The sequence below is a fragment of the Aspergillus nidulans genome, chromosome VIII, assembly GCF_000011425.1.
Source record: "Aspergillus nidulans FGSC A4 chromosome VIII".
Taxonomy (NCBI): domain Eukaryota; kingdom Fungi; phylum Ascomycota; class Eurotiomycetes; order Eurotiales; family Aspergillaceae; genus Aspergillus; species Aspergillus nidulans.
This window is the reverse complement of record NC_066264.1, coordinates 3811874-4069207: the sequence shown is the minus strand read 5'-3', so window position 1 is coordinate 4069207 and position 257334 is coordinate 3811874. Positions and strand designations below refer to the sequence as shown.

Below are 257334 nucleotides of genomic sequence, written 5' to 3'. Positions count from 1 at the left end.
CCGATTCTGCATTGCCCCCGGCTGTGGTTGGTGTCCAGGAACCTTGAACCTTAGTCACACATATGTATTTGTTGGGGGCATGTGATATTCGCACAGGCGAATCGGAGAAGGCAGATATTGTAAAATTTTGACTGACTCGAGGTAAAGACTCTTCGGACACGACGGCGGTATAAGTACTTCTTGGGGGAACATCGAGCTTCATGAGAGTGTTCGGTGAGTCGACATAAGGGCCTCGATGGAGCGCTCCATCACTGAGTGCTACCCTCTTTCCTCCCTTAAACACGTATATGCTGATGAATCCGAATCTCTCGTCTTCCTCTGAGGCACGAGACTCGATTGTCCTGAGATGCCTGCCTAGCAATAACCAAACCACCCCGCCACGTTCGGTATAAACTGAAAACTGCGGATTCTTTACAAAGCACCCTGCCATTCCCTTACCGGTGGACAAATCCCACGTGAAATGTATGTCCTCCTGATATGCGAATATTCCGGGATTCCAGTTTAGGTATAAATTCTCAAAATTTTGAAGAACCATCTCGCAATCCATCCAGAACGTGCCGGGGGAGAGAAAAGGCGAGTTGGGGAATGGTCCAGGATCAGCGAAAAGCGCAGGGTACACAGCGTCAGTCCCAGCCCAGGGGTTCTTAATCAAGAATTGACGACGTCCTTTGAGCTCCTTCATATCAAGTATGGCATAGTCGTGCTCACTAACAAGGCCCAGCTCTTTCTGCTCCCTCTCCGTAAGTTTCCCAGTCCCTATCGTCAAGAGAACATCCCCGCTATGAAACGATTTGAAGAGATCCGACCAGATCTGGTCAGCAGTCACTTCATCACTGTGGAGAAAGACTTGTTCAGGGATCCAGCCCGTCAGCACCCATAGATCTGTCCCAGAATTGCTTCCAGGAAACTCGTAACCCCCGCGAAGTTTTAAGTATGCCTTTTCTACCAGAGCAGGCCACATAAAGTTACGATGATTTCGGTCAATCATGTACAAAGACCTCGAAGTTTTTGACGACGGTAAACGATCGTCAATGACCACCTTCCGGAAGCACCCGTTGAAGTAGAAGCGAAAGATGTACTTGCCAGATGGCGAAATGTCAGATTTCATTGAATTGTGGATGCATGGATATACAATCGGAAGTAGAGTCTGTGTGCGTCAGCATTCGTAATTCTTGCATACAACAGAAGTTTCTCACATCGTCAAGGCCACGCTCCGATCTGGAGGTCGTCGCACAAAGACTGGCAACAACGGAGCAATCCGTCAACACGTCCTGCACTAGATCCGTGTTTCCGGAGACAGTCATCACGGGGTTGAGCGGCATCCCGGCATCGTCCACTTGCCCCGAGAGCAGCTCGTGCGGCCGTTTCCAGCCAGCAAATATGTCTCTCTGCAAGTTAGACAGGTGAAGATCCGGCTTATCGCTGCATATTGTTAGAATATGCACAGAATATCTATCTCTCTCAATTCAAACTTAACACCAGTAGAAAAGAGATTGATTCCACGTACGTGAATAACACATCTCCGTTGGTTCCGGTCTCGAATTCAGTGAGACTGGGTTCTGCTTTCCATGGCGGAAATATGAAGCCATTCAGCTTTGCGCCCTGTAAAAGGATGATGTCCTCACGAGTTGTGAGTTTTCGCGTCGACGCTGGAGTACGAAGCCTAGACCGTCGAGACTGTGCTACAGAACGCCAATCTTCAGACCCTTTAATCTTTTCAGCTCTCGTGAGCCACTCTTTGCACTTTGCGTCCAAGACATTTCTGTCTTTAGAAGAGCTTGTCAAAGCTAGGGCTTTCATATAATGTTCCGCAGCATCAATGGCAGCGTCCAAAGCCTGCGATTGCGACGAGGCCGTAATGACATCCCGCTCAGCTTTCTAGCTAAGGTGTTAGTGAACCATAGAAGGAATAATTTTCGAATAAATACCAGTGCTCGCGATATTAAAGACTTCTGCGAGGGGGCGCTAGAGGTTCTAGACATCCTGATCCCAAAGCGGGATAGCGGTTTGTTAAATGACTGGGGTCTTTACTCTTCACCAGAGCTATGCTCCCTAGAACGGTTCATCCAGAACAAGATGCTCCTATCAGAGAGCCAGGTGCTCAATTTGCCTGTGCCCTTCCCGAGAGTCTCCGCTGATCACCTAACCCCTCACATCCGAGGTCAGAATGAGGTCAGTAACGACCGTCTCCCCGGATCAGCACGAGGGGGAGGCGCAATTGGAAACGATGACAACCGGACAAGGACTGTACGGGCCACTAGAGCCTTGCGGAAATATCAACAAGCGATTGGGAGAGTGCCATATAGCAGAAGCTAGCGAGTAGAGAGAGTGGGTTGTGAGGCTGGTGTTGCTCGGCGGGGAGCGGGAAGCAGAGAGTCGAAGCAAGCCGATAAGCTCGAGTCCTCCACAAGGACCACTACCTACTTGGACCTCGGCTCGATTCGTCATGCGCGCCGAGGTGAGTCCCCGGCTCCAGAGCAGAACTGTCTGCCGCTTTTCTTTTTTTGGCTCTAATTCTCTATCCCTTTCTATTATTGACTACTGCTCTGTCTTCGTTCACTATCATCTGCCTGTCCCCTATAGCGGCGTCTTTATTTTGTCTGTGTTTTTGGGGGTCGCTTACTCCTTCAGTACTTGAGTGGCTCCTCCGTCTTCGGCCCTCAATCAAAGCGGAGTGCAGGGCAAGACCGAGATCACATTAGATAGACATTCGCGGACTCTGAGCTCTGTCCACCATTCACCGTTGTCTAGTTCTTTTCCAGCTGTCCAACTCAAAAGAATCGTCTCGAGAAAATGGCTGGTCAATCAAAGCCCGCTCTGTCTCCTTGGGGAAGCGCCGTTGCAGGTGCCACTGGCGCGGTCCTTGCAAATGCTATTGTCTACCCACTTGATTTGTATACAACCTCCCCTTTTCTGATCTATTAAGACGAATCAATCCTGACTGCTGTGGCAAAAAAAAAAATAGGGTTAAAACGAAGCTGCAAGTTCAGGTGAAAAAGGCTGGCGAAGCAGAAAGCAAAGATTCGGACGATGTGCACTATAAATCAACCTGGGATGCGATCACGAAGATTATGGACAAAGAAGGAGTTGAGGGACTATACTCCGGAATGGCTGGTTCCCTTATTGGCGTTGCCTCAACCAACTTCGCCTACTTCTACTGGTACAGCGTCGTGAGGACGCTCTATATGGCTTCGGAACGTGTGCCCAAACCGCCAGGAACTGCTATCGAGCTCAGCCTTGGTGCTGTTGCCGGTGCTGTTGCTCAAATTTTCACAATTCCTGTTGCTGTCATCACCACACGCCAGCAGACACAGCCAAAGGACGACAAGAAGGGTCTAATTGAGACCGGCAGAGAAGTAGTCAACAGCGAAGATGGATGGTCCGGTTTGTGGAGAGGCCTCAAAGCGAGCTTGATCCTCGTCGTGAACCCGGCTATCACATACGGTGCTTATCAACGTCTCAAGGACATTATTTTCCCCGGGAAGAAGAGCCTCAAGCCTTGGGAAGCATTTCGTGAGTAACATCATGATACCGCTTATGGGTACTTGAAATACTGATTCCGGTCACAGTTCTTGGTGCTCTATCCAAGGCCATGGCCACCATCGCAACTCAGCCGTTGATTGTTGCCAAGGTTGGCCTTCAATCGCGCCCGCCACCAGCCCGTAATGGGAAGCCATTCAAGACCTTCAGCGAGGTTATGCGATTTATCGTCGAGAATGAGGGACCGCTATCTCTATTCAAGGGCATTGGGCCCCAGATTTTGAAAGGTCTTCTAGTTCAGGGTCTACTGATGATGACGAAAGAAAGGTATACTGTTTCTCCTATAGCATTATTATGAACATATGCTGATGGCTCCAGGATGGAACTCCTTTTCATTGTCTTATTTGCATATCTCAAAGGTCTCAGAGAGAAGAAGCTTCGCAAGGCCGTTGATGCAGCGGCGTCCAAGGCACAGGCCAGCCTTCCGGCGACTCTGAAATAGACGGACCCCCTTCTGACGAGTGGTCATTCCCTCCCTTATTTTACATCTTTATCTGGCGCATAGGTGTAGATCTCTTTGTTATTGTCTTATGACCGAGGGTACGGGTCCACACACACCTTGTACATATTTCATGAAGAATAGACATCAATGATTCTTAGATCTTATTCTTGATGCTTACAGTAGCCCATAATCAAACCTTAAAGATGGGACAGCAGTTCTGCGGAGTTGAGAACCATTGTGTATATATTTTGACCGCCCCGCGCCCAGCCGGCATAACATTAAAACAAATCGATCTCTACTCCAATATCTTAACTTTCACCCTAATCGGCCTGCAACATCGCTCTCAAAGCAAGAGCATGAGCCGTCATGCGATGGCCACCATGGTCTTCCAAAACGCAGGAGCCCACCATTGCCGATGATAAACAACAAAACTGCACTTCTCTATTGCCAGTCACAACAAATCAAACAGACAAAGCAGCCATACTCGACTGGGCCGCTTTCACAGAACTGAGAACTCTCATCCCAACCTTGATCCTTACCACCGCAATCCTTAGCGCCGCGCGCTTCCATCGTTCCTACCTCCGTCGATTTCCCGATGCGCCGAGTATTGACGCAGCGTATTTCCGCCGCCGCAGTATCTACGGAAAGGTGACGAGCGTCGGCGATGGGGATAATTTCAGGATCTTTCATACGCCCGGTGGCCGGCTTGCTGGATGGGAGTTGTTACCTTGGAAGAGAATACCAAAGGGGAAGAAGGAGCTGAGGGATAACACGGTACGTTTTTGACTACATTTTTTGGCTATATTCTCGACTGCGATCTTGCCTGCTTGTAAAGCATGTAGACCCCCTCGTCAATTGTCGGGACATCGTGCAAAATCTTGAGAGTTACTACTAGCTAACCTTTGCAATCACGCCCTAGATCCACGTCCGCTTAGCAGGCATTGACGCGCCCGAGCTCGCGCACTTTGGCCGTCCCGAACAACCGTACGCTCGCGAAGCGCACGAATGGCTAACGTCATATCTGCTGAGTCGCCGTGTGCGCGCTTATCTGCATCGACCAGACCAGTACCAGCGTGTCGTGGCAACCGTCTATGTACGTCGCGTTCTTGATTTCCCAATCCCGTTCCGCCGGCGGGATGTATCGTACGAGATGCTGCGGCGGGGACTTGCGACAGTGTATGAGGCCAAGTCTGGCGCTGAGTTTGGAGGTGATGCTATTGAAGCTAAATATCGGAATGCGGAGTGGTGGGCGAAGTTGAAGGGGAATGGGATGTGGAAAGGATTCCGGCGGAATAAAGAGTTCGAAAGTCCGAGGGAATACAAGACCCGGGTAGGCTTGGAGGAAAAAAAGTGAACGTTAATGGGAATATCGGAAGTGATGGAGGTATGGAGGTTGGAGTACATGATTTCCTACCGGTTTCCGGCTGTTCATACTTGATCAAAAATGTCTTCTCATGATAACCTGGTTGACACTTGAACATATCTCTGGAATAAGGGACTACGAGCTGCAGAGTATACGCCAAAGAAGTGAGAGAATGATATAGAAAATGCAACCTCGAAAGAAGGAATTCAATTCATTTCCCAAGCAACGGCGGGTATATGTGTCCCAGTATGGGACCGCTGGTACTGGCGTTACGGCACAGTATAATATAGTAAAAGTACAAGAACGCATCTATGGTATGACCCAAGCCATAATCAGCCTAGCAGAATTTCCGCTCAAACTCCGCTAGAAGCTTCGGAGTGATCTCGTCACTGGAGTTGCCTTCCACGCGCCAAAGACAGCCCTTTTGTTGATAGTGTTGAAGTAGAGCTTTGCTTGTTTCTTCGAATTTATGTAGTCGTTGTTTCCATGTCTCTATTGAATCGTCTTCCCTCTGAGTCAATGGTTCTCCTGTTACGTCGTCCTTTCCGGGGACCTTTGGAGCATTGAAATCGGTATTGTACACCCTTCCAGACGGCTCGTGGACCCAGCGCGACGCTATCCGGGAGAGAATAATAGAGGGTGGAGTGACTAAGTGGACGACAAAGTTGATGGGGACCAGGGAGTCCAAGCTCGCGGCCTGGGAGGCGGTGCGAGGAAACCCGTCTAAGATGAAGGACGCTGAGGGGGAAACAGACGAGCCTGATGATTGTGATTTGGAGAGCCAGCCTCTGGAGTTAAATTCGGAAGAGATGAGGTTGAGAATCATGGAGTCGGGAACGAGGTTTCCTGCTTGAATTGTGGCTTCTGCTTCCCGCCCTGTCGAGTAACATTAGCAGCAGCTTTGTGTAAAACTCCAAACACCACATACCGAGTGCTGTCCTCCTCCGGACATTCTCTCGCAAGAGGTCGCCTGAGCTTATAGAAGCAAGTTCAGGAAATTTGGACAGGAGCCTCTCCGTTTGCGTTCCCTTCCCCACCCCCGGAGCGCCGATGAGGATGATCCGTGCAGCTTTCTTGAGCTGCCTGGTTGTGAGGGTCATTGCGCGTAATGCTCCACTGTGTTGTTTCAATTGCGGTAAGACTTGGTGTCGACGACGTGGGATTCGGTAAGGGTTATTCGGTTCGAACGATATGGAGCACGCGAGATGGTTTCTCAAAATGACTCGAATCTACAAGTTCCTCATCTTTCCCATCCACTGTATTTTCTGGAAGACTTCTTGAAGAATGTGCCAATTGTGGCCTTGTCCACTCTTAGAAAGTCAGTATCGTGGTGAAAGTTCTCTAAGGCCGACGTGACTTTATCCCATTAAACCGGGGAAAGCAGTTGAAAGCCGCGGGGATTATGTGTACCTGCTCGTTTAGGAAGTCGGTGAATCGCTCTCGGAGGCTTCTCCGAAACTCCGCCCTGCTTTCGAAGTATACAACAACTGGCGACTCAGTGAGCGAGTCTCTCGTCCCTACCTTACACCTAGATATGCTTGAGGAATAGACTAAAGGTAGTAAGAAGTAGGACTGCCGGAATTACTTGCAAATCCGCTTATTGCAGTCGAAATTTATCACATGCTCCCAAGAATCGTCCCTTGCTGCCTTAAAATGATGGTGCTCCTCGGTTTAAGCCAAGCCCACTAAGGAGATCCCGTAAAGATCATGTGATTAAATCCGGCGCGTGCTCGTCGCGTGTCGCGTCGTCCAATGCCGATAACAATTTCGATATAGGTTCAAGACCAACTTGTGGTTTGCGGGAATAGTTTCTTTCCACACGCGCGAGATTCAGGATGATCCGCCAGGAGTTCAATAGGATTGACCCTAAGCGGAGGGCCAACCTCAACTACAAAAAGACGCAATTCGCGACGCCGACTTTCAAGCAGCAGGACTATCCCTATCGGCTGAACTTCTACGATACACCACCCACTGCAGAGATTACGCTTGAGCAGTTTGAACAATGGGCTATTGACAGACTGAAAAGTGCGAACCTAGATCTTTATTTTTGTATGACTTGCTGTTGACTGTGATAGTCCTCGCCGAAATCGAGGCATGCTCCTATCGAAACAAGACCGCTGCCGAGACAACGGCGCACATCACGCCTCTTCTCCAGAAGTTCCTACCCCTCTCAGCGAACACATCGTCTCCAAAAGGTGCCGCAGATCCCCGAATCAAGAATGAACGGCAAAAAGACCATTATTCGCACTTTATTCTCCGTCTGGCTTTTTCAGCCACCGAAGATCTTCGTCGCCGGTTCGCACGAGCAGAGACTATGCTCTTCAGGTTCCGCTTTCAGGCAGATGACTCTCGAGAACGACGCGCATTTATCGATAGTCTGAACCTCGACTGGGAATCTGTAGGTGAAGATGAGAGACGCGAACTATCCGAGTATCTGGTCGCCGCGACGCCAGGTCTGCGTCGCTCCGATGAAGACACATGGTACAAAGTGGATTGGGAAAGAGTACCAGAACTCGTCGAAAGACGCTCTGTTTTTCTGTCCAAAGGGAAAGCATATGTTCCGGAAAGAGAGCAGCTAAGTATGATCATCGCTGAGTTCACTGCGCGACTTGAACGTGCCTTAGAGGTATGTGAATTCAGTTTGCAATTGAGTACGAACATTGAGCTGATAACTACTAGCTCACAAGTAGAGCTTTGCCCCGCCTCGATGAGGATGATCGCCTCTCCCCCATTCTGAACCACCTATCTAAGAACTTCGGAAGTGCGGAGTCCGTGTACACAGAAGGCGAAGGCTTCGTGGATGGCGCTCCAATTACCGCCGCCAGCATTGATCCTCTTTCACAACATTTCCCGCTCTGTATGCGTAGCCTCCACATGTCCCTGCGCAAGAACAACCATCTGAAACATTTTGGTCGGCTCCAGTACACTCTGTTTCTCAAGGGAATTGGTCTATCCCTTGAAGAGTGTATTCTGTTTTGGCGCCAATCGTTCAAGGGCTTCACCGATGAGGAGTTCAACTCCCGTTACAAGTACAACGTTCGCCACGCCTATGGTGATGTCGGTGGAGATATCAACCGAAGGGGTCGCGGCTACCCACCATATTCATGTCAAAAAATTCTTAGCGATACAAACCCTGGAGCAGGACAGACGCATGGTTGTCCGTATCGCCACTTTTCCGTTGATAACCTAATCGGACTTCTCCAATCTACCGGCGTGAACGACAAGGACTTGTTGCGCGGAGTACGCGAAGATGTCGAGAAGACTCGTTATCACATTGCCTGCAACCGAGTATTCGAATATACACACAAAGCCGAAATCAAGAGAGCCAAGGAAGACGGCTCAGCGGGTGAAATCGAACTTGATACCATTGTTCACCCTAACACTTACTTCAAGCGCAGTTATCTCCTGAAGCAGCTTGGAAAGACACCGAGAACTGCATAGCGGTGAATCAGGCTAATCGACGAAGATCTGTTTACGTCCTTTTACGGTGCTCTAATTCGCATCCTTCCACCACAAGGTAAATGGCGTTTGGGATGGAGTACGGTTATAAGAAACATTGGGACATATTATGATTGCAATGGGTATAAACGCAGTGGTATAGCAATATCAATTTTTCATTAGGTTCAATCTATCATAATTCGTCAAGACATAGTGTCGTTGTGAAGGGAGCTTGTGACCACAGCTGATTCCCAGTTTATCCAAAAGGATCGGAACGACCTTTCAAAGCCAGGTGCCCAGCAACGGGCCAAATCTTTCTTCGCTCGACAGAAAAACAACTCCGTCACTGATATGTCTCGAAGCTGAGTGTTGAGTCGGCGTTATCTGAAGAAATTTTGGTAAAAAGAAAAGAAGAGTGAAAAAAAGCTCGCGGAGAGTGGGAATTTAAAGGGCACTAGCGTTATCTACTACGGTAGCCGTAGCGGACCCATGCCGCTGTGCTGCAACCTGGCCTTAAACAACACTCCGGCTCACACAACCTGGAACTCCCCGCATTGCCTAGCTTCCGGACAACTTCAATTGTCGGCGTGCTTTATTCTAAACAGTGCTGGAGTAGAATCCCTGAGCTTGAAATATACGAGTTAAGGGATAATCGCCCTCGGTATTGACCAGTTTCCTTTGGCCTTCCTCCATATACCCACCTGTTCTCCGATTACCCCAGCAAGATGGACTACGAAGGTTTGAAGGATCAATGGAGTGATGTCGAGGACCGCGATGGAATCAGGTTGAGCTGGAACACATTTCCAAGCTCCCGGATGGTAGGTTTTGTGAGACGGGTCTGTCCATGTACTTGTTCTGAGCTGTCAACAGGAAGCGTCCCGACTTGTTGTCCCTATCGGTGCCATCTACACCCCTTTGAAGGAAAGACCAGATGCTCCCCTTCTTCAATATGAGCCAGTGACCTGCAAAGCGCCATGCCGGGCAGTTCTGAACCCTTATGCGTATGAATCTTGCCGTTGAACTAGATGGTTATTGCCGCTAACATACCTTTAGCAACGTCGACGTGCGCGCTCGAATCTGGATATGCCCTTTTTGTCTCATGCGGAACCCCCTTCCTCCACACTACAAGGATATCACAGAGAGTACGATACCCCCCGAGCTTCACCCGTTGAGCACGACCATCGAATATCAACTTGCTCGTCCCGCCCCTGCTCCTCCGATCTTCGTATTTGTTGTCGACACCTGCCAGGAAGATGACAGCCTGAAGGCTGTAAAGGATTCACTGATTTTGAGTTTGTCTCTGTTGCCACCGAATGCTCTTGTTGGTTTGATTACATTTGGCACCATGGTAGGAGCGCCGCCGCTATAAATTATGTCCCCGGCAGGATGCTGACCTGTCTTATAGGCACAAGTGCACGAACTCGGATACACTGAATGCGCCAAATCATATGTTTTCCGGGGTAGTAAGGACTACAACGCAAAACAGGTCCAGGAAATGCTTGGATTGGCCTCGGGAATCCGCCCTAATATGCCAAACATGCCGCAACAGCCAGTCCGCCCTCCGCTTGGCGCTGCCGCCCGATTCCTCTTGCCTGTTCAACAAGCCGAGTTCCAAATTACGAATATGCTTGAGCAGCTTCAGCGCGACCCTTGGCCCGTGGCAAATGATAAGCGCCCCTTGAGATGCACTGGCGTGGCTCTTAACGTCGCCGTCGGATTACTTGAATCCTCCTTCCAGAATGCCGGTGCGCATATCATGCTGTTCACAAGCGGCCCTGCTACTGAGGGTCCGGGCCTTGTTGTGAGCCCCGAACTGAAAGAGCCCATTCGTTCTCACCACGACATTGACCGTGACAATATTAAATACTACAAAAAGGCATTGAAGGTAAGATCCAGTCTTTAACTCATAATCAGCATTGTTGCTAACCAGCAGCAGTTCTACGATGCCCTGGCCAAGCGCGCTGCGAATAATGGTCACGTAGTCGATCTTTTCGCTGGCTGCCTCGACCAAGTTGGTCTTCTGGAAATGAAGAACCTCGCTAATTACACTGGAGGTCATATTCTTCTTACTGACAGCTTCACCTCATCACAATTCAAGCAGTCTTTTATCCGCGTGTTCGATAAAGATGCAAACGATAACCTTCTTATGGGTTTCAATGCATCTCTCGAAGTTTTGACCACGAAGGAGCTTAAGGTCACCGGCCTCATTGGCCATGCTGTTTCTCTTAACAAGAAGTCCAGCTCCGTGGGTGAGACAGAATGCGGTATCGGCAACACCTGTGCCTGGAAGATGTGCGGTATCGATCCTTCTTCGAGCTATGGTATTTATTTCGAAATCGCGAACCAGGGTGGTCCTGCAGCCGTACAACCAGGGCCTCAAAGGGGGATGATGCAGTTCTTAACCTACTACCAGCACTCTTCCGGACACTTCCACCTTCGAGTCACAACCGTTGCACGAAACCTGAGTGGTCCTGCAGGTGATCCCACTCTTGCACAGTCTTTCGACCAGGAGGCCGCCGCGGTGCTCATGGCTCGTATCGGAGTCTTCAAGGCCGAGGTTGACGATGGTCCGGATGTCCTCAGATGGGTAGATAGGATGCTCATTCGACTTTGCTCGCGCTTTGCCGACTACCGTAAGGATGACCCTACGTCTTTCCGACTTGAGAAGAACTTCACACTCTATCCTCAATTCATGTTCCATCTCCGCCGAAGTCAGTTCTTGCAGGTCTTCAATAACTCTCCCGACGAGACTGCTTTCTATCGCCATGTGCTCAATCACGAAGATGTCGGCGACTCTCTTATTATGATCCAGCCAACCTTGGATTCGTATTCACTAGAGCATGAAGGTAGCCTACCAGTATTGCTGGATTCGGCTTCCATTCAGCCCACTCATATTCTTCTTCTGGATACCTTCTTCCATATCCTTATTTTCCACGGTGAAACTATCGCCGAATGGAGAAAGGCAGGTTACCAGGATCAGGAGGGCTATGAGAACTTAAAGGCTCTTCTTGATCTTCCAAAGGAGGATGCAAGGGTAAGTCAAATTTTGTCTAACCGGCCTTATACAATATTGATAAAGACTTAGGAACTCATTTCGGAACGCTTCCCACTGCCCCGATTCATCGTCTGTGATGCCGGTGGGTCCCAGGCACGTTTCCTCTTGTCCAAGCTTAACCCGTCCACGACACATACAACAGGAGGCTACGGTGGAGGCGTGTCGTCACAGACTATTTTCACCGACGACGTGTCTCTGCAAACTTTCATGGACCACCTCATGAAGTAAGTCTATCGAGCAGTTGAAATCTTAAAACCCTGTGCTAACCCCATAAAGGCTTGCGGTTTCTGGAACGAGTTAAGTGCTGAGGTGATGCCGATTACGAGAGTCCGGGGTTGATGTCGACCCTCGGATGATGTGTATCTTTAGCGGTTATTTGTTGCGCTTCGTTACCCCAAATCTAGTAGCTAGTTTTATTGAGTTTCAGAGAGTAGAGATACAAATCCATGAACAACTAAATTCATGACGGCTTTCAAGCTTTTAATTGTCGTTGTTGCTCCTATGTGATAAACCTGTATAAGTTCGTATCACGTGATGTTCGGTTGAGCCCTACTAGCTTTTCCTCATTCGGCGGCTCGCTTAGCCCTTAGCTCGGCGGTGCGATCTCATCAAAACGTTTTGAATTTGGGCCTCGAATCTTTCCCTCCTCTCGACACCAACCACCTAACAACACACCAAGGTAGATCGACGACCTTTCGCACTCGCCATGCGTAAGTATCATCGCCTTGGTTATGTCAACATTGGCGGCTAACATCAAACCCATTGGGCAGCTCCCAAGTTCGACCCCAATGAGGTGAAGATCATGTAAGTTTCGTGTGAAGTCTGAACTCGCGATCAAAACTGACAATTCATTGTAGCCACCTTCGTGTGACAGGTGGTGAGGTCGGAGCCCAGTCTGCTCTGGCTCCTAAGATCGGTCCTCTCGGTCTGTCTCCCAAGAAGATCGGTGAAGATATCGCTAAGAACACTGGCGACTGGGTAAGGAACCATGATTGATCTGTCAAGGAACACGGTGGTTAATATAGGGTTTTCCGCGGTTATAGAAGGGTCTCCGTGTTACCGTCCGTCTCACCATCCAGAACCGTCAGGCTCAGGTTTCGGTTGTGCCCTCCGCCTCTTCCCTTGTCATCAAGGCTCTCAAGGAGCCTCCTCGTGACCGCAAGAAGGAGAAGAACATCAAGCACACCAAGTCCATCCCCTTCGACGAGATTGTTGAGATTGCCCGTAAGATGCGCTCTCGCTCTCTCGCCAAGGAGCTCAAGGGTACCGTCCTTGAGATCCTCGGTACTGCTTTCTCCGTCGGCTGCAAGGTCGATGGCCGCAGCCCTAAGGACGTCAGCGACGACGTCAAGTCTGGCGAGATTGACGGTAAGTTCAGATTGATCCCCTTCAAGCTTCGCGTCATTCGCTGATTGCCCACAGTTCCCTCCGAGTAAACAATGGTCTTGATTCTTATGGCGTTCGTCAATATGTATTGGGATGCTAGCTACAGCGAATAGGATCATTGCTTCTACCGGTCAAAAAAAAGGTTTACGATTCATGACTTTAGGATTCCCACTCGCGCTTTCAATGTGATTTTTCACGTTTCTTTCATCGGATACGGTAATCTTCGCTATCTTGAATGCTTTGCCTGGCTTGGCCATCGCTCGAATTTGAGCGGTGAAACCGCATGCCCAAGGTACCTTTGCAACACTCTGGCTCTTACCGTTCTTTCCCGCCTCCGGGCCTGGATTGAACAACTACCTCGTGGTATAGGCTTATTTTGCGCAAAGGAGATCAACGACCCTCTACTCACCGCGGTGTTCTCGGACGAAGCAAGCTTCGTCCCGTGGATACAGTGGTCCATTTCATCGGTCTACATACTCGTAAAAAATACCATTTAGCTTGTGCAACAGGTAGACTTCGATTAGATATAGACTTAATATCTCATTTAATTTCACTCCCGCTTCCAGCAGTAATTTATTTTGCTAGGCGCCCCTTGCCATCATCTTACTGAGCTGTGCCTTAGATCGTCGCGGACTGCGTTTATTTTGCATTAGTGCCGTTAACAAGACCGGGGTGTGCTGCACACATAGCAAGGTATGACATCGAATCAATAACGCCCGGGGCACAGTCCACCTTATGCGCCAGGACCTCGTGCGTTTTGCCGTGGCTGAACTCGGGCGCTGGCATGGATATTGGACGACTAATGGAAGGCAGCAGTGGATGGTTTGACAGGTGTCTAATATAGCCAGGATCTACTTAGGCTGACAGGAGATTAGGAACTGCAATAAATATCAGTGGTCGGTAATAGTAGGTAATGCCGATATAATCCGTATGAACGTCACCTCGGCTTGTTTCTGTGAAAAGACAGTTAGATATAAGTGTCTTGTAATGTTTCATGTTGGCGTATCCTCTCCTGTCTATTGGTGATGGTCGAAATATATACTTTGTACTGCCACGCCAGCAACTCTTCCAAGGATACAGAGCCAGGTAATACGGAACGCTCCGGGCTAACCTTTTGACACATAGAGATTCCTTTGCAACGACCAAGTTTGTCTCTGATTCTACTGATTTCACAATAGATGGCTTATGCTGTCCATGGCCGTGGAAGTCCCGTCTCGTCTCTCTCGTGACGACGAAGTGGACAGTCCAATTTGATGGAGATACCATGCGGTTCTGCTCAGCTGCTGGTATGGCTGAACCACATATCCAACGCGCCAGCCTAGGCCGTATATGATTAGTGGGGATATGCGGTGGTTGAGCTGATTTCTGATATTGATACTCCGCACTTGGGTTTTGTACGGAGGCGTGCACCAAAAGTTTTTGCGCGACGCTAGTGTCACGCCATGTAATACTGTTACGCCCTACATAACAATTTCTATGGCAACCCCACTACCATACATACATTAATATTTTGACATATATTGCTTCTTCATTGTTTCAGCTGCCTGCAGCCTCTTGAAGCTATTCACACTGCTCATATATTCTATTTGACTGATCAATTTGGTGTTTTAGCACGCTTAGCACGCTTTTTATACTAATTCAACTTATCCTGCCACAGTTGCTCTCCTTCCTCAACACCAGCTTCATGATGCCTCGCGGCGGCTTTCATCCAGTAGAACTCCGTGTCCAAGTTCTTACTTTATCAGCTATCGGATTTAGTACAGAGAAGATCTCAAAATCTTTGAATCTCTCTCCTCGTACGGTCCAGAGCATCGTAAAGAAAGGCAGAGATCGTGGCTACCGGCCGGAAGTAAGCCTGCGCGTGCAGCTTGAATTTGTTGAGGATAGAAAGTGATCTGGCCGGCCTGTTGAGATTACTGAAGCTACTTAGAATACTGTTATTACTTCAGTAACTGCAGATCAAGCAGGGCGCGAGAAATTATCAGAAATTCTTGCTTATGAAGCTGGTATCTCCCATTCTTCTGTTCTTTGTATCCTTTATTCTCATGGCTTTGTTATTGCAAAACCTTCCTGGAAGCCTGGTCTGACTGAAGCTGCTTGTCTTAGGCGTCTTGAATTCTGCCTTGCCCACCAACATTGGACATTAGAAGACTGGAAACGCGTGATCTTTACCGACGAGACTGGTGTTATTCTTGGCCACCGCCGCGGAGCAATACGAGTGTGGAGGACTGTGAAAGATTCACATACAAGGAATTGTGTACGGAGGCGCTGGAAGGCCTGCTCTGACTTCATGGTATGGGGTTGCTTCTCATATAATAAGAAGGGCCCTTTACATATCTACAAGCCGGAGACTGCTGCCATGTGGAAGCAGGCAGATATAGAGATTGAAGCCATGAAGTTGTGAGCTGGAACCTCTATGCCGGGAGGAATGGGAGTTGGCTACAGGTCTTTCTCGTGTTCATTTACGCCCAAATCGCGGCCGTGTTCCTAAATGGAATTGGAACGAGAAGAATGGTAAGCTTATACGTAAAGGTAAAGGGGGGATTGATTGGTGGAGATATCAAACAGTTTGTTCCCTTATCTCTATAATTCTCTATTATAGAGTAGTTAAGCACGTGCTAATTACTTATTCTACTGCCTAGGAAGTCCTTAAACCTCTTCTTATTCCATTTGCAAAAGAATGCATGATTGAGCGCCCAAATACTATTGTTTTAGAGGATAGCGTGCCTGCCCACTGTCACCGAATCCAGCAGCATGTCTATAAAGCAGAAGACGTGCAAAAGATCCTTGACTGGCCTGGCAATTCACCGGATCTCAACGCAATTGAGCCGTGCTGGGCTTGGATGAAGAAGCGTACAACATCCCGCGGTGCGCCCCGCGATAAGAAGACAGGAGAAGCAGAATGGAGGCAGGCTTGGGCGGATCTCCCACAGGAGACTATACAACACTGGATTGAGCGTCTAATTCGTCATATTCAGATTGTTATCGAGCTAGAAGGGGGTAATGAATACAAGGAGGGCCGTGAGGATTGCGATACGCGTAGTTGGGCAGGCAGGCGGATTAAAGGGTGACTATCACCACGTGTAGACCTCGCTCTACAGCCAATAGAGGCCCCTGAATAGCTTCATTTCTCTTGTTTTTGATTTCGGGGTTTATGCGGATATAGTTAGTTGTGGGTCAAAAAACATGTTGCTATAGTAATTTGTATGTAAGCTTGTTACGTCGGCGCATTAAATTACTAGCGTCGCGCAAAAACTTTTGGTGCACGCCTCCGTACTGAGTGCAGATTTAGCCAAGACGACGATCCATTCAGTCGGTGGAGCGAGCGTGGACTTGTCTTCCTATACTGTATGGAATCCTAATGTACCTAAAATGTACTTGCAGACATGGAGTAAATGGACGGCTTATAGCGATGACTCATAGCGTATATAACTTGAATATTTTAGATTGGCTTTCAGATCACCCTCCTCAACAGAATTCAGCATTATTCTTACGTCTGCGCTATGGCCTGATTCTCTTAATTTTCTTTCCTTGTTGCACGGTGGGCTCGGAACAGTTGCGAGATCGCCCTGCCTTGGACCGTGGACGGATCTGCTCTGCCCCAGCGGCATCAACTCCAGACCCGGACTTTGATGGCCGTTGGATCGTCGTTTCGGTGGGCTGGGCAGTCTGATCATCTACTACAACAGCAACTCTCCGGGAAGAGTAGCAACTCTGTGACAGTGTCCCGTCCGTCTACCGACTTGGAACATTTGGAACAACTCCCTTTATTTAACCCGCAGGATTTGTGAGAGCTCAAGAAATGCCTAGACACGTTTAGTAGATCCTGGCGCCTCAGCCTCCTCTCAGGCCTGTTGAAGGCGTCCCAATCCGGCCAGCCTGTTCGCTGGCTCCACTGCTCCTGGTCCCCTTATCCACCATTCTTTCCATCTTTTCATCGAGCTTCCATCCAGCCCGTGGCTTCCAGCTCCTTATTGGTCTCTGGCACTTCAGCACCGGTCACCATCGAGATTCCCCCTCCCCACCACAAGCCACTTCTCCCCCTCCAAGTGGGATCCGCCTTAACGCTAGTTGATTGCTGTCGTCTGCGAGGCTCCGCTCTGTCCACACCCCAAGTTCTCGACTGACCGTCATGACTCTGAGCTGCTGAGACTAACCTGAGTTTCGATCGTTGCTTTTGACTGCTGTCTGAGAGCGTGCCCAATCTCACGTAGGCATGATTAATACCCCAGACTGTGCACATCCTGCTTCCCAGTCGTTTCGGACGTGCTGCCCCCCTTTCCTCTCCTCTCCGCCGACCGTTGGGACCATCTCCGCCCCAAACGAGCTCCTTGCGTCCGCCTTCAGCTTGATTTCTCTAGGCACCTACTAGCCCCAGCCAGACTGTGTAAATCACAAACCAGAGCTGAGATAATGGCTATAATATTATCATACATGTAAAAAAACTGCTGCGCAATATTTAACGTAGAAAAAGGAATAAAAGACTTTAATAATAAAGCGGAAAAAGCAAAAAAAAGATGAAAAAAGTGAACCAGAAAATACCAAAACAGACTTGATAACTACTGGTGCCATGTCCACTGTCCAGCCTTTTCCTCCACTCTCTTTTAACGCAGTGAGTCCACTTTCCTTCCTCCGATCTTCATCTTTTTGTTTGTGATTCGTATTTATTTCCTTGATACTATACGTATCCTGGTCCTTATTCTGCTTCCTTCTTTTCGCTTCTCTCTTCTCTTCCCCCTCCTCTAGTTTACCCCCGACGCCCACCGACTCTTGTTCCTGCCGTGGCTCATCATCAGCATCCAGCATTACTGCCAAGCGCCCTCCTGTCCTGTTGCTGATCGTGTCTTGCGGGCACCTGCGTCACTCTCGACTAGGACCGTGACTCTGAATCCCTTTGCACTCCCTTGCGTCCCCTCTTCTCATCACTCACCTAGCGTTTTCTCTCGAGCGGCTCGCCTGCGTGTCTTTTCGTCGCTCTCTGGAATCCAGCGCTTACACAGAAGCATACTTTTGGTAGCTCCGCTCCGTCATCCACCTGCCGGAACTTCTTCCTATTCCTCCTTGGACCTCACTTATCGGTCCCTCTTGTCAATAACTGCGACCCGTCACCGCCGACCGCGTTTATGTCGAGCCCTGAGACAACAAGAGGGGGGCGTTATTGAGCATCAAGCGAGTTGGCCCGGCCCAGGATGAGGTGTAAGAAGCGTTTCAAGAAGGATGCTTGCTGTCGATAATTCCGATCTGGACGTCTTGACACTCTTTTGACGCTCTCTCTATCTTGGGTCGTTGCCTGAATCTATTGAAGGTTCTACTGCACCCCGCGTTGCCTCGTCAGCTCTTCCCTTCACCTCTTTGTCATTCTTTTATTCGCCTAACATTCACTCCACCGTGTCATCGATATACACTTTTCTCCGACTCCGTGTGTGAAGTTGCGCGCATAGAGCACTGGGAATAACACAACAGGAACCATGTTACCCTCTGTGGCGCCTTTCCCGCCAGTTCAACCACACCACCACCTCAACCGATATCATGAAACCGAATCGCTTAATGGATCGTACGGCTTGGATAATTCATTCGCATCCACAAATCCGCCCTATGACTATACCAACAGTAACTCGTTTCAATCAGTACCCCGAACTCGACTACAATATCCTCACCCCGTCCAGCGGCCCGACATTCGCGATCCCACCAACCCGGCGGCGTTAACCTTAAACAACGTTGGAGAACATGCGCTGAGAAGGAAGACTCCGAATGGGACTCTTGCCGCTGGATATGATGGTACACCGGGAGATATGACTATCCAGCCGCCGGCGACTAAGCACATATTGGTTTCGCAGCTGGAACCAGGCCAGTTGATCTCTCCCCAGACAGGCTTTCCGATGGACTCCTGGCAACAGTCTTCTCTGGATCAGTCGTCTGCGCAGCCATTGAATTTCCCGCCGGTGCATAAGACTGACACAAATCGACGGAACGTTGGCCGGGGAGACCTAGCACAGGGCGTCAACGGGATCAGTTGGATACGCTCTCTAAATGCCGCACCTGGAATGGACTCGGTGCTTAACCAGACGTTACCGATGCAGCCGTCACAACAGCGATTCTACTGGCACAACGGAGCGTATGTGCCAACAGTGCTCCCGGCTACTTTGCAACCGTGCATTGGACCTACAGCTTCTGCAGGCACTGGGCCCTATGGACCATACTGGCCAGATGGCGCATACATTCCATATCGCCCGGCCGCGTTTCGGGAGCCCCGACTAAATCCCCAAGGCCCTTTTGTCACTCCAATCAACCACTCTGCCCCTCAGTACTTTGACGCAGGGCAACAACTTTTCAATGCAGCCCTAAACCCTTCCAGTAACCTCGAAGTCGGCGATTGGAGTCAGAATTCTCTGGGTGTATCCAACCGTGAGGGTCCAGTGAAGAAGAATTTCCCGCCACGTCACTCAGATCAAAAGACATTTGACTCTCTGAATAATCAACGTGTTCTGCCGTTTCATACGCGCCAGAACAACTCCGTCTCTGGTTTCGCGTCACGCCCTCCGTTGCACGAAGCTTCTGCGTCATGGTCGGGTGCGCCTGGAAGCGGCGGGTACCAGTGTACTGGACAGCTTCCTGGTTCCCGCGAGGCCAATGCCGAGTTCAAAGAAAAGGTATTGTCCTGGGCTCATGGTGTATATGTCGATCTTCTTGCATCTATCCATCGAGCACGGCGAAATAGTGTTTCAAATGCCACTCAGGATGGTCACACTCAACGGGTAATGAAGCCCAGTATCTACCCCAAACCGCCGCGCCAGCCAGGCCTTGATTTCTCCCAAACAAGTGCGCCCGAGTTCTCTCGACATAATAGCTATCCCTCCAGCCAGTATGTGCCCCTGAGTTCGGGAGGACTGTTCTCTCTGCGGAATGGTTCATGAAGCTAACACTCTCACAGGACTCATCATTATGACCGTAATCTGAATCCACAGCTTCAGCCCACAGGTAATCATTTAGTGGAACGTTTACGACATACGGGTCGTCTAAATTCTATATCCGGCCAACATTTCTCTTCCAGCTCGTTGAATGAGAATACGACCGTTGTGAACGCGGCATCATCGCTAGAGTTATTGTCACATCTTTGTATGGAAAGTGGCTGGGAATGGATTGATGGAATGCTCCTGGGGGGTTGCCTGGCGTATGGTTTAGGCGATTACCACAAGGCGATGAGATGGTATTCCAGAATCATCGCGCGGGACTCAGCGTGAGTATTCGGCGCTTCTCAAGCTCAACGCGAACTAACTCTTTCTAGGCATGTCGAAGCTATTTCTAATCTTGCAGCTACTCTTCTGGCCTTAGATCGGCGAGAAGAGGCATTGCAGCATTGGCTCCGTGCGGTTAAGCTACGCCCAAGTTATTTTGAAGCCGTTGAACATCTCATAGGCCTTCTGTGTAGCAGTCAACGCGGCAAGGAAGCAGTTAACATTATCGACTTTGTGCAGAACTCTCTACGACTGGCTAAGAACGGTGACTGTTTCAAAGCTGATGAACATGCGAGTGAACCCGAGAGCGACGCAGAAAGCCGTGTTTCCGGTGCGTCTGACGTGGGATCATACGAGAAGGCTACCTTTGATTACGACGACGACTTTGGCAGGTCGGCCTTTGTTAGTCGTCAATCCGGCGAAGGCGCTGCTGGGGGTTTTGGCTCAAGCGGCTACTCCGTTCCGGGCTGCGACAATGGCCGGATGTTGGCGCTTGTTCACGCTAAAGGAAACATGCTTTATGCCATGGGTGACTATGCGTCAGCAGCGGTAGCCTTTGAAGATGCGATTCTGATAAGCGCGGGACGAAGGCGCTATGGCATCCAAGGAATCATTAAGCATATTTTCGCCGCATTCTCTCAAGAATCGCGCCCTGGATATATAGGCGACCGCCACGATCCCCAAGAGACTATTTTGCTCTATCCGGATAAGGCTTTACAGACATCAAAGTTGGTATTTGGACCTTGTGGAACACCCCCTGGAATCAAGTATGTCCCTGAAGGGCTTGCGAGAAAAGCAGCGTTATCCACCACAAGCAACTCGTTACTCTCGCTGGCAAAAATTTACCAAGATGGCATGTCAACCGCTCCTGCCAATGGTTCGTCCAGGTCTGCGCCTGGTGTCCGAGACATACTCGCTCTTTATTACCTGTCGCTTTCTCTGCAACCAAGTCCGTCCACAGCCAACAATGTTGGCATTCTGCTTGCCGGTATCCACAACAATGTGCCTAGGAAGGACGCTGCTCTCTCAAGCGGGGATATCCAGCATCCAGACATACCTGGTGTGATTCCCGGCAGCGGAGTGTCTCTGGCCCTAGCTTATTACAATTATGGATTACAACTGGACGCGCGACATGCGCATCTTTACACAAATCTGGGCAGTCTGCTGAAGGATATTGGTCAGTTACAAGCAGCTATCCGGATGTACGAACAGGCAGTTCAATGTGACGGTATACTTCGACATTGCGTTAGCGAACCTTGCAAATGCTGTCAAAGATGCTGGACGAGTCAACGACGCTATCACATACTATAAGCGTGCCGTGAAGGTGAACCCTGACTTTGCAGAGGCCGTATGTGGGCTGGCTAACGCCCTCAACTCGGTATGCAATTGGGTGGGTCGAGGAGGCATTGCCAATGGTTTCGGCTTTCGAGATCGTTGGCATGTTGATGACCAAGGTATGCTTCGCGATTCGTACGGCGTGGAGGCGGGTTCTGGATGGATCAAGCGCGTGGTTGATATTGTCGATCGCCAACTAAAAGAAGGCGAGACCTGGGGTTGTGGCATCTTGACGCCTAATACGATAGAACAATTGTGCGCGCAGCTTCTCCCCAGCGCGGACAGCCGCCGCAGACCTGCGAGTGGGAACTTGGCTGCGTTGCTCAAATCTTGGGCGGGACAGAAGTGGGAAGGTTCTCGCGTCGTCAAGCTCGTGGAACGTGTGATTAGGTCCCTTACGTGGCACTGGTATCAGGATCGATACGTCTATGGTAGGGAGTATCCCTCCTCAAAGTACCGAAGGCCGCAGCTGCCCCCTGGTCTTTCGGCTCCTAATGCACCCACTGTACTTCCGTTCCACACCTTCACCTGCCCACTTTCTGCGAAACAGATTCGACAGATTTCCCAACGAAATGGGCTTCGCATCTCCTGTGCGGCTTTGCGATCTCCCTGGCTCCCGTCCACAGTTTACCCCCCGCCGCCACCGCCAAATCCGTACCTTAAGGTGGGATATGTGTCATCTGACTTCAACAACCATCCCCTTGCCCATCTAATGCAATCTGTTTTTGGATTGCACAATCCTACCAAAGTCAAGGCGTACTGCTATGCTACAACGGCCAGCGATAAGTCAATACACCGGCAACAAATTGAGAAAGAGGCCCCCGTATTCTATGATGCTAGCGGATGGCCAGTTGAGCGACTCGTCAAGCAGATAGTCGATGATGGTATTCATATCTTGATCAACCTCAATGGCTACACGAGAGGCGCGCGTAATGAAGTCTTTGCTGCGAGGCCGGCCCCGATCCATATGTCTTTCATGGGATTCGCAGGTACACTGGGTGCGGAGTGGTGTGACTATATTCTTGCGGACGAGCTGTCGATTCCTCCGGAGACGCTCTCACCTGGAACCCGCAAGACGAGGATCGAGGACCGACATCTGGAAGAAAACCACGGTGAGGAGGCCGAAAACTGGATTTACGGCGAGAAGATAGTCTTCACCCGAGATACATTTTTCTGCTGTGACCATCGACAAAGCGCCCCTGATGCGAGAGACTCGTACATCACATGGGAGCAGGAGCAATCCAGACGCTGGCGGATGCGCAAAGAGCTGTTTCCTACCCTTAGCGATGACACCATAATTCTGGGCAACTTCAATCAGCTTTATAAGGTAACTCCCTTGCTCCTAGGTTCAGCTTGGGAAAAGCTAACGGGTATTAGATTGAGCCTACAACTTTCCGGACCTGGCTGCGGATACTCGCTAGTATTCCAAATGCTGTGCTTTGGCTTCTCCGCTTTCCTGATATTGGCGAACAAAACCTCAGGGAGACGGCTGTGGCATGGGCAGGTGAGGAGACGGCGTCTCGGATTATCTTCACCGATGTTGCACCTAAGAATACGCACATTGCGCGGGCGAAGATTCTGGACTTGTTCCTTGACACACCGGAGTGCAATGCTCATACGACAGCAACTGACGTCTTATGGAGCGGCACTCCACTGTTAACCCTCCCACGCTACAAGTACAAGATGTGTTCTCGAATGGCAAGCAGTATCCTCAGCAGCGCCCTACCGAAGACTGAGTCCGGGCAACAGGCCCGCGAGGAACTGATCGCCCTCTCTGATGAAGATTACGAGAAGAAAGCGATTCACCTGTGCTGCAGTTTATTCTACGAGCCCGGAGGCGAAGGTCGAGCGAGAGGCAGGTTGTTTGAGCTCCGCAGAATGCTATTTGAAGGGCGACAGAGAAGCTCCCTTTTTGACACCAGCCGTTGGGTTCGTGATCTGGAAGACGCCTATCAGCGGGTGTGGAATCAATGGGTGAATGGCGAAGAAGGTGATATATGGTTGTGATGCACGCATCTTGAAATATACCCCTGTAAGCGTTGATTTGGTTTGGATTTTCTTTTGTTTTATCGTCATCATTTCATCTGTGCTCTGTTTGTACAAGGATCTGGCTATTGTTTGAATGCGTGGACCAGCCTCACATATAGTCCTCTCCTGTAGGGACTGTATTTGCATATTGGCGTTCAATGTGTCGGGATTGGGTGCTGCACAAGCAGCTGGTTAAGGACGACGATTATGATGAGATATCAGTATATCTTCCACCTGGATAGGATAGGCGTTTGGGATCGGACTAGACTCTCTCTTCCACTGACGTATAATGCATTAACACACGCCACGTTTCTCCTCATTTTCATGACCGACCGTTACAAATGATTCCAACCAGGGTGAAAGAACGTGGCCATAGATAAGGCTGTGCTGGGGCGATAGTCGCAGATCGGCTCCCTAGGCGGTCTGCGGAGGAAGTTTCAGCGTCATTGTCATCCAGTTCCCTTGAGCCTCAATTCGCTTCCCTCGACTCACGTTCTACTTTTATCTCTCTTAGGCTCTGTTGCTCTATTCTTTTTTCCCTCCCCCATTTCGTTTTGCTTTTAAGGTATACCCTGACATATACGTTTTCTGGTCCATTTGTAATAAAAGACGCGGTCGTCCAACTATTATCCCAACCTCACCTTCCACACACGAAGACACCACAATGGATATTGATATGGATTTGGACCTCGGTCCTCTACCTGAACCCGAGCCAATCGAGATGGTAAGCTACAGAGAAAGATGACAAACCATTGAGAGCTCAAACTAATGTTTTGCGTATAGGAGCAAACACTTCAAGCAACCACAGCCGTTCCAGTAGACGGAGCAATCATCGACCCTCAAACAGCCGAGGCACAATCTGAAAAGGTGCACATACGTGGTGTTGACGAATTAACGACAGACGATATCAAACAATTCGCGTCGACACATTTCCCGCTAGAACAACCAGCGCGTATTGAGTGGATTGACGATACCTCCGCAAACATAGCCTATTCGACGCCCGAGATTGGATTACAAGCTCTGTCTGCTTTAACACATGACGGCGAACTGGAAGGTGGCATTTCTGGGGATGGGACAGCCCCAACCGCGCCAGGAGAGATTCCCGCACTCCGGCTGCGGTCGGCGAAGGTGCTGGCCTCGCATCCAGACTCTGTTCTACAGGTGCGCTCGGCGGTGAAGACAGATAAGAAGAAGCCTCGCGCGCACGAGGCGAGTCGGTTCTACATGATGCATCCGGAACATGACCCGCGGGAGCGCTTGCGACGTGAATTGGCTTCTGATCGGCGTCGCGGCGGGGGAGGGGACAGTGATGGGGACTATCGGAGGAGGCGTTTTGACGGACGAGAACTGCGTCGCCGTCGGGAGCGCGATAATGAGGACGGCATTACGGCGAACATGTACGATGACAGTGGTGCAGGTGATGCAGACCGATCGGATGGCGATCGAGACTGGGATCGTGGGAGGCGGAGGAGTGAACGTCGCGATCGCGAGATGGAATTGTTCCCTGATGAGGGCGCAAATTCGGGCCGGCTGCGCAATCGCAGTGCATCTCCTGGGCGAGATACTCTAATGCAGGAGGGCGGTTATGTCGACGAACGACAAGAATCGCGACGCCGATTCCGTGAGCGCAGTCCGCCACCCCGCCGGCGCAACGAAGGCAAGGAGCTCTTCGGCTCGTCTAATGGCGACACAAAATCACGCGAGCTCTTTCCAAATAAGACCGCCAACACATACCTCAAGAAAGAACTGTTCCCCTCAAAAGTCAGCAATCACCGCCGGTCTGACGCCATCGACGCTGCAGGCGAGGCAGCCGATCTCTTTTCTAGGCGCACCTCGATTCCACTAGTAGACGGGTCACACGAAATAACCGAGCCCAATGACCGACGAAACCGCAACGTCGAACTCTTCCCTTCAGGCACGCTGGAGCGGGAACCTGTAAACATCCGCGGCGCAGCCGGTGCAGGCCAAGACCAGGGTTTTGCGATCCGTGGCGCCGCAGAGAGCGGCATATCAATCAAGGGGAGGGGCAGCGCATCAGTGCGAGAACTCTTTCCTTCTAAATACAAAAATAATGCCGGCAAAGAGCTGTTTTCAGACAAGATTGAGGGGAGGGGAGGCCCACGCCGCAAGGCGGAAGATATGTTCACTTAAGGTTGCGACTCGGATTGCTTGCGCTCCCGTTCCTATTTGCTTAATTATTCAGGATTCCGCATGCCATAGAGGTTGCTCTCTGGTAGTTATCACAAAATAATCTACACTACTCTACTGGATGGGAATTAGTGGTGGCGGATAATGCGAACTTGTTTTGAATGTTTCGTATCTCAATGCACCGCGCATACGTTCCTCTATAATGTGTACTCAATCAATAGCAATCCAATTTGCCCACAGCTGCCAGAGCCCTTGGAATTATCTAGATACACAACAGACCATGCCTCCTGAACACCCGCCCCGACCAAAGCAACATATATAATAACCCGTAGAACAATGACTTATTTACTAAACATGCTTCACTTCGGTTTCGCCGCTTGTCCATTTTCCGCTCCGCCCATCACTGTATTCAGGAACTCCTGATAATTCAGCACTTCTCCTCTTTTTCCGGTTCCCTGAGTCTTGCCACCCTTCCCTCTAAAGGCCCGACGGCTTGTAAACCCATTAAGAACCTCATTGACTTCGCGCTCTGTCAGGGGACGCTCCCCGTCTTCTGGGGCTGTGTGTAGAAGGGCATCACGTAGTTCTTCAACATCAATCTGACCGCTGTCGTCTTCATCGAATGCTGCTAGAGCATTGAGTAGTTCTTGTCTTGAAGACAGCGGGGAGAGGAGTTGCGAGAGAGTGTTTAAGAAAGTAGGGAAGTTTATCGTTGAAGCACTGCCCGGAGGGAAGAACTGCGATAGAGACGATGAGTCTAGGCCTGCCATCATCACTGCTATTAGAAAAGGGTTTCACTGCGTCGAGCTCTGGAACAAAAACTCCACATACCAACATTCGAAAGCACATCGGCCACATCATCCTTATCCACAAACCCATCGTTGTCCCTATCCAGAACCTGAAAAGCTTCCCGAATCTCTCTGAGTTGTGCGGGCGCTAGCCTAGCCGCTGCGTCGGAAGTCGCTGCCATCATACTAGTCGTTTTCGCCTCCATGCTCGACGGTGAGGAACCCAGAGCGCTGGCCCCTCTGCTTGGGGATGACGGGGGATCTCTGGTAAACCGCGGCTGGGGAATCGGCTCTCGGCTCTTGGGGGAGGCATCTTGGTGATCTTGAACGGTGTAAGACTGGTTCAGTTTGCTGGGCGATACTACGGGCATAAACCCCCTGCTTGGCGAGCTCCCTGGTGTTGTAGGACGGGCTTGTGTTGGAGGAGAGTTCGGGGTGGAAGGACGTCGAAAAGGCGATGCACGAGGGGAATTGAAGGAGAGTGGGGAGGGGCGGAAAGGGGCGTTGCTGGAGGGGACCTGGGTATGTGATCAGAGAAATCTATAGACAGTAACTATGGATATTCTCACCATGGTGACTGAAGTTGACTGTGGTTGATTGTGCCCAGTTGAAAGAAGCCGGTGAGAGATGACCTCAGGGCTGAGTATACATACTTCCCAAAAGGGCCAGAATCCCAAACAAAACAAACCAAGGCTGGGGATACCGCAGCTGAGTCAGCCCGAAGGTGGCACGTGCGGGGCCTATATTGAGGACTATACGCCATGTAGTATGCAACTCTTGTACCCCAGCATACAGTCATTTTCTGGAGATTAGAAAAATAGAGGATATCAGATGCTATGTCATTAATATGTTGACAGAACAATGTCTGCCGTCAAGAGTGCCGTGATCTCTCCAGCACAATTCAGCAGCGCAGTGTGTCTTCCCCGCTGTGGAGATCGATCGGTTCAATTCCCCTTTCGGCCTCTCGGTTTCCCCCTGACTGAGTTTCGATCACATTGTTCCGGCAAGACATGCTTTCAGGCTAAGGGCTGATAATCTTCCTATTTCTTCCTGACGTCTTATCCGCAACTCGCTAAATGGATCATCTATCGCGTCTGTCTCCGTTGGCCCATTGAATGAGCATGCCGCTGCTATGCTCGCCGGCTGCCTGGAGCTTGAACTATTCTCCCGCATCTGCACTCGACCCTTGTCCTCACCGCAGAACCCTCACAGAAAATGAGCATCCCACTACCAATTCGGACGTCAGATGGAACGGGCAACTTGTCTTCCAGCCCGCCAAAATCCAACGGACTTCCTCGCCTCTCGCCCTCCCCTTCCTTCGTCCAGAAACATTCTCCCAGGAGCTCTGATACTTCAGGTCTCCGCCGCTCTGCGAGCCATCATAATGCTCGGCAAACTTTCAAGCAACGGCGCTGCAAATCGCAGTACCCCCGTGACTCTCCCGAGCGCCATGTTGAGTTCATCCTTGTCGCCTCGTTCCATATCGATCGCGGCCCGATCATGGAGCATCAATACCCGGGTCCCATTAGTAGTGATGAAGGTATGTTGGCGGAACTGATGCTGCCGGACCAGACGCACGTCCGCAGCCAGGATTGGACTATCTTCTTTCTGCCTTTGGACACTGGTGGGGAGGGGGAGGAGGACGACTTGGCGGGGGAGAATAATAAGCGGAAGGGAAAGAGAAATAGAGTGCGGTCCTCCTCGGGCGATGAAGGGACCAGTGCGGACACAAACAATGAATCCGAGGTCACGGAGGAAGAGGAGAGCAGCGATGAGGAAGATGGCGGGGAAGGACCGCCATTGATGTATGTGCTCAATTTGGTGAACACGAAACAAGATAACACTGTTAAGCGGTATGTTCCCCGTCAACATGTTCTTTAGCGCCACAGTTGCGGCTGACATTGTGGACAGCGGTGCTGTAGTAAAGGCCATGGCCATATGTACACGACATTCATTTCTTCATATCTATAAAGTAAGCACTCCATAAGCGTCTCTGATTGTCAACTAACCAGGGGCAGCCTATTTTGCTTTTAGCCCTGGAGGACTATTTCAAGAACCCGTACCCAGAAACTCTTGAAACCCTCTACAATGCCGTGAACGCCATGGATCTGTCTCCGATGCCGAAACTGAACCTGCTTGAGCGCCAGATACTGCAAGCTACGAACAGCAAAGACATGTTCATCGAGAAGTTCGAGCAGATGGTCCAGCAGCGCGCGATTGAGGACGGCGAGAACGACATCGATGAGGATAATCCACCCTCCCCGAGAAGGGGCACTGCTCCCCGTTACACCCTACCCCGAGATACCCACGAGTTTGAGTCTAAGATTATCTATAACGACATTCCCATCCCTGTAAAGGTACCCACGGTGATCTGGCCTGAGATCGTGGGCGACTTTTCGCTCGTCAAGCTCATCCAGATTTTCTCTGCACCACATGCTGCATCGCCTCAACCGTTTCCTCTTCATCCTCACTTGACCACCAGTGGGCCACTTACCCACCCAATTATCGTCCTCGTCAATGCCATGCTGACCCAGAAACGGGTCGTCTTCCTCGGCCACAACCGACCGTCCGGAGAGGTTGCAGAAGCAGTGCTAGCTGCCTGTGCACTAGCATCTGGTGGAATCCTGCGTGGGTTCACCCGTCATGCCTTTCCCTACACGGATTTAACCAAGATCGACGATCTACTGCGCGTGCCAGGATTTATCGCGGGAGTCACAAATCCTACATTTGCTAATCACCCCGAGTGGTGGGATGTGCTCTGCGATCTGCCTACGGGTCGAATCAAGATCAGTAACCACATAGAACCGGCTCCGGTGACTGACGGCCAACTATACTTCCAGCAGCAGAGCCCAGTTAGCGCGTCCGGCCCGAATGCCGATCCCACAGGGGACAACCTGTTCATGGAGGACGTGCTACGCAGCATTGCAAACAGATACGGTGAAAATGCAATTAGAGCCAAATGGCGCGCCTACATCACGAAATTCACAAGAGTCGCAGCTGCATTCGAGGAGACAGTTTACGGAGCGTCAAATATCTATATTATCGGACCCAATGAAGAACTCTCTCCCGACAGCCCTAGCGGCCTCCAATCTGATCCTGGCGACCCAACAACAATCCGCGGCCATGGTTACGTCTGGCCCGACGAAGCCTCCAAGCAGCGCGAACTAATGGCGTCGGTCTCCCGTATAGAAGGCTGGCGCACCACCCGATCATACTACTCTTTCATCCAAGACATCGCAGCTATGTACTGGCCCTCCCGACCAATCCAGAAACCCGACCTTCACCACCACCACGACCGCCTCCGGACCCTGAAACTGTCTGCCTACGAGGCTGGCGCTATATACCTCGCTTTTGCGCATGCAATTAAAGATTACGCCGGAATCTGCCAACTCTTAACTGTTACACCGGAGAGCCAAGCAGGCCTGTTCTATCTCTCCATGGGCCTCCTTCACCCGGACCGGAACGTCCGCGAGGCAACGGCGGATCTTCTCGAGCGCATCGCCCTCCACCCCGCAGGCCGCCACTTCTGGGCGCAGCTCAATCGCTTCGCGAAAACGGCGTACTTCCGTATCAAGCGTGAAAAAGAAGCGGCCGGGAACTCGTCCCCTATTGTCAAGTCTCCAAGCGACAGTTTCGGTCCGCAGCAGAGTTTGGTTGGGGTTGCGATCAGTGGTGTGCATTCTCAAGGGAGTTGATAACCTGCGGTCACTAACCACGAACCTATCTGTTATGGTAAACGATTGTTTCTTGCTTTTATGGAGCGGCCTGTTTGATGATTGCTTCTTCTATGCACATTCTATTGTCAAATTCTTTGTTCATTTTATCCCCCAAGCTACGTACATGGTTATATACTCGAGTCGGATATACCTCACTTTAGTTAGAGCTATCTAGTACATTATTTACAGCATTTACTGAATTCAGTGAATTCAGTAGAATTTTTCAAATGAGAAGAGAGAATGGCCTCACGGCACGATGAATGGAAAGCATTAATCACCCCTAACTCTAGCTTTCACGACTAGAGAGTGCCCGGCGATCAGTCAATTCCAGTCGCCCTCCTGTTCTGTTCTGTAGAGTCCGTACACCAAGATTGTAACAGCGACAGAATGACGGTGATTAGTCTTGTGGTCAATGAGATTATAGCTATATAGCATACAGTAGTCTAAGCATTTCCAATATAGCAGGAAGCAATCGCTGTCATCATCCATACATGATCAAAACCGGGAGGACAACGCTAAAAATGAAAGAGAGTAGTGTAGCAGGGAGAGCTTGCTAAGAGGTATAAGGCATGTTCGAGTAAAATACAGAAATGAATGGAAGACTGAAGCTGCTATAAGCTATAAGCTCAACAAAAAACTGAGACCTATCGTCAGTGACGCCACACAAAGAGGAAGTGACAGGGCCAGTCGCGGTTCAGCCGAAGACGGGAAATCCTCTGTGCCAACAGTCACATTAACGTTTGCAAAGTCCGATCCGCATTTGCCATTGATCGCCTCCGCAGAAGGGAGGTACGAGTCGGCGAGCGGCTGATTTTCGACCTGCGCCCACTCGCTGAAGACCTCGAGCGTCGCCTGCAGACAAGAGCTGCATGTGGGCAGGGAGGTGCTGTTGTTGATTGTACTGCCGTACGGGAGAGAATAGACGTCGTAGTCTGCTGCATTGGAGGTATTCGTCACAGCGTCAACAAAGCAGTAGTTCGAGGTGTCTGGGTTCTGGAGACAGGTGGCGCGGTAGATGGGCTCGTAGGTGATGAGGTCGACGTAGGCATTTGTCACGAGGGGGTTGCCGTCGGCATAGTCCTTGCCGCAGTTTGAGTCGTCGATCAGGTCGGACGCAAGGCTCGAAAGGGTGGAGGCGCAGGAAGAGACGTCTGCTGCGCAGGCGATGTCTAAAACACGAGACGTTGAGGCGGCGGAGGTGAGGATATGGAAAAAAGCTGTGGAGTCGCGCAGAAGCATTGAGATGGCATGGCAGTCTGTGAAGGAGGAGTCGGAAAGGAAGCTTGTGAAGAAGGATGGACAAGAGGTTGTGGTGAAGTTGTTGGAGAGACTGGTATCAAAGGCTGTGGGGAAGGTCGATCCTGATGAAGACGACGTTGATCGAGGCTCGATATGGCTATGCGTATGCTGCAACTCTTCATGATCGTGATCGTGATCGTGCTGGTGATCGTGACGGCGGATGAGTGGAGCATTCTGAGCGGACGCTATGTCGACGATCGTTTGGTCTGGGCCTGGTCGCGACGCATCGGCCGACTTTGTCGCCTGGTCCTCTTCAGCAAAGACAGCTGGGAGAATAAAGGCCCAGAGGACGAAGAAGATTGTCCATCGATGGGCGAGGATGGACCATGATTGTTGATGTTGGTGCATTCTGATCAGAGCGTGGATTCGTTACGGTCGGCTTCGGCGCAGAGGGTCAATGACATGAAATGAGTGACGGGCAGCATGAGACAATTAAGATTATAGAGGATTCTAATATTTATATAGCCAGCGAGGCGAGAGAAAAAAGAGTAGATGAATTCGAGTTAGGGGCAAGACATGATATTGTATGCTCCCAGGAGAGACTGGACGGACAAAGAGCCCAAATCACATGGAAAGAACGATCTATTAGGTGTGAATAAAAGAGCGAATGACAGAAGCACTAACGAAAAGGACAAGCTGCAGAGGAAGAGAAGAAAAGGAAAGAAGAAGAAGAAGAGGAAGAAGATAGGATTAGGGGCCTTGGAAGAAGATGAGGTCGTCTCAAGCCAGCGTTAGTGCCGTTCCATCGATGCGTCTGGACTCCCGCAGCAGCCACGCTCTGGCACAAGGGACCAATGATGGCCGTCAGTCTATTGGCTTGGTCCCTCCAGGGCGTTCGATTCGGGAATACGGACGGCAGTATGAGGAGAGAGACAACGTTACTTTGAATTTAGGGCTGGCTGCAGCCATTGTGCGCAAACGGTGTTAGTGGAAAATGCCGGCTTCTAAGACCAAGCCATGTGCTGCTGCAAAGCTGGAATGGATGATTCCAGATATCTGGACAGACGATCCCTAAGAACAAGATCTCGTATATGGGATACATACAAGATATTGTATACATATCGTAAACATTGGAACCGATTCGACAAAAATAGCCATGATTCCATGAAGAATACTGATCGATAGAGGAGTGCGGCCAATCAGAGTCGAGAGACGCTCCTCCACAAAAAGAGCCCACTTTCTCTATCGCAGTCAGAGTCAGCGATCATGACTTGCGCTCCTTCTCCGCATATTGTATCGCTTGCTACCGAATCTAGACATCGTTTGCTACAAAAGTACAAAGGCCAATTCATCATGCCCGCCGATCTTGTTCCCGAGACAAGGGTCCTTGCCATTGCCAGCCATGTAAGCGTCCCCTCCCCTCCCTCTCCGCGCCCACCATGACAGCCCACTTATCAGAATCAAACTGACACTTCCAGGTCGTTTATGGGTATGTCGACCCTTGTCATATCATGTACCAATCTGTATACATCAATGATCAGCAGCTGAACTGAAATCAAAGCCATGTCGGCAATAAAATGGCAACCCTCGTCATGCAGTCTTTGGGCTGTGATGTCGCCGCCCTGAACACCGTTCATTTCAGTCAGTATATCTTAATATTCATACGTCCAGAACTGACAGTTGCACTAGGTAACCACACTGGATACCGCCAATTCAAAGGTACAAGAGCCACGGCAGAGGAAATCAGGAACCTCTATGAAGGGCTGTGCATGAGCAACCTCACAGACTTTGATGTCATGCTCTCCGGATACGCCCCCAGCGCTGCAGCCGTCGAGGCCGTCGGGAGTATTGGGATGGACTTGAAACGCAAAGCTGCAGACCGTCCCGGTTCATTCTTCTGGGGTGCGCCGCCGTCTCTCAGTGCCATCTCCAGAATCTACTAACGACGTCGTAGTCCTGGACCCAGTTATGGGCGATCAAGGTCGGCTATATGTTAATGATGATGTAGTGCCGGCGTACAAGAATATCATTCAGCACGCGGACCTGATTCTTCCTAACCAATTCGAGGCCGAGTATTATCCCCGTCCCATCCCAGCCCGTAGTCCCAGAGACACGACTAACAGCACAAGGGTCCTCTCGGGTATCCAGATAACTTCACTGGAAACACTCGCAAAAGCAATCACCGCCCTGCATGAAACCTACAACATCCCTCACGTAATAATCACCTCTGTGCAGCTCTCCAAGCTCCTCCCATCTCCCGAAAACCCATCGCCAGACTCAACACAGAACCTCCTCACTATCATTGGCTCGACTACACTGTCAACGGGTAAACCGCGCCTTTTCCGCATCGATGTCCCAGCAATAGACTGCTTCTTCAGCGGTACAGGCGATATGTTTGCTGCGCTAACTGTCGCCCGGCTCCGAGAAGCCGTATTTGCGGATGCAGATGAAAACCTACGATATAAAAAGTCATGGATTCCAGCTGATGATGTGAAGCCGACGGAGTTGCCGTTGGCAAAGGCAACGGAGATGGTTCTGGCTAGTATGCATAATGTGCTGGAGAAGACCAGCGAGGCGAGAGATGCGGAGCTTGCGGCTACTGCGGCTGCTGCTGCTGCTGCTGGAGCTGAGGAGACTGAGGAAATGAAGAAGAGGGAACACTTGCGACGGACGAAGGCAGCGGAGATACGGCTGGTGCGGAATGTGCGGTTTCTGCGTGAACCAACGGTGGAGTTTAAAGCGAAGGAGTGGGAGAGCGCGTATTAGTCTAGGATATTTGCCCACCGTATCTGTACCTATCATTACTAGAGAGTATTGTATGATCATTATTAGATGATTCTATCTCGGTCTAGACAATGCGATCGTATCCATCTAGAGCGTCGTTCGTTCGTAAAACCCAACCATATTCACAATTAGTTAGTGCCGGTACTTCCAAAACCACCAGCTCCTCTCACACTTTCCGCCAACTCCTCAACAACCGCAACCTCGGGGGTATAAATCTACAAGTACGTTAGCGTCCAGCCATCAATCTAGCCAGATAGTGTCATACCCTCTCCAAAACAAGCTGCGCAACGCGGTCGCCCTCCTTAATCGTAAAGTCCACATCGGAAAAGTTGAACAACAACACCTTCACTTCACCCCTGTAATCCGCATCGATAACCCCCGCACCAACATCGATAAAGTGCTTGGAGGCGAGACCACTTCGGGGAGCAACACGGCCATCTATAAGCTCGTCAATTAGCTAAACGTCGAGCGGACAGCAAAGGGAAAGAGCGGAAATTGGGTAAACATACAAGTCCCCTCGGGAACAGCGACTGCCAACCCCGTATCAACTAGGCCCTTCCCCTTCGCTGGGATGATGGTCTCCTTTGCAGCATAGAGATCGTAGCCAGCCGCGAATGCAGAGCCGCGGGTTGGGGCGCGGGCAGTGTCTGTGAGCTTTTTCACGAGAAGGGCGGGGGTGGGTGTTGATGCTGTGGGGGCTGTGGCAACGGGAGCAGTGCTGTCTGTAGAGACCATCTTGATTGCGGACGCTGATGTACCGGTTGTGTCTGAGGGTTTTGGGCGTTTAGCTAGAGGGGAGGCAGGGAGGGAGGGTGGTTCGTGGGTCGTTGATGTGGTGGTTGTTTCTCGGGGTGGTGGTGTGGCCTCCTTGGTCATGATCTGGGAGAATTGGGACTTGGATCGGAATTGGAAGTGATGTTGGTGTTGACCAAAAAGAATGGGAGAGGAGGATGGAGAAAGGTAAGAGAGAGAAAGTGCGGTGTATGGTCTGCAGCAGAAATGCAAGCGACTGATGGATCTCATGTCTCCAGTCGAGTATACTTCATGCTGGGACGCGTCTGGCTGTGAGCCACACAACACGCGTAGAGTGGCTTGCGCGTGTTTGTCGAAGTTTGCAACTGTAAGCGGACCTGGCTTACTCAGCTGCGTAGATGGCAGCCTCGGGTTAACGTACTACTTAGCCGACCCCGCAGGAACCAATTATTGTGTCCAGCTGAGCCTCGGTCCGGGGGTATGCTGGGGACGCATTCTCACCGAGCGCCCTCCTATTGCCTTGACACGACTATGGACTTGTTTCTAATAACAATTCCTCTCTCCGTACTGTGAGAGGACTGATTTTGAGCCTACTGTATCTTCACCGCACACGGTTACATCATATCATGGCAGGGGCCATCCGACAGCAGATCGATATTCCCGCGCTGGAGCGCTATATCGACCAGCATGTACCGATCATCAAGACACCCTTGGAGGTGAAGCAGGTATGCCATCAACAGGGGCTTGTGTCCCAGATTGAAGAAGGATAGCGCTGATCTCTGTCACTTGCAGTTCGGCTTCGGTCAGTCGAACCCGACGTACCAACTCATTGCCGCCGATGGGCAGAAATTCGTCATGCGCAAGAAGCCGCCAGGAAAGCTTCTGTCCAAGACGGCGCATAAAGTGGAACGGGAATACAAGATCATTCATGCACTGGAGCAGACGGACGTACCCGTTCCCAAGGCGTACTGTCTCTGCGAGGACAGCAGTGTAATTGGGACCGCCTTCTACATCATGGAGTTCCTGGATGGGCGGATATTCACAGACCCGACTTTCCCAGATGTCACAGCGGAGGAACGAACTGAATTGTACGGGAAAGTGGCCCGCATAGGTATTCGCAGCTAACTCATCGCAGATGGAAAGACGCCGTTCGCACCCTTGCCAAATTCCACCGCGTCGTCCCCAAATCCGTGGGACTCGAGACCTTTGGCAAACCAAGCGGCTTCTATGACCGCCAGATTGCCACATTCACGACTGTCTCCAAGGCACAGGCGCAAGCCGTGGACGTCGAAACCAAAGAACCGGTCGGGGATCTTCCGCACTTCATGGAAATGGTGCGCTTCTTCCAGGACAAATCCGCGCAGCCCAAAGACCGCGGCACCCTCGTCCACGGTGACTACAAGATCGACAACCTCGTTTTCCACAAGACCGAGCCACGCGTCATCGGAATTCTGGATTGGGAAATGGCAACCGTCGGCCACCCGCTCTCGGACTTTTGTAACCTTACCAGCCCTTACTTCTTAGAGGGCACGGAGTATAAGTTGGAACACTTCAGGCCGGGCGCTGTGCCTGGTCTGCCTACGCGCGAGGACTGTTTAGCATGGTACAGCGAGTATGCGGGGTGGGATCCGACGCCTGAGATCGCTTGGGGGGATGCGTTCTTCTCATGGAGGAGCTCAGTTATCATGCAGGGTATCAAGGCTCGATATGCGTTGAGACAGGCTAGTAGTGCGCGGGCGGCAGAGTACGGTCAGAAGACGGTGCCTTTTGCTCTGAAGGCGTGGGAGCGGGTGCAGAGGGTACAGAACGGGCTGCGCCAGAAGGGCAAATTGTAGTGCGCTCCTTCAATCTCGAACATTCGACCTCGCCGCCCACTGTCCGCCAGGATCCTTACCCAACTTAGATTTACATACAAAGAAACCTTGTGGAGTGCCCAGACCACCTAGGCTCTGGAGAGCGATTGCACGGCACACTAGTGGTGCAGCCACGGATGGGGTGGTTTGCGAACGCAGCTCAAGCCATGGGCATAAGCCCGGCACCACATCCATGGAAGCGACGGTCTACGAGCTGGGAGGGTGCACGGTGTCTTCATTTTTCCATTTTGTATATATAACTCGGAGTAGTCTAGCATACATCTCAGCGTTCGACTCAGACCTCGTCATATGATATGAGCACCCCATCGTAAGGCGTTCCAAGTTCATGTCGAGTCTTACCACTCATCTCTCGCTCACTCCTTACCTACCCCGCCCTTCACCTGCCGAAGGTAGGACTCCATATTCGAACGGAACGCGATGGATCTCTTCTTTGTTTGTAAGCCAGCCGCTGCCATCTGGCTCAGCACTACTGTCCAATGTCCACCCTGCAGCGGGGTTCAGACACCGAACTTCCGAAGCGATGCATGCCGTCGACTCGAGTCTAGGAAAGTTTAGATACTGGAGGAATCTGCCGTACTAATTCTACGTCGGCTTACAGAGGCTAGTTTGCATGCAGTAGAAGAGACCAAAGAACAAGGATGGAGGAGTGGGGGATACGGGTACGCCCGACTCCCGAGCGATCTCGGATCAAACCGTCATTGGGGGTCAATGACGAGTGAGGTGAGGTGAGGTTGTGGTGACGGGCGGCGCCGGAGACAAGGGCTGCCTGCCTTGCCTTACCTACCCTGTCTGGAGGATATCATGGCGAGTGTGAGTGTGATGATAGCTGCAGCCATCAAATATCGATCAGTGATCCTAAGCTGGACTGGGCTTGAACTGGACTGGGCTTCGTATGAGAAGCGCCAAGAGGGGAACAACCGGGCCAGTGAGGCGTAACCAGCGCATCTTGCACTACTGTAACTGTATATGGGTCTGCGAGTTGTCAGCAAGCATGGGATTGACATGGGTGAGTCGTGAGGCGCGGCGGGTTCTAGCAATTACCGTTGAACGAGGCTACGACCGAAACAGAACTAATTGGGTGCGGCTCATTCGGTGCTTTTTTTGCCGTTCTTTCTTTTCTTTTTCGTTTTCTTTCTTTTTCTTTTTCTTTCTTTTTTTTTTTTTATTTTCTTTTTCCTAATTTTCGTTCCATAGCTTGTGTTGCGTTGCGTTGCGTCGTGTTGCGCAGACGATTGCTGATCCGCCCGTCTTGACCCGCCTTTTGAGTATACTCCGGAAGTAATATACCTTCTGACTGACAGGGAGCCTCTGTGTATCGGCCAATGAGTTGGACGATAATCGAAACACTTACAGGCCCGTCTAGCTTAGAGACTTTAGAGACCGCCAGAAGGAGGGTACCGATATATCCACGCACAGAATGCCGCCTCCTAACTGCTAACTGCATGGTTCGGCTTGGGGAAGATCGGTTGGAATTGCGATGCAGGAGTGATGTGAATTGCTGACATTTGGAGCACCCGACAACGAGGACCAGCCCAGCAGCCCAAGTGAGACAATGTTAGCGTTGAACGAGCAATGACCGACGTGATGCGATGACAATCAAATGCATGATTTGTCTGAGACTGAGGCACTGCGGAGCGGCTCGTTAATCGGAGGAGCTAGCGACGTAGCTAGGGTGGTTTTTCACGGCTCCAGACGGACCAGTTCCAGAAGGCAGGGAAAAATGTGCTTTGGCTGGTACACGTGCTGCTTGTGGTTAGTTCTGGCTCGAAGGAGGCGCTAGAAACAACTCGTTTCCCTGTCAGACAAGACGGCTCAGCTTGATCCTCGTAGTCAGCGGCATTTTTGTGACGTTTACGTTCCGGTGACTTTTTTGATTGTGTGCTTGTTGCGCTTGTTGTTCTTGTTGTGCTTGTGCTTGTGCTGGTTCTGATTGTCAGTTGCAGGCCTCGCGAGCCTGACCATTTTCTTTTCCGCAGAGATGAAGGGGATCCGTGGCATCCTGTTTTATCAAGCGCCTGAGCGTCTTGGATTGAGTGGGTGGCCAGGCTGATACAGCGGCTCTGTTGCAGAGGGGGAGGAGAAAAGTGGCCCGTGGAGAGGGGAAAGACAGGGAAACGTGGCCGATCATTCTGCAGAGTGACAGTTTGTATCCAACCAGTGCGTGCCAAGAATTGCCCATCCTGCTGACTGACTCCGACTCGGGAGGATTCACGTTCGGACCGTGTTGACCAGTCTCGACGAGACCATAGAACAGTACAACAAAAAGATTGAAGACTGAAAGGTTCACAAACTAAAGACTGAAAGACTGACTGAAGACTGCCTTCAAGATAAACCAAAGACAGTAAGACGAGCCTATAAGACTGAAGAAGATAGAACGCAGTGGCTGATAAAGTTGCGGTCTTGCGAATGACAGAGTTACAGTCAGACCATGCCAGGTTGTACCCGGAGCAGCCGTATCTGGAGTCCCGCCGGCTGGTGCAGTAGATTTCCTGATTTTCCTTAGCCGCTTTCTTTTGTTATTCGCGTGGTTTTCTTTTTCCCCTCAACCAGGCTTGGGGTGGATTCGGCTCCGTGGCGGTCAGCGGCCACGGCCGCATTGCAGCCTTAGGTACCAACTGCTGACAGCGCACTGCAGACCCCCCCAAAAAGGAAAAAAATCGCCAGCCAAAAATCCCAGCAGAAATCCCAGCCGAAATTCCAGCAGAATCCCAGCAGAAATGACAGCAAAAAGTTGGAGAAGTGGCCGCACGAAGGAACGAATACGAAATCCTGGCTGCGAGCCCACGAATCGTCTCACGACAGTTTCCAGTTTACATGGTGGTGGGTGAGTGTACCGATGACGGTCGGTCGTCGGTACTGTGTTAGTCCTGTGCTAGTCGCAGTCGAGACTAGCGACCAGGAGGCAAGTTCCACGGTGGTTCTCTGCAGAAAGAGGAGCAGCGTTCAGCCTCCTTGTCAGCGGCATCCAATCAGGCGCAAGGCCGCGCAAAGGGCAGAGCCTCATCGTGTGAGTGGGCCGTCAGCTGGCTCTAGCCTCGAGCGAGGCTAGCGTGCTGCTCGTGCAGGGGGGCCGTGGCATTAACTGGGACTGGGCTAACTAAATTCACTCAACTCACAGAGCTAAGAGTGGGCTTCTTTCCAGAGACATTATTAGGCCTTATTATTGGTATTATTATTTTATTATTATTATTACCACGTATTAATTCTCACCCACGGCAGCCGCCGTCCCCTAGTCTAGCAGCCGTGAGCCGGCCCTGCTGCTGCACTCCTACGCCTGCGTCAAACCCTTTTAAGCCCCTTTTCTATCCACTAGCCTCTCGTGGGCTTCTCTGGCCTCTCGTGAGTCTGATCGGTCCTTTTCTCGGATTTAGTCGCCAGTGAGCTTGCTTCACCCCACCTTGATCTCGTTGGTCTCGTTGTCTCGTTGGTCTCGTTGTCTCGTTGGTCTCGTCGACTCTCGCACTTCTAACGGGCCTGCCACTATTTATGTTTGCCTGACTGGCCGGTGGCGCGCTGCAGTCAGCGCCCCCTCCTCGCTCCTCATTTTCGCAGCCTGCTTGCTTTTTTCCACGTATATGGCCGCGTCTGAGGCCGCTTGTCCTGGACCGCCCTGGCACTGGTACTGGCACTGGTACTGCACCGGTACTGCACTGGCTCTTGCACACCAGCGCTCTGCACTTTGCACTTTGGACACGCCCGTGGATCAGTTGGATCGTTGGATCGTTGGATCAGTGCATCAGTTGGATTCAAGACTGGGCTCAGAAATTAGCCTAGAGAGCTCCGGCCGACTCACTGACTAGACTACGTAGCCGTCGAATCGCTTCGAGCTCGGGGTCTGCGGATTCACGGAACAGCCACCTGCTCCACCCTGCGGCGCTTCTGCTTTAATTATTCTCTGGCATCGCCGTCCATCGATCATCGTCATTTCTTCACCCCATGCCCATCAGCCTGACCGCTCAGAGGCTCTGAAGTCTGCACCACTCTGCAGTGAGCCTGTGTCCACCTTTGCCAAGCGGTCGAACAGGAACTGCCGTACGTTACATCCCCGTCGCTCGCCCGCTCATTCTTCTCTCTCAATTTCATCCATCGTGCCGCTCCTGCTTCTCTTCTCTTCTCTTGTTCTTTCTTTTCGCGGCTCGCTCCCTCGTATTCTTTGCCTATCTTCTTCCCGCCTTGTGAGGTCATAGCCCGTTTCTCTGCCGCCTCCGGGCCCTTCGAGCCTCTTCCATTCTCCCGGCGCTTCCCAGCCAGAATTATCCCGACTCACCTGCGATCGACGCTGGCGTCATCCCATTTCTTGAAGAACAGATCACCTTGCATTCTAGACGGGGCTTTTTTTTTTCTCTTGTCATTTTTGAGACGGTGAAAAGAGGGGAGTGGCTTCTTATATCGCTCGCCCGCCTTGTCTCTTGAGCCTCAAGCGGTGCGCGATTCGACTCCGATTGAGCCTCATCCGTTCCTGGAACCCAGGTGAGCTTATTTCGCCTCCGCTTTCACCACCACCACCACTACCACCACTACCCTTCTCCAACACTGTGTATCGAGTCTATCGGCGGTCGCTCCACTGATGAATTCTCCAACCTGTTTCTGCCCCTGCCTGGCCCTGTAACTCTTGATCAGCTCTTGAGCTCTTGATCCAAAGCCGCTCTTGCACTTTTTTATCGTTATGATGTACTGCGCTTTGTAATCTCCCACTGTACTAACACCACCCATAGATAACACTCGGCCTAGTATACTGTTTAATGGTCTAAGTGCAAGCCCCTATTGTCTTAAGATCGGGGCCGCTGTTTTGGAGTGTCCATTAGGATCGGCCAGAGACATAAGCAAATGCCCAAGAGGGCCAACTAAACCACGTCCACCGCTTAGATCCAGACCGGTGCTCCTGATGGCGCCAAAAACCGCCTCCATGATGACTGAATGCAATGGATCACGAGTCCTCTCCTTGGACTCGAGGAGGTCAAACCCATCCTCGCGCCCAGGCCGCCGACGCCTCCTCCTTTTGCTCATCAGGGCCTGTCGCCCGAGAGCAGTGTCAAGGGTGCGGACAAGGGTTCCCATAAATCCAAGCAGCTGAGTCTCCAGATTGGAGCCGCCGCTGCCAATGCTGCGCTCCTCCGAAATAATTTCGCCGCCCACTTCCCGGATCTCTGGAGGTATGAAATAGAGAACCCACTTCTAGACCCTTCTTCGGTCGACCGTCACTCCAACAGAAAATTGAATCAAGCCAGACCGGTCAACTCTTTCAAGAGTGCCCCCGAGCCCAAGCCCATCGAACTTGAATTCAAGGCCGACTTGAAAGGGATTGCAGAAGAAGCGCTTCTGAAAGAGGCCAAAACACAGCAACCGCCATCTAGAGAGCCTCTTGAAGAGAAGGAAAATGGAAACGTGGTGCTCCCTCCGTTGTCAGCCCTAGTCAATGGTTCGGCTGGGCCCAAGGCCCAGCCCATACTGGGCCCGTCTCCCTCGCCGCTCAGCAAGTTCCATATCAGCGCTCCAGAAAGCCGAGACTCGCTCGCGGCGTTTCGTAATCCGCCAGCAGCTCAAACGGCCGACACTTCTGGCTTGAGGTTACCTCCAATACAAACAAAGCTCAGTCAGCTCAATGAACTTGGGCCTGTCCTGCCGCCGCCGAACGGGCCTTCTCCACGTCCTGTGGGCACGCCATACTCCCTTCCTCCCGTCACCGCCGTGTCCCCTCCTTTGACCAGGGTTGATACCAATCCTCGGGAACAATATCACTCAGCAGCTTCATTGGCGCAATCAAAAATACCGCCCACCCCTTACTCGCATCTATCACCTGCGAGCACGCAAGCCATATCCACCGCCTCATCGCCGGCTTCGCAGCAACCTTATTGGCGTAATGTCAAGGCAGCTTACCCATACGACCCACCATCCACAGCCTCCAACAGAAGCCCTGCATCGAGTTATCCGACGCCGATAGAACGTGCCCCGACAGGGGCTTGTGAGCCGGTGGGGTTTGCGCCTTCTTCACAAGGCAGTACAGCCGCCCCAACGGGTACATTCAAATGCTCACATCCAGGATGCACAGCGCCTCCTTTCCAAACGCAATACCTGTTGAAGTAAGTCCCGGATTCGATACTAGCAGTGCTCCATACTGACAGTGGTAGTTCGCATGCGAATGTTCACTCACAAGATCGGCCTCACTTCTGTCCAATTGAAGGCTGTTCACGTGGCCCTGGAGGGAAGGGGTTTAAGCGCAAAAATGAAATGATTCGGCATGGGCTCGTTCACAATTCTCCCGGATACGTCTGCCCGTTCTGTCCAGATCAGCAGCACAAGTATCCGCGACCTGATAATCTCCAGCGGTAAGCCCTCCTTATATCCGGATTGTAAACGGCCAGCTAACAGCCAAAGGCATGTGAGAGTCCATCACATGGATAAAAACAAAGACGATCCAGCTCTTCGACACGTCCTCTCCCAGCGACCCGAAGGTAGCGGCCGAGGGCGACGGCGTCGAATGAATCCCCAATAACATCCACCCTTAAATGATGCCTGCTCCATCACAGCGCTGTTCTATTCTGCTCTGTTCCGTTAGGAGACGGCTTTCTCCGGCATTCTCTGGAGAATAACGCGGCCATTCTCTGAGTGGTTCAAAGCACATGCATTACGATATCCTGCTTTATTTCCTCGACTCGACTTCGCTTCTAGCTTTGTTTCGACTAGCGATGCGATACCAGATGTTAATTCTAGAACATTTGTGCTTTGCTCGGTCATTCGTTCTTGCATTCACTTTGCTCCCCTCGGCCGTAACGGGGAGCAAAGACGGAGCGTGGAGTGTTACCTGGTTTCGGTTTCGGCGTACTTGATTTGATCTTTCTGATCTCTCCTCGTTCGTTTTGTTCTCGCTTTTCTCGTCTCCTTTGCATGGTATTTTCAGCGTTGCAAGTTGTCTGCATATTACGGGGTCCTCGTCTATTCATTCCGGGACCGGCGTCTAGGGCCTGAATTTGAGTTTTGAGTATCATCTTAGTTCGAGGTTATGGGCTGGGCTGGGCTGGTTTGATGGCGTTGTGGAAGAAAGGAGATTGAAAAGAAAGGGAAAAGAAAAATGACTTTGCTTGACTTGAAGAAAACGCAGCCAGCTAGCCAGGCCTGTAACTATGACTATCATGAGTATTTAACTATATTTTCAACAAATTACACGCTCATCTCCCAAAAATAAACAGCCATAAATTGAAAGCCGAACTGCACCATGAAACGCAAGCAGAAGGACCGTCTCCTGCGCCGCTCTATCCAGTTTTCCTTCCAGAACAAAAAAGTACACTCGTCTTCATCTCTCCATCATTCGAGGATAAATAGATGGATATGGAGACAAGGAGGTAGGGTAGGTGTCTGACAACATCCGATCAGAGCCAGCTCCTCAGGCAGAACACCACCCTCAATCCAGGAAAAAAAAAAATACAACTCAAACCCCTTTATGGATTCTCCGAACATGATCCTTCATATTATCCACTCTGGAAAACACCCTTGTGCAGCCCTCAGCAGCCCACTCACACACAATTTCCGGGTTGTGTTTAGCCTCATGACGATCACGGTCCTTCTTAGAGCTGAATCCGGCCCCTGGTGTCTGTGGATTCGACTGCGGACATCCGTCGTGTCGGCAGAAGAGATGTTTGCGGTGCCGGTTGTAGTGCTTACGGAGATCGCAACCCCGTCGGAACAACGAGGGCGAAGAACAGGATGGGTAAGCGCAACGCCAGGCCCCGGGGTGAGTTGGGGAGGGAATGCCATAGAGAGAAAGGTCTTTGCTGTTGGTATTGTTGTGTGTTGATGAAGCGGAGGTTGTGGAGGGGGTGCGGGACGGGCACTGGGCGTGGCTCTGGTTATCAGGGTTGTTGGAAGGGTCGGATCGACTAGTTTGGTAGTGGATGTGATGGTAAGAAGGGGAAGGGGAAGAGAAGGAACCTTGGTCGAGATCAAGGTCGAAGTCGAAGTCTGGATCAAGGTCTGGGGACGGGATGGCGTCCTGATAAGACTGGTGTTGATGGTGTGAGGCGGCTTGTGAGGGGTGAAGCCATTGTGTGTTGCTGCTACTGGGGGTTTGGCTCAAAGTTGTAGTGGGATAGTATTGGGTTTGGTTGACGTAGGTTTGAGGTTGAGGTTGGGGTGCTGAGTAGCAGGAGCCCATTGGGTCGAGCTGACTGCTGGCGCCGTAGAAGTACTCATCCGGCACACGGACGGGATTGTTTGGCATTGGGCAGAATGACGCTGCTGAGGCGTAGAGGATAGAATTGTCAGGCGCGACAATGAGGGGTTCGTCCATTGTGGTTTTGTAGGGCTCAGAGTCACGGTGTCTCCTCTGGAAATTGTTAGTTTGATAGAGACTAGATTATAATGTGTTTTGCGACGTACAGATCTGCTGTCTGCCATATTCCATGTCTTTCTCTGCGTTCCAATAAAGTACTGTTCGCGGTGGTGTAGAGTTCCGTGAAAGCCGTCAGAAAGACTTGTTGCCACCAACATGACTATATAATCCTTCGATGCGGAGCGAAGTTACGTGGTAATGATATATCAAAAGTTGGTGTAGTGCAGTGTAATGCAATGTTTGAACGTTGGCTTAATCCCCAAGCCGGCGTTTTAATATTAGCAGCGGGCATAGAGCGAGGACGGAACCCAAGTCAGACGTGGCTATGCACGATCAATGTTTCTGGCTGACAACCAACCAAGGAAGCTGAACGAGACCCCGGATACATATCCCAACTTGCTTGTTTATGACACCAGATGGGTTGGTTACAGTGCGAATGTCACTCTGTCTCAGCTGGAATGCCGATCTATGACCGTACCTTTAGCTGAAATAATACGTTTACGTAGTATGAGCGAAGACTCGATCATTCTTCATAATCATACTAGTCAGGAAAGGGGGGCCCCCGATGAACGCGGCTCATTCGCTGAGTCGTGCAGTGGCCGCGTGGTGGTTTGCTCGAGGCCTGGTAGGGCTGACATCCCTACCCCTCCGCCGGAAGAATCTGGAATTAATCACGGCATCACCGAGGGTTACCGCTTCGTCGGAGTAGGGCCAGGGTACCAAAGCTGCAAGAAAAGCTTGCTTCAGCAGGACTTGTCCAGCCAACCCGGTCATGGGTGTCCGAAAGGCGAGCAAGAGTGCTTGACGGCCGATACGATGGGACTTGGGGTAAGAAGCAACTCCCAGTCACCAAAATAACCCTGTCTCCCGACTTGGCATGCGTTTGACCATTGGTCGAGCCGTAAGATTGTGGCTTATGCTCGCAGCCACGGCGCAGGCTGCAGACGCACACCGCAGATCGGGAGTGTGAGTCTTTACCGCCAGCTTTTGCGCGAGCCTCAACGGCGATTCGTGCACACCCCGGATACCCCTCCAGACTGGCGGTCCTCCACCTTTTCATCTTCCGATGGAAACAGCGGTGTCGTTTTAAGCTCAACTTGCATATTCAGCACAAGACACTCGCCTTCGCCCGATCACTCCAGGCTCCATTGAAGTATCCATGGATCAGAACACCTCCGTTCCGTCCCATGTTTGACGGATCACGTGGCTGAGCTTGCGAGGTCCCGTGCGCAGCATCCAACAACCAATATCGTCATTCTTACAGGCAACGGACGAGGTTCTTAAAATATCCTTAAATCCAATCCGAGGTTCTCTCTTCTCTTTCGTGTTGACTCAAATTTGGACCCCACGCGACTCCGCCAACCTTGCTGGCGATTGGATCAGGCCCAGAAAAAAGCAGAAACAAGCTCTGGGCTGCTTGCTGAGTAGTGATGGCTGTATGTCAGCGGAATGTTTCCGATGCTTCATAATCAGGTTGCCTTTATTCACCCCTGGGGCTAGGTGCGTGCTTCGGTTGCCGTTAGCGGCTGAGTCCATACTTCCCGCCTGCGCCAGCATGGAACGGCTAATCGGCCACGAACAACTGTTGAAACCTCGGGATCATGTAGACACCACGTTGCAACCCAACTGCTGGCTCCCGGGCATACAGCAGGGGTAGGGTGCTATACGCTGTACCCGTGCGTATGCCACTCGATTCGAGGATTTACACCATACTATCAGTCATGGCTTAGACCACTCAGAGGAGGATCAGTTCGTCATAATAAGCCGAGACTTCCACGCGTAAGAAATCCAGGAATTACGTGAGAATCATGGGTCCAGGTTCACGGATAGAATGTTATTGACACTTGTTCTCAGTTGTATCTCCGTATTGTTTTCAGGTAACCAACCAAAATCTAACAATGCAGTTTGAAGATATACGGGTCTTAAGTTCATCAGCCGTCACGCCATCTTTCCATTGCTAAAACGGGCCCTTAACCAAAAATGGCTGGTTGGTGTAGTTGGTTATCACGTATCGTTAACACCGATAAGGTCGCCGGATCGAGCCCGGCACTGGTCATGAAACTTATCTAGAGTGGTCTCTGGATGGAGTTTTGTTTTTTGCCCCTCATGCACTTGTTGGAAGACCTCCCGATAACAAGGGGCTGTACATGCTTGGGCCATTGTTCTTGTCCTTGTTTTCAGCATCTCGGTAGAGAATATAATGTTGCACCATGAAAAGCAGATCGAAAAAGATGCTGACATTCGACAGGAGGAACTTGATAGGATTACCGGTGACACCACTCCAGTCATCCTGAAAAGCAGAGTCGAGAATTAGCTGAGCTAGCGAAAGCACGCCCCCAGTGAAATCGAGCAAAATCTGGACAATATTCCAGCCACGTGTGGATTTTCGCTTATGATTGACCCACGCTTGCGGCACGTACTTGACAACCGTGATTACAAGCTTCACATACGAAAGAGTGTAAATCTGCGGCTGTGTCAGACCTGTTCAAAAGTATGCTCATGTTTAGGTTCCTATGGGCTGTACTTACGACGTCGATCCAAGCCCAGCTTAACGGTTCGTAGCCATCGTCTGGACTCTTGACTAAGATAACGCATATAACCATAGCAACGGCGACAAAAGCGCCCCAAAACAGCCCTGCGATGGGCTTACTGACCCTCTGAAAGCGGGATACTCTGAAGCCCCAGATACTGGGCCAGAACTGTGAGTAGACCAACCCGCTCAGGACGACGGCATGCAGGGCAAAGGCAAAATCATTAAACCGCACAGTTGGTTCCGGCGCCAAAGGATGTCGAGCGGCGTACTGATGACGAATTACAGGAGAGTACAAGAATGTCCCTGTATAGACGGCATAGCAGACGAAGCCGAGGACATTGATCGTGGGGAAATCGATAGCCAGTCCGGTGGTCGCTTTTCGGCGGTAATTGTCAATAGGCTGGGGATAAAAGGATGCAGACCAACAGAATGTACTTGACAACGTCATTATCAGACTCAAAGAAAAACGCTTGTTGAGACTTACTAGATCCATCCAAGAAGGCTGCCCGTTATCGATACCAGCAGTTAGTTATCAACCTCCAACTGTAAAAATTTCGCAACTCAAGTTATATCACCACCTACCGCGAGAGAGCCCTGATAAATGCTTCGAGTTGAGACATCGCGCTATTTGTCGTCAGTCCATGAGGGGTTGGTTAGGCCGGCGTCCTGGTCGGGCCTCTCAGTTGGATAAATAAGGCCAAGGGAATGGTGGATCGCGTGATTGTGAGTGATAAGATAGCAATTCTGCCGAAACAAAAGGCGGTAGAAGAGTGGATTATGACTCAGCAATGGTTGCCCTGGATATGATATTTTGCGCTAAGCCACAAATGGCAAACTGTCGGCTCCCAGCCTCTCAACTTCTGCAGCCTGAACCCAGTCTGTCTCGATCGCATGCTTTTGCAGCTGACCTTCTTTCATCTCTTTGAAACTTCTCTTGCCATTTGTTGTTGTTGTCTTTTTTTGCGGCTGAAAGTTGTGTCTCTTTTGCGTGGTGATTTCGACATTCCACCTCTTCCCCGCCTCGACATTATTCTACTACCAGCTATTACTATCCAACGGCCAGCCATTGATTACTCCACCGGTAGCATCGATCGCATACCAGACATCGGTACATTCCTTAATTAACCTACACAATCACGAGCAGATATCCACGTTTCGATCGAGAGACCAAATCCTGTCCGTTTAGCTTTATCGTTTATCATCGCATGGTGCATTCCACAAAGCGGGGGGTCTCCATAGATCTCCTTCAGTAATATCGCCTGCTGCCTTGAATCGTCTGAAGGAATCCAGCTCGATAAATCACAGTGCAACCATGTCGGACAATTCTGGGCTCACGTCTCCTGGGGAGGCCTCCTATTCTTCCAATACTCTGCATGTGGGCGATGGAACATGGGACTCGGACCGCGACACCTTCCTTTTGCCCAATCTCATGGGTGTGAACTTCGAGACTATGCGATACAATGGTATGTGGCAGCAGTAATCACTAGCTTTCTTTATCTCACTAACCGTCTTACAGGGATGGGGAACAGATTTCGAGATATGCCCCATTACCATACCCTGATTGTTGCCCATGGTGTTATCGCGACAATTGTGTTTCTGGGGCTGGTTCCCTTGTCGATCTTACTTGTGCGATATTACTCGCTTCGAAATCCATACCAGGCCTTCAGGTACCATGTGTGGTGCCAGGTTCTCACTCTATTTCTGAGCACAGTCGTGTTCGTTCTCGGTTGGTTTGCTGTCGGTCCGAACCGCAGCCTTACAAACCCCCACCACGGCATCGGTCTCGCCATCTACGTTATCGTCATTTTTCAAGTTTTCTGGGGCTGGCTTGTCCATAAGATCGAACGGAATAAGAAGAGGTTCCATGTGCCTCTGAAGCTAGTGGTAAGTAATTCCGCCATGCTCGTTATGCCAGCCCTAACCGTACTATAGCTTCATCGTTGGATGGGTCGTGCACTGGCGATTTTAGGCATTGTCCAGATTCCCCTTGGGCTCACTCTGTATGGCTCACCAAAAGTGCTGTTTATCCTCTACGCTGTCGCTGCTTTTATTCTTCTAGCGACGTTCTTTGTGCTATCTTATAAGTATGATTCCGACGGTGGGTCCTCTGGGGACGGAGACTATGACAGCCGTTATAGTTATATATCCCGTCGGCCGGACGACGACCACAGACGCAGCAGTCTTGGACGAATGGCCGCAGCAGGAGCTGCGGGAGCCGGATTGGCGACACTATTTCGGCGGCGCAGCCGAGACCGTGGTTCTGAGAGCTCCCAAACCTCGTATATGGACGAAAAGTACTCGGACGAAGCTTCACGCCATGGTGGATGGGGAAGGAAGCTTCTCAAGCTAGGTGCCCTCGGCGGTGGTGCTATACTGGCCAAAAGGCTCTTTGACAGGAGGCGAGAAAGAGAAAGCGACACTGAATCAGGGAGATACCAGCCTGCCCACCGTCGAACCGACAGCATGACAGAAGAGAGTCTGAGCCGCCTCGATGATCGTCCCCCACCTCGGCCAAGTTACCCAGCTCCTATCAATCGCCCTCCGAACAGGCCTCCTAGCAGAGAACAGAGCATAAACTCCTCTTATTACGATTATTCATACTTTTCTCGCGATGAAGAGCGCCCATCTCATACAGCTCGCAACGCCCTGTTCGGAGCAGGCGCACTTGCAGCTATAAAGGGATTCTTCTCTGGGCGCAAGAGGAAAGATGACGAACAGCGACATGTGGAGGAAATGCGGCGGCATGACCTTGCGAATGAGAAAATAGCCCGAGCGAACAGTAAACGACGGTATACTGGAGATGGATATTACCCTCAACGCAAACGGCCAGCTTCCCAAACCGCTACCGATATATCCACAGACCTTACACCACGACCTGCCCGCGCCCAATACCCTCCGGAGTCAGCTCTTTCAGCAGCGCCTGTTGCTCCTGGAGTGGTTGGGGATGCTCACTCCCAACAACCTCCAGCACCACCAATTCACTACGACCCACCTTCGGCCATGATGCCGGCGGAGCCTACGACATCGCAACCACCACCTCCCATTGCTCCAGTTGCCCCCGCCCATGGCGGATCTGCAGGTCCCTCATCTGGTCACCTACCAATCCCTGGCGGCAGTGGATGGCAACGAGACGGTCACGTTGAGTCCCCACCGGTATCAATCAAAGTGAAGATGCACGACGATGGCCGAAACATCACACTCAGACGGTTAACAGAGGAGGAAGCAGCAGCCGGCCGAGAAGCGCGCCGCCGAGAGAGACGCAACTCCCGCCGCCGGAACGGAAGCGTGAGCTCTCTCTCCGGCAACGAAGGCACTGGTAGCCGCGATCGCTGGCGCCGCGTTGAAGAGCTTGAGCGCCAGCAACAGGAGCAGATGGATCGAGAACGCGCTGCTGCTGCTGCTGCTGCCGCCGCCACCGCAAATACAACCCCTGCCCCAGTGCCTCAAACGCCCCTCGCCCCCGGCCCTGCAGCTTCAGGGCACAGCATCCCTCCCCCTGCCTCGTCATTCCTCCCCCCACACCAGAGCATGAGTTACATCCCGCCCCGTGCGCCTTCAACAAATCCCTACGGAAGCATCACATCCCCTGGAACATATACGGGGACCGATGCGAGTGAGTACGCCACTAATCGGCGCCGGAGACGAGCGGAGAGAGCCCGAGCAAGGCAGGAACGACAAGGACATAGCGTCGACTTCACATGATAGCCACTGCGCTGCTTAACCTTCACTTGAAGTTGCAATCCTTGAGCATCTGTATAGATAGAACTACTCTATTCGCGATGTATCTTTTCCTTTTGCCTTGTTTATTCCCCTTACCCACATATGTCTGGATGATCTACTGAGATAATGACATGACCCAGTGCTGCTTTTTTGATGAACTTATGTTGATTTAACCCATCATGACGAATGATGCCAGCTTTGCTCTGGTATATGGTCTTGACGATAATCGAAATGCTCAGTTGGAATACTCTATGGCCATCGACTTCTTAGAGCCCTAAGTCAAACTTCTGAACTACGCTATAGTGTTTCAGGACGGAATGAATATGTTTAGTTTCCATCTCTCCAATATCTAGTATGCCGTGCACTTCGTGTATTCGTGGAACTATGGAATTTCATGATCGAACTATGATTCGCATTACTTATACTGAAAATAATCAGCTGTACATACTCTGGTATCGCTTATACAGGAACCTCAGACAGTAATATTGATATTGTCATGCCTCAAGACCAAACTCCTTTTCTCACCCCGTCCTTATCCATTTCAGAAAGATCTAAGTGACTTTCACCTCTTCATACCTGCCTTAGCTCCACGGTAACCTCAACGCGGAATACAAAAAGTACCCATCGAATTAGGGTAACTAAGATGGCCCGCACGGTGGAAGCTGCAATAGCGGCGACTCTGAGACTCATGCATCTGCGGATGGCAGCTGTAAGTCTCGTAGTCTGATAAACAAGAAGTAACGGCAAAACAAGATTGAACTGAAGCACGTATGCCCCATCAACAAGGCCAGGAATTAAGACTTGGTCTTGCTCCACGGCGAATGTTTCGCTTTTTGAAGCAAACGGAATGGTGATTGTCATCCGCAAGCTCGGGTTTTGCTTAAGTGTGAACTGTTTCCACGGGGTTAGATAATACAAGGCAGTTTGTGTGAGCTGCCTGGGCGAGGGAAGTTTATGTGGGATTCGCCGTAAAGTTTTCCAAGACCCTTGGGGGAGGGCAGTGTGTTTCTTCTCTGTGGCAGGAAAGCTATCAATATCATTCGGATATTGGTCTGCTAGCTTCCAGTCAAAACATATGATACCCCGGCGGAGAGGAAGCTTGTCTATTGTCGGTATAGGGGCTGGAAATGGCATGCCTGGATTGTTTAATGGAATGCCTAGGACCTCTAGCTCCCGAGGCGTGAACGGTCGAGGAAAATACCGACCAGGGACAATACGGCCAGTATTCCAAGACTGCTTGAGCCGCGCAGGATGCTTTTCTGGCGTTAGCTCGGCGACAGCGGGCTCGACAGGTTGGTCAAACTTCCTACTGGCAACGCGTGAAGGTAATGATCGATAAAGCGTCTCTAGCATGGGACGTCTGTCATCGGCCCTCTGCTGTGGCACAGCTCGGAGGGAGGGCTCAATGTTCTCTAAGTCGGCTTGAGTCGAAATATTGATGTTGGCGAGAAAGGGTGGCTTGGGCGGTTTGGGCGGTTTGGACACCTTCTCACGACTGTTGGAATGAGACGTAAGAGGATCGTCACCGTGCGCGACTGCATCACTTGATTGATTAACGTGCTTATCATACTTAGCGGGCGAGTGTACATCCTGCTTGTCCTTTCCAATAGATCCAGTTTCAGACTGACAACCGCTTCGGGATATTGGCGTATTATTTGGGTTTAACGGCATCCCGCGACCGTCAAAAAAAGGGTCCCTCTCCAATGTTGAATCCGAATATAACATGGGGAATGTAAAGAGCAACCTCTTATAGTCGTCACCGTCGCTGAAACGGTCAAGCGTGCGCGAACGGTTTTGAATTAAAGATGGCGAAGTAGGTCCCTGTCGTTCTGAAAGTGTGGTCTTCACATGCCACCTCCGAGGGGTTTCAAGGAGATAACCGGTAAGGTAATTCTCATCACCCATCAAGCCAAACTCGTGCGAAAACGAGGTTGGGGGGTTGGTTGGCAACTCTTCAGCCATTGCGCTGAATGTGTACTTGGTTGTTTCGTACCGGTGTGTCGGCGAAAACAGCAAAGATTGGACTCCTAGAGAAACAAACTGTCTAATTGGGGTCGTCAACTATTAAGTAGTTAAAACGGGGAGAATCCAGAGCTGGAGAGAACTGCATTGATTTAGGGGAAAGATGAGATTGATGCCATAGAGGAAGGTGCGACTCAGATCCGGAAATAAAAGCAACTGCCCCCAGCTTACCTCGCCAGGCTACCCTCTAATCGGCGTTCATAAACATGCATTATTGTATTATTGAAAGAACCGCGTTGTGACGGGAAAGCCGTAAGGTTTTGTTATAATTCTACAGGTTCAAGGTGGGAAGCGCGAGTGGATATGTACATCAGATATCTATTTCAGAACGGCCTGGAGGCTCTCCAGAACCTATAATCCGGTTAGCTGAGGTTGGCCCAATGCATAAGTCTCTATATATCATCCACTTACCTCAATCTCAATCTTGGCCTCGGCAATGTCCTGCTCGCTGCCGTTACCGCTGGCGATCTTCTGGGCCTCAGCAAGCTGGGCGCGGACGTTCTGGGGGCGAAAACCCTCGTTAGAATTGCTACTTAATCAAGCGCATATGTGAGAAGACGTACCTCGGCGCTGAAGTCCTCAAGGGGGAAACCCTCAACAGCGTTGATGCTCAGCTGGGAGTCGGGCTGGACAACAGCGAAACCGCCAGAAACTGTGCAGAAGTATGTCAGCGATATTACTAGTCGTAAATGTGATCTCGAATTGAATTGATATCAGACGGGACGCGATTTGTGTCGTCGGTCGGACGTACGGAAAAACTTCTTGCTGGCACCGCCCTCCTCAACGATCTCGACGAGACCGGGCTTCAGCTGCTCAATAGAGGGAACGTGGTTGGCAAGAACACCCATCTCTCCAGACTCAGCGGGAATGTTGACCTGGACGCTAAATAGACGTCAGCAAGGGCGCGGAAGGGTGAGCGAGGCCGGCTGTGTGCTGGCCCTACGGGGCAGTGCAGTGACATACACGTCGGTGGACCGGAAAATGGTCTATTAAGAGCCAGTGTCAGTCTCAAATCCTCAAGCATATCTTAGGAATTCAGTGGGCGAGTAGTACCTGATGAGGGAGCACAAGGGAAAGCTTGATCTTGTCGTTGACGGCCTCGGCGTAGCCTCTGCGCTGAAGAGGCACGCGGAAAGCAGCGGGACGGGCCCTGAGGGCAGAGCGGGCGAAGCGAAGAGGGGTCATCATCTTGCAAATGGGTGTTAGAAGAGGTGGTGATGGACAGTCTCCCACTTATGACTTGGAGTTGCGAGTTGCAAAGGTCGACGTTCGGATGCCGGTTGTTCCCTAGCGTCGTTCAGATCACGTGACTAGCACATAAACACCGGCCTACTAGTTCTACAAAATACTTTAAGACTACGCCTGACAACGTCTGAACTCCGCCGTTATTGCCTGCAATTCACCTTATTGCGACTTTTTCAGACTCATCACTGGAGCTGCTAACGACACCCGTGTCAACAGTTCTGTTTTTCGGCTTATTCGTTGTTCCGTCCTCCGCGAATGTCCCCATGGGGGCAGTCCCCTCAGTGACAAATACTCAAATGACATTCAAGCAATCTTGAGCGACGAGAAAGTTTCTCCTGAGCGCTCGGCTCTCCTTTGAAGAGTTGTGGTGTTTTGGATCCAATGTTGATACCAAAATGCCTATTAGATCGCCTATGTAGAATCACGTGGTCCCGGTCGGGTCGCTTTTCCTCATTCATCAGGACAAATTGACGCATTATCTTGAGACAGCGAGGATACTATTATATAAAGCAGGTTCGGATTTCCATGTTCTGTAGAATGATTCCCAAGTTTGCCGCCGTAGATAGACACGTACATAGAGTCGTAGAGGAAGTTGTTTGTGACGCTAGCCATGCTCGGTAAGCGAAATCCCACACAAACTGACCGCCGAGCCCTAGCCGAACCTCATTTGGACCTCTCTGCCTTTTCCTCAGTCGCTGGATAACCTCACCCGCCAACTCACGTCAACCGTCTTTCAGTCGCGACGAAACTGTCAAGATGGCCAGTATGTTGCCCCCTTATTATGCGAGAATTTTCTCTGCTCTGGAACTGGCCCAGCAGCGCACCCGAACGATCGAGATTAGTGGCTAACATTTCTGTTTCCTCTTAGAGTCAAAGAACGCCTCTCAGCACCACCGCAGCCAGAAGGCTCACCGTAACGGGTGCGTACAATTCTATTCCTCCTGGCTATGATGCACCTTGATCGGCGAAAGCGGATATTGCGTGAAGCTGTTGAACGACGTACAGCACATGCGACCCGACAACGTTCATTTTGCCAGCACCGCACATGACTCCTAGACGGAAGCATCGCTAATATCACTTCCGAACAGTATCAAGAAGCCCAAGACCAACCGTTACCCCTCCCTCAAGGGTGTCGACCCCAAGTTCCGTCGCAACCACAGACACGCCCTTCACGGTACCGCTAAGGCTTTGGTACGTTGGACTACACCACCCACAGGCTGAACAACTGCGTCAAATGCTTGAACACCTGCTAACGACCGCGCAGAAGGAGCGCAAGGAGGGCAAGCGTGAGATCGCTTAGGTCATCTAATATAGAAGTCAAGACGAAAATGAAAGCGATTTGAGCTGGTGATTTCCTCCTACTTTACGTGCAATGAACCCCACCATCCCGTTCCATTCCAAGAACATTTGTCGAACGAACTCGGTTGTCATATAAACCAAATGGACTCGATTTCGATTTCGTGACGCTTTGTGTTTTCTTGGCTCTACCCCGGCGTCCTGTCGAGGTGGTTCGATGGATGGATCTATTCCCAACCCAGGCATATGTGTGTACAGCTTCGTGCTTATTTCTAATGCGCGCTTGCTGAAGGATTTTATAACGTGCCGAGAAAAGATTTCATGCCTTCCTATTACCAAACACCTCTTCTCTTTCTATCCCGTGGCGATGAGGTGCATGGACGGAGGGCTACATCATCTGTAGGCTAGATAGGTTGTAGATCTCTCAATGACATCGTTTTTCGTGCAGTCTTACACTCCTTTTGTACTCGCTAACTCTGCTCGTATCTGTAGCATCGTGCAGAAGCAGAACAATCCAACGTCGCAAATTCTCACAACTACGAAACAAAGCACCAGCTTATGCTTTGGCGTCCAGCTCAATTGCGAGCTCTCAAATCTGACGAACACTACCCAATTCAAACCTAAGCCATCAGGCCAACTTACCGGTGCTAAACTACCAGGCTGTTGAATTCCTTTTGGTAGCCAAACGCATTACCATCTACAGGCCTCGGAACAAACATGCCTAGAGTATGTATAACCGCAGTGCTATTTCGACATCGGGGTCTCAATTGCCATTATGCAGGATACGCAAAGAGTTGCGGTATTGTCTTGGGGCCAAGCTAGTACCAGGTAGTATATAGGACTATTGATAACATGCAGACGGTGTTATACTTGAACTGGAACGGTGGTAACAACGCCAGGGCACACTGAATCTGTACAATCGCCTAAGATCGGATCGATGAGGAAACAGTATGAAAGAGCTAATTTGGTGGTCCAGAAAAACCAACCATACTATGGGTTTAAAGTATCGTTATTCTGGGAAGGTCTAGATTCGTACTTCATCCTCAAAACACTGAATCATTCCAGCCTAGTAAGATAAGCAATGGAAGGCAAGACATAACCAGTAATGCACGTAATAGCCAACTTCCCACCGTCCCACGGACCCTCTAACCCTGGATTGGATACAGAGTATTCGTATGCAGGTTCAAACAAAGTGAGTCCAGGCAACGACCATTAGCGCCAGCCTGTTGGCTGCGGAGAATGATCATGTCGTTAGCGGGTGTACCTCAATAGGACTATTGGATGAGGACATGACTACGCTTTCCCTCATCCCTCTACGTATAGTGCATATGCAATGCACCTATAGAATTACGGCCCCATCACACGCCGCCATTACCTGAACTCCAGTAAGGTGTTTAGACGTAGCTTGGGCTAATCTGACATTGGCGACCAATTGTCACTATATCAATCCCAAGACGGAGTCGAAACCCGGAGAAGGGGTGATACATGTTTCAGCAAGTCATTTCCAGGTCAGGCACGACGTCCATTAGTTGGTCTCCGCGGTGGAAGATTGGCACCAGGTCTGAGAGGTCAGTACGTTATCAGTTCGTCACCTTGTCTCTTATATAACTGGCACCGTGATCCACAGGATCCAACGCTTGCTTCCTGCCAGGAAGCGGGATACGAAGGATGCCCTGCGCCCTTGACTCAAGCAAATGAGCAGAGGGACAGGCACTGGCCTTCTGCATCAGGGAGGACGAGGAGAACGGGGACGGGTCCCGAGCGCCAGGAAAAGCAACCATACCTACGTACATAAGATTTGGCTCCTCAAGCCCATTGCAGCAGGTCTCGGTTAACGACCATTCAGATAAATGCGTAAACACGATAGCTGATCAGCCTTGTGCCTCCGTGGCGCCGAAATGGAACGCCGGTGTTAGGACACCCTTTACCAATGGATCGACCTCGCTGGAAACGGCTCGCACGCAGAGGGGGCCGGAGGCTGCATGGTCGAATGCCGTCTGACGCGCAATGCTTCCAGGAAAAAGGAAATCCGGCTGTGTTCGAGTTCCGGAAGTTGGAACTATCGGGTTGAGGATCAACTCCTCATACTGTACGTGGACTGTACTCAGTACAGCACATCCACTCCGACTTATCCTTTTCTCTGCTCAGAACCCAAGAAGCGGACTCGTCACCCCGATCGAGGTCCAAGGGACCAGGATAGTGTCACTGGGCAGTGAGACGCACGTTTGAGCTGGAGACTTCGCTTCTACCGTATCCTTGCATTAGTCACGTCAAGTTCTCCTACCTATGCAAGTCAGAGGCGCGCATTACACTGTCCCGAAGAGGACAGGAGTTGCCACATTTGCAACCGCTGGATGGGATTAGCGGTCCGCAAGAGGTCTCGCCCTTGTTAGCTTCGTCCATCCTCTTGCAAGGTGCAAGCCATCTCTTCTCATATCCCCTGTCCCAGTCCCAAACCCAGTCCCCGTTCCAATGCCGACCCAGCCCTTCGGAGAGGGAGAAAAAGGAAACATCCCAGAAGCTGACGGCTGGCCAGACGGTACCAGTCCGGTCCTTAATTACCAACCAAACCAGCCTAGCCAAACGGCGAGTCCAGAATGCTGGGATTGGAGACCAGCCTGGCTCTAGCAATATTCCTGCCACTGTAGTCTGAGTTCCGTCAGTATCGCAGGTCGTAAGACATGACCAATGTACTGAGAGACAAAGAGAGATGCTCGTGCAACGGCGGCCTTGCACATGAATGGCGGGTACACGTGGTGCTCGACCTCCGTCTCAGTCTCAGTTTCAAACACTGTAATGGTTCATGCTCCGACGCTGGCAATAATGATTGATCCAGCATGCGGGACGGAGTACTCCGTTCTGGACGCATTGGCTGGGTGAGATAGAAAAGTTGTTTGCTATGATTCGTGTGACGGCCGGTCAAATACCCATAGAGTCTTGCGAGATACTTCTAGGTGAGAGAAGTGGATTGCAATGTAGGTGAGAGGTGGAAAGGCGTGAGCTGGAGTGTCAAGTCTGGCCCTGGCTTCAGTGCAAGGAATTATTGAAGCTATTGATCGGTCGAAACTTAAGGCGCTAGTATTGTGCAACCAACCAGACACGGAGATCCTCGTTCAAGTGTCTGTGCTACAATTGTCACACTGGCGGATATAGTTAGCTAAACCATTCAGCGTGTGGTATCGTTCGCAGAAAGGATGAGTGTTCTATATCATCCCACGGGTAGGTTGGCTTGCTAGGTAAGAAACGTACATGATACCACTAAAACCAAAGTTACAGCAAAACAGCTGTAAATTTCCACTTCAACTCTTAAGTTCAATACGCCGATCACGGGCGGACCGAAAAGCGGGTACACTAGCCCAGAAAATTCTAGCTCCATCGTAATTCCACAGCCGAGATCCTCCGTCTGCCAATGAGAACCAGCTAACGTGGATTAGGATCCACCTCGTAAAAACGACCCATGGAAACCAAAGCTAAGAGACCCCCCTTGGACCGTGACACAAACCTCTAAATGGCCAATATAGAGAATTGGGGACGAAACTGGGTAGGAATAACCGCAGCTGAGGTTCCATGCTGGTGGGATTGGCTTGAAGGGACGGCTGAAGACGATCGGGTCACCGGACAGGCGCACCAGGTGCACTGTGACGTTATCCAACCGTGCATGATATTCGTACGCCAGTTTGCTGGGTAAACTTGAGCGTTCCCTGAAAGATTATATCGACATACATGTAAGCTTGTAAATGTACGGTCGATTCCAAGCCAAAGTCCCATTCCGGTGGTTCCCGTACTCATGTATTTTCCTGATAGTATCATAGATCGGCTGGACTCCGTATCTAGCTCCCCGTATCAGCGAAAAAGGTAGACTCAGACAGCCCAAAATAGATCTAATCCTGCTGCGAGTCAGGAATAACTCTTTTCGTCCACACCTCGCACTCATTCTCGTACATCCGACACCGTACATGGGCCGACTCCGAGTGGCGGCACTAAAGCGACCGTTTCATATCCGAGACTCCAGTCTCCAAGCCGTTGTCGTGTGCTCCACCATTGTCCTTTGAACCATGGTTCATTTGGACAAGACACCGTCAGACCAGTGAATCTATAGCTCTAATAGGAGGAGTCTCGCAGCAACTGAGAGCGTGCGTTTCCCTAAAACGGAATCGTACACGCAGACCTCAGCGTGATGAGGTGGACCCAGAATAAGTTGGGATCAATTTCCTTGGATCGAAACGGCTTCAACGTCCATCGAGATCTATCGACGTTGGTGGTTGGTCTGTCGACCTTGATGGTTCGTGTGACGCTGAAAATCACTCTAGACTGCTGGTTTCGGATCGAACATAGTGTCGAGCCTTATTATAATATTTTTAGCCTTAGCTCTCCGGATTTAGAAGGGCAAGTCCCTCGAGTCAATTGGCGTAACTTGGCTCAGTATACCCCGTAACGAGGATGTTATACTTCAAATTTTGGATCTGGTGTATCGGCTCCACAGAGCTCCAGAAACACGCACGTCGTGCCTACCCTGGTAAGCAAGGCGAGATTGGACCGTACGTCAAAGCTGCGGTCGTCTGCAGCCGACCGTAATTATCATCTCTCTTCAGATTCCGCAAGACCCAGGGTTGATATTGGAAATAGGGGGACGGAGATGAACCCGTTCATTGAAGAAGTGTACTCAGTGTACACTGTGTGCACAGTGTGCACCGTGCAGGCGCTAAAGCGCGATATTTCAAATCAGATCGGATACGCCAGAGAAGAAACGACCAAGATCGGCAGCGGCCATTTTATGCGACACGATTTTTGCATAGCGAGTGGAGATCCGAGCATTTCGACGTTTCGCCGGCGCCGTGCATCTGCGCAGTGATGAGAACAAACGGTCAGAATGAGCTTTTCTGGCGATATCCCAGGTCAGTTGGGGTCCACCAGTGGCGCTGGGAAGGCGTCCGTTTTCAGCTACAGAGGAAGAATCTGACGGCATTTGTCCAGACCCCAGAGACGTTGAGATGGCTGTAACGGCAGGATCGAATCTCAGCAGAGCAACCGCCGGAGCCACCAACTCGATCTGGGACCTTTTCCTGAACCGTGGGGCAGACTCCTGTGACTAGCAGTAGCGAGTCCTCTAGAGGTGCGATGGTCCTTTGTGCGGCCATACCTCTTTGAGTCTCCGCCCCTTGTTTCCCACCCTCAGACAAAGAATCATGACTTGGGCAATCCTGCAGGTTCGTTTGCCGGACAGCTTGACCCGGTCGAGTCCCGTCTCGACTCTCGACATGACTCGCTATTCCCAACTATCTGTCCCCTGGCCGGGTCCGTGCTCGGACTAGGTCTGAATCCACCGTCACAGTCTTGGGGGGAGCCCTGCGGAGAAGTCCAAGTGTCCAGGTTCCGACTCGCGACAAGGATACGACTCCTGAGCCCTTGCAATTCTCAGGGAGCCAGATCGAGTGGCTCTCAAGGCGCGGCCACAACGGCCCATGATCCATCGATCGGCGCTGATGCAAGCGGAACGACCATCGAATCCAATGTGCCAGAGATGTCCTGTCCACGGGTGCTGAGAGGGTGCGCCACCCTTCCTTTCTGCCTGCCCCCCAGAAGCGCTGTGCTGACTGGTCGCTCGACTCGATCTCGACCTCGAACAAGGCTGTTGAGGAAATTCCCACCGTCAACACCAGCCGAAGTCCCTTTCTTGCTCTGCAGGCATGCCCTTTTTGTCGGGTGGGGTCGTGACGCGAGGCGAGGCCGTTATCGAACTGTCACAGGAAGTCTTAACCTAGAGAAGGGACTAAGACTTCGGCAGGCGTTACTGTATACGTTAGGAGGAACACAATACCTCAATACGTCTGCCATAGCCTTAGCCTTACGGTGTACGGCGTACGGCGTATAGTATATGGTGTACGTGTTGGTCATGAATCGTGACAGCCTTGCAATCTCTCTCGTTTCTTTTTCCGTTGATGACCGATTCGTCGGATTCTCCAATCGACGGCCGTAAACACAGAGTCTCAGGCTGTAACTACCTCCTTGACAGATAGGATCAACGGAAACGAGGCGGCACGACCGTTCAATCTGAATGACAGAGGACCAAAGACCGTCAGCTGTCGATACAGGATACAGGCCCAAACACCGTAGACTTGTCCAGAGGGACCGTCGGAACCTTACTCTGTCCATAGACAAGACATGAAGCTAGCTCTCTGACAGGGATCCTGCCCTCGCCCCTGGTCACGCTCGATAAGCAATCTCAACGCAGCGTCCATGGTGGACCGACCTACCTGAGTGCAAGGAAGCTGCTCCCCCTCTCGTCTCCGCTCCATTCGACCCGATCCTGCATGAACGACCCTCCAGTCGTAGCGTGCCTAGGTAGAACTCAAGTCAAGACAGGGTTAGATGCAGATAGGGCCGTTCGTCTCATCGGCTAAATTGCAAATGGATCTGTCTATTGAGCAGCCGAGAGGGGAGCCCTGAGCTGCCTCCAGGCCCCAGCCGTGCATCTTGACACCGCAATACTGTAGTCAGGAGCCATTCATCTATGGCTCCGGTCCATGCATGGCCTTTTCCTTCCGATCCTAGAGCATCCTCCCCTCGCTTTCCTGTCGGCTGCTACTTAGCTGTATGTGCTTCGTGGTGGCGGCCAGGTCCACACTGGCCTCCACATGCCACGCCCCTTGCGTTGTCCACTGTCCTCGTGTCTGAATGCGCGAGGTGAGAGGAGAAGGAACAAGGGCGGGGGGCCGTAGCTGGCTCAGCCAGAAACGGAGAGATAACAGCCAGCCACGAAACTAGATTTTCTTCGTATATGCACTCAGGCGTTGTACTACCATCCAGGATCTTCCACTATTCGTCCTAGTGGATGATACAAATGGCTACAGTGACAATACTCTTAAGACAGTTACAGTTATAGTTCAATAGGCAACGATATGCTCATAAGAATACCATTAGAGTATTATGTCTCCTAAATCCTGGTAAAATAAAAACAATAGCCATGGGGTATTTGTAAATCCAGGACAAAACGCTACAACCAAGCAAACATCATCCGCTCTCCACCTCTATGAGATTCAAAACCAATCATGCTTTTGACAACCAGTCCAAGAATGCCAGAATCAACCTGGAGAACAAAAAGCATAGATGTACAAAGGAGATTCAACAAAGGAAAAGCGAGAGACTGAGGGTCAGACCGAGACATGTACAGGAGACGCTGCCAGAACATCGTAGAGTAAAAATACAGTATTAAGGTATAGACGGGAGGAAGAGAGTCGTGTGATCGTTCAGTTCAAGAGGTTGTCGAGGCCCATCCGCGAGTCACGCCGAGGCTCGACCTTTTCCTCGGAAGCCCAGCACGGTCGTTGCTCAGGAGCCCATCGTGGCTTTGGATCTGAAAATAGTCCTGAAGACTTGCCGGGGAAGCTGGAGAAGTACACATCGTCTGATGTTTGGGGCCTGGATACCTCTCCATATGGGTAGCGTGTATCTACCAAAGGAGGGAGAGAGTGAAGCTGTGGCGAAGGAAGAGTGCGAGGCGAGGCAGAAGAAACCGAGTTATGGTCCGAGACCATCGACGGTGGGTCGAGGGACGGAGCGTTGGAGGTATCTGAGAAGGCGGGCGAGGTCAAGGGCGCTTCAACAGGGCGGTTGAGAGCAGGAAGTGTGTAGATGGGCGTGAGTTGTCGGGAGAACGTGGAGGCAGTTGAGAAAGACTCGCGCCGAGAGGATATAGGGGATCGAGAGGTCCATGAGGTATAGGGTCTGTCGTAGGAGACGGAGGGGAGCCGAGAGCGGAAAATGGGACTGGTGCCTCCGATAGAGGCGCGGTGGTATGGAGCTTCGATGCGGCCGTGGGGCGTTCTCGAGTGTGGAGAGCTGTTGATGCTTTGTTGGAGACCTCTCTTCTTGCGGTTCATGTTGCCATTCCACCAGTTCTTGACGGCGTTGTCGCTGCGATTCCCTAGCCGGCGTGCGATCTCAGCCCAGCAGCGGCCCATTTCGTTGACCATCCGCTCAATTGCCAGGCCCTCTTCGGCAGAGATGGGGTCGCGGTTTAGTGACGGTTTGAGATTCTGATGGTAACGTTCCCGGCATTGCTTGGGAGAGCGATAGTGCATGTGTTGAGAGATGCGGACCCAGTTATTGTTTGGGCCCTGTTCGCGCACTAGTTGGAGAAGCAGCTGGTCCTCCTCCGGGACCCATGGTCCACGACGGTGTGTTGGAGCCATTTGCGAAACTGTGTTGGTGATGGAGGGTGCAAGTAGACCGTGAGGCGCGGTCGAATATGAGGCGGGGGGGGGGTTGTCCGTTGAGGTGAAGAATGTGGCGGGCGTCCTGGCGGGGAATGCCGTTGAACCAAAGCAAAGGTTGTGAAGTATTAGACGGACGCAATTGAGTTTGAATGGGATGCTGAGAACCAAGACAAATTGAACGAGTCGACTTGGGGAGAAGAGTGTCGATGGGAGAGTGTGGGAGGTAGATATACGAGAGGGGGAGAGACGAAGGTATAAGAGCAAAAGTAATGACGACCAGGAGAGAGACGAGTCAGAGAGCGATGAATGCAGCTCCACCCGTCGAGCACGCTATGAGAGAAGATCTGATCCAAGATCTTGGAGCTGACAGTTGTCGGAGGAATAATTAATTAATAAAATAATAAATAAAAGGCCAAAAGGGACAATAGCCGCCATACTTTGTAGAAGGATAACCGATTTGGATTTAATTTATTGATTTTCCGCATTTAGATTACGATTCGGTTTCTAGGTTGTTACGGTACGGAGTATACAGTCTATCGGACCCACTCAGGAGACACCAGACCCGTCACAACCAAAGTCATCCAAGTCCAGCAACCCCAGTCACATACAATGACCCCCCATGAAATCATGACGACTGCATATGAAGATAAACTCCGTTTGTGCCAATATTGAGTGGGCCGATATTCATACTGACAGACGTGGAGTCATTCTCAGGGCCACATGGCATCGTGATGAGCGTGCAGTGCCTGCTTTGGGCAGTCTGGACGCTGGACCCATAGACAAGCCACTGTCAAGGAAGCGCGTCCCGTCGACAGTCCCCGAGGATGGTGATGCTGCTGCTAGCTCATGCAGGAAAAAGAAAAGAGGCTCCTGTCTGTCCTTGAGGCGCTGGCGTTTCCAGATCGTGGGGAGATTTGCCACTCATCGCGAAGCGGTAAGACCAGAGGATCATGTTGCATCTTGCATTCTGTTCCACTCAAGTGAAACAACAATTAGCATACTGTCTTATACGATATATACGATATTTGGCCAGGTACAATGGAGTCGGCACTTGTTCGTTTCCAGACCTCTCTAGTTGCGTAATAGGTGCAAACTACAGACGGCAGGCGGTCGAGCATACTGGTAGCACATAGCACATTGGTACGCGGCCTCGCCGACTTCAGTCCCATCAGTCTGGATAGGACGATCACGAAGGATCAGTGGAGACACTCTCAGGGGAGGTCGGCCTGCTGGGAGCCATTGTCCAAGGTACCGGGCACGAAGCTGTTAGAGCATCGACCATATAATTGGGCAAAGCAGAAATTAACTGCGACGAGAGCGAACAGCACCGAGATGTCAACCATAGTGGCGCACTGGCGATGCAGCGATCCTCGAACTAGGCAGGGCACTACCAGGAGAGATTGGCCAATGCTTTGCGGGAGACACGCCCTGACAGAAACCGGGCGGCACAAACGGTGTGGGTAAACCTGAAGGGGAATGTGGTCATGGAGTCGGTCATGGAGTCGGGCCCAGTCCACGGGTTGAGTTGGAGAATGGAGATGAAGTTGGCGGGGGGCATGGGCCTCAATGGCAGGGGTCATCCTGGGTGGGGTCCAGCGCTCGGAATCAGAAATCCGGTCATATAAAATACAAAAGAGCGGTTTCGTCGAAGAGGATAATGATGGAGGGATGGCCCGACACCCAAGACGGAGTTTTTCCCCAGGATCAATCACGAAAGTGAATGAAATTTAGCAGCTGCAGTTACTGAAGCTGAAGATATCATCCACTAGGTGGATATTGACCGACAGGGGAGAGCCATGAAGAGCCATGAGAGCCATGGTCCTGGACCAGGGCCGGGCGAGGCGATGCCACACAAGTGGAGCACCCGAGAATGACAGATCTTTCGTGCATTAACATACAGAGCTAGGATGGAGATTTCGATAGACCATCGATCAATCCTCTTTAGCACGTCGATTGAACCCTAGGTGAGACTGAGACTCAGCCAGCCACCATCTATCGAGTGGACTCCAGTATAGTTGATCCTCCTTCGATGTCGGTCCTCAGATGCTGCCTCCGCATGGCGTTTCTTTTTCAGATAGAAACCGTTTTTGGTGAAGATCATGATTGGCGGTGCGCTAATTTAGCTCCCCTCATGATTTGGAATCATTTGCTTTTCATGATTTACCTGAAACGGCGATGATCGGCACCATTCTTTCAATTTCTCTCTACTCTATAGTACTCTGTACTCAGAGTCTACTCTCACTACACTTTCCGCCGGTACTATATGCTATTAATGACGAGATGATGTATATCTCATGCTGGCAGCTCTGTTGTATCACTATTATGGCCCCTATCTACAGACCCCAGGTCGCCCTGCAGCGAATGAGGCAGCCACCCGACCTTGATTCCTAGGCTTCAGCCTTCGGCATACGACATCTCTTCAATCCTGGACAGAGCCCGAGTCATAGAATGGTGACCGGGGGCTCGTGCTACTCAATAGTCGATGCATTCATAGTCACTCGGCGCGGCCGCGCAAGGAATATCGCTTTCCTACCTGCTCTCTCTATAGTATACGGCTATACGCTCCTTCTGCAGGGACCGGACACGAAACTCCGGCTGGATATGACACCTCGCATCGTGGCTGATCGCCCCCCTTTTCAGCTCTCGCAGCCTTCTTTTCTTTTCTTTTCTTTTCTTTTCTTTTGATCTTCTCCAGGTTCATCACTGTGGCGGACACGCGGTCGGAGGTCGCCTCGTCCTCCACAGGCCAGACTATCGATCAGAAACCCAGAAACCTGGTTCCAACTCCTCACGCGACCGCTTAGCTCACGCCGTACCTCGACAATCGTGAGAGGCGACTGCGTACTGAGAATTCATGTTACTCTGTACGGGCGGCGACTCGGGGACATCGGGAACCTCCCCAGCTTCTTCGGCTCGGAGGTTGTACTAGTCTATCATCTGTCTCTCCCCGGCGGTTTGTCAAGTTGCACATTGATTCCATACCTGCTGGCTAAAGACAGACGGATGCTGAACGGGTGCTAAAAGGATGTTGAAAGTATGCTGAAAGTGTCCTGAAAGGTTCCATGCTGGCACTCCGCCTACCTCGTATGCTCTAGGCTCGATCCGATCGCGTTTGTCTGATAGGCTGATCTGGCCTCTACTGAGCCCCTTGATCAGCTCAGGATATCTATTTATTTTTTTCCCGCCTCAAATTCTTTCCAGAAACTATCGACGGCTACCATTGTCGCTCCTTGATTTGGCTGATTCGTTTCACCGTAGAGCCAGCGTTAAGCGGGCGTTGATACAAAACACCGCGTAGACGATACGATGACTTGCGACAAGCTAGCAGCACAGAACAGGCGGTGGTCTGTGGAATAACTGCGGATATTGCGAGGTGGAATTGGGTGGTGGGTACGCCTCCTGTCAAACTGTCATCGCGTCCGGTACCTGATTTGGGGGTCCAATTACGCGGCTTTCCAGCTGACGGCGACGCCAACCGGGACGGCAGTGCCTGGGTAGTGCCCGCCATGAGCTAGAGTTAGACGCCGTTGGGCCGCCGCCAAGCCAGCCAGACAGCGTGCCGTCCGAAAGGGGGAGAAAGTGTGAAAGAATCAATGACATTCAAAAATCTCCTTGAAATTATGTACAAGATACGGAGCGCGGCGGATAATTACACTAAAATAGTGCCAAAGCACGAACCCTGCCCTGAGATGCGTGACGTGAGGAACCACACCCGCGATTCCAATAGCTGATTCGCTGTCCAAAATAAGGTATTTGTCATTCTGAAGGGTTGCGCTAACCCCGAAAGGTAAAGATAAACGGATGGATCCACGAAGGCTTTGGCTTAGAGTTTTGATATCTTCGCACTCCACACTGCATCAATCAATTTTAACGCCCAAGGAGCGAGCTAGAAGGTTACGGACATTATTTGCGACGAGATCTTCAGTTGACTGGTAAGATTTTTCGTCGTCGATGCTTAGTTGCGTACGCACTATTGATGTCAGCCCGCCTTCAAATAGATTAAAGCTGATTAGCTGCCACAGCTGGGCAACGGAGATGCTCGGTGGTGCCATGAGATGAAGGATCAGGATTCAGATCGAGATCTCGCATCTGCCGTATCAGGAAAATGGACTGGCACGGCACGGCATAACAGTCAACGCCAGAGCCGCCCTACCTGTCGTCTGTCGGCAATAATCATCACGGTTTACGGATGAAACTGGCACTGACAGCCTCGGTCTTCATTACGGCAGTCAGCCAGGTACGGAGGACCTGGATCTGACTGGAGCCTAGGCTGAGTTGACACTGAGTTGACACCTCATGCTTCTGAATGAACTATCGCTTCAAAAAGTCATCTGCCTGGCTGTGCGACCGTGCCGCTGCCATGCGACGGGTACTTCAGTTGGATCCAGCCTCGTGGGACAGCGGGCAATCGAAACGGACGTACAGCGTACATACATGCATACATGCTCTGGAGTACGGAGTACACCGATCTAACTTCATACGCCCATGCAGACCGGGGATCACTCTTCACGCATCAAGTACACAGAATACCTGATCGGTAGAACTACGCCTACTGTGTAGGCCACGAGCTCATGGGTCCTCGCTTAGGTAACTGAGGCGACGATTGGGCCGGGCACTGCGTAGACTGCAGTCGCCAGAACTGACCGCGGCACAAGCTAGTCGATTGGCTCTCAGCTGCCGGGGACGCCCAGGAACCGAGACGACTATTGATTCAGAATGTCAGTGGAGTTTTCCAGTACAACCGACTGCGACTGTGACGGCGACATTCAACCCTGAACCCTCCACAGCGGTTGTTCTATGAAGCTCATTAGAAAGACGGGAAGTATTTGAGATAAACCCTTGTAGTGCCGTGCACGTCCGCAAAGCGATCGTCATGGCCAGGCCGGCGGGTACCACCTGTGCTAAAAGGGGACTTGGATATCTGCCTCAGGCATAATTTCCAAAACCCGTACCGAGGATGCCCAACATTAACTTCAATAATGCATCGACTCGCAACTCCAATCATCGTTATCACTGTTATTATTGCTGATGACAGCTGCTGTGGAACAACACTTCCCTATACCGGCTAACAGCCAAGAGTACAGACCAGGAACCCCTGCGCTGCAGAAGGCTCAGTGTACGGTACGGCAGCGCAGCTGGGAGGAAGATCCAATGCGAGGGTGCCTCGTCCGCTGTGGAGCGAACGGCGCTCTCGCATCCCGCCGCTGCTTCCTGACTGTCGGGCCTCTGAACTGCGAACGGCCGAACCAGGCGGGCGGTCCATGCGTCTGTCAAGATTTGCAAAAGTCAAAGCAACTATCCAAACTGTAATCTCGAAACCATTAGTACCGTATGTAAATATACCCGCGTATACCCATCGACCACCAATAGCAACCCATAACTCGTATTCCTTATCCCACACTGAGCCAAAACGCAGACTTGATCATCAAGAGAACGAAAAAATAAGTAAAAATCGAACCGTGTTCTGTCAACCAGACCACCCGCGCACGCAGGATGTATGGTAACCCTCCACAAAGGATTAGGCTCAGACAAAAGCCGTACCACTAGCAGCTGAAAGTCTGCAGTGGTGAACGGCGGCGGCCATTACGTTGCCAATTCCATCCTCGCGATGAACTGCAGGTCGTACTGAGCCGAACCCTTGGCCTTGGTTGCGACGTCGAGAAACCTCCGGCCTTTAATTGCATGGTTGTGATTGGATGCCTCCCGATCGGGCTTCAATCTGCCCGTTCGGGGACCTTCAGCTCTGTGGTTCCCGATCGCTCGGCCGCGGCGTGCCCGCCGCATAGCCTGGGTGCCTGAGGCGTTTAACGTGCGTGTTTTACTTTTTACGACGGTAGTAATACGTGACCGTGACCGTACAGCACTATTATGTGCATAATTATGTGACCTTTATTCTTACCTTGCTGTCTGTCGAGTCAACACCACATTGATGGTTCCATAAGCATCATAGACCCCGATCTGTCACGAATAGGGATCTGGAGGAGCCCGAGTATGACCGGGTTTCGTGCTACCAGCCTTGAGCGCGCCTCTCTTCACTGCTCTCCAGTGCTGAGGGCAAAAGGGCACCGGGCAAGGTCGTCCCAGACTTCCAGGACCGGTGGAGAGCCCAAAGCTCAACCAAGCTATCGATTTCTGCTCCATAGGACCTCAGGTTTGTGACAACTGACGCTCACATGGAGGCGGATTGCCCGTTAAGCCAAGTTTCGAGCTGACAAATCATCTGCATTCAATAGCTCGATACTCATAACTCTACTTGGTGCTTTGGTGCACACCGAATCTGTGATCCCGTGGTCAACAAAGAACCCAGCCCTAGATCCAATTCTTCACCTCCAGAAACTGCAAAAGCTCAAGTTGACCACGCTTGCAGGTTCTTTGTCTGAGTTTGTTCTGCGCTCGAGCTTACCCTATCCGAGTCTGCGCCCCTGTCTATTGACAGCCGCAAGTCAGTGCGTGAGTTTGGCGTTGGCGCTCACGTTGACAAATAAGCTCACAACGAACGGCGTTCCATGAATCTGGAATGAAAGCACCAATGACCGGGGGGCGGAAGCCCTTTCCGGCCTTTGATTCCAGAGGTTTGCTTTGTGGTGATTGAAGAAGGTTACGTAGGCGGGTTCTCCTTTGTTTGTCCCAGTGACGGCAAACAGCTATCACGTATTCGACCAACCATCGTATGGTATGTCGAGTTCTTCCCACGGCTACACCAGCAGAGGGATGAAAGGAAGAGGCCAAAGCACAACTATCGCCTTCAACTTTGCCAATACACCAAGCGCCCAATCATTCTGTGGCCTAGTCTTACTCGAGCTGGAAAGAGTTCAAGCCGGTATCGCCGTCCTGGGTTCTTCATTTGTCGTACCATGATTTATGGGAACCATGGTACTTTGGCATAGATACTCCGCTGTCAGCCGGAGCTCGGAGCCTGGACGATCTGCAAACGCTCAGACTCAAGATTGCTGAACCGTGGGGTCTTCCACCGAGCTTATACTCACCCATGGAACTCGATCATTCGGCAGAGGGAGCGCCAGGTCTATCCTAGACTGGCCCTGAGCTCTTTGCAAGTCCGTGGTCCGCAACGGTTGGCGTTTTGTTCTAAGGTTCGTATCGTGCTGTTTCCGGTTTCTTTTTTTACATTTGCTTTTTTTTTTTACCTTGATGTTTCCAGCAACGTCACTGAACGTATATTCGGCACGCACAACCCAATATCACATCAAATGATCATGCTGCGGATGGGATTGGATGGGATTGGACGCCCACCCCCCAAAACACTCTATGCCCAGTACGTACGTCATGAGCCATATGACTGCATGATACAGAGTCAGGTTAGGCCACACTCCAAAAAGAGTACTCTATACGTATTGGAACTGCTCATTAATTGCGATATACCCGTGAAATGAATATTCTGTTCCATTATAAGCGGGTTCATTGACGCTTATAGAATGCTATGCTCATCAAGTACTACGTATACACATGCCTACATGAAGAAAGGCCCGCTTCACTGGCCCCTGGATAATGCCAGATCTTGTACTCTTTATCACCTTTCGGTATACAAGGGAAGTCAAAGAGAAGTTGCTGACAATCGCCAACGACGGTAGATCACAGAACGGCGTTCGGCTGGCATCCAGGATCCTAGCCAGGTCAGACGCACGACTGCAAGGTCTAGTACATAACCAGGGCATCCGGGACCGATTGCTGAAAGCTTGCACGACCGTCCTGGAAGATGAAATCGAATCATGGTTATAGGTTATGGATCATGGATCAAGGATGCCTAAGCGACGTTTCTATGAAGTTACTACTAGTACGCGGATTATTTTTTTTTGTTTCTTACGGGCTTGTTCGGGTCTTAGCAACCATCACCGTAGGTCAATCGTCACAGGACTGACTGCATGGACATTCGAGTAGATATGCGTACGGTGTATTCTTCCAGCCTGTCCAGTTCCCTTCTCGACCTCGAGCAATCTAGGTAACTTCCTACAAATCCATAAATCAAATGCAGAATAACAAATCAGTTTCATGATTTGAGAGCAAACCCCTGCAGCGGTCATTACTACCATCAACTGTGCATATGATACGTTCGAGTCATGCCACAGGGCTAGGCCACGGCCCATCATCATCATCACCCATCGACGGAGCGACGATCAACGATATAGGCGTGCACTCGACCATCGTGGCGATCTGATTGATTCTCGATTGAGTTTATGGGCCCGAGCGCAGTAAGTCCATCAATTGAAATCGCAGTTGGATAGGGTGGGTGGAGTGGATTCCGTTTCAGTGCATGCGCATACAATATAGATCGACATAGTTCGCATATTGCTTCTTCTAGAGGCCACGATTGCAGCGAATCATGCAAGCACCTTGGTAGTTAGAACTTTATCTCAGCGCTCTAGCATCTATCAATTACAACGGATACAGCTAGATGTCAAGGGATAACTTGCATTATTCACAGGTCTGCATCCAAGGCACGAGCTCGCTCTGATTTGAGTTACCACAATGGGTCTCGTGATGGCCCAGAAGTGGCGACAGGATCTTCCTGTCTTGGGTTGTATTGGATGGTTGGATGACTAGATTCTAACAAAAACAGGCATTGACTCAATAGGACAGTCGACTTGGACATCTTGTCCTCCCTCGTAGACTGCGTTCTCGCCACCATTATCTCCATTCCAAACCCTCCATGACGCACCCGCCGGCAAGTAAACAGAGATTCTCCGCTGTCCTGCCTCCAAAACTGGGGCGACAAGGTATTGCGCCCCGAAAAGATACTCCGAATCGACCTCCCAACTCTTCTTATCGTCCGGGAACTCGTAAAACAGGGTTCTGATGACGGGCGTCCCCTTCTCATGTGCCTCCTTCATCAGCGCTCTCGTGTACGGTCTCAGCTTCTCGCGAATGAAGATGTACCGCTTGCAGATCTCGTACACCTCCTCGCCATACGACCAAATCTCATTGTCTGCGCCGGGAGCAGTCGGCTGGTCCTCTGGTTTGGGTTCCCGATCCCCATGTAGTCGCATTACGGGACAGAATGTGGCCCATTGAAACCAACGGGTAAACAACTCGCGGAAGGCAGGATCGTCCGGGTTTCCGCCATGGAAGCCCCCAATGTCTGTCGTCCACCAGGGAATTCCTGCAATGCCCATATTTAGGCCCGCCGAGAGCTGATTGCGGAACGACGACCACGACGAGGCGATGTCGCCGCTCCAGACGAGAGCGCCGTATTTCTGGCTTCCTGCCCAGGCGCAGCGGAGCAGGTTGACGATGTTTGTCTGCCCTGCAGTTTGCATGCCTTCATAGAAGGCTCGCGCATACTCCTTGGGATAAGTGTTTCCGATCTGCATGTTGCTGCCCGCGTGGTAGCGGTAGATATCAAAGTCGTAGATGGAGTATTCGGGTTCTGCCTCATCAAGCCAGAAGATCCGGATGCCTTTATCGTAGTAGTGCGACTTTGCCTTACTCCAGACGAAGGATCTTGCGGCGGGATTCGTGGCGTCAAAGTGCGTGATGTCGCCGTCGCATTGCATGGCGATGCGGAGACCGCGGTCGTGGCGGATCAGGAGGCCTTTCTCAAGCATCTCAGGGTAGTTCTCTGAAGCTGTTTCGACGGTTGGCCAGATGGAGACCATGAGTTCGACGTTCATCTCTTGCAGCTCCTTTACCATGGCATCTAAACCGTCAGTCCTCGCTTGCTCACTATAAGGAAAACCTACCTGGATCAGGCCAGAATTCAGGGTCAAACTTCCACTCGCCCTGATGTTTCCAGTGAAAGAAATCACACACTATAACATCAAGAGGAACCTGCCGCCGCTTGTACTCCCTCGCCACATTCAACAACTGTTCCTGGTTCCAGTACCGCAGCTTGCACTGCCAGAACCCAAGCCCATATTCTGGCATCATCGGCACATACCCTGTCACCCGGGCATACGCCTCCTCAAGTTCTGCAGGTGAGTCACCTGCAACAACCCAGTAATCCAATGCCTTGGTCGAGTACGCTTCGAAACTCATCGTATTTGTCCCCAGCACTGCCCTCCCAATCGCTGGGTTATTCCACAGAAACCCATATCCACGCGATGATAGCGCAAATGGCACACTAGCTTGAGAGTTTCGATGCGCAAGCTCAATGTCACTCCCTTTCAAATTCAGGCCTGGCTGCTGGTACTGGCCCATCCCGAAGATCTTCTCTTTAGCATCGAGCGACTCGAAACGCATGGTGAGATGGAAATCGCCGCCGAGAATAGGCCGCAGCTCGCGGGCTTCAATCTCCAAGGCGCTGCATTTCGGGTCCGTCGGGTCGCGTCGGTGCCGGGCGTACTCTTCTAGCAGCTTGGTGCCTTTGGAGTTGTAAATGGTAAGCTTGCCGCGTTTGGTCACGACGCCTTTAATCTTGCCGTTGCTGATCGTTGCTTCTCCGTTCTTGTCAGAGGGAAGCTCAATTGCTGATCTGTCACTCTGAGGTCTGGATGAAAGAGCCCAGTTCTCTGCGGGCATGGCCGCGAGCTTGGTGGCCCTGACGCGGAGTGCATTCTCGCTCCAGGGCTCGACCCAGAGAAGATGGTCATCAAAGCGGAAGACGAGCTTGTCACTGTCGGAGTAGAGCATTGTTAGGCTTCGGGAGTTGCAACTGTGGTTGAGACATTCTCAAATAATGAGGCGCGCGGGGGAAGATAAATACCTTTTCAACAGCAACAGCTCAGCATCTGCTGCATCACTCCACAGGACAGCATGGCAGGACTTACTCCAAAAATGATGGTTGGGCACCCAATGATATAAGAGTACTCAGAAATACTGGAATGACAGCAGCGGCTTTGGAGAAATCCCATTTGATGGATGAATAGATTGCTGCGGGGAGAAAAGATGGCTGGTAGTTGAATAAGACATTCAGCCTAAACTCAAGACCAGCCAGGAGTACAGGACCAAGCAGACCGCCAGAATCGAGTATCCAATGAGAGTCGGATAACTTCGAATTTATACAGGGTACTTGACATCCTGCTGTCTATGTTTGATCTCAGAGTGATCTTGACTCTCTGAGGACAGTTTTGATGACAACCAATATGAGCAATGATATATAAATGCCCAGCAGATCGGACTGACCATCTCCAATCCTCCTTTACCACATTGATCAGATCCCCAGCTCCTCTACAGGATTTGGTGAGTATCCAGAGAGTCCCCTCCATAAGCAAATCTACTGGGCAGCCGAAACAGTATCGACCATCGATCCAGCCGGTGATTGCACAGGCAAAGCTCAGGGATCGGCCCAGAAAGTAGTATTATCCCTATGGTCTGATTATTCAGTATCAATCTTGACTGGACCCGATTGCAGATGTTTGCAGGGCTAACGCCATCATATTTGATGACACTGACTGTCCTGAACGATGGCAAATGCTTAGGCGGATGCTGCCTCGTAGGTGCCTCTGTACCTTGCGAGCAGAAACCAATACGGGCTCCATTTAGAGAGGGCGACGCCTCTTCTGTCCTACAGGACTTGTATTGGTGTTAGTATATGGCTTGCCCGCAAGTATCTCTGAATCTCTTCTGTGTAAAGGATGTTGTAGGAACAATACCTGATGCCAGCTCGTCGTCTTGATAAATTGGACGGTGGGCTCTTGTTGATTAACCCTGGATAGCGCATTGGGGTCAATCTTCCTATCATCCAGAGCCACGTCATCAATAGCCTCTTCTCATCTGTTTGATTGAGTGGTTTGGCGGCTTTGAAAGGACTAATGAGGCCCTAGTTTCGGCCTGTTCGCTAGGAGCACCTCATATTTGGTACTTGTTCACCAGCAAAAGACACAGGACGATTGCGTACATTTCACCGTAGGGGCATTTCGTCCTGTTTCTCGAACACCATGTTTTGTACATTTGAGATTCATACTCGTTGCCTGATGCCAGGTATTGGGAGAATTGCTTGTTAACAACAACCATCCTCCGAGCCGTAAGCCCAGCGCTGAGCCATGCATTTTCTCAAAGGTGCGCTGGTAAGGCCGGTATGGAGGGTGAGCAAACTCGCTTCTCGATCATGTACGCTGTTATCGGCATCAATTCTGAGGGCGCTGTCTCTGCAAATCCTGCTCTGAGGCCACTGAAGGATTTTGAAAGCAGCCGTTTGGTTATGCACTTGACGCAAAACGAAAGCAGAAAATGCCATTTTTATCATCGCGGCCTAAACAGAGCCGTAGTCCATAATTTCTAGATCCATTGACTCGAAAGCAATGAAATCTTTGACAAGTAAGCTCTATGTTCGAGTGTAGTAGTGGCAATAGAAGTTGTTGATGCACACAAGGAGACTAAATTGTGGATAAGCGGTTAGTGCCCAGCACTGCCTGCAGATAGCGCGGCGCCGCGTGGGCGAGCTCAAGATCGAGACTCCGCATTCCTGGCAGAAAGGCCCGCCACCAAAATATTTCACCACCAGCATCTATTAAGTATTCCAACCTCGTCGCTCTCTCCTTAAACTGCTCGTGGGCCATCTCTCCGGTGCTGGTTGACCGGAGATGGTGTGTTTCCCGCCCCGTTCGCACCCTCCCAGCACAGCGTCTCGGCTACCGTCAAGATGTCGTCCCAACCACCAACGCAAGCTCAACTGAATCTGGCTGCTCTCGCTGGATCTCCATCACCTCGAACAATGCGAAGCCTGCGGAAGATTCAGTCTCATCAACACCTCTCCTCTCGACCTCCTCTGATCTCCCAAGTCTCCTTCGATAGCGCCTCCGCAGGAGGCGAGGAGCTCTCCAAACCGGCTCAGCTAGAATCACCCGTCCGACTACGAACACATCGCCGTGCAAGGTCAAACAGTGATGCGTCGTCTCGTGATCCTCCGAAGCTAACGGCACGGCGACCTGGAAGGAAGACCGGTTCCGGCATTGGGTTGAAGAGATCTCTTCTGGAATCGCTATTGCGGGACGGTCCTCAGCAGGGGAATGTCCAAGAAGCACTCCAGGAGTTGCGGTATTTGGTCCTATCAACGAGAGTAGAAGCGGACGGTGATGGCATGGTATGATCCCTCAGCAAATATTCAGCGTACCTTAGCCTCCATTTGCCTCGTTATCAACTGACCCCTTACATCCAGTCAACGTACCGAGTCTATTTATGGCTGATCCTCCTGGACATTCCTCCCCTTCCCACCGATCGCTATCTATCCCTCATTCATCGGGGTCGTTCTCCTGCGTATACGAAAATCCGCAACGATACCTTCCGCACTCTAGCCACAGATCCGCTTTTCAAACGCCGCGTCACGGAAGCCAGTCTCATCCGGTTGCTCAACGCAGTCGCATGGAAGATCCACGATGCGAAAAACAGAAACAACCTCAAGACTCGTTCGTCCTCTCGGAGGCGTGAAATGGAACTCCTCATCAACACCCCGCCGAGCATCGCTGAAGAAGAGCCGTCTGCGGACGATATGACTCCCGACAGCATGATCAGCAGCAACAGTAGCACGTCAGCAGTCAGCCCTGGTATCACCAACGAGACTGCAATATATGTGCAGGGCATGAATGTCCTCTGTGCACCTTTTCTTTACGCGGCCCGTAGCGAAGTTGAGGCCTTCGCACTCTTTCATACTTTCATCACCCGCGAGTGCCCTGGCTACATCCGCGGCGCTATGGATGGTGTTCATAGAGGCCTCAACCTCGTCGACCGATGCCTGGAGATTGTCGAGCCCAAACTCGCGGCCTACCTCTTCTCCAAAGGACTACAAGCGAAGCTATACGCATTCCCGTCCGTTCTGACCCTCTGCGCCTGTACACCTCCCTTACCGGAGGTCCTTCATCTTTGGGACTTTCTGTTCGCTTACGGGCCCCACCTGAACATCCTCTGCATCGTGGCACAACTAATCTTGATGAGGGACACCCTCCTCAAAAGCCAAAAGTACGTAGAGTCTCCCGTTATGCTTTTCCCCCTTCACCTTTGGCCGGCCAGCCAAGAAGTCTCAAGAGGCTCGATTTTTCAGTCGATCCCTCACATCCCTAGCCAGCCAAGATGGCTTGCATTTGCATCCATTGCCCGCTTTTACTCTAATCGATCTATCAGACTCACTAACACTCTTGTCAAAAATCCAGTCCAAACAAAATCCTCCGATCGTTCCCGCCCCTTGACGCTAAAGAGACGATCGCCCTGACCGTCCTAATTGTCCGCAAGATCCCCGAACCGCTCTACGCCGAACTGATAGATCATGCTAAATAATTCGCACTCCTGCACTATTCTCCACAGCTCAACTACACGCATACACTACCACGCATCAGAATTTAGATGCTGTATGTAATCCAAATTCAGATTCGGCTCCAGTCCCCCGGGCTGCACTGGGATGGATTAATAATACTTCCCACTTATTTCATACCCAGCCGGCCAGGCTTCGGACGCGACCCATTTCGCCTGCATCTCGGAGTCTAGCGAATGCTGTACATGCAACCTTCGGTTCTTGTATTATTTATTCTTTTTATTGACCTTTTTGTTTAGTTTTCCTCATCCCGGCCTGTTCGGGTGTCTGTTGCATGCTGACTAAAACTCGTACGTCTTATGCATGGCATCGCTGTTTTTCGTTGCGTTTGTTTTCTGCATCTGATTCAGCTTATGGAGGGATTTTTGATGATAAGATGATTGACCCATTGAATGACTGATACGGTGAAACTGGTCAAGTTCAGGTTCTCGGGGCCCGAGCGGGTGCTGGTATAAGCACAGCGGAACGGCATAACCTTGTTTATAGCGCAGGCCCCATCGAGGAAAACCTTGAGTCCAGGAAAAGAAGGGAAATGATTGACACGATGTATTCTACGCTAAGTAACATTCGATGACTGATGAATGAAATGAATGATTTGTTGCGTTGAGGTGCATGATGAGACCGATATGAGCATGCCGTAGGGAAAGAGTGTGGTTTGATATATATGACAATATCTATACGCCTAAACTACTGAACATGGTCAAGGTCAACCCACCTATATGAAGTAATAACGCTGTATGACAAAAAAGCTTAAAGACAAGAACCAAGGAGCAATTCAGAAGTGATCACCTGAGACATAAGTGAAGAGATAAATAATAAAAAAAACGGGGTAGGGCATGGACCGTAAACTTCTAGCGAAATGGCAATGTATCAGATCGCGACGGCGGTCCTCCCTCCGACACCAGACCCATTAACGACCAGTGGCCGGCAGATGTCAACTGACTTAGACTTTAGTTTGGCTTCGGGACATGGGTCAGTGACCTTGCATTGCAGAGACTCGCTCTTCCGAGTTTGTTCGTCCGAGTCTGGGCTCAAGGTCTCAGTTTGAGACGGAGTGAACTCCATTTGAGCCGCTCTACCTACAGAAGTAGGCAGCTCAGCTGTATTCGAGTGATGTTGATCGGGAGCAATATCGTATGAGAATGTGTGCGGGGCGTCCCTGTCAACCTTGACTCGGATCCTGAACCGCATGAAAATGGTGTTGTTGTACAGTGCCACGACTCGTTTGGCATCTTCTGCAGAGCGAAGCGTGACGCGCGCAGTGAGTCTGCTCCGAGTGGTCTGGGAATTGGATGTGGTGTGTGGCGGTAGAATCTCACACTTCTCTATAGCAACGCTTTCCTGCAGGAAGTCAAGTAGGTCATGCTCTGTAGCTGTTGGATTGAGGTTTTGGATAAGGATGCAGCGGCGCAGGTTTTGGCATGGGTAAGACGGGGAGGTACTGCTATAAGCGTTGTAACTGTGCATACCTTTGCCTGGGGCAGTGCCGGGATGACTCTGTCTAAAGCTGTTTGCTATGACGGGTGGGTGCATCTGGTGGGACATGGCATACGGAGGGATAAGACCGAAAACCATTGGGTCGCAGAAAGAGGGTTGGATGGTAGGCGAGTTTGGGACACCTGAGACGGCCTGATATAACGGGTCCGTAAAGACTGGCATGTAGGTTTGGTGAGAAACATATATTGGGTTGACCATAGCACTGTAATCTGCGCTGTGGTAGTTTGGGCTCGAGGGTACAACGGGTCTTGATTATGATTAGCCTAGACACTCAACACGGACGGTGGGAAAGCCTACTCAGTAGGTACGGGAGAGGGTGGTATAGCGCTGATTTGGGCCATTCTTGGCGGCGGTGAATACCCTGTGACATAGCTGGGCTGTATAATACAGGTAGGACTTTTTGTAGGCCCTGCAATCGGCCGAGTCGGCGCACTCGTTCGCGCAAGGGTGACCACCAGGCTCTGCCCTTCCCAACCGTTGGTGGATAATCTGTCTTTAATGGCACCTCTAAGTCATTGACCCTGATGGAAGCATATCTTGTACTTACGGTATGTCCTCCAAGCCTCGTCCTCTTCCTTCACGATGATTTGCCCTAGCCCAGTAGGAAATCCATGGTGATCATCGTAGACCACTGCTTGACGAATGTGCAACGCGGTTTGTCGGACCAAGTCCTTAAGTTCTTGCCAGCGACAGCGAGGTGGGATCTGTCTTTCCAGTGAGCCATGGCTGCGGTGATATTGAGGTGAGAGAACTCACCCCCTGGAGGAAGAGCACGTATTCCTCCTCGGTACCCCTATTTCTAGATCCACGACCTTTCCCGCGCGGAGGGAAAGACATTGCTTCGGTAGTACAGACTCTGCTTTGGTGGATGAGTCGGGGATAATATAATGCAATATTGCGGACCTTGAGCGAAATCACGGGTTCCTATCCGGTGGGTAGTCGATATCGCAACCCCGGAAGAGTAGTGACACCAATAAAACGACGCGTGAGACACTAGATCTTGCTCGTCTATCGATGCAGGGATAATTGGGGCTCGTTCTCTGCTTCTGACAGGATGTCCTTGTGCCACTATTCTACCCCCAGGCGTATCAACTTCAAGATAGAATCGCAATCCCAGGGCAAACAGCAAACGGTACCTTAAGGATGTAGCAACTCTAGGTCGCAAACTGAGATGCCAGTGAAAGATAATGGTGTCTCTGGACTTTAAGCTAGAGCACTAGAACGAGTAGAAAGAAGCAGCAGGTGGCTTGAAATGACGGTGCTTCGATCTCCATCGAGTCGAGGCACAATAACCCGGGAAAAAGGGCAACAGCCACAGCCGCCGGAATGACCGTCTAGATCGGCCCAATGAAAGCCCGTCACGACGGGTGAAGCAACGGGTGGCAAGAAGTAAACAGTTTGATGAGAATGAGTTCTTCATCGAGGGGCGGATGGCAAAAGGTAGGCAACAAGAGCGTCACCGACAGATCGCTGAGCCCGCTGACGAATGACAGGGGCACAGCTTTGGGGCCGCAAAAGCACGAAGATGTGTCAAGTCGACTGGGATCTGGAATCGAGAGGATCGGGGCCCAGATATGTCGTGCATGATTAACGATGAAGAGGTCTGGGAGGAGAGGGACGGAGCCTAGGAGATGGTAAGGGAAGGGAAACGAAGAAGCAGACAGGCCACGGCCACAGGCAGGCTGGAGAACTTTCTTTTTCTCCCTCAATAGTCCATCCACCCATGATGTACTTTTCCTCCATCCTTTTTCCTCTCTCTCTCATTCGCTTTGGATGAACCAAGCATACATACGCTGAGTATTCAGATACTTACATATCCAAACTCTATAAGCCTATCCAACAGTCACATTGACCAGATTCCCAGTCGCCCGCAGGACTCGGCCTCGCACAAACCTCGTCTTCTCCAGATCTCCCTCGTCGAATAACACCGTCAATTCCCCAGGCTTAGTCTTGGCGCTATGAACGTTACACCGCCAGACTGGGCTTCGGGCCGTTCTCCAGGGGAAGCAACCTGGAGCTCTTGAAGCTGGGGTGGAATGGCCGTCTGAGTGGCGCTGCTCTGACCTTGCATAACCTTTGGGTACACTGTGCAGTCACCAGTGGCTGGATGGGCATTCCAGTGTCCACAATGAGGCGAGACGATCTGTCCGAGCGTTCAGTGAGGGGTGAACGTTGAATAAGTTGGTCGAGGTTTGAGAGGCCGAAACCAGGGAATCAGGCAAAAGCAAAGTACTCTCCATCGACTCCATATGGACTTCAAGACTTGGAGATAATGTGGGTGCAGTCATGATTGGCGGCGGCTGGACGAGTCTCGCTTTTTGATTGCTTCAAAATTGGTTCGCTGTGAGACAATTCTGATGTATCAGGTCCGATGACCCGCACAAATCCAGGACAAGGAGAAGGATCGATTCTCATCTCTCTGCTTCCGACCGACATGGTACAAGGCGAACAGACACTCCAAAATGACTATTTGGGTCACCGCGAAAGCACAGCAGCCCTCTCAAGGCATTTTTGGCTGGCATTTGAGGCTGGCAGGCTGCAGCGGGGAAGCGAGGCCATTCCTTCTCCGCTCTTCAATAAGAAGCCCTCATCAATCCAAACATCCGGGATGATCCCTGACCGACCTTCGCATGAGAGATATCAATTCGGCTACAGCAACGCGACGACCGTCTACGTCGGGTAGGCGCATAGTAAGGCGAGTAATGTCCTTTGACATTCCTCATGGGGTGAAGCTTAAATATTCTAACCCCAGTTGAACGGGCGACAATCCATGGAATACCTACCCGTACATGAGTATTCTCCTGTTGCTGCATCTCATTATATGACTGTGGTCTCTCGGTCATACAGATGCTGAACGGATGATTGATGGACCAATTTCAACAGCATAAGACCAGTCAACTTCCAACTACTAGATGATTCACAAAGTCACTCCAACCACAGAGCAATCAAAGCAATATGTAGGTACACTTGTTATCTTTCGCGTTCTTCCAGGCCTTTCCGGGGATTGTGCCAGACTCCCACGCTTCAATAGACCCTAACACCTGCGTTGTTGTGTATGTGAATCTCCAGGAAAACCTCAGATACCGCTGGATCTGGTTTTCTTCTGTGATGCGAGCGGTCGGTCAGCGCCATCGGAACGGGACATATGCAAAATTTGTCTCCCGCTCCAAAGACCAGGACCAGAAGTTTTCAAAGTTTTGGGTTAGAGGGTTACAGCGATCGTTTGCCAGTATAAGCTGTCAGCCTGCGGCTGGCAAGGGCGAGGTAACAGCACCCACTGAAATAATATCCATTATGCATTCCTGGCAGATCTCCAATGTTGTCTTCTGTGCAGAGGTACGCCCTGATTGCGTGGGCCGCTCCGCGTTCGAGATAAGAGCATATTATTTCGAACATCAATTACGACCCTGTCAACTTCTAGCCCAAGACACCATGCGCTCTGGCAGGACTGGAGCTGGCGACGAGAGAAATCTAGCTTCAGCGCAAGATTCAGCCTTACACACAGTTGTTTGATACTTCGCAGGTCGCGGTGCTAGGAAGGTTTGCCAACTTGCTCTTGGACTCCTAATTATTGATACGCCCGAAAGTACTTACTTTATGGACATGTGATGCAACCGTCTTGACCCTGTCCCGCGCCCTCAATTGTTTGGGAGATTATGAAATCGCAGACAATATATCCTGGCGGCCGCCGTGGCCACAGACAAGCACCCAGGCCCAATTGTTCTCAGTGCACTGGAGGCCACGGGTTACCGGCGACTTTGTCTGATTGGTAGGAGGATTCTTTTCGACCTACAGCCCTTCATTCTGCCTTTGTAAACCACATGCGGTAACTGTCTCAACGGTACTGATAGCCGCTTCACATCCTTGAGAAATTGCTGCCTCGTGAAATCACACTTCTACATGGTCAGACACAAAATACCAGGCCATGGCCCATAATAGTGCCAACCATGTCGCGTGGGCAACAAACTAGAAGCTTCACTTTGAAGTTCTCACATGAGTGGTCACTTGGCATGAACTTGTGAACTATTGATCCGGGTCCAATCAGCAGGCGCCGGCTGAGCCTCCCCAGGGCGAGACAAGACCGAAGCGGCGTTGCTGAACAGCATTGGCAACGTGGCTCATGCGCTGCTTTAGAAGAATCTCGAAGGTACTACGCAAACCGTGAGCCAGTTCAGGTTCAACCCTTACTGGACAGAAATATGCACGACCCGAGCCTCTCAATCCCGTGCACATGAATGCGTGGAGTCAGCAGCAGCAGTCAGCGCTGTCAATGGATGCCGAGCGAGACCGAACGTGCCAGGTCTCAGCCCGGTGAGATGGAACTGAGTTTACCGTGTCAATGGAACGCTTTAACGAGGATATCACATGGTTCAGGATGTAGTCACGCTGCTGGGTGACTCAAGTTTAGCTCGCCCTTGACAGCATATTTCGCCCTTGGGACCAATTCCGCAAATAACCGCCGACATTCTTGAAGAGTCGAGACAAGCACTCGGCATCTCAGGTCAACAGTCAGAAATCGACACAAACAACACCCAGATTAGTTAGACCATAGCCGAAGTAGTGGCGACAACATGAAACAGCCCAAGAAAGCTCTATCGAATATCGGCCCACCGATCAACAATCGACCCACAGTTTCGGAATTGCAGCTCGAACCCAACAAAAAAGAATAGGGGACTCTGCGGCTGCCAATTCGCGGTCTGCGCTCTTTTCTTTGTTTTTGCGTCCTGATGGCTTGTGGCTGTGGCTGGCTGACCGACAGGCCAACCCGGGTGATCAATGTAGGGCACAGCTGTGACCCGCCACGGCCAGGCACGATCTCGGCGTCTCACTGACGGCGTTCTCCGAACTGCTAGGTTTTTTTGCTTGTTTTTAAATCTTTCTTCCTGTCTGAAATGAAGCGGCACCCCATCGATATCAGTATAGGTTTCTCTGATGCACTCAAAGCCGACTTCGGCGCTGAGATAGATGCTGTAGCAGGCCATTAGCGTCGCAGGCGCGATAGAAAGAAAGGCGAATAGTGGGCTCCGGAGGACTCCAGTCCAAGGATCCAGAAATACGGGATAATAGTAGCGCACGACCACTACTGCTGAGGAGCACCTAAAACTCTTCAGTTTCACCGTCATCTACATTCCCCCACAGTCAAACCCTGGTTCCCGAGTATTTCCCGATCGGATTGACCTGAGATGCGGATCGCAGTTGAACATCTTTAACCCGCGAGGAAGGAGCAGGGAGGCACATGGTGGCCGCGGAGTTGCGTGCTTGCAGCAAACCGCATGGGGGCATGAATAGCCCCTCGATTCTCCAGTCTAATAGCTTGATGTAGTTAGCGACCTGCTAGTCTCTGGGGCCTGTATCCCCCGTCAAATTCAATCTTTCTCCAGATTCAGATTGGAATCTCAGAATCTCAGATTTTGGCAGTCACATGGGTCGTGGAGCCAAAATTCTTCAATTGATCCACTGCGGGGTGCGTGAAATCTCCAGGCTGCAAAAGTGCTAGTATGCAATGTTCTCTTCTGGAAAGGGGGTGAGACATAAGCTCGTATTTACGGACGTACGGGGTTTCTCAGTGTCGCGTGGTTGTGGTGTCGATGTCGAAACTCAGTCTCTCATCTGGCTGTAAAGCTGGGGGGGTCGGCTATCAGCTGGATCGAGTACCGACATTCTGGGTGTCAAAAAACTACTCAGTATAAGCCGTCGTATGCAGGCGCTTCCTCCCGGCCGAGTGATCTACGAGTTCACCGCGAGCGTGGCGAAGATCTCTGGGGTTTACCGCAGATTAACATTGCGATAGGCGCGTCAAATTACTGATCTGGGTTCTAGTTTAGCATCATAATTGGGCCGTTTCAGTAGTTTCAGTAGTTTCAGTAGTTTCATCCAAGTGGCCCTTACTGAAACTGGAGAACAGAGGGGGAATTTGTTTGTCAAGAATGCTTGCGTTCGTAGCTAGCTAGTTAGATACACGGAGTGTTGCCATCCGAGCCGATTCCACATCATATTACTTTTCTCCTGGCGAAAAAAGCGCGACCAATAGCAGCCCGAATGTAATCTATTCTATTAGGAAGATGAGATGCGGTGGTTCCCGGTCGTCTATTTCCGAATGAATCCCCAAACGTTTTGTCAAATCGTGGTAGAATTCGTGGTATCGCAGGTTCCAATGTGCATCGCGTGCGACCGGGCCGATAAGCGAGTGAAGCTCATTCGGACTGCGTTTAATCGCGACTGGTATGTGGAAACACTGTCGGAGGTAGCGACGCGGCTGCGGACTTGCTGATAAACAGTGACTGGACCTGCCAATGCTATTTGGCCTCGTTAGGCCATTCTGCGCCAGCACAGTGAAGACGTTCGAAACATGTCTGAAGTATCGAGGTGTCCAGGTAGTCCAGGGCGAATGCCATTCATTTATTGTATGACCCATCCGGCGAGGCCGACGATTATCGATGCCGAGATTCAGGTGCTATGGTTTCCCAGTCTATAAATGACGAGAGGAGGGTTCCGGTGCGAGTTCGAGTTCGACTTGTAGTAGTGTATGGTTCCGATAAACTGGTGTCCGACATCGTTGCGAGGCAGAATAGAGTATCGCGTCGTAGCCGTATTTCAGAAGCCCATTCATTCAGCGGATAAAGCCAACCATCGAAGCACATCTACTACAGTAGTAGCTGTTCATGCCGAATCGAACCACCCCAGGCGTAGAGTCACTCTCAATACTTAGGCTCTTCTGACACCTGGAACATCTTATAATCTGTGGAAAATGCTCTATTAATAAATGGTCCCAGAAATGCAGAATAAAACGCAAAGTGGTTCGTACATCGAAGCTCATGGTTCCTGGGGCACTGGTGTTGGCGACGTCCTTTCCGGTGCCGGCGCTGGAGGGAGGGCGGGTGACCTGGACAGAGGAGGAGCTCATGGCGGTAGGTGTGAGGCTCGGAAAGCAGACGCAGCAGAGGCGGCAGAGTGTATGGATTATTTGGTAGTTTTGGTCGGTCGCTAAAAGCAGAAGAGTTGAAGAAAGTGGAAGATTGTAGAAGCGGAGGGAGGCGTATAAGTATTTAGTATGGGCCAGGCCGGGGCAGCCTTAGAGTTTCAATCGACCCACCTCTCAGGCTTCCGTTTTCCTCGCTCAGGTCCCTGTTTCCTCCCCAGTTCCCCTTTTCGGGATTTTTCTTTTCTTTTTTTTTTTCTTTCTTTATTAAATAAAACAAATTCTTTTTCCTTAAATCTGGCTTTTCCTTCTGATACCGACTCCTTCAAATGCTAGATTCTAGGCTCACCAGATACTCTATAGATAGCGCTCTTGCGATATTCACTGCTCCATAGTCGCTCTAGACTCTCAATCTCTAGTCTGTCAGAAAAATAGTGGTTCCCGATAGAATATCACTATGTCAACCAAGGAATCTGGCGGACTTCATCCATGGTCGCATAGCGGGTACTAGTTGAGGGTGCTTCCTGCCTGCTGTTTGTACTGCATTGTTGATACAGTGTTGGGATGGTCTAATTCACCTTTCTAGACTGTATGTCACCATACTTATGCTTGAGACTCGTCATCAGATAGCTTGTGCAAGAGATCGTGCAGATGGAATCAGCACTGTCGACCGTATGGTTGGGTCGTCGCTCATCATTCTGTCGTGTCGTCATGACTGACTGTTAAGCGATCGCCCAGATTCGCCCTACAGGTACAGAAACGCTCCGTACGGCAAACTCGTCACGGATCATAAATCCAGCGGCGGAGTCATGTATCCATGGGCTTCCCAAGTCGAACTGTCAACCGGATCATCTTCCCGCATAGTTCAAGATCCATCGCATCGATGACCAAGGATACCATGAACTCGATTCTCGACCCTCAGCTGAGGTTTTTTTTTTTTTTTCACCACGGTCTGCTCGTCCCCGGTAAATATAGCCCGTCGGGACGGCAGGGCACGTAAAACGTAGTCCTTCGGCTGTGGCTGTGTCGGACAACAACCGTTGCCCGTCTCACCTCAGACTCAAAACCATAAAGAATCAACTGACAGCTGTATCCGGGTGATCGGGCAATTGGTGGAAGCCTATAGTCGTCAGCACTCGGCAGTGAAACTTGACAGCTCCACCTTAGGCGTTTCGAAGATGTCCATCCCGCCTCGTGCCTTCCCAACTCGTGCTCTCTAATTCAGGATAACTGGTATCTCGCCGGTACTGCGGCAGACCACGTTCTCTGGCAGTACCGCAGCGCAGGCGGTTCAACGGACTAACGGGGTAGATCTTCTTCACGTGTTTACTTGATTGGTGGGCTACCTTCCCGGGCTGGTGTCAGCTTCCAAGGCTGGAAGCTTCAACCACGACTGTGGTCTGACTCTGGCCCAACCGGCGCGTCCTGGACTCCTTTTCCGTACGTCGGGTAGGTATCGAGCGGGGCGGTTTCCTCGAATGATCATACTACACAGCACTACTACACTAAAACCCTTTGGGCTTCTATCGAGTTAGTATCGAGTTAGACGACTTTAGCATCTAAGCTAGGACACTCTTTTGCATATCAATGCCATTTGAGGCATTTTATGATTTGCCTCAATGTGCCGATTTCGCCGACATCCTGGCGTCAATCCTGCAAGACACTGATAAGGTATTGCACCTGTAACCCGGTATTGCCGTGATGACGTCTTCGACTTAGATACGAAAGAAGAGAAAGAGTGAAGTGTCGAGTCTTTTCGCATTTCTCTCCCACCTGCCACTCTTCTTGAGGATTCCTGGTCCACCTAGGCCACGGTTGGGTAGTAGTGCCCCGCGACCGACTATCCACAGCGACTCCAACCTTGGCCGATGGGTCCCTGCGAGCTCTACCCGCCAAGTCCCCTGGGGAGGCAGGCACTTGCAGTCTAACCGTGACGGATAAACCCGTATCGTGCATACCCCCGCATATCATTACGCAGTCTGGAGTGCAGTGCCTTGCCCCTTTGTCAGTGCTTCGATCGCGTCTCAGGCCGGGAGCCACTTACGGAGGGGTCGTGCGTTTCAGTCACGTATATATTCTGTCGAACGATGTTGCGACAACCAGGATCCAGGCCTAGTCAGATTCCAGGTGCAATGGCCAACAGGAGAAACAGAGACAGTAGCGACCTTGGAATCGACCCCAGCACTTCGTCTGCCAGGACCTCTGCATGATGGCGTAAGTGTGCATGGGCCCTCGATGGCCCTAATGCACGTTGACCAAACAGTGATCTCTCTGGTTGCTTCAGGGCTGCCGGAACCAATTGTATGCCGTCTGTGCCAAGTTGCTGATTTGACAATGGCTTGAGTCGATCGACGAGCAGCCAGTCATTCCAGGGGTATCTTCAGTCCAAGGCCTCATGCGACCGGGATAATGCCAGATCCTCAGGGCCGCGTTGTCAGGCTGTGACATCACCACTACCCCTCCCCCTTGAAGATAGATAGATCACAATGTATCATCAGCAAACCAGAGCTCCTGGATCTGATCGAACCACGAGGACATATACCTGGCGATATGAAATTAACATTACTATACGAACTTTACCCTCTGACTCCACCGCAGTCACGTGTTATCCACTTAATTCGCAGAATGCAATATACACCCATGATGTATTCTACCAGGAGCAGCGTCTGGGCGAGAGCTTCCTGGGCAGCAGCGGCGGCAGATACCTGTCGGGCTGCCACGGCCAGCATGTGTGTAAGCGCTGGGCGCGGCGCGGGACTCTATCTGCATGTTCACGGGTGTCATGACTGGCAAAATGAACCCCCTTACGGGCAGAGGTGGCCGGGGCTTTGCCTTTGCGGCGGCGGGCATTCTCTTCCTCCTCTTCATCCTCCTCCTCCTCCTCCTCCTCCTCCTCCTCCTCCTCCTCTTCTTCCTCTCCAGCAACAAGCGCAGCAAGGGCGGCAGCACACTTGCAGGCATGCTTGAGGGTAGTAGTTACAAGATTTTCGACTAATATTACCTGTCAGCAGTTTACTCTTTCAGTCTGGATAATAGACCATTTACTGTGAAAGTCACACTGCTTGCCCTCACTGCCAAGTGGCAGTTAGCACAAGCCCCCCTGGAATCGCCCAGCTACCACTATACAACCTTCAAATAGTCTACTTTCCTTAATGTGGCAGTGAGTACATGGCTTGGGCGCATAAGAACCAACCATCTGCCCCAGAAGGGCCTTAGAGTTGCTGTTATAGACATAACTAAAGATTTGCCATCCCTAATGTACTTTTGCCAAATCTGAGGCTCGCGGACAGCCAGCATGGCAAGCAGGGCTGCCTGGGCAGCAGATAGTTTAGATATTTGGCAGCCTGGTACCACTCAGCAACCAGCACTGCAGGCAGGATTTTAGCCGTAGATAAAGAAGAGGATGTGGTGGAGGATATTAATAGTTAGATAGATGTATAATAAAAACTGGCTATCTACAACTTATAGGCTGTTAGATACTTTATATAGACCCCTTGCAGCCTATTGTTGTAGTTTACAGTACTTTGCATTTGTATTCTTGATATCTGGATAATAATATATTATCTTAGGTCCTTTAACAGTCCATCAATTCTTTGTCTGGCAGGTTACTGATTCCTATTGATATTCAGAGTACAATCAATATGTTAGTCAAAATTAATTGACAGTCCATCAGACCTCCGTAGCAGCTCTATCATTGGTCGAAAATTCATTTACAGCTCTCTCCGGTCCGCCGAAGGCTACCAAAGTCCCGCAGGGCCTGCCGGGAGGCCCCCCCGGGAGGGTGCCCCGCAGGGCAAGCTGAGTCACCCGGAGCGTCTCGGCCATCGAAGCGCTCCCGGAGCGAAGCGCAGGTCAGCCAGCGTAGGTAGGCCAGCGTAGGGTCAGGAAGCTTGTAGGATGATATCAAGTTATAAACTCCTTGCGTGAGCGCGACTATGGTAATTCAAGCCAACGTCATGTTGAAGTCGATGGCTGACGAAGGACTTATCAACTTGAGTAGGCGTCACAAACGGTGTCTTCATTATCGATATCTCTCTAATTTAATCGATATTTCGGGCCCATTTGCAGGTAAACCCTAGCGCACGGGGACATGGACTTCACGATCACGCAATGGGCTTCAAGCATAAGCTGCAAGCTGCTAAGCTTTATATAGTCAAAGTTTGGGCTGTCCTACAACTAATAGGTGCCGTGGTCTAGTGGTATGACGTCACGTTGTGGCCGTGCCAGCCCCGGTTCGATTCCGGGCGGCGCCATTTTTTTATCCCTAGCACACCATATTCTACGGTGTTGTGAATGCCTAGTGCTCTTGGTATCTTTTTTGCTGATGATTTTAACCAACTCGTGTTGGGTGCATGTGTTCTCTATAATAAATGGCAGGAGAAAGCTGTATAATCCAGCCACATTTATATATATATGGTGTCAAAGTCGCCCATGCACCCAGTCAATCGAATCCTGGTAACCAAACTCGCGGGTTAAACATGCATACAGAGACATCGGTAGAATCAAGATCAGTTACACCAGTAAAGTCAAACAAATACATGACCTGAACAGCGAGTACAAAGCTGATAACAACCAGACCACCCTGTATATATCACTCGACCTCTACATGCGTCGGGTAGTACCGTGTCCATGTCAAAAGCTACCATTTTCGACAACCGGTGCCAGCATCCCGTCCAGGTTCAGACTAACAATAACCAAGAGAAGCGTCGCGGCAGATACCAGAGCGTCCAGTCCTTATAGTGGGTTCAAGGCTGGCATGTGCCTGTACGCTTGCCACAGACAACAGTGCAAAGTTAGTCAATCAGCCCTGCCATGATCTGTCCACTGTATCCATGCAAACAGTATATACTCCACCATACCCAGGCTACCGTACTCAGTGCAACATCCTCGTATCCACGTGCCAGAATACTCACCGTGACAAACGCCTACGGCATAGCAGGAGTCAGTCCCAGAGCCCTTTCAGCTATTACGCCCTCCCTTGTAGCTGAGAGGTACTGTACGCAAAGGACGGACGCCCATTGGACCCCGTCAGCGTTGCTCCTTCCCTCCTTGAGGGATTAATCATGCCCGCAAGAAACAATAGACTGCAGCTTGCACCATTACTTTCCTGCTCGGCTAGAGGCCAATGGCCAGGACTCCCATCCCCTGGACATGAAGGACATGGAAGGCTCCTTTAGAAATGGGAAAGATATTGAGTATAGTTCAACTGTATTGGCACTTTGTGCCAGCATGTCTTTGAATATGACTACAGACTGCCCAAGTTAGGGCTTGTTTCAGCGGACAATCCACCTGCGCTGTTGCATTGGCCTATCAAATCATGACATAGAAAAAGTTTGACGGCTCGCTGGGTTATTAAAAGACCATAACATTGACGGTTGACGATGGGCTGGAAGGTTACGCTTTATGTTTTTCTTATATTTGTAAGAATATACAACATCCTTCAATTATTAGGTGCCGTGGTCTAGTGGTATGACGTCACGTTGTGGCCGTGCCAGCCCCGGTTCGATTCCGGGCGGCGCCAACTTCTTTTTCTGGTATTTTTTTACTTGTAAAGCTCACTTTGCTAGATAGATGTTAAGAATAGCTCGGACCTCCCGTTTTATACTCAGGTGAGTACGGCCTACTTTGCTCACATCCGCATATTGGGATGCGTGCCATTAACCACTTCCAAAACTCTCGAGCATATGAAGAACCCGCATGGAAGCAGGACATGCCCGCTCCGGAGCGCAGGCACCTCTTGTCCGGTCTGAGTCTACGCAGATGCAAGGCTTCAACCACCAACTTCATGCAGACGATAGCGCAAGTATCTAGGTACTTGGTTGTTGGGAGTCCAAGCCGAGTATATATAGGTTGGTCCTTTGCCTGATCATCAGAACTTGCTACTAAGAGGGGATGAAGGGATACCAAAGGGATTGAGTATTCTTTGCCTTGTACACTAATAGGACGAAGAGAACTGTTCGATCCTAATCAAAAATGAACTCGACCAGTTGCTGTATAAGCTCAGGCTCCGAATAAGTAAGCGCAGAAGTATTGCAGGCTGGCTCTGACTCTGTGAATCGGCCTCCATTATAGCGATAGACTGCCTGAGGGCCGAGACAGTACCAGCGGTACGCAGTGAATCAGCATCATCATAAAGCGAGGAAGATGACAGGAAGATATCTGGTAGGAAGAAATGAGTAACAGGACCGAAGAATGCCGGGCAGTTTTCCGGAGCTTCTGATTGAGGGTCATCGGGCCTAGGCCTGATACTCTCCATTGAGGCAATCGGTTCTTTGTCTCCAGACATCCTGGGAGGCCGCAAATGCAAAGACCGCAAATGAGTCCTAGATAGACCCTAGTATGATTTGATTTATCCCGCAAGGTTCCGTGAAATAGCAGCCTAGCCAAGATTCAATATATCATTTTCTAGCCATGGTTCTTGACACTTAGCTCCCAGGCAGCCACGTCCTCATCATCAGCAGCACCAAAAGCCCCAGCCGTGGACAATCAATGCATTTGTGCGCGAGGGCTGCCCCGTCTCCTACGCGAGCAAGGTGCACGAAGATGACTTTAATAAAGAGCTCCAGGCACCTTGGAGCTCATGACACTTCCGTTGACGTCAGTGACGGCGCTGCGCTCAAGGCCTTGGAATCTGCCGTGCGTCCTGGGAGGGCTTCATTGACGTGATCTGAATTTCCACCGGTTCCTGCTGTTGTGTTCTTGCCTGATGCTGGGCTAATCAGTTGACTTGGACATTAATTTTAATGAATGAATTGGTGTTGACCCACCCATGCACGTGTAAACACAACCGTCAGTAACCATATTAGCACATACTCTCGGAATACCATGGATCCTTGGATGCACCTTCGTGGGGAGTAGATATAGTGTGGAGCCACTGCACTAGCGAAAGAAAGAACATGACAAACCGTCTATATATCGAACTCGAGGTAATGCTGAGTCAGGCTGTCACGCCTCCACCCGTCAGTTCTTCTGAATTCACTCTCCGGTTGTCCAATACAGGCGAGGTAGACCTTCCATGACTTAGGCTCTGATGCCTGAAATCAATATCCAACATTCAACAGAGCACTATGAAGCCAGCCGTGAAGAAATGCAGAATGCGTTTTACACCATTTCGCATCACCATTTCCTTTGGATCATGCACAATACATCAAGCAAAGCCAAGCACATCAGAGACTCTCTAGCAAGTGTCTGGATCCGACCACCACTACCAAGCGTCGCCCTCCAGTTACAGGGAATAGATCTTTCTGACTGCTCATGGTTCAGCCCAGCTCTCTTCATCCAAGATGCCGTCAGCTACATCCTTCCCCTTATACACATCGAGTGCTCGATCCTCGGCCAGCATTTGACAGAGGCCACCCGCATGACTTGGCACGTTGGCGGATACAGTCTGACAGTGGGCACGTTTATCCTCGTTGCAGGTAACGGTGACTGGTATAGATCCAAACGCATTCTATTACTCGGCTGGGTCTGGCTTGGGGTCTGCTCGATCGTTGTTGGCTGCAGTGCTGTATTTAGCGATAACCCCTCCTGAGCCTACCATAAGGCATAACTACCAAGGCTTTTTTGACTCTAAATGCGTACAATACTTTTCTTGGGTAGCCCTAGACAGATCCCTGAGTCTCTTATTTAATAGACTAATTACCTGGCACGTCCAACTGTTGTATTTTGCCCTGGCTTTCGACTTTGACGAGCTGGATAGTTTGGATAGGTGCGACCAAGTAGCCGGCCGTGCTGGTCACTCAAAACGAGAAATATCCATCACTTCCCACAACTTCAAAATTCGTCAAAGGTTACAATGGGTAGATTTTATAGGACGTCACACAGTAAGTGAAACAAACCAAATAACAGTAGCGAGAAGAGCTCTGAATGGTTCCCGCTTTACAGGTAATACTTAGAATCCTGACTGGGTGCATGTGAGTGCGCGTGAGTGCGCGTGGGAAGGGTATAGTAGATGCTTGATTGAGCAAAATTGATAGTCACAATGTAAAATTATATACGTTGCGTACAAACCAACCTAGGAATCTGACCCTCGTGATCCGGGTGGTGTCAGCGGTACCTCCAACTCAACAATCTTCTCCATCCACCTGACACGAAAGTCATTTATATCCAAGATCCAGCACTCTGACGGCCTTGTTATATAGACCAAGCTGTCATGTATCCTCGAAACCACGTGATCCGGTGCAAGACAGATAGCAGTGTCCCAGAGCGTCACTGTCCGGTTAGTGCTGAACATATAATCATAATCCGCGCTTTCTGGCCATCTCTGGTTCAGGTTTCCACGAAGCTCTTCTGGAATGCCCGCATCTGTCTCCATGTCTGCCAGTATCTCCCCCCTTGTGTACAGCCATGTGTATACAACCATATAGCATCCGTCCCCCACGCTTCGAAGATCGGTAACCTTGGCGTAAGTTTTGGGGGTTTCAGGGTCTTCAGACTGTGCATCCCCCAAGAGACACACGGTCACAATGTGCCCAAGGCGAAGCCCAGGTCTCCAGGAAGGCATACTGGACCTGCACTAGGCTATTCCACAGTCTTGCACCATTTCTTGGAATTAGGGAGAAACAGCTCCAACCATATCCTTTTTTCCTCATAGAGGACTTTCGCAGCCGGCGGTTTTTTGATCATTAAATCATTTGTGTTGAATGTGTCAACAGGTGCCAAGGCTTCACGTGCTGTCAACAGTTCATTGACCTCTTTAGTTGGAACCTTCAAGAGGAGCTCTCTAGCATAGGCCGCTGCTACTGCTGCTGCATATCCTTGCCATGTCTCGTTCCTGTGAGAGTCGGCATAATCAGAATACCCCGAATAACTAGGCATGGAAAGTGATTCATTAACCCTGAAGCCTCCATTTCTACACAGTATACCCCTAGGTCCTGCGCAAGCCGATCTCGATATTTGCCATTTCTCACCAATCAATTCACTGACGCAATTAGACCGTAGTGAATGTCTGGTTCACTGAAGTTTTGTGTAGGACATGAAACAAGTTTGGATTTGTCACAGTTATCACAGGTGTTCGGTGGTCCATCCAGGTATGCATAGTCTGCTTGGTATAAATAATCCTCCTCCTGTACTAGCCGGGCGAATTTTGCAGCTCAACGCGCCCTAACTCGAATATTATCGAGACACTCAGAAGCCCGACTATCCTCTATATAATGACGTGCTTTAAGCCGACCAGGAGCAGTTAGCAGAGGCCATGGCAGCTAGTTTAGCATCCCTGTGCGCTTGAATTCACTGTTGCCTAGTACTTTAAGAAGATCATATTGTACCACCCCTCCAGATGTATTTTTTGGCTGGCTCACGACAATATCACCCTGTTGGATATCTGTATGAGCAGTTGGTACTCCTCCACCAAATACAAACCATTAGGCTGAACCGGATTTTGGAAAAGGGAGATAATAAATGTGTCGCCACTGTTGCAGCGGCTGTTATACCATATATACCCTGTGGTAAAATGGCAATGGTGATATTTTGATTCCCAATACTGCCTAGTACGTATTCGAGTCTGCTGGAGGGACTAGTAAATCCTCGTGTATCGCGTCTAACATGAGCTTTGCAGCCGTCATCTCGATGGGCAAGGCACACATCCACCAACTGTGTAGTCGGCATGAGTACGACGGGGTCTGCTAGTCATACTAGACCAGTAACTGTCGGATTTTGTTGAGATATAAGGTTGTCTTGATTAGAATGCTTGCCTAGACAAAGCCCCACTCCAAGTCTTTGTTGACAAGCTTCTGCACGGCACACTTGTGATGGATAATAAAAGTAGACTTTGGATCCAGACTAGGTTCAGCTCAGGTAAAAGTCTCATATTGGTATGCTATGCCTGCGATTTCATCTAAGTTGATATAGAAAATTTGCTCTGGGCACATGTTAATAGTAAGCATTTAGCTCCAAACTAAGATTATAGTTATGTTTTTAAATAGTTGAAGCAATTTTCAATTATCAGGTGCCGTGGTCTAGTGGTATGACGTCACGTTGTGGCCGTGCCAGCCCCGGTTCGATTCCGGGCGGCGCCAACATTTTTTTCCTCATTTCTACTTTTAGAAAGTAGGCTTTTTGACTTGGCATACTCTCTCAAATGTTACAGCCTTTGGTTTTATATAGCTCGAGAGCTCACCTCAATTGCCCCCTTCACTCACATGCGTTTCGGAACTGGAAGGCTTGTCCTTACAATGCCACCGCAAACCGCGATGGTATGCATATTCTGAGACATAATTACTATTATCCATCCCCTGTTAATTGTCCGGCTTTCAGACGACGACTCTCTTGAAGCTGATCAAGGGAATCAAATATTGCACCCTGACAAGCTTTGGTTTAAGGGTTAAGCGGTCACGCTTGACTGAAACCGTTACGCTGAAACAAGCATGGGCATGACTGAGACCGAGGCTGACTGTCTCACACATGTACCCTGTTGCGTTTGTAGTGGCTTAAGTACCTACACTTGTGGCCAGCAAGGATCCCGTAGTTCCTGAGTCCGTAGATTAGAGACAACTTGCCCTTGCGGTGTTCAGTAATATGTTACTGAAAACGAAGCCAGATAAATCACCAGTTTCTAGTGGTCCTACATTGACTATTATACTGATGGGGAATGGTTTTTAACTGCCGAAATGGCAGAGACATTGTCTTGGTTGCATTGCTCTTTCTAAACGGCCGGGTGGATGAGTTGAAGATCAGCAACCAACTTAAATAACAGTAGTCACTCCGAGAGATCTCGAGACCAGCAGCTCAGTACAGGACGGCTCTTCATCCCTAACCTGACGAGCGTAGATAATAGTCTATTCTTCCTGTGACTATGCCTTTGACATATTGAGCTTAGAAAGCCGCGTGTTCTAACGTGTTCGATGTAGAGTACTACCAGACAGTTACCTGTCTCGCAGCATGGAAACGGCTCTGAAAGTGATACCGGATGTGCCCATCACCCTCAACTATGCGGACTTACTTAGGGGCACGGTTCAAGCGAGGACGGATCCCGGCTAAGACGTGAAGAAGAAGACGGAGAAACAAGGGAACGAAATAAAAGGCCATATAGAGAAATGATTTGATGTACTGGCCCACAACGCGTTTTACTAGAAAGTACAGTTGTATTATAAGAATTAGACATGCTGACAAGAAATTGGCATGTTCAATCAATGGTTGCAAATTAACCGAGTAAAACTAGGTTTTCCTATGCTAGTGTCGGTAAATATGAGATATGAACGACGATACCCTTTCAGACTCTTCAATATGTAATGCCTAGAGGGATGACACACTTAGGATGTTTGTTATGAGGGAGCAAGGACGTGAGTATAATGCATAACCTTATTTTGCACGGAGAAAGAAAGTAAAATGCTAGCCTGGGTAATCTATAATGTAAACATACAGGTGGACGCATGGAACATTAGTATTTGACCAATACTTTTTAGCTCTAGCCCATGGAGTAGTCCAACTCAGTTACAGGCTTCCCCGTCTTGGAAACGCAACACCGTCAACAGCCGCGTGATCGGTGAACCAACTGACTTTCTCACCCCCACCCTGGTTGACCAGCGCAGACGGAAGGCTCCTCCCTTCCTCTGCATCGAAGATTTGCTTGAGAATATCCTTCTTTCCTCCACCAGTGGCGACGAAGGCGATACTCACAGCATGCGTGACGACGGGCAATGTGAGTGTGATGCGCTTTGGTGGCGGCTTCGGAGAGTCGCTGATAGCAGACACCCACGCATCCTTTTCCCGTAGCAATTCATGTCCAGGGAAAAGACTGCAAGTGTGGCCATCTGGTCCGCAGCCGAGAAGAATGAGGTCGAAAACGGGCAGCTTAACGCTGTCCTTGGCCGCAAAGGAGCGCATCAGCTCTTCCTGGTACAAATCCGCCAACTCCTGAGGGTCGCCATTGACATGCTTCTCATCAATCGTGTGCACATTGGGTGAGCCGAGTTCTGAAGGTATCTTGCTAAGTAGCTCGTCCTTCAGAAGACGGTAGTTGCTGTCCTCGTGATCGAGAGGGACAGCGCGCTCGTCTGCGAAGAAGATTTCCCACTTGGAAAATTGAGCAGTATCCTCTGGGGTACCATCTCCGGGAGCGAGGAGAGCTTTCGCGAGAACAGTAGGGAGAGAGCCACCAGATACTGCGACGCGGAAAGTGTTGTGACGGCTCAGGGCCGCGTTTTGATTGCGGAGGACATAGGGCCGTAATTGCTTGGCCAGGGCATCAGTATCTTGAAAGCTGAAAAGGTTCGGAGCTGGGCCTGGCATGATGGGATGGCGATGAACTGACGTATACTTGTTAGATTGTAAAGGAAGGATGGAAGAGAATAAGTAGATAAGAGAAAAGTTGAGGGATTGGTGAGGTCACTGAGGGGTGATTTCGGTCAGAGCTAAGGTGGGGTGGCGGGGCAGGAAGGACTGATCCATATTGTTCCATATATGTCCGTCGTTGCCCGGAATGAGGCCGTCGGCTCGGGGTCGGGACCTCCTCCGATGTAACTATGATGATGGGGAGCAAATGTGCTAGGTAGTGGTTTCTTCTAGAAAGCAGAGCAGGGGGAATATGGTTGCGCCATTGCCGCTGGTGCTGAGAAATAAGGGTAAAAAAAAAATCTCCGGCAGAAAAAATTGGCGCCGCCCGGAATCGAACCGGGGCTGGCACGGCCACAACGTGACGTCATACCACTAGACCACGGCACCTTTTTGCTGACATAATTGTCAGCTTATTTGTATATTATGGAAATTCTAGCTTTTTCGAGCTACATTGACACATTGCTTTAGCTCTGAGCATCAGGGGGAATTCCCCGCAAGAATCATTCTGCTCCCAAATATTTGATCCATTCAGAGGTTTGAGAGGGTCGTTCCTTTTTTCTAGAAATCGGACTCTCAACTGGAGCTTTAGATCTGAATTCGATTGCCTAAAGTGTCGCGTGCCTCCTCTGCAGCAGTACCAAGTGCCAAGCTCCGATTGTTGTCAGCTGTGACCGCAGCTTTGATCTGATCTCCGGAATCAGCTACTGAGCGCCTGGAGTGACTTCCTGCTCCTCCATTTCCTTTCCCTTTTCTAACCTGCAGCTAAAGCTGTGATCTCAACATGCCAATCCCCACGCGCTCGGTTTCTACCCGAGAGACTCGGAAGCAGGTAAGATCAGTTGAACCCAGAGCCCTCCAACTCGCCCCTCACATCTAAAAAGCCTGCCGCAAATGTAGGGCGCACGGTGTCAAACCTGAAGCCCTCTACTACCTCACAATTGACCGATGAGGCTCCATCCAAGACCGAAACTACGAGAATCGCTTCCTCCAACCTAACGCGTCGTCAAAGCCTCGTCCGTCCGAGTCAGCTGCGGATTCCATCATCTGCAAAGCCCACCACTCTTCCAACAAGTACAAGGAGTGTTGGACGGATTCCGACATCCCCTGTTAAGCGCAATGTGACCGTTAGACAGCAAAATGGAGAACCTGTTGTGCCGAAAAAGACAGACATGCCCCCTCCCGCGCGACCGGTGCGTTCATCCTCTCTGAGGCAGCCGACACGCTCGAGCACCGTAACATCGACGGTGCCGCGTGGACATGCTAGACATCAGAGTCAGATCGTCACGCCGTCTTCCAGAAATCTTGCTATGCCGTCGACAGCAACATCTACAGCGTCTAAAACACGAAATCAGTTCTCTACGTATCAGCAGCAATTTTCCCCCAAGAAGACACAGGAACCAACGGCTTCGACACCCGACAACGGCCCCGACGAGGCCTCTTCCCTGATACCTTCGTCCTGGCCAGAGGTAGCAGCGCTACAGACCGAGCTTCTTCAGCTTAGTCTTTTATACCAGTCCATGCAGCAACGCAATGACCGATGGCAACGAGATGCGCAGGCGCACCTAAGGAAGAAATATACCTCCGTAGCCGGTGACTACAAGGCTATTCTGAACGAGGAGAAAGAGTTGCAGAGAAGACTCAATGGACAGGCCTTGCATTCCTGGCTCAGAAACTCGGGCGAGCACAACGGGCAGCAGAGATTTGCAGAACATGTTCAGCTTCTATCCCAAGTCGCCGACGAGGTGTATGGTCTTAGCGACAGTCATGGACGGCACGCAATAGCCATTTTGGAGTTCGAGGAATGGCTGCAAACAGTCGAGAAAATTCAAGAAGCTCGGGCAAATATAGGACATGAAGGCGACGACTTCATCGAACCCATTCGGCGCGAGTGGAGGGAAGAAACCAACGCGCTGATAATGAAGCTAGAGCTGGCATCGAGGCAATTGCAGAGTCTTGATATTCTAGGACACGAAGACGTGGAAGCGCTCAGCCGTTCTGCTTTAATTCGAATGGCTAAAGGTCTCGGTGATCTGGTCAGTCAGATGGTCGAAGAACTAAATGTCATCCGCAAAATTGAAGCCGACATAGTAAAATCTGAAAAGTCTCGGGTTAGTGAGATGGCCCAACAACTGGTTGAGATGCCACCGATCGAGGAACTAGCGATGCCGAGAACTGGACTTTGGACACGACCCGCGCTCAAATCATGAGAGACAGTCCAACCAACCAATGCTATCCATAATCCCGCTACCACCCCCCCTCTTTCCCGTGGGGTGTGCGATAGCCGTGTCCTTATCGGTTAAAACCAGGGGACAGAACCTGTTTTTACTGTTCTTTCGGTCCTTCATGATACCACCACGAAGGTGCGCCCTCAGTTGCATTTAAGGCAGGCGCGCGGTCGACCAGAGTTCTAGTCTAAAGGATCAGGCGACAAAACCGGTTTTAGAACATCTACCATTCTGGGTATTTGCCATGTTCATCCATCGCGGGTGGTGGTAGACGAACTGCCGAACTGCACAACTGCGCACGAGGTGATGGTCTCAATGTTCAAATATAAAACCTTGTAATGCACTGCTGATTTGAGTCGTTCTATCTGCACCTCGACCTATTCGGTTGAAACCTTTTGTGAGTCAGGAGAGACGCGGGCCTCACATGCCACTCAGCTATGTGAAGCTGTAAAGATTCGCCAGAGACACACTGTTGTTTGGTTAACATCTCGATTGGACGGTTTATAATGGACTTGGTTTATTAGCTCTGGGACTCCGTATATAGGATAATGATCATAAATATGATCATAAATATTGATTACCATCAATTGTATAAGACGACTTGAAATGCAGTGGAAGGCGTGTATGCCAACGTGGAATCCGAAATCTGTCTGGACTAAATGGTGGGGCCTCTCGACGGCTCTAGAATCCAGCCTCGATGACAGTTTCCGCGTAAAGCAGGTTTTCGCTTTCCGAACTGCGTCACTACGTCATTACAGATTGGGGAAGAACAAAAGAAAAGCCGACCACCTGTTCTACAGAGTACCTATATCGCTCATTAGACTCGCTGCTGTGTCTCTTGCCCCCAGTCCATTACTAGACTACTATACCACTGCTACCCCTCCCTCCGAACATGGAGGGTGAGAGATTCCGTCCAGACCGCGATGGAACTGTCTAGAAACCCTGGATTGGACATGGAAGCAGCTCTGCCAGTCTGCCACCACACGGTGACAAGTGTGACATCACCGACCATGGTGATGATGCTGGACTATTGGGGATCGTGACTCTGCGATAATATGGAGGGCATTCTGCCAGAGCGCCTTCCTTATCCAGATAGTACCTACAGAGCATTTCGTACTACGAGCTTCAGCTCGCTGTACAGCGCCATAGTCTGCACGAACTGCTCCGCGTAGGATCAAGCACAAGACCAAGGCCAGTGAGAGTGAGAGAAGAGAGTGTGAGGCCACACAAAGTTCTGGGCTGGTGGATCACTGGATCTCCATCCAACAGTGCTCCCAGTCGCTCTCCAGTCGCGCTTTCTCGTTTTGGATCTTTCCTCGCCCTCCCGATCGGTCGTTCCTTTTGCTTTTCGTGCAAGCGGTGTTGCTCCCACTCAGTCCCAGTTTCAGACTCAGTCCCAATCCAATCTCAGTCCAGTCCCAGTCCCAGCGCCTCCAGCCAAAGAAATCCATCAAGAGGCACTACTACTGTGACCTACCGTGACCTACCCCTGATCTCATTAGTCCTCTGCGTCTCCCTCCCCCGCTACACCACCACTTGATTCAGTTAGAGACGGCCACATTCTTGATATCCGTTGCGCGCCTTCTTGTCTCTTTCCTCGTTACTGCTATTTTTATCGCCTGGCATTCTGATTCAAGATACTTCGCTCTTGGATGTCTCCGTAGCCGTGCCGTCTCGTCCCTCAAGCCTTCGCCTACCTGGCGTCACTCTGGCGGCTCGGTGGTCGTAAGATGACCCAATCCTAAACACTCAAGCAAGGCAGTCTCACTCCACGGACCACGACCGACGTCGATCCGAAAATAATGACGAGGTCTCTGTACGACCGCATCTGGCTTCGGGAGGCCGGTGGAGGCTCGACGAAGGCCAATATTCGCGGCATCTACGGTTCAAAGGAATGGGTCAACGATCTGGACATTGTCAATGAGTTGGGGGGCCATACCGGCTGTGTGAATGCGTTGAGGTATGTGCGCGACCCTCGCCCGTCCCACTTTTCAGCATCTCTTTGTCGGCGCTTCTTAATCATTCCCAGCGGCTGGGAAACTGATGATTTGCAGCTGGTCGCGATCTGGTCGCCTTCTCGCGTCGGGGTCGGATGATTTTCACTTGAATATATACTCGTACCAGCCAGACTCGTCCACTGCACCGTTTGCACTAAACACCAGCGTCTTCACCGGTCACACAGGGAATATTTTCTCTGTCGCATTTATGCCGCACTCAAATGACCAGACTCTTGTGACTGCTGCTGGTGATAGCCAGGTACGAGTTTTTGATATCGAGTATTCCAGCAGCCGGAATGGCTCGCAGGGGATACCGCCAGCGTTCGCCAATCAAGCAAGAAACCCGCATTTGAACCGGTTTTTCGGCAATACGCGCTATCTTGGTGTAGGAAACACTAACGCCCGCATTTATCGAAGCCATGCGGACCGCGTCAAGCGCATCGTGACGGAGTCGTCTCCATATCTCTTCCTGACTTGCTCTGAGGACGGGGAAGTTCGCCAGTGGGATCTGCGTCTGCCTTCCTCTGCGTACCCCAAACCCCGTGGCGGCCTTCTGTACATGACGCAGCGCGTAGGAGAAGGGCACGATGACTCGAATGTTCCCCCGCCACTGATCTCGTACAAGCGGCACAGGATCGATCTGAACACCATATCATGCTCTCCGAGCCAGCCGCATTACATTGCTTTGGGCGGGGCCCACCTGCATTGCTTCCTTCATGACAGACGTATGTTAGGTCGAGACATGACCGCTGAACGGGGTGATCCCGGTACATCCCCTGGCATAGGAAGCGGCTATGATGAGGAGCTAATGGGCCAGGCGACGCGGTGTGTCAGAAGGTTTGCGCCGAACGGCAAGACACGGACCAAGTCACGTTATAAAGGCCACATCACAGCGTGTAAAATCAGTAATGCCAATCCCAATGAGATGATTGTGAGCTGGTCTGGCGACCACATTTACAGTTTCGACTTGGTCCGAAGTCCTGACGCACTAAGTACCCAGGAGCAACAGTCATCTGTGCAAGGTCAATCTAGCTCACGTAAGAGACGGAGCTCCAAGGACAGAAAGCGTAAGCGCCAACCTAGGACCTCGCAGTCCTCGCAGTCATCCCAATCCAGTGGCGGTAGACGCAGATCAGCCCGCCGAAGTGAAGAAACTCACGGAGAAGGGGAGTTAGCAGTTCGAGTCCGGTATGGCAATGGCGAAACGGAGGACATACCATTTCCTTCCTTGTTACACGAAGGTTCCACTGCGTCCGCCGTGGCTTCGGCGGAGGCAATGGAACAGGCGAGATACTCCGTGCTCAATGAGGTTCAAAGGCAAAGTTTGAGAATTGCCAAGGGCCTTGTCAAGCTCAGGAAGGCTCTCTTCTCCCTCGAAGCTTCGGCCCGTGAACATGCTAATATGGCAACTCCATTCTCTGTCGTGGCCTTCCACGACTCCTTCTCTTCCGCATTGATGCTGGCACTGACCTTCTTACCTCAGATGGAAGAGATCATGAGGACCTGGAGATACCCCCTCAATCCCACCCCTGAAATCGTGCGAGTGCAGCAGACGCTGCGACGTAATAGGGAGTCAGCTTACAGGTTTGTGCAGGCCGCCGGCACACTTGCGCGGGCTCTAGGTGGGGACGTGCAGGATTACGGAGTGGACGACGATGTTCTCGAGAAATTCCAACAGATCGGACCTGCTCCGGGGGAGGATAATGTCATTGGACGCAGGGAGCAATTCGGGTACGATTTTTTGAAAGCGCTGATACTGTTCGCCGAGGGAGGCCGCAGTGCTGTCCTCGCCGGCTTCAAGCGTAGCGCCGCCCATGGCCGGAACCGAGACCGGTTTCCTATACCTCAGTTCGCGACCGAAGGTGCTCTGGAGGCAGTACTTATTCCGTACTTGCATGATCTTGCGGATGATAGTCTCGTGGTAAATGTTGATAGTTCCAGGTTCGAGCATGACGAGACCCGTATTCTTTTCCCCAGCCAGAAAGCAGCGGTAGATGCATTCGAAAACGCCTTGAGAAGCGCGATTCCAAATGACACTGCGAGCGGGACAGAAGCCGGGGAAGGTTGTGCCAATGGGGCAGATGGGACGAATAGGCTGGGTGGATCTGATTCTAGTGCCACTGATCCAGCTACGTCAACAACCCACTTCTGGCTTCTTTCAGTTGGTCGTGGGATTCTGATGGACGCGGGAACTGGCGTGAACTTTGAGTTTGTCAACCGCTCATACGGTGGTCTCAATGCTACTGTCGAGGATGATTCGGATGAGGAGATAGAGGTAGAACGATCGCAAGATGACACGGAGGCGAACGTTGAAGAAGAGGCTATTCAGGATATTAGCCTGGCCATCAACCGAGGATCTAGTCAGCAGAGTCATCGTGCCAGATCGGATGAGATACCGGAATCCCAGACACCCATGAGCACCGATACGGGAAGTGAAATGGAGAACTTTGGGATTGCCGTTGCCTCCAGCTCCTCGGATGAGCATGAAAATGATGAAGATGATGACGACGACGACGATGAAGACATGGACGACAGTTCAGAATCAGATGCTGCAGAGCGCCTGTTCCGGAGTTACGGCTTCGAAAGAAGCGGACGAGAGGACGTGGAGAACCATGTTCCGTGCTCATCGCACACAAGGGTCTATCGCGGACACTGCAACGTCAAAACAGTAAAGGACGCGAATTTCTTCGGATTAAACGACGAGTATGTGGTGAGCGGGAGCGACTCAGGTCACTTATTCATCTGGGAGCGAGACACCTGCAAGCTTGTGAATATCCTTAAAGGGGACGATGAAGTAGTCAATGTCGTGCAAGGTACGTTGTCAGCGTAGAATGAGCCTTAATGAGACTGGGCACGTCTAACGTGCGCAGGACATCCTTACGAGCCTACCATCGCGGCCTCGGGAATCGACGATACCATCAAAATTTTCTCGCCGGACCAGCGCGCTCAGGAGGATGCCCGCAACGGCATCAATATCCTAGACCCCAATAACCCGGCTAACACACTGGGGGGAGGCTATGGCGGACTGAAAAGCGCCAAATGTATGCACGATAGTTATCGGATCATGAGCGAGAACGACGTCCAGCGACAAGGAGGAATGAGCGATGCGTTTCTGACTGTATGTCCCACTTTCCTACCTAAGAAGTCTAGACGGGTCTAGACCTGGACACTCGCTAACTTGAAGCCTAACCAGAGACACATGCTTGCCCAATTCGCGGCCACTGTGCGCCAGCAACAGGGCGGGCTGGTTCCCGGCGAACATTCGAGGATTGTGCTCGATGAGAACTGCAGTGTAAGTGTCCCTCTTCTCTTTTCCCCTTCCCCTGCGGCATTCCTGCCGTTTAAATCAGTGAACAAGGCAGGGTTTATTGACGGATACCTATCGGCGTAGGTGATGTGATGGAGACATCCCACTTATCTATCCAGAGTCAGGTCAACGTAGAAGGGAAACGGAAGCGAGAAATCATCACGATCTGATCTACCCTGCCCTCTTCCCTGCTTCACTTCTCTAATCTCTAATCTTCGAATTCAGTTAGCTATCTTTCAAATTTCTTTATTTCAGAAAAAGGCTAGACTGCTTTTTTAATCTCCATTTTTTTTTTTTTCCCTGTGCCTTAAATGAAAATCGAGATTCCGAATTCCTGAAGGCCCTGGGGTCGTCCCCAGTCTAATAAGGGAGCCCGAGCTCGCTATTTGCTTTAGTAGGAGAGCGATCTTCAGCCACGACGTCAGCGGCTTGGGGATCGGAGGGGCGTCGGATGCTGTATCCACGACCTTTCACTACATCTATCCTATTTAGATTGCTCGATCTTGGCGCATTTGTCTCTTTCGGGTACCTATGAGCGTTGGGATGCTGATGCCATGTTGACGTTGACAGCTTGACATCTTGACAGCAATGTTCCTGACCCGCTATTAGTCTACCCGTGCTGCTGAAAACAGATACAAGCAGAATAGTAATCCAGTCCTTTCGGCAATCGGAATTTCTCCTGGGTGGCGGTTTGTGGTCGACCGTGCAACCTGGTTGGTGAGCTGGATCGGTCGATGAACTAGCCCTAACTGCTCCTGGCTGCTCTTAAGGAAGAGCCCTGAACCAATCGAACAAATTTCATTTTATACACATACCACTCACGATCCCAGTGGAGTACGATTATCAGTCTTAAAGCTATTATGCTCTCTGGTTGCACCTTCTCTGCAAACATGTACTCCGTAGAAGAATAGAAGATGGCATTCGGGTGGAACAGGTGGTGGTCGTATGCATATTTCTGAGTCAGCGTAATTATGCAGTAGTACGGGGATTACAGTCTTTGATTGGTGGGAAGAATGCCGAGAGAAGGCCGGTAGGTTGAAGATATTTCGATCTGGGCACCTGCAGAGTAATTTTGGATTTGGAAAGTGTTTTGATGGACTGGCCAATCCAGATCATCTCTATCGTCAACATCGGAACCCTGTATACGCTCTACAGTAGATCGAGAAGTTTACCCAGCTCCTTGAACTGTAGTTGCGGCCCAGCAATTCCGTATCTGCACTGATATTCAGGGACTCGCCACGGCAACTGAAAATTTATAGATCGCGGGGCAGAGGGGAAAATACCTACTATCTCCACCAAAGTTACCCCAGCACAGGGCCAGGAAATTAAGAGGAGAAGAGAAGGGAAAAAAAAAGAGAGCCAAAAAAAAAACTTTGCTCGAGATTCTCTCTGCTAGGCGTCCATCTAGACTGCTATGCCAGTCAACATGGCAATCGACACAGAGAGGCTCCTCCAAGACCGCGCTGCTGCAACAACTGAGCTCTATGCGGACCCGCACAACCCCTCTCGCCATCTAACGCGCGCTAGGATCCATGAGCGCCTGGGCTTCCCTGATCTTGCCTCGGCAGATGCATATCGTGCTCTGTCGTTGCTGGACTCGGTTGTTGACCCGGATGGATGTGAGTTTCATGCTAGGAAGAAGGTGACGCCGGCACCGACACCGACACCGGCCAAGGTACCAGAGGAGGATGAGCAGGTGGAGGAAGAGGAAGATGAAGATGAAAACGACGGATTCGAACCCATCACGGAAGAGGAATACAGATCCATGATTGGTGATACCTATTGTCTGCTCGTGAACGGTCTCAAGCAATGCGGGTGTCTGCGTGATGCGTACGAGTTTGCTCACCGTGGGCGTGTCGTGCTGGATGAGTTGTTGACTGATGGGAAAGAGATTGAGGGGTTGCAAGTGCTGAAGCAGGAACTCACTAATCTGACTCTGGAGATTGGACGAGAGAGCAGGATGTCGAACGGAGCTGGGAAAGGCCAGGGGCTCGCTGACGACTGCGGGGAGTTCAATGATAAGACCAGACTCGACCCTAGCAAACTCAAGGCGCAGGGTTTCGCCCGTCGAATCCTCTATCCCTGGAACGAGCACGAGCCAAATCGTAAGTCACCGGAGACACTGCGCCTCCTAAACGAGCGACTCAGGGACATTGCGCCCAAGTGCGAGGTGCGAGCGGTTGCGTTGCCTGTTCTGCATGAAACTACCACAGCCAACAAGAACAAGGAGAAAGAAGACGAAGGAGAACAAGAAGAGGAAGAGGTCTCTATCCAACTTGGCCTCTTCGCCAAAGAAGATCTCGCCCCCGGTGAAACGATCCTTCACGAATCCTCCCTATTGACAGCTACGAATCGTCTCCACGACGACACCTGCGACGCCTGCAACGGCCCCCTTCCGCCACTATCCTCTGAGAACCCACCCGTCGCGTGCGCCGAATGCTACGACATCATCTTTTGCTCGCAGACGTGCCATGATCAAGCGCAGGTAACCTACCACGGCGCCGTCTGCGGTCTCATGGAGAACCTCGAGTCTATCGGGAAGGACATACCAGACCCCAAGGATAAAGCAGACTACCTCTACCTGCTTCTACTTGGCCGCGCACTGGCCATGGCTCAAACACAAGAGGTGAACCCGCTGGACTTGGATGAGGTCAAGTACATATGGGGCGACTTTGTACCCTACGTCACATCCGAGCTTGTCTCATCCCCACCTGCCAAACAGCAAAACCTCAAGTCAGACTCTGTTGAAGAGCAGACTAAACGACATAGGCAGAGACTAGAAACACTCCCCTTTAGCTTCCACCTCTCCATTTTGCAACCTATGCGTATTGTTGAGGAAATGGGACTGGATCCGTACGCCACGCTACACCGCTATGACACGTGGATTCTGAATACGCTCTATGCAAAATTCAGGGGCACGGCATCGGGCCGCCTCTCGACGTGGGATGGCGGGCCCGAGACGTGCGCGGTGCATCCGCTTTGGTGTCTTGCCAATCATAGCTGTGATCCGAATGTTCGATGGGAGTGGGGCGGAGAGATTGCGTTTGTGGTTCGTGGGGATGAGGAGAGGGTTGTTTGGAAGAGACAGGGCGAGGAGAGGGAAAAGGCGAAGGGGGGAATTCGGAAGGATGAGGAGATCCTGAATCATTACTGTGATGTGGAGTTGAATGTTAAGGAGAGGAGGGAGTGGGCGGCTGGCGCTTTGGGCGGGATGTGCTTGTGTAAGAGGTGCGTGTGGGAAGCCGGGGAGGGCGTCTAAGGTTTGACGGTCGAAGTACAATGTGATAGAATAGAATAATAGAGATAGGATTTGCACTTCAGTAGTATCTGGTACGAGTAAGCGCGAAGATTCTAAAATACATCGTTTAACTAGAAAACCCCAATTCCCAGAACCATTACCGATTGCATGCACGTTTGATATTGAGATCGTAGACTACCGACGAGGCGGCGTTGAAGGAGATCGCGGGCGCCGACGGGGTGGGGGAGACGGAGATCGCGATGGGCTGGAGTTCCGTCGGCGCTGGTTTCTACCATACCGAGGGCTAGGCGATCGAGAAACAGAATAATTTCTGGCCCGACGGCTGGGCGGTGGGCGTCGCGGCGAGCGGGATCCGGGAATGCTCCTCCTGGCCCGTCCAGGAGGCGAAATCGACTCTGACGAGTAGCGTCTACGGGCAGATGCTCGGCGGGGTGGCGGGGAGACAGACCGGGAGAGTGACCGGGAGGGTGACCTGGAGTAGCTACGGGCTCTTCCGCCTCGTCGAGGTGGAGTGAGGGAGCGAGAGACACTGCGGCTCAAACTACGGCGTGGAGGCGGGGATCGAGAGTCCGTACGTCCACGGCGAGTTCGACGGGGTGAGCTGCGGCTGCGAGATAGAGACCGACTGTATGAGACTGAGCGGCGGCGGCTTCGCGGCGCGGGTGATCTAGAGCGCGAGGGGGTATAAGAGCTTCGGGTATAGCTTCGGCGCGATGAGCCGGACACAGACCGCGAATAGGACCTGCCTCTGCTGATTGAACGTCTCCTGCTGCGACTGCGAGAAGGAGAGCGAGAATAAGATGGGGAGCGAGAGTATGAGTAAGAGCTCGAACGAGAACGGGATGAGTAGGATGAGCGGGAGCTGACAGATGGCGACCGCGCAGGTGGCAGAGCAGGAACTTCGGGCTTGGGCATATTTTTCAAGAACTCGCGCAATTCCTCTGTTAAGACACCGAAACCGATGCTGGTGAAGTAGTTGATTGAGAAACGGGTGTTGCGTGGGTTGTCCGTCGGGAACAGACCCTCAAAGCTTGGGCGCAGAAGCTCGTCTGTCATTCGTTCTCGCAATTTTGGAAGACCAAGATGTTCAGCAAGGTCTTGGAAAAGGATCTTGATAAAGATACGGCTGCTCGACGTTGTTTCTTCTTCGTTCAAGTGGATGACTGACAGAACATGCCAGCCAAGTGCATCTGTACTCAGCATATGGCCGAAGAAACGTGCGATATTGCGCAGCCGATTGGTTTCATATCGATGTATCGTGTCATAATATTTGGCGAATGCGTTTTCAAACAGGTCTGACCAGAGGCGATTAATTTTCGCGAATCGTTCACCAATAAGACCATAGAACTTGGAGTACGTCCGCTCTTGAGAGCAACATTCGATGATCATAGAAGGAAGTTCAGGTTCCAGGCCCGCTGGCAACGAGATTTTCATCAACTTATGACAACATTCTTCAAAGTCAATACTGGACATGATAGTCAAGTAAATCGTTCGGCGCAGATTCACAAGGTCCGTATTGCTTTGGTCTTTGATGTCCATCTGTCGTTCTTCTTCGGACTCCTCGTCTGAGCTCTCGTCATCTTCGCCGCTCTCGTCTTCGTCATCACTGCCTTCACCAAGAATCTCTGCCTTCAGCTTCTTGTAGGCCTCCTCATGCTCCTCCCACTGAGGGTCGTACTTAAAGATGTTTAGACCGTCTTGAGTTTCAATCTCGTCATCCAGCCCAATCCGATGGGTGATTTGATCCTCCTCCTCCACCAAGTCAAGTTCCTCCTTGATGGCAGGATTATCCTTATATCGATCCTTGCGCACCTGGAAAAGTACTTCGATCATATACTGCACGCGCTTGTCGATATCGGCCTCGTGTAAGATGTTCCTGAATTGGTCAAATACGGCCAAGGCAATCGGACCGCTCATTTCCTCCAGATGCTGGCCAACTTCTCGCGTCAGCCCCACGGCAATCTCAACGCTGTCATCAGTGGGCTTGTGAAGCAGAAGAAGCAGAATCTGGGCCGCAAGCATTTCGTGCACCACTTGTTGGTTACACAGATGGGCGATGAATGTCGTCGATGATATGCAGACCGCCTTATCGTTTCTCTTGAAAGCTTTCCGGAACTGGATAATCAACCTACTCAAGAGGAGTTCTCCGACCTGCGGCAGCTTGGTGTTGACAATTGCCGCCATGGCAGCGTAGATGGGAGTGAACGGCAAACTTGCCGCCTGGGCTTTCATGATACTCCGGCAAAACAAACCGCGTCCCCGGACTAGGTTCTCGCCAAACAGTTCTGGAACGATATACTTGATATTCGACACGTTGACTTTGTTGATGAGACCGTTTATCGACTTCTTCAAAGCCTCCCAAGCCATCCGTTGGTACTCTTTACTGGTCTTATCCGTGATCTGCGCTTGCAGGGCCCGGAGTCGCGCTGGAGGAATGTATGTACCTCCGGAGCGCATGTTGAGGAGCTTTTCATATTCTGCCTTTGCCGCGGCCTGCTTCTCCTCCTCCGTCAGAGGCTTCCGCGCAGCTTCCTGCTGCTCATATTGGCGGACTCGTTCCGCCAACTGACGTTCACGCTCAATTGCACGCTCGGGGTCAATGCGTGGCACGTCGCGGTCAGCGTCTGCCGTGTCGCCAGGAGGCGAGCGACGCCGATTCGGTGAGGGCGAACGAGAGGGCGGCGATCGCTTTCGTGAACCGGAGGGTTGAGGAGAGTAGGAAGCGCCTGGGGGAGGCGTGGGTACTCGCACAGCGGACTGTAGAACGACAGAGTCCGACATTTTCCGCGCCTCGATGAAAAATGTATTCCGACCCAGGACCTCAAGCTGTCGAGCTGGTCGAGCTGGATGGAAGTCAGAACATGGAGCGGCAAAGAGTCTTAGCGCGGTAATGCACGTGACCATTCAGGAGCCAGGCTGGCCGAGTCTCCTGCGAGTATACAACAAACATCCCAACGACCTCTTGTCTGTATCTGGTTTCCATTCCTTGTCACTATGGTAAGAGATCACCCCACTCTTGACTACTCATGAAAATGTAAAGGCAACTGTTGATCCGACGCCAGCTGGGCCAACTTGTGGGATCCGCCATGCTTTTGGCCGCTACTGCAATCTTCCTCTACTACACGGCGTGGACACTTCTCATGGTACGTGATGGACGCTCATTACTTTGCTGGACGAAAAGGCTAACCTTATGACAGCCGTTTGTCGACCCCGGCCACCCTCTCCATGCCTTCTTTCCCCCTCGCGTTTGGGCCATCCGCATCCCCGTGTTCCTTACCCTTTTGGGTTCCGCTGTCGTTGGTACATTTATCGGAATAGTCATGATCAATAGCAACAAGAAGAAGGCAGCAAAGGCCAAGGCGGCGGCTGCAAAGAAGAAGACTTAAAAAGAGAACGGCTGAAGGATACATGCGTGCGTATAGGAGAACTTTTTCGGCCACGGGTTGTGCTTTTATATCTAAATACCTGTAACTATAGTTTCCTATTATTCTAATCATTTCAATTTGACCAGGCAACATGTTCCTGAGTTGAGCAAATTAAGCTGACCTTAACCACTGAGTAGCCCTTACCGATTCTCTTCCTTCCTGGAGGACTTCACTAGGGCACTTGGGAGATAAAAAGAGACAAAAGCAGTACCTATAATATTAGACGCCACCTTGCTGACTGTGCTTGAAACAAGACGATCAAAGACTTGGTCTGACCATCAGCGTCATAATGCATTTGACCATGGCACTGACCTGGCAAGCTGATGATGTACAACCTCGTGATCGAAGTCACGGGTTCTTGTTGGTTATTCATGTGCGGCTGGAACCGGTCGCCATGGATGATGAACTTTGATCCATAGGAGAAGATGAAGAGAACCGTGGCATTCGGATGATACCGTTGAGAAATGCTATTTGGCAGGGCTGATGCCGGATCATAGCTCATCACCCCCTCAGTGTAATAGATCGTATTAGTGTAATTTGTATACTCCGGCTTAAGTGTACCAGCAGGATGATAAACCCCAGAACAGATTCAAGAAACTGGTATTTTCTCTTCTGCTCCATAGCGAGTATCCATGTTCCCTTACATCCCTTTTAGCTCCTTGAAGCTGAAGCTCGTCCCCACAGATGTATTGTCATCGTTGGCGTCATACCATTACGAACGTCAGGTTCCTGTAAAATATCGTCTCCAACAGCCAATCGATTCCCCTCTCCGTGTCATGAGAACAGAATCCAACAACAATTGCTGCCGAAACTCCCAGCAGAAGCCTGCAAGGGAGGCGCAGTAGTGGTTCTAGGAATATTGCCGAGTAGTTCTCTACCAGGGGACTAACTGGAGTCGTGGAAAATTACCAACTGGAGTCGTGTCAGCCTACCAGAAGGTAGATGTCATTTCCGATAGCTCACTATGCTCCTGACCTGATCCGGTTCCCCTCCCCCGCCCCTCTATCGCTATCTACACCTTTCCTCCTACAACCCCCAACTCGCTGTTGTACTGCCCTGCTCGACTTGCAAATTTTGGAAAGACCTACTCCCTGGTGGCTACATTCCGTCTTGTCTCTTAACGTGGACTCGCCGGTTTAAGCTGTGCTTCCGACCCAGTCCCCGTTACCCAGATCGACGCGTACTGTATCAGAGTTCCCCGTCGAGATACCGTGCTATCTCGACGCCTCTTCTCAACCATACATCCATACCATCTTCAGCGTTGAAATAGTAGATTATTGCGTCTCGCTGGGATAAGACTGTAAGAGGCCCCTGGAAGACCCGGCGGCGGTGTTGATGCTTGGGGACTCATGCTGACAGCTTGTCGACATAGGTAGACTACAACCAGGGACCGTCAAGCGCAGAGCTCTAGAACGCTGACCATACTTCGACTTTCCGTTCTCAGGCCTCGTAAAAGGTCTTGAGGGCGGCTGTTCTTACTAATCCCGCCCTGCCTCGCTGAGGCAGCTCATCCTTTTAATGCTCCCGGCAGCTTCGGACGACTTGTCTCGCCAGCAGAGCCGGTTACCGGGCGACATAGGCCCCGTGGAAGACACAATCCCCGCCAAGCCAGATAATGAGACTGGGGGAAAGAGCAAGAAAAAGGGAAAGAAAAACAAGGGTGCCAAGGTGACTTCAAGGGTCCCCGTGGACGATTTGTGAGTACGACAGCTCAGATTCAGGGCATGGAGACTAAACCCATGGCTTTCAGGATAGAAGGATCCTCACCCTCGCAGGCCGAACCATCATCTTATCCTGATTTGCCTCCTGAACCGCAGACCGAGCCCACTACTATCGCATCACCTGTTCTCGATGCTCTGGGTTCGCTTAGAGATACCCCTGAGCAAGACTTCGCCTATCGCACAAATAACTGGGCCAAATCCATCCCGTTTGGAAAGAGTCCCCCGAAAGATGGTTATGAAGATGACTTCGTCAGCGGATCCCCCTTTGGTGGTTTTCTGACGAGCCAGGATAAAGGCGGTTTCAGCCATCCGTCTTCCGCCTCTCCGCCACCCAGAACAAGGCCTATGAGCTACGGGAATGGATATTCAAGCGGCGCCTTCTCTCGGCAGCAGTCTGCTGATAGACATAAGAGTCAATCTGCCAACATTCCCTTCAGTGACCGGATACCTCCCCCTCATTTACCGCAGCCTCACTTCTACCGAGCCCCTGACATCGACATTCCATCGCTCTCCGGCCAAAGTCGAACGCCAACGGACTCGCAGTATTCATTCTGCGCATTCGACACCATCTCGAGCCCACCGTTTAAGTCTTCACGCATGGGCGGCACCGTTCTTCTTGTTGGTAGCGATGGTACGCTGGAGGTTTTGACTATTGAAGATCGCAAGGCACGCCCTATTGGAAGGTTGAATGGACTGAATGGCCGGGTCGTTGAAGCGAAAATACTTGCAGGTGACAACTTAGCTTCGGGATCCCGGCCGCATGTCGCTATCATCCTTCATGGCCCTTGTATTCCATCCGACGACGAGGGTCATGTGTCTTCTAATGGCTCTGAATCGAATGACCTCCCCACCGGAGGACGGTATTCTAGTGCTGATAGGCGTCAGATCAGAGATGACACACGGTTCTACCAAACAAGGGTTGAGGTATACTCTCTTAGAACTGGAGATCACATTTCAACCCTCTTCACAACGAAGCCTAGCCCGTGCTTTGAGAACCTCCCTGGACTTGCGAATTTGGCGCCATCTCCAATCGGGAATTTGAGGCTCTTTACAAGTGGCAGCTACCTTATCCTAGGATCTGGTATCAGTGGCGAAATCTACATTTATAATATTAATGGATACCAGTGCCTAGGGAAGACCTGGACTAGTATTCAGTCGAGGGAAGCAAGACGCTACTCGACATCTTCGAGTTCAACGGATCCGGATGGGTCTCGAAATGACTCACCTCACGGAACTGCCAAAGCTGATAATCCAATTGTTGCATTGAACGGAAGATGGTTAGCTATCGTACCGCCGTCATCTACATATCGAGCATCTCTGGGAGGAACAGTACCAGCGCCTTTGGTGAAAGGGAAAATCTTCGGTCTGGAGACTCGTAGTCCCCCTTCCCGACCAGCGACTACCTGCGTAACTGATGTCGGTGAGGGCGAAAGCTTTCTGGACAAAGTTGCTAGGGGTGTTACGCAGGAGTTCGTGCGAGGAGCTCGCTGGATGAGCGATCAGGGCTTGCAGGCCTGGAATAGTTATTGGAACAAGGATCAGCAGCAAAATTCCCAGCAGCGCCGCTCCCAAGCAATGGACTTTCCGCAAGGATACAGCATCTTTCCTCCAACCCATGCTCAAGACACACAGAACACTTCTCCAGCCGAACCAGATCTTGTATCAATCCTCGATCTGAAGAAGCTTGACGAAGGTGGAGACTCGAAGAGCGCAATCATGTTCAGCCCTGTTGCCACATTCCAAGTACCGAATGGCTGCAGCTTTTTGTCCTTCTCTCCTAGTGGCCTCATGCTCCTCACAGCGAGCAAGAAAGGGGATGTTCAATATATATGGGATCTCATGCAGGCGAAGCACTGTCGCGCTGGGCTTTTCTTGACCGAGGACTCGGCTACAGTATCCGCGAGTGTGCGTCAGGTCGCACGGTACTCACGGTTGACAGAGTCGCATATCGTGGATGTAATATGGTGTCCGCCTTCTGGTGATCGTCTGGCCGTGATTACCCTCAAAGGCACAGTACATGTCTTCGACCTCCCGCGAACTGCTTTTCAATGGCCTCCTTTCCGCAGGGCTCGGCCAACGCGAGGTAGACAATCGCCAAAAGACGTTGGCTCTGAGGAATTAACCATGCGCACGACAAATGCGAATCCCCTATCAACCGCCATCAAGCTTGTGGGTGGCAAGACACAGCCTATCTTTGAAGCTGTTAGAGGCCGAGCCCCATCAGCTGGGGCGGCATTTCCTGCGATGAATGGCTTTACGATCCCGACCGCTGCGGGCATAGGCGGGAAAGCTGTTGCTGCTGGTCTCAGCAAGTCAATGGGAGCTGCCGCTAGTGGCACGGTAAATACTCTGCGTCATGTTGGTGAGAACCGGCTTCATATTTCTGGGTTTACACGCGAGCCCGCTGCATCGCGGGTCACTTGGGTCCTTCACAAGGGTCAGCCATTCTTGGCTCTTGTAGCAAATGGCTACTTCCGATTGTACAGGATCAAGCGGTCCATGCTGCCCAATAGATCACGGCAACCGCAGCTAGTTGTTGGAAGCAAGGAAGTTGAATTTCGGCTGCCTGCGAATCTGTCCAGCTCCTGCGGCCCTATGGGAATCAGCAGTTTCAATCCAGAATTGATGGTTTGTGCATCTTTGACTCTTCCGTCCGCAACTGCACGACCCTCCGCGTCATCAAAGCTCAAGTGCCAGCCGCTTTCCCAGGCAGAGCTTGAAACCAACGCACCATATCAACCCTTCCACACTGACCAGAGAGTTAGTCTGTTTACTTACTCTGAAACGGGTGAGGCGGATGGCTCAACCACTGCGACGCCAGGAGGCCAGTGGGTATTTGGCGGAAGTATGGGCATGTCCAAGCTACATGTTCGCCGTGTCAGCATCAGTAGCGAGGATGAAGGTGACGTTGCTATGCATGAACTTCAACAGGGGCCAGGTGGAGGTATCGTGAATACGATCAGCATGGGAAACAGCACTGGGAACGTGGAGGAAGTGGTAATCACCACACGACGGAAGAAGAAACATTCGTCACCGTTCCAGGCTGGCGGCGAGGATGGATTCTTCGAAGACGACTGTGAGGTTTTGGACTTTGCCGTTGACCGGGTCTGATCCTTAACCACAGTGTATGCATATATCACTCGCTGAGGTGGCATTGGTTCTACGCAATTTTAGACACTTATATTGGTTGGCGTTGGGGTTGGTTTTTTATTATGGTCTCCTTTTTATCTAAACGTCATCCATCGCTGTTCACATGGAATTTCATACTCTAATCTGCACGACAGCGCTGTTTCGTTCAACACTGGCCTGACGAGCTCTACATTCATTTTGTTTTCTTTGGTGCGCATGTTATCTACATACCTGTGAGAATAGACGAGAATAGTCCACGCAATCTCAGTTAGAAGAAATATCCCCAATCTCCTCCTCCCACCACCTTCGAAATTCCACCAGCCTCTCCGTCCTGGACCTAGCCATCTTCTTCCCTGTCTCCGTCTTCATCATTCCCTCCAATCTTTCCAATTTCTCGCCAAAATGCCTTATCGAATTCTCCATTTCCCACTCCTCACCCTCCTTTAACATATCCCTTCCTTTCGCACCCAAGAACGTAAAGCACCGTCCGATCCCAATAGCGCCCAGCGCATCCAGCCGATCTGCATCCTGCACAATCGCCAGCTCAACCAGCCCTTCATCCTTAATCAACCGCCTTATAGCTGACGGGTCTTTACACTCCGTCGTATACGAGACATGCGAAACAATCGTTTGTACGCGCTGGGCCAGGGTCGCATCAGCGCCATGCTTGAGGAGGATATACTCGACTAGTTTGTGCGGGGGGATTGTATTTGCGTCCTGCTCTGAATCTTGGGGAAGATACTTCCTGTCGCTGATATCGTGCAGTAGGGCCGCAAGGTGGACGGTGAGTTTGTCTATGGGCTTGGGCGTTTTGGCCTCTTCAGACTGGAGGATTCGCAATGCAAGATTCACAACGCGATTGATATGCGCTGGATTATGGCTTGGATCGTAATCTTTCATGCATTTCGTTACAAAAGCTGAAATTGGTGCGATGAGCGGATCCTCAGACATGGTTCTAATTCTTGAATGTCAGCTTCCTTGCCCGCACAGATGGCTACTTAAGTGTAGATGGTTATTTACCTTGATTTTCTCTGTATCTATGTACTGAATCATGCATAAGCATGCGGTTGTCAAAAGACGCGTTGCGGCTTCAATTTGACGCGTCGGGAGTTGGACCGGGCCAGTCACGACTGGACCTCCACAGCAACAGGCTCCAAAGAGCCAGGCCTAGGTTACAGCACAGCGGGTGGTTCCGCTGCTGGATGACTGGTTCAAGGTTCAAGTTCTAAGCACCCTTTAAAGCTAGAAATTCAGCAATCAATATATTGTACTATATGTGCTAAGCACGCGAATTCTAAGCTACTGTACACGAATAACAGTAAATAACTGTTGGTCAAGACATTTTAGAGAAAGAAATGACAGCCTGATGTTCATTCCAGTCTCCACACTCCACAGATCTCGTACCCGGGCGTCAGGTGGTGATTATTTATGGGCCCACCGGCCCACAGAAACAAGTCGAAGAGCAGCGATCGGCATCCCAGTCTATTCTCGAGTACGAAGTATGCGAAATATCCAGGGGATTCTATCTGATTCTGCGACGTTGTAACTTGTAAATAGACTTGGAAGTTTGCGAAAAACAGAAAGGGAGAAGCAAGGAGTACAGGGTTAATTAACTCAATTATTATGGTATCGATCAGTGATTAGTAGAATAGAGAGTAGAAGTAAAGACTATGTAGATAACCATCAGACAACGTTCCAATCCATCCAAACCATTAATGCCTTGCATGGCCCGTGAATCGTGCAATCAGCACCGCACTTCATACCAGACTGAATTGCTTCGGCAAGGCCCTTACAGAGCCCAAGCGGCCATGAGGAGACCTGCCAGACCAGCAGCAGAGACACCGAGCCTGGCGGCAGCGTTAGTGTCAGAGGGCTCGTCGCCCGAGCCGGTCGCGGTTGCCTCGTCGCCGTTGGTGCTGGTGGCGCTCGAATCTAAAAATAGGTCAGGACTTGTGGCGGTAAGAGACGCGGTGCCAAAAGAGAGCTTACCATCCGAGTTGGAGTCATCAGTGCTGTCGGCGTCGTCACCCGAGCTAGTGGTCGTGGCGGTGTTCGAGCCAGTTGAGCTGCCGGTGGGAGCGCTAGTGACGGTCACAGTGCCAGGGAAGTAAGTGCTGCTGATGCAGCGAGCCTGGCACTCAGCGTACGCCTGGATGTCCTCCTCGGAACCGTCACCCTGGTCGCACTGCGAGACACAGGTGTTGGTGTTGTTGGCCTGCTGGTCGCTAGGGCAAGGCACGCTGTAACATGCGGCCACGCAGCAGAGGTCGTTGTCACCACCTGCGGTTAATTAGTATACGCAGTATCCTAATGGAAAATTAGAATGGTCCGTACAGTTGAGCGCGCATCGTTCAGCAGCAGTCAAGCTGGGAGTAGTGGTCGGCGCAGTAGAGGTCTCGGTAGAAGACTCGGACGACGAAGACGAATCCTGGGCAGCAACCAGGGCGAGCACTGAGGTCAGAGTAACGAGAGAGACCTTCATCTTGATAAGTCAGAAACGACAGACGTGGGTTTCAATGAAGAGAACTTCGAAGGAAAAACTGAAGACTTAAATTCAGCAGAGAAACCAAACGAAGGACGTGGCTGGGGAGAAAGAAGAGGAGGAAGAGGAGAAGGGAAAGGCGAGGAAAAAAAGGGACCGGGGGCAAAAAGCAAAGGGCACAAAGCGCCGGCTACTGCAGAACCAGGTCAGGTCAGCTGTTACACGAGACAATTGGGCCATGAATCACAAAGCTTCAGGCCATTAATTGAAACCCCCGGCGGGCTTGTCGTCTTTTGGCGCGCTGCCATTAGTCGAGTTTCACGGCTCCTATCGATCAACCTTGGAATTCCCTGGTTAGGGCGAATCCAGAGCACCTACAGTCACGAATTTAGATTAGAGGTGCATAATGAGCTGTCAGATTGGCCACCCCAGTGGTGGAGTTTGGAGACTCTGTTTACCAACTCTGGGCAACAACATGGGAAGACTAAGCCGGTCTTCAGACGGACGCAAATCCGGGGCATTCTAAATGAACGGACCCATAAACAACACATCATTCAGACCAAAATAACCGACAGGTAAGCAGCCGATCACACTAAAATAAGTCCACTTCTATCTTTTCAGACTTGGGAACCTGATTGGCCGGACTGGTGCAGAAGCCTAGCCTGTGGTCGCCTGAGGCATATAATATCCATCACATGATCTCGCGATGCTTCGCGACGCGCTTGCTCCGTCAATCAAGTCCACGATATCTTAGAAGCGCTCAGCCAGACATGTCCGACCTCGATGGAGGCTCATCCGATTATTTGGACAGTGACCTGGAAGACTTTGTGGTCTACAGCAATGACTCTCCAAGATCAGCAAAACGACGCCGTCTGAGCGCTCAAGAGTCTGAAGAAGCTCGCCCGCGAGCGCGCCAGAAGACCATTGATGGAGCTAGTAGCAGCGAGGGGTTTGACTCAGGATCGGAATCATACCGCAATAGCGACGAGCACCGGCCATCATCTCGAGACCAAATCCGTACTCTGGACGACCCTGGAGAGCGAACGGCCAAATATAGGACGTTTGTTCCCAAGCGAACGTTGGACATCCGCGAAAACATTTTCGTTACCCAGTTAACGCAGCCACCTTCACCTCCAGAGAAAATACGTGGACCTCGATGGAAGAAACCGGATCCTATTCCGCCATCCCCGCCGACCATGCGCACGGCCGTAGCCGAACGCGATGGCCATAGCACTGGGCAAGAGCAGGATTTTGGAGATGATGAAGACCTAACGGCCGCGATCGAGGCGTCTCTACAGTCGTTTGAGGAGGAGAACAGGACAGAAGCCAAGTCAGCCAACCTCAAAAGCTCTGGCGATGCCCCGGCCTTTGCGCCCTCGGACTCGGTCAACCTCATTGACGACATTCCTGACGATGCGTTCGATTCGGACTTATCCCTCTCACCACCAACGACGCAAGCACCGAAGATACCTTGGACCACTTCAGAGGCTCGAAATCGTCCTCTAGGTGTTCGTCAAACAACATTATTCGATATTGCGGCTCGAAGCTCAGCAACACAACCCTTGGTTGGTAAGCAGATAACGGTCCCGCCGGACAAGGTAGAGCCCCCGACTCAGCACAAATTAAATCAGGACGCTTTGGAAACATGGGTATACCCTACCAACCTGGGAAAGACACGCGATTATCAGTTTAACATCACCCAGAAAGGGTTATTTTATAACCTTCTAGTAGCTCTGCCTACAGGTTTGGGTAAAACTTTCATAGCCGCCACCATCATGCTTAACTGGCTACGCTGGACTAAAAGCGCTCAAATTATATTTGTCGCTCCAACAAAACCGCTGGTAGCTCAGCAAATATCTGCCTGTCTACGGATTGCGGGTATTCCACGCTCTCAAACGACCATGTTAACAGGCGAAGCTCCTCCTGGAATCAGAGCGGAAGAATGGAAATCAAAGCGAGTCTTCTTCATGACTCCCCAAACTTTGACAAACGATCTTAAATCGGGGATAGCCGACCCGAAACGAATCGTGCTACTCGTAGTGGACGAGGCTCATCGTGCTACTGGCGGCTACGCATATGTCGAAGTCGTCAAATTCTTGCGGAGGTTTAACCAGAGCTTTAGGGTTTTAGCTTTGACAGCAACACCCGGGTCCACTGTCGAATCGGTACAAGCCGTCATTGATGGCCTTGATATCGCCAGGGTGGAGATTCGCACTGAGCATTCACTCGATATCCGAGAATACGTGCATGCGAGAAACACAGACATCCAAACGTTTCAGAATTCAGATGAAATGATTTTATGCATGGACCTTTTGTCTAGCACACTACAACCGCTTGTTGACCAACTTCGTACACTGAATGCATTTTGGGGAAGGGATCCGATGTCGTTGACCCCATACGGACTCACCAAAGCGAGACAGCAGTGGATGTTGTCTGACGCTGGCAGGAATGCACACTTTGGCTTAAAGAATAAGATCAACGCAATATTTACAGTTTTGGCAAGCATGGCACATGGTATTGACCTGCTCAAGTATCATGGGATTACTCCTTTATATCGCCACCTGCTTCATTTTCAATCCAACACGGACGGGAAGAAAGGAGGGAAATACCAACGTCAAATTGTGCAAGACGAGCACTTCAAAAAGCTCATGAACTATCTAACTCCATGGACCAGGAACCCTGAGTTTATTGGACATCCAAAGCTAGAATACCTGAGGCAGGTTGTTTTGAACCACTTTATGGATGCTGGTGAAGGCACTCATGGAGCTGGTAATGAGAACCAAACAGCTACCAGAGTGATGATTTTCGTACATTTTCGGGACAGCGCTGAAGAAGTGACAAGAGTTCTCAAAAGATATGAGCCCATGATACGGCCCCATGTTTTTGTTGGGCAAAGCAGTGCTAAAGGCTCAGAAGGAATGGGTCAGAAAACCCAGCTTGACATCATTCAGAAGTTCAAGAAGGGTACCTATAACACGATTGTGGCCACCTCGATCGGTGAGGAAGGGTTGGATATCGGAGAGGTCGACCTCATTGTGTGTTACGATTCTTCGGCGTCCCCAATACGCATGTTGCAACGCATGGGACGGACTGGTCGAAAGAGAGCCGGTAATATCGTTTTGCTTCTTATGCAAGGCAAGGAGGAAGAGAACTATCTTAAGGCGAAAGACAACTATGAAAAGATGCAACAGCTTATAGCGAGTGGATCCCAGTTTACGTTTCATGACGATAGATCTCCGCGCATCATACCTCGTGGCATAAAACCAGTCCCTGACAAACGACATGTGGACATTCCCAATGAAAATGAAGCCAGCGACCTTCCGGAGCCGAAGAAACGCAAGGGACGTGTCCCGAAGAAGCCCGCAAAGCAATTTCACATGCCGGACAACGTCGAAACAGGTTTTACAAAGGCATCGAGCTTGACAGGGACATCGAAACCGGCAGCAAAGCCAAGAACAAAACAAAATGAAACTCGGAAAGCTCGGATACCGACGCCAGAGCCTGTGCCGGTTCCAGACATAAATGATGTCCTGCTCACTCCCGCTCAACAGAAGGAACTAGAGCAGCACTACCAGAATGTAGGAGGCACTAGTCCAGAATTTATCCGCTATCCTCGAAGCGACGCCTTTCCCAAGCTGCAGTCAATTGGGCGACCAACGAAGATGGTGGGCCATGGCTCTCTCACACAGCGTGTTGTCGATGCCTTGCAACGAATAAATCAGATTGGGGCAGACTGCGAGGAGCGCTTCAAAGAAGTATTGGATCGTGAGGCAAAGCTGTCTTTCGAAGAGTCCCTTCTTTCTAGCAAGTGTGCAACTGCTGAACGCCGTCTGAGCTCAGCAAACTCCGGCCGAAAACTAAATGCACCCCAGTTTCCACTCGGGGATTCTGGAGATATCGACACTGATGTAGATTTCCCCTCGCCTAGCAAGCTGTTGTCAGATATTTTGGGCTATCAGCAGCCGAAACCGTTTCAACCTCCGCGCAAAGTCAGTCGTATCGAAGATGATTTCAACTTCCCAAACCCTACTGCTCTTTTGACACCGGATGCCGAGCGCAGAGATCACCCAAAACGGAGAAGGATTGTGCTCGATAATGACAGTGACGAGTAATGATTGTTCAATACGATTGGAAGACCATTGGGCTTTTTGATTGTATAAACATTCAGGATGATATCTAGGAATATAATTACACATAGCGCTTATTCACCCGTCTTCCTGTATATAAGGAGATGGGCTTCATACAAGAATCAGTCAGGAGTCAATATTGGAGTCGATTGACTTTTCGCCGACGTTTCTGGACCATCGTATAGTCAATTGGGCGTCAAGCTCGAAGTAACAAGAAGATGAGAGTTATTGCTGCTTATGAAGCAATCCGTTTACAGATATTTTACAGATATTCTTATTTACAGACCGATCTGCGTACTATTGCTCTGCAGTAGATGACTATATAGTGCCCAGGCGGAGCTCTTAAAGCCACATCTCGGCTTGTTGCGCCCACGCACCTCTCATCCCGCGTCATCTTCAGGGACACCTTTGACCTTAAACAAGTAAACAACCCAAAGCACAACAACAATCCCCACGAAACCACTATAATGGCGGACGCCCAATTTGATAGTGCGCTGTAAGTCCTTCACTTGAAAACTGTCTTCGCAATATACCCCGCCCATTCCAAACATGTCTACCCCAAACCAACCCCGCCTGCACCCTGCACACTCCGCTGACACGGACGCCATGGCTGCACCAGCGACCTCCTCCGGCGCCTGAACCCCCGTGACACAAAGCAGAACCTCCAGGCAATTACCTCTATTGTGCCCGACCTTACCGAAGACCTTCTATCATCCGTCGACCAGCCGCTCGAGATCCGTCGATGTCCCAAGACAAAGCGCGACTACTTACTCTGCGACTATAACCGCGACGGCGACAGCTACAGATCCCCCTGGAGCAATGAGTTTGATCCTCCTCTTGACGATGGCACAGTACCGAGCGAGCGAGTGAGAAGGCTGGAAGTTGCCGCAAATGAGGCGTTTGATGTCTATCGCGAGCTGTACTACGAGGGCGGTGTTGGGAGTGTGTACTTCTGGGATCTGGACGATGGGTTTGCAGGTGTTATACTTCTGAAAAAGGGTGCGTCGCCACCTTATAGAGTGGGAACGAATTGGACGTTACTAATGCATTCATGCGTACAGGCGTGTCCCCAGGCGGAAAGCACTCTGGTGAATGGGATAGCATTCACGTCTTCGAGGCGACTGACCGAGGACGAATGGCCCACTATAAGCTCACTAGCACTGTAATACTTCATCTGTCCAATGAGAACGAGGCTCTTGGCGAGATGGATCTGAGCGGGAACATGACCCGGCAGATCGAGGTCGATATGAATGTTGATTCGGACGCAAGCCATGTCGCCAATGTCGGAAAGCTTGTGGAAGATATGGAGTTGAAGATGAGGAACTTGCTGCGTACGTACGCCTTTTACCTAATTACATTGGTAGGGATCTTTGCTGACCTGACTTGCAGAGGAGGTCTACTTCGGTAAAGCAAAGGACGTAGTTGGCGAGCTGAGGAGTAAGTGGTATATCCTGCATTTGTAATCTGGACCCTGAAGCTGATTCTTTAGGCATTGGACCGCTTTCGGAAACCAACAGGGACAGAGCCACCCACCAGGAAATGATTCGTGGACTGCAGCGGTAGGCTGTGTACAGTTTGTTGTAGCAGTTGTCACGAATATGCAGAGATATCTTGCGTTCCAAGAAAGTACTGGCTCAGTCCTCTGTAACTATAATCTATCATCGGAGCGTATACCACAAAGTCGATCTACGGGACGACTAGGGGTGTCCAGATCCGGCAGCTGTACAGGAACTATTCAGCATATAGCGAGGCAATGCATTCAAGTGCGGGTATCATAAGGTCATATCCATTATCGGACGCATGCAGCCATCCAACAAGGCGTGCACGCTAAGTAAAACAAATCGCTCCTGTACAATATGCACGAAATGTATCGTCCCCAGATTTCTCGATAGAGGCCCGATCGTGTCAACAAGGTAGACATTAGTCCACTTCCATGGTCTCCTGTTCTCCTTCCACCTTCACTGTAGCCTTATCTTCAGAGTTGGCCTGGTGAATCTGCTGAACAAACTGTCTCGCAGCCGCCCAGAGCTCTGCCTCCTTCTCCTTGCCCACAGTATCCTTCCTACTATTCAGCCAGCTAACATCCAACGGGTTCGATGCGCCTCCCGCAGCCGCACCTGAACCAGAATCACCCGTTCTAGAAGACGAGTCCGGCGCAAGAATTGAAGCTTCCTCCAGAGCATAGACCTGGCGCCGCAATCGAACATCGATTGACGAAAGAAGCGCAAAGTACTGTGACGTAGCTTCCTTGAATCGAGCCTTATGAGAATCGAGCGAGTTGTCCGCAGACGCGAGAGTTGTAGAGTCGTTAGATCTTGCGTTTGTAAGGGCTTGAATCGCGAGTCCAGCCGAGTGGATTAGTTTCGCTACATCCTAGAACAATGAAAATACGTGGTTAGGAGGAGATCCTTAAATCAGAGTTGGAAGTATCAGTAGCTCTAAAGTAACGTATACCTTATCGATTTCGTTCAATTGACGAATGCGATCAGCAGATGTGAAGACTTGAAAAGGCTCCCCAGAATCGTTGCTTTCAGTCATCGTATTTTCTTGCTTAGATTTATGTTGAAAAGGCTCCAAGGCTTTCAAAAGTTGGTAACAATCAGTAGTGTACGGAGATACATAAGCCTTATCAAATGACAGGCAGCCTGTCACGTGCGAAGTTGGGGAAGATTTGCTGACATAAGCACAGGACGACGTCGCGCGGACTTCTATCAAATCAAAAAGATGTCGGAAGGGACATTTGATTCCCTCACATCCCAGTCACTGTGCATCAGCAACCCAGTTGCCTCAGTCTCCAATTAGAGTTCTCTTGTCTCCTTCAGACTAGCCAGGCTGAGAGTGTTTCAGGGGTGAAAGAACATGTCTGCGCCTGGCGGGGCCCCGAGCCCTGCTCCCCGAAGTGGGAGTATGGGCCCCGGTGCTGGTGTATCAATGCCTCCTCATCAACAGCCCATGACTACTACACCCGTTGGGGCGCCTACCCCAGGGCCCCCTCCACCGCAGGCCTCTAGTGGTGCAATGTCGCAGCAGAACCTGAACCAGATTGTGAGTGAGCACTTTTCTTTTGTTTTTTTCTTCGGTTCCTGTTAGGATCGGCGGCTGTGTGTTTGCTTGAATTATGAGGATAACAGTGTTGCGTTTATGAACTACGAGGTCCCCTGCGTGCTGACATTTGTCTAGGTCATTGACTATTTGGCTAAGAAGGGCTATAGTCGCACTGAGGCTATGCTTCGTATGGAGTCTGCAAATCAAGAGATTGATGGCCGGCCGTTACCTCCTCTGGGAGAAGATGCCCGGCCCAAGTACAGGATGGGCTTTGGTAAGACTAATGACAGCGCAAGCTGTGGCATATTACAGATCGACGCTAATCGGGCTGCTAGATTTGCTCAAGGTCTGGGTTGAGGATAACTTAGACTTGTACAAGGTGTGATTCCTCTGTGTCAAGTGCTGTTTGCTGAAGGCTAATATCTCCGCAGCCGGAACTGCGGCGTGTACTGTGGCCGCTTTTCGTTTATTCTTTCTTGAATATGGTGACCTCTCTATATACACCAGAAGCTAGGCAGTTCTTTGACGGGAACAAGAACCTCTTTTTACCAGAACACACGGAGGACGTACGGGCGCTAGAGCCTATCAGCTTGCCTGAGCATGTTCAAGATAACTCAATTGCCAAACTATATCGCGGTAATAAATACCGCCTGGTTCTAAGCAATCCAGCCTTTGGCAGTTTGATGCAGTTTCTCGAAAGCAAGCAGAAAGAAGGTGGTTCTGTTATGTCTGCAATACTGAGCAGCTATTGCACTATCATTACCAAAGAGCGCGCGGCTGATGATAGGTTCAGCTTTGCGGCACTGCTGTCCCAAGCTGGTATGGGTCAGAGTTTCCCTACAGAAGATGAAGGCATTCCAGGTCATCATCCTGGCTCTGCATACACCGGGGACAATCCCGCGATGGCTGGCACCTTGCCGCGACTTAGGCTAGCGAAGCTTTCCATGGAGCAGGCTCTTGAAGGTGACGTGCGTGCTGAACTCGCAGATGAAGATGCCAAGAATCCGCCAGGCCCTGGTCAAAACAGCTTAACGCAGGAGCTTGACCAAATGATAAAAAAGGAAGAGGACGATGAAGCTCCGACGCGCGCCGATATCCCGTATCCGCCATCGACTGCGCGGGATGTAGCGATTGAGGTGCAAAAAGTCAAGGAGAATCGTGATAGGTTTCGGATTGAATCTAGGACAGGAGGCGTTGGTCCTGCCGTTAGTGTGTGCATGTTCACTTTCCACAACACTTATGACGGGTTAGTCAATTTAGATCCGTCTCTGAGGGTCGATCGCTAATTAGGTTAGGATCAACTGCCTTGATTTCTCGGATGATAATCTGCTCGTTGCAGCTGGTATGCAAGAGTCATACATCCGCGTTTGGAGCCTAGATGGAAAGAAAATCCCTTCAGACGACAGTGCAGATGAACCCCCAACTAATTCGCGCCGCTTAATCGGCCATTCGGGGCCTGTATATGCAGTGGCATTTGCCCCATCAGCCACCCCCAGTGAGAACGCCGTGGCACCAACAAACGCCCGATGGCTCCTTTCATCTTCCGCCGACCGAACCATTCGCCTTTGGTCCCTTGATCTCTGGCAGTGCATGGTTGTCTACAAGGGCCATGATCAGCCGGTCTGGGATCTTCAATGGGGCCCCTTCGGCCACTACTTCGTCTCCGGCGGCCATGACAAAACTGCCCGGCTTTGGGTAACTGATCACATCCGTCAACAGCGCATCTTTGTCGGCCACGAGCAAGACGTCGACTGCGTCTGCTTCCACCCCAACTCCGCTTATGTCTTCACGGGAAGCTCAGACCGCACTGTCCGCATGTGGGCCGTTACTACCGGCAACGCAGTGCGCATGTTCACCGGTCACACTGGAAACATCACAGCCCTGGCGTGCAGCCGCGACGGGAAAACCCTCGCCTCCGCGGACGACCACGGGTCTATCTTGCTCTGGGATCTGGGACCCGGCCGCCTCCTCAAGCGTATGCGCGGCCACGGAAAGGGGGGCATTTGGTCGCTTAGTTGGAGTGTAGAATCTAATGTGCTTGTCTCCGGCGGCGCAGACGGCACAGTTCGAGTATGGGATGTTATGGGTCCTGCCCATGACCCGTCGCAGGGCCGCGTTGCCGGAGAAGGCGGCGCAGGCACGAAGATTGACGGGGCTTCCTCCGCTGCCGCGAATTCTACGCAGACACCTGGCACCGTTGGGCCAGGGATGGGCAGCGGCAAGAAGAAGGGCAAGGACGTTGTTGTCACACCGGACCAGATTAGTGCGTTCCCCACTAAGAAGAGCCCCGTCTACAAGGTGAAATTCACCAACATGAATTTGATTATTGCTGGCGGCGCTTATCTTCCTTGACTGGCTTGCATGTCTCTGAGGCTGGGTATATTGTGTGACTATCTGACGCCAGATACCCCTCCTATTTTTCCGCTTTCGTGATCGTTATCTTTTCTCTTCTTTACCTCATACCTCATACTTTTCTGGGATCTTATTCTGCATGGACTTTCAGACCAACCGGACGGCGTCCCGGCTGGGTTGAATGGCGTGGTGTTTTTCGGTGATTTAACATGTATTTGTACCGTGTAGCTGCAATTGGTTGGCTATAGATGAAGCAGAAGGCACTCCATCAAAGGTAACGTAAACACGGGATGTAATTATAGTATCTCTTTACTTAGCAATTTCTCCGTCTATTACTCGCACCGAAGACCAGCTTCATGTAACGCGAAAACTTCAGCCTCTTTAAGACCGCTTAAAGGAACCTGTAGTTCCACCTTCAGCTTTCCCCAGAGGCACACCGGCTCCCGCTCCCTTCTTCATCGCAGCCGAAGCCTGCATATCGGCTACTTTAGGAGGAAGAACAAGCGCGCTCCGATCATTCCGTTTGTAAAAGTCGACCAGAATTTGTGCTGTCCGGGCAGGCTGATCTTCTTGTATAAAATGCCCCGCGTCCGGGAAGACTTGTAATTGATATTTCCCTGCAAAATATAGAGTTAGAATAGCCATACCTTAGAAAGGTACGAAAGCAAGTGGAGGAAGACTCACCTTGCATCTGGCCAATCATTAACTCCTTATCCAGCCTGTCTGTCCCAGCCAAGAGGAGCAACTTCCCCCCACGCGCTTCAAGAAACTTTCGGCTTAGACCAACAAACCAGCCTTCCCAAAAGGGCTTTGTTTCGGCGAGATTGGTGCGCCAAACCCATGGCTTTGAAGGGTCTTTAGGGACATCTTCGTGGTAGAGGAGGGATGGGACGGATACACGGGCTGAGGTTCTATTGCGGATTGTGCGCGAGCGTGTGCTATGGAAATACTGTTAGAGAAGATGTCTGTTATCGCCTAGTACGCATGGACATACTGCCATTCTATCCCTGAAGGAAGGGAAGGAAAGCGGGATGGCCGAGTTGAGAGGTATGTCTCCATGCTCTGGAGGGCATCCATCGCCGAACCTAATGTTCTGCATGAGCGTCCGCGTCCTGGTCCAGAAATAGGTTGGAACCCACCTTCGACAACGTCCAAAACAGCATAAGCCAGCAGCTTCCCACCTAATTCGCCTTTCTTCGCAACATCGGTGATCACCGCGCCTCCCAAGCTATGGCCGACAAGGACAATGTCCGGCAGAGTCTCCCAGCCCATTTTAGCTTGCGTTTCTCGGATAACGAAGAGGAGATCCTGGTTCAGCGTGTCCAGGCTCAAATCAAGCCGAGCCGTTTCGGGATCTGCCTCACCATCTTCACTCGCTCTTTTTACGGATGTACTGCCATGATCGCGGGCGTCTGCAGAGAGTATCCCTGCATTGGGCAGGATCTTGCGGATCTCTGCAGCACAATTTGCAAAAGAGAGGCCAGAAGAGCCTGCACCGTGGTGCATGACAAAGAGGGGGCCCGAATTCGTCGGCGAAGTGAGGTATACATGATGCACAATGTCTAGATCATTGACTCGCCGTTGGAGGTAGAGTTCCTGATCGAAGAAGCTGGTCCATTGTAAAGAGTTCAGTGCCCTATCTTGCAAGCTTTCTCTCCACGTTAGTCGTACAATGTACGTCATTTCGGGTAGGAGAAAAGCGGAAAACTGAATCGAAGAAGTATGTATACGTACCCTCGGGTCCCTCCTGGCCGAGCGAATAATTGTTTAACTGGCGAAGGGGTCACCGTCTCGGTTGATGATCCGGAGTCATCGTCCTCGTCTGCTACGGACTCGGGAATAGGAGGGGGCTCTGGGGGAAGCTTAGCCAATTTCGATTTGGCGAAGGACTTTTGCAGATCGCTCATATTTCGGGTCCTTGGATAATGGAACGGCGGATAGTTGTGGGAGCCTGGAGCAGACGAAGGACGGAGACGAGGCCGTTTGCGGGGTGGGAAGCTCGTCAACCCCACCGGTTCTTGCACAGTCAAGGCTTCAAAATTTCATCCGCTAGGGGCACTAAAGGCTGAAGGTCAACTACTGTACCACTCTTGAACGTCACAAACAATGAATTCAATGCAGGCCTGTCCAACAGCAACAATCAGCTTAGTCAAGCACAGCAACTAGTTATCAACATGGTGGGTGGTGCATGCAATGACGTCAGCACCGTCATATCAATATCCGCCACGGGCAGTTTATAACGTGTCTTTCCAGGGCTCTCCCCTCGCTTTTCGCAACTCGAGCAAGCCATCGGTACCTACCAAAGACCATGGTCAATTTCATCAACAGAATGCTTGGGCGAGACGGCGAGCGTCATGAGGGGGGGAATGAGGGAGAGCACCGTGCTCCCGATGAGAGAACGCAGCTCCTGCCACGCGAGCGCGAGCAGTATCTGAGTCCCGATGATCCTGCCGTAGGCTCATACATTTCTGACTTCATGATTTACGGGTGACTGATGTAGCTTCTCGACCAGGTCTCCCCCTACAACCTCTGGAGTGTCCGGGCTCTGCGCGGCCTTTCGACCGCATTCCTCGCAGTCAGCTTCATCTGGTGGACATTTCTACTCGTCTCCCTCTTCGTCAGTGCACCGGCACTGCACACGCGCGGATCAGGTTTTTTCGCATTTGCATATACCACGTTAACGGTTGGATACATCCTGTTCGGGCTCCTCTTTTTCTCGGTCCCGTCAAAGCCAATGACGGTGTGGGGTTTCGTGCTTGCTATATTCTTATTCATCGATATGTGTATAACAGTGGCCGTACCATCTATTCGCGTTGAAGAAGGCTGGGTCGGAATTGCCAGTGTAGTATGGGCATTCCTCATGGCACTCTACAACATCATCCAGAACCGCTACGTTGCTTGGGGTAAACGCGAAGAGGAAGAACGCCTGACAGGCCGCGAGGAAACCCGCTGGACTTTACGGGAATGGCTTGCTGTCCTGACTGAGACTCTTTTCATGGCTCTTATAGCAATCATATCGATCCTGTTTATGATAACACTCGCCCTCCGTGCGCGCGACGCGACCCTTCATGCTCCTGGCCAGAAATACTGGGTCAGCGCGCACAACTACCAAGTCCACCTCGACTGTGTTGGCAATTCATCTTACAGCAACTCCCCTTCCACAGTCCTCCTCGAGGCTGGCGAAGGCCCCGTCGAGCACACTCTACAACCCTTTATCAACGAGCTCTATCAAAAGGGCGCCATCCCACGCTACTGCTACTGGGACAGACCGGGTATGGCTTGGTCCGACAACGCACCATCTCCCTTCTCTGCAGGTATGGCCTCCGACGCACTCTCCGAAGCGCTGGCCCTGGCCGGTGAAGAGGGCCCTTTCGTTCTCCTCTCTGCAGGCATAGGAAGCATATACAGCCGTATCTTTGCAAGCCGCCACCTCCTTGAAACCAAGGGCATTTTTCTCATTGACCCCTTGCACGAAGACTACCTCTCCGATATTGCCAGCCCAGGCCGCGGTTTTTGGCTCTGGATCCGTGGTATTTTATCACCGTTGGGTCTTGATCGAATTGCGGGCGCGATTTTCAGGCACCGGACGCGTGAAGATAGGGTGTTTGGTCAGAGCGCTTATCAGACGGGGAAATTTATTCGTGCAAAATTGCAGGAGAATCTTGTTGCGGGGTCTATGACGTCGTCGGAGATTCAGGCTGCGAGGCATGTCCAAATGGCGGATACGCCGCTCATCGTTGTGAGCTCTGGCGATAAGGTCGGGAATGACAAGAAGTGGGCGGATAAGCAAGAGGATTCAACGGCTATTACGAAGAATCTCAAAAATTGGGACATTGTTCAGGATGCACCCCATGAGGTTTGGAGGACTACAGAGGGGCGACAATTGCTGGAGGAGAGGTTGCGAGAAATGGTATCGGGTGAATGATCTCTCTTCATTCTATTTCTTTTTGTCGGCTTGGATCTTCCTCGTCTATTTCTATCTTGTATATGTTTGATTCTACGTATATAGTCTCCTTGTCCTTAATCCATGGGAGTTGCAAATCAGAATGAATGCTATATTGATTTCTCTTGAGCCGGTTTACCTATTACCTGCACGTACATACTGACCCGAAATTTGCATCGTGCCCAAACCGTTCCATGACTTTGACGACTATCCAAAGTCTTTACCAAATACTTAACAACGCCGTATAGATAACCGACAAAGGGGCACATTCTCCGGACGTCCGATTCGGGGACTTAGGCAATCCAGACTAATGAATAGGATCAAAGATGGCATGCTGGTCATTCGCACTGATACAAAGGTGGGATGGGTGGGCAGGCGCGGCGGCTCGGAGAACATCGACCGTTCACCTTAGACTAGCTCCCTTGAACCTCTTAGCAAGCTGTTCACTTTCAGATCTGGGAGACTCATGTCTTGACGAGGGAGAGTAACGTTTTCCGGGTTGGGGTACAGGGTGTGAAGGGTCCAGCCAGGGACGCTTGGGGGGCCGCTCACCGCTGTCCTGAAGAATAGTGACCAATGTTGCCCATCCGGGAGTATTGATGAGTTGTAGTCCGTCTGTGGGGTTCTGAGTCGTAGCTACACGGCAAAGGAGTGCTTCTTCTTCCTAAGCATGGAGTGTAGTTAGTATGCGCTCTCGTGCGGGTCGAGCGATCTCGCGGTAGGTTAGCCAGCTCACCTTGCTGAAAGTAGAGAACGTGCGAAGGAAGCACAGAAGATGGAAGTCAGATACTGCCCGAATTGCCTTTTGGGGATCACCGTGTGAAACTAGTTTCCGAGCGAGGGAGTGGAATTCCTGTCCTTCGCCTATGACCTCGCGGTTTTCAATCGGATATGTGCTGTCAATGAAAAGTGGCTTCGATTCCGTAGGGAACCCGTGCGTCAGGGTGACCAAAAGGTACTCGACCGGGAAGGCTGGCTTAGCGTTTACCTGGGCCGATACTCCATACTCGTTGATTTTCCGATAGAAAACCTCAGGTATGTAGCGTGATTTGTTGGTGTCATCGTCTTCTGATTGAACTAGCATCACCGATGGCTCTGCGGACGGCTCAATGATGTCGGCCCTAATCATTTCCACCGCGGCAACCGAAGCTTGGTAAGAGCTGATAGTGATAGCACCCTCCTCATCTCCACTAAGAACACATGTCACAAAATTAGAGCCGAAATAGCCAGTTCTGCTCCATCTCGTCGCTTTTGGTTGTTGCATCTGCAAACGTGACGCAAAGGCGATCTCGAGGGAGGAAAGGTAATACGAGTCAATATGTCGTTTGCAAAGCACGCTCCCGTCGCCCCGCCCAGCATCGAGCAAGTCGGTAAAAATAACCCCAACTTTTTCGAGTCCGCAAAGGCGGGCAATCTCGTCTACATCCTTCTCGTTCTCCCATTCATGGAGTGTGACACCATCGACTTCATCCACCTGAGGAGGCTCATATATAGCCTGCACCACGGCCTTTATCCCAAGAGGCACCTCGTCGTACTCTTCATATGTACCATAAAGATATCCCAGACGCTGAGTGCCAGACTTTCGCCAGAAATCGAGAAGCGAGTTGATAAGATCGGGCGTGGAAAACTCAACATGGTCAACCATGCGATATTCCTGAGGCTGCAGACTGATCGCACTTGGCTGGCACTTGGTACAGATTCCTTCAGGCCAGGGCGGGTGACCAGACGGGCAATCTGTCCTTACTCTATAGTATGGCTCACTGAGAGGTGGCATGAATGAGCTTTTGAGTTCGGGTTTATTGGTTGCGGCATTGATCTTGCGCAGATATGAATGGAAAGAAAGATGCTTGATCTTCTTCTCGGCTAGGTATTTCGGGTCGTACGGCTCTAGAGGCATGCAGTAATCGCACATGCCCTTCGCACTGTGTTTGCACATCTTGTTATCGCGAGAACGATGAATTTTCCCATCCTTCTTCTCCAAGCGGTCGTCAAGAGCCGATTGCCTAACAGCATCCCACGGGTTCTTGACAGTAACGGAGGCGACTCTGTCGGCTTGTGCTCGTGAAGTGGGAGTAATCTCTTGATTTATAGGAGCTCCGTTTAACCGCCTAGCGGACGAGCCAGCGGCAGTCCCATTACTGGCACCATCTTGGAGATCCTGCTTTGATTGATAACCGATGTAGAGCTTGTCTCCGTGCCTAGATTCCCAGCATCAGCGACTGTCCGCTTCCTGCAATTGGTACCCTGACCTAAGCCCAACTTGCTCAAAAGACACTCCATCCAGAGTATTCAAGAAACGCTCGTCACCAGCAGCGCCAATTGGTTTGTTGGAAAGCTTGATCGAAGATGGTTCGGTGTCTGGGGGAAGATGCTCCAGAATCTACAGCTCAGAACTCAGCATTTTCCGACGACCTCGCTCCCAAACAGGGTATAGAGTAATATTAAGTCATACCTTTGTTTCTAGAGATGGGAACATATCTTGTGGGCTGACATTCAGGCGAAACTGGCCGTTTCGACTCTCGAATCTCAGAATAATCGTGCGGGATGTCATGGCGGCAGTTCGACGGGTATGGGTAGGGTGCTGTAGAGGTGTTTAGAGGATGAGAATTATGTCTATCTCACTTATGCTCATTCCATAGATTGAGTAATTTCTGAGAAGTAGAGGACATATGCAGGAAAGGCAACAGAAGATGGTGGAAACTAAGTCAAGTCAGCACAGTTCATGTCGTAATGGCTGCTGCTTTTTGCCGCGCAAATACCTACCGCCGCCTATCATACCGCCTTGATTTAACTCTGTTTGATTAGTTTGCACCAGCTCCTTTGTCACTACTTTATAGTCCGCGGTGAATTGCACTATACAGCCTATAATTCACATCTACACCATGGATAACCCTTCAAAACGAAAGCTCGACCAGCACGCAACAACTGGGGCCGCGACAGGGGACACAGACAATGCTTCCGATAAGCGCCGCAGAGTAATCGGGCCATCGCTCCCACCACCCACTTCCAACACTGATAATCACAGCGACAGTAGCAACAACCCAGACTCGGACTCTGACGATGATGACTTCGGTCCTAGTCTCCCTCCACCATCCGGCTCGGTACCGCAACAACCAGCGCCAGAGCAATCACTTTCTCGACATGATATATCAGAAGTTGAATCAAAGCCGGCGCCCAAACGAGACGCATGGATGCTTGCGCCGCCCACTGGCGGCTCAGATCGGTCGCGGGTGGACCCTACAAAGCTACGAAATCGGAAGTTCCAGAGCGGGCCGCGGGTCGGAAATGCGCCCGCCGGACGGGGAGGCGTGGATAGCTCGTGGACTGAGACGCCAGAGGAGAAGATAAGGCGGTTGCAGGATGAAGCAATGGGGATTTCCTCGTCCTCTGGGCCGGATGCTGGGGGGGTCGGGGCGAGAGGCGATGATAAGGTGGCGCAGGCAATGAGGGAAAAGGTTCAGCGGTATAATGAGCGAGTGAGGGGGGAGGATGCGTCGTCACTGGTCGAGGAGAAGAAGAGGAAGGACAAGGAGAAAGGGGAAAAGGAGGACGAAGATGACCCGAGTAAAAGGGCCTTTGATAAGGAGAAAGATATGGCGCTTTCTTCGAAGCTTACGAATGCGCAACGAAGGGAGCTAATGAGTAAAGCAGCGGATTTTGGATCGAGGTTCTCGAAGGGGAAGTTCTTATAGATGACCATTATGTCTGTACAATAATGGACTGCTTGTATAATAGCTGCATTGGGATCCAGCATATCAGAACCTATGAGAATATATAAGAAATGGATGGATTATATGTCATTATTTTCTAAAGCCAATTCATGAATCATCAAGTCTCCTTTCCATCAAGAAACAAAATAACACCACTAAACGAGAAATCAAGCATGGGTATATAGCCAAGTCAATCAGAGGATGTTACACTTCTTAGGCAGACCGCAAGGGCCGCCCTCATTGTCCTTCTCTGACTTCTTCGCTTCAGAGCTGTTCTGCTTCTCCGTTTTGGGTGTAGTTGTCTGTTGCTGAGCAGGCTTGGCTTGAGACTCAACTTCGGTGCTTCCATGTAGTCACGCGAAGTTGACACGAGAGACGTGCTCATAGAAGGACTTGCCCTGAGTCTCAGCGATCTCGAGCTCAAGTTTGGTGGGCTGGCGAGAGCCATCGGCACCCTAGAGACACAGTTAGCCATAACCCTACATCGCCATTGAAGAAATAAAACGCACAGCAAAGGTACCAGCGCCCCAGGCGCTACCACCGTGGATCTCTTCGAGGTTGGAGAGGAGAGGGAAGGCAGTCTTGTAGCCAAGAGGAACGTAGAGGAAACCGTGATGGGTGAGGGTGCTCATGGCAGCGATCGCAGTGGACTCCTGGCCACCACCAAGGGTACCTGTGGAGACGAACAGGCCAGCGTACCTGGATAGAGATGTCAATGACTTCCATTACTTCCCCGCTGTTCGTGTTACCTACTTGCCGAAGAAACCACCAGTAGCCCAGATACCACCAGTGCGGTCCCAGAAGGCCTTCCACTGGGCAGGGAAGTTACCATAACGGGTAGGGATACCGAAGAGAACGGCATCGTACTCCAGAAGCTGCTCGGGCTTCTCTAGAGTGGGGACAGAGGACTTGGGAGGAGCGTGCATCTTGGCAAGGACCTCCTCAGGCAGGGTCTCCTGGATCTGGTAGAGGTCGGCATTACCACCGGCGGCCTGAATACCCTTGAGTTCAGCCTGGGCCAGCTTCTCAACGTGGCCGTACATGGAGTACTATAGCAAAACCATTCGTTAGTATATGCTCCACAGGTTGCGGGTAAAGCAATGCAACTGAATGACGTACGAAGACGATGGCGATCTTGGGAGCCATTGTGACTGTTTGGGCTTCAATTGGAAGATAAAATGAGAAGAGTGAGAAGTTTGGTATGTATTTGAGTCTGAAAGGATATAAGTATTAGACGGACAGACAAAATACTTTATAAGAATCGGAGGAGGGGGATTAGTTAATTCTAGCTATGGGAGCTCTATGCTTTTGTCATCGATTACAGATGCGATTGACTATTGCTGATTGGCCAATGCAGACAATCCGTGGATCCTCCCCATTTTGCTCGTCCTTAGTACCGTCTTACAGAGACTTGACAAATGCGCGGGCTGCGGGTATGGTACGTCTGATGCCTCAACCACGGCTTAAGCAGCTTTTTTGGACTGCAGGCTCCAGCGTCTCTCTGCCTCGCAAGTTACTGGAGGGGGTTTCGGATTTACGGAATACAAAGGATCATACTCGCTGCAAAGCAGGCTAATTTCGTGATCTACCGGCTCGATTTGCCACACAAGTGTACGACATCAGCGTAGAGTTGGTCTTGGTCGAAAGTCATGGAAGTGTACGGAGACTGGTCTTTCCGCATCTACTCCGTCTCCGCATACCGTGTACCCAGATCTCACCAAACACTCTCCTGTCTCAGCCATAAACAGCCATAAACAATCTATTGCAAAAGAACTAGTTTTCATTCTTTTTTATTTCTTAGCCAGACTTTGACTAACTAATATTTGGACGACACCCCGTGTAAGTTCAACAGAGCATAGTAGGCTGGTATAGCGCTATCTTGATAAACTTGCAACCGTAGATATACAAGGCTAGTGCTGACATTACATGGTGTGCATGAGGACACGCCAAGGTCTTGGTTCAGTATCAAGTCGAAGGAGCCAGCAGAAGCAAGTGCGATGAAAGTCTCCTGAGAATCATTGACCACCCGCGCTTCTGAGGACCGTCGCATAGCAGTCTAACTTGTTTCGAGAACTAATGCAGTCGATCCACGACCTCTCAATCGTTAAACATACTTCGTATTCAAGGGAGGTATCAGCAACAGCTATATACCGACAAGGAGGTTGTTTCGCAATGCAGTAACAGCGTCTGCCATGGTCAGAGTCCTAGCGTCCGATATTCGAAGGGTGTACAGCATTAGTCGGTGGTATCAAGATTCGCTATTCCACTTGGAATGTCCTTTCCGCTCAATATGTTCCGACGCTGCTTGTGTAACTGATAAGCTTGACATGCAAGTCCATGCTACATAATGGGCTCAGATATTCGAATCCGACGCATGAAGCGCTTATATCCTCAGAAGAACGTGCTTCTTCCGCGTAGACTGAATAACCGGTCAACGGGAGTGAAGCCGGTTAGCCGGACGAACGTTGTTTGAGTCAGGTAGACTTCGAGTATATGTGAGATCCAGTCACCGTAGCCGTGTAGATTAGCCTCGTCCTCTGCCGCGATATCGGCCGCGCATCCCAAAGCCTCCGCGTCCACGTTCGTTCCTCCATTCACGCTCTCTTTCCCGTTCCCTCTCCTGCTCTTCGCGGATCAGGTTTCTTTCATGCTCCAATTCTTCTTCCGTCTTCTCTACTCGTATTGTTGGCTTGGGTAGATTCTCCGACCACCGAGGATGGGCGTTCGCACAGTTTGGCCCTTCAGGACAAAATCCAGCAACATAGTATGGGCAGAGGCGACGACGAACATGCCGTTTCGCGCACAACGGGCCCAGTGGACAGAATCCCTGGTCGTAATGCTCGCACGGAGGAAGGCGCGCCTGCTCCCGGACATGCTGGTACAGGCAGTCGTCCCCATTAGGACAATACCCAGACCGGGAGAAGGATTGGCATTCTGGCATGCGCCGGAGATTGTATTCGTGGAGATATTCACACTTCATGCCCTTTTTGCAGAGGCCTTTGAGGAAGTGCTTGCAGACAAGTGACCCATGTGTGGTTGAAGGCGCCAAACCGGAGGCCGTGGTCGTGGATGTGGTTACTCGCGACGGTGTCGGATGTCGGTCTGGACAAGCAGGGCCCAATGGGCAGTGGCCTTCGCTGTAGGCTTTGCATACGGGAACGTCGGTGACGAGGCCGAAGCCATAGCTCTTTCGTAGGAAAGGGACGAAGGAGAATCGATCGAAACCCGGTTCTCGAGTGCGATCCGTAGACACAAGCTGGGACGCAACATGACCAACGTCGACAGCCATGATTTCGAATCAGCGTGATGTTATACGTCTTACAACTGAGCTCTGACAGGAAGGGCAAGTCTGTTAAAACTGCAGCAATTGACTATCCGTCGAGCTTGACGCGGTCAAGAAATGCTGACATATGGGGAAAGCGGTGTCACCAAACGGCAGCTGGTCGTTTATTATGGGAAAACATGGACCCACACTGTCCTCACTGCTCACCGCTTAGCGACCTTACGCCCAAGGACTGCACAGTTTAGGTACTCTTGTGGCACACCACTGGTACATTAGAGACCGGCGCAGTATTTGGAAGAATTGGATGGCTTCCAATATCTTTTTACATAATTCTGCATCTTCCAAGCACATTGCAATTCACAATGCGGGGCAGAGCATTGAGAGAGGCAATGCACCTTTGTGGTTGCTCTAATGAGTTGGGCAGGCAGAACTATTAGTCAATTTGTTACTGATGACTTCGTTAAAGCAACAAGCTGCAGTGAACGTATTCAAGTATTCAAGTACTCAAGTCTTGAAGAGAGGACGAAGCAATGATCGCAGGGAATCCTCCACGCAGATTAAGAAAGAAACACGCAAAAAGAATACTAGGTCTAAAGAAGTCAAGGCAGGGTCAGGGAAAGACAATCCCCTAGCTCTCTCCAGAACGTCAACCTTGTCTGCTCAGTATTTCTGATCCAATCGACCAGCCGCGGCCCAAATCTTATGAAGCTAGGATCTTCTGATCTTCATACTGTATTTCGCATCTCGCTGCCTTGCAACTACCCAAGCCCTCTTCGGCCCTATCGCTTGGGTGCCTGGATATTGAAAAAGCAAGTGACAAGCCTCGTTGACGACCCACATGAGGCTAGTTCGCTTCTTTTCTTTGCTATCATATCGCCACCACGCTCGTTCTACTCGACGCTCACCGGCGGACTAGAACGGTGTCTTTGGGCCGACGGGGCTTTCCAGGAGTTTTCAGTTGCTTCAAGCCAGCTTTGACGATTAGATGAGATACCAAGGCTCCTGGTTGAACTGGTTGAAGAAAAGAGACATTTACAAAGGCATAGCCGACCTCTACAATGCTAGGGGACATTTGTAACCAAAATAGAAACCAGGGCGAACCGCCCCGGGGCGGGGTGCTGCTGAGCTCAGGCCCTCAGTAACGCGCGTGCGCATGCTCACCAGAAGAAAGAGACAGCAAATGACCGACTTGCTATTACGTTCAGCGTCCACGGGTCACGATGATGCGGAGCCGTCAGGATCTGCGTATCGACCGGACTGGAACGGTGCTATGGAGACGTATAGTAATTTCGTAGCAGCGCTTGCAGAGGCGGGGAAGTCGTATACGACATGGGGAAAGCACATTTGAGCAAAGTCTGCATTGCAGCGCGTCGACAGATCTCAGGATGACATTCTCTTTTCAGCTGAAACTTTAGAGCCCGATTGCTTTCCCCAATAAGGCTTTTTGTGTTATTGCATCGTTTCCCGTGATTTCCAGAGCAAAAGCAAAGCAATAAGCACCACTTTTTAACCTCAACCACCACACGTGACGCTGCTCTCAATCAAGCAACTGCTCCTTTGCTTTCACCCTCATCTCATTTTTCCTCTCTTTCTTGTTTGTTGGCAACTGACCCTAGCATAGTTTTCTCTTATTCGTCTTCATTATCACCGACCCCAAAAGGCTCCGGTTCTGCCACTATATTCATGTTTTCCGGCTCTATTTTTCCCCACTGGCGCCGTAAAGCCGCAGAACGCTTCAGTGGCAGCTCCTCGGAGATTCCTTTCTTCTTGAATGCAGCATACTATCCGAACTGGCGCATATATCGGAAGCAACCTCCTTCATCGCTCAGATTGGGATTCATCTCCCATATCTTTTACGCTTTTGCCTGGTATATACTAGCCATGCATCACCTGCGGATGCCGAATCCGCAGTAGAAATCAGATTGTTAACCAACCTTATTTGTCTCATTTAGGGTCAAAGAAGACGGCACGGTCTATGTATATCTCCCACTCCTTTAATTGAGGATACGGTCGACACAGGGCGTGCTGACCAAGGTCGATATCAGTTGAGTGATGAGTGGGCAGACACGCAGATGCCCGTCGACGGCACAACTGGTTGTCTTCGGGCATTCGCGCAGCTGAAACCGCAGTATTCCAAGTTGAAACTTATACTCTCAATAGGAGGGGGTGGCAAGGGAAGTGAGAATTTTGCTGCAGTGGCTCGGAGCAAGTCTTGTACAGAAACGTTTGCGCAGTCCGCAAAGCGACTAGTAGACGAATTCGGCCTTGACGGTATTGACGGTGCGTTTTCCCCCTCGGATCACGCGCTGTGCTAATTTTTGTGGTAAGTGGACTGGGAACACCCCGCAGATTCGCAGCAAGGACAGGACTACGTCCGTCTTCTTGCTAGGTTGCGAGAATATTTCCCACCGCCATATGTATTAGCAACGTGCCTCCCCGCAGGCCAGTGGGCACTGCAGCACATTGACCTCAAAAAAGCGCAAATGTATGTTGACATGATCAATATCATGGGATACGATTTCGCCGGGCCGTGGGGAAGCGAAACCGGACACCACGCCCAGTTGTATAGTCCTTCATACGGTTCAGGCGTATCATGCCAGTCGGCCGTAGAGTATGTTCTCGGGCAGGGCGTCCATCGCAAGAAACTCCTCCTAGGTATCCCTGCCTATGGCCGGTCGTTTCTCGGCAGTGACAATATCGGACAGCGATATGCAGGCTGCGGTGGCGAAGATGGAGTATTCGATTACTGCGAGCTCCCGCGCCCAGGTGCGACGGAGTATCATGACGAAGAGGTTGCAGCAGCGTACTGCGTCGGCGGGGATGGTGGGTTCGTAACGTACGACACGCCGAAGACTGTTCAGCAGAAGGCGAGGTTCGTAACCCGAGAGCAGCTGGGAGGATTATTCTACTGGCATATTGGGGGGGACACTCGAGGCCCACGGAGTCTCATCGAGACGGGGTATAACACGCTGCATGAAATGTAGATCTAAGGCTGGATGAGCATGCAGCTGAAGGGAACGAAGGGGGATGGAAAGGTAATAAAAGGACAAAATGGTGCGGCTCATTTGTTCATTCTTTGTTAATCGCCAACTTCATTCTCGGTTAGTGTGAGCATCAAATGTACAAGTAGTACGGTCTTTCGTGGGTGAAACAGATATCCCATCCTTATAAGCTTGAAGGAATGAAGGATGGATGGATTGATAAGCTTGCAGGAATCTGGCGGCACACGACTCAGATAAGAGACATCTGGGCCTTTTTATAGGTATACAAAGACTCTCTCGCAAGGTGCTTATCTAGCCCAATAAAAGGTAAGAGCAAAGAAGAAACGAAGTCTGTGCGTTCGTCAAAAGACTAATTAAATTGTTTCTCTCCCCTTCGATGGAGGTGACTCATTCCTTTGCCGGGATAATAGGTCGGCCATGTCGTACTAAGGGGTCACCTCATTTCTGCAGCGGTGTCGTTAGCACGGTCGGTGGTGTCAATCAAAGAGACTCGCAAACCACAGTATACTCGCTATAGAATATTCGATCTCTGGCATATTTGGTGTCTGCGATGTCGTCTCATATACACCGTAGTGCCAGAGACTATACTGAGTAGATACACAAAAATATCGGCAGCTATTCATCATCTTCCATGATATCTACTGGATATATACAGATTATTATACCATATCTCATCAAATCACATCATAAGCCCTGGGCAGTCGGGAATCAAACAGCAACCTTCCCAAACACCGCCCTAATTTCTTCAGTGCCCTTCCCTCCCTGGGCCAACAGCAATCCCAACAAAATCCTCGACTTAGCTGGGTTCAGGAACCCGCTCGAAATACCCCCCTCAGCCGAATACGGCACCTCTCCGTTTCCTGTCCTAGTACTCTGCACGATCGGAACTCCCTGGTTGCTGATAATATCATCAATAGCCGTCGAGAAGGCGGTATCGACACTCCCAGCACCAGATCCTGCGATAACAACGCCCTTCGCGCCGTTCTCAATGCTTGAGTAGAGCGTGTCGTTTGTCATGTCCTGGAAGGAGTAGAGGATGTCGACGCGCGGGATGGAGGTGACGTTGGACACATCGACAGTCGTCTTCCCACTTGGCTGCACGGCCGGGTAATAGAAGAACGGAGTGTTCGAGATAATGGCACCCAGGTACCCCATTTCCACAGCCTTGAATGTATCCATCGTATTGGCGTTTGTCTTGGACACGTAGTAAGCGGAGGCGATGCGGTCGTTCATGACGACCATCGCGCCCCTGTTCCTTGCCTCTTTCGTGCTCGCCACAGTAACGGCCTGCAGGAGATTATAGGGCCCATCGGCAGAGATGGCTGTTGCGGGCCGCATGGCGCCCACGATGACAATAGGCTTCCCGCAGTTGACTGTTGCGTCGAGGAAGAAGGCCGTTTCCTCAAGGGTGTCAGTGCCGTGGGTGACGACTGCGCCAGCCATGGATGGGTCCTCGCAGACAACTTTGTTGAGACGGTGCGCCATCTCTAGCAGGATGGTGGAGGTGACGTCTGGGCTACCGACGTTGGAGATCTGCACGCCGGCGATGTTGGCGACGGAGAGCATTTCGGGGACGGCGTCGATGAGGGTCTGGATTCCGAGGGCGCCCGCCTGGTAGCCTGTTGTTGCAGTGTTAGAGGCGGCCGAGCCGGCGATTGTGCCGCCTGTTGTTGCTATTGTTTAGTTTGCTGTTTGCTGAAGGGGGTTGGAAAGAGATGGGAAAGTGAAGGGACGGTCATACCTGTTGCGAAGATGGTTACATTAGGAAGTGTGGTGTTCATCTGGGTGAAGTTCAGCCCGTTGCTGTTGGTAAAGGCGTAGGTTGTGTTGGAGGTAGTGTCCTCGCGAGTGTATAGGACCGGCGAGGCCTGGCTGAGGGTAGCCAGAGCTGCCACTGCAAGGGCTTTGACACGGAGACCCATGATTTGCGTATAGTATCAAACGCTCTCCCAAAGGCAAGAAGGCTGAATCTGTATAGTAGCATATCCATCTTTCGGCCGTCATAAAGGGCTTTATATACGAATGGCTTGTAGTAAGCTCGGAGCTCAATCGGACCAGCGCCAACCGTTGCCTGTCTAGCTTGGAGTAAGCCAGACTGTCTGATATCGTCTCCACGACGACAAAAGAGGAAGCTAAGAGGAGCTGATAGAGCGATAAGCCGCAAATTCAAACCGTGAGCCTGGGCAATAAGTCGGATGGGGTAGTGCTCCAAGTTCTCAGGAAGAGATTAAGGGCCAAGTGGACCGCCAAGGAAGAGTATGGGCTTCTTATCAGACACGATCTAGATAACGAGTCAGATTCGGAGATAAACGGCGCCGGGCATTGTATTATTTTTATTCAGTAGTCACAGCAACAGTGGTGATAGAAAGAAGTAGTCACAGAATTGAATAAAGCCCTCCCGGGAATCGCAATCTCATACATAGTGGTATCAACCGTCATCCGGTCATATCGGAACATTATTACAACAAGCCACAACGGACAAAGAAGGGAAAACGGATATCATGAAAGCCACCCATCAGATAACACCCGCGCATGTTGAGTCAGTGTTTGGCAGCACTGTATCTAGCTATTACGCGAGCGTTGCCGTAAGGTTGAGGTCGATGGTGAGCACATTGGCCGCTAATGCTTTGGTGAAATACGGGATTTCCTGTCCATTGTACACGCTCGAGTTGCCGACGATGCGTAGAGGAATGACTCTCTCGCCAGCTAGGACCATGGAGAACAGAAGATCCTGGTCCATGTTGCCGAGCATCTCGACAGTGTTGTCGCCGGGCTTGAGCACCAGGTCGTTCAGGAATGATTGGCCAAGAGAGGTTCCGTTCTGAAGCGAGACGTCCAAAGTCAGGTTGCCCTGATGATCAGTTAGCAGGACAGGCCAGGGACGATTGTACTTGAGGAGTCAGCATACCATGTCCAACTGCAACACGGAGGGGTTGGGAATGTAGACGGAGCCGACGGCGTTGTTGCCGTCGTTACGGTCGTCGACCATTTCGAGAGACTTGATGTCGAAGCCGTCGAGCTTGTTGAGCCCTGTGCGTATTCAGTACATGACCACCAGCAAAAATCGGTTAACTCCAGCTCACCCTTCATAGTGACCGTCTTATTGTAGTCGACGTCAATTGTCGGCAGGCCTCCCTGCTTCAAGCGAGGCTCGCCATAAACGTTCAAGTGGAACTCCTCACTCATCATGACCGCCGTCGCGAAATCCCCAAAAGCCCCCGCATCAGTCAAGTCCAGCCACTGGTCAACATTCACCACGGCGCCGTCATCGGCCTTGACTTGAGGGACCTTGACCGTTGCAAACACGGGCGAGCCGAGAAGACTGACGTCGGCATCGAACTCGAAGATCTTGGGGTGGAACATGCTGTCGCTGCCAATAACCTGTCTCTGGGTAAGATGGAACCCATCGGGGGAAGGATCGCTGATTTGCATGGACTCGACGGTAAGCGTCGAGTCATCGATATCGTGCTGGGCGATGTTCGGGTAGCCGACATAGACGCTGCAAGACATGGTCAATACCGAGGGCAATTGAGACTTGGAGTAGTGCACACTTACACTGGAAGCACAACGACCAAGACCACCACAATAAAAGCGATGAGGTGCGCCCACCACCATTTCTTGAAATGGGCCTTGACGCGAGCGCCGAAGCTGGGTTTCGCGCTCGTTCCCACGGGGACTTCTTCAACAGCAGCTTTGTCGGCCATCTTGTTCAGGTACTCGGGACAGCAGGAGCACTCGTTCTAGCCACACCCAATCCAGTCACTCTGCGGCTCAGCGGCGTGAGGATTGCTCGTGGGACATACAATGGTGGATGTGTTACTAACGAGGTCTAGCGAGGTCTGAACCAACGGTCAGTTACTCAGATCGACGATAAGGAACGGATAGGGCTGGATGAAGTCAAAATGTTATACCTATCTCACCACTGAAACTCTGCAGACTTGCAAGCTTGCAGGCTCTGGAAATCCCGCGCAAATAAAAAGACTAGAATAAAAGAAAGATTTAACGAAAGACTGCAACGGAAGCTCGGAGGCACCGCAATCACGGGGACTAGGAGTCGAGCACTATTTTAGACGACCCGGGGGAGAGTCTGGTAGGAGAGACAATAAATTGGCTAAACGAGACTCGATGGATCCCAAGCATTTTATCTCTTCGTCTGGCAGCAAGGGCAGAGGGGGCGGAAGGCGATCACATGTGGCCACTGACGGCAGTCTCATTCTCATCAAGCACCGCGGGTCTTTGCTGGTGGAGCGAGCAAGGGTTCATCTTGGTAACCTTCTTAACCTTCTTAGCAACCTGCAACAATGGATCTTGTTCGCAACAGGAAAGGGGCCACTGAGCCACTGAGCCACTGGGCCACTGGGCCACTGTCACGAGCAAGGGCGACAGCAATTTCAGTCGTAGTGCCTCTTATCAGTGGGAACGTCGATTGCTAGGCTGAAGCAGAGCCCGGGATATAAAGCCTCGGTGAGCCCGCTGAAACAATCAGTCCAAGGATCTACTTTGACAGGCCATCCATGCAGCCATCCATGCATCCACGCCTGCGACAAGCATTATCCTAAAGCTATGAAACTCGACCGAATCGACCGAGACGAGCCGAGGCGCGTCACCAAAAAAGAAATAAGAAACAGTCCCCGGCAGCCGTTATCATTGTCTCCCGCATGAATCCTGAATCCTGATTCCTGAAGCGGCCGTCCAATATTACCGTTCAGGCAAGGGGCCGCCAATGGAAGAGACCTGCGTCTCTGGCGAAAGGGCACTGCTGGGAAACAAGTCCAGCCCAGCCTAGGATGGAGGCGGTTCCCCAAGTTACCCCATGTTGATCCAGTCTTGGCGCCCGTTCCAGCTTCTCATTGGGCGGAGCATCCCCAAGCAGAGTGCCTGGACTGTGTGGGAGTAAGAGCGGCTAGTCCAGTAGTATAGCACTAGCCCAAGGGCCGTTGTCAGGCTGCGCATGGAAGCGAATGAGAAAGCACGCGATGGCCGGGGGGAAAGTGCAGGTGGCGACCGGCTTCGCCTGTGGTCCAGTTAACGGGACTGGTCGAGGTCGCCGCCGTACAACACGAGACGACTAGCCAGTGCGACCCTGTCCGTGCAGCAGACCAGTCGGTCCGGGCCAATGCAGTTTCTGGCGCCTTTGGCTGTTTCTGGCCACACCTCCGTCGCTAGCCCTGAACGAGGGAACCACTGCGACAATTGCGACTACTGCGCCCACGGCGCCCACGGCGACCCGATTAATATCCGAGAGTAAGAGTCCCGTCGATGCGTTCGCAGGCCAGTTCAGGAACGATCGGGTTTCAAGACCCCCCCTCTCCAAAGTGAGACTCGCGGGGTTTAATTGCAGGTCGAATTTCCGGGAAGGGGCTTGATGGCCCTGTGAATCGATGAATTCAGACAAAGCGGGAGCATCCGACTGTCAAGGCTGACTAAACAAAGCCTGATGACAACCCCGGATCTCCACATATGCAAGTGGAAATGAGACACGTACATCACTGGAAGGGTCGGGGCAATGCCAGCTGAAATTCATAAGGAGTGAGTATCGTGGAGTATCCACTTCCATCTTCCTATCTATGTATGACAGGTCTCGTGGCACGCCGACGGTGATATGCAGGAATGCATACCCCTGTACTGACTCAACGCCACAGATTTGAAGGTTTACTTAAAGTAGTTCAAGAGAAGGAAAAGTAGTTCATCGATGCTAAATGCCCAATGCGCAATGCACAATTTCGTCAGTATCATTGAGTACTAGCTAAGGAAGGCAACGAACGGTCCGCCACAGGAGGTGTATGCATAGAAAGAAGGAAAATAAATGGAAAGAGGGGCCGGGGCCATCCAGCAGAGAAGGGATATTAGAAGGGAACTAAATCATCACGCAGTGGTTAGATGAACGAAGGGTATCCAAGAAGCGAATTTTGATGCCCGCAAAAGTTTAAAGAAAAAGCAGTGATCCTGCTCAATGGTGAAGTCTTGCGATCGGAGAAAAAAAAAAAAAAAAAGAAAAAAAGAAAAGAAAAAAAAAAAAAAAGACGATCGCAGAATGTAAATGTACGAAACATGCTCAGTCGCTCATGGAACGTCCTAGAGTAGAGAAAGAGAAAGAAAAAAAAAAAAAAGAAGGAAAATTTAGAAGAGAAGGGGAAGGGAATAGAAGAGTGAAACAAGAATGAGAAATAAAAGTAGAGACGTGTAAAAGAGGAAATTGCAAGAAGCTGCGACAACCTCAGCGTTTCTGCTTGATGTTGTCGAATATCGCCTGTTCCCAATGCAATATGCAACCAAGACAAAGAACCATCTATGCTTCAGTGGTGTTGGACTTTTTGCGGTGGAAAAGACTGCGCGTTCGTGATTTGCTGCGTCCCTTTTTGTCGGGAGTGTGTGCATGGCGGCCCCGGCCTCGGGACCGCGTATCTGACCCATCATCTGACATGTACTTTTCTTTATAGATCCTGCGTTCAGTCAGTATCAGATGACAACGCAAAGCCTTGGCATCGAACTTACCAGCTGTTGCCAACCATGCTCATTCCCTTAGCTTCGGCCTCGCGGTAGAACTTGGCCGCCTTCTTCATGTCCTTTTTGCAGCCAATTCCTTCAGCATAACAGTAACCTGCTTCGGCGAGTGCATCAACGTCTCCCCATCGGCCGGCGGTTTCAAAACAACGCAAGGCGAGGGCTTTGTCTTGTTCGACTCCCCAACCATTCAGATGGCTTACACCGAGCTCGTAAACGCTCAAAGCGAATTGGGCGCGGTATTGCTTCTGCAGTTCCTTCGATTTGGCTGACACGTTCGGGTCGGATTCGGCAGATAGTTCTAGGCCGACAGAGTCCATGGCCTTGCGCAACCAACGCACACCCTCCTGCTGATTCGGCCGCATGCCCCAGCCATGTCGACAGGCTAGGGCATAGAGCAGCATTGCAACAGGGTGGTCTTGCTTTGCCGCAACTCGTAGATGATAAGTGGACTCGTTTAATGAGCCCTTTTCGTGGAGCTGAATGCCTTTTGCAACGTGCTCCTCCGCCGTTATCGCAGCAGAAGGAACAGCCGTCTTTGCGGTCTGCGGACGTAGTGTAGATGCAGAGTCTGCAGAAGACGTCGTTTCCGAGACATCATCATTTCTAGGCACTTCGGAACTCCGTGCTCGAGGGGAGACATTCTCAGGTTCAGACTTATCAGGTAATGGTGTAGTATTAGCTGATGATCTGGAAACCACCGGCGTCAGGAGTTTATCATCCGACGCCGGAGCCTCATATACCGATCTTGCTTTTTGCGGAGCTGGCGATTCTTGACGAGTTGATGAGGGGGAAGGTGTTCTGGCAGATTCCCGCGGCTCAGCAGTCTTCGGTCGCTGCTCAGGACTCTCAAACAGAGGTTCCTGCCATTCAAAATGGGGCGTCTGCAGGCCAGAGAAAACGACTGAATCCCTCGGCACTCCGCGTCCGCGCGGAAGGGTGTACTTAGTATATATGTACGACGAGACTGCTGATGAAGGCTCATCACTGGGCGTAGTGGGCATGTCCGAAGGCCCTGGCACAACAATGGGGCCAGGCTTATTACTGCGGTTCATCACGCCCTGGGTGTCGGCAGACGATTGTTCTGACATCCCAAGTCCAATAGGTGCAGAAAGACTCGTGCTGGATCTGCTCATAGGTCGTGAGAAATTGAAGGATGGTCGAGGAAGATGGCTGGAATTCGAGGCGTCGGAGCTTATGGATGGTGATCGAGGATGTGAACGGGCCGTTGAAGGCATAGGAGAATGCGGCATGGACATCGCGCTGGCGGAAGACAGTTTGCGCGAAGTCGAAAAAGTTGAGCCAGCGTTGGAGCTGTAGTCATCGTCCGAGCTTTCTGGTTGGAGGCGAGGACTGCTCGACGGCCGAAGCATAGGCGAAGCCGGGGGGGCTAGGCCGCGATTGATATTTAACCGGGAAGAAACAGAGTCGGTTGAAGAAGCCTTGCTCAGGCCAGGGGGTGCAACACCCGTAGGAGACGCAGCATAGAATCGGCGTGGCGCTTCCGTAGAAGCTTGAATCTGAACGTCCTCTTCTGGTGATTCAGCTCGCACCGCATCGAATTTGAAACATTCGTTATCAACCGCTGGGGAATGGGATTCGTTCTTCGGTGTCTCATCCTCGTCACCTGAATAGTTTTTCTCACTTGCGAGATGGGATACAGCGCTTAGCCGAGGGTGTTCTGATTGAGGACGGAATCGAGGTTCTTCTGGTTCGGGACGAGCTCTCTGGGTTGGTTGTCTCGCGAGCCCTCCTTCAGGTCTCTGGGCATCGTTAGACGACTGGGATCGAAAATAGCCAGGTCGAGGCCGGGACAATGATCGTGCAACGCTGGAAGGGGGCAGGCGACTCATGCGTCGATCCCTTCGCGCCGAGTCTTCCAGCTGGCGGGCCAGAAGCCGACCCTGAAATGCGAACGCATCTAGCGGGGATAGCGCCGGAGGGATTTCTCCATCGAAATGTTCGACGCGCGGCGAAGCGGCGCCGCTCCGGAACTTTTCATTAGAAGGCGAACGGTTTCCGAACTGCGGCCGGTAGGCCATTGTGGTACTGGGTCACCTTCGACTCGCACAGGGAGCGGACGTTCTCGCGGGCTTCCAGGGCGGAGTATTTATCCAGGCGTAGAGAACAATAAACTCATTCAACCGGGATCGTAACGGGTCGGCAAGTCAACGAGAGCGCATCAAGAACAAGAGCCAACAGTCGCAATGGTTGTAGCTTGAAGGGTCTGAATATTGGTGAGTGGCAGGCGTTGGTGGTATTTCAAGCTGAAAAGGGGGGGGGAAGAAAAGAAGAAGCGAAAGAACAACAAAAGATCAAAGGAGGGCGGAATTACTGAAGGAGTGACAGCCCAAGAGAAAGAGACGGCAGAGTTGGTCACCAGTGTCGGACAGTAGGTCAGGATCGGGTTGCAAGTTGAAGTGGTTGTAGTAAGGAGTGACAAGGCCGCAGTCCTTCTGTACAAGACTAAAAGTGGGCGGGCGATTAGATAGGAGATGCTAGATTCTGGGCCAGGACCAGCATCGCGCAGTGCCTGTGGAGAAATGGCAGTGGCAACTGGAAGGGAGAGATGAGCATCCAGAAGATTGTGCAGATGTGACAGTCTTGACAGACGACGGCAGAAGAACAATGGAACCAGGATGGAATTTTGACGCGCTCCTGGTGACGATTGACGATCGCCAACTCGACGGACAAAGGCGGGCTGATAATGTGGAGGAGTACCGCAATGTATTCCTTGCCAAGAAAACAAATAGTACGATTTTAGTACAGACAAATTTCTACATAATAATGTAATTTATTTGTAATTAAAATTTAAATACAGATACAAAATTGTATTGTAAGCGAGAGTCCGTCGCAGAAGAATCTCGTTTTTTCAGTCAGGGGCTGGCATTAATATAAAGACGAATAAATCGAGCAATGACGATTGTACTATTGGAGACGCATTCTTCGCTGTCAGGTTCCGTGACTTCGCTCCTCCTGTGCTTTCTACTAGTCATAAGCTGACTTCAGCCGACTCGTAACAATCAACGGGAGGGGAGCGCAAAGTAGCCGAGTTGCTTCACAATTCTAGACTAAACGATGGACATTCGGCTGTGACAAACTACCACTCAGATCGCCAGGAGACGAATACCTCCTGAGTATGAAACCGTCGGACCACGGGCGACTCGATAGTGGTTCAGTCCAACTCCTGGTCGGTGGGGACGAAATGGGAGCAGAACCTATTTTTATTTTTTGAAAAGTTGGAATCGCAACAGCTGGACCCAGATTGATTGCAATAGCTGACACATGAGACAGCCTGGATGTCTTCAGGGTATGTGAACGAGATATGGAGAAAGTGATCTGTGCTACCCCTCTTCATAGTCAGTACAAGCATGGTCTGAACCGCCCACTATTGGCAATTTACTTCGTGATATGACGTGACAGCAAAGGAGAGTCTTCGTTATTGTGATAATCTCCTGCTTGCCGAAACTGTCTTAGAAGCCGGACGCCTAGACAGACCTACTCCACCAATCTTATGGAGAATTGTCTCAGTTAGGGCATCAATGCTACAGACTTACGTTTTCTAGCTGAGAGGCCATGGTCTACAGTTCATGCAGACTGCAGCCTCCTGAGTCGACCGATGTAACGAAGTGTTGGGTTTACTTCGAAACTCCCCGTGCACCGCTGCCGCAATCATGTCGGTGTGAGGTCGGTTATACTTTGCTATTTATCCGTTGAGGCTATCACTAGCAGATAGCTAGCAGATCATTCTTAGATCTTGTGGAAGCTTTGGAAGGGGCGTAGAATCTCAGCCGTAGATCAGCCTAGGCGGGCCATTCCTTTTCCAGAGAGGAGAGATGCTTATATTCACATATTAGATGTACTCTCAAGCACAGTCTGATTATAGTCGTGGTTAGCCCAAGTCTCTACTGGTCAACTTTTTCCCAACCAGTCTCGCTGCCACTCTCGCTAGCCCTCTCGACAGGAGATGCGTGGCCTTTTCGCAGGCCTAACATCCAACCCACTAATCCAGGGGGCGTCCACTGTCCGATCCAATGATAAGTCCGCGCGCCTCTTCCAGCGTATCTGACAGGCTTCTTCGCTGTCCGCTGTCCAAAAATATTCTTAGATGTGGGTTCCAAGGCATCAAGCAGCGCATTATGAAGCGCCCTAGCAGGCGATCCCCGTATGTAACCAGGTCCAGCTGAGGCTACCGGTTTTTGTTCAATGCTGTTGAGATATTGTGGTCCGTAAAGAGCCCGCTGTTGAACGCTCCAAGTGAGGACTTCGGTTCCTGCGATATGGCTATTGGGGGCCCGGTACTGTGGCCCAAGGTCGATATTCCCAAGTTTCAACTCCACCAAGTCAATATTGTGGTGCTGCAAAAGACTTAATTCCCTTCGCAGGGATGTCGCAAAGCCTGACAGAGCGCGGGCTGTGGCCACTTCAGGTCCAGCAAAAGGCGCTGAGAGGGATGAAGATATGGACGGGTATACAAGAATTATAGTGCTGTTGGTGTTGCGCAGGGTAAGAAGCGGTAGAAAGAGCTGGGTGGTTAAAATAGGCGAGAGAAGGCGTGTGTTAATAGTATCGACCCACGATGATGGTGGAATCGTAGCAACTGGTCCCGCTACGAACTTTGGCGAAGGGACTAGTATAAGTCCGCTCAACTGGCAGACATGCGGTGGCACTCCAGCCATGGGGGCGTGCGGTTGAGTAATCAGGCTGTGAATCTCATTCAAAGAAGAGTGTATCTCCGATGGCGATGACGGGAGCTGCAGAGGTTAGTATTCGACTGTTTCTGATTGAAGAGAAGTATGCAACTTACTGTTGTCAAATCTAGCCACAAAGGCCTGATGTCAGGGCGATTCTCTGCCCGAACAAGGTGTTCTTCTTCTGCAGACGACACAGTGATATAGACGATATACCCGCGGCGATCCAAATCCGCCGCTATTGACCTAGTCATCGGCTCATGCGGCGACCCAGCAACAGCTAAGCAGTGGTCAGCCTCGAGCGCAGGTGAGATAGTTTCCAAAAACCCCGCGGCTTACCTATTATCTCCTTCCGGGCACCATTAGCAGATCGCTTTGCCTTCCGTCGCTTGGTCCTCAACTTTTTATCACCAAGATACAGGACACCGGTCGTGCCCACGAACGCTAGGATAGCGGCGCTCCATGCTCGGTTCTGTATAACCCAGCTGTGCACGCGATCATATAGTGATTGCGGCCGCGATGAGAAATGACGAACTATTGGTGATGGCCTGACACTTGGAGGCAGCCATGATTGATGCGAAAGCGTATCTCGAACTGCGTCCGCAACGTGGTCGACGTGTCGGTCAATGGCCTCGGCCACAGAGTTCGCATATCTTCTTACGTCATGGGGAACGGACGCAAGCTGGACGAATATACAGTCGTTAGACCTCAGCTATAGCGCAATAGGGATAATGGAGGTACGCACATAGTCGAAAAAAAACTGATCGTCACTAGTCATTTCGACGGATCGCTAAGGTTGAGTGGGAAGTTGTCTGAAGAACAAAATTCTAGATCCCGATAAGACGACGATGCCTCAAACCCGCTCGCTCTTTCCCGGAAAGTCATCACATGACTCTGCTCTGTACTTGGTGGCTAAGGCTTCATGCAGTCTTAGGAGCACAGTACATGCGTATGATTAATGTTTTTAGTATGTGTTTGGGCAAATTTGAAAACCTCTTTTCCCATCTGAGTGTGATTTAGTAATCCTTGTATTGCAAATGTTCGTGTCAAAGCTACAGCAGAGTACTACCAGTGTTTGAACTATCTATATACTTCAGAGCACCACTCTGTTATGAAATTCAGATTCTTCGTCTACGGTCATAACTAATACTCATTACTTTAATATACCTCAGACTTACTATGCCTATATATAGCAAGGAGAATATAAAACAAAAGGACGGAATCTATGAAAATGAGAGACAGAAACGATGCCTCAGGTCGCGCAAGAGTCACGTGCTTAGCGGCAACCGTGTGCTGATGGATGCCTGGATTTATTAATAATTATCGCCATCTCGATAAAAAAGCATTTTGGTCAATATACACCTGTAGCGCTTTCTGGTAGCTTCTTGGGCCTCCGGCGTTTGCTTATTTCTTCGCGTACTCTGGACGATAACTCCAGTTGTGGCTTTGACACAGCATTATCGAGAGATGAACATCTCGTAGCTTCACAAGTGAGGCGTGGGGTCCTTGGGCAGTATTTCTCGTTCCCTCAATATTATATTCGGTTATTGGTTTAGTTGTCGGACCGGTCTCTCCAGACTTCATTATGCGTGAACTAGACCCGCTAGTGGGCGTGTACCAGCACGATAGGCATCGACCGAGGGAGTCGGAGGCCCTTTTAATCCTTCGAAAGATAGCTTCATTGGTAAGACCGATAATGCGCCGACGGTCATGGAGAGTTGGAACACTCTGCGAGTTCTTTCCACAGCAGCGGAACCTTCTTGGCCTTAATGTCAACGGTGGGGAGAAGATCTGTCTGCGCCTCCGACATGCCGGGGACCAGAGCCAGTTTCTACCGCTTGATCAGGTAGTAGACACCATGCTACACGAGTGAGTAGACTGAACATCTCTGGATCGCATATTTGCCTCGCTAACCTTACAGACTGTGCCATATTGTACACGGCCCACACAACCAACAGTTCCATGCCCTCTGGAACCAACTACGCGATGAACATACAGAACTCACCATGAAAGGCTACACCGGCGAAGGCTTTCTATCACATGGAAGGCGTTTGGGCGGAGCGAAGGTGCCTATTGATGAGGCTCGTAGGAGAGCCAGAGCTGCTGCAGAGCAGAGGCGAACTCTCTACGCCGGATCAGGCCAGCGAGTGGGAGGGACAGGTCCAGCGCGAGGAGCTGATATGCGAAAGGTCATAGCTGATGCAGCTCAAAGACGCATAGAAGTGACTCAGGGTTGTGCCTCCGGAGCTGACAACTCCACTGAGCTCGCGGAGGAGGCTTCCAGGAATGGCTTCCGAACAAAGGCCGAGGAAGATGATGCAAACGAACAAGCGATCATGCAGGTCTATATTGATTTAATTGAGGAAGAAGAAAGGGAGAAGTACGGACCATCGTATATCCCCCCAAGTCAGGATAACCCAGCAGGATCTCGAACAACCCTCACGCCTCCGCCGGTACCTGAACACAGCAAGCCAAGCCTGCCGGTTAGTGGACAAGACCCTGCCAGCCTTACAACGGATGACAGCTTGTATGCCGAATCTTGGACTTGTCCGGTTTGCACGCTGGAAAACCCATCCAACTTTCTGTGTTGCGATGCATGTGCATCCGAACGTCCTCGGCCTGTCATTTCCCGGTCGGTTTCTGGGCCCCCCAGCACGGCGAGGTCCAGCTCCACGACTACGCCCAGTAGAAATAAAGGCATTATCAATCGCACAGTCGGGCAGAGGTCTTTCAAAAATCGAAGAAGCGCTGTTGAATCCCTTTCCACCCTTGAGAAAAATGCTCAGAAAAAACCGCTGGGGTGGTTATGCAGTTCCTGCGGTAGTTTCATGGAAACAGAGTGGTGGACTTGTTCAAATTGCGGCAGGATGAAAGAAACTTCATGAGTTAGGATATGGGCATTGCAACAAATGTGTATTGTCAGTTCTTAGGGCTCATGTTTAGTTCTGGCATTTGGGCCGTACACTATGACTTACGAATTCACTTGAACTCGATTTGCATCTTAAGTAGCGTATAAATAACATATAATACTATTCATTTGGTCAATACATTATTTTAGCACTCTGGATAATAAAGTAACAACACCAAAGCAATTGGGGTGCTTATAGTAAGTAGTTACTACCTATGGTGGTGGTTAACTACCTCACCCCTGCCGCTTACTCAGCAGATTAAGCGACCTAAGTTAACCTAAGCTCCCGAGCTATGTCATTCAAATTTCTTTCACATCTCTTCAACTGCACTGCACCTGTTTTCCCAACCCACGACTCGGGAAAGCTAAAATAATGCCCGAGCAAAACAATTGAGCATATTAATTGAAGTTAATAGGTATGCCTACCCTTATATCAAAGAAATTGAATCAACCCGACAAGCCCGCCTCGGCGCAATCCACGAAACGCCAAAATGATGAGAACACTGTTCAAGAACCGATATTTTTAGGAAGAGCCGGAAGAGGTATGGCAGGGGACTTGAATAATAGAAGCTCCTGCCGTCGGTGCTTATAATGGTTCTACTGAATGGTGTTTCGCTTGGATTGCGCCTGGGATTCTGGTGGTTTTTTTGGGGTTGCTTAGTTGCTTGGTTGCCAGTTGCCCCTTCGCTTTTTTACGATTGTTCTGGGTTGAATCCTGGTGCTAACACTATTCAATATGAATATAGGCTCTATCGTGCGTTGTACGTTGTAGGTTCCGTGCCTCCATGGCTTGGTAGATACGTGTTCGTAATAGGTAGAATATACGTCGAATCAAACACATGGATTGTTCTCATTATAACTCCAGGATATATAACTTTTTTGTAGCCCCAGTCCTAAATACTTCTAGATGAAACGCCAGGCACATGCATTACAGATTCCGTCAAATGTACAAGAGTAGAAAAGACCTCACCTCTCGCATCAAGCGATGCTGGAAAAGACACGCTTCTTACCAGTTCCCGTTGTTCGCTGCTCTTCCTCCCAAGCCTGCTCATCAATGTAATCCTTTGTACCATGAGCTTTGACCTGCTCGCCAACGAACTGCAATGCAGAGAGATTGAAGCCCATTTCGTCCTTCTGGCGCGTAAGCACCCGACGAAGAGATGAGCGAATACTGTCAAGCATGGGCCGCATCAGCTTGCTGGCAACGATCTGGCGGTGATGCGTTTTAAGCATGAAGAACAGCACGCGGCATGTAAGAGGAACATTCCACTCCCTGCTAGCCCAAATATTTAAGAAGGTAAATAGGGCAGGGATTTTCGAGAAGGGGAGGACAAGAAGGGCGTCCTGCAGGGCGGCCGGGGGGATCTTTTGCACGACGTTGAGCAGGTGTTGCTCGGCGGAGATGTTGTTAAGGGCCATGTACAGTGGGTTGCGGGCGGGAGGTGCAGCGTTCGGGTTCTTCGCCTTTATGACGCGCCACTCGCGCATGACTTCGAGATCCTCCATTCCCAGATCGAGCGCTTCCATGATCTTCTCCCCGGCCATGAGGGTGTCGGTTGTCTGTTTCCCGGCATCCACGGCTTCGGCCTTTTCGCCGTCGGCGCCGCCTTCTTCTTCTTCAAGGGAGGCTGCGAGGTTGTTGTCGTAAATCTCTTCGAGCTCCTTTTCTCGTTCTTCTTCAAGGAATAGTTGCTCATCAGTTTGTTCCCATGTGCGGATACTCTTGTCGTGACTGGCGGTGACAATGAACTCGCCGGTGTGGCTGATTGCCATCGCCCAGATCTCGCCATGGTGGCCAGACAGCTTCTGGATGTGTTCGAATTTATCGCCGTCCCAGTACTTGATGACGCGGTCTTTGCTGACGCTGAAGAAGTTGTGACCGTTGCCTTCGTTGTTGCTGGGCACGAAAGCCACGGCCATAATGCTGTCTTCGTGCGCGAGGAATGACTTATGACAGTCACCAAAGTCCAGACCCCACAAACGGACTGTCTTGTCAGCTGAACATGTGACGATAAGTTTGCTGTCCCAAGAGATATCCATGTTTAGAACGGGTAGTTTATGGCCATAGAGGTTCAAGAAAAGCTTCAGCGAATCGTTGAAGAACACTTTGACGGTATTGTCGAGAAGTGCAACTGCCAGCAGGCGAGCATCGGGTGAAAACCGGACACTCAGGATATCATCTGAGACCTTCAGTGTCCTCGTATGAACCAACCTCAACCGCGGTGTTGTCCGTTTGGTACCAGGAATCTCCTCCTGCACGACCTGGAAATTCCAGAACTTCGCGGACTTATCTGCGCTGCCACTAACTAACGATTTGCCGTCGGGATGCACCTGCAAAGACCATACGGGCCCGTCATGTGCTTTGATCGTATCTAGTAGTGTTGACGAGGCAATGTCGAAGATTTCCAGCTCCCCGTCCTTGTTGCCAACCACGACAATCTTGTCACCCGGAAGGAAAGCCGAACATAGTGCATAACCACATTCTAGAGTTCGCAAGCAGTTTTGTGTCCGAACATTCCAGACCTTGAGACTCCCGTTGGAGGCAGAAGCCAGCATTCGGTCATCCGAACTCAAGGCGACGGATCTAATATCTGTGCGATGGCCTGGTATATCGATAGCCAGCGTTCGGTTGTACTCCACATCACCCTCGCTCTTGCTCTTCTTATTCAACGTGGTCACGCTGTAGGCCTCCAATTGATTGTTCGTAGTAGCAGCAAGGAGTTGAATCTTTCCGCTCGATTTGGTCCTTATCCAATCGAAAGACCTAACCTTACCGCCCGTCCTGACGATCGTGTGAGACACGAAGACTTCAGTAACAGGAGCGGTCGAAACATCATCCTCCGCCTTACCGTTCTCAGTTTTCTCCGCGGTCTCGCCCGTTTCTGCCGCACGCTGGGCTTCCTTCTCCTTTCTTCGCTTGCGCTTCCTTGCCAGACTTTTTTGGACTTCGGTCTCAGAACGGATGCGCCAAATTTCTACCGCCTTTTCTGAGCCATGGAAAGCCACATAGTCTGCTCGGGGGTGAAAGCTGATTCCAGTCGTTCGATCCTTTCCGTTGCGGTAGAATGATCCCCTATCAGCCAAGATCCTGCGATTCTCCGAACCGGTTTTCTCTTTGGAGATTTCAATCATCGCACCCTCGTCGATGGACCAGGCCTTCAGCTCGCCATCATTTCCGCCCGTTATACAGCCGCTCTGATCTGGGGCAAGACCCAGGCTCCAGCATTCCCCGTTTGACTGTGCAATATGGGTTTCAATGCAATGTTGTGATGCCAAATCCCAAACCTTGATCAATGCGTCCTTTCCGGTCGTGATTAAGAAACCGGCATGTTCGCTCAATCCAGCTTCATTCAACAGCTCGAGTGTTGGGACGAGGAAATGAAGAGAGGTGATTTGGTCTGTGTGCCCGCGCAGTTTAAACAATCCAACTTCTGAAATTAGATCCCAAAGAATGATATTGGTATCCCGCGAGCCACTTGCAAGGCGAACTCCGGCATTGTCGAACGCTAGTTGGGTAATAGCGGATTTGTGGCCATTGAAAGAGATCATCACCGTCTCGGTCCTTGAATCCCATAATCGAATACTGCCATCTTCGTAGCTAAATCAGAGAGAAAAGTGATGTCAGTATTGCTCCGGATCCAGATGCACTTGGTGAGCCCTTACCCAACGGCGAAAATATCCTCATCCGTCTTGCTCTGGGTAATGACAGTGACTTGCGCCCTGCACGCAGAATCTTTCCATCTCCCCAGCAATTCGCCCTTCTTTATATCCCAGCACAAAACCTCCTCTCCTGCGCCAACCACACTACGTCCAGCGCCTGTTTGACGTGAAATCCCGGCGATTGCATCGTCCCGCACCCAGATCGCATTCGACGATGCGGAGGTGATAACCCCGAAAGTTTTCGAGTGCTCGAATTTTCTGAAGGCCTTAATGTCAGCTAATATACCTTGCATATAAGAAATAACCAACTCCAGAACTCACAGATATGATTTCACCATGGTGAATCGCCGGTGCTTTGAGAAAAAATCTGGTGCACTGCTATCGATAGGTGCGGAAAAGCGGCCATAAAATATTACGGCGCGCAACAGCGACCAGACCTGCCACTCCCCACCGCCTCGTTGTGCCCCCGAGCTGGCGGACCAACCACCAAGAAACGTCACTCTGTCTATTAGGCAGGAGAGAGGAGAAGGAACTCAGACTTAATTCACAACTCTTTGCTGTGACTGTAACAATGCTTCTGTTGGACTATGAGAATGTTCTTATCCGGTCACTCCTGACGGAGCGGTTCTCTGGGTGTGTTCCTCCCCGCGTTTACTTCCCCTCGTTCTATACACATGTTCCTGAGCTGACAGCTCGCTGCTTCCAGAGCCCCGCCGGTGTCCATCGACCAGATCGTCTCGGATTTCGACGGTGTCACATTCCATTTATCGACCCCGGAGGTCAAAACAAAGATTCTCATCTCCCTCAATGTGAAATGTTTCCGAGAACTGGTGCAGTATGGTGCCCAACAGGTTCTGGAAAGGGAATACGGCCCCTACATTGTCGCCCCCGAGCCAGGCTACGACTTTTCCGTCTTGATCGACTTGGAGAACCTTCCCGATGACCAAACAGCGCGAGAGGACCTCATCACACGACTAGCTTTGCTGAAGCGCAACGCAATGGCCGCTCCGTTCGAGAAGGCGTTCGATGAGTTCGCGCAGCTGGCGGAGGAAGCTTCAAAGTACACTTCGGAGGCTGCGCCAGCGGGTGTTGCGGAGGGAGGCGAAGTCATGGCGATTCATTATCGGGAAGAAGAGGCAATTTATATCAAGGCTAGTCATGATCGAGTGACTGTGATCTTCAGCACGGTCTTCAGGGAGGAGACAGACCGTATTTTCGGCAAGGTCTTCCTACAAGAGTTCGTCGATGCCCGACGACGTGTAGCGACCTTGCAAAATGCGCCTCAAGTCCTTTTCCGCAACGACCCTCCGCTCGAACTGGCTGGCGTTCCTGGTCTACAGGACGCTGGTGACGGCAAGATCAGTTACATCACATTTGGTATGAGCTCTCTCAACGTCTGAAATTGTCCCGATGACTGACTGGAGACAGTTCTCTTCCCTCGTCATTTAACACCGCAGCGACGTCAAGAAAATATCTCACACATCCAGACCTTCCGCGACTATTTCCACTACCACATCAAAGCATCTAAGGTGAAATACCTGCTCTTACATAAATAGCATCTTGCTGATGGTCTGATAAAGGCATACATCCACACTCGAATGCGCAAGCGAACTGCCGACTTTCTCCAGGGTACGTTTTGGTTCAATTTTAGTTGCCTGTGTTTCAACTAACCAAAGATAGTCCTCAACCGAGCAAGACCTGAGAACGAGGAGCGAGAAAGGAAGACGGCGAGCGGACGCACTTTCCGAGTTCAGGGATAGGAATATACTGGAGACATTGCCTGTGTTCAAATGTACATTGCAGCCTGAAGCACAGAAACGGGGTACTGTGACAATCTAATAGACGATGGGCTATTTCAAAGATTGCAAGCTGCAATAATATTGCGGTTCTATTCCATGCTCTTTCTGAAATAAGTGTAGATCCTGCTCGATCAAGGCTATATTGCGACGAAAAGGCCGACGGTCCACTAGGAATAAGATGGAGAGCAGTCAACCAGATTGACGACATTCTGCAATAAGGTTAAATGGACTTTGGCCCTTTACCTTGATATGCTGGACAATGCGTCTTTCAGAAGATGTCTAGCTCTGGCTGGTCTTGACAATAGCACCCTTGCCCATAACGTTGGATACAATAGTTCCCCCCGCACCGAGCGTTTCTTTTCTTGGTCCTCCAATTCGCCTAAAACTAATTTTCCTCGGCCCTTTTTCCCCGGAGCTTATCAGGTTACCATTGCAGTCCAGTCCCAGATTAAAGAACGTGGCCCAACCTTTGTCTCAAGTATGCCGTCCGATAGACGAATCAAAATGCATGACCGATGTGACAGCTTGTTGGCTATAGCCTAAAGGGATTGGCAGTTTCAAACCGAATATCGAATGCATACGGAAGAACAAAGAGCGAGCTGGATTCTAGCTGGCTCGAGGACGGGTATAGCCCCGCTAAAAAGCAAGCTCGGCTGAATTTCAGCCATACAGCCGAATTGTTGGCTTGCCCCCTGGCACGCTGCTGACATATTTGATCCCTCGCTAGCTCACTTCTCCTGCATCTCGCAAAAATCTCGGGGTCTCAACGGTGGGATCAGCGTCTTCCTTCCTGTGACTCGAGACTTGAGAATTGACCGACAGCGAGATTAGCAGGATCTTCTATTGGACAGCCTGGCCCAGCGCAATGGTTCAGAGTGGCACGGTTCCCGCATCGCTGCGTACAGTCTACACCTCCTTGAAAGACGGCGAGGCATTGGATCCCCGTCTAAGCGACGACTCTCACTGTTCTCTTCTGTGCCTTAGCAGGTCTCGGCAATTTCTGGGTAGTCCAAGTATCTCTGACCGAACCGAAGATTCAAAATGCGAGATCTTTGCGAGAACTGTGTGCGAAGATCCCTTGATATCCGGCGTGCTATGAGCCTCGCCAGTTTAACAGTAATATTACTAAACGGTTTGCGCCGCCAACAGGAGACCATTCTGGAGCATCTTGACTTGGTTGCTGATGCGGTTGCCAGTTGCTTAGTCTGCTGCAGCCTGCATAATTGCTTTTAAACATCACGCTTGCTCATCGACCGCGTCCTGCCACCGGCCCTAGCCAGAAAAATAGGACTAACCATCTAGGTCACATCAAGCTGGATGTGACTTGAGTCACGCTACGTAGCAAATGTTGCATTCCTTGTCCATGTTCATATAGGTTATACCTTGCAGCCTGCCTGCTCTAACGCATCCGCGGACTACTCAAAGGTCTAGACTGCAACGGGGGCACGATAGGCTACACTTTGTTGCTGATTCTATATACTATTGACTCGGGGATCGGTCACCCAGGTCCCATGGTCTTCCAATGACAGTGTTGGGCAAAAGCCAGGAATCCTTCCAGCTTTGGCGAATGGTCTGGAAGTCTTTTTTTTGCTTTTGCATCCACATAAATAAGGCCCTTCCGGGCCCACGGGTCTGGTAAACTAGCTGACGAGTTTATCACTCGCTCGTGGATCATCATCGCAGCCAAGAATGAGACCTGTCAAACCCTAGAGCTTTCTGTTCCTGTCATCCGAAACCTCAACAGTATCACTATCTACAAACATTTCCTGAAGTTGACGAGGCATCTACCGGTCTCTATCACTTTTTTTTTTCTTCTTCTTTTTCTTCTTTTTTTTGTTTGTTGACTTGTAAGTATTGTACCGCCGTACCTCCCGGTCCAGTCCGTCGGCCTTGCCCTAATCTACCTCTCAGTATATAAAGTCGGCACCCGGAATCGAGCACCTTTTCATATCGTTTCACCTATGATCATCCTGTTGCTTACGAAACTATAACCTATCTGCGACCTCCAACGGTTTCGTACGACAGCTAGAGGCATCTCTTGTGCGACATTACTCAATCTTTACACGGACTCAAAAGTCCTTGCCCTTTGCTTAGGGCTCGGCCGCTCGGCGTACCTGGCCGGGAAATCACTGCCAATATCAATTGCAACTCCGATAGGGACATAAAGCTCGGCAAACCGACGTCAGAGAATATTCAGTCTGCCTTCGAATGCCGGCGGTGCAAGTCCTCAATGACGGACTGGATTCGACTTTTACCCCCCGAAGTAGTCCTACAGATACTATCAAATCTTTCCTTCAATGACCTACTTGCATTCGGTGCTACCAGTCGTATGAACAACGAATATCACATAGCTAGTCTTAGACGCTTAAGACTAGGCGTATTTGAGAAACGAGTGCATTCGATAATATCTCTGCTTCAGGCGGGATGGGCTAGCCCTGAACAACTGGGCAGTGCCTGGGTGGATAACGAGACCGAGCACAACTATACGATTTCCATCGTCCAGCACCAAAAAAGGGCGATAAAACAATGGCCATTGCGCAGAGACCTTCGTCAGATTATCAACCCGGACCAACAAATCCTGACGCAGCATGACAGACCTCAGACACAAGAACGAATGATCCGCCTACAAAACCAGATATTTGCCAGAGTTCTGCAGCGATACGGACGTTCGCTACGAAACCTCGAGTTCATGGCATATGATCTTAACCTAGAGGGCGCAACTGCGCTGGGGTCGTATTGCCAACATACTCTCCGCTCACTCGCTCTGAGATTCGAGCACCCGCATATCCGAGATGGAGTGATGCGTCCAAGTATATGGCTGCATCCTGCCCCTGCTAACGAGGGATGGAACTCGTTGATTGGAGTTGGTAGGACAAAGAATATCGGACTATGTAATCTCGAGTGCTTGATCTTGGAGCGAGCAGGGATAACACCGTGGCAACTGATGATGCTCGTGAAGAGGAACCCTAGCTTGACGACCCTAAAGCTGAGGACTTGTCGAGGCGCGACACCTGAATTCCTCTACTGGCTCGGCGGTTTAAACAGCGACTTGGATGATTCCGAAACTCGGCTTGATGGTCCAGCGCCTGGAGCAGACCTTGAAGTTCTTGCATTGGAGCATTGCCATCGACTACTGGAGCACCCCATTGACGAATGCAACCATCAGTCGTACGGAGAGCTGGACTCCGGTTTCGAATGGGTGAGAAGTCTGAGTAATCTTCGGGTGAGTTCGCATTCGATCATTCTCTCCTTTCGTAGGCCGGTCATTGAAGTTGGTTATTGACGTTTGCTGCAGTCATTATCATTTAGCGAAAGCACACATATCCCATCAAAGCTGATCGATCGAGCAAACAAGATCATCTGGAAGATTCCAGAAGTCATCCTGCCCTATGACCCCTATGATGGAAACACACCCATTGCAGTGGATCCGAGGTGGAAGTGATCTCATGTTAGCAGTGATCCTGCTCAGAGGACTGCTGCCACGGATGGGACGATATTCCACCTAGAACAAGATCGATATAATAAAGGTGCATAGAGAAATAAGTCCATAGCGCTGTTGTTATTGGCCCCTGATGTCGCTTTTTCCTAGCTGTCTCAAGTGTATTGTGTGCGTGGTGAGGAGGGTTATGTGAAATGCGCAGATTATTATTCACAACAAGCGAATTACACAGGACCAAGAACCTTCCTTCCATGAAGCCCGAAATTGAGAGCCTTGGCTGGATTTATTGACTTCTGCATCCAGCTGGTGTTCTTGTGGATGCTCTATTAGAGGAAGGACTTACTGTGTTCAAGGTGCCTGCCACCCTTTCCGGTCACAACAAGCAGACTATTCTTCACTGTACTTGTCCTATTCACTAATTTGCAAACTCATTGTTCCTTCTGAGGTCTTGACAGCGCATTCAAGTGTTTATGAATCTCTCCTCTTGCTTTTCGTTTTACAGCCTCTCAAAACCGTCAGTGAAGTCAGCCGAGTCAACTAAAGCCACCCGTTAACCACCATGGGCAGCAACAGATCCTACTCTCATTTCTGGGACCTCACTCTACGTAAATTCTTCCCCAAACGCGAATCTCTTTCTGGAACGACAACAGGCTCTCGCTCTCAGTCGAGCTGGGGTGGCCCTGGATCCTCCCCTACTGACGAACACACTGATGGATTTTATAAGTACTCACAAGAGGTTCTCGAACAAGAGAAGCACGATGGGTTTCGGTTGCGGTCATCGGACAGTACAGCAGGCTCATACGCGTCTGCAGTAAGTTGAGCGGAGCGAACATTGGGCTAATACCGCAATGGCTAACAAGTTAGCTCATGGGCCCGAGTGATCGTCCTCCGCTTCCCTACACAGTGAGCGCGCCAGATTGGAATATCTTCTCCCCGTACGTCAAATATCTGGATGAACTCGAGAATGACAGCGTTTGCGACTGGCTTGGTAGCGTCCTATCTGTATGGACTGGTGTATACGCAGTCTCAAAGGTCGTCGTGATGGCTTTCATGCATTATGGGGTTGAGGTAGGCAACCAGCTCAATACGCTCCCTTCAGATGCTGACGAAGGGGTCCGGTTTATTAGTTGGAAGACACCCCCGACGGCATCTTGGCTCACACGAAACGCGCCGAAGAACTGGTAGTCTCTAATTCAATCATAGACCTGATCGATAACACAGAAAGCTTATACTATGCTGTATATGCAAGACTCATCATGGAGATTGCCGCCGCCGACCTATGTGCTTCATTTACTTTAGAAGTTCGTCGACTGGCCACCAACAGCACTTTCATCCTTCCCGAACCCAGACAGCTATGCAAAATCCTCTTCAATTGCAAACAGGCTCTGGATGGATCTACTATTTGCGTCAACCTCAACAAGGAACTCGTCCGGCAACATCAGTTGGACTTTATTCGTCGCGCATCTGACAAAATTCAGGACGCGGGTTTCGTTCTGGACGATCTCATAGGGTACCGCCAACATGCTATCAAAATTGTCAGCGACAAGTCATCCAACTTTCGCCAGAAATGGGGTAAAGCATCCGTGCTGTACGAGATGCCGCCGGAGAATGTCTTAGCTCTCCAGTCTGAGAAATATCTTTCTCTGAGCCCCAAGCCGGCGGTGCAGCAGGTAGTTCCCTTGTTGAGACTTCCTTTTATCGAACCAGATACTATCCCTACGTCTATCCGAGAACGCGACATTATTATGGACAATCGCCAGGCCACTCTGGCGAAGTTGGAAGGCAAATGTGTCGGAGAAGCGCGTCGTACGGAGGGCCGGCGCCGCCTGATCGATCTCGTCCGCGAGAGGAAGTGCATATGCCGTTCTGTATGCATTTGTGCTCATGACTGCACCCAAGACGTGGAGCGTCATTGCCCCTGTTCTGAGCGATTGCTGAGTCTGATGGTCGCAAAACGCCGAAACAGCGTTGGTCCTCTCCCTTTTGGTCCCCGATGTAGTGCCCTTGCGAAAGCGATATTCCATGGAATCGCATCTGTCCGGCCCGATGCTGATGACATAGAGCTTACAGCGGAGATTGATCGCGCAACCATGATCTTCATAGAAGAGGTTCGGAAGCAGCGGTCCGCCAACATCTTCTCACACGGCGCTGGAATCTGAACAGACAAGACGATATCGTATTGCTGATAAGCCAGGTGATAATGTTGTGGAGGATAGTGGATCGGCACTGAGTGGGTTCGTTTCTTGTGGAAAGCGTCATAACTTTGACAACGATACTGCGGGCGAGATTGGTCGAGTCAATGAGAAGGCTGTCGGTGTCCCATCTACGATCAAAAGTCCATTTACAAATATGTTCATAATCCCATGTTGCTTAGGCTGGCCCTAAATTCCAGTACTTTTTGCTGATGAACTCTGACACAGTTCAAAGTGGAGAAAACGGTCTCTTGTCAGCTGTGCTAGTGAGCAGTGAGCACAGACTGGCAAGACACTAGATAAACGCCGCCCGTAGTCCACAATCTACAGAGTAGAACACAGACTATCCAACAGAGATCGCATGCAGGCATTTTTAGCGACTATCACTGGCTCAAAAAGCTGGGCGATGGGTCGGGCTAAAACAGCGTCATCTGTCAACCTTTTCTTCCAGAGAGCCGCCCTTCCGACAACGAACCTCCCCAAGGCTCTCCCGGATAAAGAATCAACCTCCCACCCTTCCCACCGTTAGCTTATCTCTAGCCACATATTGATTGTTGTGGAGAGTGCGCTTCGGGGAGAAAGAGCCTGTGCTATACTCGGAAACAAATAGACAACATCCTCTCTTGCGGGCATGGTGCCTAGGATTCCTGGGACTCCCTCCGCAGTATCGTCGTCCTCCTCGTCGCTGTTGCGTGCATCAGCGACCTCATCGCTCCCGATCGACCCACGGTGGAGCTGGGGTCTCAAGAAGACCCTGGTGCGGCGCTATCATCGCGCCGTTTGGCCGTCCTACGGAATCACCACCCCTGTTCCCGATCGCAGCCCGCATTTCCCCATACTCAAATCGCCATTCTACTTCCAGACGGGCTACGCGCTGTGTGCCAAACGAACATCCCGTCCTTTTCCACCGCCTTTTCTGTCTCCGCCATCTCACTCATTCTCCGATCCGCTGACGACACACTACCACAGTCAGGATAAGAGGCTGTCCGTCAAAGGGGAGCTGATTCGCGGCTTAAATAACGGTGATGACGCAGTATTGGTTACCGAGAATTTCCTGGGGGTGAATGACGGAGTAGGCGCGTGGGCGACAAAACCGCGAGGCCATGCTGCGTATGTGCTATTGCTTATGACCTATATGCTAAGTTTAACCGCACTAATCACGTTGTACAGACTGTGGTCCAGGCTTATACTACATTTCTGGGCTCTGGAGGTCGAGCGGATACCCAGTCCAGATGCCGCTATTGACCCGATTGCATACCTACAACGAGCCTACGAAGAGACGACACAAGCTACAACATCTCCGAGCGAATGGTTCGGCACGACGACGTCGGTAACCGCCCTCTTGCACAAAACGTTAGATGGCAGCGGCACCGAGAAGCCATTACTATACGTGACGAATATAGGGGACTGCAAGGTCTTGGTTATCCGGCCTAGCGAGAAGAAGGTCATTTTCCGAACAGAGGAACAATGGCACTGGTTTGACTGTCCGATGCAGCTGGGGACAAATAGCATGGACACGCCACAAAAAGACGCAGTGCTGTCGCTAGTCGACCTGGAGGAGGGCGATATAGTTCTCGCGGTCTCTGACGGAGTGCTAGATAATCTTTGGGAGCATGAGGTCCTATCAATCACGCTGGAGGGTCTCGATAAATGGGAACATGGCCGATACAATGACAAGGAGCTCGAGTGGGCACCACCGGCAGTGCTGGCGGAAGAGCAAATGGTGTTCCTGGCGAGGGAGCTACTCAAGTCTGCGCTTGCGGTGGCTCAGGATCCGTTTGCCGAGAGTCCTTATATGGAGAAGGCGGTTGAAGAGGGTTTGGCTATTCAGGGTGGTGAGTCTGACTACATATTTGACTCATCAGAACCATCGTCTGACTATTTTCGATAGGAAAGATGGACGATATCAGTGTGGTTATTGGAATGTGCAGGAGGCGTATCGGCGAAGCAGAAACGAGCCATACGAGGTTGGCTGAGAATCAGCCGGCTGGTTGACTTTTGTTCAATTTAACGTGATACGAATTCGAAGACATTGCATTTGTTGGTATATGGAGGACGGCAACAATAATCGAGTGTTGCATTTGCATGGTCTGGCGGTCTGGACATATTTGTCGGTACTCGGGAGTTTTATAACATATTAATGATTTACCAGAGCCTCGGGGCATCATCAATTTATACGTCAATCTTTCAATTCGTACAGCTCTCTAGATAGTGCGCACGGACCATACGATATCAGGTTTGTTCCGCCCGGCAGAAAAAAGATGGAATGACAAAAAATTCCGATGGGGAACAAAGCTCAATCTAGTCATTAATCTACAAATTTACAAGAACAGTCAAGATGAGGGCAAAGCGCTCGAAGAAGTATCGCAAGCTTATGCACCAGTATGAACTGGCTTTCGGCTTTCGCGAGCCGTACCAGGTTCTCGGTATGTGTACCTCCTTCCCGCGGCATCAGGTAGCGAAGGAACAACTATTTCTAACATACAGTTTCATGTGTATAGTCGATTCGAATCTACTTCGCGCAGTACATTCATTCAAAATGGACTTAATACCTGCTCTGGAACGGACATTACAGGGTCAGGTCAAGCCATGTACGTTCTGCGTTGCTTGCCTCCACATACGATTGCGTGAACTGACATCTCCGGCAGTATTAACAAAATGTTCACTCGCATCGATAATGGCTGGCCAGCCAACGAATCCACGAACGAACAATCCCATCCGTCCCGACTTCCTTCCCCCACCAACAACCCTCCCTCTCCGTCACTGTTCGCACAACGAAGACTCCACACCCATCGACGAAACAAGCTGTCTGCTCTCCCTCCTCTCGCCTCTCTCCGACGTCAAGCGGAACAAAGAACACTATATCCTCGCGACGGCCGACCCGCCAGCCCCAAAGTCTAATTCGGCTACGCAGCAAGAGATAGGGAAGAAGCGTAAACGGGATGCCGATGATGGATTACAGGCGTTGAAACGTGCGCAGGCGCTTCGACGCGGTGCGCGCTCTATACCCGGTGTGCCGATCGTGTATGTTAAGCGGTCTGTGATGATATTAGAGCCGATGAGTGCACCTTCTGAGGGTATTAGGGAGGGGGTTGAGGAGGATAAACTCCGGACGGGGTTGACTGATCAGAGTGTGCAGAAGAGTGGTGGCCCAGATGGTGGGGAGAAGAAGAAGAAGAGGGAACCGAAGAAAGCGAAGGGGCCGAATCCGTTGAGCGTGAAGAAGCCGAAGAAGAGGGTTGAACAGAAAGCTACGGCAGAGAGGGAACGGCCACGTGATGAGGCTGAGAAACGGGACTCTGAGAAAGCAGCAGAGGACGGAGAGGCTGCGCCAAAGCCAAAGAGGAGACGGCGACACCATAAAGGCGCGAAGCAGGGCGACTCCGGTGGAGATGAGACTGAGGCGATAGCTACCGCGCCTATTGAAGCGACGGACCAATAGTCGATGTGCCATATCAAAATAACCTTTCTTCCTGTTCAACTTTTCGAATCGGTATGGCGTTTGGTTGGGTGAAGCAGAATCAGTATCAGATACAGCAAATAGTATCGTACATTCTTATCCATAACAATCATCAGCCCCGAAATGATGAGAAGAGAAACCATAGTAGAATTGATGGATAAAAACACCCAAACACCCAACCCATGCAAGTACTATACACATCCATATCCAGAGACCCCTCTAGAAGAGAGAGAGAGAGATCACTTCTTAAAACATCGGATCACGACCACTCACTGCTTCTCCATTCCCGCAGCAGCAGCAGCAGCAGCAGCAGCAGCAGGAGAAGTAGTACCCTCACAAGCGCTAGGTCCTAGCGCAGCAGCTCTCTCATCCGCCCAGATCTTCTCGATGCGCTTCCTCTTTTCCCGCGCATCCTCCCGATTGCGCTTTGCGCGCTCATACCGCTCGCCAGCAAGACATTTGTTCACGTCGCGCTTGATATCGTTGCAATTTCCCAGAGCTTTGTGCAGGAAGCCTTTTGCGTGGCATTCGTCGAGGGCAGTCATGATCTCCTCGCAGTCTGGAGGCTAGGATTAGCCAGCGCCCAAGTGCCGTTGATAACAATAGATATCAGGAGACGTACTAATGTTGTATGGGGTATGGAGATGCGAATGCATTTTGGCAACTGATTATCTTGTTTTTGTTGAAATCGAGGGTTCATTCCCTGTGGCCGGGCGTCCATTTTGCCTTGGATAGATCCGACGCCTGAGTGGACTGATTATAGGGCGGTAATATTTCCGGTGAGCTGTTCTGCCGGATCAAACGGTGTCCCGCTCAAAAAAAAAAAATCGACGGGAAACATACGGGAAGCAAGATCTCCCCAAAGGTGTGGAGGAAAATAAAAAGCATTTTCGAGCCTTATCTTGGCTCAGCTTCTCATTATATTGCTGCAGGATTGTGCACCTGCGTCGAGCCCATTAATTATCTGATTTATTTGTTGGGCTGAATCTCAAAACTATTTCCCAATGTCCTCTATGATTACCACCTCCGCTTGGGTGCGGCGCGGCGTCGCAGCCCAGTTTCCGACCAAGTATGAAATTGATGAGAAGGAGATGGATCGCATATCAAAACTTGCGCGAATGCAGCTTGAAGATGCACGCGAGGATTTGAGCGCGGCGCAGGGTAATGGCCCTGTTGTGGACAAAGATGAGGATGCTATGGAGGAGGACAATGTAGAGAAGGACAACAAGAAGGATGCTCCTGTGAAGATGTAAGAAGCCAAAACAACGTGCTTGTCGACAGCTTTGGTGGTGCTAATATTGATGGATAGTGACGATGACGACCTGAAAGAATATGACCTCGAGCACTACGATAGCGACGAGGTGGATGAGGATGGCGAGAAGATTACCATGTTCGGCAACGTAAAGTCGCTTGCATACCATCAACCCAATGAGGAGGATCCCTACCTGGTTGTTCCTGAGGATGAGGAGGACGAAGAGCGTGAGGAACTACAGATTCTTCCAACGGATAACTTGCTGCTGGCGGGTAAGGTCGAGGACGAGGTAGCCCACCTCGAGGTTTATGTCTATGAGGACGAGGCGGACAATCTCTACGTTCACCACGATATCATGCTACCGGCTATCCCGCTGTGCTTGGAATGGTTGGACTTCCCCGTTGGAAAATCCGGCGAGAACGGCGGCGCGACAGGCAATTTCGTCGCTGTTGGAACGATGGAGCCCGATATCGAAGTTTGGGATCTAGATGTCGTTGACTCGATGTACCCAAATGCCATCCTTGGCCAGGGCGGCGCAGATGCAGATACCGACGCCAAGAAGCCCAGGAAGAAGAAGAAGGTCAAGGCGAACGACGAGTTTCACGTTGACTCTGTCCTTGCCCTCGCTGCGAACAGACAACATCGCAACCTCCTGGCCTCCGGATCCGCGGACCGCACCGTTAAGCTCTGGGACTTAAACACAGCCAAGAGCGCCAAGTCATACACTCACCACACAGACAAGGTCTGCTCCTTGGACTGGCACCCTAAGGAATCTACCGTCCTCCTCACTGGTAGCTACGACCGAACAATCGTCGCCGCGGACATGCGCGCCCCTGACTCCAAAGCTCGCTGGGGCGTCGATGCCGATGTCGAAAATGTGCGCTGGGACATCCACGATCCCAACTACTTTTATGCCACTACCGACGCCGGTATGGTTTACCGCTACGATATCCGTAACGTCCCCGCCACCCCCAAGGACTCTAAGCCTGTCTGGTCTTTGCAGGCCCACGACTCCTCCGTATCTTCCTTCGACATCAATCCCGCCATCCCCGGATTCCTTGCAACCGGCTCTACAGACAAACAAGTTAAGCTGTGGAACGTGGAGAACGACAAGCCGAGCATGGTCGTCTCGCGGAAACTCGAGGTCGGCAAGGTCTTCTCGACGACCTTCGCGCCGGACGCAGAAGTCGGCTTCCGGTTGGCTGTGGCTGGAAGCAAGGGCACTGTCCAGATCTGGGATACATCTACTAATGCTGCTGTTCGGAGGGCATTTGTGTCTCGGCTGCCGTCGCTTCAAGGAGAGGTGCAGGAGCGTATGGTTGGTATGCAGCCTGATCAGGATGAGTCGGATGATGATGGTGCACCGGAGACTGGCGCGGCTGGTGGTGCGGATGGTTGGGAGTCGATGGACGAGGATTAGATGCGAGGCTTGCCTATGTCTAAAGATGAGCATGGCTTACTGAGGCGACGGCTGTTTTTTTGATAGTTTCTACTCCGTCCATATATAGCGCGTCTTCGTAACTGTCATAGCTTTCATCCGCTTTTAATGAAAAGTTAGATACCCACATCAGATGCTCTGACTGTCTACTTACGTCTAATCCTACGTCTAATCTGTGAAGTATAAGATTCATCCTAGAGCCAATGGGTTCTATGACGCTGTCACGCATAATGATAATAATGGATACTCTATAGATGCGTATTCCAAACAGGGATGTATGTCTACGGAGTGTATAACGTTATTATACTTAGCCTAACTACTGAATTTTACCGCGGCCGCCAGTGTTGATGACTAAGGGCCTGATTATAGGACGGAAGTACTTCGGACCCGAGTATAGCTCCAACTATGGAAGAACTAACCATGTTGGCTGATGGAAGCCCGTACGGATAATGGACACCAGTACTGTGATGGATGACAATATGAAATCCTAATAGTCCGAACCGACGAGCACTGTCCGTCTGTTCCTCAAACCCCTGTTCGAGTAATACAACGAAGTAGGCACAAGCAGGCCAAGCAGGCCAGGCATGACCCGTGCGCTGGCCCGTGGACTTCACGTCCTCGGGTGCTATCAGCCGGCAGTTTTGCGGTCAGTTGCATGAACCGTCGCCAGATGCGCTGTTTCAAGAGCTGTCCCTTTCTGCGGGTAGACTCTGACGAAAATCCAAGTTTGACTGGCATGGATCGACTTTGAGATCAACCAGAATTAGACACCCAGAGCAAGTTCGTACTGAGTCCAGGCCGGGCAAACGGTGGGCTTTCAGGGTCGGCCCCCGCTCCACGCAGTGCAGTGGGGGAGCGCCTTGTCTGGCCAGCATTGACATAATTGGCTAGCGGGCACAGTCGGGATGATTTGTGCCTGGCCAACACCGCAGATGACACCCATTGCTTTTCCTCAGGTGAATTTGTTGGGTGCACACCCGTAGATACGCCGAATGTGCTACGCTGCCAGAGCCCCGGGCTCCTTACTTAGCGGTCCAGATCAGGTTCTTCCTCCGAGACCTCACTGCAAAATGAATGCCAGGCGCCAGGAGCGAGGCTATTAGTCTGAGACGAGTCGGCGGAAAATCGCTGTTTCATCCTCCACCCATGAAGCAGATGGGCGTTTCTAGAGGCCGCCGCCTTCCCGTTCCTGGCGCCAAAAAACAAACCACCGCGACTGCAAGCACAATTTTGGCTGATCAGGCGGTCGATGACTGGTCCAAACTGCTTGAGTAGGATTAATCGGCCATCACGACTCCGCCAATAATCAATCCTTATCCCACGTCAGTTTCGAGGACGTCGCTTTTCGAGTTTCCTCGGTTGACTTCTCGAGAGGACAATCGGACGTGGTCGGTGAGTGTGACAGATTGAGGATTGCGAAAGTCGTCTTCCCACTCTTGACCTGGATCAGCTGGCCTGGTCATTTGTCGGGCGAACGCACACCGAAACTCTTGCTGCAAAATTGATTGAAGGGGTCTGGCTTTGGCCTGGCGTTTCGTTCTAAGCCCTTAAGCAAACCACGGTATTGCCTGCAAAGCAACCGTGGTTCGTCCTGAAAAGCCAGAAAATTCTCTCAGCAGCAAGCGAACAGAAGGCGATTAACGACCGTGAACTGGATTGCGTGTTTGGGTTTCTGGTTGAATTGGACCAAAAGTTAGAGCAAAAGATACGGTAGTGACTGGTTGCCCAGTCCCTCCACAGCGAACGCTCAACTGTCGCGAGTCGCCTCGCCGCCTCCACTCCTCCTTTGCCTTCTGCTCCCCTCAGGGCCCTTCTTCCCTGGATTCCCTCCTCTTCTCTCCTTTCATTCCAGTCCTTGATCAGGCAGTCCTTCCTTCCTCTACGTCCTGCCCTCAGGATTATATCTTCAGTTTATTTCTTTTCTTTTTCGCGGTCCTGGTCGTCCGCTTTATCTTCACTGTACAATCTTGCTTTGCTGTGCTTTGCTGCAGCAACTCTGACATCCCTTGAGTCAGGCAGCTCACACTCTCCGGAGAGGACCTTTTAAAAAAACGATCTTTGACTACTTTTCTTCTGCTGCGCAAAAGAGACTCAGGCCACACTCTTTGACCTACGTGATTGCTACGAATCTGATAACGGAAATCCGCTATTTGATCTTCCATTCCTTGCGAACTCCACATCTGCGATCGGCCACCACGCATTCCTACCTCCGCGCTAAGATATCTACTATCCGGCGAAGGCATCGCAAACGAACATCCAAGAATATAATATCAAGAAGGGCGTTGAGCGACAGCGACAGATTCGGAAACCGGCTGCAGCATATATCCTGGTTGTCCCAGCTCTCGATGTGCTATTAGTTCTCGACTTGGTTCCATCGTTCAATATATCCTCACTCGACCAGCATGTCGACACTTACTAGGGCGTTTACCAAGCGCTCAAAGCGCATTGAAGTTTCCTCGCCGATGCCATATCGTGAAGGCCAGGTAAAATTCTCGTCCGGTACGATCAAGAGAGGCAAGATCTCTGGGCCGGTCGAACTATTGTCAACGACGAACATGCTTGCATATAATGCACCAGATCTCCACTCGGCATCGTCGTCCTCCACCTCGTCTTTGCAGTCACCTGATGACTCGGATCGTTCGTTTAGCCAGCACAGTTTTTCCTCGCCGCTTACTACACCTGATGATTCTCCCATCGAACCGAATCCTCTGTCAGGGTATTTTCCAAAACGGTCCGCAACTGTGACCAGCCATCCGCGCTCTTCATCATCGACTACGTCTTCAAATGATGCCCCAATGGTTCCCAGGCGTGCTCTTTCTCACACCAAGCGGAACCACCAAGAGCTGGCGCGCCAGCGTTCCTTGAAGCGCATGTCTCCTCCGCCGAGCTCCAGTAGCAACCCAGAACGGCTAGCTTACGATACTTATCATGCGGAGCCTCACCCGTTCGGCAAAGAGTTGGAGCAGGTCAACGAAGTGGTCGAGGAATTTGGAGGCGCCCCTCTGTTTGACGAGGAAGAGCAGATTCTGCGCAGAAAGGGACTCAAGAAATTTTCCGTGAATGATTATCTAGTGGAGATTGAAGACCTCTATGGCAGCATCTTCAATGATCGGCTGGGCCCGATAGCTTCCACATCGTGGCTATGATCAATCAAAGCTCAACGCCTCTGGACTCCTGAGGACGAAAGAGGCTCAACGTCCGGTGTGCAACCGGCGTCACCTTTTGTTACGACCCAACTAATTCCGATCTTTTACGACCCCTACTAGTGTTTTCGTTCGCTATCCGCTATATACCATTGGGGGTATTGCTACGGCACAATACCCCAGAACGTCTTTTTGTTTCATGTGCTTATTGTTCGGGTGCCTCATGGGCACTACGCGCTGTCTGAGTGGGTATCGTCGAATTAAAGACAGATAGGTTGTCATAGTTTTTAGTAAAAATGAACAGAAAGGAACTTACTCCCTACTTGTTGCCGTGTATAGGTGTAAAGTCAATATGACCTGAAGAGGAAATATGTAGGGTTTGGGTCGCGTTCAATCGCGCTGGTCACGGGCCATCACGGCCTCAGGCTCCACGTGCCCCACAAAAAAAAATCGAGCTGAGTCCACTTTTTGTTTCTCCGCTTGGGGAGTCTTTCGAGGTCGACGTTGCTCTCTTCCGACTTTTCATCATCTATTCTCCAGGATTTCAAGCACCTTGAGCAACCGCTCCATATCACGTACAGGAGTTGATTTCTTGGTTTCCTGAGTGTGATGGACAGGCCGATGACGCTCTCGGTGCATCTTTCTTCCCCGAACACTTAGCCTTTTGTAGCCTCTGCATTGTCGTGTGCTTGGTTTCCATTTTCCTTGATTGTCCTTTGGAGCCACTTGAAGGAGCGTTTTGCATGACGCAGTCACTGTCACTGCATTTGTTTCTCAAGAGTTAAATCTGAATAACTGTTTTGATACCCATGGTCTCCCTCGCCAGTGCCTCGCGCGGCCCAGCGACGGGACCACACACACCGTCTAAGATGATAGCAGCATCATCACCAGCGTCCATATTGAAAACATCTAAGACACCGACATCAGCTGCCGGATTGAAACACAGAATGGAGGAAATGGATCTATCCCTTTCCCCATCTTCCTCTATCGCCTCTGATGCGGACGGACAGCCCAGCCCACGAAAAAAGACCCGAGTACAGTTCGATGAAGACGTGGAAATGCGGGAAATCTCATACAATGCTGAAACACAAGGAGGGAGTCAATGGACAACGGATAAGAGCGCAGCCGTCGTGCGAGAGGAGGTACGGCGGGCGATTCAACGGCATGTTTCTGGAGGCGATAGCGAAGCCTACGACCGCGTCAAGGAGGTCTTTTCCATCAACCCTCGGCGGCTGGACGCGAACGGCATGCCGCCATCAAATGTACCTACACACACTACACTGAAACATCATCTCATGGGTCTATTGTCAAACGTGGCGGCCTTGGATCGCAGCTGTAATGGGCTAGTTCAAGCCGTGTTGGACAGCGAGTGGCTCGGGCGCGACGAGTCGTACATCAAGCTATATATTCGGTTTCTGGGAAACCTTGCAGCTGCGCAGGGAAGCTATCTGGGTTCTGTACTTAAGATGTTGGCAAATTACATGGGCGAGCTTCCTAGGGGAACAGGGAGGCTACCGGGTTATCCGCACGTCCATCCCGCTGAAGCTTACACCCGCGTTCATATGGCGATGCGCCATGTCTTGCAGCTTGTTCCGTCTGGGAGTGGCTCTCTTTCGCAGATAATATCTTCCCAATTTCCGTTTGATACGGATTCAGCAAAAGCGAACATCGCCTATACGCAGAATCTCGTTAAAGTCATCCGTTATGCTCCTGAACTCCAAGCCGATATTCTAGCTCTCATCACTGAAAAGCTGGTGAAGATCGACGTCCAAATCCAGGTTGATATGGAAGACTTGGAAGATGAGGAGGGCGAGGAAGTCCTGCACGCCATTTCTCCAGAGGCTGTGATGTTTGCTGAGGACCTGGACGATGAAGATGACGATGACAACGCTTCCGTCGTAAGCGACGAGTCTGTTGAGCCGGAATCTCGACGTTTGAAGACTATCAAGGAGAACATCCTCAAACTGGACGGCATGATTGACACACTGTTCGAATACTACGCACCACCCTTCACATCAGGCACCCTTGACGACAAGGAAAATGCTCTCGACCTGCTCCTCAGCCATTTCTCAACTATCATTCTACCCACCTACCGCTCTCGCCATTCGCAATTCCTCCTTTTTCACTTCTCACAATCCTCACCAATCCTGGTCGACCGCTTCGCGGCCACGTGCGTCCAGCTCATCTTCAACAAAGCGCAGCCCGCCATTCTGCGCCAATCCGCGGCCGCGTATCTCGCCAGCTTCGTTGCTCGTGGCGCCCACATCTCCAGCGAGGTTGTCCGCGACGTCTTCGACCTCCTTGGCACACACCTCAACAATCTTCGTCTTGATTATGAGCCCTCCTGCCGCGGGCCTGACCTCCGTCGCTTCGGGCCCTTCTACTCAACCGCCCAAGCCCTTCTCTACATATTCTGCTTTCGCTGGCGCGACCTGACAACAGCCGCAATCGAAGGAGACACACCCGAACAAATCGACGAACTCGAACCCGAAGACATCACCTTTCCCCCTTCCATCCGAGATGTCCTCCACAAAGCCATCCTTTCCAAACTCAACCCTCTCAAAGTCTGCTCCCCGGCCATCGTATCCCAATTCGCCCGCATGTCACAACACCTCAATTTCATCTACGTCTTTACCATCCTTGAGACAAACAAGCGTCTTCGCATGTCTACATATCGCAACATCGCAGCCCTCTCAGATCCCCGCTATAGCCATGTCGAGCGTGAGACCCGCGCCGGCGACGACTTGGGCTACCAGCTAGACGCTTACTTTCCGTTCGACCCGTATCAGCTGCCCCGGAGTCGAAGATGGTTGGAGGGCGATTATGTTGAATGGCGTGGGATTCCTGGTCTTGATGATCGTGATGATGACGATGATAGTGATGATCTTGAAGAGCTCTCCGATGATGAAGATGACCTGAGCGATGGGACGGAAACAGATCATGAATAGATTAAGTTTGTAGTACATACTACTATCATTTCAGAAATGCTCGGCAAAAAAAATCGGAAATATATATAATGATTTATCATGATTTCAATTTCGATAATATGATATTATTACTGTGATAATAGTCCGTAATTACCTTCCATAAGATATGAGCGGCTGGTAGCATTCATCCAACGAGCAGAATCATCGTCGAATACGAAGATCCATCGAATGTTCCTAAACGAGGAATTGACCTTAGGAGATCCGCAGCAAATAATCATATTCGGTGATCTGCAGCTGGAAGTACTACTGTACAATGAAGTTCCAATATCAGAGCCATCTAACCTAAACGCCATGCCGTTGATAGTGCCTGCACCAGAGTCTAAGAATACGAAATGATAACCATGGACGTGATTTGAAAATACGGACTTGAGAAGAGTTTACTTCTCAAAAATTGCTTTCATGTCAGCACAAGCGTCTTTATAGAGAATGTTCACTTCCGTGGTATTGCGGAAGGGATTGGGCGACTTGTCCCAAGCATGCCGCGCCTTCTCGACCATCATTGCCCGCACGTGCTTGTTGATATCCTGCAGTCGACGGCAAAACAACTGGCCTTCGTTTAGCAGCATATCCCATTCGCAGATGAAGAAGAAGATATCGTGGGGCAAAGAATCGCGCAGCGCGTCGTCTGTGGCATGCACAGGCGACGCATACGGCGACTTTCGCTGCTCAAGATCTGGGAGGTAGGATTCGTCAAAGAGGTTTGTGAAGAAAGACGGAAGTGTCTTGTTGGGTTCGATGCTCATTGCACGACGATGCTCACGGGGCTCCTCAAAGTCGAGGATTGGGTACCAGCAGAAGAGCGCAACAATATGCAAGTCACTCGCAGTCGGAGACACCAGCTGGACAGTAGAGTCAGCGCGGCTCAGCCAGCCCTCGTGTTCCGCTTGAATCAGCATATCCCGAAAACGCAGAGGCACGGTTACAGCCAGATTGCCTCCGGCGGAGAATCCGCTGAGGGCAATACGAGAGATATCCAGGCCTAACTCCACCGCGTGACTGGCCAGATACTGCAGGGCTAGAACTCCGTCGTCGACCGCGGCGGGAAACGGATGCTCGGGCGCCCGGCGATAGCCCACGCTAACGACGACAGCGCCAACCTCGGATAAGACGGCCTGCGCCCATCTGGAGTCGTCTGACGGACCTCCGAGCGTAAATCCGCCTCCGTGAAAGTTGACGACCACCGGCAGCCGACGGCCCTCCTTACGGGTCTGAGAGTAACCCGGTGGACAGTAGAATTGTAAAACCACTTTCGACGAGCCGGACGGGAAGGAGCGCGAGAACGATGGACTCGGAGGCCGTGGATGCGGAATGTTATGGAAGATCATGCCCAGGCGCATCAGACAACGCCAGAAGACCGCCTGGACATATAGCCACCAGCGCGAAGTCGTCATGACTGCAACTTCATGCAGCTGGACAGCCGTATAGAATGTAGCAGCAACGGAACTAGAGTCAAGTAGTAGGACCCGGTACCTAGGATAAGCAAGGGACCTCGAACGGTCTCTTGCAGCCGGGCGGATAAAATCAAAAAAAAAAAAAAAAAAAAAAAAAAAAAAAACGGTAGAAAGAACTTGGAAGAAGATAGAACTCGATCCTGCGAGTAGGGGATGATTAGGCAATCGAGGGAAATAAAAAGAACGAGCTAGTTTGTGAGAGGGAAAAATAGAGCGATAAGTTGAGGCCAAGGCGAGTGTAGTGCAGCCAAGAGGGCCGAGACAGTGCGGACACTGTTCTGCGGAGATGACAGCCGATCTATGGTATAAGAGGTCAGCGATTGTCCTGGACCTTGGGAGAACGAAGGATTGTTGTAGTTACCTAGGTATGGTCTTTAGATAGTAAATAATGACGGGCAATGATGTCGCACTGTCGCAAATGGCCCCCCGGTAGATTTGCCCTGCAATTGATTGATGGGCCATGGTCCCGACCATGGCCCGGGTCCTTCATGTGTCTTTCCCTAGACGATGACATCACGCCCTGGAACTGGGCTATCAAGGTTTTGGTTTAAGGCTGACGAGACGCGATACTTCCAGGTTACCTCCCATATAAGTATTATTTGGTTCCTTCCTGTTCTTTGTCCCTGACTCAACCTCGAGTAATCAACGAGCTGACAAAACCGACTTACAAACCCTTCCGTCCACTTCCTTTCAGGGTCCTAAGTTCCAACCAGGCCCGACGCGACTTCCGCCCCTCAATTTTTTTGTGCTTCTGCCTTTCCTGATCCTTGTTCCCCTCCTCAATCGCATGCACTCTTCAAGTGCGTACTCTGCAGACTGTCAAAATGTCCATCAAAAGGGCGTTATCCAAAATTAAACCGAAGCTGGAAGAGAATCTCCCGTCCCCTTCAAGCTCCCGGCAAGGCTCGTCATCTCGAACATCGTCGCCTCGTCGAAATATTCTGAGCAGTTTTCTGCGCGATCGGGACTCTGCATCATCTTCCGATGATATCTCAGACGATGCCTCTGGTGCAGGTAGCGTCAGTAAGAATCAACAGAAGCGGCTCGCTCGCCGCCAGCGGAAGAGCGAGCAGCGTTCTCGAATGAGCGAGGATATTGGCGGCTCCTCCGAGTCTGAGCGTCGTCACAAAGAAGAGATCGACCAGGCCATCCGGGAGGAGACTCCAGAGATGCGGGCACGGTATGGCGAACTTCCGCTGCTCCAGTCGTCGACTCGAAAGCGAGAGAAACGGCTCGACTTTGACACCATCTCGGCGGATATGGTCGGTCAGCAGGTGTTCTTCCAGGCAAGACTGCATATTATCCGTCGTATGAGTGCAAAGCTGGTTTTCCTGGTCTTTCGGCAACAATTGTCGACTTTCCAGGGTGTTCTGCACGAGGAACCCGGCGCCAAGTCTATTGCCATGATTCAATGGGCTGAGCATCTGAAGACGGGCTGCATTGTTCAGGTCCGCGGCACAATCAAGGCTCCCGATGTCCCTGTCTTGGGATGTACGGTGCACGATGTCGAAGTAGATATTGACGAGGTCCACCTTGTTGTACGTCGTGAAGACCCGGTTCCTTTCAGTGTCTATGAGGCAGAGATCCGCACTGCCGAGGAAGATCTCGTCGAAGGTCGTCGCAGCCATATTTCAGACCGCACCCGTCTGACAAACCGATTGCTCGACTTGCGCACTCCTACCTCCCAGTCCATCTTCCGCATCCAGTCCGCTGTTTGCAACCTCTTCCGGTCCGCTCTGGACGAACAAAGGTTCATTGAAATCCACACCCCGAAGCTACAGGGAGCTGCCACCGAGTCTGGTGCTAGCGTCTTCGATGTGAACTACTTCGGCCGAGATGCTTTCCTGGCCCAGAGCCCGCAACTTGCGAAACAAATGGCTATTGCGGCTGACTTCGGTCGCGTATATGAGATCGGTGCTGTTTTCCGTGCGGAGAATTCCAACACGCACCGCCATTTGACGGAGTACACTGGTCTGGATATCGAGATGTCGATCGAAGAGCACTATCACGAAATGCTGGAAGTGTTGGATGCTGTGATCAAGAATATTCTGAAGGGTATCTATACCCGTTACCGCCGAGAGATCGAGATCATCAAGCACCAATTTCCTTCGGAGGACCTTGTTTGGTTGGATGAAACTCCAATCATTCGTTTCAGCGATGGTATTAAGATGCTTAATGAATCTGGCTGGCGCGATGACGAAGGCAACCCATTAGCTGAAGACAAGGACCTTGGTACTCGAGACGAAATCCGCCTAGGTGAGCTGGTCAAGGAGAAGTACAAGACCGATTACTATGTCCTCGACAAGTTCCCTGTTGATGCACGTCCTTTCTATGCGATGCCGGATCCAGATGATCCCCGTTTCACCAACTCCTTTGACATGTTCATTCGTGGCCAAGAGATTGTCTCTGGAGGCCAGCGTATCCATGATCCACATATGCTCGAAGAGAACATGCGTCGGGTGGGCATTAATCCGGACACGATGGAGGAGTACATGGAAGGTTTCCGCTGGGGAGCGCCGCCGCATGCAGGTGCTGGTATTGGCCTGGAACGGATGCTGATGCTTATCCTCAAGTTGGGTAATATCCGTCTTGCGTCTATGTTCCATCGCGATCCCAAGAGTTTCCCTGCCAAACCTCCCGCCTTGCAGCTGCGACATCCAGAATCGTCTACCATTGAGCCACCATGGGTGAAAGAGAGGAGAGGTACCGTGGCCCAAAGTGAAAGTGAGCTACAGCCAATCGAACATTTAATTGCCAATTACGGCGATGCCACGTCCACCTCATGGGGCGACGAGCGGTTTAAGATTTGGCGCGACATGGCCACCGGTGCTGCAGTTTCCTATGTGGTCAGCAGCAACAATTACGTCGTCATTCCAGGCAATCCGTTGTGCGACGCGAGGCAGTATGGTCGGGTCATCTCTCAGTTCCTGCAATGGCTACGTCGTGAAACTAAATACAGGCCTATCTGGCTGTTGTGCTCTCCCGAAGTTGAGACTGTTCTCGGTGAGAAGCTCGGCTGGCGCAGTTTGTCCTGTATTGCCGAAGAGGTGGTAGAGCCTGCGCGCAACCAAGCTGCTATGGACGGCGAACTTGCCCGGAAAATTCGGCGCACAGAGAATGAGGGGATCAAGATTGTGACTATAAACCAGGGTGAAATGGTGTCTGAAAGTGTCCGAGAGGCGATAGACAAGCGAATTGAAGACTGGAAAGCCAACCGCAAGGGAACCCAAGTGCATCTTTCAGACATCCACCCATGGCGCGACCACGAACACCGCTGGTACTTCTATGCAGTTGACAAAGAAGGAACAATCTGTGCCTTTGTCACCTTGGTCTTGATCTCGCCCACGTACGGCATGCAGGTCAAATACACCTTTGACTTCCCCGGGTCTCCAAACGGCGTTATTGAGTCCCTCATCACTCACGCTATTCAAACAGCCGGCCGCTCGGGCGTAAAGAAACTCACTTTTGGCGCTGGAGCAACCAACACCTTGACCCCTGGCCACAACATGCACGGCGCCAAGATGAAAATGCTTCAGCACACCTACGACGCCCTTGCGAAGCAATTCCATCTTGTCCGCAAGAGCGAGTTCCGCGCTAAGCTGGGTGCTGAAGATGAACCGCTTTACATCGCCTACCCTCCCCACGGCCTAGGTCAGAAAGGCATTCGGGCCATCCTGCACTTTTTCGAAGATTAAACGGAGGATTAGAAACTTTACGCAATCTAATATACCATCGGGCATACCTCACTTTTGTGTTTTGCGTTGGTTTTTAGAGTAGTTTTGGTCTGGCCTCTCTCCTTTTCATTTGTTTACCGTCATGATCTTTTCGATTATTCCCCCATTTGTTGGCGAGATGTCTTCCTGTTTCAGCCGGATACATACACCTTTCAATGCCCATGTCGTTACGAATCAATAATACGCTGCCATGCTTACGTATCTAATGCTTTTCTTTTTATCTTTCTGAGGACAGAACACGTATTTGATGTTAATGTAGAATGCTGTTTGTTGACTGCATTTATGTTCCTTGAGTAATTTAGAAGCCATTGGCTTCGATACAAACAGGCAGGATTGTTTGTTGGTCATGTATGGCGTCGCAGGGTCCCGAACGCTGCGCAAAGTTTATGCCATCCAATAAAACTACCGCCAAGTGGTTGTAGCATTGCTTCTTCCGGGTTCTCAAACACCGTTTTCTCTTGTCTCATTGAACCTTCTTTCCATTTGCCTGTTCATGGACACCAGTGGAACTCACCACACTTGCAAATTCTGTAGCGATCCACCTTGCTAGAACAACCGCCATACAGGAAACAATGCCTATCCAAGCCGCAGTCGGAACAAGGCTCTTCGGAAACACATTACCTAAAAATGGATCGAGGATGATATCTGCTAGTACGGGTGGAACGTTTTCCATCAATTCCTGGTCAAGCGAGAAATAATCTGCCGCGGCTGAAATCCGAAGGAGTAGCACCGAGTCCGGCTCTAGTGCTGTATCTGCAACAGCCGAAACACCATCTTGGCGATTGTGCGTGATCACTGCAGACAAGTAGGAGTTTAGGGCGTCGGAAAGAGCGCGGTCTTCTAGGACTTCTGGTATGGTATATGTTGATAGAGTAAATGCGGTTGGTTGCTGTTCATCCAAGAGTCTAAAAGTCAGCCCAAGCCAGAACAAGATGCTCGACTTATGAACGGTGAAGACGTACAGTAGCCAGCCAGCAAATGCGCACCTCGTACCGCTGTCCTGGACAGAGGTTTTCAAGAGAATACCAGGAATCTGTGCCATGAGTCTCAGCATTCGTCGGGAATGAGGCATTGAGTCTCGTCCGGAATATGCCACTTGCGGGCGTGAGGCGTTTGAGCCCTAGCTCATCGAGGTTTAGGTCCGTAGAGCGTGCCGAGGGTGCGATGAAAATGGTTTTTTCGACATTGGCTCTGGCAAGCAGAGATAGGAGGAATATTACGTATATGTATATAAGAAGCATCTTGAATGTATCCGCATGGTTCACTGGATGCGCTTGCGAATGGGCCGATTCGTTCAATTCAGCATTGAGATCTGTGATGGATATCGCAGTGCTTCTAGTCAGAGAATGTGCTCGGTGAATGCACGATATGATGGCTCTCAAAGGCAGTTATCCATCAGCGTCATGGCTGCGAAGCTAAGACTTATTGTCAATATGGACGAGCGACTGAAGTCAATAAAGATAATTTCCAGATTGATCTTGGTACATATCCATAGATAATCCGGCGTCTGAGCTCCCAACCCCGACCGAACAGCTGCTGCGTCATGCAGCACGTGACTATTTATCGCTTACTCATCTCTCACCGCTAGGAGAGACGCGGGTCCTTGGCAGCCAATCAAATAGGGCCACTAGCAACGCGACCCAGAAAGGATGGATCAACAACTTCAACAGGACAGCAAAAGAGGATAAGTGACAGCGCATAAACGACGACAACAACAAAAAAAATTGTCCCCAGCAAATTGAATTGTCCGATCGACCGGATCCTAAGCAATTGCTTTTGCTGCTAAATTCCGCCGTTGCCAATAGTGAGTTTGCGGTGCTCCCACCAGTTCCAAACGGTTTTCACTCTCGGTTCCCCCCTCTGTTGTTCCCCCCATATCTCTTCCTCGCTTTTTGTGGTTCCCGCCTACTATTATTTACCCAACCCCTGAAGCCCGTCCAGAACTCCAGATCGTCCGCTGGGCCTAGTTTTCTGTTCTTCTTCTCGTTCTCCAATTTCTACCCTTTCCATCTCACCCATCACCTCTAACCCTCACCACCCACCTAGACAAGATGAGAGAAGTCATTAGTTTGAACGGTGCGTTTTGTGACCCGTGCCCCTCGCTTGTTTTGTTCTGCTAACGCTTTCCCTGCTCTCCAGTCGGCCAGGCCGGTTGTCAGATCGCCAATTCCTGCTGGGAGGTAAATCACGTCTATGATATCTTGGAGGAAAGGGGGAGGAAGAAGAAAATTCGTTGGCGTCGGATGTGTGGAAAAAAACAAGCGTGCTGACTTTTCTGGTCGTTTAGCTTTACTGCCTTGAGCACGGCATCCAGGTACGTGTAACCGGGGACGAGATGGAGATTCGATGCTTTGAGCTGCTCTTGATTTGCCCGTCGTCATTATCTGGCTATGTGTTTTGTTGACTGACCGACTGTTCAGCCCGATGGATACTTGACCGAAGAACGCAAGAAGGAAGACCCTGACCACGGATTCAGCACTTTCTTCTCCGAGACTGGTACGCATTCGTAACAAGCACGCGATGTTTTTTGCGATCTCACTCTTCTGACACGCATGTTGTATCCAGGCCAAGGAAAATATGTTCCACGCACCATCTATGCTGATCTTGAGCCCAACGTCGTCGATGAGGTCCGCACTGGAACCTACCGCAGCCTCTTCCATCCCGAGAACTTGATCACCGGCAAGGAGGATGCCTCAAACAACTACGCTCGTGGTCACTACACCGTCGGTAAGGAGATGATTGACCAGGTTCTTGACAAAGTCCGCCGCATGGCCGACTCTTGCTCTGGTCTTCAGGGCTTCCTCGTCTTCCACTCCTTTGGTGGCGGTACCGGTTCCGGTTTCGGTGCTTTGTTGATGGAGCGTCTCTCTGTCGACTACGGCAAGAAGTCCAAGCTTGAGTTCTGCGTCTACCCCGCCCCTCAGAACGCTACCTCCGTTGTCGAGCCCTACAACTCTATCCTCACCACCCACACCACCCTCGAGCACTCCGACTGCAGCTTCATGGTTGACAATGAGGCTATCTACGACATCTGCCGCCGCAACCTTGGCATTGAGCGCCCCAGCTACGAGAACCTTAACCGCCTGATCGCCCAGGTTGTCTCATCCATCACCGCTTCTCTGCGTTTCGATGGCTCCCTCAACGTTGATCTGAACGAATTCCAGACCAACCTTGTTCCCTACCCCCGTATCCACTTCCCTCTGGTGGCCTACTCTCCTGTCATCTCTGCCGACAAAGCCTCTCACGAAGCCAACTCCGTCCAGGACATCACCATGTCTTGCTTCGAGCCTAACAACCAGATGGTCAAGTGTGACCCCCGCAACGGCAAGTACATGGCCACTTGCTTGCTGTACCGTGGTGATGTTGTCCCCAAGGAGACCCACGCTGCCGTCGCTACCCTTAAGACCAAGCGCACTATCCAGTTCGTCGATTGGTGCCCCACTGGTTTCAAGATTGGTATCTGCTACCAGCCTCCCCAGCAGGTCCCCAACGGAGACCTCGCCAAGGTCAACCGTGCTGTGTATGTTCCTGTCTTACCCCTTGAGAAAGAGAAATCTGAATCTAATTCGTGCATAGTTGCATGCTTTCCAACACCACCGCCATCTCCGAGGCCTGGTCCGCTCTCGACCACAAGTTCGACCTCATGTACTCCAAGCGTGCTTTCGTTCACTGGTACGTTGGCGAGGGTATGGAGGAAGGTGAATTCTCTGAGGCCCGTGAGGATCTTGCTGCCCTGGAGCGCGACTACGAGGAAGTCGCCAGCGACTCCCTGGAGGAGGAGGGTGAGGAAGTTGAGTACTAAGTGTAATGCTTCTTTAATGATTCTATTGGGAGCCAGGGTAGTCTAGGTGATACGCTGGCGACATGCAAATAGGAGAACTTGGCTTAGTACAGACTACTTGTGGCTTTTCTGTTGATATATTTTTAATATTCCCGAAACAGCGAAAATTTACCTCTCGTTGACTATTAAATCTGCTGGCCTTGCTAGGGAGAGTGGTGGTGAATACGTAAGCTTCGAAGGAGTACTGTGAGATGTAATGTAATGGGCATAACGGTATCACGAAAGGTATTCACAGTTCATAATGCCTTGTAAATGCTTAATATGTTTTCAAGCAGACTTTACAGTTCGTAGATCGGAATTTAGACCGCAACCGGCCTCAGGAACAGGAGGTCGAGTAAAGGCGGCACTGACCGCCCAGCCAACGCGGCCCCCTCGAACGACATCACCCCAAATCCAAACCCAAGGCGCCTTACTCACTCCAACCGAACCCCAATTCTAATAATAATCTCCCTACTACTCCGATACCCCTGTTGGGATCCTTCTTTTCTAACCCTTTCCATCTTCGGTAGCGTGTGGGCTTGATTAATTCACTTTCCTACTTCGACCACTATTAACCCCATACATTCCGCTCCGAAATAGCTGTCGCCTGGCCCGACCATCTATGCTCGTCAACTGACATCTGTCCCGCTCCATATACCATTCCGCACATACATAACGTTGGCTTAAGGAGGGACTTGCTCCTTGTGAGCTTTCATGATGGCTGACAACTGTAAGTCCTTACAACCAGAGCCAGCTCGTATTGCGGGGAGCCCTTGAAGCTCTCAGGAGACTGCCTGGGTAGCGATAAGTTTACGAACGGAACTGACGGACGCCTGCTCACTCAATAGCGCGGCAACCGAATTTGAACTTGACTCCCGAAGAGAAGCGAGTCTTCTACCAGCTCTTTCAAGCTGCCGATACAACAAACCTTGGCGTTATTACAGGCGAGATCGCTGTCCCATTCTTCGAGAAAACCAAGCTTCCCCCGGAAACCCTCGGATTGGTATGTCGAAATCCCAGCATCGTAAAGTGCGCAAGATGCATTTCGTCTAATGGTTTGATTCGTTCGCGACGCTAGATATGGCAAATAGCGGATAAGGAGAACAGGGGGCTTTTGACTCCCTCTGGGTTTGGCATCGTGATGCGGCTGATAGGACACGCTCAGGCTGGTCGCGCACCCACAGATGAACTGGCATTACAACGTAAGTGGTCTTGCAGTCTGGAACTGCTTCATTTGCTACGTTCCGGGACGTTCCCGTGACTTCCGGCGTGGTGCTGACGAACTATAGCTGGTCCATTACCTAAATTCGATGGGATTACAGTTGATGCCGCTGCGCCTTCTCCGCGCGATGCTGGCGCAAGCAGTCCGCAGCCAGCCCCGGGGCCCATTCGAGTCCCACCTCTGAACCCCGAGGATGTTAACAAGTTCGTTTCATTGTTTGAGAAGTCTGACGTTACCAGAAGCGGAACTATATCTGGTAAGCATAGATCTGGTTCCATGAATCCTGCTTTACGTTGACGTGTGAACTCTACCACCAGGCGAAACCGCGAAACAGATCTTCGAACGCGCAAGACTCCCGAATGAGATCCTGGGCCGGATATGGAATCTGGCGGACACCAAACAACGCGGAGTACTCGATACGACGGAGTTCATCATCGCCATGCACTTGCTAACTTCGTTTAAATCTGGTATTATGAGAGGAATTCCTCAAGTCCTGCCACCGGGTTTGTACGAAGCAGCTGCTCGACGAGGTGCTAGCCGCCCTTCCTTCAGTGGCCCAAGGCCTGGACTTGATGTTCCTCCTGTACCGGCAATCCCCAAACAATTCACAGGACCTCAACGGACCCAAAGCCCCATCAATAGGCAACAGTTTGGGACCCCTCTTTCAACACAATCGACTGGTGGCGACTGGCTTATTTCTCCGCAGGAGAAACTCCAGTTTGACAACTACTTCAATACTGTCGATACGACGAAATCTGGGGTTATAAGCGGCGATCAAGCTGTAGCGTTCTTTACGAAGGCGCAGCTACCCGAGGAGACCTTGGCGCAGATTTGGGATCTTGCGGATATTGATGCTGATGGCCAGTTAACGAGGGATGAGTTTGCCGTTGCCATGTATTTGATTCGCCAGCAATTCACCAACAAGGGCCCCCTACCGCAGACTTTACCACCCGCTTTGATACCCCCAAGTATGCGCCGACCCAGTTCCACGCACGCAGCGCCGGTCCCTGCTCCAGTTGCAGCTTCGTCCCACCCTCCTGCTCCGGTTCACACCGCTGCAGATGACCTATTTGGACTCGATCCATTTGCAACAGGTCCTGCACCCTCGGCTCCGGCTCCTGTTCCTGCTCAAGTTCCACAGTCCACGGGCAACTCAAATTCACCTTTCGCAACTCCGAGCTCACCAACCCGCCAAACGTCTCCACCGGGCAGCGCAACAGCCTTCAAACCTTTCATCCCCACATCAACGTTCGGACAAAGCCTGCAGCCGCAGGCAACTGGTGCATCATCCGTTCCTTCCACAGCTAAATCTCCTCAACCCTCCGATGACCTTCTCGGGGACAATGATCCTGAAGAATCTAACAAGTTGACGCAAGAAACTACCGAGCTTGCCAACTTATCCAATCAGATCGGCTCCCTTGCGAATGAGATGCAAAACGTCCAGACAAAACGAAGTGCTACCGAGCAGGAGCTATCCCAGACCTCTCAGCAAAAACGTGATTTTGAATCTCGTCTTGCGCAAGCTCGCGCAATGTACGAACAGGAGGTCAAGCATTTCAAAGAGTTGGAGGAACGCCTGAGAACCTCGAAAGCTGAGACGACCAAACTGCAGCAGGAGTACGCTTTGATTGACGGCAGTAGACAGGATCTTCAGAACCAGTACAACCAGGTGTCTGCGGATCTTGCGGCTGATCAACAGGAAAATGCAAGCCTGAAGGAGAAAATCCGGGAAGCTAATGCGGCAGTGGCTCAGTTGAAGCCTGCATTGGAGAAGATCCGTTCCGAGGCACGGCAACAGAAGGGCTTGGCAGCAATTAATAAGAAGCAACTGGCTACCGTAGAGGGAGAAAGGGATAAGATTCAAGAAGAACTTGGCGAGTTGTCGAAGGAGCAAACAGTGGAGCCCGAGGGGGTTGTGTCCCCTGTCAGCAACCCTCCTAGAGTGGCAAGCCCGGCTACCTCTACAACTAGCCAGCAAACTAATCCCTTCTTCAAACGCACGATGACTGGCTCGAGTGAGAGCAATAACGTTACTTCTCCTCAGATTTCGAACGACCAGCAACGTGCTTTTGATAATCTCTTTGGCCCTTCCTTCGGCGCTGCTCCAGCAACGGCTGCGACTCCTCCTCCTCCGACTTCGTTCCGTGCCGATTCTCGAACGGACTCAGTAAGGTCTCCGTCCGGCTCTGGAGTTCCAACCCCTTCAATATCTCCTCCTCCATCCTCGGCTGGTGCGTTCGGCTCGGAACCACCACCTCCGGCTCTATCTAGGCAGATGACCCCGAATGCTCTTCCATTGACTGGAACGCTCTCTGAGACCACTTCCACCAAGGTTTCTCCACCAATTAGTCGATTCGGTACCCAAGAAGCATCTAGCGTCGGAACTCCATCTCAAGCCGAGGGCAGTGACGCTCGCCCCACTTCTGCCTCTCCATTCGATGAGACTGAGGATTCCAAGGAGCGATTTCCCACAGTGCCTGGCGCCTTTGAGACCCCTTCGGGAACCACTACGTCTCAAGGTAGTGAGGAGAAACCAGCTGACACAAAGGATCCAAGCTTTGACGAACTGTTTGGCGGACCGGCTCATCAGCGGTCTAAATCACAGCAAAATAATGACTTCGAAGAGGCTTTTGCTGCCATGAAGGCACCTAACGCGGCAAATACCCAAGGAGCGCCAGAGTCTGAGTTCCCGCCTATCCGTGAGATTGATGATGACGACGATGATAGCACAGATAGTGAAACACAGTTGGGTTTTGACGATAACTTTACGCCTGTCTTCCCTCAGAGTCATGCAGTCTCGAAATCAGATCAGATCGAGCCATCGCAACTTGATGCTTTCCCGGCTCCGGGGGCATCAAGTACCCCGACTGGGCCTCCTCCTGCTGCGGAAGCGCAACCCAGTCCTCCAAAGTATGATGAAGACGCTGAAAAACAAGCTTCAGGAAACATTCCTCCAGAGTTTGGTGGCTTGCTTCCCGGAAGGGCCGACCCAACTCTTCCCCCAGACGCTCCTCATTCAATAGAGACTACAACCGGAGCGCCTATTGTCGGCGGAGAGGCTCAGAATAACGTGACAAAAGCAGCGCCACCTGCTCAAGCCCCAAACGGAGGCAAGGCGCCTGATTTCGAGGCCGCCTTCTCAGGATTGAACCTTGCGCCCGCAAAGGAGGCAGATGACGATGATGATGATGACGACTTCCCTCAGTCTGAAGGCAAACCTAACATGGATTTTGATTTCTCGTTTGATTCCGGAGCTTCCCAGCATGAGAAGGCTGCCGCTCCTACCAGCACATCTGGAACTGCGAGCTCCGATTTCTTCAGCTTCGATCAGAATGCCCATGCTTCCGCGTCCTCTGGCCCAGTAAACCCCAACGCGAAATCCGAAGATCACGATTGGGACGCTCTCTTTGCACCGCTGGATAATATGAAATCACCAGGCACAGAGGCGACAAACGCAACTGCCCCTTCAACCTCTTCCCCCAGCTCGAAGCAACCTGGTTGGGCCCTTCAGACTGACACACAGGATGATCCCAACCTCCAGCGCCTTACAGGAATGGGCTTCCCCAGGGACGCCTCCCTTGCAGCCCTGGAACAGTTCGACTACAATATTGACAAGGTATGTTGCCCTTCGATCTTTAACCGCCTTGCCTGAGCTAACTAACCCTTCTCCGTAACAGGCCATCGACCATCTCACGTCCAAATCGTAATTCCACCTATGCACCGAATCGAACTTCTTATCCGAAAGAGTACATTATCCTCCCAATGCAATGGTCACGCCCTATTTACACTTGCACATAGCCTAATTCTCTCACTATCTTATCCATTTCCCTTTTGTCACCATCTTCCCTATCTTAGCCCTGCGTTCATTTTACTCTCACTCTACGCTTCTACTGTATCTTGTTTCTGTCTCAGTTTGCAAGCGTCATGTACATCCATGGCCTTTCTGTGTTGCGGCAACCGATCTGTATCGGTCAATGCTTATATATTTTTCCACACGTGTATGGCTATCAGATGTAATATAGGATCGGGCTACGAGACCGCAAGAACGCTGGAGTGTCTGGCGGTTAGTCATAATCAAACCAATACCTATAACTGCTTGTTGACGTGTGACGAGCAGTGTAGTACATGCTCGAGTACATGTCGCTGAGGTCAAGCATTTATTGAGCAAAGCAGGTTGCGGAAGAGCAATTTATGGACATGAACATTGCGCGCTTAATGATTATAGTTCCATAGTGCGGATATTCTATATTTTAGTACCCTGACTTACAGATGCCAGTGTTCCTATCATCAAGTTTCGAGGTCTCGATGTACGAGATGCATAACAATAGAATACGCCATACATAGTACTCATCTATCATCAACACTGTGCGCGTTCTTTACGGAGTTTGTCCATCTTCCATAATCCTATGTCCTCCCTCTCGGCTGTTCTCGAACTCTGCTCATGCTGTTCTGATCGTCGTTGCAAAGCCACGACTAGAATCATATTTAGCACGGACCCTTAGAAGGGCTGTTTGGAGAAGCTTACCAAGATCATCAAGAACACGCTGAGATACAGAGTCCCTTTTCTGGAGAAAGTTGAAGTGCATAATGTCGTCAAAAGTCTGGGAACGCTGCAGCAGGAAGTAGACACCTCCCATAACGCAGAATACGCCGAGAGAAAATACCCAGATACGAACAATGGCGACAATCGAAGTCTGTCCACCAACGAACCAGCCGAAGTAGCAAAAGAAACTTGCAACGAGATCAACAACAAAAATGGCCGCCGCCAACTGCCATGACGGCAGAGAAGACCAAAACGGGCCATTGGCTCTAGTGATAAATATTAACCAATTCTCCGTGAGAGATATCTCAAGGAAGAGAACTTCGTCGCGTTTCCCGTAATTTTGTACGATCCCGGCATGTTCGCCCGCGTTCATCATAGTGGTCAGTGCAATCCATGTCCCCACGGCTAGAACAATACCCAGTATGACGGACAGGCCCCATAACTTTGGGAGATTCCACTTCACCGGCGTCTTCGAGTACGGTGCATTGTCGTAAGCTATTGCCAGAGTTGCAATGTCTGCGAAAATTGCAATGAAGACCACAAGCTGCAGGTTCAGGCTTTCGTTCATTATCGCAATCCAGAGCCCAAGGAATATCTCGAGATGCAGAGATAACGCGATGCGATAGATCACATATGCATGCATGCGGTGGAATATTTGACGGGAAGTCTTCAGAGCGTCGATAATCGCTGATAGGCCAGGCGCGAGGAAAACGATATCAGCAGCAGACCGAGCAGCGTCTGATGCGCCTTCGACGGCAATTCCAGTATCAGCCTTCTTGAGCGATGGTGCATCATTAACACCATCCCCTGTCATTGCCACCAAGTATCCTCGTTGCTGCAGGATATCCACGACATTATACTTATGCTGGGGCCAAACCTCCGCAAATCCATCTGCGGCTTCAACATAATTGTAAAGTTCAGACCCAGTCAGGTCACCGCCGCCTCCAAGACCGAGTTTATCCGAATTATAGACGTTGGTTCCCAACCCTAACTCACGTGAAGTCTCGCGCGCAATGGGTACAGCGTCCCCAGTGAGCATCTTTATCGATAGTCCGAGCGTCTTCGCTTCATTAATGGTCGCCGCAGTGTCATCGCGTGGAGGGTCAGAGCATGGCACTATCCCAAGAATCTCCCATTCCCCACCCGCAGGTTTCCGAGCAACACCAAGGGACCGAAAGCCACGCTGGGCGAACTCGTCCATCTTGTCAGAATATCCTTTCTCGACACTCTCTGGGATCTGCTGCTCCTCCGAAACCGTCTTGAGAACCCACAAAGGCGCCCCCTTAACGCAGATGATCTCCTGGCCTTCTGGAGATAACACCACGGCGGTGACCTTTTTGGAGACCGGGTCAAATGGGTGAAATTGCTGAATCTTGTAATGAGAGAGAGCCTCTTTAGCGCGCGGATAGTTTGGAAGTGCTTTAATGAATGCCTTATCAATAGCATCCATGCCCTTCAGCTTCCTTGAAGCTGCTAAACAAGCGGTCAACATGAGGTCATTAGGATCCACGCCAGCGACTGTGTAGGGATCTGAGAGGGTTAGTTTGTTCTTGGTTAGGGTTCCGGTTTTGTCAGAGCAGAGAACCTCTACCCCAGCCAACGATTCTATGGCGGAGAGTCTTTGTACGATTGCCTGTCGTTTGGCAAGATAGGCAGCGCCTACAGCCATTGTTGTGGTAACGACGGCGGGCAGGCCAACAGGTACTCCAATCATAGTGATGGCCAGTGTGAATTCGAGAATCGTAACGGTCTCGTTTGAACGGTAGAAAGACGACACCCAGACGACGATCAAGGTGAGTACAACCAACACAAGAAGAGTAGCACCAATGCGGTTGAGTACCTCTGTAAAATGGCCAGAATTCGACGACGCAGACTTGACCAGGGCGGCTGTCTTTCCCATAAATGTGTAATCACCGGTAGCCGTAACAACGAGATACGCATGGCCACGCTTCACCACAGATGAAGCGTAGCAAACTTCGCCCTTGCATTTGTTAACGGCTAGAGACTCGCCGGTAACTGAGGATTGGTCAATTTGCAGTAAATGGTTCGTCTTAACACGGCCGTCGGCGGGAACGATCGTGCCCTGCTAGGAGTCAGCCTTCGCCGTCTTCAATCAGCCACAATATGGGTAATACCTCATCGATCTTCAGAACATCACCCGGTACAACTTCAGTGGCGTCAATGTCAGTTACTCGACCGTCGCGGACCACAATAGCTTTGAGAGCTAACGACTTTTTGAGTTCCTCCACTATTGATCCTGCTTGGTATTCCTGGATGAAGCCAACAGTGGCGTTAAGAAGAAGGAGAGCACATATCACGCCAAAGTCCACCCAGTCTCGAAGCCCAATAGCTAGGATTGCAGCACCCTATGACCAATCAGCGTCAGCGATGATGGAAGTCGGGCAAAATGAGCTCTGTTACTGACCTCCATCACGAATTGAACCGGGCCAACAAAGAAGGACAAGAACTTCTTTAACATATTCTCCTTCTCCTCTTTCAACTGGTTGGGTCCGTACTTTTTGCGGCGCTGTGCCGCTTCGACAGAAGTGAGACCAGTCGTTATGTCGGTGTCAAACTGCGCCTCCATACCAGGAATCCGGCTTCCAGAGTCCATACTCTTTCGACTAGGATTATCATGGAGTCCATCCTGAGACTCAAGTTCGTCGATGAGGTCGTCAATATCTTGCTCTCTATCATCATCACAATCAGGATAGGTCAATGGAGATATTTTTTCTGAGGATATGAGGACAGTCTTCGCTTCAATGGTATCCATATTGTCAGTTTGCACGGCAGCGGGAGGAGGGGCCCCGAAAGCGTTTGTCGGATTGACGTTCGGGACATCCATCTGCTGTCAAGGTAAATATGCAGGCTAGACAATATACTCCGCCTAGGCACCCGTGAATGTAAGGAAATATCTTCAGGCTGGACGTGGAATTCGCCATAACTGCTGACGAATCGAGCAACGCAAAGGGCCTAACTCTGGAGCCAGGATGGAAAGAGCTCGTACTTATGGAAGGAAAGGGCATGGCAACCAGAGTTACGCCATTCGAAGCTTCCTTATTCCATCCTGGGTTTAGAAGCCTCGGTAACGTTGTAGCTCGGACTATTTCGTTTCATCTTCAATGGTAAGTTGTGGCCTGCAGTCGGGCATCTTGTCACTTGGATATATTTCAGGAGAAGACTCGGCGGCACTCTGCGTCGCATAACCTAAAAATAACCGCTAGCCAGGTCTAAATCAGGCCCCGTAGTAGAGTGGCACAAGTATACGTATTAGAACTTATCTCGGATCGTCTCGTTAGATATCATGGATAAAACCAGTCCACGCTGGAGTATGAGAAACACAGCAAAAGGCAGCTTGAGGAGATTGTCCAACCAGAAGCTGGAAAGTGATGACATAATCCAACATCGACGTCACGGGAAGAACCCGCAGAGTTTCGTTGTCAAAGACAAATCTCCAAACCCATCTCAGTCAAAAGTATTACAGGTTGTCTCCAAGATATGCAGGCTGTCGAACCATTTTGTCTGGTTGTATCACTTTAGGCGCAGACATGCAGTGCAGCTTACGGATCAGAGACCCATCGTATCTGGTATATATGCTCGAAACCCTACATAGCGACGTTCTACTCTGACAGCAAAGGCAGTTAATGCGACAAATTCGTACTCTTCTTTACATCATCACATTATAATCAGTATCAAAATAGCGATAACCGAGTTCTGTCAGCTATGAACCGAGAAATTCCAGGGTTTTATTATGGTAGCGCTCTAGAACCGCCCATCTTAGACACATCGCTAACTCGCTTATAGATCCAGAGAAGAAAAAGTACTTCGCGATTCAGGCAAACCACAAATCAGCGCCAGGCTCTCAGTATTCTCAAGACGTCGTCAAGCGGAAGCGCGCTGATGAGGAGGTTGTTCCGATCCCGGTAGAAGACTTTTATTCTCTGTGCTAAACTTTCTATAGAAACGCCAACGGAAAGCTCGCCTGGTTCAGAGGTACGAAAAGGAAACAATTAAGAGAGCAACATGCCTGCAACATCCTCTCATACAAGCCCAGAGGGAAGTAGGGGCTCTTCCCGTATCCAGTCTTGTAGAACAGGAACAAAGAGGGTTGGCATATGCGAGCCAGTTTCAGCGAAAACAATTACATCAGTTCGAGCCCTGGCCGGACCAGTACACCATTAAGCATGTTGTGCGTAATTCACGGTCCGGTATCTTGATTGCCAGTGAGTGTTTGGCTACTTATCCGCTTCATAGACTCAATCAAGCTGATATGCTCTGCAGGCGGACATCGCGGTGGCGAGTCGTCAGTGTCGTAAGTTGAGCCTTGCCTTGTCGCGAGGACATGACACTGACAGCGGCCCTGCATCAGTGTTTGCTTTCCGGATTGTGATCAGGAAACATGGACGTACAATCGAACCATGGAGCGGCTGCTCTTTAAGGAACAGTATAGGGTAAATCTGCTCATGACGGCCTATTCTTACCCCAGAAATTAATGCAACCGCGCAGCTTTCATCGCTCTCTTTGAGCCACACCGGGTATCTCTTGTGAGGATCTCTTCGTCCATTAATCTGCTCACACGACTAATAAGACTAGGGCGACCATGGACAGTGGTCCAAACGGCGACTCCTTCCTTGCACCCAGAATGCTTCCCGACCCTGACGAAGGCGGAGACTATCGATGGCCGCCATTCTGTATGCAGAATTCCATCATTTTAACTTGAAAATATAAGGGAACCACTAACGGACCAACAGTCTCTCATCCGATCCGCATCCACACAACCTCCTCCCTCTGGTGTTCCGCGCCATCTCCAACGGGGGACATTCCCCGGTTTGCAGTCGGCACGTCTGATGGTCTCTACACCCTCGAAGGCTTCGGAAGCTACTGGACATTATCCAAGAAGCCCTTTCCCAATGACAAGTCTTCAGGCAACCCTAAGAAGCGCCGCACCGACTCCTCGCACGCCCTTATCACAGCCGTTGAATGGCTCTCCCCAGACGTGATTGCGGCCGGTCTCAAGGACTCCACCATCTTTCTTCACGACGCCCGCTCTGGTGGAAGCGCAACTAGACTTCAGCATCCCCATGCGGTAACTAAAATTCGCAAGCTCGATCCGTATCGGATCGTTGTCGCTGGTATAAACTCGGTATGCATGCATTCATCCCTTTATCCAATTATTCGGCCCTCTTATGGCCTATACCTCCAGTAGTCCATCTTTGCCGTTTGATTATATCCATGCCGTCTAACGAGACTTGCTTCACAGCTGCAAATGTACGACATTCGCTACCCCCCAAATAACCTACAACGTAACCCCAACCCAAACAAGAGCCATCACACTTCGACTCGCCCCTACCTGACCTTCTCCACCAACTACCCCGAAGTAAATATCACCCCGGATTTCGACATAAGCCCAGAACTGGGGCTTCTCGCTAGCGGTTAGTTTCCCACTTCTTGAATATGCCCTTTCCCACACTGACAAAGGATGTTGTTATATACAGCTTCGCCCACCGACAGGGACCGTACGGTTCAGCTCTACTCCCTCCGCACCGGAGAGCAGGTTGCCTCCCCGCTTACCAGATATCGATACCGAGATTCCATTAGATCAGTGTGTTTCGAGTCTGGGAATCAGTCGGCCGCGCACGGGTCCCAGACACCTAGTTTGCTGGTTTGTTCGGAGGCTACGGTTGATGAGTGGAAATGGTGACGTTCATCTTGACGAACGAATGGAATTCAATGGTACAGCGCTTGAAACTTGAGGTATTCTAAGGAAGTCTGATGAGTTATGGCCATGGCCGTAGTTATGGTACAGGGTAAAGAAACGCTATTAGTATTCACGGTAACTACATTGATAGCTAAGCGAGTCATGCCCGCAGGGTATTACGCCTACCTATTTCTAACGCCAGATATGCAAGCTATTGTTACATCACTCCATAAAAAAGTAAGGTGAGAGAAAGACAACAAGAGTCGTAACAGGTGTCCTGCCATAAAAAAATCTTAATCAAGCCCACCAGCTAACCACTCCCCGACCTCAATTCCTATTCCTTTTGCCATCTCTCCGATCCAGTCGCCGGAGACATTTACACACCATTTTTCTCCCACGTCCGCCGTCGTGTTCCCGCTGTTGACACCTGCGGAACCCAGACCCAAGCGGCTCCCGCTTGCACGTCCAGCCGCGGGGACAACTAGTCGTAGACGACGTAGCGTGGCAAGTTCTGAGTAGACCGAGTCAGCTATAGCGGTGAGCCGTAGCGGATTTGCAGGGGGATTGGGGTTTATAGCATGGTAGATTGCAATGAGTCTTTCCAAGGGGAAAGGACGAGCGGTTAGGATGGTCGATGGGCCGGTGATACCGGGACCACCGCCTGCAGCAGATGTCGTGGCGGAAGTGGTAGCAAAGGCATTCTCAAGAATGGATTTGGTGATACGAGTCTTTGTCCGCTTGCCCAATCCCCTTCTTCGTTTGGCGGGTGCTTGCGCTTCCTTGTCTTCTGCTGCTTGCGCCTGCGAGAGAACCTTCAAGCGGCGTCGGTGGTGAGCACGTTTGTTCCGCGCAGACAATGATGAGGAGGAGAACTTTGAGAAAAAGATTGTGTCCAGTCTTTGCGGAGTGTGAGAGGCTAGATATGCGGATGTCAGGACAAGAGTAGCGAAGTAAGGTAAGCTTGGAAGAGGTGAAGGTGCTGAGATGGATGTTAATAAGGATGATGGTTTAGCGAGTGCGCCATTCTGGGTAGTAGAAGGGGCGTCCTCCGTAACTATACGATGGACTAAAGCGGCCTCGCCTTGCCGTCTAAACAAGGAACGGTTTTTGACTAGGAGCCGAGAGAAATCCCACTCGTCATTACCGCCAGGCGGGGTTTCACCGCTGGTGATCGGGGCAACGAACTGCGGCCACAGCTTCTCGCATATAGACTTGAATACCGGTATAGAACTTGCGGTTGGGCCAACCAGTGAATCGTACACAGCGGAGACAAAGTAGGGATAGAGTTGTAATGAAGTTTCCGCCGGCAGACCAGGTACGGCTGGCGCTCCAGCGCTGAGGATGATAGTAGTCGCCTGCTCACGAGTGTATGGAGGAAAATTGATATGGGGAACTCCCGTCGCCTGTAGAAAAAGCGGACGAGGAGTGGAACTGACGATCAAAATGACGGTTAGTGATGGAATCTGCAAAGAGATGGATAGTTAGTACTTTTCTTTGACAGTCCACCAACCCCTGACATACCACTTCTCCTAGCCTTGCCAGCGCAGATAAAAGTGTAGGCGGCGCCTCTCTTTGTTTATCAATTCCATCTAGGACCAAAACGAACTTCTCAAGTGCTCCTCCAGGGTGCGAGGCTAGGCATTCGCCCAACAAAACTGCTAGAGAGCTGACATGTTCGCATCGCCCCTTTCCAAACCGCTCCCATTCATCCTTGCGGTCCACTGCGTTCAACACAGCCCATAATATCTTCGTCAACAAATGCCGACCTGTAATACATTCCGGACTCCGGACAATAGCATGCGGTACTTCGAGTAGTGCAAGGACGTTCGTTACGATGGTTGACTTGCAGGTGGCGGATATCCCGTGAATGACAACAGTGGATGGGCTAGACAGTCCGGGCTAAGCGATCAGATTATTGTGAGTCTTAAGAATCTGTATATCTTAAAGCCATTGGGGTCCGTACTGCAAGTAGACTGGCGAGCTGCCGCGATTGAACTTCCCGACAGGGCCATTGCGGGCTCAGAGATTTGGACACCTCGATCGGCAGCATAGGAATAGATTCTTATGAGCATCGAAATCTCCTTAATGCATGCGGTCGAGAAACCGAAGCTGTTCCAATATATCATAAGAGGAGTTTAAGCAGAGATACGCGTGGAACCAACAAACTTACCGTCGAGTCACGTGTTGATAATGACCACTACATGAAAGACAGTCGGTTGGGAGGTCATTGAATTTTGTTATTACTATCAGGTTTTTTAGATTGCAAAAAAAAAGTTGATGATTCAATAAATCAATTCTACCGCTATGGCTAGATGGTACATAGATGGAGAACGAAAGAAAATACAAGACAAATGGAATCGCGAAACGGATATCTTGGCTGCCTGTCGATATGGATACATCTATTCTACCGCATGTTCTGGCGTGTCAAAAGGGGAACAATGACATGGGAAACGATAGGTAATTCGTCCCCAAAGCATAGAAGAAGTGGTGAAAAGACGACGCAGAGAATGGTCCTCTGGACGGCTGCGATAGATCACAAGGAAAGTCCTCGTTCCCCCCACAGGCGAACGAACTGTTAACAAGGAGGAAGACAGGACCAGCAAAAAAGCGTACATAGCATCCCAAGCGTCATAAGACGCAAAGGAAAGCATTCAAATGTTCGATGAAATACAAGACAGAATAGGCGTAGTATCCGTCAAGAAATGGACCAGGAAATGCAACGTCATTGCATAAAAGACAAAGGACTTGGTATGGTATCATTCCCCAATGCATTGACAGCATGTCAAGAGGGTAGCCGTTAAGTCGTCAAAGATCGTAGCATCATGATCGTATGAGTACAGTTCAACAGGCAGTGAACTAATCAATCGTCGACACCGGGACGCTCGGTCAGTGGTAGTAGGGAGCGTACAACTGCGGCTGAGCGCCAAGATTGTTGTTCGACTGCTTTAAAGCGGCGCTATAAGCACCAGAGGAATTCTCACTAGCACCAGATGGCGTGTTCGAACCTGTCCCAGCTACAGGGATAAAACTCTGGTTGTTGAATGGAGTGCCAGAAACAGAATAGGAATTGTGGTGATACATAAGTGGCTTCTGAGGAGTTTGAAGAGATCCTTGTGGAAGCTGCGCGGAGTTCATCTCATTTGGTGTAACTTGACCACTGGCTGCGGCGCTACTTCTTCCCGAGTTCTCTGGCGCTATCTTACTGCCGATGCGGCGTCCGTGCGGGGTCCCACGAAGAGAGGGCAAAATGGGCTCAATGTATTTGACAATACGAGCGCGAGTCGCAGGATCAGCATAGTCCATAGCGGTCTGCACAACGTAATTGGCATAAGAGTCTCGTAGCATCTTCTCCAGCTCATCGCCAGCGAGCATTTCTTCGATCATCTGACGGCGCATCTCCTCATCAGCTGTGCGAAGGCATTTCTCAATCACATTCGAACTGAATTTGTGCTTGGAAAGTTTTGGAATACGAGAGAGGAACTCTCGGCAAAGGGGTTCTGTGAAGCGAGCTTCAGCTAGGTCCAGGATATACTGCACAACGTAGTTGCCGAATGGATCTTGCACAAGAGCAAATGCATTTTCAGTAATCTGCTCAATCAACCGGGCTCTTTGAGCTCCTGACGCGTGGTCGATGCAGCGCTGTAGGACACAACAGCCATGTCGATGGGTGCCAACAGTCACACATTGAGCCCCAACGGCGTCGTAGATGAATTGAGACTTTTCTGCAGTAAGGCGATTCAGGCACTTTTGGATGACATGATTGCCATTCAAGTCCTGAACCAACTCTACCACATGATCTTTCAATGCGTCGATGACCGTCTGTGTCTGCTCTTCGGTGGAGATAAACTCGATCATCTTCTGTAAAGCCCGGGTACCGTGCTGATTAAGCGCAATCTTGACAAGCTGAGGGGCAGCTTTATTGACCAGGACAGTGCGTTGTTCGTCGTTCGAATACTCGAGTAGCTTCTGGCACAGATAATTACCAAATGGATCTAGAAATTGGCGAGCGATTAGTTAACCTGTATCTCGTCACAATGACCCACGCGCGCAGGTGTGGGAAAGACAAACCGGTCATAAGCTCAATCACATGTGAATGTGTCTCCGCGAAGATCATTTGAAGCTGATCATCGTTGCGCTCCTCCAACTTCCTCTGCAGATACCTACAGCCGTGTTGATCCTTGCAAAGGCCATAGATCTCATTACGGTAATACTCGATGGGGTGGTTATTAAAGCGAGAAAGCTGAGCCGAATCTCCGTCTGCATGTCTGCGGGACCCTACAGGCTTAGGTTGGCTCTCCACAAGGCGGTAATTCCCATTCCCGTAATAGGCATTGGCCGCGAAAGGGGTAGATTGGTTGTACTGTCCATTAACTGGTAGAGGGGGAGCCACAAAGGGTTGGATTCCGTAGAAGAAGGGTTGTGGAAAGCCAGCAAGCGAAGGCTGCGGCATTGTCCCGTTGCCGGATGTTGCAGCACCGAGCTGAGGTCCGAATGGCGGGGCGTTAGGTTGCAATGTCGTAGGCTGAGACTTGGAAGGAAATGACTTTGCTTCGTCGCGCTCAGGAGAATCCTTCTGTTGACGAGGTGTCACAGCAGTGACAGGGATTCTACCCAAGCTGACGTTGTGGTGGTGGAACTGCTCAGCATGAGTTTTCGGAGGAGTAATCGCGGGGTTAAAGCTGTCACCCTTGACGGTAGGTAGATCATTGGTTGAATAAGAAGATTGCAAGGGGGCAGGCCGGCTCATTGCAGTGGGAGTGCTTGACTCATGGTTTCCCTCGGTAGAGTACAGCGCATTCGACTCCAGAGAATGTCTCGCTGCATGTCTGGCAACATTGGGCGAGGCGCTGTGGGATTCGTCGGCTGAGCCGCCGATATGGCCAAGGCGAAACATGCTGAGAGAGTTCTGGGGCATGCTCTGATGAGAAGAGCGGTGACGGCTGTGGGAATTCCAAGATTCGGGATTGGGAGTTCTAGAGTTGGCCAGGTCCAAAGCGTCCGAGTTTGCTGAGAGCTAATATCTCATTAGCGATTGAGGTCCGGACAGTGCATGGATGGCAGGATGATGACTTACGAAGCTCGAACCGTCTCTACGAGATAGAGTTGGGAATTTATCGTCCGGTTCGGTCAACTTAAGATAGCTTTTGATGTCTGGAGTTGGAATCCTGTCTTCGTCCCTCATGAATGACCGATCGTCGTCGTTGTGGAGGAGGTATTTGGCTGTGTTGAAAGTCTCCGAAGCAGACGAACTGTTGTTGTAGCCTGAAAGATTCGGTCGAACCTGAAAGCCGAAGCCAGTGGAGGGCATGGAATAGCGGTGGATGCTAGTAAGGACAAAAGTCAGTAACACAGGCCCTGAATACTAGCAGGAGGAATCCATGTGGTGTAGTAGAAATAAAGTGAATGACATCTGGTTCTTTGAGAATATTGCGGACCAGGTGAGTCATAGAGAGACGTCATTGCAAGGAAATTCCAACAGAAGACAACAACAAAAAGGCACTTACGACGGCCCGGGGCGAAAGGGAGATTTAGGGTCGCTCTCAAAATCTTCCTTTTCCGAGTTTCTACGAGACCCAGGAACAGAGTGGACGGCGAAGCGGTTCGTGGGCGTCTGAACTGAATCGTTATTCAGCTGACTGGGAGGACTTGTGACCGAAGAAGCGAAAACGTTGAAGAAGCCTGGGGACGAAGTAACACTAGACGTGGAGAAGCGAGTTGGGCGAGAAAAAGCTCCTGGAAAGCCGTTCTCACGATACTCCGGGGGAGTAGTTGGTTCGCTGACCGGGCCAGATATGCCTGCTTTCGCAAGGTCTTTGGCTAGTTGATTCATTTCCAACTGTTCCCGTTCGTGCTGAAGATCAAGGAGCTTCATATCTTCCTCGAACCTTCGCTTCTGCTCTCGCATGTACTCGATGTGTTGTCTCTTCTTCTCAAACTGTAGAACAATGAGCGGCAGTTCATAAACAGGTTATATGGTATCGATCAAGGAATGATAAGCAATGATAATTAGGCAGAAGAAGATGATTGCAGAACTGAGGGTTGAGGTGGAACATGAGGAGGGCATAAACGGCAACAGGAAGCCTCAATAGAATGAAGAGGACAATGGGAGTAGTGAGAGTGAGAGGCGGCGGGGACTAAAACAAAACAATAGGCTACAGAACAATAGCCCCAACAAAGAAACTGACAATAGGCCGCGCAACATAAGAATGGCGCAGAAATCTCGTGACCGAGAATGCGGAGTATGGGGCATAGATAAGTCCTGGGGTACGGAGCTTACCGAGGAGAGCAGATCTAGCGCATCTGGCATTTGAGGAGAGGCTCCAACATTGCTCATGTAGTTCCAAGAGGAGAGCTTGCTCGCGTCCGTTGTAAACCGACGTTGGAGATTCGAACGAACGTCGCCCGAAGCCCGTGGGAAGGCTGACACAAAGTTCGAATGGCCCGGCGAAAGCGACGAGTAACCGGGGAAGGGGATCTCTGACGAAGGGGGCGAGCGGGGAGAGGGGAATCGGAGCTCATCGAGACGTTCACTTAGTCCGTTCTTAAAGGCCATGGTGGGCAGGCGACTGGAGGACGAGGTTTATCACAGAACTATACACTCAGGGGCCAAGGGGAGGCGGAGGTCAGCTATGTCATGGTACGTTACGGACGACAGAATAAGCGAAGCGTCTGAAAAAAGAGAGATGTCTGGACAGGAGCGACGTTTGCAAGCAGATTGGGAGCTCGATCTTAAAGTACAGGGCGCAAAGCCAGCAGAGAGTGTGTGTGATAGTTGGCGGTGTGCTCTCTCTACCAGCGACTCATGTAAGGAGTCGGGACTCAAGAGGGGCGGAGGGGTGATTTGGCGAAGCGAGTCTCGGGAAAGAACAGCGACTCACCCACAATGAACGCCTCGATAGTTTGAGTTTCAGGACAGTAGGAAGCTTCAGATAGCCGCTTGGTGCTTGAACACGCGAGTAAGGACTGTCTTGAGGCGAAACCCGGAGCCGTCCACGCACTTTCGCAGTGCTCCTGAAAGATGCGGAGATCTCGCTGACGCTATCTGAATTACCGCGTGGGCGCTGGCCGGGACGCGCTCTCCCTCGTGTAGAGAGCAGCGAGAGACGCGTAGTTGACAAACGAATGGAAGTATATAGAGGAAGAATATCGCGGATATGACAATGAGGAAAGGAAAAATAACTGTTATACAAGTGGCATGGGCTGCAAAAGAAAGGAGGAAGACCAGAAAGCGAGAGGGAGGCGAGAGAGGGGAAAAGGAACGAAGTGGGCGGCGGCTGGGAAGCAAGCGGGGGGTTTGAGAGTGACTCGATGGGCGCTCGTTTAGGCAGTGCTCGCCCTTAGGCGTAGGGACGACCACGGCCAAAGCGTCCTTTTCTCTTAGGCCACCTTATCGTTGTGTCTTTTTTTTATTTCTTCTTTTTTTTGTGGATTCCCCTGGTTTTGTCTGTGGATTCGTTGACCGGTTCCCTGGATAATGGTCAGAACGTTCCTTGGTCGCACGTATCTTGACTATAAAAATTAGTTACGAGTACTCCGTAACCAACATAGTGGCTTTTATTTCTACCGATTGCTCAGTAACTACAACAATATACGGAGTAGTCTATCTGTTCATGCATGTACGCCAGTACCTCGAATGGCAGATCAGAGATTCCCCGACGAGATTACTCCGTACTGTTAGCCTCCCTGCTCTTGATTTTCTTGAATGACAGCTGTCGCGGAAAGATACCACACCAGTCCCTCTCGATACTCTGTGCCTTTGCAGACAACGACCCATCAGCCAGAAATCGTAATCAGTGTGCCGGCGCGTTGTCTATTGACTAGGTCTGTTTCGGAACCCAGGCTGCTGAGCTGTCTTGCTTTTGCCAACCCTTCGGTCGATCGTTCGTTTTCGATGGATCAAGGATTATTATTGAATCTCCTGCGCGGTCGATTGTGATTCGGCTAAGCGCTGCTAGTGGTGACTAGGAGCTTCGTGCTAATGCATTACTTTATTGGGAATAGAGTGTCCCTCAAATTTCCAGCTCTAGACAGGGATCATGGAGTAGATCTCCGAGCGCCCTATCTTCTTCTGCCGCGAAAGGATGCCTGATGTGACAGTAACGCTGACAGTAACGCTGGCACTCGACGGAGCCTACTCCTTCTCGATAATTCTTCATGGCGGACTCTCGGTCGGTTTTGAGGCCGACAAAACACTCGTTCTTCTCCTGCTGGGCGCGCCCGACGTGCAGTGCTGGCCGTAGGCGTGGCCGCTGCAAGTGTTTCTGCAGCAAGTGTGGATCCCAGCCCGACTTTAGGTCGAAGATGCCACGGCGGGCCCGATGTAACTACATCTGTATGGAATGCCTGGGTCAGGGCCCAGAAACCTGCAAGTCTTTTCACTTCCACACAAAAGAAAGGAGCGTGCGGAGTGCCAGAGGCCTGGGTCTGCTTACTGGATCAGTAGTCTGGATTGATGACCGGTGCCAACCAAACATCACATGGCGTACCATGAAATCAGCTGCTACGGATAGCCATGCGCGAGCCAAAGGTTTCCGTTGAGGGGAAGCCAAGCCGATGGGCCAGTTCCATCGATCTCTTTGCTTCTGGAATCCGAACTGGTTCTCGGCTCTGCAGGCAGGCACATTCAATGTAAGAGGATCGAACCTCAAGTCCAGTCAGTTTGAATAGGTCCGAGCGGGACTGGTGTCAACGATTCATACGTCGGAGCAAGAGTAATGGTTGAACGGGCACGGATGATTGTCTCATCACAAACTGATGCAATAATGGCTTGCCACTTAGAACGAAGCCATTGGAGGCCAATGGCGGCTGCTGATTGGCACGGTGGAGGAGAAGCGGTGTACAATGGTGACTGGAGGCAAAACGGCCCTGGCACGATCGTGGTAGTATTGGACTACAAGAACTCCATTTTCGTTTCAGTTAAGAGAAACTGCAGGTACTAAATAAAGTCGTTCTGAAAGTGGGACAGGATTTCAATGACCGAGAAATTCGTGGAGTCGTGGTTCTGAACTTTGAGGGATCGACTGTGGATTCGGATACCTATTGAACCTATTGATAGCCGTAAGCAAAGCTGTTATCGCTCCCCCGACCTCTGCATATCAATCGGGCCAGGGAGCCGGTGAGGTTGCTACTAGAGCAGACAAAGTACCTATGCGGGTACCTGCTCATTCTCACCCGGATGTAAAAGCACCAATATACAGAGGACCATTCAGCGATACGGGCGACGATTATAGTACTGAGGCCAACAAGAGCTGAAATAAAAAGGGCTGGGAAAAAAAGTGAGTTTATGCTTCGCATGCCAGTCCCTAGCCTTCTGGCACAGATAATCTCCGACAATAAAATCGGGCTAGGCCTTTACTCCGGACCGTACGAGTTACCGGTAGACACGATTTCAGGGGCCCGGCATCCAGCAAGCCAACCAGTCAGGAATCCCTTCTCCCGTTTGCACTTTTGGGCCAGCTCCATGGATGATCATCCTCGGATAGGCCGGGATACCTTGCCGTCAGCTGCTGCGGTCTGAGGAGCACTAGCAGAGAGTGACTGCTAGATGCGTATCCTCCTAATCGTCCGATCGCCTGACGAGCTCTCTAACGCCTGAGAACAAGGAACTCGAAACAATCTCCCAAGAGTGAGCACACGTCGAACCTAGACAATGAATTTCCCCTTGGGTTGGCCCGAGCATTTACCCCGGAGTCCTTAGCCGACGCTGACTGTCCTAACCCAACCTTAATTGCTCCACAAAGTGCGGCTTGCTACAGGGTCGACTTAGATCCGAGGATCCGATCCCCAAGCGCAGGCAATAGGCCCCGTAAACTGCGTCTGACAGGACCCGCCGCGAGTTTGCTCCAGGTTCAAGCGGGTTCCAGTCCTTCCTTTCCTGGACCTGAAGGAAAAGCTCTATTCATCCAACGTGGACTCGGATACAATTCTTTCGTTCTGTTCATATGGACTTCTTAAATGAAGCTCGTTAGAACCTTGCTCTTTGCCCAATCAGGATCGGCTCCATATCTGCCAACGAAGACACAACCGCTCTATCGCGAGTAGCGTTGAAGGGCTAGGCGACGAATTGCGGAATTCCTAAGTTGCGGTCAGAGAGCACCCACTGTTGCTAGGCGTCTAACATGCATGTGAGGCACTGATCTGGATTATCCTCTCGACCTTTCGTCCAACGGCTCGAGCTGCGCTTGCATAATTGTCCTTTTTCGCCTCCTTAGCTTCTGTCTGGCCTTCCCCTACTGTATCGGCGTAGGCCGTATCCTCTTAATATACCTGGTCATACACGACATCCTACCGCACCAGCTGCAAGGCGCTTGACAAGTGGCGAGTCCAACATTCTGGCGATTCTATAATTCCTGGTCCGAAAAGAACCGGTTGGTTGAAAAGCGGCAGCCTGTGATTTTCCGTTTTCGTGATTTATTGTTCTCTTATCAATGATCCTGTCGTCTGGTTGAGCCGGATGGCCCCAATGTACAAAGACGCGGTTCAGGGCCGGGCCTCTCAGTTGCTGAAACCCCTGTTAACACCTCTCATAGCTCACTTCTTCTGTCATGGGCCAGACCAGCTCATATAGATATGGCTAGCCACGGTACTGCATCTGCGAGTATCTTCACTGGACTCGGGTTCGAAATATACACCAGCGATAATCCCCGGCGACTCGAACTGCACCCTAAAACGACTTGGCATAAATCAGCTATCTCGTGTCACAATCATAAACGGTGCAGTGAGCTATCGCTGTGAAGGGAGTATCAGTTCGCAACCGCGACATGACAGTATCCCACAAACCAAAACCCCGTACTTTTCTTGGTCATCATATGAGTCAGTTGGAATAATCGACGGGACATGTATAAGTGAGGCATCAAGTATGACTTGCAAATGCATCTGCAGTCACCATCAGCAGCTTCCATGTGCGCTGGAGGATGCTGCATGTTTCAGTCAGGCGACTTAAATCATGCAGCACAAAGATGTATCCAGCATGCCTATCAAGCAAAACCCACGGGCGCCAAGACCATTGTCCTTATTCCAGCAGGTGAGCAGTGCTTGTTTGAAGTCGCGGGGCCCCGGGTCAGAAAGGTGAGCTTGTGGGGTGGAGTGGATGAGCAGTGGGGCGAGTGTCGCGCTCACCCTACTCATACGCGGTTGGATTGAGGTAGTCGTCTAAGCCGCCGTTTCCTTCCCTGGAAATAGGCTCGGTTCCAAGTTACTGTTTGGCGGGAAGAAGACCTAAAACTGGGGTAACGACGATTTAGAGCGACAATATACAAGGCGGTTCCAAACGGCATTGTGTTCTGATGCGCTTTCCGTATTTCCCTCTCAGAACAAAACAGAACTCTGGACCTAACTCTTGGATCATGATTATACTATTGATAAAAAGGCAAGCATAATTCCTGGGTGTCTATGGGTCACACGAAGGCACTTAATGAAGTTTCACTGCACCTTGAAAGCCGCTCCCGAAGAAGACCGTTTCCACATGCCCTTTGTTGAAGATCGATCAAGATCAACTCCATTTGACAAAAGACATCAACCAGATGACTAGCAACAGACCAGATCTGGAAGCGCTCTTTCTAAGGAAAGTAGAGCTAAAGGAAACAAGCAGAGGAACGGCAGCGACAGGCAGAGGAACGCCAACGGCACGCAGAGGAAAGCCAACGGCAGGAGAAGAAGCAAACACAACCAACGACTTTCAGCGAGCTCATCCAATATTGTCATAAATGTTTCTATCGCCCTCTGAAAGTTGAGATACCGATTCGCTCTACAACAGGGACGATACAGCCATCTACCGGGAAACGCTGTCCCTTCCGCTTTGAGCATTGGTCTGAGTGCGAATCCAAACAACAGGAGATCTACAGCTCTGTTTGCTCCTATTTTGAACCACCAAGTCAGACTGCGGCACGAATATTCTCGCCCCACATTGTGCTGGAAGTCTTGGGGAAGCGATTCGAGCGGGCAATAAGCAGCGAACTGGATTTGCGGATGTATGAGAAATTTCGGTGTGGAGGATTATGTCAGTGATATTATCACGGAGCTCCCCAAAATACCTGCTGCTCAAGTTGAGTCTCGCTTGGGCGATGGAGTTCGGTTTGAAAATCATGCTAAGAGCCTTGTTGCGGACGAAGCTGACCAACCCAAAGCCGAACAACCAAAGACACCACTTTCTGAACAGCAGTACTGTACCGCGACAAGAGTACACTTCTTACGACAATCGAGTATAAGCCACCCCATAAGCTATCGGTTAAAAATCTTCGAGCAGGGTTAAGACCAATGGATCTTTGGGAGAAGGTCGTCAAATCCAAAACCATTCCAGCCGAGGGCCCCGAGAAACTGAGACATAATGCAGCCCGGCTAACTGGCTCATCCGTGGTCCAAGAGTATGATGTTATGCTCGAAGCAGGGCTCGAGTACTCGTACTTGACTTATGGGTTAGCACTGGTCCTGCTGCGGGTTGATTACGACGAACCTGGCACCCTGTATACCACCGCTGTGAGCCCAACATGGAAATAGGTCAGGAGGATAACTTCAATTACCTGCTACAGCCGCTAACCGCAATCTTGGATATTGTGTTTGTGCCTCATGAGCTTCCGCTCGCAATATCGTGATCAGGAGAGGCGGAATAAAGCAATCCATAATCAGCCCATCTGGAAGTCGAGCTTTGATGAAATATTCTCCGAGATCTTTATATCGGAACTGCGACAGGGCCGCTGGACTCGGAAGATACATCCTCAGAAGTGGCGTCGTCAGAAATAACATCCAGAGATTATACGACCCACTGTATCTACCGTCATCCTCTTTTGCTCCGCCGTCCGCCAGCACCCGCCAAACACGCAAACAGTCTCAAGCTAGATGTGCGCTGCCTAACACCACACCAAGTGATTGTTCACCGCACCCTGATGCAGACCCAGCCGCTAGAGGAAGGAAGCGTGGCTTTAGTCAAGCTACTTCATCGCCTTCATGCGTCCAAAATTCAGCACGCAAGTTAGAAACTCTACATACTCAAAGCCGTGGCCAGGGCCAACAGCACACTGCTCAGTTCTGCACCCAGCGATTTCTAATTGGCCTGCAACAGAGTCACCAGCTAGATGTTAACTGCCCAAACGTCATGCTGCACCGGCAGGGAGGGAACAGCAACCGACACCTCATCAACGCTGATATGTTGATTGAAGAACTCAAACAGCAACTAGATGAAAACATCGACCAGGACTGTACACCAATGGGGGTTTGTGGCGCAACTGAAGCGCCATTTAAGGTTACCTGCACGGCGTATGGCTACAGTGGTCGGCAAGGGAACGACGTCTGATTTATGGGACGTGGTCTCAAAGAGAGGCGGAGGTATACCGTTTCCTATGGCAAGCCCAAGGATCAGCAGTCTCAGTTTCCCTCGGGAAGGTCAATTTAGCAAAGTTCTATAACGTACATGGAGCTGGCAAGATTCGTCACATGCTTATCATGGCTTGGGGTGGTGAGCCTATATATGAATTGGAACGTGATACAATGGTTGCACGTGAGGTTGCAAGGTCAGTGCACTAGATTCATTCCCTCGGAGTATCGCACGGAGACCTTCGACCAGAAAATAATCTGTGGAACACTGAGTTTGGGCGAGCCATGTTAAGCCATGGTAATTGATTTTCATCGTTCCGAATTGATTCGCCAAGCTACAAAAAAGCGAAAGAGGTTAGATGCGAAGGCTTCTCGGAACAGAGATATGCAAGCAAGAGCAACCTCACACAGAACTTGATTGAGGCAATGACTAAAGCATCCAAGGTCAGATGCAAAGCGAGTCCCAAAGCAACTAATATAGTATACAACACCACTGGCCATTGCAAGTAGCACCGTATCCTAGAACCTTATCACGCTGAGTGATTGACAAGTATTATATTCAGAAAGCCAAAAAGAGCCTAGAACTGACAACGTGGGACAGAAAAGCCTTATAAAAGCTAATTAGGGGGATGGTGTATTTAGAGCAGGAACAAGAAAAGCGTATAATAGTGCGGCAGAAACACTATCTGCAGATTCCTACTAGAACTAGCACGAGAACGAGAAGCGTGCCTTGAGCGGCTATAGAGACTATGCCTGACTCATTCGGCTCAGCCTCTAAAACAGCGAACGTGCAGAATAGGCAGGAAGGAGGTGCAATAGTTTTTGGGCGTTAAATACACATATCTAGGTACCTTGGGGTGGTAGCTGCAGTGTATAATCTCAAACCACGCTGATATGACGCATGACCTAGGTACCCACGAGCTTTGACCCAATGGGATATCTATATGTTCGATAAACATGGAGAGAGTGTGCCTCCGCTCCATGTACTGTCGCTAAGGTCGTTGGTAACGTAAGCTGAAAGGAGCCTCCGACAGTATAGTAAAACAGCAGCAGTTCTTGATAGAAGTAGGGCGGGATTGTTCTTGAAGGTGTGCTGAGAATCTTTTCAAGGTTGGTCTATTACTTCCTAACCAAGCCTTGCCCAGGCTGGTGCTCGGTCATCCAGCATGTCTTCCTTATTTGCGGCACCTAGACACTACCTGAAGAATATGGTCGACGTCATTCTACCTGCATCTCTATAGCTGGCGATAGCGGGAGCAGCCGGGGCCGTGTGACCTTCAAGCATTGCATTCAAGGGGACTTGGGTGCAAGTTCATATACATCTACGAACAAGCAACGCACTTCGCTTGAGGGTTTATGTCTATTGTTTAATCTGAGATTCGTTTCAAGAGCTCGAATTTATCTTGCATACAGCTAAAACTCTCGCCGTCAACGAGCCCGTAACGGCATAGGCATTGTACTCACAATTGGTTATTAGGCAGCACATTCAGACCCTTCTTGGAATAATCAAGTAACATTTCCTCGCCTTGGGGTTATGCTCATTGACGTATTAATATACTCAAGAACCCGCTCGGCAATAAATTACCAGCTCGGCGACGGTATAAGAAGAGATCGAGATCGTCTATGGCGCTGACTACGGGAAGCCTACGAATATGGTCCGTGAGTCACTGACAGTTTACTCCAATTTCGCCACCCTATCAGTGGCCGGGGAGCTCATCCTGCGGCTTCGGCCTAAAAATGATTTTAGCCGCGGATACTGCAGGCTGGCTGCCTAACCTGTTGACGATTGGGGATGTAATGACGCGCGGGGGGTTAGAACTTCCTAGCTAGGCACGGGGTAGCATCCCGACATCTCGAGAGGAGTTTGGCGTTGAGAGGAACAATCGCTGGCTGACATGACTCGATATTAAGCCTTATGAAGAAACTTTGGCCAGCTCAGAGTGTCTGGATCGATCGAAAATCGGAATTTCTAATCTAGGTGGGGGTGAGAGTGAACTACGAACGTTGCTACTGTTGTACTACGAGCAAGACGGTCTGAGTTGAGAGCTTAGAGTTGAGATATAAAGTCTTTCCCACTCATCTTTTCAACGTGAGGCTGCGTTACTTTGACCGGAATTTCTGAAGACAAGCTGGCCTCTCAGGATACTTGGTGATTGAGACTCCAAGACTGAAGGTACTTTTCAGGGCTTTGAAAAGATGGAGCATCTTCTCAAACCGCCTCGATATGTTATCGCAAGCATCCTTTGCTCGTGCGGGGGGCTACTTTTTGGGTAAGGTCAAGTCCCGCGAAGCCTCGTCGTCTACGGCTAAATTATGTGCTCCGGCAGCATGGATACCGGAATTATAGGCCCTGTGACGACCATGGACAGCTTCGTAGAAGAATTCGGCAATCGATCCGCAACAGTACACGGTCTATTAGTGTCTTCAATCCTCATCCCGGCAGCTATCTCCTCGTTCTTTGCTGGTTACCTTGCGGACAAGTTTGGCCGCCCGCAAGGCATTAGTATCGGGACTCTGATCTTCGGGCTCGGCGCAGCCCTGGAGGCCGGAGCTGTCCACGTCTCGATGTTTGTCCTCGGGCGCTGCATTGAGGGAATGGGTGAGGGGTTGTATTTGGGCACATTGGTTGTGTATGTTGAAGCCGTCATGTTGAATGCCAGACCCCTTTCTGACTGCGGATAGGTATATCTGCGAGATTTCTCCTCCAGGCGTCAGAGGAGCTTTGACGACTGGCCCTCAGTTGCTGATAACTCTGGGCCTGGTAGTAGGATTCTTCACCTGCTATGGAACTGCCCGAATTCAGTCCTCAATGTCGTGGCGAACACCGTTCCTCATTCTTGCTTGTCTCTCATTACTGTTTTCCGCAGCGGCATTCTTGTGGCTTGTGCCTTCTCCGAGGTGGCTCACTATCCACGGCCGTAGAGAGGAGGCCAACGTCGTCTGGGATTTGCTGGGTGTTAGCCATGCAGAGCGCGAGAAAAGCGAGATAGAACAAGCCAGAGGGTCCGTCATCCAGGGTCCAGTTTCTCAAGAAGTGGCCGTGACCAACGTCTCGAGTATGGATCTTACTGTGGCCACTCCCCAAGTCGAAGATAAATCCATAAGACACAAGCTTTTCGACATCTTCTCGAAAGACGTTCGGTCTCGTACTGCGCTGGCTGTATTTTTGATGGCAATGCAGCAGCTCAGCGGGATAGATGGTGTCCTTTACGTAAGTTGGCTTTTCCAAGGAACTTGATCAACAGCTAATTAAATCTTCTCAGTATGCTCCTTTGCTCTTCGAGCAAGCAGGGCTCGCATCCGCAGATGCCAGCTTCTTCGCGTCCGGTGTTTCGGCTCTTGTCATTTTTGCAGTGACTATCCCAGCCTTAATTTGGGCGGATAAATGGGGCCGCCGCCACAGCGTCATTTACGGTGGTGTCGTAATCAGCCTAACCATGTTCTTAATGGGCGCTCTCTATGCGGGAAATGCGGTGCACAGCTCAGCCGGTGCTGGCCGCTGGGTTGTCATAGTTTCCATCTATATCTTCGCCGTGATATTCTCACTCAGCTGGGCAGTTGGGATCAAGATTTATGCGGCCGAGATCCAACCACAAAGAACCCGCGCCTCAGCAACGAGTCTGGCGCACGGGAGCAACTGGGCGACGAATTTTCTGGTTGCTCTTACAACCCCGATTCTGCTGGATAAGAGTAGTTTTGGGGCTTACTTTCTCTTCGGCGGTTGTTCGTTGATCACGGCTGTGGTTTGTGCTATCTTTATGCCTGAGACCAAGGGCAGGTCCTTGGATGAGATTGAAGACGCGTTCAAATCCAGATCGACGAGCTCTTGGTCCTTCATTAAGGCTGCCCGGCCCATCGCCAGGGGGACACCAGAGAGCATCCGGATGTCTGGAATATAATTGCTTTTTCCATCCTTGGAGATGAAATATCGCTAAGTGTCGGATACTTCCTGGAAGTTAGCTTGCGGTAAGAAGTAACAGTGCTTGACATGATATTTAGCTGGAATCCTCGGCGAAATATGAAACAGCTGCTTGATTCAACAGGAAAAGAATGAAGTTATGAGCTCCAGAAGTTCTACTCTCTAGATGGGTTACACTCAAGATTTATGCATTGCGGATGGTCTATTTGTCATCAAGCCTTGCATGAAGCGCTTAACCTAGTTATGGATAAGTTAGTTAGCTAACTATCATTACATAATCACCTCTATGCCTCAAAGAGGAAACTCATCCGCAATTTTTAGATCTTTTCCCCTCGCCGATAAGAAAGAAATTGTGGTCTTCTATCTCGTCTGCCATGAACTTCCACTAACCCCTGGGCTATCTTTGAGAAGCACTGCTTTTTTAGCATTACGGCCAACTGCCTCTGCTCATAGGTATGCCACCCCGGAAGAGAGCTGTGGCTCCGGCCAGCGCGCGAGCTGTGCAATCAGAGGTATGACTCCACAAATTCTTGGGCGCTCTTTCTGCTAAGACCTGCCACAGACTACGGGTTCTACCAAGTCGACAACAGAGACCGCACGACGAAAACGTGCTGCCCAAGCCAAGGAGGCAAAAGAAGCAACGACTTCAGAACATCCAACGCAAGGCGAAAAGGACAATGTTGCCGACGCGGAGACGGAGCCAGTGCCCGAGCCGAAATACCCATACCGCCACCGCGATCCCTTTGACGCGCTCCTAGAACCGTTCTACTACAATAAGTCTCTGACCGATCCTATCAGCACTGCCAAGGATAAATGGAACTTGTTGCCTGCCTTCTTGAAGGTCAAGGGCTTGGTGAAACAGCACATTGATTCATACAACTACCTCGTTGAAGTGCAGCTAAAGAAAATCGTCGAGTCGAGCAACACGATTCGTAGCGACGTCGACCATAACTTCTACATAAAGTTTACTGATATCTACCTTGGTTTCCCTCGCCGAGCAGACGAGCCTCAGGATGTCCGTACCGAATTTGAGGAATCAACCGTGACACCGCACGAGTGCCGACTGCGCGATACGACGTATGCCGCACCGATTCAGGTGGACTTTGAATACATCCGTGGCCGTCAAAGGGTTAGGAGGAAAGGTGTATCTATTGGTAGGATGCCGGTCATGCTGCGCAGTTCAAAATGTGTGCTGGGCAACAAGACTCCGGCGCAGATGACGGTGCTCAATGAGTGCCCGCTTGATCCTGGTGGTTATTTCATCGTCAATGGAACGGAGAAGGTGATTCTCGTTCAGGAACAGTTGAGCAAGAACAGAATCATCGTCGAGACGGATCCGAAAAAGGAGATAGTTCAGGCATCGGTCACAAGGTAAGAGTCCGAGGCTTCAGTGGGGTTTGGCATCTTACTAAGAATGCTTGTAGTTCATCCAATGAGCGCAAGTCTAAGAGTTATATTATTTTAAAGAAGGACAGGTTATACGTCAAACACAACGTGCTCAGCGAAGATATTCCCATCGTTATCCTTCTCAAAGCCATGGGCATCCATACCGACAAGGAAATGATGCTCCTGGTTGCTGGCGTCGACAAGGTCTACCAGGAGGACTTCGCTATTAACTTTGAGGAAGCTATCAAGGTTGGCGTATTTACGCAGCAGCAAGCACTTGATTGGATTGGTTCTCGGATCAAGATCAATCGAAAGCAGATGTCTTACCGCCGGACACACGTTCAAGAGGCCGTCGAGGCTATTGCGTCCGTCATCATTTCCCACATTGAAGTCAAAGACATGAACTTCCGGCCTAAGGCCATTTACGTTGCTAACATGGCCCGCCGTGTGCTCATGGCGAAGAATGACGCGGCGCTGGTCGACGACCGTGATTACCTTGGGAATAAGAGACTAGAGTTGGCCGGACAGCTATTAGCCTTGCTCTTTGAAGATCTCTTCAAGAAGTTCTGCTTTGATATTAAAATGAACATTGATAAGGTCCTAAACAAGCGCAATCGAGTTGAGGCGTTCGATGCCTGGAGTGTTATTGGTATGCACAGCAATCATATCACACAGGGAATGAACCGAGCAATTTCGACGGGTAATTGGAGCCTGAAGCGTTTCCGCATGGAACGTGCTGGCGTCACCCACGTGCTAAGCCGTTTAAGCTATATCGCTGCTCTTGGAATGATGACACGTATTAGCAGTCAGTTTGAGAAGACGAGAAAGGTCAGCGGTCCGCGTGCTCTGCAACCTTCGCAATTTGGAATGATCTGCCTAGCAGACACTCCGGAAGGTGAAGCCTGTGGTCTCGTGAAAAATCTGGCTCTTATGACACACATTACGACCAATGATGAAGAAGGTCCAATCAAAAACCTTATATTCATGCTTGGTGCAGAAGACATCCAGACCGTAGGTGGAAAGGAGATCTATGCACCTGGCAGTTATACTATCTCGATTAACGGTACGCCAATGGCGCTAACCCGTCGCCCGAAGTACTTCTTGAATGCGTTCCGGCGACTGCGACGAATGGGCAGGATCTCCGAGTTTGTCAGCATCTACATTAATCATCATCAGCGTGCTGTGCACGTTGCAACTGATGATGGACGTATCTGCCGGCCACTCATTATCGTCGAAGATGGCAAGTCGCGCGTCAAGAAACATCATCTCCGCAAGCTCCGTGATGGAACGATGCAGTTCGATGATTTCCTAGCCCAAGGCCTAGTTGAATATGTGGATGTCAACGAGGAGAACGATTCGTTAATCGCCATATACGAGAAGGATATAACGGACACGACTACTCATATGGAAATCGAACCTTTCACAATTCTCGGTGCTGTCGCCGGTCTGATTCCTTATCCTCACCACAACCAGTCCCCGCGTAATACTTACCAATGTGCTATGGGTAAACAAGCGATTGGGGCTATCGCGTCGAACCAGTTCCTGCGTATTGATTCCATTCTTTACCTGATGGTTTACCCACAGAAACCCATGGTTAAGTCGCGCACGATTGAATTGACCAAATACGATCAGCTACCTGCCGGCCAAAACGCCACTGTTGCCGTCATGAGTTACTCTGGTTACGATATTGAGGATGCCCTAGTCTTGAACAAGGGCTCAGTTGACCGTGGCTTCGGTCGCTGCCAGGTGTTCCGCAAGTATGTCACAAACATGAAAAGTTATTCCAACGGCACGAAGGACATCCTGAGCCCTCCCACTTATGAGAACGATGCGCCCATAAGGAAACACGCTCTCTTAGAGAGCGATGGTCTGGCAGCCGTTGGAGAACAAGTCAATGCTGGAGAGGTTTACATCAATAAGTCTACACCAGATCAGTCAATGTCCTCAGGAATGCCAGGCTCTGATGCAGGGCGACCGATCAGCTACAACCCCACTCCGATGACCTACAAGCTTCCCGATCCTGCCTACATTGACAAAGTCATGATTTCCGCTACTGAAAACGAGAATCAAATCATCAAAGTACTCACACGCCAAACACGGCGGCCCGAAGTCGGCGACAAGTTCTCTTCGCGTCACGGGCAAAAGGGTGTTACAGGTATTATTGTTGACCAAGCCGACATGCCTTTCACGGACCAGGGTATCAACCCAGACATCATCATGAACCCCCACGGTTTCCCCTCTCGTATGACAGTCGGAAAAATGCTTGAACTTGTTGCAGGTAAAGCCGGTGTTCTTTCCGGCCAGCACGGCTATGGAACATGCTTTAGCGGCACCCCTGTCGAACAAATGACCCAGACCCTCATTGACAAGGGCTTCAGCTACGGTGGCAAGGACTATCTTACCTCTGGCATCACAGGCGAAGCTCTCCCTTTCTACGTCTTCACGGGACCTATCTACTACCAGAAGCTGAAGCATATGGTTCAAGACAAGATGCATTCGCGTGCGCGCGGGCCCCGCGCCACACTCACCCGCCAGCCAACAGAAGGTCGTTCTCGGGATGGAGGTCTGCGTCTCGGAGAGATGGAGCGTGATTGTTTAATCGCTTACGGTACCAGTCAGCTGCTTTTGGAACGGTTGATGATATCGTCTGATCGCCACGAGGTTGATGTCTGCGAGCAGTGCGGGTTCATGGGCTACCTGAACTGGTGCCAGCGCTGCAAGTCATCCAGGAGTGTTGTGAAGATGGTCATTCCTTATGCGGCTAAGCTCCTTATTCAGGAGCTGATGAGTATGAATGTCACGGCTAGACTAAAGCTCGAAGACGAGTTCCCCGAGACCAAGGGGCGATGATGGACATTGTCTGGCTGCAGGTTATGAAAAGTGCTTGCACATTGGCGTTGGTACTCTAATGTATATATATGCATAGCGAATGGTTAGAATCTGTGAGATACATGTACGTGCCTCTTCGGCAAACAGCAAATATCTCCTCATATCCCCGCATTTCGAGCCCTCGGCCCATACAAGAACACACACTCTCAATAACCCATCAACATCCTTCCAATAACTCACTCCCCTAACTGCCATTCTCAATAAGCAATGTGGCCACGCCGAAAATGACTGAATTTCAAATCCCACTCGAGTACCTCACCTCGATCAAGGACAAAGTCGTCCTCATAACTGGTGCGTATATACCTCTGCACCCTAGCTATTTTATCTATACATATACACTGCTAGCATCAATATAACATTACCCATTCACAGGAAGCTCCTCTGGCATCGGCAAAGCAACCGCCCACCTCTGCCTGCACCATGGCGCAAAAGTCATAGCCGGCGATCTCTACCCCCTACCAGCGGTCTTTCTACAAAGCCTAGACCAGCGAGACGAACAATCCTGTACGGGAGCCGCATCAACCTCACCACCACATCAGGTGGATGTGTCAGAAAATCTCATGTTTGTCCAAACGGACGTCTCAGATTGGACGAGTATCCGCAATCTCTTCATCCGCGGGGTGGAACGATTCGGCGTCATAGACCACGTCTTCGCGAATGCGGGGATTGGACCGCTGAGTAACTTCTTAGAGGAGACTTTTGAAGATAAGGACGGGGGAGAACAGCTACTAGCCCCACCAGATCTGAAAGTCCTGGATGTGAATCTTATTGGGGTTATATACACAGTGCGTCTGGGTGTTTACTACCTTCGTCAAACTGCCTACGGTGGAAGAGGAGGAGCGGAGACCGAACCCTCGCCATGCATAACAATCAGCGCCTCAGCATCCTCGTTCCAGAATTTCAGTGCAGGAGATTACACAGTTGCGAAGCACGGTGTTCTTGGTATTCTGCGCGGTTTATTCAGCGACTTACAGCAAGAGCAGCCTAACTCCGGCCATGATGGAAAGAGCCCAAGACGGGTTAGATTGAACGCCATTGCGCCCTCATGGACAGCGACGGGGATTGTTTCCAGCGGTATTCTTAGGGGTCTCGGTGTGCATGTCCAGAAGCCTGAGGATGTGGCGAAGAGTGTTGTTATGCTGTGTAATGATAGTAGGCGCAGTGGGGAGCTGATATATAGTTGGGAAGGGAGGTACTGTGAGATTAATCAACGTGAGGGAGGGTTGCTGGATGGGGTAGCGAAAATAGTGCCGAATGTGGCTGAAGAAGGGCCGGTTATGGAGAAGCTGAAGGGGAGGTAGAGTGGTAGATGAATACTGAAAACAAGCATATCTTTCTTAGGTGTATCCGAAGATATGTATAGTTGCGCTGAGTGGCCATTGGCTGCCCCTCAAATTCCTTGCAGAAGTTTCGAGTGATTATATCGTACCATACTACTTTCATCTAACGCTGCAGATTCCAGAGCTGTAGCTAGTTGGGGAAGAACGAATCGGATATAGAAAGCCATAGCCTCTCACAGAGGGGTTATCCAGAAAGCATCCAAGAAGCATAAAATCGGTCTTCATTAGAGAACGACTCCGCCCAATGCATAGGCCTACTCGAACCAGGAAGAGTCGTTTATGATGAGGATCATTTAAGATATAGCTTCACCGTATTCCAGTAGCGCTCTGGGTCAGCTCTCATATGCGCTACATGTTCAGATCCTGTGTATTTTTCCCGCTGGACTACGAAGCCCATTGATTCTGCATCAGAGGCATGTCTCTCGACGTCTTTCCAGTCAACAAGCTCATCAGCATCCGAGTAGATATAACACCGTCTCGGAAGACCAGCCGTGCCGGATCCGCGCAATATCCTGCCGTCATTGATGGCTTGTCGCGCGACGCTAACAGCATCTCGAACGCCAAACAATTTCCCAACCGCCTTTCCAAGCGCAAACATGGAAGCTAAATAGGCGTATAAGACAACTTTGCCTAAAAGGCGGAGAATCCATGTCCTGGGAAGCACAAAAGAAAACGCCTTGAAACTGGCGGTAAGTGTAGCTGTTCCGGGTGCACTATCAATGATTGTGGACGAGATGCGGAGCGGATGCCCTGTGGCTTGTTGATAGGCTTCGAGAAGGTGTGTTATGGCAAATACACCTCCATTTGAGAACATGTGGATAAGCACAGGGCTGTCGGCAGGAAGAGCTAGCAGGTCTTCAACAGCAGGTGCAAGACGAGCATACTGGGCCCGCTTTGTGGGACGCAGAATAAATTCTGCAGAGGACGTTCGAATAAAGATGATTCTGGCTCGAGGAGCCAGCTGTCGGTATCCAACAATATATTTGGCTAGCGATCTGGAGAAGGCGTTCATCCAGAATGCAATGACGATTGTCCGGGGATAGTCGCCAACGTCGTCGGCTGAGTGGTCTGGTTCATGAACATAGATGCAGGAGGAAAGCTTGGTGTATGATGCCAAGTAGTCTGTTCCATTGGGAGACGCCGTCATGTTGAAAGACGGGCACAGTGCACAAAGACCGAGGATGTCAGATAGCGAGGCTGTGTGAGCGACGAATAGGCTGGAGATTTGGAGTAGCAGACGCGAATTGGGATCTCGTCTACAGGGCCAAACTCTCCTTTAAGAATAAAATAAGCAACTGCTAAAGCTAGAGTCAATTAGACTATGAGTAAAGAGTGACCAGGGTGGGATGGTTATAAAGAACGAAAGGTGGTGAAGAGGAAATAACCGCTCCGAGGTCCGCAAGCTCTCTCAGGTGCGCCTTCAGTTTGCGCCCTCACGTGCTGTAGGCAATTCCGTTATGAATCACATCTGTGTACAAATGATCTTACAAAATCATGCTTTTGTCCACTCAGTAAGTAGCATCTTGGGCCTGTTCCTACACTAGGAGCCGCAGATGCCTGGAGGCACAGCTTCGTCTGAATGGACTGAAGATGGACTGACTGCCTCAGCAATCTGCCTCGGTACGAGTCGCACAATTTCTGAACAGAAATCAAGGCGCCATCTCTCACCCTTCACCTCCCTCCGACACTCTGAGCTTTCTCCCTATAAAACTACAGGGACTTGTACAATCCCATTTTGCTGGGCGAGAGAGCTCGACGGCCGTGGGACATGAAACAATCTCTCATTAACTGCTGTTGGACATCTGTTAACTAAAACCCCAACGCAATTCGATCGCTATGGAAGCAGATCAAGGGAGATATCGTACCTGGTGTGTATTGGGATTCTTCGGCTGCCTAATCTCCCGAATCTGGCAATGGGACAGTGTCCGTCAGCCAGGAAATAGGCAAGATGAGCTTCGTTCCATTGTCAAGGTTCGACCTAACTAACCACCAACACTAAGCTAGCAAGCTGGACACCAAGAGCAGAAGAAGTAAGCGGACGATGACCCACGCTATTTACGCGGAATCGGCTGGACTACTTCACTGAAATCGAATCGGCGATTCCAACTGATGCGACGCAGCTACCTCTCAGGGGACGGGCTACATGGAGTGCCCAGGTATAAACCAGACGGAGATTGAAGATAGGGAATCCAGATCAATTCGCAAAATGCTTTGCCATCTTCCTGGCGAATTGCTTGACTGTAATGAGAGTGGTCGGGGCCTTGCCTTCCAGCAACGCTGGAACCGATTCCGGTTTCTTTCTTCGCAACCTCGTTTTGCTGGTAGTAGAAAGACCGCAGGGTATCGACATCACGACCACACTAAATCCCCCATTTGGCATGCACACCATCCGGAGAGGGGCAGGGTTCCGGGATGATCCATTCATTCTGAATAACTGGCGAAAATTTCAGAAATTCAAGCATTATGCTTGAGAACCCGATATGATACACTGGCCCCTTGGTATCCTTCATCCATCTACTGCCCTGCCTATCTGGCGCTCTACAACCAACTTCGAATGCACTACGCGATCTCCACTCACCAAGCACCACAAGACCATGGGACCGCATTCGAAGCGGCGGATTTCTTCATTATTTCCTAAAAGAGCTCATTGCAGTCCCAGTCACTTGTATGCGCAAATTGTTCATTAACGCATAACATTTCTTTTTCTCTCCTCCGCCTAGCGACTCAACTGCGCGTTGTGGCTACTTAGCGCTGTATTTTCCCACTATTGGGGCCATATACATGCAGCTATACACAGAATTACCCAGCCACTTTACGTCAAGCGGCATAGAGGTATTGATAAGAAGGGTGCCGAGACGCTGGCACATGGGCAGTATCGCGGCTGAATTCAAATAGAGATATTTCAGTGCGAAGACCGGAATATTTACCCTCCAGAGATTCAGCTGAATACTTCTCGGCTGGCAGTTGCTTTCATGTCAATCATATCCGTTCTGTACCGCTTTTATCAGACTCATTCTTGTCGAAGAACCTCATGGAGTAAGATCTACCTGAGTAGGTATTTTCGGAGGTAGAATGGTCACTTTACGTACCTCATTGATAGACTGACATCTGTATATATACGCTTGATTTTCGCAAAGAGATGGACTTCACAAAGCTTGGACATGGGCCCTGATAGGGTATGGACAGGCTATGAAATAGAGTTTCCAGAGAACTCCCAAGACGTCTACATAAGAATAGTTGTACCTGATAGCACTCCAGCAGCCAATCGATTGGAAAAATACGGACCCATGGCGGGCGAGTTCGGCAACTGGAACCAGGCAGAGCGCAGCATAAATAGTGATACATTAGCTCCCCCTTAAAACGCGCCTAATGTATGTCTTGCTTATTAAGCAGATTGTGTCACGCACTAGTGGATGATCTGCATTCGGACCCGAAGTGGCCGAACCTCAGAGGCTGAGCTGTTCGGCGGTCGCGCCGGTGAGGCTCTTGTTGAGAGACCGGCTGTTGCGAGTCTGTCTCGGAGTCCAGACCATTCGAGATTGACGGAGCACAGTGCATCGCGCACCCCTTGGATGGATAATGTGCGGAACCATGTGCGGCGTCCCCACGACCCCCACCAGGTCCAAATAGTATGTCTTAACAAGCTGCAACTGCCAACTGCAAGCCTGCAAGCCTCAAGCGGCTGCAGTCGCTAGCTGGCAGTCGTCGCCAACTGCTTTCGCGGATAAAGCTGACGAGACGCACCCATTGGGCTATACGAGCAAAGGCCCGAGCGGGCGGCTCGGAGAATAGGCGTTGTATTAAGTCTGGACGGTTCGGAATGGATCGCTTGGATTCCGTATTGTGGGAGCGAAGAATAGCGTCCGACCGTTCTCGACTTTCACTTCGGAGACTGGTTTGCTTAGCGTCGAAAGGTACGGCCCGGACACTGCGAGCTCGCGGAACCTGCTTCCTGAGACAAAGGTGGTCAAATAACGAACCTAGAACCGGAAAGGACTGGTTTACCAGGGCTCATTGCCGCAGCTGGCAAGTCGTTATTGCTAGAGATAGGTTGGTATGATCTTAGTCGAAATGGTAAGGTGGTGGGGTGAGAGAATCTTCCAGCCAAGCGTGCACTGAAATGCGGGGTACCTTGGGACCTTCACAAACAACCAAGCCAGACTATTGATTCTCTGCGTACCTTTGTCCCTCTCACCACTCTCACTGACTCCCGTTTGCTCGCCAGGCCCACCGTTCCATCTCTCTTCGGTTTTTGGAGCCCACTGCCGCCCCTCTTGATCCGTGTCCGTTCCCTTCTGCCTTGAACGCTACTGCGTCGCTGAGCAGCCGGCGAGAACGTGCTCTGAGCTGCTACAATGCCTGAGCTCGAGCAGCCTCTGGATGCGGATGCTCTGCAGGGAGGTAAGTCTATGGTTAGCTTGAGCGACATGGTCTACACTGGCCCACGTCCCTGTGTCTGACGGTCTACAGCTCTTCAGGCTCTCGACGAGGAATTGGGGAAATTTGACTTTATCGTTGCCTTTGCGCCCATCAAATTGATCACCGCCGGCGGATTCCTCGCTGTTAATTATCTCAAGAACAGAGAAACGACAAAAGACCTTAACTACCTGCTGGATCCAGAATGGGCAACAGACGAAGACATAAAAGGGCCCCTGGAGCAGGCAATTTTCCGGGTATCGAAAAGGCTTCAAATTAGCGAACAGTGGGCGAACGAGGACATGGCACTCTATGTCACCAAAGAGACAAGGATACATTTGTTCCGGAAGGCTCTCAAGCAGAATATCACCCTGTTCAGAGGCGATCATCTCGTCATTTTAGCTGCCCCGATTAAGTGGGCTTTGAAGCGCAAAATCAGATGGATGTTCGCGCCGGGCCGAGATCGGAAAGTTGAGGTGGATATGAGCGATCTTCTTGCCATGCTGAAGTGCATGCGTGACAGGAAAGGCGGCCCTCTGAATCGAGAGCACCTCCGCACCCAGAGTCTCAACTCCTTTGATGTCGTGCCGGATTCGCCAGGAATGGAGCAGATTGCCGCTGCCTACAGGGACAAATATAAAGATGAGATATTCGCCTGATTCTGTGTATGTTCTTGCCGAGAGATTTTTTCTATGCGTCTGGTTAAACGATAGAGCTAGGCTTATCTAGCTCGCCCACCGCTGTTTCTTTCTATTGTCATCCTCTGTATTTCATTATATCGCCGCTACTGTTTGTTTTTTTCTTCTGCTGTGTTGTAGCTAAACTGACTGGTGAAAACCGCAGGACACGAACAGCATAAGTGGAAGCGCTAATTGTGCAACCGGCCTGAATACCCAGCTTTCTTTCGTGATCTTGAACGACAATTACCCCAATACCCCTCTAATGACCGCGACACTCCCATAGCTGCGCCCGATAGAACTACCGTTTATCATCGCCCCCTGAGCGGATGCCACAATTTGCTGCAGATTTGACCTCTTGACGACCCGGATCGTGGAAAGGTGCACCGCGCCGGGTTATCCTGTATCGCTGCATTGAGGAGTGCAACTTCCAAGCGGAATGATAGTGAGAAGCATAGGTTATTTGGAGTAAAGCACCTCCTAGCCAGCGTATCAGAGGTCGCCACCCCTTTCTAAGTGATAGCAGTATCGCGCGGAAAGGCTAAACTGCCACAGGGCAGTTTGCCTCGAACATTTTGTGATTAGGCTTGCTATGGTCTGTGACAGAAGAGATAGAAGACGTTGGCTGGAAAGAATCACAATTACATACCACCTCGGTCCATTTTTTTTTTAACCATAACCATACAGAACTGAGTGGCTGATTCTATCCGCCCATTGGCCCAGCGAGTTACTAGCGGACATAACGGAACTGATTTTGATGTTTGAGCAGGAGCCAACAAGTCTCACGATATGCTTGTGGTAGGTACCATACTTCTACCACGGGATTTGAGATGATTCCCGACGGCGAATATACAAGGCACGATGGACAATGAGCGGAAACAGCCTTGGCCATGGCGACGATGTATCTGAATGATGCTAGTGCTCAGCACAGCCCGCTGAACACCATCCTACTTTCGCTTCCTATATTCAGCCAGGACCATCATCATTCTCAAGATAAGTAGTCATTGATCAACTTCGACGATTAAAGAGTGCCGTGTAGTTTTAAGACCGCGTAGTCACGTGCAAACGCATCGCCGTGGAGATTTCCCGCGTCATAATCAATTCATCTTCTTTTCGATCTATAGACTCAGTAACTTGATTATCCAACGCATTTACACAATGCTCTTATCATCACGGATAGCCCTTCGGAGCGCCTCCAGCATCCGCTGCTTCTCTACCTCTTCAAGACATCTTCGGTCTGATCTCTCTTTTCAAGTCTACGGACCGGAAAAGGCTCACCCTAGGCGCAATCCTATCGTCTTCCTGCACGGCCTTTTCGGCTCAAAGCAGAACAACAGGAGCATTAGCCGGTACGTTCACGTCCAGCTCAGACTGAACATATTTCTGACGAGCTATTAGGGCTATCGCACGTGATCTGAAGCGTGAGGTGTATATAGTGGTTGGTTCCATCCCAGCCCGGTTCAGCATGTCGTGGGGTTTAAAGCTCGTGCGGTTATGGCTCTCAATGGTGACTGAGCTGCTCGAATAGGACCTCCGTAACCACGGCAACTCTTTCCATGATACCGAGCACAACTACCCTGTCATGGCGGATGATGTGGCCGAGTTCATCCACAAGCATGACTTGAGCAAATGTGTTCTTATCGGTCATTCTATGTATGTCTACTTCTTCCCTAGCTTATTTGTGTTCTTTTCTCTAGGGCTTGGACGCGGTTGTTCTAGAAGATTGCTACCTTACAACTCATACTTACTTGGTCTTATGAAAAGGGGCGCGAAAGCTGCCATGACCGTTGCCCTCAACGCCCCCGAGCTCGTCTCAGCTCTTGTCCCTGTCGACAACGCACCCGTGAACGCGCCTCTTCGCACCGATTTTGACAAGTACATTAAGGGCATGCAGCATGTTGAGTCCGCGAATGTAACGAAGCAGTCTGACGCGGACAAAATCCTGCAGGAATATGAAGAAGTATCCTCTCCATCCTAACGGTTCATCCATATGTGAATGCGAAGCCGAAAGTTACTAATTGTGTTAGGCCCTCCCTATTCGCCAATTCCTCCTCACAAACCTCATACGCTCTCCAGAGAACCAGACGATGAAGTTCCGCGTCCCTCTTTCGACGCTAGGTGCGTCACTCAGAGCAATGGGTGATTTCCCATTCTCGCAGCCTGGGTCTGTGCAGTATAAGGGGCCTACGCTTGTTATTAGGGGTACAAAGAGTCCCTATGTCTCTGAGGATACGTTCCCAATTATCAAAGCCTTTTTCCCGAATTCGAAAATTGCGGATGTCGAGGCCGGGCATTGGCTTATCTCGGAGAATCCAGAGGCGTTTAGGAAGGGTATGTACCTACTCCTTGCCCTATCTACCTCCCTACTCAGTTTATTGTGCTTTTAAAAGTCGAAAAACTGACTGATTGTTTGTAGCTGTGGTCGACTTCTTGCAAGAGATAGATTAGAGGTAGAAGCTGGAAGTGAAGCAATGGGTGCAATTGTTGATCAGATTCCATCTTCATATGTTCTTGTTCCATTTGGGTTATACTCATACATAGAAATACATAGACGACTCCATAGAAACCACGCCTTCCAAGCCGAAATGAAGGGTATGAAGAAAAGTTAACTTCGGTAAGCGCCCACGTAGAAAATAAAGCTGCAGTAAAAGACCATGGCCTTCAACACCAGATAACGCCAATGCTTAGATTCAGTTCATTGCGCCGCCCAAGATTCAAGAGACACAGCAGGTAGTAAGGGTATTCGAGAATAGAATAAATGCAGCAAAGAAAGAGAAAAGCGGTGGAAAAATCTCCATGTCGGCGTAGTCGTTGAAGAGATCCACCACAGTTGGATCATGGGGTTCTGATTCTATCGGCTTCTTGTAGTTTTCTTTCTCTTCCGACGAGATACATCTGGAGAGTCTTTCTGGGTGCCGTTCAAGCCAGGGGAGCGGGGAGCCGGGGAGTTTGATGTTGGCTGTGAGGTGTCTTCGTCCGACTCTGAACGAAGACGTTTGATCTTCATGCCCTGAGAACGGTCGGCGTGTAACAGGTCTGGTCTCAAGGCCGGAGGAAGCTGCCCCGAGGGGGAGTCACAGTATAATGAGTCGACTTGGGAGGGCTGTTCAGGAAGTTGCACGACTTTCTTGATCCTATTGAGCTCCTTCTTCGTGTTCTCATAAGTTACTTTTGCACTCTGCTCGATTGATGTCATACGCAGCTGCAAAGAGTGCATGTCCCCTTGGTTGTTCTCCTTTGTTAGGTTATAATCCTCGTCCAGTCTTTCGATGACATCACTCAGAACCTTCAGCCGATCACTTAGCGACGTGCCCTGACGCTTAACTTCTTGCAAAGTCTCCTGGTCCGCTGTCTGCTTTTGCAAAAAGGCACTATCAGTGTTGTTCTGTTTTTCTGCAAGGAACTCAAGTCGTGCCTGCATCAGCCGAAATTCTTCCTGACTGGGCCATTGATGTCGCTCTACAAAACCACCAATCAATCGTTTCAAATCCTCTTGTTGGGCCCTGATGGACTTCAGCTCATCTTGTGTTATGACAGATGTCTTCCCCTGGGTTTCCAACTGTTCGATCTTACGTGCCAGTGACGGCAGCGTCTGATCCAAGGACTGCTTGTGTACCGTCAATTCTTTCCAAAGCTGGTCTACAGAGGGATACATCTCGTGCATTGCCCTGACCATGTGCTGCACTATCGGCTCTGTTGTCAAGTTATTATACCTTGACTCCAGCGATAGCAAAGCCACCTTCATAGGCTCCAAGTCGGCCCCCAATCTCCGTACGGACTCGAACAAGCCATCAACTTTGGAATCGAGCCGTTCCCTAGGAACGCGCAGCATCGCCTCCTTAACGCTTTCCGTGAGCCGTTCTTGGGTCTGTTGAAACTCGCTCAATCTCTTATTAAGATCCTGCTTGAGAGTGTCCATTTCTGCAAAATAAAACTCATCTTTAGCGCGCTGAATCTCAATCAGCTCATCCATTCTCGCGTTCAAAAGTTTTGCCTTTTCCTTGAGGGATTGAATTGATGTATCCTTCTCACCCAATCCTGCTGTTCGCTGCTCCAGAATCCTGTGCTGATTGGAAAGATCATCTAAAAGCTTTTTCGTATCAGGTGTGATCCCACCATCTGGCTGTATTGATGATTTCTCCTCGATCTGCTTGAGCCGGGATGAGAACTGGACCGTCTCATTCTTTAATAGGCCCAACGAGTGCGTGAACGTCCCAAATGACTTTTCCTGAGCGCCTAGCAAAGTCTGGAGATTTTTCAGTTCGGCATCCAATGACTTGTTACGTTCGATTAATCCTGCAATATCGCCACGCAAACCAGAAATTTTATCATTGGCTAGTTTCAGGGATTGCTCCAGTTGTCGTACCCTGTCATCGGACGTGGAGGTTCTGGAATTTGCAGAGGCCGCCCATTGGTCTCTGAGAACGCTCTCCAATTCCTGAAGCTCGGTTTCATGACCCTTGATCTCACTGTTGAGACTATGTAGAGCTTTGTCTTCGCCATCCTTGGTGTGCTGGTAGAACTCTACAGTCGAGGGAAACCCTGCGTGGGAGCTCGCCTTATTCAGCAAGTCCTTGGTTTCTGCTGTCCTTTTCGATAGATGTTCCCTTTCGGCTACTTTTGTTCGTGTTTTGACGGCCGTCTCGATGAAGTTGGAAATGCTGCGGATAAACCGGTCGTCAGATACATCATGCTGTGCTTCTGGAGATGAGTGATTCCAGGGGCCTGAAGGAGGTCGTTGCTGGGCCACTTCATTTTGACTCAGGTTAGTGTTTATGGGAGGCCGACGGCGCGGGTCGCGTGATCGCGAAACGGAGGAATCGAGGTTCATATCAGACCGTAGGAGAATAGCCTTTTAATCTAGGAGTAAGAGCAAGAGTCAGTACGTGATCTCTCTCAATGCGGGTTTCTGCTGAACTCACTTCCCACTTCATGTGGGAATTGCATCTCTGAGATGACCAAGGAACTTCTCATGAAAAATTCTCGAGAAGAATCACGGCGATTTGAGAGAAAATTGGGTTGATAGATTAGAAAGTGGCTGAAGCACTTAAACGAAGCGAAATTAAATGGAAGTGAGGTGATGTATCAAAAAAAGGTTTCACGCCGACTCTAATTCATTGATTGTTGATACGGCTTGACGCGTCTGGCGAGCGGGTTCTGCCAGGCGGTGAGCCTATCAGCTTGTGCAGCTATTGCGGTGCGGAAACAATCAAGGACTTGCGATCAGATACGAAATCCAATTCCCTGAGACACTTAACTGATAGTGGCTGTTTTTACTTGCGACGTTTAATCATGGCTGCGGTGAGTTTGTCTCTATAGTGTGTCTTATCATTCTTCATTGCTCATTCCTGAGATAGCCAATTTCTACCGTCGCGGAGTCCAAGGAACTCCGGGGTCTGAACCTCATCGCTGCTCACTCACACATTCGGGGGCTCGGCGTAGATGTTGACTCGTTGCAACCGAGACCGGCTTCTCAGGGTCTTGTTGGCCAGGAGAAGGCTCGAAAGGCAGCTGCAGTTATCCTCCAGATGGTCAAAGAAGGCAAAATTGCTGGACGGGCTGTCCTAATTGCAGGCCCGCCCAGCACAGGTAAAACGGCTATTGCGATGGGTATGGCACAGTCGCTTGGGCCCGATGTTCCGTTCACCATGTTGGCTGCCTCCGAAATTTTCTCCATGGAAATGTCAAAAACGGAGGCCCTGACACAAGCTTTCCGAAAATCCATCGGTGTGCGAATCAAGGAAGAGAGCGAGATTATTGAGGGTGAAGTGGTAGAGATTCAAATTGATCGGAGCGTTACTGGGGTAAGTCACTTGAGGGAAAGGCGTTAAGACTGTACTGACTCGTTCCAGGGCAACAAACAAGGGAAGCTCACCATAAAAACCACCGACATGGAGACAATTTACGACATGGGAACGAAGATGATCGATTCGATGACAAAAGAAAGGGTTATGGCTGGAGACATCATCTCGATCGATAAGTCGTCTGGCAAGATAACCAAGCTGGGGCGCTCCTATGCCCGATCTCGCGATTACGATGCTATGGGCGCCGACGTCAAATTCGTCCAATGCCCCGAGGGAGAGCTTCAGGTCCGGAAGGAGATTGTACACACAGTGAGCTTGCATGAGATTGATGTCATCAACTCGCGTTCGCAGGGCTTCTTGGCGCTCTTCTCTGGTGACACTGGGGAGATTAGGAGTGAAGTTAGAGATCAGATCAATGTTAAAGTTGCAGAGTGGAAGGAGGAGGGTAAGGCAGAGATTATTCCTGGTGTCTTATTCATTGATGAGGTGCACATGCTCGACATTGAATGTTACTCCTACATCAACCGGGCCTTGGAGGCGGAGCTTGCTCCGATTGTGATCATGGCAAGCAACCGTGGCCACTCGCGGATTCGGGGAACGACATACAACTCCCCACACGGCTTGCCCCTTGACTTCCTTGACCGCGTGGTCATTGTCAGCACACAACACTACTCGGCCGACGAGATTAGGCAGATCCTGGCGATCCGCGCTCAAGAGGAAGAGATCGATTTATCTCCAGACGCCCTGGCCCTTTTGACGAAGATCGGCCAAGAATCCAACCTGAGATACGCCAGCAACATCATCACCACATCACATCTCCTCAGTCAAAAGCGGAAAGCCAAAGAGGTCAGTGTTGATGACGTCCAGCGGAGCTACCGATTGTTCTACGACCCTGCTCGTAGCGTCAAGTTCGTCAATCAGTACGAACAGCGTTTCATTGGCGATCAAGGAAACGTGAACTTCACGGCTTCCAATGGGGACGCCATGGAGATTTCGTGAACATCTTTTGCAATCGCATTTAGATCCTTTCGGTGTTCAATGGACGGAGTATCTGAAGACAGCATGTCCATTTTGGAGGGCATAAAGGGTGGTTATATCTAAAAGGCTGTCATCGGGTTGCGATGCTTTTCGCGCACGTCGACTGATTATGTACGATAATCCTGGCGCTTGTTTGCGTTTGCGGCTCAATATGGGTATTTTGATGTTACGGTTCAATTTAGGTTTATAACGAAAAGATTTATGCTTTCGAATTGGTATCTTATTGCTACTCTATAAATCTCATACAAAGCTGGCATTACTATCCCACTCTCCAGTGTCTCCGACTTTCCTGAATTCGACCCCTTCCCCAAAGTATCCTGCGCCCTTCCATGACTCCATCGTGGGACCATCGTAGGGCCCATGTACAACGCCACCATCGCGGGCATCAGACCAACGGTACTCCCACATTACCCGGTCGGTATCTCCGGTTGCTGTATCTGTATTCTGAGGGGGATCTACCCACTCCTCCCCGGTCTCCTGACGATATTGCCGGGTGAGCATCTCTCGTTCAGTATCGTAGATCTCGGCTTGCCCTCTGGCCATCAGGATGTCGGCTGCGCCTGTGACAGCCTCAATTGCCTGCTTCCTCATCACCTCTTTAGGATCTTCCTCCGCCATTTCTGTATCTTGATCACCCTTCCGGTTTTTGTTCCGTTTTGCTTGCCATTTTGGTTTTTTAGGAGCACCCTTCCCTATCCTCGCCAGTGCATCCAATGCAGTCTCCCCGCGTTGCAGCTGAGTGATGAGCGTTCTGAGGGCATCAGACGTCAGCACGCTATCATTCAAACGGTCCTTTTCTTTCCGTGCAGCCTCTCGCTTCTCAGCCGCCTCTCTGGCAAGCCGGATATCCCTCTTTGACACTCCCTCCAGCCATGAATCGTGTATGGCATCAGGATCTGCGGCTTTCCGGATATAATTCCCTTGCTCATCAAATCGGCCCTCTTCTTGCTCAGCACGCATATTGAACGCATCCAATAATGGCGCATGCTTTTTCTTTGCCCCAGCGCCTAGTTCTTCGTCCATGCCGCTGTCAACCCTCGCACGGTCTTCCTCGGCAACGTCGCTCTCGCTCTCATCATCTTCGTCAATATTAACATCGTTACCACCCTGGCTCAGATCCACGCGTAATGTTCGCCCGCTCTTGGACGACGCAACCTGACCTTCAATCTCGTCGTCTCGTAGAAACCGCACATTTTTCTTATTCTTTCGTAGCGCTGCGTCGCCGTCAATGTTCTCGGCGCCAAAGTCCTCCTGCAGCTCGGCGAACATGTCGTCATCGTCTGCTTCTTGTTTTGCTTCATTTTGGCGTGCCTTTTTAGAGGATCGCGCGTCGAAGCCTTCGTTGTCACTGTCTGATTCGTAGCCATCTAGGTTGACGGCTTTTCGCCGAACTTGTTGCCCGCGCCGTCCTATTTCGTCTGCGTCCAGTACTGCGTCATCTTCGAGCGCGTCTGGAGCAAGAGTGGACGGATTTCGCAGGTCAAATCGCGGTTTTTTGGAGGCACCGGAGTCGTCGAGATCTTCCTGATAATGGGTGCGCGTAAAGTCTTCACCGGCCCGTTTCGGCCGCGGAAGTGATGTCGACATGTTTTGTTGACTCCAATCAACAGTCAGTTCTTAGAATATCATAGCTGTTGCGACAAAGTTTGAGATTTAGGCAGCTCCTGGATGCGACTTGTCTGGGGTCGGGTCGGAAAATCGTTGTGGAGCCTTTGCGTCACTGCGGGCGATCAAAGAAACTCCGGCCTCACTTCCGCAACTCCCAGCTTCTTACTTGAAAGCTGAGATTTGAGTCGAGATCTGTTCCTTGCTCAGCCTTTCTCAAAGACGGGCTCTTTGCTTGCCTAATAGAAGATCGGGATTGAACAACCTACAACCCGCCATGGTGCGTGCAGCCTCTCTTGACAGTGTTTACCTCGCTTCTTGGGTATCTGCTGACTTGAACAGTTTCGAGGTAGCTACTGGGAGGATGATCCCATGGAAGGAATGATCCGGCATGGAGCGACACGCCGCTTTGATGAATACTACCGCTGTTATCCCGTGGCCATGATGCCCGGTCCTGAAAGAGAGAACGTGAATCACGGCGGCAAAGTCATTATGCCTCCCAGTGCTCTGGACAAGTTAACTCGACTACATATCACATATCCCATGCTATTCGAGCTACACAATGGTGCAAAAGAGAAGATGTCCCACGCTGGTGTGCTGGAGTTTATTGCCGAAGAGGGGAAGATCTACCTACCGTACTGGGTAAGTCATGGTGGATTGATAGCTTGCCTTGTATATCACTTTTGCTAACGAGCTACACCATAGTTGATGCAAACACTCCTGCTCGAGCCCGGCGACCTAGTACAGATCAAATCGACAGACCTCCCCCCCGGCCGCTTCATTAAACTTCAAGCCCAGTCAACCTCTTTCCTCGACATCAGCGACCCAAAGGCGGTTCTAGAAAATGCCTTTCGAAATTTCTCTTGCCTTACAAAAGATGATGTCTTCACATTCGCCTACAATGATCAGGTGTATGAAATGGCTGTGCTGGAAACGAAGCCTGCGAATGACACAAACGCTATATCTGTTCTCGAGACCGATCTTGAAGTCGATTTTGCGCCACCGGTTGGATACGAGGAGCCACAGCGCCCGAGTGGCACTAGCACACCAGGGAGCGTAGTGAGCGGAAGACTGCCGGCTGGCGGGCTCCTCCACCCACACGGCACCATGGCCCAGTCGATCAACTATGCAGCCATAGCACCAGAGTCTACTGATGCTGCTGCAGGTGCACGGGCAGTTTCCTCGAACTTCCTGTCCGGCGGCCACCGGCTGAATGCCAAGAAAGGCAGCAAAACCCCAACGCCAACGGCGTCAACTCCCACGCCGGGAGCAACAAACCCCAGTCACCCCCCTCCCGTTAAAAGAACGAATGGCCCACAGCCACTACGCCTACCACCTAATCAGCTGTTCTTTGGCTATGCCATAAAACCTGTGCCGAAACGAGACGAGGGCGGAAACGTAGTTGAGCCGGAGAAGCCTCGTTTCCAGGGAACCGGTCAATCTCTCCGAGGAAAAAAGAAAGGTATAGAGGGTTCGTCTACGCCTACTTGAGCAAATAGATTAATTCGCACTTTACATGGTGTATGGACATGCATTACGGCTTCTGTGTTCAGGTCAGGGCGGTGTGCCTATAACGAGTGCATTGTATTCATCTTAAAGAAGCCATTGCGGGCCGGTCCTGCCGTTTTGAATACAGTCCAGACCGCGACTGTAGGTAACCTGTCGCGTCTTCCGTAGATATTAGCTAGTCTATGGTTGATTACGACTCTCTTTCCCTCATGCCTCCATTTTGACCACACCGCTGCCAAACCTCTCGCCCTCGACAAAATAATTCACCTTGCTCTGCATCAGGCTTCACAAAGGCTTGCGCCTATCCCGGCTTTAGGTACGGAAACCCACTTTTCTTGTCCTCTTTGCCTACATTCACAATGATGTTGAAGCTACGGTGTAGCGGGAGCTTCGAGCGTAGTCCAAAGTCGCCAGGGACCAACAAAGTAAACTCAGATGTCAAACATTTACTTCTCTGATTTACTGATAGCTGATCCTGAAATCATCTCTAGTTATCGACTTTCAGCCTACAACCTCGAAACAGCAGCTCACTCCTATCGCTGCACCACCGATCACAGCGAGTGGGTTCCAGCTAACACGATGGGCCATGGACACTTCTATGAGCTTATCACAGAAGGTAAGGAAGTGCGAAGGAGGTATCTTGACGCGGCGCTGGAATACGATATAAACGATTCTTTCACAGCTGATATTCGCACGTCTTCCTTTCGTTCGATACTACAAGAAAAGATCTTGAACACTAATACGACATTACCTCGTCTATGATACATCGCACATGCGGCTATACCGTTGAGGATATCATTGGTTGAACGAAGTCTGTCACAACAAACAGCAGCATGAAAAAGAAGCGCCCGAACCCTTTACGGCTTTCAGCTTCTCGCCATTGCCAATCCGATTGAACGACGCCGCCTCTCATCGTCATGTTCTCTAATACGCTCAGAGGCTGTTTGCTTTTCGACTAGTACGTGAAGCAAGATCTATGAAACAACGTTATGGACAAAAGTAGCGTGGGTGACATCCACGTTACCCATAGCCTTGATGAGTACGACAAGATTCGACAAGATTTACAACCTGGATAAGGTTATTGTTCGCTTTGGATATCACTTCTCAAAAGAGTCAGTCTTCATAATTTCTCTTGATTATGCAAAATATGCAGCAGTAGAAGAAACAGTCAACTTAAGGACTTTTATCCCGCCATCTGAGCTATCCTGGTCTACCACAGGATATTAGAACATTGGCTAGCTAACTGTCAGATTCATGAGCGCTATTCGAGGCCTAGGATTATGCCTATCTGTAAAGCCTTTGAGAATACAAGCAAACTAGCACAGAAGCTGCTAGCAATACGACCTCTTCATCGAAGCAAAAAGCCACTTTGCACCCCTGACCTCTGTAACATGGGGCACAGTTTCTTGTCTCCGCTTTTATTAGAGGTGAACCTTCGATTCCACAATTTGGCAGTGTCAAGTCTTCTCTTTTCTTTTCCTTCCTTCCTTCCTTTTCTCTTTGTATATGTATATTTCCTTTTCGACCCATACACAACAGTTCGGTCCATGACGGGCTCAGGCTGAATAGCAATGAGCCTCATTGGGGAGGAAATAGCCCAACTGCTTCCAGTTTGTATTTGCTCACTGTGCCCTTATGCCCTTCCATGGATGGGCGCAGACGCTCAAGTGCTAAGAATAGTTGTTGTCTTTCAAGTGACTTATTCATTGTCTGGATACAGTTTACTGAGACACCATTTCTAGCCGTACTCCCAAAAGGATATTTCCTCTAGGAAAAAAAACCCACATATTCAATCACATCGCGCGACCAAACTGAATAGGGGGATTAACCTGGACACCTAGTTTCTTCGCCGCGTTCAGGACCCATTCTGGTTCACGCAAGAACTGCCTCCCTATTAACACGGCATCGGCCTTGGCCTCAACGCCCTCCTCATCAGCTCCCTGGACAATCTGGGCCGCAGCATCAGGCTGCGTTATGAACCCAACAGCGCCGACAAGTGTCCTTGCACCAGAAGCCCTGAGCTCCTTGCGCAGCTTCGCGGCCATTTCGGTCTGGTAGTCCGTGAAGAAATGAAACTTCTGATCTTTATGGTTGCCCCCCGAGCTCACATCCAAGAAGTCCACTCCAAACTCAGGCAGATCCTTCAGCAGCTCGATGCTGGCCTTTAAATCCCAGGATCCAAAGTCTTTAGCAGCAGGCTGATCCTCGATCCACTCCGTCGCACTGATACGCAGAAACAGAGGCGTCCCCTCTGGAATAACCTCGCGAATCGCCAACGCAATCTCACGCAGGATCCGCGTGCGGTTCTCAAAGCTGCCTCCGTACTGATCTGTTCGACGGTTCGTCACGGGGCTCAAGAACTCATTCACCAAATAGCCATGCGCAGCGTGGATTTCAATCACGTCCACACCCGCCTTAACGGCAATCTCTGCACTTTTCGCAAACGCCTTGACGATCTCCTGGATCTCTGCCACGGTCAGTTCCCGAGGAGCCCAGTATGATATATTCCCAGGCTCCCACTTGTTCTCCTCCCCGCCACTCGGGCCAACAACATCCTTTGGCCACCCAAACACCCCCTCATCAGCCTTAAGAGCCCTCACCCCTCTTGACGCAGCCAGCGGCGGCGCAACCGTGCTTCCCTTCCGCCCGGAGTGCGCCAGCTGCACACCAAACTTTGCGCCCTGGGAGTGTACGAAATCCGCAACGCGCTTCAGACCTTTGAATTGCTCTGACTCAGTACCTTCTTGCCAGATTCCCGCATCGTTCGGCGAGATGCGTCCATTCGGCTGGACAGCGAGCGCTTCAGTGAAGACCAGCCCTGCCCCCTTCAGTGCAAAGTGGCCCAGATGTGCCATGTGGAAGTCCGTCAGGGCGCCGACTGAGGGTGAGGATGGGTCGGACTCTGCAGAGTACATGCACATTGGCGCGACGATAACGCGGTTCTTGAGCGTTACCGAGCGGATTGTGAGCGGGCGAAAGAGGGTTGGTGTTTCCTTGGCTGCTGGGTTTATAGCTGCGCCAGGGTTGGTGGCCGGCGTGAAGTAGGTGAGCCCTGGGGCTCCAGGGTAAGAAGGTGAGGGCGCCGTTGCGAGGTCCGACATGGTGGGTGTGCTCTAGGATCTGGAGACTGGGTGTGTAGTGCTTTAGACCGCGGTTGACTGCGATACATAATGATTTGCGCCCTTGACATTGCTTTATATCTACCATATCCTGCTAAGTTGTGTATAGTAAGTCGACTTATGCACGCTGACAAATCAGAATGGAACCTCGATGGAGTTGGAATTTTGTAGAATCCTAAATTAGCGATCGGCGTTTAACGATCCGAGGTCTATTCCTCCTTCTAGATAGTTTTTCCCGGAAGTATCAGCATGATTGATATCGAAAAGCCATTTCTGCCTCTGCTTGCGTGATTTCGATCGTGCAGAGCGCAAGTGGCTTATCACCAATCAAGCGAAGCATGTGTCATGACTATCCGAGATCATATTCTTCATTGCTCATATCGACAAAATAGCTGTCTATGGTTTTAGATATATACATGAATCAGATCAGCCCTATGCAGTACCCGACCCTCCCATACGCGCTTTGCAGAGTACATATTTTAGTATGCGTAAATGACCCGCTTCGACCTCACCTCCCAAACATCCTCGTAACGCACGGGCTGAGTTTAATTCTCATCCAAGAGACCCGGCACATTCTCGAGCAAGTACTCAACAATCGCGTCAGGCCCCTTCTCAACCTGTAAACCTTGCGGGATCGCATGCAGCTTGATATCGGGCTTGATGCTACGCGCGATGGACTGGATTTCAGCCGCTTGTTCGGCGGACCACATAGAGGCGGAGAACTGTTCGCGTCAGTACCTCGCTCTAACAGACTCGTCAAACTCATCTTTGCTCCAGATCTGAAAGCGAATTGCGCTGGAACTGGTTTGAGGAAGTTGCGGCGTACCAGAACGTCAGGCTTATGTTGCGTCACTTTAGGCGCAACCTCTTCAATAGCTATGTCTTTGTTAGCTTTATGTTCTCAATTTCTACCGATCAGGTGGGCAACGTACACTCGCAGTTATCAACATGGATAATGGTATACCGGTCCTTGAGCGCCTCGACCATGCGGCCGATGAGGCGCTTGGCCCGCTCGGGCGCGGTGTTGACGGTGACGAGAGTAAAGGGGCCTTTAGGGGAGGACATTTTGAATTAAGTGACTTGTATATTGTAGTTGTGTGTCAGGAGAAGTTGGGTTTGTTGGAATAGCGAAGCTTAAAGAGCCTGGGGTATTGGTATACGGATTGTCCCCCTCCCACATCCCCACGATTCTCCCCACACTGCATTAGCACGGATAATCCGAGGTATGTACATATGTTATGCCTGAATGACCTATTTGTCAGTACACTTGTCGGCGCATATATCGCTTTGAATTCTGACCAGAGACGACCCTGTAGACAAGGGAAAACCTAAACGGGATTTTTAAATACTCTGAAGGTCGTGTATGGCCCATACACCGTGTCGGCTCATAGTCCGATCGTATATTGAGTCGGAGGTTATGCGTTTAGCCTGGCGGAACACTCTTTATCCGCCGTCAGCCCTGTGATCGCTTGAGTGGCTAGAGTGGCTACAGCTCATACAGAACAGAATGAATGTCAAAAGAGGACTGTAACACTGTATACATCGTCCTTGACCGCTACTAGATTTCTGGTCTTTAGTATTCTATGACCCGCCATGCTGTCAACGACATCAAGCTCAACCGCCAAATTTTCGGAAGGCCGAGTCCTGAGTGTGCCGGCTTCGTTGGGGCAGGCCGATCGGAATGCCGATGAATAGATATGGCACCACTGCAGGTGGTCTGATTTTGACCCGATAATTTCGGCAACTTTCTTTGGCAGATGTGGGCTAGTTCTCTACTAGTAAGTGTTCGTCCGTGGGGAAGTCCTTTATATTCTCTTATACCGTCTAAACCCGCTGCGTTTTTCTATTCTATACCAGATCTATCCCAGAGTACTCCCAGACCATGTCTTCAAGCCATGACTAAACCACCAAAACAAGCTTCAGATCTGCCGTTTACTGATAAAGCATCCCTCAGACTACTCTTTCATTGATGGCCGAAGAGAGCGTCCTTTCCACTGCAGGGCAATTGTTGGCAGGACACTGGCTCCAACCATAAGCGCCACGCAGACACCAGCGCTCGCAGCGATACCGACGTTTTCGAACATGCCCGGAAACCTGAATACCTGTTAGCGAGTCGAACGCGCATCGAGTCAAATTCAAAATTACCAGAACGGTCCGAGAAAACCCCAAATCTGCCGGACAAACGTGATACAAACACCGACGCTCGAGGCATCTTCGGGGTGGCAGTCTACCGCATAGGTGATAAGGACGGTTGTTACCAGCTGGTTGCCAACAGCTCCGATGGCGATGCCGATAATAGGAGCTACATTCCACTTGCCATCCTCGGCCTTCTCGGTGCAGACGAGGAAGACGATGATGCCGACAATGGAACAGGCGTAGCCCAAGTAGCTGAGCCAGAGTCGGAACTCTGGCTCTGGTTTTCGCTGCACTCGTTTCGCCCGCATGTTCATCCAAAGATCGGATAAGCGGCCACCGAGTTGTTCTCCAATGAGTGAACCAATGATAGGGCCTAAGAATTGCAGTCCCAGCTGTTCCGCATTGAGGCCGAACTTCCCCTGCAGCAGCTGTGGCACTTCAACTGTGGCTAAGACGTTGCTGAGGAGGAAGATCATGGAGTATGCAGCAGCAGGTACGATGACACAAGGTCGGAAGCACAGGCCCAGTGGTTTGATGAACTCAGACCAGTGGAGAGGGGTAGGATCAATTCGTCGAACTTTGAGGTATTCTCTCTTCCACGCAGGCTCTTTGGGATCCTCGTTGGTGCCGATATAGCGGGTTTCCGGTCCGAAAAAGAGATACAGGATAAACTGGACTCCATTGATCTGGCCTAACGTTAATAAATGGCGGTTCAAAGGAAGGTCAGGGACCTACAATTGCTAGGACCCAATAGATCCAAATATAGCTTGCCCGGTAGGTCACGAAACCGAAGATAAAAGGTCCCAGAGGGATTCCAAGCGTGAGGAGCAGCGTCCACACACCCATATACTTTGCTCGATCCTTCTTGAAAAACGTTTCCATAACAACACCACTTCCGATTGCTGGGTTAAACGTCAGCATGATTCATGACTGGACTCATGAGCAGGGTTTTTACCTGACGCTGGTGAAATGAAAAACGCCTGCAACGCTCTGCAGGCTGCAGTTGAGGCATAGTCAGGCGATTTGGCACACCCGACATTGCAGACCAAACTACAGATCAAGGAAAGCAGGAAAATCGGGCGTCTTCCGTATCGGTTAGAAAGCGGCTTCCAGAATAAAGGCGCACCACCCAGAATAGCGATTTGCAGAGACGTCAAATAGGTGACCTGGTGAAGGGTGACGCCGAATTCTTCGGCAATCGTTTCGTAAGCAGGTATGATACCGGCAGCTGCAAACGTGCCCATACAGGCATGGATGGCTACTAGAATAAGATTGGTGATTTTCTACCCAGAGTACACATCAGCCAAACCTCGTCGACTGGTCTTTGCCAGGGGATTATTTCTCACCTTCCAAGAGGGCCAGTTGTAAGGATCCGCAGGGTCCATGCTGGGGATAGGATCCAGTTCCAAGGTGCCGTGACGCTCCATCAGGAAATCGCGGTGTGCCGTCGAGATACGCGAGGCCACTATATCGGCATATGTTGAAGGGATACCCGCCTCTGTGCTTTCTACTAGATCAACCCCATTCTTCGACCCTTGCTGAGGGATATCTGTTTCAGGAGAGTCCCCGGCAGTGTAGGTGCGATGCATCTCCATAGATGTAGGCATATTGAGGGTCGGCGAGGAACGACTACTAATGTAGTCGTCGCGTTCTTGAGGCTTTTATCGAAGTCTCAACCCCTCTCCTGGATGTTTTTTCTCTGAAAGAACTTTGAAAGGTCTCTGAAAGTTACCTGAAGAGACGTTGAGGAAGAGGCTATTTCGAGTACGCGGCTGGCTGCCTGGGCAGGACTGGAAGGAATAAGAAGCAAATGGTTGTGGCGTCCTCGGTGAGGATCGAGCACCATCTGCCGGATGCTGAGCAAGAGCTAGTCCCGCACTCATCTGGGCAGCCGGGGAATATGGCTCTCTCTGGCCTATCGGTGTCTCATGGTTGGCTGGTTACGGACGTTCTCCCCCCGGGGAGAGTGACATTACTGTGGAGCTTTCCTTACTCAGTCAACCAGGCGAGCACCATTGGGGAAGGCCTCGCGGAGAGCGTGACACGGGGGCCTCCCCAGTTCTCCACCATGGGAACGAGTGAGCTCGCTTAGATGCCATACTCTAGCAGCAAATTTGTGGCCGCGCTCTCGACCAAGCCCTAAACCAGTGACGTCTTTGACGAGGCACTGGCTTAGTCTGAGACAGCGTAGTCCGTCGAGGCAAAATTTCGGAATTCCCGAGATGATTCAGCGCTTCGTAGACAGACTACAGTCCTATCTAAGTGAGTACTATAAGAAAAGCACAGTCTCCTGATTATAGGCCCAGGATCTGGACTGCAGGGTCGTATTGTTAAACCGGTAAATTACTGGCTGAATTGGCTTAAAGCTCGCTTAGGGAAGGAGCTAACCGTGATCGGGACACCACCGAATTGCCGTCGAGCCACGCGGCTTCCCAGAGTTTTCACATACACTGTTACAGTACAAGCCGAGCCAAGGTGTTGACCCGAACCAGTGACCGATGATCAGGTTGCATAAACGCATATTGTGTAAAGAACATTACGAAGACGCAATTACGCAAGGCGGTAAAAATAGTGGCAATCACAGGTTCTGTCCGACGAGCAACTGGCATGCTCCCACTTATACCGCGTCAAGAACGCATCATTGCGTAGGCTAAAATGCTTCATGATTAGGCTTCGGGAAAAAGAATCATTTATCCCGTCGGGATCCAGGGGTAGACGCTGCCGAAGACTGCCAAGCGTAAGCCCAGAACGGTGGCTGAAGGCTTCAGCACGGCAAAGGTTGGATAAGTTTCGGATCGCAAGACGGCACTTTGGTATGGATTTCGGGAGAGTCGAGAGCGAGACGCCAAGAGCCAAAGAACCAGGCCGAGACAGGCTTGGTGACGCTTAGTCACGCCTCTCTTAATCTCTTTCCCACGATCTCCACTCTCCACAATCCTCCCACAGCCTATCTCTCCATCCTCCAGGCTTCAAAATCTACTCTCCACTCCCCCAGACCTGCGTTTCTGCTGGTGCCTCCTTGTGGATGAATTGTCGATGTATTGTCGACTTAACCCGCATTCCACTACTGCTGGACGATGCCACCATCAACCACATCCCCAGGCGCCAAGCCTCTGATATGTCAAGGTGTGCGAGAAAGGATTCTCCAAGGCTGAACATTTGAGGGTTAGTATATACCTCGGAGTAGTTTTCCCTTGGCGGTGGAGACTCGATGGTTAACGCCGGCATTTAGAGACATGAACGTTGCCGTAAGGACTCCCCAAGAGAGCACAGCTTGACGCGGAATGTGCCGAAACTAAAAGCAGAAACAAAGCTGACCGGCAACCTGGTATAATCAAGATACCGGATCTAAGCCGTTTGTCTGCAAAGAATGTCGTCGTCCATTTGCGCGCCAAGATGCCCTGACCCGCCACGAGAAATTGCATACCCGCGCCGCTGCGACCAAGCAAGCACAGGCACAGCAGTCCTTGCAGGTGCCTCAGGTGACCTCGTTGGACACTCTGACCTGGGATGCTGCTCGATCACCGGCCGAAGCTGGGGTGTCAACGTCCGCAACAGACCAGCCATGGATGGCATCTGATGCTCATCAGGCGTCGGGGTTGCAGGGCGTAGCCTCAGACCTCGACTTTGCCCTAATATGGCCCGACTCCGAGAATCTGTTCCAGAGTATCATGTCCTCGGATTCTCCGGACCAGTGGCAGATACCTCTCGGATCTCTCCCTATCCCTCCAGTCGTGCAGGATGTGAGCGGTATGAATTTTGGCTCACCCAACTCTTTCGATGACCGAGCCTCTTCTATCGGCACGATCCCCTCGGGCGGGAGCCATCAGGCTGTCCGGGATGTTTCGGACATGGTGACAAGCTCGGTAAGATACCTACGCGGCTCCTGTGACTGCTATGAAGAGTGTAGCTGATGATATGTAGTCCTCCAGCGTAACCGCTGCGATAAAGGCGACTTCGATCACATCTGTATTTCTGGATGAATGTCTACACATGTTCTTCGTACGATTCATTCCGACCTTCCCGATCCTGCATCGAGCAACCTTTGTTTTCCGCGATTGCACCCATCCCCTACTGCTAAATGCTATGGCCCTCGGGTCTCTGTATCTCGGCCCCAAGGACTCAGTCGCGAAGGTTTGTCGAGTGATCTATCAAGACCAACCCTATCTAATTCTCTATAGGGAGAAGCCTTTGGAGGCTAGCACATACAGCGGTTTCGACCTCGGTATGTCAGATACCCTGCAAAGGAAACAAGGACTGTGAGTCGCTGACGGTCTTTAGTGGCAATCGTTGATCACTCACCGCGGCCCGTACGACGCTTGCAACGGCGTACAGCTTCTGCTTACTGCTCTTTTGGGACAGATATATGGGGCCTTGTCCAAGGTACGCTTTGATGCAAGCCCTTTCCACGTCTTATACTAAATTCAGTATGTAGAGTCGAGCCATTCGCACTACCAGCCAGGTTTTCCGTCCTCTGGGCTTCTTCTGGGCACGACACTGCGGCATGCTAGACAGTGAACCCTTCTCTATAGAGGACGTTCCATTCCCCAATACCCCCAGCTCCGAGAAAGATCGCAAATGGCGAACATGGGCTGCGCGAGAGATCCAACAGCGAGCCCTGCTAGCATACTATATCCTAGATGGACTCGTGGCACAGATGTCTGGTGATGGAGCTTCCACTCGCCACGTCGCTAACCCGCTCACTCTACCCAGCAGCGAGGCTGCATTTGACGCCAATACTGCTGACGAGTGGTTAACGCACATGCGCTCTCAAAAAGCAGAACAACCCTCCTTCCGACTCATCTTCCGCTCCCTCTTCCCACCAACAAGTAGCTTCCGAGCTCTCGACTACCAATTATCCGCCTTTTCACTCCGTGTAATACTCGAAGGCCTCCAATCCCTCGTCTCTGACTCAGACGAGTGCGACCTCGCCGCCGTTGGTGTCCCCGGCCGCTCAGATGTCCGACGAGCCCTCGCCCAAGTGCACGAAACAATCACAATGAGTATCCACCTCTCTGCCCCGGAACGCCTCGAGGTCCTCCTCCGCTGGCATACCATCTGCCTCGACACCATGATTAATTCTACCGTCCTCTGCCGCCACGTCTGCACCCGTTACGACATCCCGCAACAAGTTTCTGGCGGTTCGCGCACCCTCCGTCCAGGCTTTGACATGCTAAATTGGGTTAACACCGAAGACGCCCGCCGCGCCTTACTCCATGCCATCGCCATACAAGACATAATCGAACAACTACCCCGCGGCCGTGCCCACGTCATCCATATGCCCTCTTCGCTTTTCGCCGCAGCAACAGTCTACGTTGTCTTCGCTCTCGCGGGTATAGCGAATATTCATCTCCCGCGCACAGTTGTATGGCAGGACGCGCTGCTTTCGCATGCGGACTTGAACCTCGGCTGTGAGTCTGGATTCCGGCCATCTACAGGCTCTGAAACGAGCCGGTTTGTAACGGAGGGAAGGACGGATTCTCCACCTGGGGTTGCGGCGGTCCGCAACCTTCTTTATGAGATGAATTCGATGCAGAAGCTGTTTCGGTGTCTAATTTCGCAGTGGGGTATTGCGCATGATATGGAGGAGATTGTCAATCAGTGGATTATTTTATGTCATTAGATTTCTTTTGGGATCGGCATTTGGCGTCTTTTTTTTGCATACCATCAGGGCGGGCGTTTCTAGGCGGTGGTGGATGAGTATAGTATAGCGACTTTGGCTCTCATGGCGTTTATTTATTGATCTCACGAAGTATGACTTAGTAGAGATGGCAATGTGATTTTGCAACCTTTTGATTGAGTATTCGAGTACTCAGCATGGGCATGAAGTTGTTTCGTGTTTGTTTACTTTAATTCATTCATCAATCTGAGTGATGCTTCATATCCAGCACCACAATTGGGCAGGCAGTCTTGTATGTACAGGAGAATAAGAGAAGAGTAAGAGATGTCAAGCAGATATGCAATGCGATGCTTGCGATGCTTGCGATGCAACTGTAAAACAAATCGTAAATCCAAACGACCCAAAGAAAACGGGGTATCGACTCTATGCAGTCTAATGAGAAAACTGAATCAAGCTCAAAAGTGGCCTATGATGAAAGTGAAGACGAAACAATGCGCGCCGGAAACGGAAATAGGACAGAAAATGCTCGTAGATAGCAGAAATGACGATGCGTATGCTCGAATGCGACGTGAAGCGGACTTATATAGGAGGCTTGTAAGCGGAAGGAGATCGAGAGGTTTGCTGCTCTAGTTTCATAAATGCCTTGGTCATGGCGGCCCCAACTTCTTTAAATAGGTCGTGCATGATAGACTCAGACTTTATGAGGGATATGCCATCTTTCAGAGCTCGTTCCTTGAAATATGGCAGCATGCTTTCCCAGAATTTGCTGAATACCGTCTCAATCGGCATCTGGGCGGGCGCAATTTCGGATTGAGTAAGGACATTCGAGTTACCAGGACTCTGTTTCAATGGTGGCTTGACCATAGCCTCCAATTCGGCCAATTCGATTCGAGGACGTGGCGCTGCTCGGTCAGGAGAGACCTCGTCTTCCCGAGTTCGCTTTAGACCTGTCGTTGTTTGGTTGGCCGGCGGATCGTAGAGTGTCGAGTGTAATTGTTCTTTGATATTCGATAGAAGCTGTCGACTGCTCGTTAAATCATTGTTCAACGCACGGAGTTGATTAGACCGTGCAATGGCCCGATAATCTTCAATTTTGCGATATCGAGCCCAAAGAACAGTGGATTCATCCTGTTTGACTGGCGATTGGGAGGAGTTGGTGGAGGGCGGAGTGACGAGGGGTCTAGCTTGAGGCTCCGGGTCTGGAAGGCTCCTGACCCAGTCCGCGACTCTCTGTAGTTTGTTTTTCGTCGGCACTTCAGGCTCCCGTCCCACAAGCTGACCTAATGCCTTCTCTCTTTCCAGCTGTTCCTTGTATTTGTCCATTTCCTCCCATCGATCTAGCAGCTTGCGGATCTCTGGGTCGGGCAGAAGCACAGGATCCGGTTTTATCCCGTTCTTGATGTCGTTTTGATATATAGCACGATTTGTGATGTAGTCGTTGATGCGTTTTCTGCAGGAATAGTGCGAGTAGCGACGACCAATCTCTCTTTCGAGAGCCATCTCGATTCCGAACCAGAATTGTGAAGAAGTTATGTTGCAAACCTCATCGTATCTGGCTCTCTTCTCGCAGACCTTGATCAGAGCGGCCTGCTCGATGGTATTGAGCGGACCGCGCTTGGGTTTCTTGTTGACCGCTGCTTCCGTTTGCCTCTGGAGGTCTGATTCATTCTTGCGAAAAACAGTTATACCCTGATCCATGCTCGTCCCAGTCCTCCTTGGCCTCCTTCTTGATCGATTAAAGATAGGGGTTTAAAGCGAAGCAAGAGAGGAGGACGGGGAGGAGGAAGATTGGGTTACATGTCGGGAGCTGAAAAATCCCCGCCACTCGGAAAAAAGCAAGGAAAGAGCGCGTTCTCCGGTCACTCCGCGTCAGGAGTTTGAGACACGTGAGACGGAATACCCTCCGTCTTTCTTTTCTATTTCGCCATCTACACGGACGCCAATCGATTCTTTTTGACGGGAGGCATACTGAAAATATCGGGCTCCGATCTATGTCCCGAGATTCATAAACGTTCCACGGTCGTCTCACAGCCGCGTTGGTTGCCGGTCGCTCGGAAATGCCGCTCCGTCTGCTGATTTACCTTCGACAAGATTCGGTGTGCCAACATGGATAGGTCATGCAATACGAACCTACCAATACGACTTTTTACTGGAGATAAACATCCGTACCTTATGTGCTCATCTGCCCACCTATGGCTATCTTTGTTCATTTTGTTGTTAAAAGGCCCATCCATCCTCGCATTGGGAATCAAGGACTCGACAAATCCCTTTTAATTCATGCCCATGCCCTAAACCGTCTTGTTGTTCTTTTGCGAGCTTGGACATGAAGGTCCCTGTGATAGATCGGTTTCTCGATTATATCTCCTCGCGGATTGTGTCTAGAACTTACTGCCGGTCTCAGACCTCGGCAACTCAGCAGTGAGTTGTGAAAGGAGCAACTTGGCCCTAGCTAATGCCCCTGATTGCCCGCTAAGTGAGCCGGGGTGCTTGTCAATATCCTTGCTGGTCGGCCTTGTAAAAGATGGTTGTCGACAATGATGAAAGTCTAACAGTTCATTCGTTGACGTCGAAAGGGAACGAGTTATCGCGCCTTTACCCAGTTATGAAGTTTTGCTCAGCAGTCGAATGCCAGGCACAGACCTAATTCCAAACGATGCACTCAGTGGATGAAGGGAAAGGCGATCTCGAAGGAGAAATAAGCTAGAGTGTGCAGTAGTGCGGGAGACTTCTTGGGTGGATAATTAGAATACTACACTCTATCTATACTAGTACCTCCACGGTGTCACCATGTGATCGCGACTTTCGTCTTTGGATAGACAACTCGCGCATCGTCAATCCCAGTCTTTCTCCCTGATCCAGCAACTCAGTCTAGCTACCCCACAATATGGCGCCCAGGAGCCTAACTCCATCACTCCTAGAAGCAACCTCTGCGCTATCGCCCGAGAATGGTTCCCCAGATCGCTTGATAGCCAGAATTTCCCGCGACTGGTGCACGCAGCAGTACGTCCATTCTCCATTGGCTACACTGCGACTACCCATCCTCAATGCTAACTAAAAGCACAGTTCTGTTCTGGGAGGTTACCTAACAACCCTGATGCTGTCCGCCGCCCGCAGATTTATCAACAGCAACACAGACGCCGTAGCCGAATATCCCGACCCCATCCATGTCTTCATCCAGTTCCTTCACAAGGTTCCACCTGGCCAGGTTTCCGTCTCATGCAAGATACTCCGCGCCACAGCCCGACTGTGTGTCGTCAAGGTCGACTTGGAGTTGTCTCGACAGCCAGAGCCGGGGTATGGCGAGGCGCAACAATCCCCTGCATGCATTGCGATTGCTACTTTCGCCAATTTGGATAATGAAAAGGGCCTGACACAAGACTCTACACAATCGGAGCAGTTAGGTGCACATCCACTCCCGTCTCGAGAGACAGATTGCGTCACAATCGACGACCCCGTGGTAGATGCAACTCCTGTTACTCGAAAGCTACACTGGGTTGCTCCTCGCTCTGCGGACGGTCTATGGGGTCACCGGCTAGGCGGGCACCAGCGCGAAGTCTGGCTGTCATTTCGAGACGAAACGCCAATTTCAGATCTTCTTCATCTGGCGCTGCTTGCGGACATGGTAAGCCCAGCTTCAAAAATCCGACACTTTGGTCCGCTTTCTGGCAAGATCGCATTACATGCTCTGAAATTAATTAGTGCGTATGGATAAGAAGCGCTAATGATGTCTTAACCTATACAGCCTCTCCAACCGCCTGCAACTCACACAGCGGGCTTCTATTCGCGCTATGCCCTCTCCACCCTCTGTCTTTCGGTGGAGTTCAAAAAACGGCCCGGCCCGAGCACGAAATGGGTTTTGGTACGATCGAATTCGCACAAGGTTGTGGACGGGCGGTATGATGTGAATGTCCAAATTCTAAACGAGGAAGGAGAGATCCTTGCGCTGAGCAATCATGTGGTGTATATCTCAGATTTGAGGAAGAACTCGAAGAGAGCGAAAATGTGAAGGGACTGTTTATGCTAACTCTTTAGCCACAGCCGTTGTAATTTCATTGTTATTGGAGCATGCTCAGTTTAGTTTTTCTTGTTTTCTACTCCTTGTATCAATCCTTCAACTTGGACCCTGTGCTTGTAATGATCTTGGGATATCGATCTAATCGGTCATTTAATTGGCGAGGAACTGGAATATCCTTCAGTTTTGCGAGGCGGTTTTGCTTATATTATATTATAAAGTGCAGTATTATATCAACTGGCAAGGTGGCCGAGTGGTCTAAGGCGCACGGTTCAGGTTTACCTGATCCTGCTTTCTAAGCTTCCGTGTATCGAAAGGTGCGTGGGTTCGAATCCCACCCTTGTCATTTTTTACTTGTTTATTTTTTAATTGTCCTTGAATGACAATTTGGAGGTCGATCACAAAACCCTGACTATAAAGGGAGAGTCGCTCTATTTGTACTCTACAAGTTCATGGTCAGTTAGTATTGAAGGAGTCGTTGCGGACCAGAAGCCAAGGAGATGGATCAATCGAAATAGCTCTCATTATACCAATATGTCTTGTATCTAAGTACATGCTGGTACTCCATTATTTTCGGCTGACTACTTACTGTCTATACGTATTTCCTGCTTGTCTCGCAGTCTAAGCTGCCTTCACAGAGTAGGGCATTGTTAGGCTTCAATAGCACAAGAAGTGAATCTATTCTATCATCGTCCCTCAAGCGCATACCGCAAGTACATAATGACCTTGTGCGAGCCGACCTTGTTCATCCCAGATCAGTCCAATAATGATATTCCCATCGCATGCTTCTACGCATTCCGGTAATTCGCCTTGTTTGAACAGTAAATGCGAACTAGGTCTGAAATGTAACTGAAAATAACGGAGGCAAGCGACAAACATGACGGTGCAGGGTAACCCAGCGGCAAATCAGACAAGCCAAACAAATGTCGAGGCAGTTCCTAGTCTAAGCAGTTCCTCATCAATACGATCCATGTTCACAACGTCCATCGGAGGCACACGAAGGTCAGGTACGCAAACATTTCCACCTGCTTCCAGGAGTGAGAAAGGCACTTGACAATTTCATATATTCGTCGCTGTCTGAGTCTAGGTAGGACACTGCGCCCACGGACGCTAAACGTATCAAACTTCTCCTGCAGGGAAAGTTCAAACACAAATGCTTCATGGGCATAGTGACACTGGCTTTGTCTTTGTCACTGGGAAAAATAACAGCCTGCATAAGGTGGTTAGCAGCGAACTGGCAAGACCAAGACTGTACAGAGGTATCATGGTTCTTCATCGCACAATAAAATAAGCTTTGCGTGAACCATTAAAGATTACTGGAGATTCTGAGCTCAGATGGTTGAGTGCAGTCCAAGAGTCAAACCAGCTCTTGGAAGGTGTCGAAGGCCAGCCAGATGAAGGTAGGTGAAGAGGCGTGGAAGTAAAAGCAAGATATCGATGTTGAAAGAGAAGTATCAGCATAAGAGATACTGAAGAGTATGCGAAAGAAGAGCGGATAGGAGTTTAAGGTAGCTAGAGACAAGCATATTGCTCCTCCTGTGTTGATTTTGAGAGAGGGATGTTAAATGAGAAGTGAAGAAGAGTAGATTCAGGAAGGGAGGATACTAACACAAAATCCTTCTCCCTCAATCTTGCTCACAGCTCACTCCCAGATCTCTTAAATATTGCCTAATCCTCTATTTCTTCCTTTACTCTTTTGTATTCCTCACGCCTTACCATCTTTCTCCTTCGACTGATTCACTAGCTAAACGAGCTGTCGGCTTTCTCTATCAAGCCTCTTTTGCATTTCTCTCCTCAAAGTACCATCACCATGCCTATGAAATGGACTCCTGAGAAAGATCAGCTTGTTAGTTCAGAGCCCTTTGAGAGTCTAGCTTTTGCATCAAACTAACCAGTCTTCTCACATTGCAGCTCTTATTGAAGATCCTCGAGACTCATGACTTCAGACTGGATCCTAAAAAGGTTGCTGAAGTCTGGCGTAAGTTTCGTCGCCCGTTTTCTATTTCCTAGTCCGAGTTCAGGCCTAACTACCAAACCCAACATACAGCGGCCATCGATAACCAGGATAAACCTACTCCCCGTGCCATCACTGAGCGTCTCGTGCGCATCCGTGCGATGGTTAAACCGGGAAAGAGCAATGGCAGCTCCATGATTTGCCCTCGCTCTGGATCCAGCAGTTTGTCTCCTGTATCGAAGAGAGGACGCAAACCTAGAACCCCGAATTCAACCCCTAGGTCTGG

The 257334-nt window shown here is 50.7% G+C and overlaps 97 protein-coding genes across 97 annotated transcripts in view, besides 3 other annotated features; 51 read left to right on the top strand and 46 right to left on the bottom strand.

Moving 5' to 3' along the window:
* ANIA_00256 (protein palB) overlaps positions 1 to 2111 on the bottom strand; it is a gene marked incomplete at its 3' end in the record, with an annotated part of 2857 nt that extends 746 nt beyond the window's left edge. The window contains exons 1-4 of the mRNA XM_652768.2: positions 1929 to 2111; positions 1508 to 1878; positions 1197 to 1422; positions 1 to 1147 (exon numbers count right to left, since the gene is read on the bottom strand). The exon at positions 1 to 1147 is cut by the window's left edge and continues 746 nt beyond it. Of these exons, the coding sequence (XP_657860.1) occupies positions 1 to 1147; positions 1197 to 1422; positions 1508 to 1878; positions 1929 to 1982 (1798 nt within the window). The 5' untranslated portion in view covers positions 1983 to 2111. The remainder of the gene's footprint in view (positions 1148 to 1196; positions 1423 to 1507; positions 1879 to 1928) is intronic.
* Positions 1 to 112497: part of a sequence feature (contig 1.5 561..450355(-1)) that runs on past the window's edge.
* On the top strand, positions 2794 to 3982 carry ANIA_00257 (protein antA; the record flags this gene model as incomplete). Its single annotated transcript, XM_652769.1, has 4 exons — positions 2794 to 2894; positions 2966 to 3513; positions 3570 to 3807; positions 3859 to 3982. 4 exons carry the CDS (start codon positions 2794 to 2796, stop codon positions 3980 to 3982), a joined length of 1011 nt encoding a protein of 336 aa, XP_657861.1.
* On the top strand, positions 4349 to 5336 carry ANIA_00258 (protein lcl3; the record flags this gene model as incomplete). The annotated part of the gene is made up of 2 exons (XM_652770.1): positions 4349 to 4756; positions 4902 to 5336. 2 exons carry the CDS (start codon positions 4349 to 4351, stop codon positions 5334 to 5336), a joined length of 843 nt encoding a protein of 280 aa, XP_657862.1.
* ANIA_00259 (adenylate kinase ADK2) lies at positions 5561 to 6912 on the bottom strand. Its single transcript, XM_652771.2, has 2 exons — positions 6274 to 6912; positions 5561 to 6221 (listed from the first exon to the last, which is right to left on the bottom strand). Exons 1-2 carry the CDS (start codon positions 6443 to 6445, stop codon positions 5683 to 5685), a joined length of 711 nt encoding a protein of 236 aa, XP_657863.1. The 5' UTR covers positions 6446 to 6912; the 3' UTR covers positions 5561 to 5682.
* On the top strand, positions 7181 to 8786 carry ANIA_00260 (DNA primase subunit PRI2; the record flags this gene model as incomplete). The annotated part of the gene is made up of 3 exons (XM_652772.1): positions 7181 to 7370; positions 7421 to 7971; positions 8025 to 8786. 3 exons carry the CDS (start codon positions 7181 to 7183, stop codon positions 8784 to 8786), a joined length of 1503 nt encoding a protein of 500 aa, XP_657864.1.
* Positions 9357 to 12139, top strand: sec23 (GTPase-activating protein SEC23; the record flags this gene model as incomplete). Its single annotated transcript, XM_652773.2, has 7 exons — positions 9357 to 9601; positions 9654 to 9784; positions 9837 to 10131; positions 10189 to 10668; positions 10720 to 11817; positions 11869 to 12062; positions 12115 to 12139. The coding sequence occupies exons 1-7, from the start codon at positions 9509 to 9511 to the stop codon at positions 12137 to 12139; spliced, it is 2316 nt and encodes a 771-aa protein (XP_657865.1). The 5' UTR covers positions 9357 to 9508.
* Positions 12489 to 13772, top strand: ANIA_00262 (60S ribosomal protein uL11). Its single transcript, XM_050611006.1, has 5 exons — positions 12489 to 12548; positions 12609 to 12642; positions 12696 to 12816; positions 12882 to 13206; positions 13261 to 13772. The coding sequence occupies exons 1-5, from the start codon at positions 12545 to 12547 to the stop codon at positions 13272 to 13274; spliced, it is 498 nt and encodes a 165-aa protein (XP_050469280.1). The 5' UTR covers positions 12489 to 12544; the 3' UTR covers positions 13275 to 13772.
* Positions 14912 to 16295, top strand: ANIA_00263 (uncharacterized protein; the record flags this gene model as incomplete). The annotated part of the gene is made up of 4 exons (XM_652775.1): positions 14912 to 15073; positions 15155 to 15621; positions 15651 to 15738; positions 15867 to 16295. The coding sequence occupies 4 exons, from the start codon at positions 14912 to 14914 to the stop codon at positions 16293 to 16295; spliced, it is 1146 nt and encodes a 381-aa protein (XP_657867.1).
* On the bottom strand, positions 17159 to 18030 carry ANIA_00264 (uncharacterized protein; the record flags this gene model as incomplete). Its single annotated transcript, XM_652776.1, has 3 exons — positions 17159 to 17554; positions 17594 to 17641; positions 17767 to 18030. 3 exons carry the CDS (start codon positions 18028 to 18030, stop codon positions 17159 to 17161), a joined length of 708 nt encoding a protein of 235 aa, XP_657868.1.
* On the top strand, positions 18693 to 23801 carry ANIA_00265 (UDP-N-acetylglucosaminyltransferase; the record flags this gene model as incomplete). The annotated part of the gene is made up of 5 exons (XM_652777.1): positions 18693 to 20086; positions 20276 to 20461; positions 20510 to 21640; positions 21672 to 23121; positions 23172 to 23801. The coding sequence occupies 5 exons, from the start codon at positions 18693 to 18695 to the stop codon at positions 23799 to 23801; spliced, it is 4791 nt and encodes a 1596-aa protein (XP_657869.1).
* ANIA_00266 (NCBP3 domain-containing protein) lies at positions 24487 to 26111 on the top strand (the record flags this gene model as incomplete). The annotated part of the gene is made up of 2 exons (XM_652778.2): positions 24487 to 24546; positions 24606 to 26111. The coding sequence occupies 2 exons, from the start codon at positions 24487 to 24489 to the stop codon at positions 25971 to 25973; spliced, it is 1428 nt and encodes a 475-aa protein (XP_657870.1). The 3' UTR covers positions 25974 to 26111.
* Positions 26330 to 27341, bottom strand: ANIA_00267 (putative calmodulin; the record flags this gene model as incomplete). The annotated part of the gene is made up of 2 exons (XM_050611005.1): positions 26802 to 27341; positions 26330 to 26733 (listed from the first exon to the last, which is right to left on the bottom strand). The coding sequence occupies exons 1-2, from the start codon at positions 27127 to 27129 to the stop codon at positions 26330 to 26332; spliced, it is 732 nt and encodes a 243-aa protein (XP_050469279.1). The 5' UTR covers positions 27130 to 27341.
* ANIA_00268 (protein mesA) lies at positions 27974 to 30453 on the top strand (the record flags this gene model as incomplete). Its single annotated transcript, XM_652780.1, has 3 exons — positions 27974 to 28611; positions 28670 to 28730; positions 28771 to 30453. The coding sequence occupies 3 exons, from the start codon at positions 27974 to 27976 to the stop codon at positions 30451 to 30453; spliced, it is 2382 nt and encodes a 793-aa protein (XP_657872.1).
* ANIA_10046 (uncharacterized protein) lies at positions 30792 to 30971 on the bottom strand. Its single transcript, XM_050611004.1, has one exon. It carries the CDS (start codon positions 30961 to 30963, stop codon positions 30796 to 30798), a length of 168 nt encoding a protein of 55 aa, XP_050469278.1. The 5' UTR covers positions 30964 to 30971; the 3' UTR covers positions 30792 to 30795.
* Positions 31090 to 32402, bottom strand: ANIA_10031 (uncharacterized protein). The gene has a single exon (XM_652781.2). It carries the CDS (start codon positions 32119 to 32121, stop codon positions 31093 to 31095), a length of 1029 nt encoding a protein of 342 aa, XP_657873.2. The 5' UTR covers positions 32122 to 32402; the 3' UTR covers positions 31090 to 31092.
* ANIA_00270 (pyridoxal kinase) lies at positions 33067 to 34433 on the top strand (the record flags this gene model as incomplete). Its single annotated transcript, XM_652782.1, has 6 exons — positions 33067 to 33117; positions 33192 to 33202; positions 33275 to 33354; positions 33403 to 33615; positions 33668 to 34255; positions 34390 to 34433. The coding sequence occupies 6 exons, from the start codon at positions 33067 to 33069 to the stop codon at positions 34431 to 34433; spliced, it is 987 nt and encodes a 328-aa protein (XP_657874.1).
* On the bottom strand, positions 34547 to 35476 carry ANIA_00271 (bifunctional dITP/dUTP diphosphatase). Its single transcript, XM_652783.2, has 3 exons — positions 35007 to 35476; positions 34763 to 34935; positions 34547 to 34712 (listed from the first exon to the last, which is right to left on the bottom strand). Exons 1-3 carry the CDS (start codon positions 35371 to 35373, stop codon positions 34626 to 34628), a joined length of 627 nt encoding a protein of 208 aa, XP_657875.1. The 5' UTR covers positions 35374 to 35476; the 3' UTR covers positions 34547 to 34625.
* On the top strand, positions 35853 to 37366 carry ANIA_00272 (phosphotransferase family protein). Its single transcript, XM_652784.2, has 3 exons — positions 35853 to 35975; positions 36043 to 36338; positions 36386 to 37366. Exons 1-3 carry the CDS (start codon positions 35877 to 35879, stop codon positions 37083 to 37085), a joined length of 1095 nt encoding a protein of 364 aa, XP_657876.1. The 5' UTR covers positions 35853 to 35876; the 3' UTR covers positions 37086 to 37366.
* Positions 41977 to 44291, top strand: ANIA_00273 (protein rsrA). The gene is made up of 3 exons (XM_050611003.1): positions 41977 to 43204; positions 43253 to 43450; positions 43500 to 44291. The coding sequence occupies exons 1-3, from the start codon at positions 42042 to 42044 to the stop codon at positions 43615 to 43617; spliced, it is 1479 nt and encodes a 492-aa protein (XP_050469277.1). The 5' UTR covers positions 41977 to 42041; the 3' UTR covers positions 43618 to 44291.
* On the bottom strand, positions 43856 to 45608 carry ANIA_00274 (putative C2H2 transcription factor; the record flags this gene model as incomplete). Its single annotated transcript, XM_652786.1, has 3 exons — positions 43856 to 44086; positions 44644 to 45444; positions 45498 to 45608. 3 exons carry the CDS (start codon positions 45606 to 45608, stop codon positions 43856 to 43858), a joined length of 1143 nt encoding a protein of 380 aa, XP_657878.1.
* Positions 47555 to 48603, bottom strand: ANIA_00275 (putative L-cystine transporter; the record flags this gene model as incomplete). The annotated part of the gene is made up of 4 exons (XM_652787.1): positions 47555 to 47914; positions 47979 to 48417; positions 48468 to 48485; positions 48566 to 48603. The coding sequence occupies 4 exons, from the start codon at positions 48601 to 48603 to the stop codon at positions 47555 to 47557; spliced, it is 855 nt and encodes a 284-aa protein (XP_657879.1).
* On the top strand, positions 49296 to 51685 carry ANIA_00276 (uncharacterized protein; the record flags this gene model as incomplete). The annotated part of the gene is made up of 3 exons (XM_652788.1): positions 49296 to 49446; positions 49500 to 49867; positions 49916 to 51685. The coding sequence occupies 3 exons, from the start codon at positions 49296 to 49298 to the stop codon at positions 51683 to 51685; spliced, it is 2289 nt and encodes a 762-aa protein (XP_657880.1).
* On the bottom strand, positions 52053 to 53665 carry ANIA_10047 (uncharacterized protein; the record flags this gene model as incomplete). The annotated part of the gene is made up of 2 exons (XM_050611002.1): positions 52053 to 52085; positions 52280 to 53665. The coding sequence occupies 2 exons, from the start codon at positions 53663 to 53665 to the stop codon at positions 52053 to 52055; spliced, it is 1419 nt and encodes a 472-aa protein (XP_050469276.1).
* ANIA_10032 (F1F0 ATP synthase subunit delta) lies at positions 53966 to 54952 on the bottom strand. Its single transcript, XM_050611001.1, has 6 exons — positions 54779 to 54952; positions 54689 to 54711; positions 54477 to 54607; positions 54289 to 54377; positions 54137 to 54226; positions 53966 to 54076 (listed from the first exon to the last, which is right to left on the bottom strand). The coding sequence occupies exons 1-6, from the start codon at positions 54911 to 54913 to the stop codon at positions 54044 to 54046; spliced, it is 501 nt and encodes a 166-aa protein (XP_050469275.1). The 5' UTR covers positions 54914 to 54952; the 3' UTR covers positions 53966 to 54043.
* On the top strand, positions 55628 to 56599 carry ANIA_00278 (60S ribosomal protein eL29). The gene is made up of 4 exons (XM_050611000.1): positions 55628 to 55733; positions 55839 to 55890; positions 56059 to 56161; positions 56235 to 56599. The coding sequence occupies exons 1-4, from the start codon at positions 55727 to 55729 to the stop codon at positions 56268 to 56270; spliced, it is 198 nt and encodes a 65-aa protein (XP_050469274.1). The 5' UTR covers positions 55628 to 55726; the 3' UTR covers positions 56271 to 56599.
* Positions 63207 to 64458, bottom strand: flbD (the record flags this gene model as incomplete). The annotated part of the gene is made up of 1 exon (XM_652791.2): positions 63207 to 64458. The coding sequence occupies one exon, from the start codon at positions 64456 to 64458 to the stop codon at positions 63514 to 63516; it is 945 nt and encodes a 314-aa protein (XP_657883.1). The 3' UTR covers positions 63207 to 63513.
* Positions 73038 to 75066, bottom strand: ANIA_00280 (putative glycosyl hydrolase; the record flags this gene model as incomplete). Its single annotated transcript, XM_050610999.1, has 2 exons — positions 73038 to 74134; positions 74178 to 75066. The coding sequence occupies 2 exons, from the start codon at positions 75064 to 75066 to the stop codon at positions 73038 to 73040; spliced, it is 1986 nt and encodes a 661-aa protein (XP_050469273.1).
* On the top strand, positions 77018 to 78645 carry ANIA_00281 (protein bubA; the record flags this gene model as incomplete). Its single annotated transcript, XM_652793.1, has 3 exons — positions 77018 to 77458; positions 77534 to 78330; positions 78522 to 78645. 3 exons carry the CDS (start codon positions 77018 to 77020, stop codon positions 78643 to 78645), a joined length of 1362 nt encoding a protein of 453 aa, XP_657885.1.
* Positions 79026 to 81013, bottom strand: ANIA_00282 (uncharacterized protein; the record flags this gene model as incomplete). The annotated part of the gene is made up of 5 exons (XM_652794.1): positions 79026 to 79187; positions 79763 to 80423; positions 80474 to 80669; positions 80724 to 80880; positions 80933 to 81013. 5 exons carry the CDS (start codon positions 81011 to 81013, stop codon positions 79026 to 79028), a joined length of 1257 nt encoding a protein of 418 aa, XP_657886.1.
* ANIA_10050 (uncharacterized protein) lies at positions 86388 to 87157 on the bottom strand. The gene is made up of 2 exons (XM_050610998.1): positions 86982 to 87157; positions 86388 to 86915 (listed from the first exon to the last, which is right to left on the bottom strand). The coding sequence occupies exons 1-2, from the start codon at positions 87078 to 87080 to the stop codon at positions 86787 to 86789; spliced, it is 228 nt and encodes a 75-aa protein (XP_050469272.1). The 5' UTR covers positions 87081 to 87157; the 3' UTR covers positions 86388 to 86786.
* On the bottom strand, positions 87634 to 87987 carry ANIA_10051 (uncharacterized protein). The gene has a single exon (XM_050610997.1). The coding sequence runs from the start codon at positions 87806 to 87808 to the stop codon at positions 87665 to 87667; it is 144 nt and encodes a 47-aa protein (XP_050469271.1). The 5' UTR covers positions 87809 to 87987; the 3' UTR covers positions 87634 to 87664.
* ANIA_00283 (uncharacterized protein) lies at positions 89746 to 90920 on the bottom strand (the record flags this gene model as incomplete). The annotated part of the gene is made up of 5 exons (XM_652795.1): positions 89746 to 90057; positions 90289 to 90316; positions 90358 to 90407; positions 90576 to 90596; positions 90771 to 90920. 5 exons carry the CDS (start codon positions 90918 to 90920, stop codon positions 89746 to 89748), a joined length of 561 nt encoding a protein of 186 aa, XP_657887.1.
* On the top strand, positions 94183 to 96466 carry ANIA_00284 (uncharacterized protein; the record flags this gene model as incomplete). The annotated part of the gene is made up of 8 exons (XM_652796.1): positions 94183 to 94513; positions 94695 to 94918; positions 95114 to 95147; positions 95237 to 95313; positions 95462 to 95499; positions 95750 to 95870; positions 96096 to 96124; positions 96373 to 96466. 8 exons carry the CDS (start codon positions 94183 to 94185, stop codon positions 96464 to 96466), a joined length of 948 nt encoding a protein of 315 aa, XP_657888.1.
* ANIA_00285 (6-phosphogluconolactonase) lies at positions 98393 to 99429 on the bottom strand. Its single transcript, XM_050610996.1, has one exon. It carries the CDS (start codon positions 99321 to 99323, stop codon positions 98526 to 98528), a length of 798 nt encoding a protein of 265 aa, XP_050469270.1. The 5' UTR covers positions 99324 to 99429; the 3' UTR covers positions 98393 to 98525.
* Positions 100150 to 102164, top strand: ANIA_00286 (uncharacterized protein; the record flags this gene model as incomplete). The annotated part of the gene is made up of 2 exons (XM_652798.2): positions 100150 to 100197; positions 100250 to 102164. 2 exons carry the CDS (start codon positions 100150 to 100152, stop codon positions 101573 to 101575), a joined length of 1374 nt encoding a protein of 457 aa, XP_657890.1. The 3' UTR covers positions 101576 to 102164.
* ANIA_00287 (WD repeat-containing protein) lies at positions 103396 to 107180 on the top strand (the record flags this gene model as incomplete). Its single annotated transcript, XM_050610995.1, has 5 exons — positions 103396 to 103553; positions 103648 to 106403; positions 106461 to 106708; positions 106784 to 106882; positions 106982 to 107180. 5 exons carry the CDS (start codon positions 103396 to 103398, stop codon positions 106988 to 106990), a joined length of 3270 nt encoding a protein of 1089 aa, XP_050469269.1. The 3' UTR covers positions 106991 to 107180.
* On the top strand, positions 108324 to 110237 carry ANIA_00288 (putative MYND domain protein; the record flags this gene model as incomplete). Its single annotated transcript, XM_652800.1, has 2 exons — positions 108324 to 110125; positions 110219 to 110237. 2 exons carry the CDS (start codon positions 108324 to 108326, stop codon positions 110235 to 110237), a joined length of 1821 nt encoding a protein of 606 aa, XP_657892.1.
* ANIA_00289 (U2-type spliceosomal complex subunit CWC22) lies at positions 110331 to 112388 on the bottom strand (the record flags this gene model as incomplete). The annotated part of the gene is made up of 1 exon (XM_050610994.1): positions 110331 to 112388. One exon carries the CDS (start codon positions 112386 to 112388, stop codon positions 110331 to 110333), a length of 2058 nt encoding a protein of 685 aa, XP_050469268.1.
* Positions 112498 to 122182: a sequence feature (contig 1.186 514..10198(-1)).
* ANIA_11234 (dolichol phosphate-mannose biosynthesis regulatory protein) lies at positions 113121 to 113662 on the top strand. The gene is made up of 3 exons (XM_050610993.1): positions 113121 to 113153; positions 113219 to 113299; positions 113354 to 113662. Exons 1-3 carry the CDS (start codon positions 113151 to 113153, stop codon positions 113540 to 113542), a joined length of 273 nt encoding a protein of 90 aa, XP_050469267.1. The 5' UTR covers positions 113121 to 113150; the 3' UTR covers positions 113543 to 113662.
* On the top strand, positions 115100 to 118413 carry ANIA_09448 (uncharacterized protein; the record flags this gene model as incomplete). Its single annotated transcript, XM_863737.1, has 2 exons — positions 115100 to 115278; positions 115332 to 118413. 2 exons carry the CDS (start codon positions 115100 to 115102, stop codon positions 118411 to 118413), a joined length of 3261 nt encoding a protein of 1086 aa, XP_868830.1.
* Positions 118572 to 119460, bottom strand: ANIA_09449 (HD domain-containing protein). The gene is made up of 2 exons (XM_863738.2): positions 119452 to 119460; positions 118572 to 119386 (listed from the first exon to the last, which is right to left on the bottom strand). The coding sequence occupies exon 2, from the start codon at positions 119380 to 119382 to the stop codon at positions 118696 to 118698; it is 687 nt and encodes a 228-aa protein (XP_868831.1). The 5' UTR covers positions 119383 to 119386; positions 119452 to 119460; the 3' UTR covers positions 118572 to 118695.
* Positions 120024 to 121006, bottom strand: ANIA_09450 (uncharacterized protein). Its single transcript, XM_863739.2, has 3 exons — positions 120766 to 121006; positions 120421 to 120711; positions 120024 to 120363 (listed from the first exon to the last, which is right to left on the bottom strand). Exons 1-3 carry the CDS (start codon positions 120911 to 120913, stop codon positions 120221 to 120223), a joined length of 582 nt encoding a protein of 193 aa, XP_868832.1. The 5' UTR covers positions 120914 to 121006; the 3' UTR covers positions 120024 to 120220.
* On the top strand, positions 122110 to 125025 carry mph1 (3'-5' DNA helicase; the record flags this gene model as incomplete). The annotated part of the gene is made up of 1 exon (XM_050610992.1): positions 122110 to 125025. One exon carries the CDS (start codon positions 122110 to 122112, stop codon positions 125023 to 125025), a length of 2916 nt encoding a protein of 971 aa, XP_050469266.1.
* Positions 122183 to 257334: part of a sequence feature (contig 1.6 484..266891(-1)) that runs on past the window's edge.
* cap2 (F-actin-capping protein subunit beta) lies at positions 125508 to 126603 on the top strand (the record flags this gene model as incomplete). The annotated part of the gene is made up of 5 exons (XM_652802.1): positions 125508 to 125536; positions 125660 to 126039; positions 126102 to 126371; positions 126430 to 126477; positions 126530 to 126603. 5 exons carry the CDS (start codon positions 125508 to 125510, stop codon positions 126601 to 126603), a joined length of 801 nt encoding a protein of 266 aa, XP_657894.1.
* ANIA_00291 (mediator of RNA polymerase II transcription subunit 11) lies at positions 126961 to 127612 on the bottom strand (the record flags this gene model as incomplete). The annotated part of the gene is made up of 2 exons (XM_652803.2): positions 127495 to 127612; positions 126961 to 127413 (listed from the first exon to the last, which is right to left on the bottom strand). Exons 1-2 carry the CDS (start codon positions 127576 to 127578, stop codon positions 126961 to 126963), a joined length of 537 nt encoding a protein of 178 aa, XP_657895.1. The 5' UTR covers positions 127579 to 127612.
* On the top strand, positions 128443 to 130687 carry ANIA_00292 (putative transcription initiation factor TFIID subunit). Its single transcript, XM_050610991.1, has 3 exons — positions 128443 to 128464; positions 128517 to 129331; positions 129381 to 130687. Exons 2-3 carry the CDS (start codon positions 128568 to 128570, stop codon positions 130435 to 130437), a joined length of 1821 nt encoding a protein of 606 aa, XP_050469265.1. The 5' UTR covers positions 128443 to 128464; positions 128517 to 128567; the 3' UTR covers positions 130438 to 130687.
* ppe1 (carboxylesterase-mitochondrial 37S ribosomal protein YmS2) lies at positions 130819 to 132500 on the bottom strand (the record flags this gene model as incomplete). The annotated part of the gene is made up of 5 exons (XM_050610990.1): positions 132172 to 132500; positions 131577 to 132046; positions 131432 to 131522; positions 131122 to 131375; positions 130819 to 131054 (listed from the first exon to the last, which is right to left on the bottom strand). Exons 1-5 carry the CDS (start codon positions 132342 to 132344, stop codon positions 130819 to 130821), a joined length of 1224 nt encoding a protein of 407 aa, XP_050469264.1. The 5' UTR covers positions 132345 to 132500.
* On the top strand, positions 132746 to 134362 carry ANIA_00294 (DUF2417 domain-containing protein; the record flags this gene model as incomplete). Its single annotated transcript, XM_652806.1, has 2 exons — positions 132746 to 132889; positions 132938 to 134362. The coding sequence occupies 2 exons, from the start codon at positions 132746 to 132748 to the stop codon at positions 134360 to 134362; spliced, it is 1569 nt and encodes a 522-aa protein (XP_657898.1).
* Positions 134481 to 137060, bottom strand: npl4 (nuclear protein localization protein 4). The gene is made up of 4 exons (XM_050610989.1): positions 136833 to 137060; positions 136624 to 136760; positions 135117 to 136578; positions 134481 to 135044 (listed from the first exon to the last, which is right to left on the bottom strand). Exons 1-4 carry the CDS (start codon positions 136929 to 136931, stop codon positions 134784 to 134786), a joined length of 1959 nt encoding a protein of 652 aa, XP_050469263.1. The 5' UTR covers positions 136932 to 137060; the 3' UTR covers positions 134481 to 134783.
* Positions 137263 to 138072, top strand: ANIA_00296 (GPALPP motifs-containing protein 1; the record flags this gene model as incomplete). Its single annotated transcript, XM_652808.1, has 1 exon — positions 137263 to 138072. The coding sequence occupies one exon, from the start codon at positions 137263 to 137265 to the stop codon at positions 138070 to 138072; it is 810 nt and encodes a 269-aa protein (XP_657900.1).
* On the bottom strand, positions 138164 to 139273 carry pst2 (putative NADH-quinone oxidoreductase Pst2). The gene is made up of 4 exons (XM_652809.2): positions 139210 to 139273; positions 138844 to 139139; positions 138600 to 138789; positions 138164 to 138545 (listed from the first exon to the last, which is right to left on the bottom strand). Exons 1-4 carry the CDS (start codon positions 139234 to 139236, stop codon positions 138444 to 138446), a joined length of 615 nt encoding a protein of 204 aa, XP_657901.1. The 5' UTR covers positions 139237 to 139273; the 3' UTR covers positions 138164 to 138443.
* On the bottom strand, positions 140615 to 141379 carry yth1 (cleavage polyadenylation factor RNA-binding subunit YTH1; the record flags this gene model as incomplete). The annotated part of the gene is made up of 1 exon (XM_652810.1): positions 140615 to 141379. The coding sequence occupies one exon, from the start codon at positions 141377 to 141379 to the stop codon at positions 140615 to 140617; it is 765 nt and encodes a 254-aa protein (XP_657902.1).
* On the top strand, positions 143034 to 144357 carry ANIA_00299 (glycoside hydrolase family 18 protein; the record flags this gene model as incomplete). The annotated part of the gene is made up of 4 exons (XM_050610988.1): positions 143034 to 143241; positions 143326 to 143350; positions 143419 to 143653; positions 143702 to 144357. The coding sequence occupies exons 1-4, from the start codon at positions 143057 to 143059 to the stop codon at positions 144355 to 144357; spliced, it is 1101 nt and encodes a 366-aa protein (XP_050469262.1). The 5' UTR covers positions 143034 to 143056.
* On the bottom strand, positions 144850 to 146297 carry ANIA_00300 (asparaginase ahrA; the record flags this gene model as incomplete). Its single annotated transcript, XM_652812.2, has 2 exons — positions 144850 to 146039; positions 146117 to 146297. The coding sequence occupies 2 exons, from the start codon at positions 146295 to 146297 to the stop codon at positions 145084 to 145086; spliced, it is 1137 nt and encodes a 378-aa protein (XP_657904.1). The 3' UTR covers positions 144850 to 145083.
* On the bottom strand, positions 146677 to 148442 carry ANIA_00301 (DUF3712 domain-containing protein). The gene is made up of 5 exons (XM_652813.2): positions 148287 to 148442; positions 147931 to 148214; positions 147459 to 147874; positions 147284 to 147405; positions 146677 to 147226 (listed from the first exon to the last, which is right to left on the bottom strand). Exons 2-5 carry the CDS (start codon positions 148077 to 148079, stop codon positions 146945 to 146947), a joined length of 969 nt encoding a protein of 322 aa, XP_657905.1. The 5' UTR covers positions 148080 to 148214; positions 148287 to 148442; the 3' UTR covers positions 146677 to 146944.
* On the bottom strand, positions 150665 to 152988 carry ANIA_00302 (uncharacterized protein; the record flags this gene model as incomplete). The annotated part of the gene is made up of 2 exons (XM_652814.2): positions 150871 to 152988; positions 150665 to 150818 (listed from the first exon to the last, which is right to left on the bottom strand). The coding sequence occupies exons 1-2, from the start codon at positions 152919 to 152921 to the stop codon at positions 150665 to 150667; spliced, it is 2205 nt and encodes a 734-aa protein (XP_657906.1). The 5' UTR covers positions 152922 to 152988.
* ANIA_11266 (uncharacterized protein) lies at positions 153987 to 154457 on the bottom strand (the record flags this gene model as incomplete). Its single annotated transcript, XM_050610986.1, has 2 exons — positions 153987 to 154097; positions 154437 to 154457. 2 exons carry the CDS (start codon positions 154455 to 154457, stop codon positions 153987 to 153989), a joined length of 132 nt encoding a protein of 43 aa, XP_050469261.1.
* On the bottom strand, positions 154731 to 156348 carry ANIA_00303 (DUF1776 domain-containing protein; the record flags this gene model as incomplete). The annotated part of the gene is made up of 4 exons (XM_652815.2): positions 154731 to 155633; positions 155687 to 155850; positions 155910 to 156252; positions 156316 to 156348. The coding sequence occupies 4 exons, from the start codon at positions 156346 to 156348 to the stop codon at positions 154785 to 154787; spliced, it is 1389 nt and encodes a 462-aa protein (XP_657907.1). The 3' UTR covers positions 154731 to 154784.
* Positions 157040 to 158259, top strand: ANIA_00304 (metalloendopeptidase WSS1; the record flags this gene model as incomplete). Its single annotated transcript, XM_652816.2, has 3 exons — positions 157040 to 157439; positions 157492 to 158053; positions 158095 to 158259. Exons 1-3 carry the CDS (start codon positions 157156 to 157158, stop codon positions 158257 to 158259), a joined length of 1011 nt encoding a protein of 336 aa, XP_657908.1. The 5' UTR covers positions 157040 to 157155.
* Positions 159319 to 162476, bottom strand: ANIA_00305 (snoRNA-binding rRNA-processing protein DIP2; the record flags this gene model as incomplete). Its single annotated transcript, XM_652817.2, has 3 exons — positions 159319 to 162076; positions 162142 to 162396; positions 162460 to 162476. 3 exons carry the CDS (start codon positions 162474 to 162476, stop codon positions 159457 to 159459), a joined length of 2892 nt encoding a protein of 963 aa, XP_657909.1. The 3' UTR covers positions 159319 to 159456.
* ANIA_00306 (actin-related protein 2/3 complex subunit 2) lies at positions 162661 to 164032 on the top strand. Its single transcript, XM_652818.2, has 5 exons — positions 162661 to 162771; positions 162845 to 163515; positions 163567 to 163667; positions 163719 to 163767; positions 163819 to 164032. The coding sequence occupies exons 1-5, from the start codon at positions 162710 to 162712 to the stop codon at positions 163896 to 163898; spliced, it is 963 nt and encodes a 320-aa protein (XP_657910.1). The 5' UTR covers positions 162661 to 162709; the 3' UTR covers positions 163899 to 164032.
* ANIA_00307 (F-box protein) lies at positions 166168 to 167379 on the top strand (the record flags this gene model as incomplete). Its single annotated transcript, XM_652819.1, has 2 exons — positions 166168 to 167160; positions 167233 to 167379. 2 exons carry the CDS (start codon positions 166168 to 166170, stop codon positions 167377 to 167379), a joined length of 1140 nt encoding a protein of 379 aa, XP_657911.1.
* Positions 167936 to 169535, top strand: ANIA_10065 (uncharacterized protein; the record flags this gene model as incomplete). Its single annotated transcript, XM_050610985.1, has 3 exons — positions 167936 to 168187; positions 168241 to 168444; positions 168504 to 169535. The coding sequence occupies 3 exons, from the start codon at positions 167936 to 167938 to the stop codon at positions 169533 to 169535; spliced, it is 1488 nt and encodes a 495-aa protein (XP_050469260.1).
* Positions 170061 to 171459, top strand: ANIA_10064 (uncharacterized protein; the record flags this gene model as incomplete). Its single annotated transcript, XM_050610984.1, has 2 exons — positions 170061 to 170678; positions 170739 to 171459. The coding sequence occupies exons 1-2, from the start codon at positions 170200 to 170202 to the stop codon at positions 171457 to 171459; spliced, it is 1200 nt and encodes a 399-aa protein (XP_050469259.1). The 5' UTR covers positions 170061 to 170199.
* Positions 171901 to 173010, top strand: ANIA_10052 (rRNA-binding ribosome biosynthesis protein UTP23; the record flags this gene model as incomplete). The annotated part of the gene is made up of 3 exons (XM_652820.2): positions 171901 to 171994; positions 172070 to 172159; positions 172217 to 173010. The coding sequence occupies exons 1-3, from the start codon at positions 171907 to 171909 to the stop codon at positions 173008 to 173010; spliced, it is 972 nt and encodes a 323-aa protein (XP_657912.2). The 5' UTR covers positions 171901 to 171906.
* Positions 173298 to 173684, bottom strand: ANIA_00309 (COX assembly mitochondrial protein; the record flags this gene model as incomplete). Its single annotated transcript, XM_652821.1, has 2 exons — positions 173298 to 173587; positions 173651 to 173684. 2 exons carry the CDS (start codon positions 173682 to 173684, stop codon positions 173298 to 173300), a joined length of 324 nt encoding a protein of 107 aa, XP_657913.1.
* ANIA_00310 (rRNA-processing protein PWP1) lies at positions 173861 to 175851 on the top strand. The gene is made up of 2 exons (XM_652822.2): positions 173861 to 174277; positions 174338 to 175851. Exons 1-2 carry the CDS (start codon positions 174033 to 174035, stop codon positions 175698 to 175700), a joined length of 1608 nt encoding a protein of 535 aa, XP_657914.1. The 5' UTR covers positions 173861 to 174032; the 3' UTR covers positions 175701 to 175851.
* On the top strand, positions 177598 to 178864 carry ANIA_00311 (uncharacterized protein; the record flags this gene model as incomplete). Its single annotated transcript, XM_652823.2, has 1 exon — positions 177598 to 178864. Exon 1 carries the CDS (start codon positions 178121 to 178123, stop codon positions 178862 to 178864), a length of 744 nt encoding a protein of 247 aa, XP_657915.1. The 5' UTR covers positions 177598 to 178120.
* ANIA_00312 (rDNA-binding RNA polymerase I transcriptional factor) lies at positions 179809 to 181809 on the top strand (the record flags this gene model as incomplete). Its single annotated transcript, XM_652824.1, has 1 exon — positions 179809 to 181809. The coding sequence occupies one exon, from the start codon at positions 179809 to 179811 to the stop codon at positions 181807 to 181809; it is 2001 nt and encodes a 666-aa protein (XP_657916.1).
* Positions 182226 to 183239, bottom strand: ANIA_00313 (alpha/beta hydrolase; the record flags this gene model as incomplete). The annotated part of the gene is made up of 1 exon (XM_652825.1): positions 182226 to 183239. The coding sequence occupies one exon, from the start codon at positions 183237 to 183239 to the stop codon at positions 182226 to 182228; it is 1014 nt and encodes a 337-aa protein (XP_657917.1).
* Positions 184055 to 187236, top strand: erdS (aspartyl-tRNA synthetase, cytoplasmic). Its single transcript, XM_652826.2, has one exon. It carries the CDS (start codon positions 184124 to 184126, stop codon positions 186992 to 186994), a length of 2871 nt encoding a protein of 956 aa, XP_657918.1. The 5' UTR covers positions 184055 to 184123; the 3' UTR covers positions 186995 to 187236.
* On the bottom strand, positions 187276 to 188494 carry ANIA_00315 (uncharacterized protein). The gene is made up of 2 exons (XM_652827.2): positions 187996 to 188494; positions 187276 to 187922 (listed from the first exon to the last, which is right to left on the bottom strand). Exons 1-2 carry the CDS (start codon positions 188272 to 188274, stop codon positions 187497 to 187499), a joined length of 705 nt encoding a protein of 234 aa, XP_657919.1. The 5' UTR covers positions 188275 to 188494; the 3' UTR covers positions 187276 to 187496.
* On the top strand, positions 188934 to 191002 carry ANIA_00316 (alpha-tubulin tubA). Its single transcript, XM_652828.2, has 6 exons — positions 188934 to 189109; positions 189173 to 189213; positions 189321 to 189347; positions 189454 to 189529; positions 189599 to 190553; positions 190610 to 191002. Exons 1-6 carry the CDS (start codon positions 189085 to 189087, stop codon positions 190833 to 190835), a joined length of 1350 nt encoding a protein of 449 aa, XP_657920.1. The 5' UTR covers positions 188934 to 189084; the 3' UTR covers positions 190836 to 191002.
* On the top strand, positions 191571 to 195782 carry ANIA_00317 (EF hand domain protein; the record flags this gene model as incomplete). Its single annotated transcript, XM_652829.1, has 6 exons — positions 191571 to 191583; positions 191702 to 191856; positions 191932 to 192055; positions 192176 to 192331; positions 192393 to 195691; positions 195753 to 195782. 6 exons carry the CDS (start codon positions 191571 to 191573, stop codon positions 195780 to 195782), a joined length of 3777 nt encoding a protein of 1258 aa, XP_657921.1.
* Positions 196306 to 199391, bottom strand: ANIA_00318 (plasma-membrane proton-efflux P-type ATPase; the record flags this gene model as incomplete). The annotated part of the gene is made up of 4 exons (XM_652830.2): positions 196306 to 196548; positions 196601 to 198701; positions 198754 to 198984; positions 199044 to 199391. The coding sequence occupies 4 exons, from the start codon at positions 199389 to 199391 to the stop codon at positions 196433 to 196435; spliced, it is 2796 nt and encodes a 931-aa protein (XP_657922.1). The 3' UTR covers positions 196306 to 196432.
* Positions 199923 to 202319, top strand: ANIA_00319 (uncharacterized protein; the record flags this gene model as incomplete). The annotated part of the gene is made up of 8 exons (XM_652831.1): positions 199923 to 200205; positions 200423 to 200541; positions 200580 to 200841; positions 200873 to 200930; positions 201212 to 201309; positions 201370 to 201761; positions 201879 to 202050; positions 202114 to 202319. The coding sequence occupies 8 exons, from the start codon at positions 199923 to 199925 to the stop codon at positions 202317 to 202319; spliced, it is 1590 nt and encodes a 529-aa protein (XP_657923.1).
* Positions 202466 to 204366, bottom strand: ANIA_10072 (origin of replication complex subunit 5 family protein; the record flags this gene model as incomplete). Its single annotated transcript, XM_050610982.1, has 3 exons — positions 202466 to 203779; positions 203838 to 204215; positions 204280 to 204366. The coding sequence occupies 3 exons, from the start codon at positions 204364 to 204366 to the stop codon at positions 202610 to 202612; spliced, it is 1635 nt and encodes a 544-aa protein (XP_050469258.1). The 3' UTR covers positions 202466 to 202609.
* ANIA_10071 (uncharacterized protein) lies at positions 205203 to 207231 on the bottom strand (the record flags this gene model as incomplete). Its single annotated transcript, XM_050610981.1, has 2 exons — positions 205203 to 206308; positions 206385 to 207231. The coding sequence occupies 2 exons, from the start codon at positions 207229 to 207231 to the stop codon at positions 205203 to 205205; spliced, it is 1953 nt and encodes a 650-aa protein (XP_050469257.1).
* On the bottom strand, positions 207817 to 208869 carry ANIA_10053 (uncharacterized protein; the record flags this gene model as incomplete). The annotated part of the gene is made up of 2 exons (XM_652832.2): positions 207817 to 208251; positions 208594 to 208869. The coding sequence occupies 2 exons, from the start codon at positions 208867 to 208869 to the stop codon at positions 207817 to 207819; spliced, it is 711 nt and encodes a 236-aa protein (XP_657924.2).
* On the top strand, positions 214572 to 214906 carry ANIA_11267 (uncharacterized protein; the record flags this gene model as incomplete). Its single annotated transcript, XM_050610980.1, has 2 exons — positions 214572 to 214790; positions 214844 to 214906. The coding sequence occupies 2 exons, from the start codon at positions 214572 to 214574 to the stop codon at positions 214904 to 214906; spliced, it is 282 nt and encodes a 93-aa protein (XP_050469256.1).
* ANIA_00321 (DNA-directed RNA polymerase III core subunit RET1) lies at positions 219999 to 223779 on the top strand (the record flags this gene model as incomplete). The annotated part of the gene is made up of 3 exons (XM_652833.2): positions 219999 to 220055; positions 220106 to 220914; positions 220968 to 223779. 3 exons carry the CDS (start codon positions 219999 to 220001, stop codon positions 223777 to 223779), a joined length of 3678 nt encoding a protein of 1225 aa, XP_657925.2.
* On the top strand, positions 224043 to 225119 carry ANIA_00322 (uncharacterized protein; the record flags this gene model as incomplete). The annotated part of the gene is made up of 2 exons (XM_652834.1): positions 224043 to 224109; positions 224191 to 225119. 2 exons carry the CDS (start codon positions 224043 to 224045, stop codon positions 225117 to 225119), a joined length of 996 nt encoding a protein of 331 aa, XP_657926.1.
* Positions 225448 to 226508, bottom strand: ANIA_00323 (TMEM53 family protein; the record flags this gene model as incomplete). Its single annotated transcript, XM_652835.2, has 1 exon — positions 225448 to 226508. Exon 1 carries the CDS (start codon positions 226303 to 226305, stop codon positions 225448 to 225450), a length of 858 nt encoding a protein of 285 aa, XP_657927.1. The 5' UTR covers positions 226306 to 226508.
* On the top strand, positions 229129 to 230890 carry ANIA_00324 (uncharacterized protein). Its single transcript, XM_652836.2, has 4 exons — positions 229129 to 229232; positions 229384 to 229559; positions 229629 to 230239; positions 230418 to 230890. Exons 2-3 carry the CDS (start codon positions 229514 to 229516, stop codon positions 230231 to 230233), a joined length of 651 nt encoding a protein of 216 aa, XP_657928.1. The 5' UTR covers positions 229129 to 229232; positions 229384 to 229513; the 3' UTR covers positions 230234 to 230239; positions 230418 to 230890.
* On the top strand, positions 231396 to 233310 carry ANIA_00325 (putative alpha/beta hydrolase). The gene is made up of 6 exons (XM_050610978.1): positions 231396 to 231600; positions 231650 to 231689; positions 231780 to 231904; positions 232016 to 232211; positions 232279 to 232582; positions 232668 to 233310. The coding sequence occupies exons 1-6, from the start codon at positions 231410 to 231412 to the stop codon at positions 232697 to 232699; spliced, it is 888 nt and encodes a 295-aa protein (XP_050469255.1). The 5' UTR covers positions 231396 to 231409; the 3' UTR covers positions 232700 to 233310.
* On the bottom strand, positions 233103 to 235319 carry ANIA_00326 (uncharacterized protein; the record flags this gene model as incomplete). The annotated part of the gene is made up of 2 exons (XM_050610977.1): positions 235174 to 235319; positions 233103 to 235111 (listed from the first exon to the last, which is right to left on the bottom strand). The coding sequence occupies exon 2, from the start codon at positions 235080 to 235082 to the stop codon at positions 233103 to 233105; it is 1980 nt and encodes a 659-aa protein (XP_050469254.1). The 5' UTR covers positions 235083 to 235111; positions 235174 to 235319.
* rvb2 (RuvB family ATP-dependent DNA helicase reptin) lies at positions 235490 to 237311 on the top strand. Its single transcript, XM_652839.2, has 3 exons — positions 235490 to 235552; positions 235609 to 236055; positions 236104 to 237311. The coding sequence occupies exons 1-3, from the start codon at positions 235544 to 235546 to the stop codon at positions 237052 to 237054; spliced, it is 1407 nt and encodes a 468-aa protein (XP_657931.2). The 5' UTR covers positions 235490 to 235543; the 3' UTR covers positions 237055 to 237311.
* On the bottom strand, positions 237334 to 238680 carry ANIA_00328 (GYF domain-containing protein; the record flags this gene model as incomplete). The annotated part of the gene is made up of 1 exon (XM_652840.1): positions 237334 to 238680. One exon carries the CDS (start codon positions 238678 to 238680, stop codon positions 237334 to 237336), a length of 1347 nt encoding a protein of 448 aa, XP_657932.1.
* ANIA_00329 (polyubiquitin-binding protein UFD1) lies at positions 239143 to 240940 on the top strand (the record flags this gene model as incomplete). Its single annotated transcript, XM_652841.1, has 5 exons — positions 239143 to 239340; positions 239404 to 240160; positions 240298 to 240348; positions 240699 to 240823; positions 240890 to 240940. 5 exons carry the CDS (start codon positions 239143 to 239145, stop codon positions 240938 to 240940), a joined length of 1182 nt encoding a protein of 393 aa, XP_657933.1.
* On the bottom strand, positions 242001 to 243308 carry ANIA_00330 (NADH:flavin oxidoreductase/NADH oxidase; the record flags this gene model as incomplete). Its single annotated transcript, XM_652842.1, has 1 exon — positions 242001 to 243308. One exon carries the CDS (start codon positions 243306 to 243308, stop codon positions 242001 to 242003), a length of 1308 nt encoding a protein of 435 aa, XP_657934.1.
* ANIA_00331 (uncharacterized protein) lies at positions 243815 to 244436 on the bottom strand. The gene is made up of 3 exons (XM_652843.2): positions 244259 to 244436; positions 244153 to 244202; positions 243815 to 244048 (listed from the first exon to the last, which is right to left on the bottom strand). The coding sequence occupies exons 1-3, from the start codon at positions 244389 to 244391 to the stop codon at positions 243872 to 243874; spliced, it is 360 nt and encodes a 119-aa protein (XP_657935.1). The 5' UTR covers positions 244392 to 244436; the 3' UTR covers positions 243815 to 243871.
* On the bottom strand, positions 245282 to 247069 carry ANIA_00332 (putative MFS transporter; the record flags this gene model as incomplete). Its single annotated transcript, XM_652844.1, has 5 exons — positions 245282 to 245420; positions 245472 to 246148; positions 246198 to 246364; positions 246418 to 246745; positions 246809 to 247069. 5 exons carry the CDS (start codon positions 247067 to 247069, stop codon positions 245282 to 245284), a joined length of 1572 nt encoding a protein of 523 aa, XP_657936.1.
* ANIA_00333 (C2H2 type zinc finger domain protein) lies at positions 248428 to 251085 on the top strand (the record flags this gene model as incomplete). The annotated part of the gene is made up of 6 exons (XM_050610976.1): positions 248428 to 248627; positions 248695 to 248710; positions 248802 to 249328; positions 249387 to 249596; positions 249744 to 249845; positions 249898 to 251085. Exons 3-6 carry the CDS (start codon positions 249032 to 249034, stop codon positions 251083 to 251085), a joined length of 1797 nt encoding a protein of 598 aa, XP_050469253.1. The 5' UTR covers positions 248428 to 248627; positions 248695 to 248710; positions 248802 to 249031.
* On the bottom strand, positions 251299 to 253292 carry ANIA_00334 (uncharacterized protein; the record flags this gene model as incomplete). The annotated part of the gene is made up of 2 exons (XM_652846.2): positions 251299 to 252808; positions 253252 to 253292. 2 exons carry the CDS (start codon positions 253290 to 253292, stop codon positions 251662 to 251664), a joined length of 1188 nt encoding a protein of 395 aa, XP_657938.1. The 3' UTR covers positions 251299 to 251661.
* ANIA_00335 (thioesterase family protein) lies at positions 253805 to 255175 on the top strand. The gene is made up of 3 exons (XM_652847.2): positions 253805 to 254082; positions 254146 to 254704; positions 254825 to 255175. The coding sequence occupies exons 1-3, from the start codon at positions 253967 to 253969 to the stop codon at positions 255086 to 255088; spliced, it is 939 nt and encodes a 312-aa protein (XP_657939.2). The 5' UTR covers positions 253805 to 253966; the 3' UTR covers positions 255089 to 255175.
* On the top strand, positions 255972 to 256385 carry ANIA_11268 (uncharacterized protein; the record flags this gene model as incomplete). The annotated part of the gene is made up of 2 exons (XM_050610975.1): positions 255972 to 256101; positions 256231 to 256385. 2 exons carry the CDS (start codon positions 255972 to 255974, stop codon positions 256383 to 256385), a joined length of 285 nt encoding a protein of 94 aa, XP_050469252.1.
* ANIA_00336 (uncharacterized protein) overlaps positions 256905 to 257334 on the top strand; it is a gene marked incomplete at both ends in the record, with an annotated part of 977 nt that continues 547 nt past the window's right edge. The window contains 3 exons of the mRNA XM_652848.1: positions 256905 to 256940; positions 257006 to 257072; positions 257142 to 257334. The exon at positions 257142 to 257334 is cut by the window's right edge and continues 547 nt beyond it. Coding sequence (XP_657940.1) covers positions 256905 to 256940; positions 257006 to 257072; positions 257142 to 257334 — 296 coding nt within the window. The remainder of the gene's footprint in view (positions 256941 to 257005; positions 257073 to 257141) is intronic.

What these genes read in the sequence shown, in the direction of transcription:
- ANIA_00259 (XM_652771.2), bottom strand. Translation starts at nt 6,445, where the DNA reads ATGACCCTCACAACCAGGCAGCTCAAGAAAGCTGCACGGATCATCCTC. An exon ending in CCGGAGGAGGACAGCACTCG is followed by an intron (nt 6,222 to 6,273) that starts GTATGTGGTGTT and finishes GTTACTCGACAG; the next exon opens with GGCGGGAAGCAGAAGCCACA.
- ANIA_00262 (XM_050611006.1), top strand. An exon ending in CCCAATGAGGTGAAGATCAT is followed by an intron (nt 12,643 to 12,695) that starts GTAAGTTTCGTG and finishes AATTCATTGTAG; the next exon opens with CCACCTTCGTGTGACAGGTG. An exon ending in CTAAGAACACTGGCGACTGG is followed by an intron (nt 12,817 to 12,881) that starts GTAAGGAACCAT and finishes CCGCGGTTATAG; the next exon opens with AAGGGTCTCCGTGTTACCGT.
- ANIA_10046 (XM_050611004.1), bottom strand. Translation starts at nt 30,963, where the DNA reads ATGGATGATGACAGCGATTGCTTCCTGCTATATTGGAAATGCTTAGAC.
- ANIA_10031 (XM_652781.2), bottom strand. Translation starts at nt 32,121, where the DNA reads ATGCACCAACATCAACAATCATGGTCCATCCTCGCCCATCGATGGACA.
- ANIA_00271 (XM_652783.2), bottom strand. Translation starts at nt 35,373, where the DNA reads ATGACCAAGGAGGCCACACCACCACCCCGAGAAACAACCACCACATCA. An exon ending in CGCTGTTCCCGAGGGGACTT is followed by an intron (nt 34,936 to 35,006) that starts GTATGTTTACCC and finishes ACGAGCTTATAG; the next exon opens with ATGGCCGTGTTGCTCCCCGA. An exon ending in CGCAGCTTGTTTTGGAGAGG is followed by an intron (nt 34,713 to 34,762) that starts GTATGACACTAT and finishes ACGTACTTGTAG; the next exon opens with ATTTATACCCCCGAGGTTGC.
- ANIA_00272 (XM_652784.2), top strand. Translation starts at nt 35,877, where the DNA reads ATGGCAGGGGCCATCCGACAGCAGATCGATATTCCCGCGCTGGAGCGC. An exon ending in CACCCTTGGAGGTGAAGCAG is followed by an intron (nt 35,976 to 36,042) that starts GTATGCCATCAA and finishes TGTCACTTGCAG; the next exon opens with TTCGGCTTCGGTCAGTCGAA. An exon ending in GCGGAGGAACGAACTGAATT is followed by an intron (nt 36,339 to 36,385) that starts GTACGGGAAAGT and finishes AACTCATCGCAG; the next exon opens with ATGGAAAGACGCCGTTCGCA.
- ANIA_00273 (XM_050611003.1), top strand. Translation starts at nt 42,042, where the DNA reads ATGCAATGGATCACGAGTCCTCTCCTTGGACTCGAGGAGGTCAAACCC. An exon ending in CAAACGCAATACCTGTTGAA is followed by an intron (nt 43,205 to 43,252) that starts GTAAGTCCCGGA and finishes TGACAGTGGTAG; the next exon opens with TTCGCATGCGAATGTTCACT. An exon ending in CGACCTGATAATCTCCAGCG is followed by an intron (nt 43,451 to 43,499) that starts GTAAGCCCTCCT and finishes TAACAGCCAAAG; the next exon opens with GCATGTGAGAGTCCATCACA.
- ANIA_10032 (XM_050611001.1), bottom strand. Translation starts at nt 54,913, where the DNA reads ATGATGACCCCTCTTCGCTTCGCCCGCTCTGCCCTCAGGGCCCGTCCC. An exon ending in TGCCAGCAAGAAGTTTTTCC is followed by an intron (nt 54,378 to 54,476) that starts GTACGTCCGACC and finishes ACTTCTGCACAG; the next exon opens with TTTCTGGCGGTTTCGCTGTT. An exon ending in AGGCCAAGATTGAGATTGAG is followed by an intron (nt 54,077 to 54,136) that starts GTAAGTGGATGA and finishes ACCGGATTATAG; the next exon opens with GTTCTGGAGAGCCTCCAGGC.
- ANIA_00278 (XM_050611000.1), top strand. An exon ending in CAGAAGGCTCACCGTAACGG is followed by an intron (nt 55,891 to 56,058) that starts GTGCGTACAATT and finishes ACTTCCGAACAG; the next exon opens with TATCAAGAAGCCCAAGACCA. An exon ending in ACGGTACCGCTAAGGCTTTG is followed by an intron (nt 56,162 to 56,234) that starts GTACGTTGGACT and finishes ACGACCGCGCAG; the next exon opens with AAGGAGCGCAAGGAGGGCAA.
- ANIA_10050 (XM_050610998.1), bottom strand. Translation starts at nt 87,080, where the DNA reads ATGAGCTCCTCCTCTGTCCAGGTCACCCGCCCTCCCTCCAGCGCCGGC. An exon ending in CAGGAACCATGAGCTTCGAT is followed by an intron (nt 86,916 to 86,981) that starts GTACGAACCACT and finishes CATTTTCCACAG; the next exon opens with ATTATAAGATGTTCCAGGTG.
- ANIA_10051 (XM_050610997.1), bottom strand. Translation starts at nt 87,808, where the DNA reads ATGACGACACGACAGAATGATGAGCGACGACCCAACCATACGGTCGAC.
- ANIA_00285 (XM_050610996.1), bottom strand. Translation starts at nt 99,323, where the DNA reads ATGCCAGGCCCAGCTCCGAACCTTTTCAGCTTTCAAGATACTGATGCC.
- ANIA_11234 (XM_050610993.1), top strand. An exon ending in CGGCGTGGACACTTCTCATG is followed by an intron (nt 113,300 to 113,353) that starts GTACGTGATGGA and finishes ACCTTATGACAG; the next exon opens with CCGTTTGTCGACCCCGGCCA.
- ANIA_09449 (XM_863738.2), bottom strand. Translation starts at nt 119,382, where the DNA reads ATGTCTGAGGATCCGCTCATCGCACCAATTTCAGCTTTTGTAACGAAA.
- ANIA_09450 (XM_863739.2), bottom strand. Translation starts at nt 120,913, where the DNA reads ATGAAGGTCTCTCTCGTTACTCTGACCTCAGTGCTCGCCCTGGTTGCT. An exon ending in TGAACGATGCGCGCTCAACT is followed by an intron (nt 120,712 to 120,765) that starts GTACGGACCATT and finishes AATTAACCGCAG; the next exon opens with GTGGTGACAACGACCTCTGC. An exon ending in TGATGACTCCAACTCGGATG is followed by an intron (nt 120,364 to 120,420) that starts GTAAGCTCTCTT and finishes ACCTATTTTTAG; the next exon opens with ATTCGAGCGCCACCAGCACC.
- ANIA_00292 (XM_050610991.1), top strand. Translation starts at nt 128,568, where the DNA reads ATGGTGACCTCTCTATATACACCAGAAGCTAGGCAGTTCTTTGACGGG. An exon ending in TTCCACAACACTTATGACGG is followed by an intron (nt 129,332 to 129,380) that starts GTTAGTCAATTT and finishes TAATTAGGTTAG; the next exon opens with GATCAACTGCCTTGATTTCT.
- npl4 (XM_050610989.1), bottom strand. Translation starts at nt 136,931, where the DNA reads ATGACATCCCGCACGATTATTCTGAGATTCGAGAGTCGAAACGGCCAG. An exon ending in TCCCATCTCTAGAAACAAAG is followed by an intron (nt 136,761 to 136,832) that starts GTATGACTTAAT and finishes TCTGAGCTGTAG; the next exon opens with ATTCTGGAGCATCTTCCCCC. An exon ending in CGTTCTCTACTTTCAGCAAG is followed by an intron (nt 135,045 to 135,116) that starts GTGAGCTGGCTA and finishes CTCCATGCTTAG; the next exon opens with GAAGAAGAAGCACTCCTTTG.
- pst2 (XM_652809.2), bottom strand. Translation starts at nt 139,236, where the DNA reads ATGGCTCCCAAGATCGCCATCGTCTTC. An exon ending in ACTGGTGGTTTCTTCGGCAA is followed by an intron (nt 138,790 to 138,843) that starts GTAGGTAACACG and finishes ATCTCTATCCAG; the next exon opens with GTACGCTGGCCTGTTCGTCT. An exon ending in GGGGCGCTGGTACCTTTGCT is followed by an intron (nt 138,546 to 138,599) that starts GTGCGTTTTATT and finishes CTGTGTCTCTAG; the next exon opens with GGTGCCGATGGCTCTCGCCA.
- ANIA_00301 (XM_652813.2), bottom strand. Translation starts at nt 148,079, where the DNA reads ATGGCCGACAAAGCTGCTGTTGAAGAAGTCCCCGTGGGAACGAGCGCG. An exon ending in TTGGTCGTTGTGCTTCCAGT is followed by an intron (nt 147,875 to 147,930) that starts GTAAGTGTGCAC and finishes CATGTCTTGCAG; the next exon opens with CGTCTATGTCGGCTACCCGA. An exon ending in CCGTGTTGCAGTTGGACATG is followed by an intron (nt 147,227 to 147,283) that starts GTATGCTGACTC and finishes ACTGATCATCAG; the next exon opens with GGCAACCTGACTTTGGACGT.
- ANIA_00306 (XM_652818.2), top strand. Translation starts at nt 162,710, where the DNA reads ATGCTTCTGTTGGACTATGAGAATGTTCTTATCCGGTCACTCCTGACG. An exon ending in CTGACGGAGCGGTTCTCTGG is followed by an intron (nt 162,772 to 162,844) that starts GTGTGTTCCTCC and finishes CGCTGCTTCCAG; the next exon opens with AGCCCCGCCGGTGTCCATCG. An exon ending in AACTGCCGACTTTCTCCAGG is followed by an intron (nt 163,768 to 163,818) that starts GTACGTTTTGGT and finishes AACCAAAGATAG; the next exon opens with TCCTCAACCGAGCAAGACCT.
- ANIA_00310 (XM_652822.2), top strand. Translation starts at nt 174,033, where the DNA reads ATGTCCTCTATGATTACCACCTCCGCTTGGGTGCGGCGCGGCGTCGCA. An exon ending in AAGGATGCTCCTGTGAAGAT is followed by an intron (nt 174,278 to 174,337) that starts GTAAGAAGCCAA and finishes ATTGATGGATAG; the next exon opens with TGACGATGACGACCTGAAAG.
- erdS (XM_652826.2), top strand. Translation starts at nt 184,124, where the DNA reads ATGTCCATCAAAAGGGCGTTATCCAAAATTAAACCGAAGCTGGAAGAG.
- ANIA_00315 (XM_652827.2), bottom strand. Translation starts at nt 188,274, where the DNA reads ATGCTTCTTATATACATATACGTAATATTCCTCCTATCTCTGCTTGCC. An exon ending in GCATTTGCTGGCTGGCTACT is followed by an intron (nt 187,923 to 187,995) that starts GTACGTCTTCAC and finishes TTGGATGAACAG; the next exon opens with CAACCAACCGCATTTACTCT.
- ANIA_00316 (XM_652828.2), top strand. Translation starts at nt 189,085, where the DNA reads ATGAGAGAAGTCATTAGTTTGAACG. An exon ending in AGAAGTCATTAGTTTGAACG is followed by an intron (nt 189,110 to 189,172) that starts GTGCGTTTTGTG and finishes CCTGCTCTCCAG; the next exon opens with TCGGCCAGGCCGGTTGTCAG. An exon ending in TCGCCAATTCCTGCTGGGAG is followed by an intron (nt 189,214 to 189,320) that starts GTAAATCACGTC and finishes CTGGTCGTTTAG; the next exon opens with CTTTACTGCCTTGAGCACGG.
- ANIA_00324 (XM_652836.2), top strand. Translation starts at nt 229,514, where the DNA reads ATGCCTGAGCTCGAGCAGCCTCTGGATGCGGATGCTCTGCAGGGAG. An exon ending in TGCGGATGCTCTGCAGGGAG is followed by an intron (nt 229,560 to 229,628) that starts GTAAGTCTATGG and finishes GACGGTCTACAG; the next exon opens with CTCTTCAGGCTCTCGACGAG.
- ANIA_00325 (XM_050610978.1), top strand. Translation starts at nt 231,410, where the DNA reads ATGCTCTTATCATCACGGATAGCCCTTCGGAGCGCCTCCAGCATCCGC. An exon ending in TCCTGCAGGAATATGAAGAA is followed by an intron (nt 232,212 to 232,278) that starts GTATCCTCTCCA and finishes TAATTGTGTTAG; the next exon opens with GCCCTCCCTATTCGCCAATT. An exon ending in TCCAGAGGCGTTTAGGAAGG is followed by an intron (nt 232,583 to 232,667) that starts GTATGTACCTAC and finishes GATTGTTTGTAG; the next exon opens with CTGTGGTCGACTTCTTGCAA.
- rvb2 (XM_652839.2), top strand. An exon ending in TTGATCGGAGCGTTACTGGG is followed by an intron (nt 236,056 to 236,103) that starts GTAAGTCACTTG and finishes GACTCGTTCCAG; the next exon opens with GGCAACAAACAAGGGAAGCT.
- ANIA_00331 (XM_652843.2), bottom strand. Translation starts at nt 244,391, where the DNA reads ATGTCCTCCCCTAAAGGCCCCTTTACTCTCGTCACCGTCAACACCGCG. An exon ending in CCATGTTGATAACTGCGAGT is followed by an intron (nt 244,203 to 244,258) that starts GTACGTTGCCCA and finishes ACAAAGACATAG; the next exon opens with CTATTGAAGAGGTTGCGCCT. An exon ending in AACATAAGCCTGACGTTCTG is followed by an intron (nt 244,049 to 244,152) that starts GTACGCCGCAAC and finishes TGACGCGAACAG; the next exon opens with TTCTCCGCCTCTATGTGGTC.
- ANIA_00335 (XM_652847.2), top strand. Translation starts at nt 253,967, where the DNA reads ATGGCGCCCAGGAGCCTAACTCCATCACTCCTAGAAGCAACCTCTGCG. An exon ending in CGCGACTGGTGCACGCAGCA is followed by an intron (nt 254,083 to 254,145) that starts GTACGTCCATTC and finishes CTAAAAGCACAG; the next exon opens with TTCTGTTCTGGGAGGTTACC. An exon ending in TGGCGCTGCTTGCGGACATG is followed by an intron (nt 254,705 to 254,824) that starts GTAAGCCCAGCT and finishes TAACCTATACAG; the next exon opens with CCTCTCCAACCGCCTGCAAC.